The following is a 243793-nucleotide window of genomic DNA, read 5'->3' on the forward strand; positions in this document are numbered from 1 at the left end:
TTAGGTGTTTTATAAATAGGTATCCAACTTACTGGAGTTAATTATTGCTTAAATATTCCACTGAGAGTTCATGTATTTTTTTGGGAAATAAGGGTATTTATGCTATATCATTTTTTAAATTTGAATTTAATTAATGAATTTTTCCATGAGTCTGTAAAAAGGCACCGCGTTTCGTGGCATTTTAATTAGTCTTATTATTTACCTTGGAAACAATTAAACGACAGTCAATGCTTTGACGTTGTCAATAAAAAGAGCTAAAAGTGAATTCCTGAACTAGTGTATTTCCTAAGAATGTATGTCGTTTTTTATCTTCAAATTTTAATTAAAAAAGTTTTAGTTTATTACCGAAAGAACCTAGAACACTCGTAAAGGGATCCCGATAATTTAAATGATAATAATATCCCTAAAGATGATGAGTTCTCCTAAAAATAATACCCTGTCGGTCCGAATCCCGCGTTGCGATTATTTACCCTGTCCGAAGTTAATCCTTCAGGAGAACAATTTTAATTAGTTGTTTCCCCTAGGGGGGATTAAAATGCAGGCGAGGACCAAGAATCGTCTCTCACAAAGGAGGAATAATGTAGGTGAATTATCAAGTTCGCTCTGTTTTAAGGGCCTTTCAAGATTGTCCATATCTCGGCTCTGCCTTTATTATCCTTAAATGCTTTTACGGTTAATGTTTCAATTATATTTAATAGCGCATAAGGTCGCCTTTAGATGTCTTTATCTAATTACGGCCGACATCTACATAGGTCAATAATGGCGATCGGGTCACGTGCTTATGGACCGTCGTATAATATTATGGATATGAATATGTTCCCACATGGAAATTGTTTTAGTAATTAGTTGGCATAAATTAGGAGGCACATGTCATATTAGACAGAACGCTTAGAGCTACTTGCATATAGTATACGTAACAAAATTATCGGCCCCATGTCAACTTGTCGCTTTACATGCACACCCTATAATACCTCTTATCATCTAAATAGCAAATGCACGGTAAGGGTTATAGAGAATTTCAATGAGGAAGTAATATTGTGTGTCTGAAACCAGTGCGCTGCTCACATATAAAACTGACATGTACTATACATTGATAACAGGTTACAAGGTGTTTGGTAAATTTTTAAAAAACAGCAGCTCTAGTTCAACTCATAGAGTCTTTAAATGAAAAAAGGACGATTACTCTCAATGACGTATACTACTAAAAGTGATAGGTCCTTAATTAAAAATGATCATCCCCGAAAATATTTCGCAGGACGGCAAGTTAATCGCCTTTTAAATAAAATTATTTTACCTTATTTCTGGATGGTGGACAAATAAAAAAAAAGCAATCTTCCCTGATGAGTCTCTCTCGTCTGACGATGGTCAAACCTAATTACTTTAATTAAAATTGACCGACGGTGGAGTTGGCCACCGACGCCGCAGCGGATTCCGACTTCCTGGGGCTTCGTCCGACTTTTCCCTCCCTGGATTTTCAATTTTTGGCTTGGCTGATTAAATAAGGTTACATAACGAGGGGCCAGATCTATCAACTCATCCAACCGTGAAAGCCACTTCTATATACCTGTTTTTCTTCTTGCTCTATAAGATCGATTTTCTTAAAACAGCTAAATACACAAATAATAATAATGCAAGGACTTTGCCGGCTGTTTGAAATTATAAAAACATTTTATTATCAAATTGACGTTTGTTGCCCCCTGTACCAATTATTTGGGAGAAATGAAATTTGCGTTTTTGAATTAACATTATCCTTATATAATTAGCAGGTGCTAAAAACGCGTTTCCGAATTTGCAATGAATGCAATGGGACACACTTTATAGGCATTTACACAATATTTTTTGGCGCCCAACAATGTGGGTCTAAACAAATTTAGGTATTTCATAAATAGGTATCCAACTTTGGAGTTAATTGATGCTTAAATATTCCACTGACAGGCACGATTAAAAATTTTCCTCTTAAAGTTCATGTATCTCTTTGGGAATTAAGGATTTTTATGCTATGCCATTTTTTAAAATTATAATTTAGGATAGGATTGCCTTGGGTGGCCTTTATAGTTGGGAATTGACAAACTTTTTGGAAAGATATAGAACAAAAAATGTTACTAGGGACATATAGGAAGAGACTTTATAAAAGGTGATAGCGACAGGGTGGTTCATATAATTTGAGACATCGCAATATCTCGAAAACTAAACATGTATCCAGAAAATGTTTCATGCGAAGTTTGAATGGTTTCCTGGGGGCCATAAAATGACGTCATTGGTTTGACCTTGAGTAGACGTCTTCAAGGTCAAATGAAGGTCAACTTCACTTTTTTGCATAGAAACCTCTATTTTTTTTAATAGTATCTGCTTAAGCGTTAAAAAATAACTGACACTTTTTTACATGTGACCTCTCCATTTCAAGATATTAACTCTTCATTCTTTTACGAATTTCTTCCTTGATAATGACATTAGAAACAGGAATAGCTTTGATTCAACAATTCTTCAATATTGTTGTGACAAGGCATTGTTAATCAATGATCAATGCAAGTTGTTATGATGTGAAAATGTTCTATAGTGAACAGATCTCACGTGTTAGCGACTATATATGGGCATCACCTAGAGCTCCAAAATCCATATTTTTTGGCATATGCTCTCTCAATACATTGAGAATTATGGATCCATAAAGATTTTTTTTAAAGACACTCCTGAACAGGCCTGTACCGTCTTAAAGGCAAAAACTCGTGCAAAAATGGATTAAACTCCTTTCAGACGGGAGAACTTAAAGCTTAAGGCTCTAAACGAGTTGAAATTTTCAAAACGTAAAGTTAATTGGGGGCTTAAGAGCTGTTTACTTTTTGGGCCAGATTCGTATACATGGTGAGTAATTATGAGCGAATAAAAAAAAATTTAAACGGTTCAAAGGGTAATTCTTTCAAGTGCGATATTTGCCACAACGAAATTTTTGTGAACTATATAAGGCGAGCAATAAATCTTTTCCCATGAAGGTCCGACCCAAAAATCATATTTTATTTATTAACTTTCCAGTGGCGATACCTGCATGATTTATATTTTCAGATATTAAATACTATAATAAGCCGACTATTTACGTGTAATTAAGATTCTTCTAACATATAGTTTTTGAGATATTTAAATTTGCCGGTACATTATTAGAAAATGAAGCATCATTTGTAAGGTCCCAAATTTTGTTTTACAACACCTACTAAAATTTCAGAATTCCAGCTATATCAGAAGTACCGAAAAAATGCATTTTTCTCAAACAAATCAATTCTCTCCAATTTTTTTGTTAAGCGTCACCAGAAGGGTGGAATGATCCAATATGGCTGCCAACAGCAGGTACCTCGGTATGTTTTTTTTTTGGAAGGGTATTACAGTTTCAAAAATCAGAATCAGAATCAGAAAATGAATGGTCTTTCCGAATCTGTGCATATCAATTGGGTTAATTGTGTATTACGCCCAGGAAAATTCAGCAAAGTTTTGACAAGGCCAAATTGGGTGGCTCAAAAGTGAATTGGTTATACAAGTTAGGATTTGAGATTTATTGAAGATATAATAATTTAATTTTTAAAATTATAAATATCAAGGTCATGTGACCATCATAATTGTTTTGCTATTCGTCCGATTGGGTTGAAATTTATAAAAAAGAATAAATAAATTCTGACAGGTAATTAAAATTTTCGTGTGAGGTCAAATGTGAATTAGCCGTAATTTTTTTGCTATTGGTCCAATTGAGTTTAAATTTGGTATTTGATGTTTATTTAAGAAGCAATTAATAATTTTTTACAAATATTTGATTTTTTTTTACATTGGCTGATAGCGCGACTATACAGGGTGTTTCAGAACTATGGGATCAAACTTCTGGGGGTTGTTCAGTGTAACAGAAGAATCCATTTGAGTATAGGAACCCATGTCCGGAAATATGTCACTATACGCCACTACGGCCCTTAGACGCGTTTAAATTTAGAAAAAATATTAATTACCTAAATAAGATCTGCTGCATTTATTTTTACCTTTTTTCAGTTGCACTGACCAACCCCTAGAAGTTTGATCCCATAGTTGTGAAACACCCTGTATAAATACATTATGGTTGTTTGAAGCATGGTACCCCAAGAACTGGTCCTCTCTTTCCTTCTATAATTTTTTTTTAAATTCCTCTTGCTCTTTACTGACAAAACCTAGGTACCAAACTCGTCCCCACGAACCGTCGCTTCACTCCTATACTTGCATAATTAACTGCGTTATTATCTTGCTATAGCAATTAAAATTATGATTTTATCACATGGTCAAAACTACTCCCCGATATGACAAGGCAAAACCTTATCTTTAAGAGAATCCCCCGTAAGCCAATGCAAGCTCGTAAAACTTTTTAGGTAAGTGGGTATAAAATGGCTCGAACAAAGGTGATCTCTTAAATTCAAAATAGACGCTTTCAGCGGATATTTCCCTAATAAAGAAAACCTCTAAAATATATGGCTTTGTAAGTACTTTTCGTTGATGTATCAGCCTGAGTGGAGTTTATTGAAATTGAGAAGTTGCCGTTGTAGATACTACGATGTCAATCTCTTTATTATGATTGTGACGGACAATGTAATTTTTTTTTTAAAAAAAGCCATTTTAAAAAGTAATTTCCCGGAAAATCCTCGAATTATCCGGCGTTTTCTTGTCGAGATTTTTATGGCCGACTCACACTTGAATGGGTATTAATTCCGGCGCGGCCCATTAAAATGATTAAAACCATTTGCAAATAAAAATGTCTCTGTAATCTGCATAATTTTCATATAAAATCTGACAGAGTTTAGCGAAGGAGCGTGATTCCAAGCGATTTTGCGGAATTTTAATAGCACTAATGCTTCTTGTAAGTTTATTATCTACTCGCATTATAAGATGGGTGGTGCAATTTAATAATTAGTAGTGAATTTTTACTACCCCTTTGAACACGAGGGGGTGCTGAATTATGGCATAAAAGTTTTATAAGGGCCACACCTATTGGGTACGTCACTGGTGTTGTTGTTATCACAATAATAATAAGGACTCCACTTACAGTGCCGAAAAACAAAACACGCACGGATTCCTTAACGAGTGGGCATATTGCGAATTCCAGTTATCCGATATCACGTATATTAGGGCGAATATTGTCAGGTTTCGTAACTTGATTGACTCGATCTGTTTTCATCAACCCTCCGTTTCGAATTCTTCAAATTTTTTAACAAAATAAATATAACAAATTAATATTAAGGCTTCGTTTACTGGGTGCACTTAGCGGTTTTGAGATGCGACACGTTTTTTTGACAATTAATTTCATGAAAAGTTGTTTTTTAATTAAGTATTTGCATAATTCGTAGCTGTATAAAAATTACTATAATAAAGGGTGTCCCAATAAGAGCGCACGTTTTAATTGGTAAATAAAAGTCATAATTTATTTTAAACTGAGTGTTATTTATATTCTAATGTAAAGCTAATATGCTGCAATTAAACGTGAAAAATAATATCTGGCAAGTGACAGACTCTTATTCGTTTTGAGAAATGTTCACAGTATTGCGGCCCAATTTCGCTAATAATACGTCTAATTTCGTTTTTCAACTGAGAAATTGTTGTTGGGTTATTAGCGTATACGAGGGATTTTAAAAAACCCCAAAGAAAAAAGTCACAAGGCGTTAAATCGCATGATCTTGCGGCCCAGTTCTGGTCCGTCTGGACGGGAAACACGTGTAGTGTAACATGTCGCACCATCCTGTTGGTACCACATACCGCCCGTATCCATACCATCCAATTGAGGCCATAAAAACTCAGTGAGCATATTATACGATAGCGTTCGCTGTTCACGGTATCTGCATTTTCAGCCTCCTCCTCTAAGAAGTACGGTCCAATTACTCCACCTGTCCAAAGTCCGCACCAAACAGTGACTCTTAATGGATGCATTTTCTTGTCATGAATGACTCTAGGATTTTCTTCGACCTAAATTCGGCAATTTTGTTTATTAACAAAGCCATTAAGGTGAAAGTGTGCCTCATAGGTAAACAAATTTTTTTTCGAAAAATCGACATTCATTTGTTGTTTTTGCAATACCCAAGAAGAAAATGTACGGAGCGTCGCATGGTCCACTGGCTTTAATTCTTGGATCAATAAGTCAATAGAATCTTATAGGCATGTAAATGAAGATCTTTTGTTAGAATTCGGTGGGTAGTGCTCTTCGAAATGTGCACGATGACGGATAGATGTTCCCGGATTCTCGCCAACACTTTTACGCACTGCGGCAATATTTTCAACAGGTGACGCACTGGTGTTTTTACATCCACGACAGAACCATTTTGTTCAAATTTATCAAAATGCCCCGCAATTTACGAACTATTTCCGCAAAACATTCTCCATATTTGTAGTGTGTTTTAACAATAATAATTCGTTGTTCGACCGTATATCGTTCCATGGCTACTAATCGTAAACTGTTTACATTATTCTTTTCAGTTTTTTTTAACATACTGTGATAAAAAAAGAATGCTGCGCAATTCAAAACGTACGTTCCTATTGGGACACCCTTTATAATAAAAATAAATTTAATATAAATCTGGAAAATAATTAATGAAGTAACAAGCCCGACAAAGTAACTCTAATAATAAAATCAATCTAATTGAAGAAAGTAATAACCCAGTACCTAGTAATATTGACATAGCTAACGCTTTTAATAAATATTTTTGTGCTATAGGTGAATGTCTCCCTAGTCTTTTAATGAGGATCCAACAAATGCTGGTGGTAATATCTCATTTTTACACCTATCGCGGAACCTAAGATCTTAAAATACACAAATTATTTAAAAAACGACATGTAATCACGAAAATATCATAAGCACTGTTACCCATAATGTAAATATTATAATATACACAACTGATTGTGTTCCAAGAGGCCTATTGTAACAAAGGCGGTTCGAAATCAGAATTAGCAACTACAGGCCTATATCACAAATAAATAATAGGCAACTCTATTTCTACAGGGTGTCATTGAAATGGTGTAAAAAAATTCGGGGGGTGATAGTACTCCTAAAAATTTTAAAAAAAGTTCCTATAACTATAGGGTGGAAAATGCATATTAAAGGAGTTAGGGGCACTGAAAGGGTAAATTTAAAAAACGGTTTTTTGAAATTGTAGGCTTAAAAATTACTTATTAAATAATTAATTGAAAAATCTAAATTTCATGATTTTTAAAACATCGTATTGCTTTAAAAAAACGAAATAAACCAATTACCAAAATTCCTTATTAAATGCATACTTATTTGATTCATTAGCCTAGTTTACACCGCGAGTACCAAATATTCAATACGCGGACCCAATCCCCTATTCTCAAACTCAACGTGCGCGAGTTGACAAGTTTACACGTAAATTATTCCAAATTGTGACTTAATAGGTTTGAGAATAATGTAGAGGTTTTAGTCCGCGTACTGAATATTTGGTACCCGCGGGGTAAACTAGGCTAATGAATCAAATAAGTATGCATTTAATAAGGAATTTTGGTAATTGGTTTATTTCGTTTTTTAAAGCAATAAGATGTTTTAAAAATCATAAAATTTAGATTTTTCAATTAATTATTTAATAACTACGTGTTTACTTTTGAAACCCCATAACTTTCATAGGTTTATGTTGTTTAACCAGTTAGCAGCCCATCAGAGCAAACTTTTTGCCTTCAATTTTCTCGAAAACCATCGTTCTGGGCGATGTGCAACAAGAGTACCTTTTTTGTAGGAAAAAGTATGTAGTTTTTAAAAAATGAACCCACGTTGCGAAAAAAATAACCTAAAAAAAGTTATTCACGAATTAACCCCCTACCCTTGCAAAAACTACCCTTTCCGATTTTCCAAATTATTTTTCAGTATCACCATTTGATTTTGGGTCAAAATTTATGGCAGAGGATTTTTTTTCGAAATTTTATCTTGTTTTTTAAGCCTACAATTTCAAAAAACCGTTTTTTAAATTTACCCTTTCAGTGCCCCTAACTCCCTTAATATGCATTTTCCGCCCTATAGTTATAGAAACTTTTTTTTAAATTTTTAGGAGTACTATCACTCCCCGAATTTTTTTACACCATTTCAATGACACCCTGTATATTCACATGCTTATAATCAATAATGAATTCCGTTTAGGCTTGTCTACTGTAGACGCAGTACACAAATTAACTGGGCTAACTCCTTCGAAATATGTATATCCCGAGGGAATTAAGTAAAACCCTTAAGTCATAGGTTTCACTGACTCAATATTCGAATTTAACCTCTCACCTGTTGATTCGTAAACGTAAATAGAAAGTAACTTAGTAAATAAAGTAACTTACCCTGGATATTTTGGGGATGGGTGTGGTAGGTCACGTACCGAAAAATACGCGCGTAAAACAGTGTCGACACTTATCGATCAAATCGGTTTTCGGTCAATGCCAGAATTGCTGCTACTCAATTCACAGCTTAGCACAACCTTCTCCTTTTCTCCCACTCTTTTCGCATTCGTATTCAATATAAGGAATGATGTGTATAGTTCAGGAATATACAAAAGGTGGGAAAAGGAAAAGATGTAAGGCAAATTATGTAAAGTTAAATAAGTTATTAGCAAAACGCGTATTTTTGAATGCATAAATATTAAATAGAAGTAAAGAATTAAATTAAAGTTAAAGTATCACTAAGTATTGACTAAGAGAAAATTAAAGTTAATAATTATAATTACTACAAGCATGTGATGACGAAACATTAACCTTAATAAACAAAAATTAAAAAAGCTTTTTGGACCTAGTTAAGGCCTTCGACACAGTACTATATGAGAGACTTATTAGAAAACTGGAAGATGTTGCTGAGAGGTTTGCTGTCCTCAAATGGTAAGAATTCGAGAAAGCTCTAGTGTGGAGCATCACAGGGTAGAGTTCTTGCCTTGGACCTCTTATGTCATATGCAGATGACACTACAATTTTTTCAGGAAGGAAATTGGAAGATCTATCATCATCACTAGGTCACAGATAAGCTTCTCAATAAAAAAAAATTCAAAGCAAAGTAATGAAGAAATTCCGCATTTGGAGGTGAACTTTCAGACGTTATTCTTGATATCTGAGGTGATATTTCACTGTTTCTAGGCGATTAAAGTCATTTTTGTTTCTTTCATAGTATTGGCACACCTTTAATTGCTTAAAAATTACAGCTATTTAGGATAATTTTCAATTTTATTACTAATACAAAATAATCATCCATTACTCTCAAAGAGACTTAAGTATAGGGTCTCTACCAATAAGAATGATATAAGTTTAAATTGCTAAAAAATAAAAACGAATTGGTTAATTTCTATGATTGACGTTTTATGTTGTAGTTTATTATGTTTTAAACAAAATATCATTAAGATGTCCACCTTGGCTACGACGCCAGACGTTTAGACGATGAACCCCATTTTCAATCACTTTTTTTTAACAAGTTGGGCTGAATTTCGCGAATAACTCTAGTTATGTTAACTTTCAACTCAATGATAATTTGAGGATTCTTAGAATACACCTTCGACTTCACATATCCCCAAAGAAAAAAGTCCAGGGGAGTAAGATCCCAGGACCTTGGTGGCCAGTTGATATTGCCATGTCGCGAAATTATTCGATCTTCAAAACGCTCTCTTAATAAATTAATTATAGCTCGGGCAGTGTGTGATGTTGCTCCGTCCTGTTAAAACCAATTCTGTTCGAAGTCTCCACCATCAATTGCAGGCCAAAGAAAGTTTATCATGTCGCGGTAGCGCTCTCCGTTGACTGTCACAGTACGCCCCCCTGCATCCTCAAAAAAGTATGGACCGATAATTCCATCACACAGTCACTTTTAACGGGTGTAATGGCACCTGTACTAATTTCTGGGGATTGTTCTGACACCAGAAGCGGCAATTTTGCGTATTGACAACGCCACTAAGACAAAAATGGGCTTCATCTGAAAAGATGATTTGTTTCCCAAAATCGGCATTTTGTTCCAACTGCAACAGGGCCCAATCGGTAAAGGTTTTTCGCAAACCTTGGTCAGCAGGCTTCAATTCTTGAGTTAGAACCATCTTATATGGATGTAGGCCTAAGTTTTTTTTCAAAATGCGCCACAAAGACATTGGTGAAATGCCTAATTGCTGCAAGACAGACACATTGTTATTCGCGTCAACACTTTCTCTTACAGCGGCCTTGCACTTTTTTGTCGCGTTTGTGGCTTATTATCCAGAAGAGTGTACTCCCGTTCAAACTTATTAATTGTGCATTTTATTGCAAGCTCAGAAGGCCGTCCACGATGGCCAAAATTTTCTCTAAGAGCACGATAATAGGCTCTAACCGATTGCGCATTTTCGTAATATCTTTTCACGATAGCAATACGTTGCTCTTGACTTAAACGATTCATGATGAAATGTCAAAGTATGCTTAACACAAATGACGCTTGATCCGCGTTTTGACACATACCATTTTGCGTACATGGCCCACTAAACTTCTATCACTTCTATTGGTAGACCCATTATATGACCAAAGGAGGGAAAAAAGTAAACTCAAAGTCCAAGTCTCATAAATCAGCGTCTATTAAAGGTTACGCGTTTCGCCGCATTAGGGCATCATCAGACCTATATAAAATTATCAAAATTAAGCAAAAAAGCAGTAAAGTTATGCAAAATTTTCGATCTAATAAAGTACATGTTAATGGTAAAAAACCGAAATTTTGATTTTTCTCAAAAACCGTAAATTTTTCAATTTTGATAATTACGTACAAGATGCCCCTTCACAAGGAGCACTTGACAGTTTTTAAACGAAAGTTCTATCATACATATAAGATACACGATGGTGTAAACTTATTTTGTTTTATATATTTTTTTTTATTTATGTTAGTGTGTGGTTTTTGTATTTCGATAGGTCTGATGATGCCCTAATGCGGCGAAACGCGTAACCTTTAATAGACGCTGATTTATGAGACTTGGACTTTGAGTTTACTTTTTTCCCTCCTTTGGCTTATTACTAATAGTTAAAGCCATTTGTATCTCTTTCAATATGTCGCTACATTTCTTGTGTGCCTGGGATTTTACAATGTGAGAAATTTCAGGCATCCCTTTTTTGATGAGTTGCTAAGTCTTTACCATATATGTTTTGGGATATATTTCAGGGATTTAGTAGTCAATTTTAATTTTGTTCCAAGCATTTGAAGTCTTTAAGTCAAGCAGAGCTCGAAATACAGAAATTAATTTATCTGGTGGAAGGAACTTTCAGCGTATTGAAAAAAATAATGCATTTATTGCTGATAATCAAACAACTTTCATCCAAACAACTAATGGAAAGTAAGTACTTCTGACCCAGATTCCAATATTGCGCAACAAATTAAATACCGATATCTTCAAACTACGAGGGTGAATCAAATATGAACCGGACTTTGGTTTTAGTAATTTTATTGGTACAGTAAATAAAAGTTTGAACACATGTTATTTTTCTACATAATCTCCTCTCTTATTTACGCATTTTTCCCACCGGATCGGAAGTTTTTTAATTCCTTCATCAAAGAATGAAGCTGGTCGTGTCAGTAACCAATTGCGCACAAACGTTTCCACACCTTCGTCGTCGTCAAAGTGATAACCTCCCAATTCTTCTTTTAGTGGCCCAAACATGTGGTAGTCACATGGTGACAAATCGGGACTGTAAGGCGGGTGTTCAAATCGTGCCAAAAGCCTTTCACACACGGCAAGACGGTTTGCTTTCTGATCTTCCGTCAAAAGGCGAGGAACCCATCTTGCACACACTTTGCGGTAACCCAAATTTTCTGAAATGATTGATTGAGCACTTCCGTATGATATTTCGACGTGTGCAGCAATTTCCCACAATGTAAGGCGGCGGTCACCTTCAATCAGCTCACGGATCGCACGAATGTTCGCCTCATTGATGCTTGTCCTGGGTCGGCGTGCATGGCTCTCGTTTTCCACTACCTCTCGGCCATCGGAAAATTTTTTGTGCCAGTCGTAGACTTGAGTCCTTGATAAGGTTTCATTACCGAACTGTGCAGTTAGTCGACGCAAAATTTCGGAAGGTTTTACGCCCTCACGCGACAAAAATTTTATAATAACGCGTTGCGCAACAGACGCGTGTACCTCTTGTTCAGACATGATGCTACTAACAGCTCATCTACTCCGGTGCGCCAAACCGACTGACTCCCCTCCTCTTGACATCCCTATCTAGCATATATCAGGACGTCGCGCCACTCGCTTCACCTATGGCGCGCTAAACAGAAAAGTCCGGTTCATATTTGATTCACCCTCGTACTCTGCATAGTCAGATAAATGACGTAAACCATTGATGGGAGATTTTTCTTTGTTGCAAAATACGTTACGTTCTTCGATGTTTCATCAAACACTTGAGTAGTAAAGCGATCATATCTACTTCCAATTTTTTTTGTGTTCAATTATTCTTTTATAGATATTGGACTTTGCCAACCAGAAAAATCAAAGTGAAAATTTTTATAATAAAGAAGCACCTACATCAGAGATTATATTTTTTTTAAATGCTGACACTGCTATACTATATAAATTTATTGAATTTTTCAGCCTTGATAAACTTTTTGGCGCCCATCACTCACGTTAAAACAGCACTTTCAATGGCAGCTTCCTTTCATTTAATTCATCTGATAAGATGCAAATATCAACATTGCTCCCAGTTAGTTCAGACCTGAATTATGCCGTTTGCAAGAATAAAAAAATATAATTTCAACCGATTTAATGGTAACCCCGTAAATCAATTGAAATTATTGGAACCATTTCCGCGTAAATATTAATAATCCGGCTGATCCGGAGATATAATCGTTAACCACGCGGTAACAGTAATTACAATATTATTAACTAAGGTGCTGAACAGTGAATCCCTTATTGTATTACATCATTAACCATATAATATGATGTGATTGCACAATTCGAATGCGGCCACAATACAGATTAGTCCCTGAATGTCCCGAACACCTTATTCCCTCGGGGCTTTTTGTTAACTGGATAATTATTGTTCCTAAATCTAATTAACACATACCTACTGGACATGGTTAAAATCTAACGTGATCCATGAAAATATGAGAAAAGTTCAATGTATATCCTTTGTAACAAAATATTTAATTACATTAAAAGTGCATGTAGACATTATTTAATATAAATTTTAACGTAATTAATTGAGACCCGTGTATACGTGGTCATAAAATAATATAAAACGTAAATCGAAAGCGCCATCAGAGCAGTAATAATTTTCCATGCACGGCAAATCTAATTAAAAACATCAGGACGGCATAACGCGATTTTAATTTTACATATTAAAATATCTAAATCATCGTTCGGTGCATATTTTTATGGCCCCAATAAAATATCACATTGTGTCAGAGGTTATCGATTAAATCCGTTTATAGGGAAAACCTAAAAGAGAAAAAATGTTGATTTAAGGTATGCGGCTTTTTTATTTGCCCCGCCACGACATCGATATGTTACGGAGACAGAAAAGAGGGCCCTTTCTGATAACAAACAAGATTAATGATTGAAGCCGTATTTTTTCTTCTAAATATAGCCCAAACTTAATAAACCTCGCCTGGTTTTCCTTTAGCCAGCAAAAAGTCCTAATTGCATTCACTCTATTTCATTGATTAGATTTACTGTGTGTCACCTAAACCTAATTTGCCCGGAGAACAAATAGATCCCGGGTTTTTAATATAAAGGTTATTTTATCGATTAAGCAAAGAAAAAAAATAAAAACAGCTATAAAAGGGCATGGTAATTTAACGCTAAGTAATAAACTTTGGAAAAAAAGAACTATAAAATCTGAAAGGAAATAAAAGCAGCTTTAAAAAAATTGATGAAATCTTTTTAGGGGCCTATAGGATCTTGATATAAGTGTGTGAATATTGATACTCATGAGTTACTACCGAAGAGCCCTTTTCGATAGTAAAACGCCGCCACTAAAAAAATAAATACAACCCTGATTTATATTCCTAGTTTATTCAAAGCAACGTCATATAAACGCTTTTATGGCTTATAACGAATTTCACCAAGGGATGCTTGATTCTTTCTATTAACAAGATGGGTAAAACGCTTTATAGACAACTGACAGTATAATTTACTATCCGATATGCCATTTGGGCTTCTGTAAATCAAACTTTCTGGTTATATGTGAGGTATTTGTTACGCTCTTTGTACGGTTACGTTTTATCGTTTATTTTGCTACTCATTATATACTTTGTTGCATTTATCATTTATGGGAGAGGTTTACGGCCAGTCGTTACATCGAAACAAATCATTTCTCCTTTTGTTAATAAGTAACTGGTACTGACCATTTTAGGAGAATTACAAATTGGATGAAATGTTGTCATCTGCATTTCATAGCTTCATTTTCATCAAAACTCAAGTTTTAATATTTTTGTTGGGCGCCAAAAAGTTTAACATTACTATGGCGGCCCAAATTTGGTGAAAATTCCCTCTCTATTATTAATTTGTCTAAAATAAGATCACAGCCAAAAACAAATTAATATTTTATGATGAAATATCCATATATAATACGATTACTTTTGGGTTTTATTTTTATAGCTACTTGAACTTTATTTGACCAAAACTAATTTGACACGTGTTAAAATTTTCGGAGGCGGTCATAAAAATAATGACGAAAATAATTGCTTCATAACCTCCGGAGTTAATGTTCTTTGATAGGGAATATGTACTACCTAGGCTAAGACCCTGCCAAGCTCAATTATAACCAAAGGGTATTAATATTTTTATGGGAAAGAATTATTATAGAGATAAAGAATTATAGCTCGGAAGCTATTATAGATTATAAGAAGAAGTTTTGACATATAAATAGAATATCCCAGCAATAAAAAGTAACCCATTTGGGACACATTGTGTTTTAATACAAACGAGCCCTCGCTCTGTTTTAACGCAGAATAATAAAAACGGCAATACATATTTTTTATTTCTTCAGTTTTCATTATTAATAAAGCTTTTGATAAAGCGGAATATATATTTTATGGTCGAGTATATTTTTTTGTTTTCAGTTAGGGAACGTTGCGGTTTTAATGTTAAGTTTTATTCCTTTTGGTATAACCTTTTATGTGCGGATTTATACCTCGAGTAAAGTGAATAGGATAAAATAACATTTTTGAAGAGCTTGCGAAACGGGCTTAATAAAACACCGCTCCCTTTCTCAATACCAACAATAAACTTGAAACAAAGATAAAAATCATTTTTATCAGCAGCATTAGGTAAAAAAAGATTGATTAAAAACGAATACCGAGGATTTTCGTGGACGTGATCAACAAGGCACAAATAAATGCATCAATCATTTGTTTGGCCTTTTTTCTCTTGAGATAAAATATTAGCCAAGAAGTTCATTAGAACATCCATCCATCATCAAGGAAGGAAACCCAAATAGGGCAGCCCTATTAGATAAAATGACAAATGAAAAACGCAACGCTTCTATGAAAACATACTCTTAATAAATTTGTCATATTATATGGGTTGAATCACTATTATTTTGTAATATAATGAAATGCATATCATGTCCATTTAAGTTATGCCTTTTATTCGATAAATATTATTTTTTTAAAGGTATAATGAAAATCCCGCAGTCCTTCCCCCGACATGTTTCGGACACAGTGGTGTCCATCATCAGGGTATAAAAGGTTTAAAATTGGTATTAGATATACGCCTCAGGGTTTGAGCATCTTTTTTTTGTTTAATATTTTTTTACATAGTGAGTGTTGGATATCAATCCAAGATTAATTAATATTGAATATTTTTTTTTTATTATTTTTCGGGACGTTTAAATTGGGAAATCATAAGATGGTTCTTTAATAACTAACTATTTTATTTAAAATACATTTTTCCGCGAAAATACGCACATTGTTTTGCGGGCTTGTAACCTTACTGACCTTGCGCAATGCAGGCCAAATGCATTGCCAAAAATTGGAAGGAAGTACGCAGTAGTACCTACACACACTTGCAAGTAGGTTTTGTAAAAACAGCTAACCGCTAACAGCCTTATACATATTGACCGCCGGTGATTTTCCTGCAGTAATTATTTAACGAATTAGATTAAACTTATAATAAAGACTTAAATTAAACTTTACCTAAAGTGTGAGTGCCTGATATGGAAGGAACGATGAACTGGTAGCGCTACCAAGCCCGACTTCAACGAAGCAAGGTAAGCTATTATGCATCACTAATGTGCGTTCGAACATTCCTTGAAAAAACGAAGAACCATATTAAATCTCAATCTATCTCAAAAACCTAATACAGTCCACTAAATCAAAAGTCTGACGACGACAGTCAGATAATAACGTACCTATACATTCTGGTATCTACAGTGGGTAATTTGCAATTGAATGGAAGATTTCTTTTGATACGATGTTTACTCACTATTTTTTTAAGCTTGACAAACTTTATTCAATATTTTTTTCCCGATATTTCCTTTCTGGTTCTTCCTTGTACTTTCCTTATTCTTATCCATGGTATCTATGCTGGAATAAAAATGTTACGAGGGCGGGTCAATAACTTCGTGACTTTTAGAATTTAATGGAAATGGCAATTCTGCTCCTGTCAACAGAGACTGTCAAAATTTAAACAAGCTGCGTCATTTAGTTTGTGTTGGACAGCTGTTGATAGCAGACTACCACTCGTTTTGAGAAGAAAATGGAAAAAAGTGAATTTCGTGTGCTTATTAAGCGTTATTTTTTACGGAAAAAAACCATCACTCAAACCAAGACTAAGCTTGATAAATATTATGGGGACTCTGCACCATCCATTTCCATGGTAATGTTGACGACGAGCCTACTTACCATTATCGAGCGCGCGAGTTCTTGATGTACTACTAGATAGTTAGATCGTTAATTTTTCTTGGTTAAAATCAACGTTTTATTTAATGGAAAACAACGTTACCGGCATAATTGCTGTCAAAATTCTACTACTGCTTTTACGGCTGCTAATTTTTATGTGCTAAGGCTCTGACCCATTTTACTCTCCTTTGTGCTAACTTATGGATAACTCGAGCTTCATTTCAAGATAATTACTTATTACTTCATGCTTTATACATTTACTGCCCAATATAAATACTGAGGACTGTTTTAGGGTACGAAGAAAAGCTGAAGTATTAAAATCAGCTTCCCTTCTTAAATACAGTCCACTTACCTCATAAGATCTTTACATAATATCACAAATTTCATACAGATTCCATGTCAAAAAACCCTCTATTTATTATTATTTTTCTTTTTAATTAAAAAAAAATAGTAATAATAAATAGAGGGTTTTTTGACATGGAATTTTAAACCTCTTATCCCCTGATGATGGACACCACTGTGTCCGAAACATGTCGGGAGAATAACTGAATATTTAATAAACAAGTGGAGGGAGACTGCGGCATTTTCATTTTACCTTAACCTACGACTCCACTGCAAGTATGGACTATTTCTTCACTATTATTTATTTCGTATTTTCAGGCATTATAACCCACCATAGAGTCAAATTGTTTATGACCTACTGAAAAAATCCACCCTTATCTCAACCCATGGAAAATTAACTTACATAAAAAGCACCCCCATAAATGTCACTACTAAAAACCCTTAAGCCAAAAAATCAAAAACACACTAAACCAATCAGCAACAGATAAAGAAAACACGAAATTAACCTAAAGGCGATTTGTATTCCTAACAGTTTCTCTCGGTGGTAAATAGAGCGTCCCGTGGTGCGTCGCACCGACGTCAACGCAGTTTTGGTTACAGGGGGTAGCAGTTGTCAAACAAAAACCCCAGGTTATACAGAGTGTTCGGTAATAATGCCAAAAGAAGAAAGTTAAATGTTCAATTGTCCTCGTTACAGTCCAGACACGTGCTGCCGTACGTGCTAACGCTACGCGCCACAGGCAATACGCTTAACAAGATACTCGATTTATTTTTTTTTGGCCCTTGGGATACAGACAAATTGCATTTATAAACTGATTTTTATTGCATACGGAAACGCAACATTTTTATGATAATAAAATGTTTTTTTTGTCCGATACATAACTATTATAGCGAAATTGAGAAACGCATTTACTCCTAAAAATGGCATAATTTTATTAAGTTCGATACCCACTTTCAATATACCAAAATTTGTAACAAACTGTTTTATCCCACTCTGTTGGGCGCCAAAAAGTTTTGTATAAAAGCGTATAGAGTGTGTCCCCAATTTGGAAAGACATTTTAAGCACTCGTAATGGTAAAGGTTGCTTCATGAATGGCAAATTTTAATTGACACATTGAGCTTATTTCGAGTTTGCTTTCTGGGACCACATGCCCACCGGTAGGCACATCGCATCGCTTATTCAGGTGAGCATGGATTACATTGATTCTGCCTATACCAAACAAAGGTCTGGTCCCAGGATGAGCCAACAAATATATTGGGTTGGGCAGTTTGGATAGTTTAGGTATTTAATTTATAAGAGTAGAAAAAAACAACATTTAAGTTAATATACCATGTTATATTACCTTAAAACTTAAAAATAAATTGTCATAAAAAAACAGTAGTTTTCTTATGTAACCAAAACTAAAAATACCATAAAAAAATTACTAACCTAAATATAATAAAACTTACTAAAACGACCTAACGTTTGACGAAATACACACTGCCACAAAGAAACTGCTGACACTAAAGTTTTAAGCCAAATGTTTTTGGAAGCAAGTAATACAAAGGGGAATATTATACGGTACACAAATTGTATTGACCTTTTTCGCATTTTTTTGTGAGCCATTGACATGGTGCTGTAGCATTTAGTGCATCTCTTTCGAGTAACTCGTTTTTGGCCTTCCACTTCCTTCAACGTGCAGCGTTGCGTTCTTGGACGAGAAACAGTATTAAGTTTTTCGTCTTTTTTTAATGAGACCTGAAACTACCTCTTCTTTGAAAGTAGTGATGCTGATTTTTCCTTGTTTATTTTATTGTAAAGATGTAACGCGTTTACTATTGTTGTAGCAGTAATGAGATGAAACACTAGGCGTTTGTACCATTTTGAAGTTCGCCTTAGAAAAGGCGCGTATGCTGACATTTCATCCGACAAGTCGATAAAGGCCTTGCCCTTAATAACTTCCTTTCCTTCTTTTGCTAAAGTAACGGTAGAATCGTCATGTTTGGTCCTTAGCATGATGACATCCCTCTTATCCTTCCACTTCAGAACTACAGTTTTATCATTATCTTGCTGAGCTACAATTTCACCTCGATTCAACTTATTTATTACTTCCTGAGGATTACCTTTGCAGTATGCTCTAATTGTACCAACTAAATGCGTTTTTCAATCAATCAGTCTCTTGGCTAATAATACGCTCGTGTACCAGTTGTCAGTGTAAAGTGTGCGACCACTGTCCAAAAGACCTTCCATCAATTCCATGATTACCTTTTCAGAAACTGCAAATTCACTTGATTTTTCTATACTTTGAAATCCCAGGTGTATCCTCCAGATACACAGAACTTGAAAAGCTTTATACCGTAGCGGTGTCGCTTATTGGGTAGACGGGGTGTCCCAAAAGTATAGACACACCCAAAAATCTTGGGAAATATGGGCGCTAGAAAAAATCTTTAAATTCCAAAGGTTTGGGGAATCAATCGGTGCACCTGGAACCTCTATTTTTGACACCGGATTCTAAAAGAGCGTCCGGGTGTATATTGAGGTATGAGGTTAAAGTAATCCTAAGAGGTCAAATAGAGGTCAAATATTAAGGATTTCCATTTGAAGAAATGAGGTCGACCTTCAAATGACCTTGAAAATGAGGTTCAACGTCAAATCCAACCTTACCTAGGGTATGACCTTTATTTGTTTTCTTTTACCACTGAACTCGCGAGATTTTTAAGAAGTCATTAATTGACCTCTCGGGATTACTTCAACCTCATACCTCAATACATACCCGGACGTAAAATTTTCCGCTCCTTCAAAATCCGGTGTCAAAAATAGGGGTTCCTATTTTAAAAAATCGCTTTGACCTTCACGCGTATCGTTCATTGAAATTTAAGCAACGTGATTACCGGTGCTTTTCCGATAACGCTATTTTCCACTAAGCCTAATTATTATTTTTAATAACTATAAACTCTTCAACGAATTTATTTTTTTTTAATTAAAAAAAAACTACGCTAACGGTATTTTGCATTCAACAAATTTTGACAGCAATTATGCCGGTAACGTTGTGTTCCATTAAATAAACTGACCTTGAAGGTCAAGTTTAAGGTCACCATCAGATGCACCGATTGATTCCCCAAAACTTTTGTATTTAAAGATTCTTTCTAACGCCCATATTTCCCAAAATTTTTGGGTGTGCCCATACTTTTGGGACACCATGTATATTGTCTGAAATAAATGCGTCCTCGAAATGGGACGTTACTTTCGTCGATACAAATGTCTTTTTCGGGCATGTAGGAGGACTAAAATTTCTTTTGCAGCATGTCAAGAAATTCGGTCATCAGAGGGTCTGTCCTTCTCATTATCACTTACATGGAACATGCCCAAAATACCTTCAAATCTGGTTCTACTCATAATTGTGGGTATGCGATTTTGGTACAACGATTTGGTTGACCAATAATCCCGTAACTGAGGCATCTGAAGAAGGCCCATCCATAATATAATGCCAAAAAATGTTCGCATTTCTACGGGATTGGTTGGACCCATTTCGGCACCTTCGCCTTCCGGTTTGGATCTGCTATTGTCGCAGCAATTCGCTGTGAAGCAAACCTATTGGACAAATAGATTAATCATCTCATCGTCGATAAAATAGTTAAAGAATTCAGTTGGTTCTTTCCCTGCACTAACAGCTGGAACATCAACATTCTGAGGGCTATCACTGAAAGACAGTAGGTCTCCTTGAACGTTTTTGCTTAGTAGTTAAAGTCGCTAGAGGTACGTTATCGTCTTCGGATAATAATATGGCAGAATTATCTGAATTATTACCGGATGAATCGTTATCGGATGATAGATCACTTTCAACAGGAATAAAATCTTTATCTACGAGCGAATCATCTGAAAATCCGGTAATTTCGTCTCCTATTATATCTCTTGACTCGTCGTCGGATAGATTCTGCAGCTCCTTTGCCAACTCCTGATCCGATAGATATTTCTTAGCCATATTTGCTTAACTCTGAAACAAAAAACACCTTAAAGCTAGTGTCCACGAGTGGGCATTCGGTCCCAAAATGTAAAATAGCATTCTGGGACCACGTGCCCACCGGTGGGTCACCGCAAAAAAATTACAAAAACAGCCCAAAGTCGAACTGCAAAAAAATAACTCTTAACAAAAAATATCCAGAATGAAAATTTGGTGCCTGGAAGTAAAATCCAAATGCCCACCGGTGGGCACGCAGGGCTCAACGTGTTAATGAAAATTAACTTAAGTCATATTTTTAACTAGTGCGACGTTACCGTAATAATTTTGCCAAGTATATACAAAATGCGGTGACTGAACATTTTCTTGATAAAATATAACGCGTTAGCCAAACTGATGGTTATCCTCTGATAACCATTGGGTTGTCGTTTCGTTAATTTTTCTTGGTTAAAAATAATGGGAAACAACGTTACCGGCATAATTGCTATCGAAATTTGTTGAATGCAAAATAACGTTATCGTAGTTTTTTTTTTTAAATTAAAAAAAACAAATTTAATTAGTTGAAGAGTTTATAGTTATTAAAAATAATAATTAGGCTTAGTGGAAAATAGCGTTATCGGAGCACCGGTATTCACATTGGTAAAATTTTAATAAACGATACGCGAGTTAAAGGACAACAACCGGCATTTGCTTTTTTAAAAAACAAATTTATTGAGAACAGGGACTAACTTAACTTACAACTAACTTGATTGATAGATAATGACTACATCGATTACTATATTAATTGTTATTGCTCTTGTCTATTACATTATATTTATACGTTCTAAAAATGATGACAATACAAACTAAGCTATTTCTAAATAAAGTATGCAGGGTCGGCATAAGGTGGCGGGTTGGTACCCGTAACTCCTCCCTCCTAAGAAATGAGCCCAGGGGTGAATTATATGACAATATGGCTCGGATTCTGTAGGGTTTCTTCGTCGTCACTGGTCGTGGTGGTGGTTTGGTTGGGATGTTTTCTTTTGGTCTGGATTAATTTTCTTGTCTTTCTCAGCAACAGGAAGGCGGCTACAGTAGTCATCAGGATATACAAGATGATGGTCCATACGCTAACATTTGTTATATGGACAGGTCCTTGGCTGGTTTCTTCCATTTTCTTGGCTTGGATGTCCATCATGGTTTGAATGTTCTTAAGTTCATCGAAGTTTAAGCTATTGAGTTCAAAGGGCTGTAAATCAATAGCATTAGGGCGAACATTTAAGTCTAAGGTCAGCTTGGGTAATTCAATGTTGTGAAAATGGGTGTTTGTATCGTGGAAACTTCTAATCTGGTAGTCCTGAATTTGTATGGTGCAGCTAGGGTTTAACTCAAGGACAAGGGTGCCTTGGATTGGGATATTTTCTTTATTATGGCCACATTGTTGGACAGCTACGGTTTTTTGGGGTGAAACAATTATCCATTTTTCTTGTTCCAGCTTCTGGATTTTCAAAGACTTGACCTCGGTTTGAATGGCTCGACAATTTGAGGGATGTTTTGAATACAACATCATTTGTACTTCACATGGCGGATCCTCGGATACGCTCAGAGGGCTGTTTTCTTTGCAAAGGTAGATTTCTGTAGCTACCTCTTGACATTTGGCATTGAACAGTACATATGAGTGTTCATTTAGGATAAGGTATTGACTTTGAGGGATAATTATTTGGTAAATGGAATTTAAGGGTACGGGCAAAGGGTAGAGGTGATATAGTACATAATTTTCAAGTTCAACTATAGGTACCTCTATTATAAAGAATATTTTGTTTTCCTTTGTATAACCCTTAATTTCGACAATTTTTTCGAATAGTAAAATGTTCTCTAAAGTTGCCGCAAATGGTAACTTAGTTTTACTTAAGTTAGGGCCAATTAATTTTATTTCATTTAGAAGTTCTTTTGGGTCGATTATAGAGCTGTGAAATATATTTAATTTCGAGAATGTTATCGCTATTTCGATGTTATCCAAGATATCGTATATATTTTGATACGCATTTATCACTTGAGAGACAAGTATTTCACTTAAAAAGAAAGAGTATGTATTTGTATTATTCAAATTCATTTGTTTAACCACCAATTCTAGTTTTTTTACACGATTTTCTAAAATACGTTGATTATGTGACAAATTTTTGCTTATGCTTTCGAAATGTTCGACAGATTTTTTAGATATGGTTATTTGCTCTTTTATAAAAGTTTTTTGCGAATTTTGGTTATTAGAGATTTCCAAAATAGCTTTGTCATATTTTTCAGCATCTTCTTGTGCGAGATTACCAGTTATGGTTTTTATAATGGAACCTAAGCCGTTAATAAGTCCACGTTTGTTTCGGTTGTTAAATAAGGGATTTAGTTGTTCAATTTGTAAGTTTACTTTAGCACTTAACGAATTGACTAGATTATAAGAGTTTAAAAAGGAGTTATTGTCAAAGAATTTATGAATTGATTCTTTTAGTTTTATAAAAGTCTGTTCTAGGTATTTGGTTTCTTGGATTATGTCACTTACGTCAAAAATTTGTACAAAAGACCAATAGTCTGCTGTGTTTTGGGCATTGCCGAGTTTAAGTGGTAGTAGTCCAGGGTTCTGGTTGAGGTTATGGAATTGGGGAAGGGCTAGTTCTCTTCCAACGAAGGTGAGGATTCTGTAACAACAGGGGGTTTTCTTAATTCTTTAACGTGAATTGTTGTTACCTTTTTAGATTGTTTATTTTTTACTTTAACTTTATTATGTTGTAGTAGTTGTAGTATTTCGTAGGGGCCTTTAAACTTATTGTCTTTTTTGTTTCTAGTGTTGTTAACTATATATACAGTTTGACCTATTTTAAATTGTGTTTGTTCTGGTCCGGCAGTGTTATGTTTTTCTACGATTTTTCTTTTTGTTTGATCGATGTTTTCTGTCACTTTTTGGTAAATGTGTTTGACTTTTTCCTTGTGATTCTTAACGTAATCATTATAGAATGTGGGTTCTATAATATCGCAGGGATCTCTACAATTAGTATGTCCAAGTGTTAGTTCAAAGGGAGTAAACTTTGTTGTTGAGTGTATAGAATTATTATAGGCAATTATTGCGTAATTCATTAAAGAAGTTACATTATCTGATTTATGTTTGTGTCTAAGAATTCGCAGGTGTTCAATTAGAGTCGAGTGGAATCTTTCAACAGGTGAATTAGATTCATGATGGAGTGGTGTAGTAAAATGTATTTTGATTTTGTGAGCTTTTAGTAATTCTTGTACAGTTTCATTCTTAAATTCGGAACCATTGTCCATTATAATTTTTTGGGGGATGCCATAAAATGAAAAATATTTTATTAGGGCATTAGAAATTTCGATAGCAGTTTTTCCAAAAATTGGAATTGCTTGTCCTAATTTTGTAAAGGGGTCAATTAATGTTAGGAAGTCTTGATTGTCGAATTTAAATACGTCAATGTGAATTAACTCAAAAGGTTTGCCTACTGTTTCGGTTAGAACCAGGGGAACATAAGGTTTTGTTCTGGAATATTTAGTCAGTTGACATGTTTCGCAATCATTAATATAGTTTGTAACATCTGTTTTCATGGAGGGCCAATAGTAATTTCTTTTAAGGTGTTCTAGAGTTTCGTTAATTCCTCTATGATTACATTTGCCTTTATGTTGGTGTTTTATTAATAATATTTTATGGTCGTATTCTCGTATGTTAGTGACTATTTTTGTACACTTAATTAGTTTCAGTCCAGAGCTATAGAAATTTTTTAAATACACTCTGTTAAAATCTAAATAAAGTGAGTCGTCATAAAAATATAGATAAAATGTTTTGTTTCCGGTGGTGTAGGTTTTTAATAAATCAAATATTAGTTGGTCGTTTGATTTAGGGATTTTTACTAAAAGAAGTTTTAGATGTTCGAACTTATCGTGTATAACATCAAGTTTGTTTATGGAATGTCTAGAGATGATCATTTGGTGTGGTTTGTTATTTATTATGTCATCTAGTATTTTAATTCCTTCACTAAGATTATCAGGGTCACTGCATGAATGCGGTGTTGCCAAAGTTGGGGTATTGTCTATGACTTCTAAATTCGTGTTATTGTTAGCTGGTCTTATTAAAATATCTTGCAATATTTTAATTTTTGGGGACTTTCGTTGTTCGTTTTCATTTATGGTCGGGTTGGAGTTATAGTTGATGCTTGTAGATGGTTGCGGGTTAAAGTATTGCGATTCAGGTAGATAAGGGCGGGAATAAATTGTATCATGATTTTCGAGAGGATTTTCAGCCATATTACGCAAAAAATCTAAAATGTCGTTGTTGACTTCGCCTGGATTGTTAATGATGCTTTCGTTTTCTAAAGCGTTTATTTGAATTCTGGAAAGGGCATCGGCATTGGTGTTTTGAGTACCTTTTTTATAGATTATTTCGTAATCAAACTCTTCAAGCTTGAGGCGCCATCTGATAAGTTTACTATTTGGTTCTTTTAAACTAAAAAGCCAAACAAGAGGACGATGATCGCTATAAATTTTAAATTTCTTTCCATAAAGATAAGGGCGGAAGTATTTACATGCCCAAACTATTGCTAAAAGTTCTTTTTCAATAGTAGAATATCTGGATTCACTATCATTAAGTGTGCGGCTGGCATAAGCTACAGGTTTGTCATTTGGGACGTTGCCTTGTGAAAGAACGGCTCCTATTGCAAAATTACTTGCATCGGTGGTAAGGATGAATGTTTTTTCGAAATCGGGGTACTGAAGGATAGGGGCATTAATTAGCAGTTGTTTACAATGCTCGAAAGATCGGATAAATTCAGGAGAATGAACTACTTTTGAATCTTTTTTTAAGCAAGCTGTCATGGGCTTAGTTATTTTTGCAAAGTCTTTGATAAAACGTCTGTAATAGCCTAGAAGACCCAAAAAGGCTTTAATTTCTTTTGGACTTTTGGGAATTGGAAATTTCTGGATAGCAGATATTTTATCTGGATTTGGTTTGACTCCATTGGATGTAACGACATGTCCGAGATATTGGACTTCTTTCCTGAGAAACTCGCATTTGTCCAGTTGAACTTTAAAATTCGATTCACGAAGTCGTGAAAAAACTTGTTTTAGACGAGAAAGATGTTCTTCAAGGGATGTGCTAAATATTATTATGTCATCGAGATAAACTACGCAGATTTCATTTTGGAGGCCACGAAGGATGTTATCCATCACTCTCTGAAAGGTGGAGGGTGCGTTTTTAAGACCGAATGGCATTCGACAAAACTCAAAATGTCCAGACTCAGTAGAAAAAGCGGTTTTAGAAATATCATGTGGATCCATCTCGATTTGGTGGAAACCATTGGCGAGATCTAAAGTGGAAAAATACTGACTTCGACCAAGTTTGTCCAGAATATCGGCAATATTGGGAAGGGGGTATTTATCTCCTACAGTGCGCTCGTTTAATCGCCTGAAATCTATAACGACTCTCCATTTGCGTTTGCCAGAAGAATCAAGCTTTTTTGGAACGATCCATATTGGACTGGACCAGGGAGAAACTGAATTTCGAATAATTCCTTGATCAAGCATTTTAGAAACTTGTTCCTTGACTTCTTTTTTGTGAATCTCGGGGTAGCGGTAAGTTTTAGTGAAAATGGGGCTTTCGTCTGTTAAATTTATTTTGTGTTGAATTTGGTTTGTAAAAATTAATGGGATTTTGTCACAATAAAAGATGTCTCTAAAATTAAAGCATAATTTTCTGAGATTTTCTTTTTCTTCTTTATTACAGTGTTGTAAGCGTAAATTTTTCAGATTTTCTTTTAATAAATTGTCATGTTCGATAGTAAGAGTTTGTTCACTTTCCATTTTTTGACAAAAATTAACGTCTAAAGAATTTATTGGTTCAACGTTAAATGATTTATTTATTTTGATTTCGACGGGGGTCTCGTTAGAATTAGTGACCATAGTATAAGCGTAAAAGTTAGAAATGTTTACTAATGCTTTTGGAATTTCTACTCCATTTTCGAAATTTATGTAATCAAAAATTCCTAAACCAGATTCAATAGTCACAGGTAATTTAATAACTTCTTGCGATCTTGGTGAAATGATTATAGAAAAGTTTTGAAAAAAATTGTCGGAATTATTATTGGTTATTTTTTTTGAGTTTTCGAAAATTATTGGAATGTCAGAGTTTTGTGTAGAAAGTTTACTATTTTTTAGGTCAATTTTAGCGTTTAGTTGTTTTAATAGATCAGTACCAATCAATCCATCATATTTTTGAGAGAAGCTAAATAAATAAAATTTGTGTGAGCCACGGGTGTTAAATATTTTAAAAATAGGGATGTTAGCAACTTCATCGTGAAAGGAATTAGCGTGTGCCGTCTGTATATTAAATATCTCATTTGAAATGTGATTCTTGAAACATTTGTATGCTAGTTGCGGACTCATCAAACTTCTCGAGCTTCCAGTGTCGATTAAAAAATATGCTTGTATATCTGGGATGTAAACGTACGGTAAATCTGATCTGATATTGTTAAGGTATATTATGTTACGGGTTCGTGGTTTGTGATTTCGTGAAAATTTTGCTGTTCAGATGTATTGTAGGGTTCATCGGAACTATGAGGTAGATGACTTTGATCGTGTGATGAACTATCATGAGGTTCATCGTATTGAGTTTCTGGGAATGCACCAGTTAATTGTGCATGTGGCGACAAAATTTCACTGTGATAATCAGAATAATTGTAATATAAATTAATATAGGGGTCATTAAAATAATTATCAGGATCGTAGTAATTATTTTCTGAATATTCGGGGTAGGCGGATTCCAAATTATTATGGATAATAGTGTTGCCAGAACTTGTATCCATAGGCTCAGGTTGATTTCTTCGAATAATAGAGCTTGCTCGGGGATTAAGATTATTTGGTCTACTTGGGGGTAGAAAGGGTTGTCTAAAAGTAGAGCTGTTAGTACTTCTAAAAAGGTGGGGCTGTGAAATAGAGTCAGTACGAAATCTATTTTGGAAGTTATTGCCTAGATGAACAGGGCCTTGAGGAAAATTTGAACGATTCAAATTTTGGGGAATAGATCCAATACCTTGTGGTACATTAGATCTGAAAATATTTTGAGGTAATGGGGTCGGTTGAGGAGCATTTCTATATGGAAAATTAGAGGTTGGAATATTCGTATATGGTCGTTGTTGGGGTTGATGCCTGGAAGAATGTGGGAAATTTCGAGGTGGTAAGGGTGGTAAAGTAAGCGGTCTTGAATAGTTTTGTTGAAAATTCTTGCCTTGAGAAAAATAAAGAAAGTTCTCTTCTTCTACGACTAAAGAAATTGCTTTTTCCAAAGTGTCAGGGTTTCTTAGCCTAACAACAAGTTGGATTTGGTAAGGTAATCCATTTAAAAATGTTTTAAGGGCAAAATCTTCGTAGTGTGCTAACTTAATTCTACGTTCATTTTCATCTGCAACGGAAGTATTGAGTTTTGAAAATAAGAGTGAACGAGCATCTTGCACTCTCATACCAAATTGAACAGGATTTTCATTTCTACGTATTTTTAATAAAATTAAATCTTGTATCAAACATTCAATACTACGCTGATCTGAAAAAGCTATTAAAAGTGCGTCTTTAATTAATAACCATGAGTTTAAATCTGAGTTAGAGCATATGAGATCGGCTGCACGACCTCTCAGTTTCATTAAAATTGTATCAATTAAAGCTAAATTTATCGGATTATTTAAATTAGTGGCATCTTGAAAGTTTTGAAGTACATGCTCACAAGCAGTGATAAATCTATTGAGTTGTCTTGGATTGCCATCAAAAGTAGGGATATTGTCAGCTTGATATCTTAACATACCAATATCTATTTGACTCATTTTCTTTTTTTCGATAGTAATTGAAGGTAAAGGTCTTAGTTCTTCGTGAGAAACGGTTTGCAAAAAATTTATGAACTCGTTGAGTTCTCTTATTTCATGCTCAGACATAAAAGAAATTCAAAAATACAGTAAAATTTACAATTATTAACTGTAAAAATTATAAAAATAAAGGTTATAAAAAGGTAAAGCGTCTTTTTATAAAGAAATAAAAATGAATGGTAAAAACTTCAATTAAAATTCACTCAAATAAAATAAAATACACCTTGGTAAATATTAAAATATACCAAAATACTCGAAAATAAATGCAAAAATATATCACCAAAGGAAAAAATAATGGTAAGGAAAAATGTTCACTTACAGTAAGGTTCTTGCCAAAATTTCCATTTGTCTCTTAGCCTAATTTCCTAAAGGAATCGATTTTTGTATTCCCAGGACCTAAACTATAGCTGTTCTCAATCCGGTGCTGAACGGGTGGTTGCTTCAGTTGGATCGCTGCAGGTACTTCCGACGATTCTTGTTCTTTGAAGGTTTCTGCAGGTCTTCTTTCAGCTTCCAGGGATTGTAGCGGTCTTCAAACCGTAGAAACGGACCCAAATATGGCGATTTTTGTCCAATATTGGAAAGACCGAACTACCGACTGCGCCAGTTAAAGGACAACAACCGGCATTTGCTTTTTTAAAAAACAAATTTATTGAGAACAGGGACTAACTTAACTTACAACTAACTTGATTGATAGATAATGACTACATCGATTACTATATTAATTGTTATTGCTCTTGTCTATTACATTATATTTATACGTTCTAAAAATGATGACAATACAAACTAAGCTATTTCTAAATAAAGTATGCAGGGTCGGCATAAGGTGGCGGGTTGGTACCCGTAACTCGCGTGTTAAATTGATTTGTAAAAATGTGGCCGGATAGTGAATGGGGTTATTAAAATTTGCTGAATGTAAAATAACGTTAACGAAGCTGCTGGTTATCGAAGTTAAAGTTGGCGTGCCGTTAATTTAATTATTAACTTAGTATCTATATTTCACATTTCTCTTTTAACGTGTCTTCTCTATAAGGAAGTTTTAAATCAAAAGACAGTATTTTTAGTGCGATAAAAAATCATAATTAAATTCCATATCATTTCTTTTGTACCAGGTACCAACTTATCTAAATCATATTTTAATTTGTCACAATTATTAGGAGATTTGATTATACAGGTCAATTTTAGATCATCGGTAATTTCAATATCATTAATAAAGGTTTTAAGAATAGGTGGCACAAGATGAGACCCTTGAGGCACTCTAAATTGAACCTAAATAGTTTTAGAAAGAAAAATACCAATTTTAATAATCAGTTTACGACCAGATAAATAGCTTTTGAACGGAGACAATAAAGATTCATCAATCCTAATTATTTTTAGTTTATATAACAAAATATTGTGGGGTATCTTCTCGAACGCCTTGAAGAAATCAGTATATATTTTATCCACTTGATATCTCTTCTTCAAGACATCCAACAAGAAGTCCACCTGGGTAGGAAGGTTCAAATCATTAGTGAGGAAACCTATAAGCTTTCATTTAAAACAAAAATCAATCAGAATATTTAGATTTTTGTAAATAAAGCAATCAAGGTTTGATCCTTTTTTTTAATACATGATACTAACAAAATTAATATGACAACGTCGCGTATGTCGGTACAATTAAAAAAAAACATAATTAGGCTAATAATTAACATACAAAATATTGTCTTATTTCATCTCTACGATGTAAAATAGTTACGTATGTGTCAAAGTTTTAATTTATTTATGACAATTACTAACCTAGTTATTTCGAATACTATCCATAAGGCCTCAAATTTGTATCCTCAAAATAACGCGACACATGAGACTCTAAATCTAATAAAGAATTATAAATTAAATTTTTTGGAAAAACTTTGAGTAAAATGGACATGTTTTTAAACGACCTACATGTTTTTATAGCCGATACGAATTTACCCTTATCATCAACAAAGAAGTATTTGATAATGATTAAATTATTAGGATCCCTTTAAGTGTGTTCTAGAACCTCCCGGTAATAAACTAAACTTTTTTAATTAAAATTTGAAAAAAAAGTCCCCGATACAGTTACCTCATTTAACGATATAACATAAAAAAGTTTTGCAGCACTTTGAAAATAGTTCCAACGTTACTATGTTACAATGCGATCGATCTCCTCTTTGTTTCCTGGTTGCTTCACACCGTTAAACTTTCATCTTTATTAGTTATTTTGTCCGATTTTAGGACTTTTAAAGCTCAACTAGTTTTAAATATCGTTTTTACAATGTATACGGGTTTTTGTCATTTGACAATACTGTTGAAATAAATCATTTGAAGAGCTATAAACATTTATGACGTTACGCTCAAAATAATTATTTTAGTAACTTGTGAAGTCGTTAAATATTATATAAAATGTAACGTTTTTTAAACTTTTTTTTTAAGTGATTTACTTGACAAAACGTACACGCTATGCAATAATTCCTAAGTGCTTTCGCGTGATTTACTAAAAGTCTGACAGGTGAACATAATCCGTCATAATGAAACAATATGGAGGATAATAGACGGCGCAGGAAAACGACATATGGTCAAGTAATTTGTAAAGCAGTTTTGACCTTAAATTTTTTTGTTTTACATCAGTGTTAATAAAGGGGTGAAGCACAGAGGTGAGAAGGCCCCACCACCACTTGCAACCTGTCCATTTTATATTTATGACTTGACGTTCTTATTATATCACAACATGATATTGTCTATGAATCACGCGATTGAATAAACTGTGTCACTACACACTGGGTCTTCTTTGTAAGCATAGAAAGTAGCGATAATGATCTCGTTCCTTCGAGGAGGAACAAATTTTATGGGTTGCATTATCTAAATTAATCCAGCAAATTACATGCCGCAAGCCGCCTAAAACTATTACCGTGTTTATGGATACACGGCATTAAGTCAGCAATATAAACCTTTTGATGTGCCATTTTGCATCTCTGCTGTGTTTTATACGTTTGCAAAATTTAATAACATTATGGCATATTAAGGGGGGGCACAACCGATCCATGTATATACAGAAAATAGAAACGATTCGCGGATGACAAAGGACTTAAAACGGATTACGGGCCCTACGATTAAATTTAGTTGAAACTACCTCGTAAAACTTTAACTGCCCGTACCTTTTTATTTTGGATGCGCCACGTATTGCCAGTTTAAACATGATAAGCTAATTTTATTAAAGAAATAAACCGATAACGTGCATTGTCATATGTAAAGTTTGAATATTCATGCACGTATGTTCACTACGCTAAATTAATTTTTTTTGTGAAAGTATTTTTATGCTTTACTCAAAGAATGGTTCATATAAGTATCTACGATCCACCCTTTTTTTTTATCGCTGCATGATGAGTATGGTGCTTTGGTCCAGTGTCCAGCAGGAGATGCAGATTGCTCAACATAATTTTATATCTAACAGCACTTCTAGATCTGATCTTCTTAACTGAACTGAATGTCAGATGACCGTTATAAAGCTGCTTAATTATAGTCACCTCAGTTATTTCTGAGGGTGTTATATCTCCTATGCTTTTCAATGTTTTTGTTAATGACATTTTAATTTGCTTCAAAAACTGCATTTTTTGTCTTTTGCAGGTGATAAAATTTTAGAGAGTAATGGCTGGTGTCGATTGTTTGAAGCAGAATGACTTGGAGACCCTTTCCAGTTGATGCAGCCTAAATAGACTTGGTCCAAGTATCAATTAGATCAGTTTCCCTCACAAATTGAATCAATACAATATATAACTAATATCCAAGCATAGATATGTGAATAAAATTAAATAAGAAAACTGAGAAAATTAAAAAAATCTTAAGCAAAAGGTTAATAACTTCAAAATTAAAGTTCGTAAAGCGACAAATTTGGTTATTTCGTATATAGAAATGTGGTTCTAAATTGTTTAAGGAGTTTGAGGCCTCAACTGCCTGGAATACTTTTTATATTGTTTCAATTCACAATTTCCTTTCTCTGTACATTAATCAAACATTTATTTATTTTTAATTTAAATAATATTCTTAGTCTGATAAGATTTGGGACAGAGAACACAAAATTCATATACAAGGTGTTCCTTAAAGACATGCCAATATTTAAGAGGGTAATTTCTGTACCCATTTTAAGAAAAAAAGTTTGAAAAATGTCCTAAACGGCTTAACTTTTGAGGGTGTTAAAGTTTTGAAAAAAAATCAGTTTTTTAATTCAAACTAAGTATACCAGCGTCTTATTTGGGTCACCTAGATTACGAAAACACCGGGTTATAACAGGATCCGAGCAGAACTAAGGGAATGAGAGCACTTTGAAAATCCTGAAAAAGTCGTTTTCGACGTCCGTTTTTGAGGCCAAAAATGGGCATCAAAAATGCCATATCTCGGCTATCGTAAAAGCTACGACCTTGCGGATGGTCTTGTTGGATTTAGAATGACGAAACTAAGACAAAACCGTTGGAATTTTCCAGATCGGACCAGTAGAAGCCGAGATATCAACCTCCAAAGTTTGGGTTTTTTCATTTTTCGGGTATACCCCCCCGTATCGAATTTTTTCACCAAAAATTGATTTTTTTCGAAATCAAACTAAGTATACCAGCGTGTTATTCTGATCACCTAGATTACGAAAACACCGGGTTATAACAGGATCCGAGCAGAACTAAGGGAATGAGAGCACTTTGAAAATCCTGAAAAAGTCGTTTTCGACGTCCGTTTTTGAGGCCAAAAATGGGCATCAAAAATGCCATATCTCGGCTATCGTAAAAGCTACGACCTTGCGGATGGTCTTGTTGGATTTAGAATGACGAAACTAAGACAAAACCGTTGGAATTTTCCAGATCGGACCAGTAGAAGCCGAGATATCAACCTCCAAAGTTTGGGTTTTTTCATTTTTCGGGTATACCCCCCCGTATCGAATTTTTTCACCAAAAATTGATTTTTTTCGAAATCAAACTAAGTATACCAGCGTGTTATTCTGATCACCTAGATTACGAAAACACCGGGTTATAACAGGATCCGAGCAGAACTAAGGGAATGAGAGCACTTTGAAAATCCTGAAAAAGTCGTTTTCGACGTCCGTTTTTGAGGCCAAAAATGGGCATCAAAAACGCCATATCTCGGCTACTAGAAGAGCTACGACCTTGCGGATGGTCTTGTTGGATTTAGAATGATAAAACTAAGACAAAACCGTTGGAATTTTCCAGATCGGACCAGTAGAAGCCGAGATATCAACCTCCAAAGTTTGGGTTTTTTCATTTTTCGGGTATACCCCCCCGTATCGAATTTTTTCACCAAAAATTGATTTTTTTCGAAATCAAACTAAGTACACCAGCGTCTTATTTGGGTCACCTAGATTACGAAAACACCGGGTTATAACAGGATCCGAGCAGAACTAAGGGAATGAGAGCACTTTGAAAATCCTGAAAAAGTCGTTTTCGACGTCCGTTTTTGAGGCCAAAAATGGGCATCAAAAATGCCATATCTCGGCTATCGTAAAAGCTACGACCTTGCGGATGGTCTTGTTGGATTTAGAATGACGAAACTAAGACAAAACCGTTGGAATTTTCCAGATCGGACCAGTAGAAGCCGAGATATCAACCTCCAAAGTTTGGGTTTTTTCATTTTTCGGGTATACCCCCCCGTATCGAATTTTTTCACCAAAAATTGATTTTTTTCGAAATCAAACTAAGTATACCAGCGTGTTATTCTGATCACCTAGATTACGAAAACACCGGGTTATAACAGGATCCGAGCAGAACTAAGGGAATGAGAGCACTTTGAAAATCCTGAAAAAGTCGTTTTCGACGTCCGTTTTTGAGGCCAAAAATGGGCATCAAAAACGCCATATCTCGGCTACTAGAAGAGCTACGACCTTGCGGATGGTCTTGTTGGATTTAGAATGATGAAACTAAGACAAAACCGTTGGAATTTTCCAGATCGGACCAGTAGAAGCCGAGATATCAACCTCCAAAGTTTGGGTTTTTTCATTTTTCGGGTATACCCCCCCGTATCGAATTTTTTCACCAAAAATTGATTTTTTTCGAAATCAAACTAAGTACACCAGCGTCTTATTTGGGTCACCTAGATTACGAAAACACCGGGTTATAACAGGATCCGAGCAGAACTAAGGGAATGAGAGCACTTTGAAAATCCTGAAAAAGTCGTTTTCGACGTCCGTTTTTGAGGCCAAAAATGGGCATCAAAAATGCCATATCTCGGCTATCGTAAAAGCTACGACCTTGCGGATGGTCTTGTTGGATTTAGAATGACGAAACTAAGACAAAACCGTCGGAATTTTCCCGATAGCTGCCATAGAAGCCGAGATATCGACCTTCAAAGTTTGGGTTTTTTCATTTTTCGGGTATACCCCCCCGTATCGAATTTTTTCACCAAAAATTGATTTTTTTCGAAATCAAACTAAGTATACCAGCGTCTTATTTGGGTCACCTAGATTACGAAAACACCGGGTTATAACAGGATCCGAGCAGAACTAAGGGAATGAGAGCACTTTGAAAATCCTGAAAAAGTCGTTTTCGACGTCCGTTTTTGAGGCCAAAAATGGGCATCAAAAATGCCATATCTCGGCTACTAGAAGAGCTACGACCTTGCGGATGGTCTTGTTGGATTTAGAATGACGAAACTAAGACAAAACCGTTGGAATTTTCCAGATCGGACCAGTAGAAGCCGAGATATCAACCTCCAAAGTTTGGGTTTTTTCATTTTTCGGGTATACCCCCCCGTATCGAATTTTTTCACCAAAAATTGATTTTTTTCGAAATCAAACTAAGTATACCAGCGTCTTATTTGGGTCACCTAGATTACGAAAACACCGGGTTATAACAGGATCCGAGCAGAACTGAGGGAATGAGAGCACTTTGAAAATCCTGAAAAAGTCGTTTTCGACGTCCGTTTTTGAGGCCAAAAATGGGCATCAAAAATGCCATATCTCGGCTACTAGAAGAGCTACGACCTTGCGGATGGTCTTGTTGGATTTAGAATGACGAAACTAAGACAAAACCGTTGGAATTTTCCAGATCGGACCAGTAGAAGCCGAGATATCGACCTCCAAAGTTTGGGTTTTTTCATTTTTCGGGTATACCCCCCCGTATCGAATTTTTTCACCAAAAATTGATTTTTTTCGAAATCAAACTAAGTATACCAGCGTCTTATTTGGGTCACCTAGATTACGAAAACACCGGGTTATAACAGGATCCGAGCAGAACTAAGGGAATGAGAGCACTTTGAAAATCCTGAAAAAGTCGTTTTCGACGTCCGTTTTTGAGGCCAAAAATGGGCATCAAAAATGCCATATCTCGGCTACTAGAAGAGCTACGACCTTGCGGATGGTCTTGTTGGATTTAGAATGACGAAACTAAGACAAAACCGTTGGAATTTTCCAGATCGGACCAGTAGAAGCCGAGATATCGACCTCCAAAGTTTGGGTTTTTTCATTTTTCGGGTATACCCCCCCGTATCGAATTTTTTCACCAAAAATTGATTTTTTTCGAAATCAAACTAAGTATACCAGCGTCTTATTTGGGTCACCTAGATTACGAAAACACCGGGTTATAACAGGATCCGAGCAGAACTAAGGGAATGAGAGCACTTTGAAAATCCTGAAAAAGTCGTTTTCGACGTCCGTTTTTGAGGCCAAAAATGGGCATCAAAAACGCCATATCTCGGCTACTAGAAGAGCTACGACCTTGCGGATGGTCTTGTTGGATTTAGAATGATGAAACTAAGACAAAACCGTTGGAATTTTCCAGATCGGACCAGTAGAAGCCGAGATATCAACCTCCAAAGTTTGGGTTTTTTCATTTTTCGGGTATACCCCCCCGTATCGAATTTTTTCACCAAAAATTGATTTTTTTCGAAATCAAACTAAGTACACCAGCGTCTTATTTGGGTCACCTAGATTACGAAAACACCGGGTTATAACAGGATCCGAGCAGAACTAAGGGAATGAGAGCACTTTGAAAATCCTGAAAAAGTCGTTTTCGACGTCCGTTTTTGAGGCCAAAAATGGGCATCAAAAATGCCATATCTCGGCTATCGTAAAAGCTACGACCTTGCGGATGGTCTTGTTGGATTTAGAATGACGAAACTAAGACAAAACCGTCGGAATTTTCCCGATAGCTGCCATAGAAGCCGAGATATCGACCTTCAAAGTTTGGGTTTTTTCATTTTTCGGGTATACCCCCCCGTATCGAATTTTTTCACCAAAAATTGATTTTTTTCGAAATCAAACTAAGTATACCAGCGTCTTATTTGGGTCACCTAGATTACGAAAACACCGGGTTATAACAGGATCCGAGCAGAACTAAGGGAATGAGAGCACTTTGAAAATCCTGAAAAAGTCGTTTTCGACGTCCGTTTTTGAGGCCAAAAATGGGCATCAAAAATGCCATATCTCGGCTACTAGAAGAGCTACGACCTTGCGGATGGTCTTGTTGGATTTAGAATGACGAAACTAAGACAAAACCGTTGGAATTTTCCAGATCGGACCAGTAGAAGCCGAGATATCAACCTCCAAAGTTTGGGTTTTTTCATTTTTCGGGTATACCCCCCCGTATCGAATTTTTTCACCAAAAATTGATTTTTTTCGAAATCAAACTAAGTATACCAGCGTCTTATTTGGGTCACCTAGATTACGAAAACACCGGGTTATAACAGGATCCGAGCAGAACTGAGGGAATGAGAGCACTTTGAAAATCCTGAAAAAGTCGTTTTCGACGTCCGTTTTTGAGGCCAAAAATGGGCATCAAAAATGCCATATCTCGGCTACTAGAAGAGCTACGACCTTGCGGATGGTCTTGTTGGATTTAGAATGACGAAACTAAGACAAAACCGTTGGAATTTTCCAGATCGGACCAGTAGAAGCCGAGATATCGACCTCCAAAGTTTGGGTTTTTTCATTTTTCGGGTATACCCCCCCGTATCGAATTTTTTCACCAAAAATTGATTTTTTTCGAAATCAAACTAAGTATACCAGCGTCTTATTTGGGTCACCTAGATTACGAAAACACCGGGTTATAACAGGATCCGAGCAGAACTAAGGGAATGAGAGCACTTTGAAAATCCTGAAAAAGTCGTTTTCGACGTCCGTTTTTGAGGCCAAAAATGGGCATCAAAAATGCCATATCTCGGCTACTAGAAGAGCTACGACCTTGCGGATGGTCTTGTTGGATTTAGAATGACGAAACTAAGACAAAACCGTTGGAATTTTCCAGATCGGACCAGTAGAAGCCGAGATATCGACCTCCAAAGTTTGGGTTTTTTCATTTTTCGGGTATACCCCCCCGTATCGAATTTTTTCACCAAAAATTGATTTTTTTCGAAATCAAACTAAGTATACCAGCGTCTTATTTGGGTCACCTAGATTACGAAAACACCGGGTTATAACAGGATCCGAGCAGAACTAAGAGAATGAGAGCACTTTGAAAATCCTGAAAAAGTCGTTTTCGACGTCCGTTTTTGAGGCCAAAAATGGGCATCAAAAATGCCATATCTCGGCTATCGTAAAAGCTACGACCTTGCGGATGGTCTTGTGGGGTTTAGAATGACGAAACTAAGACAAAACCGTTGGAATTTTCCAGATCGGACCAGTAGAAGCCGAGATATCAACCTCCAAAGTTTGGGTTTTTTCATGTTTCGGGTATACCCCCCCGTATCGAATTTTTTCACCAAAAATTGATTTTTTTCGAAATCAAACTAAGTATACCAGCGTCTTATTTGGGTCACCTAGATTACGAAAACACCGGGTTATAACAGGATCCGAGCAGAACTAAGGGAATGAGAGCACTTTGAAAATCCTGAAAAAGTCGTTTTCGACGTCCGTTTTTGAGGCCAAAAATGGGCATCAAAAATGCCATATCTCGGCTACTAGAAGAGCTACGACCTTGCGGATGGTCTTGTTGGATTTAGAATGACGAAACTAAGACAAAACCGTTGGAATTTTCCAGATCGGACCAGTAGAAGCCGAGATATCAACCTCCAAAGTTTGGGTTTTTTCATGTTTCGGGTATACCCCCCCGTATCGAATTTTTTCACCAAAAATTGATTTTTTTCGAAATCAAACTAAGTATACCAGCGTCTTATTTGGGTCACCTAGATTACGAAAACACCGGGTTATAACAGGATCCGAGCAGAACTAAGGGAATGAGAGCACTTTGAAAATCCTGAAAAAGTCGTTTTCGACGTCCGTTTTTGAGGCCAAAAATGGGCATCAAAAATGCCATATCTCGGCTATCGTAAAAGCTACGACCTTGCGGATGGTCTTGTTGGATTAAGAATGACGAAACTAAGACAAAACCGTTGGAATTTTCCCGATAGCTGCCATAGAAGCCGAGATATCGACCTTCAAAGTTTGGGTTTTTTCATGTTTCGGGTATACCCCCCCGTATCGAATTTTTTCACCAAAAATTGATTTTTTTCGAAATCAAACTAAGTATACCAGCGTCTTATTTGGGTCACCTAGATTACGAAAACACCGGGTTATAACAGGATCCGAGCAGAACTAAGGGAATGAGAGCACTTTGAAAATCCTGAAAAAGTCGTTTTCGACGTCCGTTTTTGAGGCCAAAAATGGGCATCAAAAACGCCATATCTCGGCTACTAGAAGAGCTACGACCTTGCGGATGGTCTTGTTGGATTTAGAATGACGAAACTAAGACAAAACCGTTGGAATTTTCCAGATCGGACCAGTAGAAGCCGAGATATCGACCTCCAAAGTTTGGGTTTTTTCATTTTTCGGGTATACCCCCCCGTATCGAATTTTTTCACCAAAAATTGATTTTTTTCGAAATCAAACTAAGTATACCAGCGTCTTATTTGGGTCACCTAGATTACGAAAACACCGGGTTATAACAGGATCCGAGCAGAACTAAGGGAATGAGAGCACTTTGAAAATCCTGAAAAAGTCGTTTTCGACGTCCGTTTTTGAGGCCAAAAATGGGCATCAAAAATGCCATATCTCGGCTACTAGAAGAGCTACGACCTTGCGGATGGTCTTGTTGGATTTAGAATGACGAAACTAAGACAAAACCGTTGGAATTTTCCAGATCGGACCAGTAGAAGCCGAGATATCAACCTCCAAAGTTTGGGTTTTTTCATTTTTCGGGTATACCCCCCCGTATCGAATTTTTTCACCAAAAATTGATTTTTTTCGAAATCAAACTAAGTATACCAGCGTCTTATTTGGGTCACCTAGATTACGAAAACACCGGGTTATAACAGGATCCGAGCAGAACTAAGGGAATGAGAGCACTTTGAAAATCCTGAAAAAGTCGTTTTCGACGTCCGTTTTTGAGGCCAAAAATGGGCATCAAAAATGCCATATCTCGGCTACTAGAAGAGCTACGACCTTGCGGATGGTCTTGTTGGATTTAGAATGACGAAACTAAGACAAAACCGTTGGAATTTTCCAGATCGGACCAGTAGAAGCCGAGATATCAACCTCCAAAGTTTGGGTTTTTTCATTTTTCGGGTATACCCCCCCGTATCGAATTTTTTCACCAAAAATTGATTTTTTTCGAAATCAAACTAAGTATACCAGCGTCTTATTTGGGTCACCTAGATTACGAAAACACCGGGTTATAACAGGATCCGAGCAGAACTAAGGGAATGAGAGCACTTTGAAAATCCTGAAAAAGTCGTTTTCGACGTCCGTTTTTGAGGCCAAAAATGGGCATCAAAAATGCCATATCTCGGCTACTAGAAGAGCTACGACCTTGCGGATGGTCTTGTTGGATTTAGAATGACGAAACTAAGACAAAACCGTTGGAATTTTCCAGATCGGACCAGTAGAAGCCGAGATATCAACCTCCAAAGTTTGGGTTTTTTCATTTTTCGGGTATACCCCCCCGTATCGAATTTTTTCACCAAAAATTGATTTTTTTCGAAATCAAACTAAGTATACCAGCGTCTTATTTGGGTCACCTAGATTACGAAAACACCGGGTTATAACAGGATCCGAGCAGAACTAAGGGAATGAGAGCACTTTGAAAATCCTGAAAAAGTCGTTTTCGACGTCCGTTTTTGAGGCCAAAAATGGGCATCAAAAATGCCATATCTCGGCTACTAGAAGAGCTACGACCTTGCGGATGGTCTTGTTGGATTTAGAATGACGAAACTAAGACAAAACCGTTGGAATTTTCCAGATCGGACCAGTAGAAGCCGAGATATCAACCTCCAAAGTTTGGGTTTTTTCATTTTTCGGGTATACCCCCCCGTATCGAATTTTTTCACCAAAAATTGATTTTTTTCGAAATCAAACTAAGTATACCAGCGTCTTATTTGGGTCACCTAGATTACGAAAACACCGGGTTATAACAGGATCCGAGCAGAACTAAGGGAATGAGAGCACTTTGAAAATCCTGAAAAAGTCGTTTTCGACGTCCGTTTTTGAGGCCAAAAATGGGCATCAAAAATGCCATATCTCGGCTACTAGAAGAGCTACGACCTTGCGGATGGTCTTGTTGGATTTAGAATGACGAAACTAAGACAAAACCGTTGGAATTTTCCAGATCGGACCAGTAGAAGCCGAGATATCAACCTCCAAAGTTTGGGTTTTTTCATTTTTCGGGTATACCCCCCCGTATCGAATTTTTTCACCAAAAATTGATTTTTTTCGAAATCAAACTAAGTATACCAGCGTCTTATTTGGGTCACCTAGATTACGAAAACACCGGGTTATAACAGGATCCGAGCAGAACTAAGGGAATGAGAGCACTTTGAAAATCCTGAAAAAGTCGTTTTCGACGTCCGTTTTTGAGGCCAAAAATGGGCATCAAAAATGCCATATCTCGGCTACTAGAAGAGCTACGACCTTGCGGATGGTCTTGTTGGATTTAGAATGACGAAACTAAGACAAAACCGTTGGAATTTTCCAGATCGGACCAGTAGAAGCCGAGATATCAACCTCCAAAGTTTGGGTTTTTTCATTTTTCGGGTATACCCCCCCGTATCGAATTTTTTCACCAAAAATTGATTTTTTTCGAAATCAAACTAAGTATACCAGCGTCTTATTTGGGTCACCTAGATTACGAAAACACCGGGTTATAACAGGATCCGAGCAGAACTAAGGGAATGAGAGCACTTTGAAAATCCTGAAAAAGTCGTTTTCGACGTCCGTTTTTGAGGCCAAAAATGGGCATCAAAAATGCCATATCTCGGCTACTAGAAGAGCTACGACCTTGCGGATGGTCTTGTTGGATTTAGAATGACGAAACTAAGACAAAACCGTTGGAATTTTCCAGATCGGACCAGTAGAAGCCGAGATATCAACCTCCAAAGTTTGGGTTTTTTCATTTTTCGGGTATACCCCCCCGTATCGAATTTTTTCACCAAAAATTGATTTTTTTCGAAATCAAACTAAGTATACCAGCGTCTTATTTGGGTCACCTAGATTACGAAAACACCGGGTTATAACAGGATCCGAGCAGAACTAAGGGAATGAGAGCACTTTGAAAATCCTGAAAAAGTCGTTTTCGACGTCCGTTTTTGAGGCCAAAAATGGGCATCAAAAATGCCATATCTCGGCTACTAGAAGAGCTACGACCTTGCGGATGGTCTTGTTGGATTTAGAATGACGAAACTAAGACAAAACCGTTGGAATTTTCCAGATCGGACCAGTAGAAGCCGAGATATCAACCTCCAAAGTTTGGGTTTTTTCATTTTTCGGGTATACCCCCCCGTATCGAATTTTTTCACCAAAAATTGATTTTTTTCGAAATCAAACTAAGTATACCAGCGTCTTATTTGGGTCACCTAGATTACGAAAACACCGGGTTATAACAGGATCCGAGCAGAACTAAGGGAATGAGAGCACTTTGAAAATCCTGAAAAAGTCGTTTTCGACGTCCGTTTTTGAGGCCAAAAATGGGCATCAAAAATGCCATATCTCGGCTACTAGAAGAGCTACGACCTTGCGGATGGTCTTGTTGGATTTAGAATGACGAAACTAAGACAAAACCGTTGGAATTTTCCAGATCGGACCAGTAGAAGCCGAGATATCAACCTCCAAAGTTTGGGTTTTTTCATGTTTCGGGTATACCCCCCCGTATCGAATTTTTTCACCAAAAATTGATTTTTTTCGAAATCAAACTAAGTATACCAGCGTCTTATTTGGGTCACCTAGATTACGAAAACACCGGGTTATAACAGGATCCGAGCAGAACTAAGGGAATGAGAGCACTTTGAAAATCCTGAAAAAGTCGTTTTCGACGTCCGTTTTTGAGGCCAAAAATGGGCATCAAAAATGCCATATCTCGGCTACTAGAAGAGCTACGACCTTGCGGATGGTCTTGTTGGATTTAGAATGACGAAACTAAGACAAAACCGTTGGAATTTTCCAGATCGGACCAGTAGAAGCCGAGATATCAACCTCCAAAGTTTGGGTTTTTTCATTTTTCGGGTATACCCCCCCGTATCGAATTTTTTCACCAAAAATTGATTTTTTTCGAAATCAAACTAAGTATACCAGCGTCTTATTTGGGTCACCTAGATTACGAAAACACCGGGTTATAACAGGATCCGAGCAGAACTAAGGGAATGAGAGCACTTTGAAAATCCTGAAAAAGTCGTTTTCGACGTCCGTTTTTGAGGCCAAAAATGGGCATCAAAAATGCCATATCTCGGCTACTAGAAGAGCTACGACCTTGCGGATGGTCTTGTTGGATTTAGAATGACGAAACTAAGACAAAACCGTTGGAATTTTCCAGATCGGACCAGTAGAAGCCGAGATATCAACCTCCAAAGTTTGGGTTTTTTCATTTTTCGGGTATACCCCCCCGTATCGAATTTTTTCACCAAAAATTGATTTTTTTCGAAATCAAACTAAGTATACCAGCGTCTTATTTGGGTCACCTAGATTACGAAAACACCGGGTTATAACAGGATCCGAGCAGAACTAAGGGAATGAGAGCACTTTGAAAATCCTGAAAAAGTCGTTTTCGACGTCCGTTTTTGAGGCCAAAAATGGGCATCAAAAATGCCATATCTCGGCTACTAGAAGAGCTACGACCTTGCGGATGGTCTTGTTGGATTTAGAATGACGAAACTAAGACAAAACCGTTGGAATTTTCCAGATCGGACCAGTAGAAGCCGAGATATCAACCTCCAAAGTTTGGGTTTTTTCATTTTTCGGGTATACCCCCCCGTATCGAATTTTTTCACCAAAAATTGATTTTTTTCGAAATCAAACTAAGTATACCAGCGTCTTATTTGGGTCACCTAGATTACGAAAACACCGGGTTATAACAGGATCCGAGCAGAACTAAGGGAATGAGAGCACTTTGAAAATCCTGAAAAAGTCGTTTTCGACGTCCGTTTTTGAGGCCAAAAATGGGCATCAAAAATGCCATATCTCGGCTACTAGAAGAGCTACGACCTTGCGGATGGTCTTGTTGGATTTAGAATGACGAAACTAAGACAAAACCGTTGGAATTTTCCAGATCGGACCAGTAGAAGCCGAGATATCAACCTCCAAAGTTTGGGTTTTTTCATTTTTCGGGTATACCCCCCCGTATCGAATTTTTTCACCAAAAATTGATTTTTTTCGAAATCAAACTAAGTATACCAGCGTCTTATTTGGGTCACCTAGATTACGAAAACACCGGGTTATAACAGGATCCGAGCAGAACTAAGGGAATGAGAGCACTTTGAAAATCCTGAAAAAGTCGTTTTCGACGTCCGTTTTTGAGGCCAAAAATGGGCATCAAAAATGCCATATCTCGGCTACTAGAAGAGCTACGACCTTGCGGATGGTCTTGTTGGATTTAGAATGACGAAACTAAGACAAAACCGTTGGAATTTTCCAGATCGGACCAGTAGAAGCCGAGATATCAACCTCCAAAGTTTGGGTTTTTTCATTTTTCGGGTATACCCCCCCGTATCGAATTTTTTCACCAAAAATTGATTTTTTTCGAAATCAAACTAAGTATACCAGCGTCTTATTTGGGTCACCTAGATTACGAAAACACCGGGTTATAACAGGATCCGAGCAGAACTAAGGGAATGAGAGCACTTTGAAAATCCTGAAAAAGTCGTTTTCGACGTCCGTTTTTGAGGCCAAAAATGGGCATCAAAAATGCCATATCTCGGCTACTAGAAGAGCTACGACCTTGCGGATGGTCTTGTTGGATTTAGAATGACGAAACTAAGACAAAACCGTTGGAATTTTCCAGATCGGACCAGTAGAAGCCGAGATATCAACCTCCAAAGTTTGGGTTTTTTCATTTTTCGGGTATACCCCCCCGTATCGAATTTTTTCACCAAAAATTGATTTTTTTCGAAATCAAACTAAGTATACCAGCGTCTTATTTGGGTCACCTAGATTACGAAAACACCGGGTTATAACAGGATCCGAGCAGAACTAAGGGAATGAGAGCACTTTGAAAATCCTGAAAAAGTCGTTTTCGACGTCCGTTTTTGAGGCCAAAAATGGGCATCAAAAATGCCATATCTCGGCTACTAGAAGAGCTACGACCTTGCGGATGGTCTTGTTGGATTTAGAATGACGAAACTAAGACAAAACCGTTGGAATTTTCCAGATCGGACCAGTAGAAGCCGAGATATCAACCTCCAAAGTTTGGGTTTTTTCATTTTTCGGGTATACCCCCCCGTATCGAATTTTTTCACCAAAAATTGATTTTTTTCGAAATCAAACTAAGTATACCAGCGTCTTATTTGGGTCACCTAGATTACGAAAACACCGGGTTATAACAGGATCCGAGCAGAACTAAGGGAATGAGAGCACTTTGAAAATCCTGAAAAAGTCGTTTTCGACGTCCGTTTTTGAGGCCAAAAATGGGCATCAAAAATGCCATATCTCGGCTACTAGAAGAGCTACGACCTTGCGGATGGTCTTGTTGGATTTAGAATGACGAAACTAAGACAAAACCGTTGGAATTTTCCAGATCGGACCAGTAGAAGCCGAGATATCAACCTCCAAAGTTTGGGTTTTTTCATTTTTCGGGTATACCCCCCCGTATCGAATTTTTTCACCAAAAATTGATTTTTTTCGAAATCAAACTAAGTATACCAGCGTCTTATTTGGGTCACCTAGATTACGAAAACACCGGGTTATAACAGGATCCGAGCAGAACTAAGGGAATGAGAGCACTTTGAAAATCCTGAAAAAGTCGTTTTCGACGTCCGTTTTTGAGGCCAAAAATGGGCATCAAAAATGCCATATCTCGGCTACTAGAAGAGCTACGACCTTGCGGATGGTCTTGTTGGATTTAGAATGACGAAACTAAGACAAAACCGTTGGAATTTTCCAGATCGGACCAGTAGAAGCCGAGATATCAACCTCCAAAGTTTGGGTTTTTTCATTTTTCGGGTATACCCCCCCGTATCGAATTTTTTCACCAAAAATTGATTTTTTTCGAAATCAAACTAAGTATACCAGCGTCTTATTTGGGTCACCTAGATTACGAAAACACCGGGTTATAACAGGATCCGAGCAGAACTAAGGGAATGAGAGCACTTTGAAAATCCTGAAAAAGTCGTTTTCGACGTCCGTTTTTGAGGCCAAAAATTGGCATCAAAAATGCCATATCTCAGTTATTAGAAGAGCTACGACCTTGCGGATGGTCTCGTTGGATTCAGAACGACGAAACTAAGACAAGGCGGTTTGAGCAACGTCAGTATCATGCATCGTGGTCTTAAACATGTCTGTCTCAGCGAGCCGCCGATGAACCGCAATAAACTTTTTGTATCCAGGATGCTATCGTTCGGGAAAACGTTCATGATACAACCGCGATGCTGCTCGTGCATTGCAGTTTGTTGCTCCGCATGCCAAATGCATATCCGCCAATTCTTGATTGGTAAAGTTTTCCATTAGCAATAAATGTTTAAAAATTGTAAGCTATAAAATTTTTAAACATGATATTGAGAATTGACATTGATAAGTGTTGATTTTAAACAATTGTTGTTATGATGTCATGTACAAAAGGTAAAAATAAATGCGGCAGATCCTATTTAGGTAATTAATGTTTTTTATAAATTTCAATGCGTCTTACAGCCGTAGAGATACTTCGGACTCACTCCGGACAAGGCTCCCTATAGTCAAACTGTTGCACTGAATAACTCCTAGAAGTTTGATCCCATAGTTCTGAAACACCTTATATAGTCTGTTTATAAGTTTGTAACATATAATGGGGCTTTCCTGTATATTTAATAAATACCTTTTCAAGTTTTTTTTTCGTTAAATATGGTTGAAGGGGAATTTTTCATCCAAGCATCAACTAATTTCCATTATTCCTTAACTGCGATTCCAGCCTGGTTGCCATAATGAAGGGTTAAAAGTTTCCACACAATAAATTCCCTTTTTTTATGCCAAGGGCGGACAAAGCGGTTTAACCACATCTGTTGAATTTTAAAATGTTTTAGTGATCTGGATTAAATGCCTTATCAATATCGAAAATAAGACGGGATATGAACATATGGGAGGGCAGAATTCGTAATGCCCATCAGCCCTTAAGGTATAATGCTACTTTTTAATCCCGTTGACTGCCTTAAACGGATTATTTGCTGAAGTTAAATACGGATTAGAGAATGTGTAACTTTTATATTGCTTTGATATTACTGGTATTATACTTAAGCGGCTCAACCGAATGCAAAAAAAAAAACATCTTAGGGCACTCTGTATAAAGTTTTAATATGCCAATAAGAAGTGCCAACCCTCCGCTATATCAAAACATTTAAACATTATAAATGCAGCTTTTTGAGTTAAGATGTGATAAAAGAAGCAGTAAATCCATGTTGAAACAATAATGGAGAAAACGGTATACAGGGCACAAAGAAAATTTAATGGGGCATTACCGAGCTCAATATTTTCATTCCCCATTATTATTGCAATTTGACCAATCTGAAAAGGTCGAGAACCTGACAGAGACAAACGGAAGAAGTAAGGGGGGCATAAGGGAGCTTCCCGTAATCAAATTTTGACGAGCAATTAAAACAAAACGGAATGATGGCCATTAAACAAGTAGCAGACTTATAGTTTGTGGGGTGACGCTATTTGCTTTTAGCCCCTAAAGGCCTAAGGAGTCATGGAATCAATTTTATAAAATTATTTTACATGTGGAAGAGAATGGAGCGATTTCCGTAGATGTCATTCGAAGGCCTATATAAAAGATAAGCTGAAGTGCGCATAAAATCTCGCACTATATCCGGGCTTTAACCCAGTTAATAGCTGAGATAGCAACAGTCAATAAAAAGGCAGCCATATAGCATTCTGGATACGATTACGAATGGAACGTCTTCTTATTCGCCATTTCGTGATTGTGGAGATAAACACCTCGTTGCCTTTAATTGATTTTTTTTATGTACGTAATATTACTTCCGCATCTCTTCTTATTCTATTAAATAACTGAAACTCAAAGATACACAATATAGAAAATTAATTTTTCAAATGGCTTCCCTATCCTGAAAAGCAATTTGCGAAAGTAAATATAACGTACCGTATCTTACAATTCGTCTTATCTTAATAATGAAAAGGAATATTTTGCTTTAAAAATTCCCCGCTCATTCACTTCATCTCGTTTTGTTCATTATGTTTTATTTCCTGATAGAGCGGAGCGCAGTTTACCTCAAAAGTTATGAATATTCGTTTGTTCTAATCCAAAAGGAGCATTTGGTGATTGAAAGGCATCATCCGTATGCTAAACTCGAATGGGGGGAGACCGGGAAACGTGTGTTGCCTCCACCCCTGGGATTAAATTTTACATGTGGATTGACAATAATAACAATATATTTTTAAAGAAATGAGCTTTTAAAGCCTGTAAGCAGTCTTTGATGTCGATATTAACAGTCCGGAAGTAAGATGCTCCCTTTTTTTTTTTCGCTCATCTCGTCGTGTTTTTCTATTTAATGTCCCAAAAGGAACGTTTTGTGCCCCGGCACAATGAAATATGAAACTTTGATGTTTTAAGTAAAAATTATTCTTTGATGTTTTTACGAAACCAAAGCGAACCCATTTATATAGGGGGTCACCGAAGGGGGTGAGCGCTATCACCCGCATATCGGGCCCGATATAGAAATAATTACGCTTATTGTTTTGATACTGATCTTAATCCACGGTCTGACGGAAAAATAATCAAATCTTTAATCTAGCAGCCCTTATTGCTGTTGGGAAACGTCAGGTGTAAAAAAGTCGTAAATTACAGAAGCCATTTGTGATATGCTCCAATTATATTTTGCCCACCTTTTAAGGGGACAGATTATAAACGAAAACGCATGCGCAGTTGGAGGAAATATTAAATTCTTCTTGCAACCACCATTTTTTTTAATAAAATTGTCCGTGTAATTTTTTTTAATGTATTTCTTTAGGGATCTGTCCACCAAGGATGTTGGGGCTTTTTAGGGTTGTCATTATTAAAGCTTCTAGGTATGGCCTATTCGATTGCTCTCTTGGTTCTTTTCCAATTTACATTTCTCCCAATATGTTTGAATTTAATTAGGTTATGTTTAATTCTTGTCCAACCCTTAAAATACTACTAACAGAGTTGCTCCGGTAAGTTATACGAGTTCAGTGGCATCAAATAAAACCCTCATGCGAGATTGAATTGTCTTTTTCTTCAGAAGTACTTGTTGCATGGCCATAGAAACGAGACCGAAGTAAAACTGCAAAACCGAGGAACAAAGGAATATCTAATAAACTACATAATTAACTGGTCCGTGTCGTACATACCGCATCGATTTTGCTTTGTTCGTTGAGATATAGGTCATTTGGTCTGCACTTGAAATTCATATAAACACAAGTTTTTCAAGGTACGATGTTTCCCTCGACATTTATGCCGCGGAAGGACGAGTTTTCCAAATTGCATAAATGCATTTGTTGCCAATAATGGCTGAAAATCCACCGCTGTTATCTGAGAACTTGATAAAAGTTTTTCAGGGTCAGAACACTTGGGGAGCGCTATCGTAAAGATTATTATTGCACACCCAACCTTGAGGGAACAAAAGGAATATGACGATACAATGCGCCATATCCTTGATTCTTTTTTCTCTCTGCTTTTATAATCTGATTATCCCTCGGGAAATGGCCCACTAAGCAACATCCTTATTTCATTCTTTAAAAGAAAAATATTTTCTACCTTTATTTCTGAACATAAAACCTTTTAATTATATCGATTGTTTGTTGAAAACATGGAAGTTTATTGTTCTGAAAATTTAATGGCTCGTGCATCGTAAAACTAAACTCGAGCAAATCTCATCTTAGTCTTGTTTTGTCATTAGGGAAGATTAAATTCTACTGGTGAACGGACAGAAGGGCTTGCCAATAATATATGTCCCTTTGTGTTTTCCAACATGTCTATTTTACGATCCGTGATGTAAGATCTCATGATAAATTATTAATTACAGACAGGATTTTGTATTTTTCCGCTTGCTTTTATTAGTAATTAATAAATTATGGGTAGTTGTACCGCATATCAATTTTCACTTACAATATGCTCGATCGTCGAATATTATTTTTCTTACGTAGTTATCCTCGCTACAGAGGATGAATCTGGTTTTATTATGATTGGCCACGATTTTTGGGTTAATAAAACGACTTTGATAATTATAATTCCTGGATATGAATAGTTAATACAATATACTATATAAAATTATATAAATTACACATGCTTCAATATTCTGTTGCAATTTTCCCGATAGTGCTTATAGAAGCCGAGATGTCGACCTTCAAAATTTGGGTTTTTTCGTTTTTCGGGTATACCCCCCCGTATCGAATTTTTTCACCAAAAAATGATTTTTTTCGAAATCAAACTAAGTATACCAGCATATTCTTTGGGTCACCTAGATTACGAAAACACCGGGTTATAATGAGATTCGAGCAGAACTAACTGAATGACAGCACTTTGAAAATTCGGAAAAAGTCATTTTTCGACCTCGTTTTTGAGGCCAAAAATGGGCATCAAAAATGCCATATCTCGGCTATCGTAATAGCTACGATCTTGCGGATGGTCTCGTTGGATTCAGAAGGACAAAACTAAGACAAAACCGTTGGAATTTTCCAGATCGGACCAGTAGATGCCGAGATATCGACCTCCAAAGTTCGGGTTTTTTCATTTTTCGGGTATACCCCCCCGTATCGAATTTTTTCACCAAAAATTGATTTTTTTCGAAATCAAACTAAGTATACCAGCGTCTTATTTGGGTCACCTAGATTACGAAAACACCGGGTTATAATGAGATTCGAGCAGAACTAACTGAATGACAGCACTTTGAAAATTCGGAAAAAGTCATTTTTCGACCTCGTTTTTGAGGCCAAATATGGGCATCAAAAATGGCATATCTCGGCTATCGTAATAGCTACGATTTTGCGGATGGTCTCGTTGGATTTAGAAGGACAAAACTAAGACAAAACCGTTGGAATTTTCCAGATCGAACCAGTAGAAGCCGAGATATCGACCTCCAAAGTTCGGGTTTTTTCATTTTTCGGGTATACCCCCCCGTATCGAATTTTTCCACCAAAAATTGATTTTTTTCGAAATCAAACTAAGTATACCAGCGTATTATTTAGGTCACCTAGATTACGAAAATACCGGGTTATAACGAGATTCGAGCAGAACTAACTGAATGACAGCACTTTGAAAATTCGGAAAAAGTCATTTTTCGACCTCGTTTTTGAGGCCAAAAATGGGCATCAAAAATGGCATATCTCGGCTATCGTAATAGCTACGATTTTGCGGATGGTCTCGTTGGATTTAGAAGGACAAAACTAAGACAAAACCGTTGGAATTTTCCAGATCGGACCAGTAGAAGCCGAGATATCGACCTCCAAAGTTCGGGTTTTTTCATTTTCGGGTATACCCCCCCGGATCGATTTTTTTCACCAAAATTTTTTTTTTTTGAAATTAAACTAAGTAAACCAGCGTCCTATTTGGGTCATCTAGATTACGAAAATACCGGGTTATAACGAGATTCGAGCAGAACTACCGGAATGAAAGCACTTTGGATTCCGAAAAAGTCATTTTTCGACCTCGTTTTTGAGGCCAAAAATGGGCATCAAAAATGGCATATCTCGGCTATCGTAATAGCTACGATTTTGCGGATGGTCTCGTTGGATTCAGAAGGACAAAGCTAAGACAAAACCGTTGGAATTTTCCAGATCGGACCAGTAGAAGCCGAGATATCGACCTCCAAAGTTCGGGTTTTTTCATTTTTCGGGTATACCCCCCCGTATCGAATTTTTTCACCAAAAATTGATTTTTTTCGAAATCAAACTAAGTATACCAGCGTATTATTTGGGTCACCTAGATTACGAAAACACCGGGTTATAACGAGATTCGAGCAGAACTAACTGAATGACAGCACTTTGAAAATTCGGAAAAAGTCATTTTTCGACCTCGTTTTTGAGGCCAAAAATGGGCATCAAAAATGCCATATCTCGGCTATCGTAATAGCTACGATTTTGCGGATGGTCTCGTTGGATTTAGAAGGACAAAACTAAGACAAAACCGTTGGAATTTTCCAGATCGAACCAGTAGAAGCCGAGATATCGACCTCCAAAGTTCGGGTTTTTTCATTTTTCGGGTATACCCCCCCGTATCGAATTTTTTCACCAAAAATTGATTTTTTTCGAAATCAAACTAAGTATACCAGCGTATTATTTGGGTCACCTAGATTACGAAAACACCGGGTTATAACGAGATTCGAGCAGAACTAACTGAATGACAGCACTTTGAAAATTCGGAAAAAGTCATTTTTCGACCTCGTTTTTGAGGCCAAAAATGGGCATCAAAAATGGCATATCTCGGCTATCGTAATAGCTACGATCCAGCGTCCTATTTGGGTCACCTAAATTACGAAAACACCGGGTTATAATGAGATTCGAGCAGAACTACCGGAATGAAAGCACTTTGGATTCGGAAAAAGGTCAGTTTTGAACCTCTAAAAATGCGATATCTCAGCTAATATAAGAGTTACCGAGCCGAGCTAAGGATCCAAGCAGAACTCACACTTACAATAACAATCCGCCTAAAAGTGACACAAAATATAAAATAGCCCACATTCACATTAAGTTCCGTCCAACGCTCGATGATCCATTTGAAGACAAAATGCAAATTAACGCTCGCAGTAAACAAGGATTACTATTTGTGAACAAATCCCACTCAAAGATGTAAATTATCTGAGCGAATAATCGTGTGGTCTTAAACCCATTTCGGCGGATTAACATGCAAGAAAGCTTTCCAACTTCGACAATGAAAACTTCAACTTTACAACGTATCTCTCTTGCTAAATACGTTTATGGCATCTCCCTCTCTCGTAGCCTGGATTTCACCTAAATTACGTGTCACCTTTTTTTGATATTTTTGTTTATATCTTTTAGTCGAAATTCGGTTAATAGAAACAAAGCATTTTTTGTTTATTTTAAAATTGTTTAATTTATCAGCTATTTAAAAAAAACTGTGACAGATATTAGTGGCTTATCAGATAACGGTAAATATATGGGCACGTTCTTAGCCAAATTTACAGCTATAACCCACTTAAGTCATCGAGTTTTAATCAGTTCAAATTCGTATTGGAAATCCCGATAAGGAGAATTGAAATGTTTCAAAATTATTTAATGGCTTACGCGGGTCATGTAGGTTAATGGAATAGGATTTATCGTTCAATATGAAAATAACTGATTCATCTCTTATGAATGGCATACTTTCCAAAAAAGGAATTTAAAATGATGGGAGGGGTGGTAAGAAATAAATGAGAATCTTCTGGATGAGACTGAGCCACTCCTAATTGGCAATAAGTCTAAACTAAGGTTAACTCAGCATGAATCCTGGTGCCATATCGGGCATTTCTCCAGTTCGAATTACGGGAATAATAAAGACAATTATCCCCACTTCCGGTTTATAACTTGGACCTAAAGTTGACGGGATCCCCGTCGCGATGGAGTTCGCAAACTAAGATACGATTTCTGTGTGTTACACGGCCACATGATGAATCGTTTCCCGTCCCGACGCTCGGCGTCGACTTTGGGCCTTCGCTTTCTCCTAATCTTCGTTATTTGTCATTTCAATTCACATCCTTGTATAAAGTGGCGATGTATCCTTTTTGTTTTCGCCGCATAAATACCCTGAATAACTGGATTCTTTTTCCTGATTAGGTGTCTTCTTTATTAAACGTTTCATTTAGCCAGTTTATATCACGTTTTTCCCTTAAAACCGTAATACTTAGACCGAAGCAAATATTGACCTTACAAAATCAACAATGATGTTGCTTGCTTGCTCTCGTTCTCCGCATCCTTTGTCCTTAAGATCGATTACTCAATTTTTCTTTTGCTTCTGACACGTGCTACAGACAAGATCGAGGTTATTAGGTAAAAGTCTGAGCAAATAGTTGTGTCCAGATAAACCCCCAAGAATGGATTAGCTTCGAAACAAAGGACTCCCCTTCTAAATTGTTTTTACACCCTTTACAAAACAACAGCACCCTTAAATGATGGATAATAAAACATTTTTACCCCGTACCGCTATAAATAAATAATAAAAAAAACGCAAGCTGAATTAAGTTATTGGTATGAATGCCTAAATGAGCATTAAGGTCTAATAAGCAAAACGCTGCTGATTGCCATTTCGCGTGTCGCCCTCAAGTATCGCGCTGATGCTCGAGACGCGTATTAATATTAAGTGCCACCTCGTACTGGGTTAACAAATAATATTTTTCCAAGATATTTCTTAAATCACTTTATAAATGTGAATAAAATTGCGCTTTGTCAATAACCGACCGCGTAATATCCATATCAATATCAACTTACGTTCAAATATTTGGGGTTTATGTATGATGGATTATGTTAGTTTTCGGTCTTCAAACTATCGAAAAATTCTATTTTAAGGTCTCAGGCCCTTAATGACTTAAGTAGTATTTTTCCTACTCACTGTATACAAGAAACATAATTTTATTACGATTAATGGCTCTCAGGTAAATGCAAAAAATGTCGCTTTTTTGGGATCTTTACTGCATATCATGTTACAATTGGAATCATTTTGAAATTTGATTTTTGTTACGTAAATTGAGTCTCAGTATACAGAAATTATCATTTCATTACAATTAAGTGAATTTTCATTTCATGTAGGAATATTGTTAAATTTTTTAGGCTTTTCATTGTTTCTACCGCATTTCATTTCTCCATTTAATATGTGGATCATGATGAAGTCATATTTTTTTACGTAATTTGATTTTAATATATTCTTACGTAATAATTGCATACAAGGAGTATTATTTCATTGTATTCGTAAACGATTCCCGGCCCTCAGGTGGGTTTTCATGCCTGTAAGTAGGAAATAGTTTTTCAATTTTTTTTTTGGATTTTCATCATCTTTACTGCATTTTATTTTTCCATATGAGCTTGAATTACCAGAAGATTTAATTTTTTCTTACGTAAATTGATCCACTTGGGATTTCATCCATGTATTAGTGTAGTATTAAGTTTATGTCTAATATTTATGTTTTAATGTTATGTCTATTTTTTTTTCTTAATCATTTATCAAAGAATGCTAAAATACGTATCTAATCATCTTAATATTTGAACTGTCTTAGTTTTTGGGTTATGGCCACGTTGTCAAGATTTTTTGAGAAAAATTCACTTTTGCCAAGAATGATTTTTTTTTTTTTAGTTTTATTAAATACAGTATTTTTATATCAGTATTTTAATTCAGTATTTTTATACCAGTTTTTTTTAAATACCAATATTTTCTCCAATTTGTAAGCAGAATCGTATATTATATACGTATATTCTCACCTATAATTTTCGTAAAAAGTATTTTTCTCTCAGGCAACTACTTTCTGCAAAAAAAAAACGTTTTTCATTAACACTACCCTTACCCCCCCACCCACCCCACACAACTTACCAGTAAGAAATTGTCTTCAAAAATCATTGTTTTTCTAAATAATATACATGAATAACCACTGGTTTCATCGTTAATATCTAATATGATAACACAGTTTGTTAATTTAAATTTTATATAATTATATTTATTTATATTAATAAATATTTAATACAAAAACAGTGCTATTAGATTGGATATTATGGACGAAAAACAGTGATTTTTCACAGGAGTTTCTTACTGGACAAATGTTTGGGGTGGGTGGGGGGGGTAAGGGTTTTTTTGAAAAAAAAGAATGTTTCTGCAGAAAATATATATGCAATATTTAAAGTAAGAACGTTGTTTATTTAAATTTGATATAAGTTTATGTATAAATATTTAGTATAAAAATAGCTTTATTGGATTAGATAATATGGATGAAAAACAGTGATTTTTCACAGGAATTTCTTACTGGACAAATGTTTGGGGTGGGTGGGGGGGTAAGGGTTCTTTTGAAAAAAAAGAATGTTTCTGCAGAAAATATATATGCAATATTTAAAGTAAGAACATTATTTATTTAAATTTGATAAAAGTTTATATATAAATATTTAATATAAAACAGCTTTAATAAATTAGCTAATATGGATAAAAAACAGTGAGAAGTATTTCATTAAATATTTAAGATAAAGTAATCGATAAAAAAACAATATACATATAAATCCCGTATCACTTTTTTTAAATGCCGAAATTTTCTCACTTTTGTAAACAGATTAGTAAAGGGTGTTTTTTTGAGAGGTATACAAATTTGAAGTGAAATAAAACTATAAAAAAAAATTTTTGACATGGTATTGGTTTTATTTAAAAGATATTGTTAAGCCATTAGTGCTTGAAAATGATTTCGTGCATATGAGCGCCACGGCTGGTTCGAATGTAGCGTAATCGAGAAGTCCAATTTTCGACCACTTTTTCAAGCATCTGGCGCCGTATCTCGGCAATAACGCGGCGAATGTTCGCTTCCAAGTGGTCCAACGTCTGTGGTTTAACTTTGGGGACATGTGGCTTCACATATCCCCAAAGAAAGTAATCCAGGGGTGTGAGATCACACGATCGTGGAGGCCACTTCACAGGTCCATTGCGTGAAATTATGCGATCATGGAATGTTTCACGCAATAAATTGATAGTGTCACGCGCTGTGTGGCATGTTGCACCATCTGGTTGAAACCAAGCTCTGCCATTCTTCAGTTCTCTATTGACTGTTATCATCTTTAAAAAAATATGGGCCAATGATTCCTCCTGACCATAAAGTGCACCAAACTGTGACTTTTAATGGATGTAAGAGCGTCTCAACAAAAGCTTCTGGATTTTCTCCACTCCAAATTCGACAATTTTGCTTATTGACGAAGCCGTTCAACCAAAAATGAGCCTCATCGCTGAACAAAATTTTGAATTGAAAAAATGGGTCAAGCAAAATACTGTTTTCCGCCCATTCACCGAACGTATGGCGCACATAATGGTCACACGGTTTCAGTCCTTCAAATCTTCCACAAAGTGTATGGGCACAGCCCCAATTGTTGACTCATTCGGGTCCTCTTCAACACTATGCTCCCTTAGCATCAATAACTTCTTCTGTGCGCACTGTATGGCGTCTTTGTGGATGCGTATTATCAACTAGAGTATGCGTGGTACGAAAACGATGCATGGTTTTTCGAATAACTTGCTCGGATGGCCGACTATGTCGACCGTAAAATGGACGCAGCGCACGGTAAGCATTTGCACAATTTGAAAGCGTTGTTCTGGAGTAAGTCTATTCATTGTGAAATAGCAAACTGTACTGACCACGAATACACCACCAACTGTCAAATTGACAATCACCAGAAACAGTTTTGACAAATTAAAATCCAAGCCTCTAAAAAAAACACCTTTTATATACTATTAATATAATAGTGTATAATATACGTATATTCTACAGTTTAATAAATATGCTTTGATTATATATGGTTGATAAATATATCAAGACCCAAAGTTTTCTAAATAATCGTTTAATAAATATATTTTTAACGATAATAATATATGATGTATTGCTTGGGAGATATTAACAAAAATTGATGTAAATTAGTAAATTTTGCATATAAAAAGTATCTCAAAGATCTCTTTATTTAATTCCTGCAAAAAAACCCTCAAAAACTATTTGAGCATTACTTAAAAGTGTCTCCGTGGGGATTATTGTCAGTTTTGTTCCTAAAACACGCATTTTAGGCTTGCCTTAGTCCATCTTTGGTAAATCTGGCTCTAACTCAAACAATTTTTGAGCTACAAAAAGTCTTGATATACGAAATTATTTGACAAGAATTGCTTTAACTTTTAGTGAAAACTTCATTAAAATACTTTAAATAGTTTTTGAGTAATGACCGGAGATGGCCGGTTTTGAACGCAATGCGACTTTGAAGATGGCCGATTTTAAAATTAACAACCAAGAACACACGACAATTTAACTTGGATGTGGCCGTTTTTGTTAGGAAATGATTTCATAATATGATACGGTTTATGTTTTAGAATGTAACATGATACTTAGCCTAAAAAATGAGAGTTTTGGAGATGGCCGTTTTTAAAATTAGACGATTCATTTGAGCTTTTCTCAAATATTCAATATTCTCGAAATTGTTATTTTGTACTTATATGACAGTTTTCAAGTGCCTTCGCACACACGAAAAACATTCTCCATAATTTTTCTTCGTTAATTTCGCTCATTTCATCCGAATACCCAGACATAATTTTTTTTCCATAGAATGTCTCATTAAAAAAAAAATTAATCGAAGCAGTAATGAAATTCATCCCATTTTTATCCGGGTATCTCTCGCCCTAAAATATGCGCAGTCATGCGTAAACAAATAATACGGACGTGCTGAATAGGTGTTGTACCTCTATCATTATATCGATAATGCAGAATTCTCATCAATACTTGCTGGAAAATGAAGTGGGAAAACCATTAAGCGGGGACGTATTCAATACGAATCTCGTAGCTAGAAAAAAAAAGAATTGTTTAATATATTTGAGCATAGGAAGTTTTATGGTAAATTAAATGTGGTAATAAACTGTAAATCAACTCGAAAAATCGTAAACTATAAAATCTACAATTCCGCAGTAAAGAACGTGGAACGCAATCCGCTAACCCGGACAAAATGTCTTTGTCACCGGCGAAAACCCGAACTAACGGGGTAATAAAATCCACTTCAAACTTTACTAAAATGAGAATCAGTCAAGTTTATTATGGCCGCAAATAAAAAGCGACGGATCCATAAATGTGACAGCGAAATAAATAGGAGGACGTACATATTAAATGTGTGTATGCGAAAGGAGGAGGAAAAAAATGATTCGCCTATTTTCGCGCAAAACATAAACGACGAGTGCATTTTATGTGACCCCCCAGATCTACGGAGACGAAGGAGAAATATATTATTTTCTCCCGAATAAAATCTGTCAATGGAATGGATAGCACATAAATATTTTATAAGGGGTTATGAAAATTTTCCAGGTTTTTTTTTCGCTTCCACTTGCGGGAAGTTTCCGCATCAATCTTTGCCAAGAAAAATTACTGCCACTTTTTTTTTTGTTTCGATATTGGGTGGAATGCATAAAAAGGAGTATATGCTAATGCTTCAAATATGTACTACATTTCTAAAGTTTATACTACACTAATGAAGCATTTACTACTCTCTGTAGCATATACATAGAAGAAGGTGCTATGCTTTGGAAGTATCTACTAGTTATAGTAGTATTTACTACAGTTAAGAAGTTGGACAAACTTCGGCTCCAGCAATCAAAGTGTTTTAGTAAAAAATGGTAGTTTTTATGGATGTGCATCATCAAAAAGTATACAAACAAAGAAGAGAATACAATAATGACGATTTATATCGAAAATTATTTAGGCAATTACCATAAATTTATTAGATTTTTCTATCCAAATCATCTAATCACGCTTTGGTATTTTAGATTTAACAGAGAAAATGTAGAGTGACACCAAGATGATAATGAACCGGTGGAAACAAGGGGTGGAGCCCTGTCACCGACTCGGAAAATGGAGGTTTTTTAACTTTGTAATTTGAAAAATGTAAATAACTTTTCTTACAGGAGATCCTAGATTTCAGCAAGGAGTTGGTGTTGATCTAGACGTCAATCAAAGCACTGTTTCCAGAATCTTAGCCACGGTATCTAAAGCAATTTATTCAAAAAGAAACAATTGGATAAAGTTCTCCAACACTAACGAATTGCTTAGAGTTGCTATTAATGAAGGAGCACGTGGTGAGCGAATGCCCAGGGTTATTGACTGTACCCATGTAAAAATAACAAAACCATCTATTCACGGTAATGAATACGTGAACAAAAAAGGGGTATGCTCAATAAATGTTCAAGCTACTTGTAATGCCCGAGAAATGTTTACAAGTGTGGATGCATCTTGGCCAGGCTCCGTACACGATAGTCGAATTTGGCGAAACTCCATAGTGCATGGAATTATGTATAATAATGTGCACGAAGCAGCTTTATTAGGTGATGAAGGATATGGTGTTATTGACACCATATAAAAATCCAACTACACCAATGCAAGAAAATTATAATTTAATCCATGCGAAGGAACGATGTGTCATAGAGCGCTGCTTTGGTCAGTTAAAACGGCGTTTTCCAATGCTCCAGAAAACATTCCGGAACATATTATGAGTGCATTTGTACTTCACAATATAGCTAAATATCTACAAGATCCATACCATGATTTTGATCGAATTGAGATGGAAGTTCAGCATCCCAATGAACTAATGCCAGAGGGTAATCAAACACAAATTCGAAATCAAGGTACACAGCGCAGAAATGACGTTGCTGAGTTTTTATTTCGTAATGATAACTAACATACCTAATAAATTAAGTTATTATTATTATTATGATAGTTATATACTAAATAATAAATTATATTCAAATAATAAATATCAAACAAAAAATAATTATGTTCAATAATAAACTAAGTATAAAAAAGTAACAACTCAATAAACTAATTATTTCAATTTTAAGTTTGTGACAAAATATCAAACTATAAAAGAAATAAATGGATATTATACATAATACAATACAATGGTGTCAATTTGAAAACTTCCTACCCCTATTATCTCGAAACGGGTTAGGTTTTTATAAAATCGCTAGGACACGTCGATTTTATTTATGCAGAAATCACTTCGCCTCTTTCAACCCCCTACACCCCAGAACCTCCCTCTCAAAAATCTTAAATGGCAATAGGGGTTGAGTGATACCTCATTTGAAAGAACTTTTTATTCTCTACATTTTGGCACCTTATTTTTTAAATTTGAGTGCTGCGTTGCCAAGTTAGGATTATTTAAACATTGTTAAATTACTTATTATTAAACATTATTCCTGTAAGTGTTACGTTTAAATACGTTGAAGCTATGATTTCTATTGGAACGTGTTTGACCATAAAGCGAACCGGTGCATTTCTCACTGAAAGTGTTTATCAATCCGACAAATTCTTTTGGTCATGAAAGATAAACATTTAATTTTTTTTTCTTTTTTGTTTATTTTCGTTTGCAATGGAATTCGTCTCAATACAGTTCGATGATATGATCCGAAATTTAAAATAGTATTTAGTGAACTTTCCTACCAGTCAATGTCACTAGGTATTTAAATCAGTTAAAATTTATTTCGATAATTTGTGTGTTATTGTTAGTTACTATGGTATACACGCTTAGGCAAAGAATTGAAATGATTTTTATTTATGGCGAGCAAGGAAGATGCGCAAGAAGAACGGCAGAAGTTTTTAATAATAGAAATCCTAATTGTAATGTAAGTCACAGATACATTTTGGACGTAGTAGTTAAATTTAATGAAACGGGTTTAAATTTAATGAAAGGAAAAATTCCAGGGCCGTATTAAAAAAAATAAAGTTGATGATGGTTGCCAAAAGACGAAACGTCGGATTTTAAATTTGACGACGCCGTTCAAATTTCCGAATAACTTCGTACGTAGTCGGAATTTTTTAAATTTTAAAACGGCATTTTGTTAAGCATAAGAATACGCAACTTTGCCCCAATTTAACCGACCCTGTATCTCTTACCGTTTCCGAAATCCCAATGATGTGGCTCGAATTTGAAACACCCTGTACAGTGTAGTATTTACTTCATAGGCGAAGTAGATACTTTACTACAAAGTAAATACTTTTTAGCGAAGCATTAGCATCTACTACTTTTTATGCTTTCCACCCATTGTCTACAAATAAATCAAGAAAAAAATCCTTTTCAAACAATTATATGCTTATGTATGTACGTGATCATATTATATCTACTGCTTAAGGCTGTATATACACCACTATTTGCTCGAATGAACCGTAATACAGCAAACAAGTAAACTTATAGCAAATATTAGAACAACTCAAACGCAGCATTAAACCAATCTATTAGCCATAGTTAAATAGAGCTGTTTAATTAAATTAGCCTTACTAAGTTTACAATTAACTTAATTGCAAAATCTGTATCTGTTGGCATGGAATGCGCATTAATATTTCACCGCTTCCTTTCATGAGCGAACAGGTAACTGCTTTTGGATTGGAACAGATTGAGCCGCATAAATCTCGATTTACCGGAGTTTTCAATTTAATTAAATGGTTTTATGTAAAAAGCTTTTAGGGAAATACCCCCGCTTTATACCTTTATTATATTAAAAAGCTCTCAAACGTTGTTATTATAATCTTAATACAATCTGGGAAGCTCTTCGGTCGGAGAACCAACAATGCCACTAAATCAGCGATTCCATACTTGTCGAAATCAGACTATAAAATTTCCAATTTGAGTGAAATAAAAATAAAATGGACATATCCAGTTTCCATTATATGCGGGAATCTATCACCGAAAGAAATTGAATTGTCGTTTTGAAGTTGTTCGTATCACCCCCGCATTATTATTCGACGGGGATATCTTTGACCGTCCCTATTATAACGACGTTTTGGGGGTGACAAAGAACGACTTGTCAATGACCCTCGCATCTCAAAAACTAATTTAACACGGTTCATATGGTGACAGAAGAAAAAAATATAAAATTTCGCCTTTAAATTTTATGTGTGGATGGTTTGTGTGTACGGCTCCCGCAAAAGTACAATCGCAAATAAAATTTTATATCTCACAGCGCTTTTCCAATAAAATATAATCTAATTCAATGCCAGTGTTACTTATTCCAGATATAATATCAATAAAATATGACAGTAAAGTCGCTTTTTATTGTTCAAACAAACATAACATATTGCTTTAGAATAGGAAGGAATGGCCAATAGTTTCATTGGTGTAATTATGCCAAAAAGATACAACTCATAGAGTAATAGGAATAATATGTATATATGTACTTTTCAATTAGTATACAGTGTAATTCGATAATAAATAGATCATTAGACGCGTCAAGTGTATTTGTATTTTTATTTGCCCATTTTTTTTCAACAAAAAAAAATTTTTGGGTTAATATCAACTGATTTCTTATTTTAAATATAACACCTTATAAAAAAAAAAACGTTTTTCGTTAACCGCACCCTTACCCCCCCACCCACCCCACACAACTTACCAGTAAAAAATTGTTTTCAAAAATCATTGTTTTCCAAAATAATACGCATGAATAATAGCTAGTTTCATAATTAATATTTAAAATAATAATATAGTTTGTTTATTTAAATTTAATATAATTATATATACGTGTATTAATAAATATTTAATACAAAAACAGTGCTATTAGATTGGATATTATGGACAAAAAATGATGAATTTTCAAAGGAAATTCTTACTGGGCAAATGTTTGGGGTGGGTGGGGGGGTAAGAGTTATTTTAATAAAAACCAATGTTTCTGCAGAAAATATATATTCAATATTTAATTTAATAATACTGTTTATTTAAATTTGATCCAATTTTATATATAAATATTTAATATAAAAACAGTGTTATTAGATTGGATATTATGGACGAAAAATAGTGATTTTTTCAAAGGAATTCCTTACTGGGCAAATGTTTGGGGTGGGTGGGGAGGGGTAAGGGTTGTTTTAATAAAAACCAATGTTTCTGCACAAAATATATATTCAATATTTAATTTAATAATACTGTTTATTTAAATAAGATATAATTTTATATATACATTTTTAGTTTAAAAACATTGTTAGTAGATTGGCTAATTTGGAAGAAACAAAGTGATTCTCCAGAAGAATTTCAAGAAATAAACAAAAATTGGAGTAAAACCAATATTTCTTAAGATATTCACAACGAAAGTTAGAATTTGTTAAAAAAAAGTTGCAAAAAAACTATCCCAACCAAAACGGCCCTAACTACCTCAATTTTTAACTCAGCAAGACGTTTTTACCCACAAATCCATCTTCAGGAATCCTATTATAAGGATGTGAAAAACTTATGAGAATATCCTAAGTGGTTTCGAAGTAATGACCAAAAATGTCGGGTAATAAATAAAAATCTTATAATTGCAACTTGGTGGTGGAACCTCAAATTTGGTGGTTCTAACCTTGATGGACAAAACTCCCTTTAACTCAAAAAGTTTTTGAGGTACAAGAATCGCTTTTATATGAAATTGTTTGGTAAGAAATGGACTTTCTTGGAGTAAAACCCTTTTAAAAATATTCCCATTACTTCTTAAAATATTCTCAAGTAAAGTTAAATTTTGTTAAAAAAAGTAGCAAAAGAAACTCCTCCAACCAAAACAGCCATACCTACCTCAATTTTTAACCCAGAAAGACGTTTTTACCCTCAAATCCATCCTCAGGAAACCCACTATCATGCTCTAAAAATATTATGCGAATATCTCAAGTAGTTCCCAAGCTATCGACCGTTTTCGGACCCAAAAGCACATAAGAACTCCTTTAAACTCGTCAACTCTTTTACACATATTCATAAAACAATTTCGTTCAAAGTAGCCTTAATACGATTTTGATACGATTGAAGCCTCCACCCAAAATAGCCGAGTTTTTTATGCACTCTTAAAAGAAGTTTAAATATGAGAGGCACTAATTTAGTAGAGGCAAACAGTATTTGCCTTTTTCTTACTTAATTAAAAACTCTACTGCAATATGAACTATTTCTGATGAACTATTTGAACATACAGTGATGGAAACTTCCTTACTTCCTCTATTAACCTTTCAATTTCAATTTTGAATAGCAAAATTTTATTGCTCGTTCGAGACCGTACAACGCACTGTCACCGTTGAAAATTAAACAAAACTATTCCTACTCGTCACGGATGCGGTGCGTGCTACATGCTCGGGCACGGTGCGCTGATGTTAAGACTTCGCCATATGATTACTATAGTGTTATTGACAACCGAGACACGGCCGAGCTGCGCTGCGGGCACGGTGCGTCCTCGGTACGGATATGTGTGCCCCGACCTTTAACGTGATTTGGCAGCGGACTGTACGTGTATATATGTATTTGGTTAAAAATATTTGGCAACGTTCGATTTTTTTCAGTTTTGTTTTGACGGAACAGGTGTTGTGTTGTAAATCATGGCGTCGTATCAGAAACTAATTAATATTTGCATTATTTTCGATTGTTTTGATAAAATACTGATGAAAATCAAATAAATTGACTGCTATTTAGTAAATCAATAAATATACGTACAGAAAATGTAACGTCGCTCTACAGAGTATTCGGCTTTTGATTTTGTGCAGTGTTTTGGACTGTATTTGGTTCAAGTTTTTACTTGGTTAAAGGTGGTATGCAACCGCTGACGGATAAAGATCTTGAAGAGATTCTAAATGACAGTGACTTCTACTTGAGCGATGATGATGATGAGAAAATCACCGCCGAAAACAGTGAATCAATTGAGGCAAATGATAATGAAGACGACGAGCCGGAAGAGGAGTCTGATGACGATAATGTTCCCTTATCCAGAATAAGAGAGCAGGTTCTCCAGGAGCAAGCAAAAAATCAAAACGCAGAAGTAAAATGGAAAAGAAATGTTTTTGAAAGTCGAGAAGATGTCTACCTTGATCCGGAATGGCAGTTACAAGATGATCACGAGTATTGGACACCCCTGAACTATTTTTATGAATACTTTCCAGATTATTTTTGGGAAAATTTATCAGAGCAAAGTAATATTCGTGTCATGCAAGCAAATGAAAAAAAACCACTAAAGTCAACAGCCAAAGAATATCGAATATTGACATATTATAATGGGCATTTTTGGACTTCCACGGCTGCGGTTGTATTTTATGAAGGGAATTGAAATATCTTGCATTACTCAGCTACCTAGAGACCGTATTTTTAAATTAAGAAATTTCCTACATGTTGTTAACAATCTTAGTGTTTCAAATGATATGGTAAAGCAGTCAAATCGGCTATGGAAAGTTCAACCTATCATCGATGCGATTCGAAAAAACTGTATTACTTTACCAAGGAGTAAAGAATTGAGCATCGACGAGCAGATGATCCCCTTCACAGGCACTACTGCTCTAAGCCAAATCCAGTAGGACTCAAAAATTTTGTTTTAGCTACACCTTCCGAACTGGTTTTAGATTTTATGATTAATCAACGTGCAAAAACTTGGCCAGATGGTTCTCCCGATCAAAATTTGGGAATAGGCGGATCGGTTGTAAAGAAGCTTTCAGAAGATTTGTCGCCAGGGCACATAATTTATTTTGATCGTTACTTTACTTCAGTCAAGCCACTGGATCATTTACTAACAAAAGGAATTTTGGGAACAGGGACAATTATGAACTCCGCGAGATCTTAGGAGCAAAATAAAAAATTATAAAGAGCTCCTCTCGAATGCTCGTGGTTCCTTTGATGAGTTTGTGCGAGAAGACAAAAAAATGAGCATTCTGAAATAGATCAGTAATAATGGCATCAACATCTTCAGGCTCTGCGCCAGTAACAGGAGTACGCCGATGGGACAAGAAAAATAATAAGTACCTTCTTGTTTCATGTCCAAACTCTGTCACTAGTTACAACCATTCTATGGGAGGAGTGGCCATGTATGATAGACTAATATCTTACTATCGCATTTGAATGCGAACAAAAAAATGGCCGGTAAGAGTTTGTGGGTTGAATACCGCCAAGACTGCTTCGCTCGTGGAGATAGAAAAAACTCTATCATGGATTTACTTAAATTTAAACTGTATATCGGGAAATCTCACAAGCAAAAGGTTTTCAAGATCCAACTTCTTCATTAGATGAAGAAACAAGTCAACCTGCTAAAAAATGCAAGAAGTCGGAGATGCCACCAAGAGATCAGGACCACTGGTAATGAACATCTACCAATATGCAGTGTTAATAACAAAAATTGTGTGAAATATAAGCATAGTTTCCGAAATATTGATCGCGTCTATTCGTCGACCCTGTATTTGTTTAAAATAAAAAAATTGATATTGACCACAGTATAATTTTTTTGTGTTGATGTGTCTGATCGTTTTTTCAAAAACAACCCTATTTATTTATTACGGAATTTATTTTATTAGGCTGATAATGTTTAAGCACTTAATTGAGTAAGGGATTATACAATAATGCCCTATAATATTAGTATGTATATCCCTAGTTAGCTAAATTATATCAAAAGGGCTTAGGTTATGTAATCGGAGTGACTATCATTTATTAATTCTCAAACGTTGCCTAATTTAAATGCAAGAAGTTTTACCTGAAAGTGTTATCAGTAGAGAAAGTAATTTAAAAACTGTTAAAGTAAAATGAGGCAAAAATTAAAGTGTTGTAAAAGTGACGTTACACGGCACCAAAGCCGGATTTTGTTCAAACTAGGAACGATGCAATTTTGGTCAATGGGAGTTGGAACTTTTATATACGTACTTTGTTACAACTGTTTAGCTTTATGGCGAGCACATGCAACTTCAACTTTTAATTAAATTACCCCCAATTTACAACTTGGGTAATTACGTTTTGAAATTGGACCACCGCCCAGTATAACCAATAAAATTACCTAAAGTGATTTCTGGGGGTTCTAAATTTAAGTCGATACCACCCATATAGCAGCTCTAATGGATACACTTTCAGAATATGGCACGTCGGCGTTTTCTTTTACGACCATTATATTTTTTTACGGTTTTAAGCAAACAATTTCGCAGCATGAAATTAAGTGGAAAATGGCTAGTCACAATTTACACAGAAAATAAACAGAAGGGCGTCGCGTTGGGCCCTCTTCCACCTGCTTTGTCACAGAAAAGGGAAAATTATGGATCTTACAGTGGTTGACAGCTATGGAAGTCAACGTAATTATATGGGAGCCGTAAATTAAATTCGATATGCTACAGGTACAGAGGTTTTTAGGTAAAATAAATACGTCGGAAACCGTTTGGGAAATTATCGATGGCCGCCCTAATTTTTTACGCTTTTCAACTATTTACCAACAGTGACTGAAATTGAGACTTTTACAGTGTGTCCTTGTAAAGTGAGATTCGTTACAGTAAAGAAGATAAATAAATAGCCCTAGAACCACTGAAACAACCCTTAATCAACTGTAAAAAATAATTGCATTAAATAAATGAAAGTCATATCCATTTAAGTTATGCCTGGGTTTTACACATTAAGAACAATATTGACTAATAGATTACTAATGTATGTATTTTGCTGGCACCGTCACTCAGCTTAAAGGTTGGGCCCTTATCGGCACTTTTTAATGCGTAAACATCACGCAACAAATCCGGAAAAGGTTTAAAAACTGTTCACTTCATAAAACTTAATGGCCCTTATGTCGCGTTCGATTTACATATTATTCGGTGCATGTGTGAGCCTCGTACCATTTAATTGATATTTAATTGTTTCTAAGTGTGGGTTAGTTATGCTATGCTGAGTTTGAGAAGTACTTGAATCATTTATATGAGGGGAAATATTGATGTGCTGAAAAAAAACCTTTGAATTACGAATTTCTCTCTGAAAAAAAAGTCCCCTAATGATCGACTCAGAAAGGAAAATAAAATCGTCATAAGCATAATTGGCGGATGAAAACAAAGCCGTGGATCGCAGAAGATGAGAGGGAGTCGCCACACTTTACGTACTCCAACTTATCAATTACATCGCAACATTTCTCCCCGTTCAGTTATTTTTTTTCGGTTTTATTCCTCCACGTCTGGCGCTCCACCGGCGACTCTTCTCGCTTTTCCGCTTTTCCGCCTTTGCCGTTTTGCACCCGAGATACACTTTCTTTTGCTAAAAATAACATCAATCAAAATGTTTGAAGCTTTCAAATTTATGGAGTTTTCACTTAGGCTTCCTGTTATGTATTGTCAAGATCCAGCTTTGTTGTATTAAATTTAGTTTCTCTTCCCTCGTCGATACAGCTTGGATATCGGGAAATGAATCAGCAATTTATGCCACATGACCTAAATATTGGCATATTACACGGCCTTTATTTGATTTAATATTATTTACTCCCAAGAGTGAGCAGTGATCATAGCACGTCGTTGTCAAGTTTTTATTCGTCATAATCAGGCATTATTGATGCACATAACACTTATTTTTAATTTTTTGATGTCTGTTAAAATAAAGTTAGAAAAAAATAAAAAAAATCGTTTTTCAAAGACATCTTAAAATAAGTATCCAATGATTTTATTTGAAGAACTTGTGCTCGAATTTTCACATCTCTATCTCTTTTTTGTCCAGAAATATGCGCATTTTGTCCCTGGAACACTGGATTTTTTCCAACTTCCAAGGCTAATTTATCATGTTTCAAATCTTTTTGGAAAAAAACGCTGAAATAGGTATCCAGTGATATTTTTTCAAGAATCTATGGTTCAAATTTAAAATCTCTAACCCTCTTGGGTTCAGAGATACATGCAATTTGTCCCTGGAATTTTTTTTTAACTTCCAAGACTGATTTCTCAATTTTTATTTTTTTTTTGGGAAAAATGCTGAAATAGGTATTCAATAATTTTGTTTGAAGAATTTATGTTCCAATTTTCACATCTCTAACTTTCCTGAGCTCAAAGATATAGGCATTTTGTCCCTGGAATTTAAATTTTTTTTAATTAAATTTTTTTCAACTTCCAAGGCTGATTTCTCAATTTTTAATTTTTTTTGGGAAAAACGCTGAAATAGGTATCCGGTAATTTTATTAGAAGAATCTATCTTCCAATTTTCATAGCTTTATCTCTCTTGTATCCAGAGATATGCGCCTTTTGTCCGGTTATTAAATTTTAATTTTTTTTTAGGATTTTTTTTTCAACTTCCAAGGCTGATTTCTCAATTTTTATTTTTTTTTTGGGAAAAACGCTGAAATAGGTATCCGGTAATTTTATTAGAAGAATCTATCTTTTAATTTTCATAGCTTTATATCTCTTGTATCCAGAGATATGCGCATTTTGTCCCTGAAATTTTATTTTTTTTTTGGAATTTTTTTTTCAACTTCCAAAGGTGATTTCTTAATTTTTATTTTTTTTTGGGAAAAACGCTGAAATAAGTATCCGGTAATTTTATTAGAATAATATATCTTCCAATTTTCATAGCTTTATCTCTCTTGTATCCAGAGATATACGCATTTTGTCCCTGAAATTTTAATTTTTTTTTAGGAATTTTTTTCTCAACTTCCAAGGCTGATTTCTCAATTTTTAATTTTTTTTGGGAAAAACGCTGAAATAGGTATCCGGTAATTTTATTAGAAGAATCTATCTTCCAATTTTCATAGCTTTATATCTCTTGTATCCAGAGATATGCGCATTTTGTCCCTGAAATTTTAATTTTTTTTTGGAATTTTTTTTTCAACTTCCAAGGCTGATTTCTCAATTTTTAATTTTTTTTGGGAAAAACGCTGAAATAAGTATCCGGTAATTTTATTAGAATAATCTATCTTCCAATTTTCATAGCTTTATCTCTCTTGTATTCAGAGATATGCGCATTGTGTCCCTAAAATTTTAATTTTTTTTTAGGATTTTTTTTTCAACTTTCAAGGCTGATTTCTTAATTTTTATTTTTTTTTGGGAAAAACGCTGAAACAGGTATCCAATAATTTTATTAGAAGAATCTATGTTTCAATTTTCATAGCTTTATCTCTCTTGTGTTCAGAGATATGCGCATTTTGTCCCTGGAATTTTAATTTTTTTATAATGAAATTCAAGGCTACTTTGTCAACTTTTAAAATAAAAAAAACGCCCGATTATTAGAATACCCGATTTATGATTTTATTAGAAGACCAAAGAAATCGATATAGATTAAGACATTCTGTATATACAGGGTGTTCAGTTGAGGGTGCACGCTATACATCCATATTTTTAACCTTGCAAAGTGATCGTAATAGAGAAGGCACAACTGTCAATATAAAATTACAACTACAAAATATGATCAAATTGGCCATTGGAAATGTGAGTATTTATAAATTCCCCAATTCTTATTGGACCAGTAATAAGGGTGGAGGAACAAATAAATTTTGAGATATTTACATTACTATATCTTGTACACTTCTTAAACAATTTTATTTTGTTGAAAGTTCCAATTATAAGATGTTGCCAATGTGAAGTCAATATTATTCTCATAAAGTAATAAATGTGACATTTTGTGCATAATATGTGTAAACACACTTTTGAAGGCTCAGCGCATTAGCATCTAATTAAATATGCGCACCATTGATTGCGTACCAATACTTCATAATAATTTTTTATCGCATCAATAAAACTTTTAGCATTATAAAATATGAAAATTATTAAAATGGGTTGACCCTAAAAATTAGTGTTGTCGAAAGGCGTTAAACGACCCTCACGACCCGACGGTAAAATTGCTTTTGTTTTCTTAATTACCAACACTTTTATACGTTTCTTTACTTGTAATAACTTCTGCCGCCCCTTTTCTCAAATAATAATCCGTTTAAATTCTTTGAAGAGGGATGAGCCCCTTATTTAAGAGAAACGCAAACAGAAAATTTACGTCTTACATAAAAATTACGGCAGAATTAAAACATTGAGATATGACATTAAAGTCTTTATGTTTTTTAGCTCTTAAGCCTTTGTATATTTTAAGAAAATTAAAAATTCGTTCGAAGTGAGGACATGCTTAGAAAATTGAAAGGCTAGAATTAGTAAACAAGAACTTTGTTTGAGTTCAACATGTGCATGGAGACAGGGGGGGAATGTTTTGTTTACAATACAAGCATGTTCATCGATTCTTAGTGTGTCAAGTTTACACGCATTTTCAAAAAAGGAGCACACATAACCGTGTTAATTTAACTAATATGTTTTATCTAAGTGCAAAAATAACATCTTTGAAGCAAGAAAAAAATTATAGAACGTTCTTGTTCCTAAAATCGCTTCTAAAAAATTTATAATGGCAACACCGCAGACAAAGGCTGATGTTCTTGACAAATGGCTTTGTGTTATTTCTTTAGTTTGCGGTTGAAAAAGGTTGAGTCATTTCAGTATTTTTCTGTACTGTTACGATATTAGAAACTGGTGAAAAAAGTCCGATTTAGGCCGATCTTTTCACAAGTAAATACCGATATTGTCATAAAATCATATCAAGGCACAACCACCGTAAAATAATAAATGCTTATTAAGAAATCTAAAAAATAATTATAAAATATGTATTTAATTTCCGTAAGCAACTTTACCGTTAGAGTTCATAAACGGTAATATTGTTTATAATCTAAAGCATTATCTATTATTAATAAATATTTATTATGTAAATATTTTTGACGACGTCACTGGTATAGATTACTTGCGTCGGTGAAATCGACAATGCGATTGAGCGGCGTTGCGACGTTGTTTCCTTTTTCTCTAATATAACGACGTTAATTACATTCATTTAACTTTGATGCTTCACATTTTTTTTTAAAGAAATAGTGGGACAAATTTTTATGATATCACAAAGTGTGTTTTTTTGCCATTTCCACACAAGCATTTGGCATCATTTGCATCAGAGATGTTGCAAGCAAACAAAAAACTAATTATAGCCTTTCAATGTACTAAGAGTACTAAGCTTTATATGGAGACGAAAACACTTTTCCCGTTTAATTTTATCAAGAAAAGCATGAGAAACGAGACGAAAACTAAACGAAAAGCGAACTAAAATGATTCTTTATGTGGGTGCCAGAATGGCGAACACCCATTATAAGTAATGCCAGGGTGAATTGTTGGTATTAACCCCCGAGAACGTCTTGAGCTGCTTGCCTTATGTCTTATTGTTACTGCTCTCGCGCTTTATGCGACAATCGGGGGTAAATGGTTCGTTTTCGAGGAAATAGAACTAAAGGGCGTTAGTTTGTAACTATCTCCCTTTTATTTAAGGAGCGCGTCGTTTCAAATAATTTGTGTGTTTGCTTCGGTAATGGCGTTTTTCCGCATTATGAATTTTAATCATTTCTGCGGGCGACCACTAGAATTTCAACCAGTATTTCGATGAAAAATTGAACTGTGCACCCCATTTACCTCGACGCTTCCACACATAAAAGCCAGGACAAAATTGTATTGTGTCACACACACATTTATCTCGCGTTATTTGATTACTCACCTTCATAAATAATAAACCCTTTTTTTCTGCTAACCGAATAATCAATAAGCGGCGATTACTTAAAGGAGCGCGAGTGGCACTCTAAAATGTTTTTAAAATCAAGCGAAGTGTAAAAGCGCACCAATAAATTTCGCTATAATGCGCCATCAGGGAGAAAGGGGGCACCCACATTCAGAAATTAACCACTCATCTGAACATCGCAATGGCCAAAGTCCCGATCGTTTTTTATTATACGTTTATCTTGAGTAGTGAACACATCTTCCCCAAATTTGCCACCTCAACCCCTAAATGGAATCAAACACGGAGGCACCCCAAGATTTCTTTTTTCCGAATGCGGCAATCCAATTCAATACTATCTGTATACCGTGTGGGGTGACACTTGTAATAAAAAATGCTAGTTGTACTTAGATCTACAGGGACGGACTTCACTTGACTGTTTTGACAATAGGAATTTGATTTTTTCATAAAAATTAGGTACATACTTTAAAACTTATATACGTAATAATTTTTTTTTTATTGAAAAAGTTTATCAAAAAAATTGCAGCAATTAATCACAGAGTATAAAACTATTAGGTAAGTAGCTGTTACTTAACTTAAAAATTCACTCAATTCACTACTTACTAATATTCTTTCACAATTTACTAATAATAAAAAAATGGAAGAATTTGTTACTTAAAAAAAAAACTAATTAATTCATTGATATAATTAAAAAACGTCCAAAAAAAATAATTTCACTAATACACATACTTCGTCGGGATTTACAGGATGCAAAACAGTTGCTCTAAATCCTGATTTGAGATTCTCTGCTACATTTTAACTTACCTCTTTCCACAATCTGTTCAGTAGGTTCGGAAATTGTTCTTTCGGGATACAGCCTTGGAACCGCGACTTCGAGACTTCTCCTCTGATCGAGAATCTCTCTCCATTTTCTTTTCATAGGCGCAAAAACGGCCACATCAAGGGGCCGCATTAAATGCGTGGTATTGGCTGAGAAGGGTGTTATGTAGATGTTATTTGTACCACATGCCTCTATCACCTGTGGTGAAAAGTGGCTTGGTAATTCCTTTAATTAATTTGTAATTAATTTGTGGCTTCCATGGGTAATATGGAGGAGCAGCTTTTTTTCTATTAACCTAAAATAATTTATTTTTGCATAATAATGCCCACAAAAGGTTACCCTTGTTCATGGAAGATTTAGCGTAATCTAAAAAATTAATAAAACAAAACAACAAGAAATAACAAAATCAATTAAAGAGACGTACATACAGCTAAAAGATATAAAGTCCATATTTATAAAAATTAATCATAATACATTTAAAAATATTGAAACTAATTCAATATAATCATCCATTACTCTCAAAGAGACTTAAGACGTATATGACCAAAGGAGGGAAAAAAGTAAACTCTAAGTCCAAGTCTCATAAACGCGTAACCTTTAATAGGCGCTGATTTATGAGACTTGGACTTTGAGTTTACTTTTTTCCCTCCTTTGGTAATATTGAAACTAGTCACAGTTATAAAAATATAGCGCAACATAAACTGACAGATTGATTACTTGCGTTTTATTCTTCTTTCTCTTTAATTAATTCAGAATATGGGTTTTAAGTGTCATATTTAGGTTTTTGGAGTAATATCCGGAATTCTCATTCTCTGAAAGATAACTTGAATTTACTTGAAATTTACTTGAATATGGATCCTTCGAACGTGCTCGAGGGCAAGGAAGACCAATTGCAAATGATGGTTATGGGGAAGTAAACCCTCAAATATCATTGAGAACCTTAGAAGAGATTACCAATATCCCAAAGTCAAATATAAGTAAAATTAAATATGATAAATAAATAATTAAGTACCTAATTTGTTATCCAAAAAATTAAATTTAAAGTACTTATAACTGAAAATTGAGATTGGTATAACTAGTGTTGTTATTAATTATTATCGTTAGATCGCACGATGGGGCACCAGCTCACTACAGCCGACAGGTGAGAAACTGGCTGAACAATAATTTTACAGGCAGATGGATAGGGCGAGGTGGTCCTGCACGATCGCCCGACCTTAATCCTCTGGATTATTATCTTTGGGGTAAAATGTGCAATATTATTTATGCCATCGAAATTGATACTCCAGAAGAGCTTCAGAGGCGAATTCTCGCAGCTGCAGGCCAAATAAGAGAAAACCGATTTGAAATTCTTAGATCGACCCAAAATATTCAAAAAAGATCCAGGTTATGCATTCAGGAAAACGGAAACTTGTTTGAACATTTGCCTCAAATAAATTAGTATTTTTATCTGTTTGCAATTTTATTTGTCAATTTACTTTTGAAGTGTGCTATTGAGTTTTAATAAAAATTGTTATTAATAATACTATGCAGCGTTATTTTTAAATGCGTTTTTCTCGAAAATGGTAACTCGTACACTTTATTGACTATATTATTACTCCCAAATACCTGGGAGACTAAAAATATTTTTTTCAATGCTTTAAAAATTTACGTTGAATGCCTGGAATTAATTTAAAAAATTATTTTAAGTGCCTAAGGGATGTAAAGAATTATCTCCAATGCCTGAAAGACAGAAAATAATATTTTAATGTCTAGAACACCCCTAAAATGACTTCAGATGCCTGGAAGTTAGTTTGAAGGCCCGAAAGACCTGAAAGCATATTTCCAGTTTCTTGAAAATATAAACGTTAAAAAAATTTTCCCAAAAATCTGAAAATATCGAAAAATACTCGCTTAAAAATACCTCGACTAAAGGAAAAATTTACATGAACAAAAATTACGTCAAATGTTTAAAATTAAATTAAACATTTGCCTTTAAATGCTTCAAAGTGAACAAGTATTTTAATTTTTTTTTAACTTTTATACATTTTTAAAAAATTACGTCAAATGCCTGGAAAACTGGAAATATTATTTTCCGTCCTTTTCGTGGAATGCCTGGAAGAAAATATAAAATTATTTTTAAATGCATAGAAAAATTAAAAGTGTCTGGAATTAAATAAAAAAATGCCTAAAACATATGAAAATTTATTCTTGAAATTGATCAAATTAAATTTAATACATAGAAAGTAATTTGAAATACCTGAAATATGTAAGACATGAAACCGGAAAAAATAAAACAAAATGTGCAGTCAATCAAACTGGTTGAAATAAGTTCTAAGCCGCCACTGGTTAGATGAGTTTAAGTTTACCCTTATGTTACAACCAGAAGCGTCATTGTGTTATACGCAATTAAATTTACTGTTAAATCAAATCGTCGGTCCTTTTTATCCCGGCCTGTTCGTCGCTATTGTAACGGTTCAAATTCGTTTTATCGGCCTTTTAATAATTTTAAATACGGTTTTCGATTGCCCCCCCTCCCCCTCCCCTGTTTCTGGTCTGGTTACCCACCACACGCATATGTCATCGCTATTGTACTTCGATTTTTGTTATTAAAACCTTTATAGTTTCATATTTCAAGTGCTCCCAATGTTCTATAGTTGTTGTAGGTGGGCCCTTTAATTTCCATATCGCTTTCGCAACGTATTGTTATCGGAAAAAGGGCTTTTTAAAAACCGAACAAAGTCCCTTCAGTTAAAAATTGCTTTTGCTTTAATTTTTACGATAAGGGCCATCGAAACGGTTTGACAAGATGTTTTCCATTAGAACCGTCCTTTGACCATTTATTCATGTCGTGAATTTCAGTAGATTAATTACCGTAATGTGGAGCTACTTGCCCACCCCGGGGTAACTTGCACACCACGTGTATTTTTGTTTAATTTTTTTTTTTAGGTTATGTATTTGTTTGGAATTACTCAGAGAACGCCTTGCGCCAAGCGGTAGAAGCAGTAAATGCGGGTATGTCGAGGAAATTAGCAGCCGAAACTTTCAAAGTAGAACGGACTACGTTAGGTCGAAGACTTCTTGGTGCACACTCGAAATCAGTTGGTCGTTCAAAGGTTTTAAGTGATCAAGAAGAGGCTCTCATATGAAAGACATTGGGTGTTGTAGCAAATTGGGGATTTCCTCTCACAAAAGTTGATATTCGTGACATAATAAAAAAATTCTTGGACAAACAAGGAAAAAATGTTCGACTTCCCTGGACCTGATTTCTTACAATTATTTATAAAAAGGAACCATTTAAGAGTTAGAATGGCTTCAAACATAAAGAGATCTGGAGCATCAGTGGATCGTAATGAAGTTGTAAATTTCTTTAATAATATTGACTTAGCAATTAGAGAAGTGAAAAGCTCAAATTTGTATAACTATGATGAAACCAACGTTACAGATGATCCTGGGTCCAGGAAGGTGGTAATGCCAAGGAACACGAAGAGATTAAAGAGTTCAGGAGCATTCCCGGGCTACGATCAGTTTAATGGTTTGTGGAAATGCCAATGGAGACCTTTTACCACCAATGGTTGTATATAAATCTTTGAATCTTTATGACAACTGGACGCAAGGTGGACCACGAGGAACAAAATATGCGAGCAGTACGAGCGGATGGTTCGACATGAACTTATTCGAAATGTGGTTCTTCCAGTTTTTCACGTTGAATCCACCAGAGAAAATAACGACCAGATGATTCTCATTGGTGACAACCTGGCAAGCCACTTTTCACCACAGGTGATAGAGGCATGTGGTACAAATAACATCTACATAACTCCCTTCCCAGCCAATGCCACGCATTTAATGCAGCCCCTTGATGTGGCCGTATTTGAAAAGAAAATGGAGAGAGATTTTCGATCAGTGGAGAAAGGAGTCGCGGTATCCCGAAAGAACAATTTCCGAACCTACTGGACAGATTGTGGAAAGAAGAATCTCAAATTAGGATTTAGAGCAACTGGTTTGCATCCTGTAAATCCCGACGAAGTTTTAAAGCGCATTCCTGGTGGACTAGAAGATGCAGACATCGAAAGAGTCTTAGACAACAGCTTGGTTGATTTGTTAAAAGTGGAACAGGGGTTGAGAAAAAACGCAAAAGAGGAAAAAAAGTCGAACCTGGAAGTGATGCGTCTCGCACTGTTACAGACCCTAATCTTTCTGAAAATCCTCTAACCGTTCCTGAGGAATTTCGAACTACAGCCGAAGAACCAGGACCCTCTTCATCTAGCGTTTTGCCATGCACTCAGCAACTCCCTACCAGGAAAAGCAAGAGAGAAAGAAAGACTAATAACTCCCAGTGTGGTGCAAGATTAATTGGAAAGATTACTGAGGCGAAATTGGTGTCGAGCTTAGATTTGTGGACCGTGTAATAAAGACAGCAAAGACCCTTATTTTGAATGCGAATGGTGTGAGGATTCGGAAGACAATGAATCTCCAGTCGATGACAGTGATGCCGACAAGGACTTCCTAGTTGACAATAATAATTAGCCAATGTTTTGTTTTTGTTACACTTGAATGTGCCTTATTTTACCAAAGTTTTGCTAGATAAAACCACTGGTTGCTGAAATACATACTATAATATCCTGTGCCAGAATCCAGTTGAATAATTAAAATCTGAAAACTATTTGCTTTTACATCATTATCAAAGGCTCAACTGAAGTCCAGAAGAATGACCCAACATTTGAAAAACATCAGCTAAGTAATTGTACTACTTTAATACAAATTAAAAAGATTGTACAAATAAAACCCGAATGTTTGGTTACAATAAAACTGAAGGGCAAACAAAGTGAATATCTTATTGACATTGATGCACTCGATACATCGATTTTAATGTATGTTAGGGTCCAGGACCCTTTGTTTGCGAACCATTGTTACCACACATGCCCTTAAAAACAATAAACTGGTAAAAAAAGGAGAAATATATAGATACATATATACAGGGTGTCCTATTTGCCATAAGTGACTATTAATGTTTCCGAAACTATAGGACATACGAGGGCGGTTAATTTAGAAAAAAGTTGCCAATTTTGATGCTTATTCAAAATCCTTTTTGCAGCGTTGCAAAATGTTTATTAATTTATGAATTACAGGGTGATTTATAAAAAACGCCAAATGCTATTTTAATTATTATTTCCAAAACTATTGATTTTAGAAAATTCACCTTTAATTTTTTTTTATGACATTTAAAATCCTGGCAACGGCTATCAACTTTTTTTTTAAATACAGACCTGCATTTTTTATTCCCTTTAAAATAGTGTATCTCATAATAACCATCATCAGGAATTTTTCCTTGATGCGGGCCTGATTTCTTTTAAATTGTAAATTAATTACCTATTAATGCAGTAAAAAATTTTTAGTTATTATTTATAAACGCTAAAATAATATAAAAGTGGTAATATTAATAATAATTTATTTTAGACACAAAATGACTTGGTTTTTTTAAATGACCTTTAAAGAGTGTACAATTTTTTTAGCTGTCATCAATTTATTTATTCAATAGTCATCCGCTGAATCACATTATTGCTACTAAATATTAAACATAAATAATAAAAAAATAAATATTACAACAATGGTCGGACTAACTTTATAATAAATTTATTTTTAATAAACATAATAATAATGTATAAAAATAAAACCAGAACTTATTGCACTAAAACTTGAACTTATAACATTTGCAGAGAAATTTGATTGCACGCTTCTCTTATTTTTAAACTTAGGTCCTCCCTAATTTTGAGGCGTACTTTAACAAACCTGGTCCTTAATAATACCCCATATGGAAAAAATCCATGGTTGTTATATCAGGCGATCTTGCGGGCCAATTTATAGGACCGTTATTACCAATCCGGCGGTGTGGTTTAAAATTGTTCAGAAACCTTGTCCCACAGATGTAAATAGCTCCGCACGGAGCTCGGATGTCGGTTTGCAGATGCACTGACATATTGAAAATATTTAAAGTTTGTAAAAGTATTTAAAATAAGCATCAAAATTGTCAACTTTTTTCTAAATTAACCGCCCTCGTATCTCTTATAGTTTCGAAAATAGCAATAGTCACGCATAGCAAATGGGACACCCTGTATAGACTTAGCGACACAAAAAAACATTCTTTACAAGGGATTTTTCCTAATTAGTATTTTATTTTTCTCCCGGCATCCTCGACGTTTCGTAATTAGTCGGGAGCCGGGAAATTACCCGCAATTTGAAGGAACTTCTTCCTGTAACTATAGTTATTAAGTCGGCGAAATCTTAAATAAAGACCTGCTCTTAGCCCGACGACGATTGAGGCAATTAGACATTTTCGACAAGAGCATACCTACTTACTTCTTGGGAAGAAGTTTTCGAGAAGCCTCTTACCGTTTTACCCTGATGCTCCACGCTTTTCCCTGATCCCGCTAATCCTGTGTATCGCATCTATTAGCAAACTGGAAATTGGGATTTGCCCACAAATAAGACATTTTTAGGACGATTTTATAGATTTATTGTCTACCCAAGAACATTATCTTATCCTAAATAACCCTTAATGGTACCCCCATGTTAAGACGCTAAGAATTATATTCACCCTTTCGAAAGATCTTAAATACATGATAAATTTAAGCAATTCCCAACGTTTAATATAGGGTAACTTTAAAAAAATTATAAAAAAACACACTATAAACTAAGAAAATGTTGGACGGTTGCTTCAAAGGGAAAGAACACCTCAAAAATGGCCAACGTGCACTAAAAACGAAAAAAAAATTAAAATAAATAAAATATAAAGCAACCGAATCAATGAGCTTACCCCCTTCCACGGTCGGATAGCGCTTGGAGCCAAAAGCCAAGTCCCAAATAAGGGAGAATATGTAAATGATGGCCACCATTCCTGCTATAATGGCCGTCCATCTGAGTAACTCCAGGAAAACCTTCCTGAAAATCTGCATCGCACTATACTGGTAACCAGATTCAAGCCTTGAAGCATGATATTCATTAGCATTGTTTTTCTCCCCGTTCATGCAATCATCATCTGCGATCCTTTCAGCTCCACAATTATTGAATTCGGTTTTGTTCTCTTCGCAATCTTCACACGTCATGGTCATGTTGATTGTTGATGAAGCATTTGAGGCACCGTCAACGCTGAAGTGGAGGGTCTCATTGTTGGGGTTGATCGTTACGTTGTTGGACTCGAGGGTGGCGTTGTTGAAAATGTTGCTGTAGACTGTATCTGCAAGAAATAGTTAATATTTTAATTATCCCTGTAATTAATAGTGACGTTATGCTTGTACAAGGTGTCTGATAAATTAGGGTATTATAGATTATTTATTTAAAAAAAAAAAAATAGGTTAGGTTAAATTTTCCGTTGAAGATTTTTTTTGAATTTTGGCCATAAATTTAACATAAATATTCTTCGTTTTTTAACAAAATTTGGAGAAAAATCAACCTTTTTTTTAATTATGTCATTTAATTACTATCACCCTTTTCGAGATATTTACATTTAAAATGCATTTATAGCCTATTTGAATTGTTTTATTATACTTCGACTGAATAATAAAATACCAAAGGCAAATGATGAATATTTTCCAATTAATAAATTCCGTTATTTGTCTCAATACATTATAAACATTTTTTACAGAAAAATCGCCGAATTTCAATAAATAGCAGCATCAGTTAATATATTCAGCATTAATTGCTCTCCTGTGTTCAATATATTTTCGTATATAATAAACACATATACAAAAATCTAATGGGTTAGAGTCTGGACTTCTTGCGGGCCAAGGTCTTCGACTTCCACGTCCTATCCAGTTATAATTAGCATTAAGATTCTTTCTCAAGAAAATGCGCAGGATCAGAACCATAGAAAATCAGAAAGAAATAAATCTGACCTGAACAGGAGTAAACGAAAAGGATAAGCAAGAAAGAATTAAATGGACAGGAGTCAAATATCGAGAAATCATGTAATGTTACCCGTAGATACTGGAAAAAACAGGCAACCTGTACAAAATTTCGAGTACGCTAGCAATCCAAAGAAGATTTATACAAATTGGAACAAGCAGAAAAGAGAGTGATGCAAGCTGATCATGGAAACAAAAAAAGAACAACGATTTCATATGTGAATGATGTGTCATGTCCAGAACAACAGGACCAAACTGGATTAAAACAAAAACAGACATAAAGCCTGTAAATGAGGAAAAGATTAATAAGAAAACCTGCTAGAAAAAAATCCTAATGCACCTAGTAGTAAATAACCTAAAGGAGAATTAAATGAGAAGGCCTTTAAAGAAAAATCCAGAAAAACTACTGATCAAGTTAATTTAATAAGGCAGTGAAACATTTTGTTGAAGCAACTACAAAGTATGAAAAACATACTAATACCAGAAGATAATAAAACGACAAACTGCAAAGGGGGGAATCCATCCTGAAAAAAATGCATGCAAGCTCAGATCTCCAAACTGAAAAAAGAAAAAGGAAATATATAAAAAGTGCAAGATTAGAAACAAAACAGATCACACCAAAGAAACGAAAAATCGCAGACAAATAAACAGACTAACTTTTGTATTGATAACAGTGGCCCGCACGAAGTACCGACTTTAACCCATGAAATTAATTGTTTACAAAATACAATAAACACAAGAGAGCAATAAATGGTAAATATATGAAGTGCTGCTGAGTCATGACAGTTTTTCAGTAAATTTTAGAATATTGAGGCAAATGGAGGTCATGTCGAAAATTTACTGGCAAATACTCATCTACATCATTTATTCAACGTGTAATAAAAAAACAATTTAAATAGTCTGTGAATGTATTTTTTTTTTAAATGCTTTATAAACTTTAAATGTAAATATCTCGAACAGGATGAATCGTAGAATCGTAGCGAAATTTTGAAATTAAATTTTTTTTAAGCAGGAACTGTTTGCACAATGCACATTTTAAGTAAAAAATTAAATTAAAAAAATTTAAATTTTCACTAGTAAACTATGACATAATTTTTATAAAAATTAATTTTAAGATTTGCCATATAAAAAAAAATCATTTTCTAATTTTTTTTAAAAACGCGAAATAAATGCTAAATTTATGGCTTAAATTAAAAAAAAATACATAAAGTTTATCACCCTGTATACCTTTGACTTTCGCACTATTTTTTTTTTTAAGACACTTGCTGTTAATTTATTAACCATTATTTATGGAACGCCTTATACATATAATATGAATTGTTGTAGTTAAACCTTCTTAATCAGCTCTAAATTAAACTGTATTTATTAGTTAATTAATCCTGTAGGTATTAATCAATTTAACCCCAAAAATATATACTTACTGTTGGCATCAATGTACTGCTTCCGTACAGAAATCAAATCAACAACAGCATAAAGGGCATAGAAAACGCCAGCTACAACAATAATTGCCACGCCCCATTTAAGCCCTTCCATGACACATCTGATTCCACTACTGGAGCCTGCTTTAACCCGATTATTTGGAGGCGAAACGAACTCATCCTCCTGGCTTGGGATGGTGATGATCTGATCCAAATTCTCCTGAACCAGCTTCTTCTCCTGATCCAACGTCACCTGAGCCATTTCACTGTTATAGTTCGCGCTTCTCATTGCTTCGGTGTCAAATAGTTAACTGACTGTTATTTAGCTTGACAATCAATTGTTCTATAAAATAGATAAAGCTGCAATCAAAGCCATTAAAACAAAATGCAATCGCGTTTATTGTCAATGTTTCGCATTCCTTATGCAGGCGATTCGTAAATTCTCCAGACTTTTCGGTACCTTCTTATCGTTTTAATATTCCCGTGTCTGCAAGTAATCAATAAAATTGATTTGTTTTGTGCTGACATCAGTATAATGCCGATGGATTTAATCGGATATTTTTTCAAGGGCACAACGTTAGTTCGATCAACTGTTACTAGTTAAATTAAGTTTCAACTAAAATTGCAATAAAAATAATAATTTTACCATTTAATTAGCCGAAAAAAAAGGAGCAATAATATTGATAAGTTTTTTCAGACAATCCTGTATACTTACAGGGTCAATTAATAAATTAAATAATTAAATTGTAAGGAATGTCACATATATTTAAATTGTACATAAAATTTGAGGGAGCGCATGCCATAGTTTGATGAAACACTTTCTAAATAAAAAGTTAAAGAGAGGCCAATGTTTAACTGGTTATATCTCAATAGCATATGACCTCTAATTTCCTGTAGAATTCTGTAAATAATTCACTTCTGTGCATGTCTCTTACTAATCATTACCTTAGTTTTTAAGTTAGTTAAGGATGCTTAAATTTAATTTCTTGAATATTGTTTTTCTTTGGCACTGTAAGCATTAATAATAAAAAAAAAATGATTTGTCCGCCCTAGATCAATTAAAAAGCGAGTTAATCTTAAGCGGATTAAGTCACGACGGTGAAACTCAATAAAACTTAGGCAAAGAACGATTTGTCAACGGCACTGGCGTAAATCTACTTTCCAAATCCAGCCGTATTTCACGGTCTACTAAATAATCGCGTCCTCTACAGTAGATATCCAGATATGACACGTATTATTTCAATTTGATTCCTTTTTCTCACCCCATCTCGGGCTTTAACGCCCATTCCGTTTCCACACCATGATATACTGGCTGACTGTTGCTCGCGTTTCTCTCTAATTTATTAAGAGAGCGCTGCCTTTTTTTCCACTTGCATTCACCCATAAATCTACTGATTTATTTTCACGAATCGCCTGCTAATGAATTGCATAATTTACCCATTTACTTATATTAAGTTATTAATTGCTTTTGATTACACCCTGTGTGTGTGTGTTTTTTTGCTAGAATTTTTCTATTATTGCAAGCTCACTATGTGTGTCAAGTAATATAAAGTTAACTTATTTAACACTATAGACAGGGTGATTCATTAAGAATGGGCCATCTCTGAACTGGAGATGTTACACACCAAAATATGACGATTGAGGTTAACACGTCTTATACAAATGTTGCAGGTTTACGAAATATAGGGTATTGAAAGTTGGAATTTTCATTTGAAATTTCTTAATAATTTTGTGATTTTAAACAGGGCAATTTTATTTTATAATTTTGTGGTAAATTTTTAGCGTTATAGTCATTACGTTTTATTACGTTAGTCGTTACGTTTTAGCCATAACTGATTAGGCAAAAAAAGATGTAATTTATTGTAATTTTCCTAAGTAACAGGGTGTAACTAACGCCCTGTATAAATAATGCTAAATTCACCACAAAATTCGTAATTTTCATGTCAAAACAATACTGCTTAAAATCACAAATTTATTAAGAAATTTCAAATTAAAATTCCAACTTTAAATACGTAAGCTCAATCGCCATATTTTGGTGTGTAGTATCTACAGTTTACCATTCTTAATTATTTACCCTGTATATATGTATATTTTTCTTCTTCTTTGTATAAGCATAAAAAAAAACCCTAACCAAACTAGCCTCAGTACCTGTATAATTCCTCAACTGTAATAATCAAATGATAATAAGTCCTTATTCAGCGAAATCATGAGAGTGATTAAGTTCTTCGTATTTCATGTGCCGATATGTTTTTACCCCTATCCGGGTGAGTGCCCTTAATGACACCTCAAAAATAATGTCTCATAGGGGACCTTGGATACACTTCTACCTACCTTAAACAGCCATAAATATGTTTGCCCTGTTCATCTTAGCAACCCTTTATGACACCGCAGCGCAACCCTAAATGACCAAACAGATTTTTGATCGTGAACATTAGAAAGTGATTTTTTTATTTTGCCTTTTGGCTGCCTGAATGTAAAATATTGACGATGGATTTTTACGCTCAATTGATTCCGTTCCTTAATGGGATATCCCTTCTAGATAGTGCCATTTAAACCTTAAAATGCACCTATTTGACTGTGAAATTGTAATTAATTTATTGTTATTGCCTTAGTGCATTCGGATGCTTTTTCGAACGTTGGTTTCGTTTAAATGCGACGTATACAGGGCGTAAAAAAAAAATTAAGATGCCATTTTGTTCCGGTTATACCGGAAATCGTTGTATGTTAACTCGCTTATTTTAAATGGGGGTTTAAAGAACTGAAGGGCGATAATTCGTTCCATCCAGTTTAACAGGCGACTATATGGAACTAACGAGTCTTAAAAGCATTTTGGCTCGCGAAATTCTAATTCTCGTGCAGACTAAAGGCCCTCGGTAATTCTACTAAAAGTAAATAGGCCCATTTGAAAAAATATTTACTAAACGTATATGGATACGAGCGGTCATTAAAACCCTACCGAATTTTTTGCAAAATAAAGACATCCAAAGGTGGAATGCACCAAAGCAATACCGGGGTTACAACAATAAGCAAAGCAGTTATTCGTGAAACGTAGGGCAGGCGATTGATGTTGTGTCCAGTTGGCCCTAATTTAATTTACTGGCCAAGCCATCCATGACTTGCAACATCGCTCCTTTTGATGATTAACGTATTATTGATGTCCTGCTAGTGACTATATGCTTTAATATACAATGCGTTTTGTCTAAACAAAAGTCAGCCACTTTATCCAACAATATGTAACCAGATGTTCCATTAATAAATCTGTGAGATGAAATGGAGGTTTTTATGTCAAAAAATAACCACTTCCAAGAGGTCCAGATAATAATTTAGTAATAAAGCTTTTTAATTGTTTTGTGTAAATTTGACAATGGGATTAAACGCATTTTTTATTAGAAAAATTAAAATTTTTGTTTTTAGAAAGTTATTCAGCTTCAAAATGAAATTACAAGCCCAAAAAAGTATTTAATTTTTTTTTATAGGGACTCGGTTCACTTTTTAATTTTTTTTAAATAGAAAAAATCACTTCTTGGAATAAATTTGTATATTTTTGAAAATAAAATTAAATGCACTTTTAATTAAAAAAATAAAAATCCAGGGTCGTTTTTGTTTTTAAGGAGTTATTCAGCTTCAAAGTCAAAAATTGTAATTTTTTTTGAGACTCTGTTCACTTTTTTAATTTTTTAAAAATAGAAAAAATCACTTCTTGGAGTAGATTTATACATTTCTAAAAATGGAATTAAATGCACTTTTGACTTAAAAAATAAAAATCCAGGGTCGTTTTTGTTTTTAAGGAGTTATTCAGCTTCAAAGTGAAATTACAAGCCCAAAAATGTATTTAATTTTTTTTTTATTGAGACTCGGTTCACTTTTTAATTTTTTTTAAATAGAAAAAATCACTTCTTAGAATAAATTTGTATATTTTTGAAAATGAAATTAAATGCACTTTTGATTAAAAAAATAAAAATCCAGGGTCGTTTTTGTTTTTAAGGAGTTATTCAACTTCAAAGTCAAAAATTGTAATTTTTTTTTCTGAGACTCGGTTCACTTTTAAATTTTTTAAAAATAGACAAAATCACTTCTTGGCGTTGATTTGTATGTTTTTGAAAATAGAATTAGGGGCACTTTTGACTAAAAAAATAAAAATCTAGGGTCGTTTTTGTTTTTAAGGAGTTATTCAGCGTCAAAGTCAAAAATTGTAATTTTTTTTTTGAGACTCGGTTCAATTTTTTAATTTTTTAAAAATACAAAAAATCACTTCTTGGAGTAGATTGGTATATTTTTGAAAATGGAATTAAATGCACTTTTGATTAAAAAAATAAAAATCCAAGGTCGTTTTTGTTTTTAAGGAGTTATTCAGCTTCAAAGTGAAATTACAAGCCCAAAAATGTATTTAATTTTTTTTATAGGGACTCGGTTCACTTTTTCATTTTTTTTAAATAGAAAAAATGATTTCTTGGAATTGATTTGTATATTTTTATAAATGGAATTAAATGCACTTTTAATTAAAAAAATAAAAATCCAGGGTCGTTTTTGTTTTTAAAGAGTTATTCAGCTTCAAAGTCAAAAATTGTAATTTTTTTTTTGAGACACGGTTCACTTTTAATTTTTTAAAAATAGAAAAAATCACTTCTTGGCATTGATTTGTATGTTTCTGAAAATAGAATTAAGCGAACTTTTGACTAAAAAAATAAAAATCCAGGGTCGTTTTTGTTTTTAAGGAGTTATTCCACTTCAAAGTCAAAAATTGTAACTTTTTTTTCTGAGACTCGGTTCACTTTTTTAACTTTTTAAAAATAAAAAAAATCACTTGTTGGCATTGATTTGTATGTTTCTGAAAATAGAATTAAGGGCACTTTTGACTAAAAAAATAAAAATCCAGGGTCGTTTTTGTTTTTAAGGAGTTATTCAGCTTCAAAGTGAAATTACAAGCCCAAAAAAGTATTTAATTTTTTTTTATAGGGACTCGGTTCACTTTTTAATTTTTTTTAAATAGAAAAAATCACTTCTTGGAATAAATTTGTATATTTTTGAAAATAAAATTAAATGCACTTTTAATTAAAAAAATAAAAATCCAGGGTCGTTTTTGTTTTTAAGGAGTTATTCAACTTCAAAGTCAAAATTGTAATTTTTTTTCTGAGACTCGGTTCACTTTTAAATTTTTTAAAAATAGAAAAAATCACTTCTTGGCACTGATTTGTATGTTTTTGAAAATAGAATTAGGGGCACTTTTGACTGAAAAAATAAAAATCCAGGGTCGTTTTTGTTTTTAAGGAGTTATTCAGATTCAAATTGAGATTACAAGCCCAAAAAACTATTTAATTTTTTTTAATTGGGACTCGGTTCATTTTTAATTTTTTTTTAATAGAAAAAAATCATTTCTTGGAGTTGATTTGTACATTTCTAAAAATGGAATTAAATGCACTTTTGATTAAAAAAATAAAAATCCAGGGTCGTTTTTGTTTTTAGGGAGTTATTCAACTTCAAAGTCAAAAATTGTAATTTTTTTTGAGACTCGGTTCACTATTTTAGCTTTTTAAAAATAGAGAAAATCACTCCTTGGCGTTGATTTGTATGTTTTTGAAAATAGAATTAAGCGAACTTTTGACTAAAAAAATAAAAATCCAGGGTCGTTTTTGTTTTTAAGGAGTTATTCAACTTCAAAGTCAAAAATTGTAACTTTTTTTTCTGAGACTCGGCTCACTTTTTTAATTTTTAAAAAATAGAAAAAATCACTTTCTGGAATTGATTTGTCCATTTTTCAAAATGGAATTAAATGCGCTTTTGACTAAAAAAATAAAAATCTAGGGTCGTTTTTGTTTTAAGGAGTTATTCAGCTTCAAAGTGAGATTACAAGCACAAAAAAGTATTTAATTTTTTTTTATTGGGACCCGGCTCACTTTTTCATTTTTTTAAATAGAAAAAATCACTTCTTGGCGTTTATTTGTATGTTTTTGAAAATAGAATTAGGGGCACTTTTGACTAAAAAAATAAAAATCCAGGGTCGTTTTTGTTTTTAAGGAGTTATTCAGCTTCAAAGTCAAAAATTGTAATTTTTTTTGAGACTCTGTTCAATTTTTTAATTTTTTAAAAATAGAAAAAATCACTTCTTGGAGTAGATTTATACATTTCTAAAAATGGAATTAAATGCACTTTTGACTAAAAAAATAAAAATCCAGGGTCGTTTTTGTTTTTAAGGAGTTATTCAACTTCAAATTTAAAATTGTAATTTTTTTTTATTAGGACTCGATTCACTTTTTTAATTTTTTAAAAATAGAAAAAATTACTTCTTGGAGTTGATTTGTATATTTTTAAAAATGGAATTAAATGCACTTTTGACTAGAAAAATAAAAATCCAGCGTCATTTTTGTTTTTAAGGAGTTATTCAACTTCAAAATCAAAAATTCTATTTTTTTTTTGAGACTCGGTTCACTTTTTAATTTTTTTAAATAGAAAAAAATCATCTTTTGGAGTTGATTTATATATTTTTGAAAATGGAATTAAATGCACTTGTGTTTAAAAAAATAAAAATCCAGGGTCGTTTTTGTTTTTAAGGAATTATTCAACTTCAAAGTCAAAAATTGTTACTTTTTTTTCTGAGACTCGGTTCTCTGTTTAATTTTTTAAAAATAGAAAAAATCACTTCTTGGGGTTGATTTCTATGTTTTTAAAAATAGAATTAGGGACACTTTTGACTAAAAAAATAAAAATTCAGGGTCGCTTTTGTTTTTAAGGAGTTATTCAGCTTCAAAGTGAGATTACAAGCCCAAAAAAAGTATTCAATAATTATCTTAACTAAATTTACTATTTTAGTAATAATAATAATGATAATATAAAAACTAAATGGTTATTACATAAATCAAAACCCTTTACATTAATTACTTGATACAAAAACCAAATATCAGTTATCAAACGTCTGTCAAAAATTGATATAATATGAAAATGCTCTAGAACTGAACTGACACCTTAATATGAACTAAAGCGGGTTTTAAAAGAATGAAATCTTAAAAATCTCCAATCGGTCAATGTAAATTCCATACCGAGAGTTCCATATAATGCTACCAAAGTTCAATTTATTAGATGAATGATACAACTACTAGTAAATATCAATAATATTTTTTGAAAAAATTAAAAAAGTAAACGTGTTTCATGGCTATTTAAATTATGCATCAGACACGTAAATTTAGAAATAATTTTTTTAAATAAATCCCTTTTGCCAAAGCAGTATAACTATCAATTTATTTAAGTGAATGTAATAGGACCCTAAATTGTCATTTAAAAAAAAAAAGTCGTGCGGCATGATAAATGATAAAAAGATTGATGCAGCAATAAAAACAGGAGAAAAAGGTTTAAACTATAAAAGTAAGTAATGATGGGGTAACATGACAGGCTGTTATTTCTATAATTGTGAAGTTAGCGAAGTGTAAATCGTATTTGCCATCATGGAAGGCATTATCTGACATTTAGACTTCATTTATCACGAATGTTACAAAAGAGTCTCGATATTTTTTAGTGGCGTACGATAATGAAAGTTTCCGAGGCGAGTTAGCACGTGCTTAAAAAACGAGAGACCGTTTTCTGGTACTATGGCAATAAATTATAATTTCGAGATTTTTATTGGCCATAACACGAGTACGGCCGCTATATAATAAATATGCCGCTAACTCATATGTATAATAACAAAAAAATGTTCTTTGTAAAATAGGGAATTTGGTGTGGTGTGGCAATCTTTTTTAACGACTGAAAACATATAAAATTTTTATTAGCATTAAATGCGAATCAATTATACGTGTTTTTTGATTGTACTTAGGGTTATTTATTGCCTATTGTACACTTCGTTTTCTCGTAAAATCTGTTTCAACTCACAATGGTACTGTAAAACCTCATTCGACACGGTATTTATTTTCCCAATAAGTATCTTCGTTTCGCAATTCTTAAACGAATTTCCTTTGTTATCTTATATTGTTATTACTGGGGACACTCATCCAGTTTGCAAAATTCTTACCCAATCCACGTAGCGAGCAAAGCAAAAGGAATGTTCACGTGTTCGCAATGATCAGATCGAAATAAAAAAAAAACTTTTTCATATCCGGCTCCCTACGCATTGTTCTCGCAACTATATTACTGTCAAATTCGGCGAAAGGTGGAATTTATTACAATATTAACCTCGTAGCTAAAATATTGTGTCAATATTGTGATATATCGCTCCCCCAGGAAGATTTACTCAGATTGCGCCGCTATGTGCACCCGATAACCGAACAAAGTGCTTTCTAAATCAAGGGAAAATTTTTCCTAATAAAAGCGATGCTTCTTTGTTTTCAGAAATAATATTGACAAATGGCCGAGCCGATTATATTGGCCCTTTTTCTTTATACGAATAAGCTCAGATGACGTATTGCCGATTAGCAATTGCCAACGAATTTAGTTAGACTAAAGAAAAAAAACTTTTCGAATATTGATTAACGACTTTATGGCTCTTCTAATACAGGGTGAATATGAACGAAAAGAAGTGATTATAATTTAATTTTGATGGCACACTAGACACTATTTAGACATTTTTTTAAATTAAATTATTTATAAATGATTGGTATTAGTTTGGCTTCTGGTATTAGGGCCTGCCAGTTAACAGAAAATTGTTATTTTTGTATATTATTATAGGTTTATTTAAGTATAGAATATACAGATATCATATACTACTTTGTTTATAAAATGACAGCATTTAAAAAAATCGACACGGGATTTACATATCTAGTTTTTAAATTCGATTACCTCAAATATTTAATTAAATACTTCTGAAAAATCTTTTTTTTTCGTTCCTATTATCCATTCTAATAACGTTGTTTTTATACTAAATATTTATAAATAAAATTGTAACAAATTTAAACAAACTGTGTTCTTAATTTAAATATTGAATATAAATTTTCTGCAAAAACATTGTTTTTCAACAACACAACCCTTAACCCCCCACCCACCCCAAACATTTGCCCAGTAAGAAATTCTTTTGAAAAATCACCGGTTTTCATTTATTTTAGATATTCTATCGATGTGCTAAAAAAAAATTAATTTTTTCGCAAAAAAATTTTTTTTTCAAATTTTTCACCAAAAATTTGCCATTTTTTAAAAATCGTTCATAACTCCTTTATTTCGAAATTTACAAATAAAAGTTACTCTACATGATTTGTAGGATTTTTAAAAAGGAATGCAATGGTGAAAGAAAACATTTAATTTATATAACAGTTTTCGAGAAAATTAGGAAAAACTGTTAAGGGGTTTTTCCCAATTTTCTAAAAAACTATTTGATATAAAAAATATTTTTCTATTGCATTTGATGCGCATTGACATTTCAAATAACTTTTATTTTAACAGTTTTTTTCTCCTGCCGATAGTTTTCTAGAAAAAAAATAAAAACCAAAAAATTGAAAATTTTTTCATGGTTACCCCTTTGGATTTTTTGAGGCAGAAATTTTTAGGTATAACTTTTAATTGATGCATTTTCCAAAAAATTTTTATAAAGCTTTTTTGAAGGATTTTAGATGTTCTATCAACATACAAAAAAATATATTTTTTTCGAAAAAAAATTTTTTTTTTCAAATTTTTCACCAAAAATTTGCCAATTTTTTTAAAAATCGTTCATAACTCCTTTATTTTGAAATTTACGAATAAAAGTTACTCAACATGATTTGTAGGATTTTTAAAAAGGAATGCAATGGTGAAAGAAAACATTTAATTTATATAACAGTTTTCGAGAAAATTAGAAAAAACTGTTAAGGGGTTTTTCCCAATTTTCTAAAAAACTATTTGAGATAAAAAATATTTTTCTATTACATTTGATGCGCATTGACATTCCAAATAACTTTTATTATAAGAGTTTTTTTCTCCTGCCGATAGTTTTCTAGAAAAAAAATAAAAACCAAAAAATTAAAAAAAATTTTATGGTTACCCCTTTGGATTTTTTCAGGCAGAAATTTTTAGGTATAACTTTTAAGCGATGCATTTTCCAAAAAATTTTTATAAAGCTTTTTTGAACAATTTTAGATGTTCTATCAACGTACAAAAAAAATAATTTTTTTGAAAAAATTTATTTTTTTTCAAATTTTTCACCAAAAATTTGCCAATTTTTTAAAAATCGTCCATAACTCCTTTATTTTGAAATTTACGAATAAAAGTTACTCTACATGATTTGTAGGATTTTTAAAAAGGAATGCAATGGTGAAAGAAAACATTTAATTTATATAACAGTTTTCGAGAAAATTTGAAAAAACTGTTAAGGGGTTTCTCCCAATTTTCTAAAAAACTATTTGAGATAAAAAATATTCTTTTAATGCGTCGGATGCGCATTAAGAATCCAAACAACTTTTGTTTAAACAATTTTTTTTATAGCTAATATTTTTCTAGAAAAAAAATAAAAACCAAAAAAACTGAAATTTTCCCATGTAGAAATTATTGGGAAATTTGCTCACAACTTTTTTCTGGTGCATTTTTCGAAAAAGTTTTATTAAGCTTTTTTGAAGCATTTTGCATGATTTATTATCTTATCAAAAAAAAATATTAAAAAAAAATTCCAAAATTTTCCAAAAAACCTTCCGTAACTCAGTTATAATCCAATCTAATAAGCATTATTTTTGTATTAAATATTTATTAATATACATATATATAATTATATTAAATTTAAATAAACTACGTTATTATATTAAATATTAGCAACGAAAGCAGCTGTTATTCATGAGGATTATTTTGGAAAACAATGATTTTTAATAACAATTCCTTACTGGTAAGTTGTGCGGGGTGGGTGGGGGGGTAAGGGTAGGGTTAATCAAAAACGGTTTTTTACAGGAAATAATTGCCTGAGAAAAAAATGTTTTTTAAGCAAATTATAGTTGATAAAAAGATCTATAGTTTTTGTATTCGTACTTTTTTTATATAACCTTAAGTTTTTCGAGTAAAACGTGAAAAAACCCTATTTTATTTCTCGAAAATAAGGCGTCTCGCTATGAAAATTGTAGTAGTTGTGCCATTTTTTTTATCGAAATTCATAGAAGCTTTGGTTGTTGAAGCGTTGAAACGTCGATTTAACAAGTGCCAAAAAAAAATGCGATAGAACCACGAAAAGTGGATTTCTGATTCCTTTTTTACTATTAATGTTCATCTCAGAGCTAAGAATCATAGCCGATCATAATTAAATGATATTCATCATTTATAGTGATTGCAACTATGTAAGAAAAATAACATTTGAACGCGATCGTAAATGTAAGTGAGGAATGAAATGCGGTATAATCTCAAAAAGTGGTTTTCTGACCCCTTTTTTGCGATAAATGTCTATTTCATATTCAATAATCATGGCCGATCATACTAAAATGATATTCATCGTACCGATGAGTATATCTATGTAAGAAAAATAGATAATGCGATCGTAGATGTAAGTGAGACATGAAATGCGGTAGAATCTCAAAAAGTGGTTTTCTGACCCCTTTTTTGCGATAAGTGTCCATCTTACACTCAAGAATCATGGCCGATCATAGTGAAATGATGTTCATCGTTTGTAGTGAATATAAATATATCATAAAAATAACATTGCAATGCGATCATAGAGGTGAGTGAGGAATGAAATGTGGTAGAATGTCAAAAACTTCAATTTTGGCCTCTTTTTTGCGATAAATGTCTATCTCAAACCCAAGAATCCTCGCCGATCATAATAAAATGTTATTCTCCGTTCATAGTAAGTGTATTTGCGTAAAAAAATTAAACCTTAATGCGATTCTCGCTGTAAGTGAGACGTGAAATGCGGTAGAATCTCAATAAGTGGATTTCTGACCCCTTTGTTCTGATAAATGTCCATCTCACACTCAAGAATCATGGACGATCGTAGTGAAATGATTTTCATCGTTTGTAGTTATCATAACTATATAAAAAAATTAATATTTTATTATATAATATATCGATCGTAGACATGAGTGAAAAATGAAATGCGCCTAACCCCTTTTTTGCGATATATCTCCATCCAACATTCAAGAATCATTATACCGATCATAATGAAATAACATTCATCGTTTATAATGATTGTATCTGTGTAAGAAAAACAACACCTCAATGCAATCGTAGATGTGTGTGAGACATGATCAAAAAATGCATTTGAAGATTGTACGCGAAAAAAAAGTCTATTTATCTTATAATGAAGAATGTTAAAAATACCATAAACGTGTACTAAAACATGAAAATCTGATTACACAAAAAAAAAAATTACATAAAATTTTAGTGGGTTCATATAGCGGTGGGGCAATAAAAATGAAATGGACATGAACTGAGCGACGTAATAGAAAACTAAATATTAATGAGAGCGGTATTTTTTTTTATTGCCGAGAATGACACCGTACTTTTATTCGAAATGAATATACGAAATCTATTTATCTTGATTCGGTGCATTTCGTTCGAATGGTTTATTTTGCCTACACCCTATCATTACTGACATGATTTCCAGCTATTTCGAAACATTACTTTAATACTTTCAAGTAAAAATGTCGAGACACGAAAAGTATTGAATGGCAAAAGCACGCTATTTAAATGTCTACGAATATTAGCAAGTAATGTGCTATTATTCTGTTAAGCGACCGATAAGTATAATTTACTTCTTTGTCCTGGATTAAAAAAAAAAAAAACGAAATTTTATTACTTGGGAGAATTTATTAACGGAAATGCGACATAAACATATGGCGTAAAAATCCCACATAACTCTAAAACACCTAATCAAAGTCTAAAAATACGCGTTATAGGTGCGTTATGCCCTAAAACAAAACATTCATAACGTTTTTTCTGCGGTTACTAATCGCGTGACATTAGCTTAGAATGGGAGGCTTTTTATTAATCCGTTTCAGTCTTAAAATGGGACTGTAAAGTTTTTATTGGGATGCTTGTGACGACATACATTAATCTTAACTCCCGCCAGTTTAGTTCTGAATTTATTTATAATTTTATTATCTTCCATAAGTCTCTTTTTAAAATATTTAAACGTCACTTTAAATCACTGTATTAGGTTTTTTCGTTAGTAGTGATACACGTTCCTTTTTAGGGTTTTGAGACAGAATTTATTGTTTTCTATAGCTAAATGACCAAGGAATTGTCATAAAAATTACGGTAATTAAATGGTGCGTCTAGTCTCAGGGGGATTTATTATGTTGCTAAAATATACATATATTCAAGATAATGCAGGACCTAAGGGATTGCCAATTGTGACATTATTTAGATGACATTCTTTTGGGTGCAGACAGGGGTGAAACTACAGGATTGGTCATAGTAATAGATGATGTGTAATGGATGATTGGTATTGCACCAGTTGTTAAGGGATATAAAAATTTGGGTGTGATCTTTGAGAACAAGCTTAAATTCCGAAGTCATGTTCACCCTCGTGAAACACCATTCAATTTACTCTATGAAATAGCTAAAGCCATGACTCGAAGCTCATTTTCCTATAGTTCAGTTAAACTTCAATACATTATAGGTTAATTTGAAGATATCCATGAAGAATGCAATCAGAATAAAATGAAACAGCTCTTCATTGTTACAGTAGTTTACCTGTAGTTGGATAATTATTATTAAAATTGCCCTCCATCCAGTCCTTTGAACTACTCTTTTTCTATATCATGTTTGCGATACTGCTTAGTCCATAATAGCTCCTATATCTGAAATTAAATTTCACTAAATCTTCACTTCTTTACGGTGATATAAACAATTAAATTACAGTACTGTAAAAAAAATTAATAAATCCACATAACCTAAAAAATACAAACTCAAAGACACATGTCTCGTGCTTTGACGTTGGAAACGGTAAAGACGAATGCTTGCGCAGGATTAAATTGGAGTTGGCGCAGGTTGAAATTAAAGATGGCGCAAGCATCTAGATGTTGCCGTGTGTAATTTTATGAACTGAATTAAATACTTGCATAAATCAATGTTATTCACGCACATGCTTCTGCCCTCATCCAATCGGCGATGGACCAATCCATCAATGATTGGATAGGTTGGTTCAATCGCAACTGATTGATAATTTTTGGATGGGGCCAATTTTTGGCCCCTTTAAGAAAATCAAAAATAATATCTTTACTAATTAGTCAGAATACAGAAAGCTAGGCTTTGCTTGTCAGTCTGGCATTGGATTCGGCACTATACGATGAAAGCGAGGTCATACGAATGTGATTAGTGATTCGTATTACTTGTACCAAATTTAAGCCATATATAAGATATTGGTCCATAGAAAAAAAAATATTTATACCGTTTACAAGAATTTATATTTGCAATAGTTGGGCAACAAAGAAAATAATAAAATATATATAAATTTATAATTTAATTGTATACATAAATATTTAAAGGCATAATAGGGTATAAGTATGAAAAAAATATACATATTATAATAAAACAATATTCATTTTAAAGCAATTGGAACATTTTTATAGTATTGCATCAATTACGATGAAATCATTAGGGTTTCTAATATAATAGGTGGTCATTAGACTAAAAATAATAAATTTATACAATCCTAACATTTCTTCTACTTGATAATAAATTTTCTTCAAGAGTTGGTGCCCTGCCCTGTAATAAAGTAAAACTTCTTTTACCTATTAAGTTTTTTTTTTGAGGTTTAGGAAATCTGCAAACAGACACCCTGGACGTTCGATAGGGATGATTCCCGTCAAACGTCCAGGGTAGTGTGGGGTTGGAGTTGGCCAAGCCCCGACCCACTAAAACCCATTCCTCTCGCCAAGTTTTCAGGGTTAAAGCACACTGGTTACGTGGTTGGTCAATATTTAAAGGGGTTTAGGCACATTGCGTACATGCTTAGTCAAATTTTCAAGGGAAAGATGCACTGGCTAAGTGTTTTGTCAATATCAATATGTATAAAAAATTGGACATAAAAATACAGTTGAGCATAACATAGTCATATATATACAGGGTGTCCCAAAAGTATGGACACTTCCAAAAATATTGGGAAATATGGGCGCTAGAAAAAATCTTTAAATACAAAAGTTTTAGGGAATCAATCGGTGCATCTGATGGTGAGCTTGACTTTCAAGGTTATTTGAAGCTCAAAGCGATTTTTTTAAATGGGAACCCCTATTTTTGACACCGGATTCTGAAAGAGCGAACAATTTTACGTCCGGGTATGTATTGAGGTATGAGGTTGAAGTAATCCCGAGAGGTCAAATAATGACTTCCTAAAAATCTCGCGAGTTCAGTGGTAAAAGAAAACAAATAAAGGTCATACCTTAGGTAAGTCTTAACGAGGAACTCAACGGTGACCTTGGATTTGACGTTGAACCTCATTTGAAGGTCGACCTCATTTCTTCAAATGGAAATCCTTATTATTTGACCTCTTGGGATTACTTCAACCTCATACCCGGACATAAAATTTTCCGCTCTTTCAGAATCCGGTGTCAAAAATAGAGGTTCCCATTTTTCCCACATGGTGCAATTTTGGACATATTTACAGTGATTCTTAATTTGGTTATTAAATTTATATTCAGTTCTCTTTAGTCTACCAGGATATGATGAATATGCTGGTTCACCCTTAGGTTCGGTAAATTCATGGATCGTATGGTGAACAGTTGGATGTTATGCCACAAACGATTGACAATTATTTTTTTAATTAAATGTGAATTTAGCGAATAAATCCACCAAGTACAAGCTTATAAGTTTTTACCCCTTTAAAATATTAATTTTTTTTGAATCTTTTTATCTGTAATACTTAAATTTTTAAAACTAATTAAAGGTTTTAACTCTTTAGGTGTGAATTTAACGAATAAACCCACTTAAAAATCCAACACTTTAACCCTTAAATTGAATAAACTCATAAAAGAGGACAACTCTTGAAACCTATTGAAATTAACTCCCTATATTGAACCTTCAAATTGCAAAATATAGAAATTTAAATTTTATCAAAATGCATAGCCAATCGTTAAAAGTAAACGTTCTTATTATAATGCCAAATGGTCCAAAAAAATAAAAAAATATAAAACTGTACTATAACTCCAAGTAATACAAATTAAATAACAAGAAACACTAAATATACAACTACTTTTACACTTCCCATCCGTCTCTGGATTATGTTACCAACAGAATGACTTGTCCGAGGCCACCGAGCATGGCCTGTTAAGCATTTTAGAAAAATTGGAAATATCTCGAATGGCATCCATGTTGCTACTATAAATGAAAATTTCGTTAAACAAAGAAAATAGAATTTGTCTATGCCAGGCAGTTGAGGACTAAACTGGTTTAACTAACGTTTTTAGTTTTCTTTCTTGAACAAATGCGATTCTATCGATAACTGCCCAAATTTAATTTTCTTGTTCATTCTCGACATTTTCTATTTCTTCTAGATCCTCAGACGTAAATTACGGCGATCTGCTTGCATATCATCAAAGCTACTTCTGATTCTAAATATTCCTTGGCCATGTTCGGATGGAAAAACTGTTGTTTTTCAACGTGGACCTAGTAGGACACATTGAAAATTTTGTTCCGCAACCATTTCTACCATAACCTATTTAAAAAAGTTTTAGAGCTAAAGTGTAGAAAAAACTAGAAACAGCTTTGTGCTCTAGCAACTCAACTGTTTGTAAAAGGAAAATTCAATAACTTCTTCCAGGCAATTGGCATCATTAAAAAAGAAAAACCGAATTAACTCAACTGCCTGTAAGTAAAATTTAATTGAATTTGACAAACAAACATGCTCACTCCTCCATCCGACCTTCGAATGGGTGCCATAGCCTTAGACAATCAAAAAAGGGTGAATTTATTGTTTAATGACGTTTTTGGACCTTCAAAAGCTTCCTGCAATAAATCCTTAAACTTGAGTACTGTTTTGAAAAAAAAATGTTCAAGTACTACTAGTACTTAGTCAGTTTACTCATCAATAGCCCGGAAATGATGAATCCAATCTGGGCAATAGGTTATGAAAAGGGAAACCGCACGTTCCATTTGACGCACAAGTACGCCGATTTATATTTTCCATTAACTCATTATCGAAATATAATTAAAGCGGCGCAACAGCAATTATTTTATATGTCCTCCCTGTGTCACAACAAAAGGGCTGCCTGCTTGTTATGCCTTTTGAGGGCCAAAATGGGCAAATGCATCGCAAATTGTTGTTACTCTATAGGGCTAAAATTGTTATTGAAATTAAAATGGTCGGACGTCGATATAGGCCGTAAATTTCGATATCTGTTATTCGACATCCATTTGTTTTTTAATTCCGTTAAAAGGTTTCGGCCATTGTTTCAGGTATATTGTTGAGTAAAAAGTAACGCGACCCAAAAAGATAATTTCTGGCGTTTAAACTACAAATTTGTGCCCTTAATATAACGACCGAGAACCAAGAAACGGAACTGTCTTTCGCCCAACCGGTTTTATATGGTGACTGAAAATAAAGATTCTTGTAAATGACACGATTATGATGTTTTCTTGTTCCCAGAGGGTATAAAGAACATAAGATAATGGACAAAGAAGAGGAAAATGATACCGATATTATTGTGTTAGAGTATCTTTTTTGATTTATGGGACGTGGCACGTGTTTTTATGGCTCTTCTGAATTTACTGGATATATTTTTACTATTCGAAAGCAATATCCGACGTAATGCATACAGTAACAATAATTTAAGCATCAATCAGAAATAGAGTAACGTCCGGACAATACTTGATTAATGTTAAGTTCTACATACGTACATGACACATGAATAAAACGTGTCAGTTTGGGTAAACACTTCGTACTGCAACGAATTACCTCAGGTATTATCGTCATACGATGTGCACCGTCCGAAATAATCCCCCTATATGCTTTGGACATGAATCTAACATGGGTGGGTGCCCCCAGCTAAATTGTCTCTAAACCACCCCCGGGGGTTAATTGTACTTAAGTTTTAAGGCACGTCTAATTAGTGCTACAACCGTATTATTTTCCCTAAAGTGACTAAAATAAATACAAGGTGAGGCTGTGAAAATAAATGACTATTGAAAAACGGTGTCGGGTGTCGCTCTTAAATCTTTGGGGTCATGTTTCTTTGTCTCGTGCCACTTACTTAAGTGTAACTCATTTAAAATCTTCGTCTTTTTTGTTCGAGTATTCGGTAATATGAAGCAGTTGAGGCAATTTCAATTTGTTTTAAGCAGTATAGTAGTTTGATAATTAATTACAGGCAGTTGAGTTATGAATTTATTTTTTTGTCGAAAATTCAAGAAGTGCATGTAATTCTTTGATTATGCCAGGCAGTTGAGCCATATTTGTAGACAATTAGTTGACCTAATTTTAAAATTAATTCATATTAAAAAATACTGTGTTTAGTATATACTTATACTAGTTTTAAATATATACTAAAGGGATTATTAATAAATATACGTGCAATCTTATTTAAACTGGCCGACGTTTCCAAAATATATTTGCATCTTCATCAGACAGCAGAAAAAAAAATTATACAATTTTAATTGAAATTAAAGTAATTAAAATTGATTTTTTACATTTACAGCACTAATTTTAGCCTGTTTTAGGCAGTATAATTTTTTTTATTATTCCAGGCAGTTGAAGCATGGTTGGTCTTGGTTTTTCAACTGCCTGGAATAATCAATCAACTTTAATGTCTAAAATGAAAATCGCTAAAATTAGCCCATAGCAATTCATAAATGTTTTTCTGTTAGGCAATTAAGGGATTTCAATAAATTTTTTTTTCAGGCAATTGAGCCATACAACATGGCTGTACTTTAACAATTTGGGCTGTTAAATTGACATTTTATACGTTTGCAATATTTTTCATCAGGCCTGCACTAATTTTATCCTATTTCAGGCAGTATATTTTTTTTATTATTCCAGGCAGCTGAACCATGGTTAGTTCTTATTTTTCAAGTCAACTAGCTGAATAAGAAGCAAATCAACTGCCTGAAATAATCAGTAAAGTTGTGCCTAATATGGAAATCACTAAAATCAGTCCAGAGTGTAGTTCTTTGATTATTTCAGGTAGTCAAGCAATGCATAAATGTTTTTCTATTAGGCAATTAAGGGATTTCAATAATTTTTATTCCAAGAAGTTAAGCTATACAACATGGCTGTAATTTAACAATTAAGTTGTCATTTTATATGTATGGTAATAAACATTTGTTGAATTTGAATTTATTTTTATCAGGCCAGGACTTGCATTAATTTCAGTCTGTTTCAAGCAGTATAATTTTTTGTATTATTCTAGGCAATTGAACCATGGTTAGTCTTGGTTTTTCAAGTCAACTGCCTGGAATAATTAATGAACTTTAATGCCTAAGTTAGTCCACAGTGTAGTTCTTTCAAGCAATGCATAAATTTTCTTATTAAGCAATTTAGGGATTTGATTTTTTTTTTTATTTCAAGCAGTTAAGCCATACAACATGGCTGTACCTTAACATTTTGGGCAGTCAAATTATCATTTTATATGTATGAAATGTGGTAATTTTTTTTTTTATTTAAATTTATTTTTACCTGCATTCATTTTAGGCAGTGTAATTTTGTTATTATTCCAGGTAGTTGCTCTTGGTGGTTTCAATTCAACTGCCTGAAAGAGTTTGTTAAAAAGTGGACTGGAATAATAATTACTGGTTATTAATTATAATCCCTGATATTGCAGCCTCAGTTGACCTAGTGGTTAATTTGTTTAGGTTTAGCTTTAGGTCTGCACCACACAGTTATGCTTTATGATGCATATCTTGTGGATCGGTTCTAAAAATCGCGGTGTAAGTCCTGATTTGTTTATATACTAATGCTGTTTCTTTAGTATTTAACAAATGAAAACCTTTTGATTTGGTTTTAATTCAATGTAACGACTTGACTTGAATTTTCAGAAATTTAATGAATAATAGCAAAATCTTTCAAGTTTGAAAATTCCAGCCGTAATATTTCTATATTCAGATCAAAGGAGTCACGAATCAATTTATTTGTATATGCAAAAAATATCAACTGCCTGGAATAATAAAATAATTAAACTACGTATTAATAAAGAATAAATCATTAATAAGTGGAAGACTGACGTTGTGTGGCTCAACTATCTAGAATAAACAAATGCTAAAATCCTTTAATTGCCCAATGGAAAAATACAATGCCTAAAATAAAAAATCACTAATAGTCCATACTGTCTGAGTGTAGTTGTTTGATTATTCTAGGCAGTCAAGCAATGCATATATTTTTCTACTATTTTTTACTACAGGCAGTTGAGCTATACAACGTGGCTTTACTTTATCATCCTGGGTAGTTAAGCCATGGATTTATTCTTCATTAATAAATAGTTTAATTATTTTATTATTTCAGGCAGTTGATATGTTTACAACTAAATTGATTGGTGACTCCCTTGATCTGAATGCTACGGTACGCCTGGAATTTTCAAATTCTAAAGTTTGTTGTAAGAATTGTTGAAAATTCAAGGCGGTGAAATTTATGTCGTTACATAAACCGAAAATTTGAGCCCCCAATTTCATTTTCGTATAAATCGCATCGGTTATTGTGTTTTTTACGGCACGAGATTAGGAGATTTTTCCCGTCCCAATGGGAATTCAAGGCGAAGCGTCTCAGTGTTATATAGGAATTTGCATATCGCAAGATTTAATGGGAGTAAACAAATAAATATTCGGGGGAAAAATTGTAAGGACCTTTTGGAGTTTGGCTGCTCGCTAGTCTAATTCTTTTGTTGTTCTTTGTGTCCTCCAGCAGCTCTCGTGCATGGACTATTAACGGCGTCCTCGGATAAGATTAAACTTAATTTCCTTAGTTTGTTATTCACATGGGACCTAGATTGGTTTTTAGTCGATTTTACTAAATAAGTTATTTGTATGTATTCGATAAAAATGAAAGCATAAAATCGTACTAAAATGTCTTTTGTCAAGAGGGTCAACCGTAACAAATCCGAGAGAGACATTACCGTTGGAACGTGAAGTATCAAACAAAAGCGACGACATAACATGAATAAAGATCTGGCAATAATCGTTATTAGAGAGCAAATCCTAAGGCCATTTATTATAGAAGAAAACTAATACAAGCAATCAAGAGAAGCGATTATTCGTGGAACGACTAGTTGGAAGGACTTCCGACTTCCTCCAGTTTTCACTTCCAGTTTCCGGCGAATGCAGGTTCGTCTCTATCCGGATCCAACTTATTTCGTCATCGTCTTTACTTATATACAAGGAGATTGCGCTCATATTTTCTTCGTTAACGTTTATTGCCCCCGGCTTTATTCACTGTTCCGACCAATAAATCCGCTCATTGTTTTCGTCCCGAATGTGAATTTATTCACTTGCCAACTTTTACCCTCTGAATTTACTACAGTTTGATTAGTTACCCCTTTTTGTTTTATTTTTCGCGCCAAACGATTTTTTTTAATTAAGTTTTAAATGTTTTTCATTTTATCCTTGTTTCGCTTACTACTCAGATAGTACACATCCTCCAATGGATGTCCAGTATTAGTCGAAAGAACCCAAGCAACACACTATAGTTAAATAAACGTTTATTTTTGGTTTACACGAGAAAACTTGTCTAAAACTAAGAAAAACTGATTTTTTTTTCAAAACCGCAACCTGCATTTCCATTTATTTACGATAAAAAATGGCAGAACTATTACAATTTTCATAGCGACACGCCTTAGTGAAAACCTTAAGATTATAAGAGGTTATAGATTAAGTAAGGATATAGATTTTTTTGTCACCTATAATTTTCTTAAAGAGCATTTTTTCTTAAGCAGTTATTTCCTGCAAAAACCCGTTTTTCATTAACCCTACCCTTACCCCCCCACCCACCCCACACAACTTACCAGTAAGAAATTATTTTCAAAAATCATTGTTTTCCAAAATAATACGCTCAAATAACAGCTGGTTTCGTCGTTAACCTATAATTACATATACGTATATTAATAAATATCTAATACAAAAACAGTGCTATTAGAATGCATATTATGGACGAAAAACGGTGATTTTTCTAAGGAATTTCTTACTGGGTAAATGTTGGGGTGGGTGGGGGGCTAAGGGTTGTGTTGATGAAAAACAATGTTTTTGCAGAAAATTTCTATTCAAAATTTAATTTAATAACACCGTTAATTTAAATTTTATCTAATTTTATTTATAAATATTTAATATAAAAACAGCGTTATTAGATTGGACAAAATGGAGGACAAACAGTGATTTTTTAGAAGAATTTAATCAAATATTTGAGATGTAGTAATCGAATTTAAAAACTAGCTATGTAAATCCCGTATCAATTTTTTTAAATGCCTTAAAATATGATTTAAGTTTTTTTTTTGATGAAGAAAAATAACTACAGGAATGTCAATGTTTTTCTTAAGATTTTACCACCCTGTATCTCAAAATTTAATGATTTTCAGATTATTTAGGGGTTTATTGCGAAAACTTGCTTATTTTAAGGCCCTCTACAATCCCTCTAAATTTGCCCCACTAATTAAATAAATATATATTTTTAATGATTAATATCTTTTAATATGTTTTCTGTGTAATAAAAAAAACAATGAACTAATAATGTAGTAATTTATATATAATTTATTTACTTCTTGTTTTAGTTTAGCATTATAGCGCTTTTGTCTGCTTCAGTTAAGTAGCTTTAAGCTAGAGTTGCGTTAACTTAGACATGGGAATACTTTTTACATTATATAAATTACTCTTTTAAATAAAAGTCATTATATCTTTAATTATTTATTAATATGTTACGTCAATGTTACACCACTTGAAAGCCGTAGTTATAGAGAGACCTAAATAATAGCACGTAGCAATGTCACCCCTAATAGGGATGCAATGTTTTACCTAATTACCGGAATTAATTGGCATTAATTACTGGATACTGGTTCACATGCCGATGACTAATTAATAAGAGGCCCGTGCTCCGCCGAAACCATATTGAACATCTATCTATATGTGCTTTATATAAAACTATAAATTAATCGTTGCGTAACATATGGCCTTCGGTAGCCACTAAAATGTGGCGTATTGACCGCTAACACTAGACTGTAATACCTTAATATTATGTCCTGCTGACGTTAATTGCTACCCCTGGACTTTCCGTAATCAAAAAATTCCTGCAACTCACCCGAACCGGAACGAATACCACCCCCCTCGGTCCCAATTTAATTGTGTGTCATCAAATTGCAGGAAACCTTTTTTTGGTACAGGGTGTTTTGTTTGTCAAAGAAACTGTCAGGGTGAGTACAATTTGCATGTCTTGTGTACATCAAAGACAATAAGGAAAATGGGGAAAGAAAGAAGAAAAACAGATTGCTTGGTCAGCGTTCGTCCGGTGCTTTTTTTTCTTGCCCAATCCGTCAAATTGAGCCAATAAAAAAGGGCCGATAGAAGATCGATCCGGTTAAGTGTGAGGCTTATTTGCAATGAATTCAATACAGTAAAATTTATGAGGCGCTTCGTTTCGCATTTACGTTTATTGAAGAGTCGCATTTGCAGTGTGCACGGGGGAGGTTCGGATCACGATTGACGACTTTTACCATAAAAACAACTTTATGTCGCTCGCCACTACTTTAAGTGCTCTAGATCAACCCCCGCGGGGACCTTAAAATTAAACTTATTTTAATTAAAATATTTCGATTTTTTTATTTTAAAGAGTTAAACCGAAACAATCAACTGTTAGGGGGCGAGGGCAATAAGTGCCGAAAGGGCTTCCGATATTGCCAGGAAATCAATAAGACATTGTATGTTTTATTGCGGCTATAAGTAGATAGATTAACGTTGTTTCGTTTCGTGTACCACGGTAATAAAATTCTTATTTGGCCCTTGTCCTTATATAAATTTGATTTCCTTCCAGGCAACGGGAACACATTTGTCGAAAAAAAGCAATAAACTTCGCTGAGTGCAGTATACATTTTATATTTAAAAATAAAAAAAGGGCCCCGTAATTGGATAAAAGGGGGATTCGATTAAGTGTAGTAAATTAAATCGGACGCATTCGATATTAGAAGAGTTTAACTCGGTTTTTATGCCGCAGTAAGGATTTTACACACCGATCAGATATCCACTATTTGTTCAAAATAATTTTGGCATTTGAAATCACTTCTCAGATATCTGAGAGTAGCTTTCAATTTTATTCCAGGGCAATTAAAATAATGTTCTATTTATTCCAGGCATTATTAGGTTGAAAATTCGGCTCCCTAATCTGTCTGTATTGACTCGTAATTAAATGCCTTGTTTGAGTTTTACTCCAACCTGCACCATCTAGTGGATAAACCTTGCAGCGCTTCACTAATCGATTGAATGGGTTTAAATCACAAATACACCATAAAGTTTGTCACCATATATCTATATTACTTGAACATATATTCACCTAAATACTTATTCACTGACGTATTTTCTTAATATTCAATATCTTAATTAGTTTTTACACAAAAGTACAAAAGAAAACTTTGTTAACGAGTTCTAAGATATATATATATGTAACTGGTAAGAAAATAATTTATTTTCATTGAAGGGAATCTTTTTACGTCTCTTACCTCTATAGCGATGAAATGAGAGAAAGGAGAAATTGTGCCATTTTTAAAAAAAAACATCGATGAAGTCACTTTGAGAAACCGGCTTTGATTTACACATATATACAAAAAAAATAATTAGCCTAAGGTAGATCCGCACCATGAAAGCGTGCAAAAAAAACCCAATTTGTTTAAAAAGTTCGCGGATCATCCCTAGACTATGTTGGCACAGATCGGAAATAAAAATCCAAAAAAATCTTACATAGAAATTACATTCTTTGGTACTTTATTAGGTTTGTTTTTTTACAAAAAAAAATAATTGAGAGGTACAAGGTGCGTCGGTAAGTTTACAAAATTAATAAATACACACTTGCCACGCCTAATTTCAAAACAACATTTAGATTTCTTAAGCATACAGATATATTCGTTTAGGAATACAACCGAGGCCATCAGGGTGGTCCCGACCATACCACTTTCAAAATTACAAATTCACTTATCGTTGTTTGAATGTTAACATGTTCATTTTATTTAGATAAAAACTACTACCTATGGTGTTTACCCTAGACACTGTGAAAACAATAATCAACCATTTTCTAGTGTGCTTATCAAACAGCAACATATAGTTAACCTAAGTTCATATACAACTCACTCATTTTTTTTACATTTTATAAATTAAAAATGAATTTTGTCACCGTCTCGGTTGGACCTAGAATTTTGGTAATGAGCGTTTTAAAATTATATTGTGCGATGTTATAGGTTGTATATTTTTAAGTGTGTAAAGTTACAACCAAATAAACCGGTACATTGTAAAACGTATGTTTCAAAATAGGCGCCTTAAAACAATTTCATATTGCTATTGACAATAAATTATTAAACAATTATGCTCTCTTTCTATTCCTTCCAAAAAAAAAAGAAAATAAAAATACTACAAACGTAAAATATCACAGATTTTATACGCCATGTTTTGGAACATACGTCGTTCTGTTGGTCCAAGGTGTTCAAAATAGTCACTCTTAGCCTACAGCCAAATAAACACAAACTGCTGTTTTTTTAAAAGTGAAGTACAGACAGTGACTATTAACGCACACCTAGTAGGTTTAACTTAAGCACACTTAAAAAACAACTTCCTGTATAAGTGTTATTTAAATCTCCATTATTCATTGTCTAATATAGGGACAATTTATAAGAAGTTTTGACACCCGGTAACAGAACTAACAAAACCGAGAGTCAAACAAATGTTATTTAATATATAGAGTGGTTCAAAGTAGATGGTATTTGTAGAAAGGAAATATTATTTATTATTCAAATTAGTGGGTGCCATATACCATTCACCTTGAATCACTCTGTATGTAGAAGTTCTGTATAAAAATACAGAATTGAGTAGAAAATGAAACCTGAAAGAAGGTTTCTTCAATGCTAAGTCCTTCTTTATAGGAGATGTCCAGTTTATTAGAAACTGTTCGAAAAATATACGGATGTCTTGAAATTGAATTTACAATGATTCTTATGATTAGACTTCTATTAAAATATTGGAGTCTATGGACATCCCCTTGAAATCAACTTTTTTGAATTCCTAAAGTCAGTTTTAACAAATAAATTGATAATGCGACCGTCAGAAAAAATAAGCAAAACACGTAAAATAATTATCCAACTGTTGGTCCGTTTTTATTTGTATGTATAATAATTTGTTTGTGTTAATGATATGAAACTGTAAAAGTAAGTGTTTGAATATTTTTTCCGACTCTAACTATCCTAGCAATTTTTCATAAATTCATATAAATATATACACATGAGCGGAAAGTAGTAAATTTTCTGTAAATCATGATGTAATTGGTCTTGGTGTAAACATAATGGTGTAAATAAAAAATAATAACAAATGTATAAAAACAATAAAGAAATGATGATAACAACGTCGGTGGCTTGTGCCACCATAAACAATATTCCGAATAAGTGAAATGGTTTAATGTACCTTTGATTTAAAAAATAATCAACACCGGAAAAAATCCATTAAACCTTTCGAAAGAAATTCAATAAATAATATGAAAAAAGAAACTATAAGACCAAAAAAGTCTGAATGTCATGAACTTCCTTGAAGAATACTGTACAATTGGATAAAATACGCTATATACAATACTAATAGAAAAAAAATAAACAATAACTATCGCAAATTATTTACCTAACAATAAATCAATCTTACATTCTAAGTAATAAATTCAAGAACTCCCATGACTGTGACTGCAAATTAATTTGGACAATTGTGTGTAATATGTCAAGTAATTATATTTTAGCTCCCTAAATTAAGAATTGTTTATTTACAAATTCTACCATATTTAACAATAAGACGCCTGTTTATGTCAACTGCCTTGATACACAATTCAATGTAAGAAAAAACCCTTAGGTACAAAAAGGCATACATTTGATTCACTTAAATTGTTTAAGAGACTTGAATGCTGGATAGAAAAAAATAGAAAAATCTACACGAGTTATGTACTCTGCTTTAAAAAGCTCACTTTTAAATTAATTGTCCTATTTTAAATTTATGTAAAATTATTGCTAAGCAATATTTAATTCATTACATTCTTCTATTTTTATTATCAGCATTAATAGCTTTCACACACACATACCATTTCATTCATCTAACATTCCTTGGGTATTAAATCAAATTAGGCAAACTATAAATCTGAGATGTCCATACAAAGATCAAAAAAACATGAAATCCTTATAACTTCAATTAGGCAAAGTTACTTTGGGTTATCACAGTAAAGGCGGATTATTTTCCACAATTGCAACCAAAGAAACAAGTTATTTTAATACCCAAAAACGCAATCACTTCTCAACCTGGAAACCGATTAACTTACCCCTAAAACCAACCCCTAACTAAAATCCGTAGGCATCAAATCAGCAGAAGTAAACATGGCGTTTATGTATAATCCCTAAAGCTATTGGTCACTGATAATCGTCTCTTCGGTTTTGACGTCGGTGATGCCTTGCATCGCTTTTGTCAACACCGTGGCTTCTTTCAACGACAGCACCTGGAGAACTTGAGGTCCGTCACCTCCGGAGCCCTGGATCATCATGGTGTGGGTGTTAAGACTGCTTGGGGTCACCGTTAGGGTCTCCATGCTGTCTCCGTTATTTGGTTCAACCTAGAAAACGTTCATGGTGAGTGAAAGAAGAGAAAAAGTTGATCAATGAAGCATACAAGGCGCTACAGTTTAGTTCTACATAATGTAAAGGTTATACATGCAAAAAGGACCTTGAACAGACTGTTTAATTAATTCTACTGATGCCTCATTAAAGTTATTGTCCATAACCACCCAAAATAAAAAATCAAAAGTAAACAAACCACGCAAACACATTACCTTTACCTTTGGTACTTGCACCACGGGCGTCACGCACACGGTGCCGTCGTTGTTGGTGTGCAAATGTTGGATGTTCGCCACCATCGTTTGGTACATCGAAGCGGACACCGGCACGGTTATTACGCCGCTTACTGTAATGTCAATAGGGAGAAAATAAAATAAAAAACATCTTTTATAACAAGGGTCATTTCTGGGGGGGAGAGAGAGTGAATTTTTCAAGCATTTTTTTGGTTTTCAAAGTGATAGAGTGCAGGGTGTCCCATTTTGGGTACTTTTGCAAGATATCTTCGATATTTTCAGAGATAGAGAGTCAACAAAATGTTCATAACCCTTTTAGTTTTTATGATAATACTGAGTGGCCCATCGAAAACAGTCCAACAAGGTTTGGGGCCCCTTTTTTTAAAAATGCTCACACCGTCGATTTTTGATTTTAGGGTGACATTTTTTGTTAATACTTTCAACCACTTGGCGAGGGTTGCAACCACCCTCAAAATCTTAAATAGGAGTCGAGGTCAACTTAAGTTTTCGCAGTATGAGAGTTTGTTCAAGATTTTGAAACAATACCATTGTTTTAAAACAATTTTTTGTTTAAATTTTTTACCTCACAATTTCAACCCCTTAGCAGGAGCGACATTCACTTTTATTATTTTTTTTTAATGGGAAGGAGTGTGCTGTGATGAATCTTTTAGAAGGGCATTAAATTTTCTTTCAATAGCGCTTTATTTTTAAATTTGAGCTGCGAGTTACATAAATCTAATTTAATTTTATTGATCAGTACTTAGGCATTATCTTATTAAATATTAAAAATATCAAAATAATACAGTAACTGTTCAAAGTGTTCCCGGACATTGTGAAGAATATCGGGTGTTACTTGTGAATTTGGCATTCATGAATGATGCGCTTCCGTAAATCTTCTAACGATTCAGGTTGAATGGCATACATTTTCGATTTCAGATATCCCCCACAAAAAAAGATCAAGAGGATATAAATCGGGTGATCTCGCGGGCCATTCGATAACACCCCTTCTCCTAATCCATTTGCAAGGAAACGTTTTATGCAGAAACTCCCGTACTGGTAATGCAACTATAGAGCTCTCTCTCAAAAAATTACGGAGATATGTCGCAAAATTACCCAGAGTGGGACACTCTGTACAATCAATTTCTCTTTTAACGGATCATTCTGGACTGTATCGTGGTAATTGAATCAAACTGTTAACACTTAATTAAGTAAACACTGCTGGGTTGGTTTTTATCAAAAATTTTCTAATACACACAAACAAAAATTTATCACACTCTAAGTAAAACCTAACGTAATGGTTACATACCCTGTCCATCTTCACCGGTCAAAATGATTTGACCTTCAGTGTTAAGAGTAGCTTTTGTGACAAAATAAAACAATGTATGGTTAGTAATTTCACCGGGTTAAGTTAATGAAGTATGCTTTTGAAACATACTCACTAGTAAGGTACTCACCATGCCCATCCTCAGCAGTCAAAATCAGCTGACCGTCAGAATTGAGAGTAGCCTCAGTAACTGAATTCAAATCAACCACTTCACCTTGACCATTACCCTCGCTTATAGTTTGTATGGTGTGGACAGGAGTACCATCCCCATTTCCAGATTGTAACTAAATAAACCGTTAATTATTAAGAAAAGAATAACTTATGGTAATGGTAACTTACCGTAGCCATACCCTGTACATGTGCGGTAGTACCGTCTGGTAATGTGATAATTGGGTTGTTAGGATCCACTTGCACTATGCTGACTGTACCGTCCGGATTTGTGATTGTGTGAAGTACTGTTGGGGTGTACTGGGTGGTTATCTAAATTTTGATAAAGAATCAGGGGAGAATTTATAATGTAGTGTTAAAACTGTGAGCTACAGAAGCGGTAAATAAAAAATTGCTAGAAAATTAAAATGGAAAAATATTAATGAGGTTTTAAGCAGTAGTTTGGTTAGTTGGAATCTATAGAGGAGTTGTGCAGGAGTGAATGTAAAAGGACAGTTAACTAGAACAAAATAAATTAGGAATTTAATAAAAGCGACTAAAATACAAATCAAAAGAAACAAAACCAAGCTAAGGGTAAAAGTACCAGAAGTTTTATCGGAAAAGTTATTTCATTGTGCATCAAATTTGAATATTGTCAGAAGGTTGACTTATCTCAATTATATGTAAATGTATATTATGCAATAGGGACGGCGAAATGTTTGCGGCTGTATCAAATGACAAAACATTTGAATGAATTTAAATTTGAATTTAATTCTATGTATTCGTCTGGCCTAAATAAATCTACGTGAAAAAACGCAAAAAAAAAACAAATCCACAACATCAAAGTTAAACAATATAAAGGTACGAACGTCGACATCCGAGCTGTAGCCGCCGTGATCAAGGCAAACCTGCGTCGAGGATCCCGAAAGTCCCTCGGGAGATGCGGCAATGATTTGTGGCGACCCATTAGCTTGGATCTGAATCTTATGGTGAACACCAGATGTGTGCATTTTTAACACACCCACCGAATTACACTGAAATTGTTAGTACAAGCATTTAGGAAGTTAGTACAGTTATGCTGTGTGATAAAAACAACTTTTCTGACATGCGTAGCCTTGTATTATGCCTATCCGCACTGATTATAAGATATCATTAATATACAGCGTGTTAATTAAGTATGTACAATAATTTTCACAGGCGATTATTTGAGTCAGAAGGTTCAAATAAACATGTCTCATAAAACACAACATACATAAATATGTACGTCTTGGAGCACAGGCGTTTCCATAACAAAAATGCATATCTATCATTTTACTATTAGTAAATAGAACCATTCTGGACAAAAAATAACTATCAAAAATTGACAATAGATTAACAACGATTATTAGAAATTACTTTCAACAAGAACTGTCAAGTTGTTTACTAAATTATTTAAATAAAAACCGTTAGTTTAGGTGTGCTTTTTATTAATTTACATTTAACACCTCGTGCGACTCGTAAACAAAGCCGTTGCAGACACATCTTTACTTTTTGTCTTGAAATTACTTAAATAATCACCTATGAAATGTATTATACATAAAAATGAAAAAAGTATTTATTTCCCAAAAATATCAAATTAATGAACAACTTATAATACAGTTCTGAAGCACAATGGACCAAAGTCTGTATGTGTGCACCCTGAATAAAAAATTCTGACCTAGAAATTATCGCGTTTAATTATATTTCTGAGAGAATTTTAGTTTTACTAACAAAATTTGCAATGCTATTGTAATAAGTATATTTACTACTTTAAGTAGTATCAAAAATATATGTCTTTGAGTAAATGCAAATAATTCAGTCAGAATGTTAAACTTGGCATTTTTAAGTGACCTTGTTCCGATAGTATCGTGATTTGTAAAATTGTTAAAATTTTCGAAAACAAAATCTCACAATGTTCTTAAATAAAACCAATTGTCTTATATTTAGCAACCTCGCTTCTCTAAACAGTAATACGTACACCATGTTTAATTTGAATTTACTTCTATATCATTAACCCCATAAACAATAGTTTGTACAGCATGACTTTACTAAGGAAAGTTAGTTGGGAATGTTTATTAGCTTAATGAAAAAACCCTGTGATAATAAGCTGGTGAAAAGGGAACGAAAACTTACACTGGCATTCGCAGTAGCACATGCATTAGCCTTCTCGTCATCCTCTGTGAATGCAGGAAGCAAGTCTTCCCTACCATGAAACTTGTAACAATTGATGACGATTTGCCTTAATGCGTGTGTCCAGGAAATCTAAAAAAGGCATTGCTAACTAAGTTTTTGAGTTATATACATTTTTGTACAATTTTTTTGAAATAAAGTAATTATAAAAAAAAATAAAAAATTCCATGTATTTTGAGAAACGCTGAAATACGTGTCCAGTGAAACTGTCCAAATATTTAAAATTGCCCCTGGATAAGTTTTTGAGGTATAGACGTTTCATACAATTTTCCAAAAAAATTTGTTTTTTTTTTCAAAACCTATCACACATTTAGAAAAAACGCCGAAATAAGTGTCCAATAATTAAATCGTCCAAAGAATATCTGTATTAATTTTCATAATTGTAGTTTTTGAGTTAAACTGTAAACCAAAACGCACCTTTTGTTTCTCATCTTCACTTCTAGCGTCCATCCTAACGTTAGCCCAAGGTAACTCTTTAGGCCACCATGGCGGTCTGGTGGATTCCCTTCCCCATCCAGGTTTGCCCCTTCCAGTGGAATACTTCAACATCAAAGGGATAAAAGCTCGAAGTTGTGCCTGAGTCATTTTCTCCACTGGAGTTGGGATGCCATCAATGATGAGGGGAGGCAGCTCGAACAGTGTTGGATCTTCCTGTATAGGAGGTGGTGCTTGGTGAGCCAAAGCATTCTCCAGCTCCTCCATTATGGTCACTTTCAGGTTTTTTATGACATCTTCAAGTGGTTTGGCACCAAACACTTTATAACTAGTATTTGGCTTGCCTGGGGTAGCTACCAACACAATGGCTTGTTGACCAACCCTTGTTGCAAACTCATCTATTGTTTGCTGAGAATTAAATAAATATAAATCAAAAAGTGAGTTATTAAACACACTTGGGGCACTTACTCTTAATTTCCGAAGAAGCCTATTCTGCTGTCTCTTCCTTATAGAGGGATTCGTCTCAAAAGAATGCGGCCTCTTTCGTTTTTTAGATGAAACAATAGCAGCTGCTGCAGCAACCCCTACAGGTCCAGCAGCTGCTAATTGTGCTGTTACTTCATCCCCCATGGCTGCCGCCATAAGGTCAGTATTACTCTCGTACACTGACCCAGGTGATGACGGACATTGGTCGTCATCGTCGTCCGACTGTCCAGACATGCCTGTGGGAGAACCCACCACCATGGTGATTTGCTCAGCTCCATTACTTGAACTGCCGTTTGTGTTCATTCTTGTAAAAAGGGACCTTTTTGTTGGAAAGGTTTAGTTCAAGTTTGGAATGTGTGCTAGAAATAGGAAAAATTCATAAATTAGTCATGTCAAGTTTTATGAGGGTCTAGTAGTTAGGAACTAAATAGTAAACTTATGAAAGTTAGGTAGTGGTTAAGAATCTGTAATTTAAATAAGTAATAATTAAATGCAAGCAAAAACAGGAAATGAAGCATTGGCCATTGAAAATCAATTGGTTGTTAACATGTTTTGATCAGGTTCATTTTATTTATGAAGAAATTTAACTTTAAAAACTAATACCACTAAGCTCAAAAGAAATGTCACACCTTTTCCTTATTTTCTTGAAACTGATGGACGTTAATTTAGTTCAGAATATTTCTTTCATCTCCTAAAACCCAGGTAAATTGGTATAATACCTGGGTTACATTAATTAAACCCTCAATAACATGTTACAAATACGTACATCATGCTTTTATTAAAAGAAAAAATGTTGATGTAGTTTACACTGATTTGGAGATGCTGGTACAAGGTGGTCCTGGATGTGATCTCTGTGCTGTGGGAAATTTTATTCAGTAGTATTTCATGATTGAGTTTGTCAACTGCTTTTTTGAAGTCTGTGTAAATTGAATTAATGTAGAAAAACAGATCGGCTAGAAATAAATTCATATTGTAAGGTAAAAACTGTGGCCAAAATTTCTTCAATACAGTGTTTAAACAGTTTAGGTATAGTTGATGAGATACCAATAAGATAAACTTATGAGGTTATTAATGTCTGGATGCTGAAATATTTGATAATATATGAATCTGATTAACTAACGGCTTGAGTATGGAAATCAAGGTTTTATAGAAATGGTCGAAATGTCATTGCATTTCTCTTCTTAATGGCTATATATATCTATTTTATTCCTGTAAAGATCTCCTCCTGATTTTATTTCTTAGCAATCTTTTTGCTTAATTATTATAGTTATTTTATTACAATTCAGTCTCAAATTTTCTAAGGCAAAACAATCATGTAACTATATTTATCATATAAACAATACTTCTTTAAATTGTGTGCAATAGATAAGAGATTTGGTACTGCTACTCAATTCCAACCTAGACTTCACTGCACATTATTAATAAATTTCTAAAGTTGCTAGGATTCATTAGACATAGTACCAAAAATGTTAGTCACAGTACTTTCATTAAAACACTGTACTTTGCCTTGGTCAGAACTGGCTTGGAGTATATCTTCTCTGTCTGGAGGCCAAACTATACATTTCATATCTATAGGCTGAAAAGAGTTCAGCGTAAATTTTGCAGGCACATTTACTAAAGGTTTTACAATGATCAAGAATTTCATTATAAGAATAAAGCTCAATACTCATCAACATTCGTTAATTCCTCGAACATTAAAATTAAGCAATGACCCTTGATTTCTTTCAACTTTGAAGCCTTTTCTAGGAGCTTTATCTGGTCTGCATTATAAACTAAGTTGATTGTCAATGAATCTTTGTATCCTTTTTTTTTATTACTTGAGCTTGTATTTAGTTAGGTACATAATTTTGTACTGAGCTTGACCCTGTAATAAATAAAATAAATAAATATTAAAGTAATCCAAAGTAGTATGCTGAAACTCTCTTTTCTAGTTTTTTTATTCCCCATATTGGAGGTGGTAATAAATTAAAGAGACTTGTGGTGAGATGATCTTTGCCCTTGGTAACAGCTGACATTATGACCTCTGATTAATTATTTCAGTTATACTGGAAAGGCTGTAATAGTCTTCTTTATGATGAATGCACTATATACTATATTATTAATTTTACCTCTAGATGGCATTAGTATTTTTTTCAGTGTAGTTTTAGCACTGTAGCTTTCAGTTGACTGATTTTAATAGATAGTTTTAAGTGTAAATCCTTTTAATGGTCCAATGTAGTTAATAATGCTTGATTACTATGCTGAAAAAAACATTATTCCTAGTAGCACAATATGTTTTTTGGGCATTCATTGAATTTGGTGAATGTGTGTAAATCTTTAATAAGGTACACTGAGAAAAATACTATTTGAAATGTAAGAATCTAATTCATATGGAGCATCAAAGGGATAGATTGTGCAAGTTATTATTTTACTCCCTATCCCTTGGATTCTTTTGATTGCAAGAGAAGCAGTAAAATTGAGAAAAGGTTTAAGCAATTATTGGATCAATAGTGATATAGAGGGAAAGAGTAATTTTGTCAAGATAAAACAGATGATTGATTGTTTGTGTTTTTTAGATATATGTTTTAATATAGGGAAAAATAACTTTAAATGAATGGACATGAATTGACTAGTAATTTTCTTCTAAAAGCATTGAATTACAGTTAAAATCAACCAATAAATAAAGTAACGTCATGTTGAACAAAATAATAAGCCATGTAAAACGTCAAAATAATTCCTGGGAATAGACAATGTTATAATTAATAATGAGTCATGTTGTGGTAAATTTCCTAGAGGGTATAGCAAATTGACGAGGGGTAAAATAGGGGTAAACAATAAAAAAAATAATGTTTGCTGTACCAAAATAGTGAATCCGGTTTTTTTCATTTTTCCCTGTGCGTGCACATGCACATGCTTCACTGCAAATGTATAATATGCGCACAAAATGGTGGTTTGGCGCCAGTCATTAATGGACGCCGTCGTACATCATGCTATATGAAAATCACCGAAAAACACGATTTCCTTTATTACTTAATCCCCCGAAATCGGTGCAAACGAGGCCTCGGTTGTAACAATTGTCAAGGTCATCGCTAATTGGGGGCATATTGCACAGATACGGCGTAAAACATGATTTTTAAAAGTACTTTTCGGAGTCGATTAAAAACAATGGAGCAAGCCCAGTTAAAATTATCACTACGACTGCGTACGCACCTGCGTGTATGGAAAACATTTATAGAAAATCAACCCTTCTGAGCGCAGATTTTCAAAAAACTAACAAACTTATCCACTTGGCACATTCACACAGGGTTAAAAAACATTTTTCACCGAGATAAATATTTAGCGAACACCATGGCCTTTCATTTACGTCATATCGTAATATTGATCGAACTTGGCTTGGATTTTGGTTTGGAGCCATGTTAACGGCGGCTGCGCATTAACGCCCATTTTGAACCTCTCTCGGTACTTGCCATGTAAAACAAAATACCATTTACGGCATATTTTCCATGTAAAATTAAAACGCATCATTCTTTGCAACATCATTTTACGCATTACTACAACAAAAATCATATGGTTATTTGGCATATTCCTCCCAAATATCTAGACATCAGTTTTCCATGGTGGCATCCTCTGGCGGCTGGATTCGTCATTACCCAATCAATTAAAAAATACTACAGCCTTCTGCAATTCTGCTTTCCCTGTCTATAGGAATCTGCACGCTTTAGGTTCGCGGGCAAAAACTCCTTTATATACATTAATAAACAAGTGCAGACAACTGATAATAAATTAAACACATCAATATACAGTTAATTAAAAGCAATTTAAAACTAGAAAAGCAAAAATTCATAACGTTATTCAAATATACCGCGTAAACTGGCGCCACTGTTCACCCTCCCCCCTTCTTTGTCAATCCGCCATTTTGTTTCGGCTACATCATAACAAAAGAAAAAATTGTAGCGTAGTGATTTCGTCCCTCCGATTTTTTGTGATTTTCCCTAAAATTTTTCTCGAAATTTTGTTAAAAAGTCGCGAACTAAGTTGAAAACAACCATCCCGCAATGCTGTCCTCAAAATCAAGCTCTGGAAACGACGATCTCGGTGGTGAGTTAAGTTCATTTACGTTTAACCCGCCTACGTGCGTCTGTTGAAATGTTTTGTTTACCTCCATATTTTACCGTCCTTTGTTGTTGTCCATTGTGATGCAGATTTATTTTTTACTTTATCACTCAACAATAGCAGTCATTCATTGATAGTACCCAAGCTCACAAACAATTTGTATTAAAAAAAAAAAAAAACATGGATTGCTCTGGTCTGTCGAGCCCCTTAAAAAAAAGTAATCTTCATAAATTTTTTTTGCCATTTTCAGAATCATGGGTGGAAATTGGAGGTCAGTCTCAAGGAGGCAGCACCCCTGCTTCCGTCACCAAGCAACTTACCGTGGAGGACTATTTGAGGCTACTTAGAGAAGCACAAGAGTCTAATCACTCCTCTTGCGGAGACTCACTCAGGGATAGCCCTAAGTCACCACCAAACAGCCCTGTTGTCCAAGGATCTGGTTTGCAATTAGAATGGCAATCTTATTACTTGAACTCCGAGTCTAGAGAGGTAAGAGTTTCGGTCTATTGCTTGAAAGTAGACTTGTTATTAAGTTTATTTAAAGAGATATATTACGAAAATGTTGGTAAAGGTCTAGATAAGCAACTTCAATTATGGAAAGAGAGGTTTAAAATGTGTTATTTTACTAGGAACAATATTCAAAAAAAATAATAATTTTTTACATTTTAATTATTGTACCAAATCCATTAAAACCTAACCTGAATAAACTATAAGCATCAGAAAATAAATTTTTAAGAATATACACTACTGTAAAAAATTTACTCATTATAAAATTACATCAAAATTAGACCCTATTTTCCCATAATTTTAAGTGTAATTTTCAAAAAAAATGCAAGTTGGGGTGGATTGAGTTTATTTTATTTATTTACTTACGGGATGTCCTCATTCTAACAATCTATCTACTAAATATCCAAGTTTTCTATAAATCAACAATATATCTATCTAAATGTATATTAATATGTAGCAGCCCAAGATATAAAAAATAAAATAAAACTTCCAATAACTTAACCATAAACATACCATTAAAATAATCAAAATAAGAAAAATAAACGCAATCAAATTTATTTGATACTTAATACACATACTCAATGAGTAAACTCACTCAGACACCTTTTAAGTTTTGAAGGCTCTAAATCCACTAAGTCAAAAGCCTGATTAAATCTATTTCCCAACATGTGAAGTCGATTAATTGGAGAAAATTTACCATAGTTTGTATGGTGATACTCAACCAGAAAAAGGGATGTCTCTCTAAGGACTCTGTTATTGCATCTAAAGTTTATCTGCAATAACAATTCAGGGCAATCAATAGCATTATTAATCAACTTGTGAAGAAATATCATGTCACACCTAGTTCAATCGTCCTCAAGAAAAGTCAAATTTAGCCTTGACTTAAGTTCCAATAAAGACTCATCTTGCACATTCAATGGCCAGGCACAAGTCCTGAGAAATTTATTTTGGACCTTATCAAGACTGTAAATATGGTTAGCATAGTAAGGACCATAGTAGGGACCAGACTATGGAAGAATAAGACTTAAGAGTAAGAGTTGGGTTGAAGGGAAAAGAATAAGAGTTAGGTTGTGTTTATCATTTCAGGTACAAATGTAAAACTTAAAATACAATGTAAAAAAATTACTAGAAAATTCGCTATTCAGAAAAGTTCAATAGAGAAGTAAAATACAATAATATAAGACTGTTTGTTAGGGTACAATATAGACAATTAGGTAAATTGCAAAAATCATATTGCAGACCTCATCAAAAAATTAGCTGAAAACTGTTTCTGCTTAAGAACTCTTCAAATAAGAAAAATACAAACTGATACATATATTGAAAACTACTATGAATGTTTTCAATTTCAGGTTCACCCAAAATTTTTAAGATACATTTCCTTCAAAAGGAATGTTCCACTTCCCGTTATCTACCACAAGTATGATCCTAATATCCACAATCTCCAAATCTATCAGTCTTCTATGACATCCTATTCTGGATCTTAAGGTCCAGATAGAGAGGGTGTTACAAAATTTGGTGCAAATATTTTTGGAGTCAAAATAATATTCTTTTTCCTATAAACATGTGTCCTAAAATGCACTCCCTCAGAGCTACACCCCTTGCAAATGAAGAAAATTAATTGGAACAGTGACTACAGTTATGGGTCAAATCTTTTGAAGCTTTATGAGTTCCCATTGTTTTGGGTGCTCTTAAAGTAATTTGAAAATCTAGAATACCATAAATGTAGCCATGAAAAAATCTAAACTGAAGCATTCTCTAAAAACAGAACCTTTCATCAATTATAAATTCCTTTGTTACCAAGGCAGACAAATTTGCTAACCAGTACACTTGGATTGTTTTACTAATAGAGCTGAATAATTTTAAGACTGTTAGAAGGCAATGTTCTGTAAATTTGTCACCATGATGTGAAATTTTTGAACAAAGTGTAGTGTAGGTTAGGTCTTTCTTCCCTCATAAATTGTTTTATATTATAATAAATAAATAAATATAGTAATACTTTCAGGATTTGACTACAATTGATTGGAGCAGCCGTCCCGATAGCTTGCCACCTAAACAATGGAGTTTCCGTTCCTCAGACAAGTACGACATGTTCAGCCTTCGTCATGCCAAAATTGGATCGACTCCATTGTTTTCCAAGAGAGGACTCTGCATCATTTTCCTCTCCAATTTATTTTCTATGCTGTTTGGTACTGGAGTTGGCATATTGATCAACCGTCACGGTTTGAGTTTATCCAACCCAGCCATTAAGTTTCGTTAGTCAATTCTCACAATATGTTTCAAAGCTGTTTATGGTTGGATGCAAAAGAGGAGATTTTTTTGTTTAATGGCTTTGAAGCGTTACTTGTTGAGACTGTAAACTTCTAAAATTTGTGTTTAAAGTTATAATGTTAGTTTTTTTTTCTTCGTTGGATTGCATTTTTCTGAAATGTTTATGATATTCGTTATAATTTAATAACTAGATGGGATCGACTGAATATCAGTTCTTAAGGTCATTGGTTATGAATAATATTTATTACACAAACTATTTTAATACTTTGAATTAATTAAGGTCATATGTTTAACATATAGAATCAGAGACTTGTAAAGATTTCTCAAACTTAACATCACAATTAAAGATTTGGATTGATCTCTGATTTCTACTTAGGGTTAATTAATTAGTAATATTCTTACTAGTACTCTAGTTTTAGTTTTGTATAGCTAATGTATGTATATGTTTCAAAATAAATTTTGTAACTCAATTAAGTAAGTTTTATTTAGATGCAACCTAAAAATAGATTGTAGTAAGGTGAATGAAAACAACTTGTTTACAAAATTTTATCTATTTCTTTTTTTTTCTACAATTGAAAATACATAATTAGTTTTCTCTGTCTGAACAATAGGGATTTGGCGAATTTCTCAAAGATTTATTAATTGCAACAATAATTTTAGGCATCACCTAAAATTGTTGTTACAATCAAATTGTGGAAAATATTTACAAGTATTAGCAATTGATGATTTTTTTTTGTGCTTAAAATTAATAATGTATTAAATCTGAACCTAATCCATAACCCTATAAATTAATGCATAAGTATATATAGTACAAAGTAGAATAAACCTTTAATTTCTACAAAACTGAAAAAATATGTCAATTTTCGAGCTCAAACAGATTTTAACATAAAAACAATGTAATGGAAAAGTCTAAAAAAGAAAAATCCTGATAACAAACAAACATATTGGGCTTTTACACTGGTTTAATCAAGTTTTATAGATAATTATGAACAAATGAGTAAACTTAATTAAGTAGGAAAATAGCGTCAAAAAAATGTTGCTATGATCCAAACCCCTATTGCTAACTGGCTTTACTCTTACTATTTGTATCTAAACAAAGCCCCATTTACAACGTTAAACTATGTTGCAATCTTGATATTAATTAAAGTATAAATATGTTAAAAAAAGGCACACATAAACAGCTGCAAGATACAATTTAGTAACATTAACTATATACAATCAATAAATTTACTGTAATATTTCAATTTAGCAATAATAGATGTTAATTACCTTAATTTTTTTTTACATTGAAAGAGAACACTGAATTTACAGCAGTTTATGTGAAAATTTGTAAAAATGTGATTATTAATGTACAATTATATTATATATGTATATATATACTTTTTATCACAAACAAATATTTAAGGCTTGTTTAATATATATTCAGCACAACGTGGCATATAAAGAGTGGCACCTGTATATAAAATCAAAATTTCTCCATCATATAAAATGTATAAATAAAAGGCATTTTAAAACATAATCTACAGTTGTTGTCAAAATGAGAAACTAACTTAAAACTATAACATTTTCTTAATATTAACTTATTTATGTACACTGATGTGGGCCAAAAAAAATTACGCCATGTAGTAGTTTATCAAAAGATGTGTATAAAGCAAAATAGAAGTTGGAATTAGGTAATATAATATTATGATTAGAAGCTACATTCTCACAAAGACTCCCTAATATCAAATATCAACCTAAAACTTTTTCCACAAAAATAAAGACTAGTAAAAAGACACTTAAACATTATTATATGTTACGTTTACTGAATACATATCCACAATGAATCACCAAATCAAAAAAAAGTAGATTTTAATACAAATATTTAATTAATACCTAGAATAAAGTAAAAAAAAAGTCGGTGCCTTACCTAAAAACTAGTAAGCACTAGGAAACGTCTTTAGAAGTGGAAGGTTGTGTTGAATCAGGGGATCGGGGACTACTAGAGCGACTCTCACACGGACCGACATTTTCAAACGTGGTACTTTTCGAACACGTCATACAAATATAATCTTCGTCCTCGTTAATGTCTTCGACGGATAAACCGACGCACGCCATATGGAACCACTGTTCACAACCCCCGTCACACTGCACCCAGTCAACGTTTTGCCCTGATGGTCTTTGGCAGCCGTTCGCTGCACAATCCTCATCTTCGCTGTCACTACTGTTCGAAGCAGTCGATTGGCAACGTCTCCCTCTGCGTTTACCCCGTTGTTTCTTTTGCGGCGTCTCTTTAATTGCGCTTTTTTGTTTTCTACCCCGCAGTTTCTTTTCCCCTTCTTTAATAGTTTTCACGGATTTCTTAGTAGAGTCAACCAAGTCGTCTGATAAACGTTTCCTGCCTCTCTTTTTGGGAGTTGGCTTGCCATGCGAGTCGAAATCGATAAGTAGTAGTTCACGTTCAGGGTTTTTGGTGCCAAGTATCAACTTCCACAAGGCCCAAGTTTCGTCTAAATAAACCTCCAGCAATTCACCCTCCATAAAGAGTTCTTCAGCTTGCTTCTTTACATCCGAGGCTATTCTAATCATGCAGTCTTCAGGGTCGTTTCTTGGTAGGTGAAGACTGTAAGCGTGCTCTCCCATTCGGTCGTCTGAATCTCGGGAGGATTCACGAGATGCGTCATCTGAATCATTTGTTCCGCTATCACAAGCGATTCCCTCCTCGTTGATGCCACTAAATGGAGTAATTTCCTGGATCCGCTGGTGCAGTTCTGGATTTTTGGAAGCTCGTTTCAGTTCGGTTGAAATTATTTTCTCAGTCCTTTGTCGAGCTGCTGCCTCAACGAATCTTTGACTTACAGCAGCTAATTTCACTTTGGCCCTCTCCAGTTCAGGGTTTTGCAAGAGTTGTCGGGCGCGATCCTGCCAGTTCATTGCTCGTTCAGTGAGACACTGCAGAGCTTCACCTTCTGGCACTCTAACGTAAAGTTTCTGAAGCGACATCAGCAGACTTAAAATCGTGTCCAATCTGGGTCGTTTAGTTCTTTGACAATTTGGGCAAATATATTTGCAGTCTTTAAAACCCACCCCTGCTGCTACATTTAAAAAGTTACCCTTAAATTTAGTTGTGGCGATTTTTGGCAGTTGGGTGCAAGTGGAGTGGAACCAGTCTAGACACAGTTCACACCTCATCATGATCCCGAATAATCCTCTACCGCACACGCAGAAGGTGCTGTTGGTGTCAGTTGGGTCCAAAGATTTGGCTTTGTTTATTAATCTCAGCTTGCTGATCATGGACATTTCTGCTTCCTCAGCTTCTTTGAAAAGCGCAACTACAGTGGCTGGGTCCATTGTGTTTGTGAAACTAATGGATTTTGAATCGTCGTCATTCTTTGCTTTTTTGCTTGGTTTAAAGACGCTAGGCATGGTGGTTCTTGGAGACAACGCTTCCATTAAATTGCAAGTCGAATCTTTTCTTAGGAAAGCACGGATGGTTTTTTCTTTCCAGCCATTTGCCAGGACAAGATAATCGTTCATACGATCCACTTCCACCAGCTGAAGAGTCAATTGTTTGCCTTTTTTAATTAGGTCTTCCATGGCGTTGTAATATGGGTAGTACTCAGCAGAGTTCATTTCTTCAAGCTGTTTTAACCAATCACGTCCCTTTTTTACTGCGTCATACAAAACACCTTCAGAGGGCAAGTGACATGTGATTTCTGAAGCCTCTTTTAGCATCTTATCAACTTGCGCGAGCACAGTTGGATCTTCCGATTTTAAGACTTCCTGAGCTTTTTCCTCCCACTTCTGGCTGGTTTCCAAAAGCCATTGTAAGTTTGATAATTCCATCTCTAGATCTGGATGAGGTGGTATGGAAATGCCTTGCTGGATCAGATTTTTAATCAATTCAATAGTGAACACGTCTGATTTGCTTTTGTAGCCTTCAAGGTCCTTCAGCCACTGCACTTGCTTAATCCGAGTGTTAATCAGTTTCAGATTCGGTAGCTCGATGCATAAATCATTTCCATGGGACTGGCAGGCCTCGAGTTCTGTTAAATTGTTTTGCGAAAGTGGCGTGGTCAATTGGGTGTAGCTAGTAGCTTCAAACTTGCGAGTCTGCTCAAGCAAAACTTGAATACTTTTAGCTTCGTCCAAATTGCACGCTAGACTATTAATTTCGTCACAAAACAGCGTCAGTTCTTCAACGGTTAATTTGTATTTAGGTTCGTTTGAATGTCTTGTTCTGGTGCGCATTTTGTTTAAGTCCAGTTGGTGGATAACGCTCGCACACTTCTCCGCATCGATAACTGCGCTAGTCAATGTTTGAAGCAGCTCACATTTGGGGAACTTCTTGCCATCGGCCTCGTTAAGCAACGCTTTCAAATCGTTCAAATTTAACGTCTTAGGGGTGTTCGGGTCCAAGGCATCCTTCACTTTTGCAACCCAGTGATCAAAGGATTCTGCTTTCAGTTTCAAAGCTTTTAGCATGACAGGAAGCTCGTCCAAGGTGTACCTGTAACGTAGAGTTCGACTTTTCGGAGGGCATTCGCAAAGGTTTTTATAATGCCTGAGGCATACGAGGGAGGACGATGAGCATGCACAAGTGATTGCTGACAGGAAACAAGTGGTTTTGCAGACTTCGCATTGGCGTTCGTCGTCTGGTAGTAATTCGAAGGCCTCGCGTTCAGCATTTGTTACACCCTGCGAATAGATACAGATTAATATATAAAATGACAAAAAGGCGAGGTATTTTATTATATTGTTTTGAAAATATACCGGGTGATATAGGAAAAAGGGAACAGTTAATAACTTTTTTACTTTTTAAGATAAACAAACGAAATTTGGTATATTGATAGAATAGTCATAAGAGCTTCTTTTGAAACATTCTTTTATTTTTTGTTACTTTCGGTTTAACAGGAAGGGCACTAACTTTTTTATTTTTAATAGGATAATTAGTATAATATTACGTATTTTGATAGAAAATAATATTCGGATAATAATGATACTGCATTTGCTACTTTTTATTTTATACTCATAGAAAAAATCATATTTTTTTAAATTTTAAAATAAGGTGCCATAAATGCATTGAAACTTTTAATTTTTAATCAAGTAATCACGGAAAAATAATATTCATTGTGTTTTAAAAGATTTAAGTCATAAAATGCAATAAAAACAATTTTTTCGTGATTACTTAATTAAAAATTAAAACTTTCAACACATTTATAGCACCCTATTTTAAATTTTAAAAAATTGATTTGTTCTATAAATATAAAACAAGAAGTAGCAAATGCAGTATCATTGTTCTCAGAATAAAATTTTCTATCAAAATACATAATAATATACTAATTGTCTCATTTAAAATAAGAAAGCTAGTGTCATTTCCAGTTAAACAGGAAATGATGGAAAACAACTTGATATGTCAAAAAAATGGTCTTATAGCAATTTCATGAATATAGCAAATTTAATTAATTTCTTTATCTTGAAAAGTAAACAAGCTATTTAGTGTTCCCTTTTTTCTGTGTTACCTTGGCATAAACGTCAATTAATTTCACATTTATTCATATTTTCTTTCGGTCCTATTTTGTAATTTATTTTAGTCTAGTTTTTGGTGATTTATCTTATTTGAAGTCCCGCCAGAAATACTTAGCTGACTTACTGCATTATATATATTTTTTATTTTTAAATTCATAAAATATTTCCATGAAAAGTGGACAATTAAAAATATACTTACCCAATCAAGTAAAGTCTTCCTCAACTTCTTTTCAGTGTCCACCATAACCAGCATATCTTGGTAAGTGGCAGCAGCAATGGTTAAATCAAGCTTCTCATTGTCGAGCGCCATTTTGCATACTAATTCATCGTGCGAAAACACGCAGAACCTCCTTAAATGTGAATAGTGAAGAATACATTCGCGACCCATCCTGAGCCAGTCTGCCGGGGCAAAATTTACCGCTTCAGCAAAGTTATAGCTGTAAAAAAATTCTATTTCTCACAACTGTTCAAAAAATAGTACTTCAGTATTAATTACCCTTGATTAAAACCAGCATGATAAGCCCTAGGGAAGGTAACGACAAACTCTCCGGCATGTTGATCCGTACGATAAACTGGAACGCCGGCTCCCATTAAAATATTTGGGTTCATAATAGTGACGAGTTGATGCAACAAATCGGGTTGAGAATGGAAGAGTTCAGGAGCAGCGGACTTCATGGTTTCCTCAAAAGTTTCTGCTTTGCTTCCAGGTACGCCGTACCAAGTTTTTGCTTCTCCCCAATGAAGGTAGTTGATGGAGTAAGACCAATGGTCCTCATTGTGCCAGCAAAACGTGGCAAAGCACATGCCTACATACATCCAAGGAACCTTCATTCCAGATATATCGGCATTAATGTACCCTAACACTGATCCTTCCAATACTGGTAAGTTGTTCAAATTCCAACTGGATTCGGCATACTCTTTATCGCCTTGAAAAAGGTTCGCTGAGGATTTAGTTGGGAATCCCGATCCGTGATCCATTGTATGCAAATCCGCTCCATACTCTACTGTGACATCTTCGTCTATCGAGGAAACTATGCGCCAAAATTCACGTTCTACTGTGCTAGTTGATACCATCTGGAAAATTTATTATGTAATATTCTTCTAGTACTATTAAAGCACTTAACTCACATGAACAGGCATGTTGAAGTAATCTGACTTAAAATGATCGGCCATTTCACCGAACTGTTGTAGCGTGTATTCCCTTTGGGCCTGCTCAAATCCAAAAGCCTCAGTTGGTTTTGAGACTTCTTCAGCTACACATTTGGGACATCTCCAATCACCTTTTGGAATTTCTGACAAGGGAGGCATCAGGCAAAATGTGTGATAACTGTCGTCACATCCATCGCAGAGCAGCATAAATTCCTCTGTGTCTCCTCTACTGCAGTTGTGGCACACATACTTTGCTAACTGTAATAAACGCTTTGGTAAGTTTTTAAAAATGAGTGTAAGTTATAACTTACAGGATCAACATCAAATTTGCCATGTTTGTTTTTTGGCTTGGGATCTTTTTTATCTTCATAACCAGCCATTTTTGGTCCTGCGCCGTAAAACTGCAGTCGTTTGAGTTCCTTGTTTTTGTCATCTGTTTCGGCGTCCTCAGGCTTTTCTTCTTTAATCTTAAGCTCTATCTGTAATAATACATAGAACATAAAAAACTATAAAGGCCAATTTTAGGAGAAAAAAACAATTACTTCAGTCTTATCCTTATCATTAGTTTCAAATCTTTTGGACCTCCTGGCATTTTTATCAGATGGAGGTTTAACAGCCATTCGGTTTACTATGCCGTGTGGTTTATAGTCTTTGTCGGTTTTGTCGCTTCCAGATTCAGGATTATCCAGGTTCTGAAATGAATATTTTTTCAATGGCAATTTATTTACAAAAAAAAAGACTTACAAGTGGCATTCTTTTCCCTTCTTTAAAAACATCAAATGGATATAACAGTCTTTCATAATGCTGCTTTAAAATGGTTCCTACATTCTTCCCAATTTGGTATCCCATGCGGACAGACACTTTGGACCACTTTCTTTGTTTAGTTACTTCCTCGAAACCACCTTCGATCTGGACAACTCTGTGTAATGTGTATAAGTCAAGAACCCTCCTTTCTACCATAGGAATTTTGAGAGATGAACCTTGCAACTCCCAAAACTTCGCTATTTGATCAAGGAAGTTTAGTTTGACGCGGGTTTTGGCCTAAAATATTGAAAATGATTTGACATTTACTGGAAAATAAAGTTGTTATAGATAGCAAAAAAAGAAATAGTAAGAGAAAGTGAAATATATAGAAGAAGAGGAAAAAAAATTGATAAGCTAAGATAGAGAGGTAAATTAGGACCATTCAGTTGAGTCCATAGTTTTCATACATTACCATTGGTTACACCTTACACTTGCAAAAACTATTTCATATGATTGTGCTCAAAGAACTATTTCCTTAATAGTTTACCTAAAGCTAAGGAAATACCCAAACCAAACACACAATGTTTTACAGGAGCATGCTATATTTTTCCCATATTCAATCCAAAAAAAATATGGATCAAATATTTCCTTTATCCTATATGTTAAGATTAATCAATGCACTCAGTAAGTAAATAAAAATGTATGCCAAATAAATGTGTATTATTTATTTTACATATAACTAACAAAAAAGCAACAGCTTAGGAAAATTCATACAGCAAAATAAGATACTAAGAAATAAATGTTAAGGATTCTGCAGGGTGATTAATTTCTTGACATTGGTCTCTTCTCCGCTAACTTGTCTCACTCATAAATTTACTTTGCTGCATGACTTTAACTTTCTGGACATATTTCTATGTGTTAACAAAACAAAATGTTAGTAAAACACCTCCAAAAACCAAAAATAATTATTGTTACCTCTAGCTCATTTAATCTTTGTATCCTAGGGGTGAATCTTAATTTATCTACATCAACAGCAAACGGAGGCTGCCACCTCTGCAAAAAAAATAAATTGGTTAAACATTATGTAATAGTATGAAAATAAATAAACAAACAAACAATAAGATTATACCTACAAGATATGAAATGATATAGTAAAAGTATATGCAGGGTGTCCCATGCTATAACTTTTTTATTTAGCTTATATTAATTAATTGATATTTTAAATATAAATTTTAATAGTTATAGGACTACTATCCAAAATTACTTAAAAAAACTAGCCCCGACAAATTCATCCCCTAAAACTTCAACTTTTTTTTCAAATACCACCACCATTTAATGCTTGGAATGGTTGTAAAATTGGCTGATAATTTTTAACTAGTGTCAATAATGTTTTGTAACAAATACTTTTGTTCTTTTTGATTTGTTTAATGCTTAATTCTTAATGTATTTTGCCTTTAATTGTGGATTATCTTATCCTATTATATTGTTATTGGATGGGTTTTGTTATTGTAATTTTAATTGTAATACTTTTTTTCTGTATTTTGACTTGTGTAAGAGTTTGTACTCTTTGGAATGAATAAATAAATAAACAACATTCTGTGCCTTACATTGATGTTAAGGCATGATTTTTTATGAAATTGAATTAATAATTTTACAAGCATGTTAGAAGAAATAATGGACATTTGTGGAGGTTGAGGTGGTTTTTGGAGGATGAATCTGTCAAGGGTGGTTTTTTAAAGTAATTTTGGATAGTGATTCTATAACTAATAAAAATACACTTTTTTTATATTTAAAAATGAAAAAGTTATATCCTGTGGCTTTGATTATAGGACACCTTATATAGAAAGTAGTGATGAAAAGTGCCACCATAGGAAATAATAATCATTTTTCATTTTATTATATCAAACTCAAAAAATTCTTTCCTGCTTTAGTGCAGTAATAAACAAAGGAAAATCATTATTTACTCTTCCTATCAGTGAGCATAAAGTTTTAAAGTAAGGCAAATGATTTCATGTGTGTAGGAAAAATAAACCAAAATGGACACTGACTTATTAATTCTATTACTTTCAAAGTGATTTTTCTGATATAATAAAGTGACTTTTGCATGTAAAAACTTGTTTATGCTATTTTTCTATTCCATATTGTTGGCCCTATGCTGAATAAATGATGTGATTAACATAAAAAAATATGCCTAATGAGTAATGCACATAAATGGTTGCCACTAAAAGTGAATATTTCTTACCCCAGGTGGTTTAATTTTACATATTCCTGTATTTTCTGCAATAGGTCTAATTTTGGCAATATAAGCTAGTGGATCTGAAAACTCTTCATCTGTGGGGTAAAAAACTGGGGCTTCAGGAGGCACTTCAAATTGAAAAGGTTCTTCTTTGCACTGGGTATAAAGTTCACTACATTTTACAGGGCTACTTTTTGAGCTTCCAGGGTTGGATTTTATTCCATTGACAGTAGTAGTATTTGTACAGCCATTAGTAAATTGTCTTTCTTTTGTCGTCATTTTGAAAATAATTTACATCATGAATTAAAATGTCTCCATGCTAATGGTGTAAGCCTAGAATAGGCGCCTATGCTCTCGTTTCGGATGGGCGAGAAATAAACAATTTTACGATAAAACATTTTGGATATTTCACATAATTGTCTCGATTTTTGGCCGTGGTGTGTCCGCGAGGCACTCGAAAAAACGACACGGAAAAATGCACCCGCTTTCCGAAAATCTAATTATTTTACGTCACCCGACATTAACGAAGCTATAAATATAAAACACAATACTTAACATTTTCTCAACACTTTTTGGTACCACAAAAATTGAAAAATAATAAAAAAGTAAACGGACCAGTGTACCATTTCCATCCGTTCCCTACATTTATCCTAGACATTTATATACCTCCCCCCCATCACTACCGAATCGATCGCACGACATCACTGACTGGCTACACCAAAAATCACTTTTTGCCATTTTTTTAAGGCGTTCCATTAAACTTTTAAATGTTCCATCGAATCAGATAATCTTCAAGCACCTTTTTATAAACATTTTTGACGTTTTCCCCGCAATCTTTTTGACCATTTTAAGGTTAGGCTCAGCTATAATCCACCATATCGTTCATCACTTTGCTTTCCTTTCCATTCAAAGAGCGACGACCCGACAACGTTGCAGACCACACAAAAACGTCACGAATACAAACAGCACCACCATACTAAACTGGTTAGATAAAGACCGATGCCAATGTTGTCATATTTTTTCTTCATATTTAAAAATAAACAATTCAATGTTGAGAAAAGACTTTCTAAATATTTCTTTATTATGCGTAGGTATAATTAAGATATACTACCCCAAACAACACACGATAGTTAAATAAACGTTTATTTTTGGTTTACACCAGATTTACATTTTCTGGAGGAATAAGCATGTTTATGTTATTCACGTTCAACAAGAAGGTTTATTACATGTTTACAAACAAACAATTTGTCAACAAACTTTACAGGATGCTTGCGGTTGTTTTCAGGAACAATAATATGCAGCCTGTTACATCACAAATTGCACAAGAATAAATGAAATATTAATTGCACAAAAATAGAACAATGCTTAATTTGTTCATTAAGGGCTTGAAAAAAATTCTTTATCTGGCAACACCGCCATTCCTGCTCGCTCATGCGCATTTCAATCCTGCATAACCTTTTTCCTGGAGTTCGAGCAAGGTTGTCAGATCTAGCAAAAGAAAAACCTATTAAGGATTTTTTGCAAAAATCGATTTTTTTCCAGGGCATCCTTTATTCTGTTATAGGCAATTACTTATAATCGAGTAACCACATCACAGAATTGCTTAATTTTTTGTTTGTTGTGTGAGGCAACAATGTTTTTACATTAAAAAAAATCACCTATATCTTGGTCACGTAGGCAGGCAAGGCAATTAAATTCACAAGCTGCCAAAGTTTGCCTTGTTGCCAAGTATGTGCAGTAATTCTTACTTTTCCTGCAGCTTAGGAAGCCCCAGAAAAAGGTTTATCGAAAGCACAATCAAAAAATATGTTTAAAAGAACCAACATTTCGACTTCATATTACTAGAAAAAATAAAAACTCAATTTGTTTACGACCTTGCAATCAACACAATTTATAGATATTTAAAATTACAATAGAAATTTCTTACATAAAAAAAAGCATATAATGTAGGCATAACAGTGTTACAAAATCAACCTCCTAAGTGTTTTTGGCAATAAAGTATAAAATTTAAACTTATTACTGGAATGATACACCTACATTAGAATGAGAGTGTTTAAAAGTATAATACAAACATATTCATTGAATTGAAACTATACAATATTCTTGTATATAGATTTCTTAATACTGCCCTACAACTAATAATTACATAAAAATACCCTAGCCGAGGCCATGATCGTCAAAGAACCCCTGCGGTGTCTCCTCTTCTTGCAGAAGATCTTGGGCAGCAATAGCTTTTAAAACATTTTTCTTACTGGTCTCCTGAATCTCACCTCCTAACATAAGCTCATCTAATATGAAATATGCCTTCTCGAAATTGAAAATAATGTCAAGCTCACATACACTACCGAAATACTTGTCGAGGAGTTCCACATATCGGTGAATCACTTCTAAAGTAAGCAGTTCATTATCATCTTGTTCTATTGCACAGCAAAAGTACAGGCTGGCGTAACGTTTGTAGACGATTTTTAAGTCTCTCCATTCGAGGAAACTGCACATTTTAGGTTTCCTGGCCAGAATTGTGGTGATTAACTCCCTGGTGATTTTCTTCTTCAACTTGTCTGGGTGGGCGACGTACCATTTTTGTAATCTAAGCTTTCCTTGGCGGCTGAACAATAGCATAAACTGCATCATACTGGTGAAAATATGTTGTTTTTATAGAATTTAGGCAACTTTTTGGTTTATTTTAACTTTTTTTCACATTTAGTTCACATTATTATTTGTCAATTTCTTTTGTAATGTCCATGTCAGCAATCTAACCTAACTTCATTTAAAATTGACAGACAGGTTAAATTTACCATGTTAGGCCCATTCTCCATGATTTTTGCGTGTATTCACGAACATGTAAAACCGATGTGGCCGATAAAAATATCTTTCTGTTGGCAATACTGATGATCGCGCTACTTCGCGGCGCTACCACTGTGCCCAGTGGCAGCACCGTTCTGTTTTGTTTGGTGTTTGTGTTTGTTTTGTGATTTTCCTGTTTTTCTGTGATTTCTATCAATTGAATTTATGTTTTCTCAAATATTTATTAAAAATTGTTCTATAAGAAATATTTAATAGTACATAGTCGTTTTTCATTTTGAAAGAACTATATATTAGATATAAATAAACCATCCTAATAAAGCCTTTTAAAATCTGAGGTAAATATTTGGGTCTGTTGCACACTGTTAAATCCATATGCCTTCATATAAAACTTCTTAATTATAGGCAGTATTAGCTCCATAATATAGTTCCATAATGGAACCAGATAATTTAAAAACGAAGGATGGAAGTCCCAGCTGCAGCAGCAAAGTTTCTCCGAACAATTCTCCTGTAAAAGATAAGTTGTTCGACCCATCAATTGATATGTTAATTAATGACTTTGATGATGAACGAACCCTCGAAGAAGAAGAAGCACTTGCTGCTGCCGATGTAATGGATACTGCTGCTGAGCTATCAAATTTGGAGAAGGTAAGTTTATGTTAAATTTCTTTATTACCATATAAGGGTTGTTAATTGCAAAGGTCTTTTATTAAAATTAATATAAATCAAATAAGAAGTTATAGACTAAAATTAATAAAATAGTAAATACTAATGAACAAACAGTTTTGATGGGTTAAAATTTTAAAGTAAAATAAATAAAACCAAGATTAAAGTTAGAATGAAAGATAGTATTATTTAGGCAAAGTATTCCTTAGGACTAACAATGATTTATCCGTTAGGGACATTTTAGGTTTGCTCTTGAACTAGTTACACTCTCTGATCATCTCATGTATAATGGGGAGACTTTTCATATAGTGAAGTTTTATGTATCTAAAAAGGGCATTGGAAATTCTTGTACTATAGTTGTACCGCTTATTTTTCCTAGTGAATTTAGGTGTGTTTTTAATCACATAGGTCAAACTTCACTATAAGATGCTTGTGATTTAAATACAAAAGTTAAATTTTAAACTTGATTATGTTTAAAGAGATGTTAGAACATTTCAAGTTATGTATTAGTTTTTGGTTTGTTAAAGGATTACTATTATAGCAAGTTCTTATAAAAAATATTCTCTAAATCTAATGTAAGTCTTAACATGATGTACGCTTTTCTCAATGTGGTCTAGCTGCATGGATTTATAGAGTTTTAGTTAGTATAAACATTAAAAAAATTTATGTAGGAGAGCCATATGCCATTAGAAGAACTACTTGCTTTATATGGATATGAAAACTCAGGGAAACATCCAGTGGAATTAGATTCTTCAGGTGATGAGGAAGGACTTTCTGAGTGTGAAGAAATACATGACAATACACAGACTGTGGTGGAGAGAAGAAGGAACCCTCCTAGAAAATCAAAATTAGCCCTTCTCTATGAACCGATCTGTGATGATGTGATGAATGACTCAAAAAATATTTCATGTAAGACCAAAATGACATAACTTAGAAAATATAACAAAAGTTAAATTATTATTTTTTTTAGCTGTATCTAAAATTTCTGAGGATGAAGATGAGGATTCTGACCATAATGAGGAGCACTACAAAGTTGCACAAAGTATATATGTAAGGGTATAAAAAATTAAAAAATAATTAAAGTTAGTCACAAAACAGTTTTAGCCATAACCAAAACTTTTTAATTTATTCTTGACACATGGTGAGGCTGCTTGTAAGCACTTTTAATCTTCTCCTAAAGATGCTAGGCAATGTTAGCACAAACATGTGTTTAGAATAAAATAAAGTAAAGGTGTGATTCAAGGGTTAATAATATATTCTTATTTCATTAGACTATTATGGTTGGCAGTGACTACCAAGTAAAAGTACCAAAAGGTTTTTTGTATTACGATAACATGCAACCAGCAAACGACAAAGATGACAAACTTATTTGGAACCCTCAAAGGTTGTGCAGATCAGAAGTAGAAGAGTACTTAAAAAAAGCGTATGACATTTACCAACATGCTGTCCCAAATGGAGATTTGATAAGGGATGACGAGGAGGCCTTATACACCTTGCACAAATGTGGTTATGAAGTTGAGGCTGCCCTTAAGGACCTCCGTGTCCGGCAACCTCTGATTCCAAAGACTGACAATCCAGCCAATGATGTTCGATGGTTAGAAGAGAAACCCACTGTCAATGGAACTCAAATGCAAACCTGTGAGAAGAACTTTTTACAACTTCATCAAAATAATAAGTAACATCTGCTGTTGCTATGCAGTTTCTTAAATTAGTCTAATTATTACTTTTTAATTATATATTTTGCATGACTGTTAATAAAACTAATAATCAGTTTTATTATTAAGTGTACCACGTTTAATTGTAATATAGGGTGTTTACGTTCGTCGTATTTATAATAAAGTTTGTTTTTTTAGATAAGTGATTTTTTTTTCTCGTAGACGTGGATTAAATGGATGCCCTATTTAATCTACGTCTGCGCCGGTATCTTTGTGACTAATCCAGTTCATAAATTTTAATAGAGGATCGTAACTTCCCCAATGAAAATCTATGTAGTGAAAATAATTGTTTAAACCCTGATCTTATCAATAAAAAAAGACCAGGGTCGATCTGCGGCGGTCGTCAGGGTATTTCCGTATGATTCGTGGTTTTTCGTATAGCGTCGCGACGCACAGTGGACAATATTACAAAAGAAGCGGACTTACGGAGATATAAAATGCGATCGAGATTATGAAAATTGCTATAATTAAATATTTTCTTTAATTGCTTCATATTTTCTTCAAGTTATAGATGTTTGTATGGGAGACAGGACTTAATGGAGATAGAAAGATAAACGTTTATCCTAAATTTCCTTTGAAACCGAATCCAGTGTACGACGATCGATATTTCCCCTACGGTGTTGAGCCACGACGCAAAATCGACGAGCGACGCGACGCCACGGACGCCACCATTGATCCCCCCAGTTTTCGTCAGTCTTTCAAATTGCGCTCTCTTCTTCCATTTACTTTTTTACACTGAAGACAATACTTGTGGCTTTATTAGAATAGTATTATATTTGTAATATAGGGCGACTAGAAAAGGATGAGTAATTATAAGGTGAGATATCCACATTTTCTACTTAATTTCACAACATTTACTGGCCTGATGTACAATGTAATATGATTAGTCCCTAGCGCATACAATCTTTAGGACATATTGCGGAATCAATAGTGTCTGTCCATTTGCGTTTTATGTTTCATGGATTTAGGTTTTTGCTGCAGTAGGAATATTATTACATTTTTTTGGATATTATTATTAGGCCAATACATTTTTTTATTTAATTAAATAGGTATTTTTAATTATTTATAAATTATTGCTCTGTTGAAATGTGTAAACGTTTTAAAATTCGGTTAAGAGCAAATTAATGTGTGATTCGTGAAAATATTGATCAAGCCACAAAACACAAAAATATAATAGTTTTTAGCTTATAGCGTTCAGTTTTTGCTTATTATAACTCGTAATAATATTGGTTAGCAATATATAGTATCGCCCTCTTTTTCATATATGTTTAATCGCAATAAAATTTCTCGTAAAATTTAACACAATTAAAGCTTATTTTAATTAATTTTTTTATCAAAACATTAAAAAATCTTTATTACATTAACCTTGACTCAATAAGATCATAACTGTAGAACTTGCAATATCACTATAATTGTGTTGCCTTTCCAAACAGCACATATATCCTCCAATGGATGTCCTGCATTGCACCAAACTAGGTCGAAATGTCCATGGATTAATTATGGATATCCTCTGAGTTTTCTATCCTTTTTTATGTAGTTATTTTAATATATTATGGATGAAGAAAAGTTACTATCCATTGGATTTTCTATTTTACGTGTCTGTTTGAATCAACAAATTATTTGACTAGTGGAAAATTTTATTTAATGGTTCTATGGACATCCATTGGTTTTTTTTCAGAAATTAAACTGATAGTTTAAATCTGAAAAATATGTCTCAACTGCCTGGAATAAGACATTTTAAATCACTGGACTGCCTGATAATGGCTAAGACAGAGACAAACTTAAGATATCTTTAATGGAGTCATTTTTTTAGGCGTATATTTTTCTTTTTAATTATTTGTTATGAGTCCTGGACATTTCGTTTTTTTTTTGTGTCTAAACAATTTTTGTTCATTTATGGTCCCATTTCAAATGCCTCCATAATTTTAATCCAGGATTCCTTACTGTTAATCCCTTTTATCCTGTGAGATTTTAATGCTTCAGAAGCCTCTGCATATTCAAATTATTTGGAACGCAATAGCTCAAATTCAAAACATTCAAACGACTTGAAATTTTCAGGACTAAAAGTTCAATGGACGCTTGAGAGCTGTATAGTTTTTGGAAGAGATCGGTATACAGGGAGGGTTGTTATGTTCCAACAAAGTAAGAAAAAATCTACGAGTCCTAGAAATTTCAATTTCTTGTATATCAGTATGATCAGAGCATTCAGAGGTTCATTTTAAGTCTCTCCAGGATTCCTTCCTAAACATAAGGGAGCTTTTTTGAAAAGGGGATTTCTATATAATTCTATAAAGTGGCACAACTCTGCCTGATATTCGATAAACAAATAAATAATTATAATCTGACCCATCACTAAATCTTTCTGTATATTATTTGTATTTTTTGTTTTTGTTTTATTCTGTTTTAGCAGTATAAAAGTTTTGAGTTTGATAGATATGTAACTCCTACATATGTATACAAAGCGCTTTTTATTTACTTATTTTTGTATACTTAGTTTTTTTACGTAAATTTTGTTTACGAGGTTTGAGTAGCCATAGGCTAGACTTCGCCAGTTAGTAAGAATAGAATTAATATATTTAAATTATTGTCATCATATTTTACGTTAAACAAAGACGTTTATTATTAGCCTCTATTAATATCAACCTTCTTGAACAACATATCCTAAAATCGCCACTTCTGTAGCTTCATTTATCACAGCATTTTTCATTTATCAAGTATCAGCTGCTGACTCCGTCATTTGACATATTTAGAATATCTCCATTATTCTTTTCCACTTTTACAATGAAATTAAATAAATTATACTTATGCTGTGTGCAATATTTTCAGTAGAAAACCAGGGTCTTGTGTTATTGTTTTGTCAGCAAAGGGTCTTTAGTCTTAAAATTTCACTCCTTACATATTCATGTACCCTTGGGAAAATAATAATTTGAATTTAGAACTCTGGTTCACATCTCAATTATATATTTGTTGAATAAGACATTATTGAGCATCCTTTGTTCAACCCCTGGTCAATATGACGACAAACTGATTATCTGGATACATTTTTATTACTTTTTTTAGACGAAACGTTTAAAACGAGATAAAAGAAGATGATAGATCCATCTTCATCCGAAGAAGACAGTGATGAAGAACATGGATCAGGTCATCATGTGGGACACCATCCACCCGCACATCATCCTCATCACCAAACGCATCAACACCCGGTAAGTACTGTGCTAAGTGATTATCCTTTTCAAGTAACTAAATGTGATTGTTATAGGCGGAAGTATCACCATATCATTCTCACGGATCCGATGGTAGTGGAGTATTAGAAATTCCCAATAATGCTGCTGCCTTGCAGCGATCTTTATCACCAAGCAGTGCCGTCTCGGTAGGTGTGTTTGAGTTTAACTGTAGAACAAATGGAAAGTTTCGTTTTTCTAGGTGGAAACTCATAGTATTGGGTCTTCCTCGCGAGCAAACTCTCTTCCTCGACCAACGAGCCCTTCTCCGTCGGTCGCTTCGGAAAAAACGGAAATCGACATCCAGGAGAAGCAGGAGCGAGAGGAGGAGGAAAGGAAGAGAAGAATACAGCTTTACGTTTTTGTATCTCGATGTATAGCTTATCCTTTTAATGCTAAACAACCCACAGATATGACTAGGCGTCAACATAAGGTTACCCGGCATCAGCTTGATGCCATTGTAAATAGATTCCAGGTAATCATGTCAGGATTTAAATGGACCTTTTTGCCATAAATTCGGTTGTAGAGTTTTTTAAAAGGTGAAACTCAAATAATGGCAGACGAAGCCTTTCACAACGCCGTACAAAATTACTACGACGTCTTTTTGAAATCGGAAAGAGTCGCCAAAATGGTGCAGCTAGGCGCTTGGACCCAATATGACTTTAGGGAAGTTTTTCGCAGTAATATCGAGAAAAGAGTCAGGTGAGAACAAACATACTTCGTATAGTCTTAAAATACAACAATCATACTTGTTAGATCTCTACCAGAAATGGAAGGATTAAGTAAGGAAACCGTTTTTACTTCATGGATGGCCAAATTCGATTGCATCCTAAAAGGTATAAGCCTTAAAAAGTAACATTATTCTTGGCCCCATATATTTTAATTAATTTCCAGTACAAGATGATGAAAATAAAAGGCCAAGAGCACAAGCAATTAACTCCGAACTAATACTGTCCAAAGAACAATTATACGACATGTTCCAACAAATACTAGGAGTCAAGAAGTTTGAGCATCAACTTCTTTATAATGCCTTAATGGTATGCCTTTATTTTAATTAAAAATTTAATTTAAAAAATTAAATTATTTGGTTTAGCTTGATTCGGCAGATGAACAAGCAGCAGCCATTAGAAGAGAATTAGATGGGAGAATGCAGAAGGTTTCGGAGATGGAAAAGGTACGTGAAGTGACGTAAAAAGCGCGTAACCGGTAAGAAAAAAAAAGAAACGTTTAAAAAAACATGTCTTTTGTCTTCCCCAGAACCGTAAACTCTTGCCAAAATTTGTACTTAAAGAAATGGAATCGCTATATATCGAAGAACTTAAATCTGCCATTAATTTACTTATGACAAATTTGGAATCGCTTCCAGTATCAAAAGGATCGATGGATTCTAAATATGGGCTCCAAAAATTGAAACGCTATAATCACAGGTTGCATAACCATAATAATCCATATAATGTGAAGCATCTTTTGATGAACTATGTTACTTCTTTTAGATCGCAAGGGTCTTTAGCGAAATTGGAAGGAGATTCCGCAGACAGCGATACCACGCTAACTAAAATGGATGTTGTACTTACCTTCCAATTAGAGGTAAATATTTACTATGCAATTTTATTAACATTGACGAAGTTAGCTCTTCAGTTATTTAAAGATTACAAGTCGGGGAAGTCTTTATCTCCAAGAAAAATGCATGTAGCTCACTTAGGTAAATGTATTATGCATTTCGGCTGTGTAAACAGCCATCATCAGATACAGAACATTACAAAAAACAAAAAACATATACGTTCACCAAATAAAACAAATATTACCGGTGAACGTATATGTTTTTTGTTTTTTGTAATGTTCTGTATCTGATGATGGCTGTTTACACAGCCGAAATGCATAATACATTTACCTAAGTGACCTACATGCATTTTTCTTGGAGATAAAGACTTCCCCGATTTGTAATCTTTATATACACATTCTCTTACAAAATATGGACTTCTATTTAACTTCAGTTATTTGACTTCGTATCGAAAAAGATCTAGACTAAGGAATATTAAATAATTTTCTATTCTGTTCTATGAAAGTTTCATATGATTAACAATACTGTCAAGCATGCGATAATATCCATACATTAGCCAGTGCATTAGTAGTTGATTTGTTTTAGATGTCAGTACTTTTAATTAAAATTACGTCTTAACTATCTGGAATAATCAATTAATTTATCAATGAATATAGATATCGATATAGGTATAGATATATAGATTTAATTTGTCTGATTTATTAATCTTTAATGAGCTGTAGGTTTAGGATTTAAATTATTTTACAATTCGGGACATAATTTCTATTTTAGGAAGTTAAGCTGTAGATTTTTTAAAATTGCACAAACTTTAATTAAAATTAAGTCTCAAGTGCCTGGAATAACTAATTTATTAATGATCTTTCAATGAAAATTCCAGGCAGTTGAGCATTTATTTTTTTGAATTTCAGGCATTTTAATTAAAATCACGCCTCACCTGTCTGGAATAATTACCCAACTTATTAATGACGTTTAAATTTAAATTATTTTACAATTCCAGGCGTAATTTCTATTTTTTATTCTAGCTATAGAATTTTCAAAATTGAAGGTGTTTCAATTAAAGTTAAGTCTCAAGTGCCTGGAATAATTAATTTATTATTATAATAATAAATTAATTATTCCAGGCACTTCCATCTTTAAATGAGAATTCCAGGCAGTTGAGCCCATATTTTTTTTTAACTCAAGTATTTTAATTCAAATTACACCTCAAATGTCTGGAATAATCTATTAATTGGGTTTAAATTAGAACTATTTAATTAATGAAAATTCCAGATAATTGACCTCTTTTTTTTAAAATGTCAGGCATTTTAATTAAAATTACTCCTCAAATGCCTGGAATAATTAATTAATTAATAGGATTTAAATTATAACTATTTAATTAACGAAAATTCCAAATACTGAGTTCATCATTTTTTTTTTACATGTCAGACATTTCAATTCATAATATTTAAATTATAATTATTAGAAAAATTGAAATTTTAGGTATTTGACCGCTCGATTATTAAAAAAAGTATTAAGCATTTTAATTAAAATCCCAACTGCCTGGAATAATTACCTAACTTAGTAATGACGTTTAAATTTAAATTATTTTACAATTCCAGGCATAATTCCTATTTTAAGGAAGTTGTAGTTTTTTCAAAATTCAAGGTATTTCAATTACAATTAAGTCTCAAGTGCCTGGAATAATTAATTAATTTACTAATGACGTTTAAATTAAAATTATTTAACAATTTCAGACAGTTCAGGCATGATTTTTCTATTGAAGAAGTTAATCCATAAATTCTTCAAAATTTTATGAAAATTACGACTTGAAGTGAAGTGTCTGTTTATTAACGAAGAGAAGTAATATCGTTGCATTAAGAAATAACAATAATTTAAATAAAGTACAAATCCTATAGTGACGATATTCATTTAATACGTTTAAACCCCAGTGAAAATCCCAGATTTTTGTTTGTAACATAACACTGGATAAAGCAGCATGAACGCTTAAAACCATAACATACATCATGATTGATACAATCGAAAGCTTTGACCAAGTCATAAAACACCTTTTATAAAATAATTCTTTTAATTCAATTAAACTTATTCCTGTACATGTAGCAATATCTTCATTTTCAGTATGGCCTAGAATCAACATTACTGCGTTTTGATTCAAATTAGTTATAACAGAGCTGTCCCATTTCTTCCATATCTTTGTGTAACTCATCAAATGATTCCTAGTTTTTTTACTTTGCAAAGTTTTCCTTGTTCCATTTATTATTTTTATGACAATTTGGTTAGTAAAAATAGATTTACCAAAAACTTGTTGGTTCTCATAGTTGATAAGAGGCCAAGCACCTTTACAACTTTTTTATTTAAATTTTCTTCATTTTTGTATGTCAAGTTATGTTTAAAATAATATTACCTATTTACTGTTCATTTTTTTTCGAACTTTGCTAACATTGAAATACTACTGTGCCTATAAAATTTTTTTGAGGGTGCTAAGCATCCCTCTAACTTCGTCACTGTCTATAAATCAGCTTCCTTCATACATACAAAAAATATCAAGGGATACTTTATTACTTCTAGGTAATTGTTATGGAAGTACGAGGTTTAAAATCGTTACAACCAAACAGAATCGTTTATTGCACGATGGAAGTAGAAAACGGTGAAAAATTACAAACCGATCAAGCAGAAGCTTCGAAACCTATGTGGGACACCCAAGGCGACTTCTGTACAACACACCCTTTGCCCATCGTCAAAATAAAGTTATTCACCGAAAACCCTGGGATGCTTGCCTTAGAAGATAAGGAACTTGGGAAGGTTATCCTGAAACCCACTCCACTCTCTTCAAAAGTATGTGCATCATATCATCTGGATTCACTCAATCTATTTTTTACAACTTTAGGCACCGGAGTGGCACAAAATGACTGTCCCAAAAAACCTTCCCGACCAAGATCTACGGATTAAAGTGGCATGTAGAATGGATAAGCCGTTGAACATGAAACACTGCGGTTACTTGTACGCCTTGGGCAAAAGCGTTTGGAAGAAATGGAAGAAACGTTACTACGTACTCGTTCAAGTCTCCCAATACACCTTTGCGATGTGCAGTTACAAAGAGAAGAAATCCGAACCATCTGAGATGATGCAGCTGGATGGTTATACGGTCGATTATATTGAAGCTTCCAGTGGTATGTTATCAACGTTTTTTTTTATACCTATATTTAATTATGTATTTTTTGCTTTAAGCAACATTGATGGTTGGAACGGGTAAGCGTAAGTTTCTTTACCTTCGACCGAGGAGCGGATGCTGATTAAGTACATACATCCACTCTTCGTGTTCGACATTCATGTTCCTCTAACAACAATAATTTACGCATACATTTTTTTTTAGATTTGGAAGGTGGTAGATACTTTTTCAATGCTGTAAAAGAAGGAGATAGCATCGTTTACGCAAGTGATGATGAAAACGAGTGTCATTTATGGGTCATGGCGATGTATCGTGCAACGGGGCAGTCACACAAGCCCACTCCCCCTGTTACCCTGCAAGACAAGAATTCCACAATTTCAAAAATACAAGGAGGTACGTTATAGAGAACCTCTTAATGGCTTATTAATTTTTCGGAATAAATTTAGATGCTGATAGGGCCAGGAAACATGGAATGGAAGACTTCATATCAGCGGATCCGTGCCACTTCGACCACGCCTCTTTGTTTAAGACTTTGCAAAACTTAACACTTGATTACAGACTGGCCGATATGTATTGTTCGCTGGTAAGTTAATTATTACATTATTTTTGCTTAAATAACTCCCGTTTGTCCCTTTCTAGGGTTGGTTCAGTCCTGGTCAAGTGTTCGTTTTAGATGAGTACTGTGCTCGGTACGGGGTCAGAGGATGCTACAGACATTTGACCTATTTATCTGATCTTCTTGATCGTGCTGACAAGAACCATATGATCGATCCTACGTTAATTCATTACAGTTTTGCTTTTTGTGCCAGCCACGTACACGGAAATAGGTTAGTAGTACTATTTTTATAGTATATAGTGAATAAATATTTGTACAAGTGGTTCAATACATGAATAAAACAAGTCAACTATATTAAATTAAAAAAAAAATTCGTGGCTCAACTGCCTGGAATAAAATCACAATCAAAGGAATTTGCCACTTGAATTTTAAGTAGTCGAGCTGTGACGATTTAGGACTTTTAGTAAAATTATTTCACTATTCCAGGCAGTTGATTCGGTCAAGTTCTGTTACTAAAAATTCCCTTATTTTTGAATTACTTTGTACAATTAGCATGCCTTTGTCTTTTTGTAAACTTGCAAAAAGGTCATCTAAGAGATTTATAAAGCAATCTAGGTTATTTTATCAAATGTTTTACATCTGTATGTCATGTATTTTCTAATTTGGTTGAAAAATGACCGAAATTTGCTTTACGAGTCTTTTAGCTCATCTACTCATATTAATCGGTAACTCTAGTATTGACTCTAGACCAGACGGAGTCGGCAGCGTCACGCACGAAGAAAAGGAGAGGTTCCAGGACGTAAAGGAAAGGTTGCGAGTTCTATTAGAACACCAAATAACGAACTTCAGGTAAAACTTAGACACGCATTGCGTTGCTTATTCATTTACGCGCTTAAGAAAATAGCTGCAGCAGTAACATTAAATACACTAAGGACCGCATTTACTATGGAGGACCTGAACTGTTTCTCCTTCTATTTCATTTACGCCAATTAAAAAATTACATATCTCGCATACGCTTATTAGGTAAATATTGATCAAAGCTTTTAATTTTTGCATTGCTTAAGGTAGGTCGATCATACCCTATCGGCTCATTTTACATCGTAATGAGTAAAATGGTTCGTGTTCTTACATTAGTTGCTCACTTATGGATTTTTTAGGTACACATTTCCCTTTGGGAGGCCTGAGGGGGGTCTCAAAGCAACAATTTCACTGTTGGAGCGGGTACTAATGAAAGACATCGCAACCCCAGTGGCTCCGGAGGAGGTCAGAGGGGTGATTAAGAAATGTTTGGAGACAGCCGCATTGGTGAACTATACGAAACTTTCATCTGAGGCTAAAATTGAAGGTGAGTAAAAAGTAAGGCGTACTTTAACCGAATTGTGTACCACAGTTAATCTAAAATCCACCTGTCCCTTGCAAAATATATCGTTAGTTTGGGCATTTGAAGTAATTATATTTTTTAACCATTCTAGGCAATTGGAATCAATTAACTGAGTAAGCTCTATGTTTTTATAGGAAGTTCAAGACATTTTCTCAATATTTCCAGGCGCATTAATATACGCGCATATCATATACGATTCTGTTTACAAAAGGGAAAAAATTTCAGCATGTAAAAAAATTGACACATATGTAGTTTTTAAACTCGATTACTACAACTTAAATATTTGATGAAATTCTTCTGAAAAACCTCTGTATTTCGTCCAAATTATCCAATCTAATAACGCAATTTTTATACTAAATATCTATACATAAATTTTATCAAATTTAAATATATAGTGCTATTAAATTAAATATTGCATATATATTTTTTGCAGAAACATTGTTTTTCATTAAAGCAACCCTTACCCCTTCCACCCACCCCAAATATTTGCCCAGTAAGAAATTCCTTTGAAAATTCTTTGTTTTTCGTTTATAATATCCAATCTAATAGCACTGTTTTTGTATTAAATATTTATTAATATAAATAAATATAATTATATAAAATTTAAATAAACGAACTGTGTTATTAGATTCTAATGGCGAAACCAGGGTTATGCATGCGTATTATTTAAGAAAACAATGATTTTTGAACACTATTTCCTACTGGTAAGTTATGTGGGGTGGGTGGGGGGGTAAGGGTAGTGTTAATGAAAAACCTTTTTTTTGCAGAAAATAATTGCCTGAAAGAAAAATACTTGTAAAGAAAATTATAGGTGTTCAAAAAATCTATAGTTTTCGAATAAAACCTGAAAAACCCCTATTTTATAAATCTGGCTGAAGGAAGGAAATATAGTTGAAAGCAATTATCAATTTCTTCCAGGCAGTTGAGGCAAACAATTGACCCATGGTCATAAGCCTCAATTGTCTGGAAAAAATAATTTAAACTGCCCGAATCAACAGATGAACCCAGAGAACACAAACATGAAACAAATAATTTTTTTCAACTGAAATTATGACACCAATCCAGAAAACACAAACATGTCCAGTAAGTTTTGTATTCGCTATGTTTCCCTTAATTCATGGAATTGTATGTAATACATTGTATTGTATTCCATGTAATAATTCCTTAATATAATTCCTTGTAATCGTATGTGCTTGGAATTGTATCATGGTTTTCTGTATTCAACATTTGAACACAATATCACTACCCAGTCTTTAATGGGTATCTTAGACCAACTGTGGTACAAATTTCGTAAGTCTAGATTGAATCTGTAGTTACTTATAATTTTTAAAACGAACCCTCTAGAAGACAAAAAATACGTGTGTCTTATATTCTAATAATAAATCTTTTTGTTTCAGAGGATCTACGAGGAGATGCAATGGTCTCACCCAACAAGAAACTTGATGACCTAATCCACCTTGCAGAACTTTGCGTCGATTTATTGCAGCAAAATGAAGAGCATTATGCAGAGGTAAGTAGACACTTTTTATTATGCCAGTATTAATATGAATTTGTATATTAATAATACACTTTACGTTAAATTAACGTATCTTCTACTTGTAATCTACAATGATTTATTGAAAGTTGTTAGTTCATTTATTGGTGTGCTCTAAGCATGTTCTATGTAAAATCCTTTCCTATAATTTCAGTGTTAATGGCATAAATGTATTAAGTATTAAAATTCTCAGGTTTTAAAACTTTATAACAAAATAACACAAATATTGCAATAAACGCTTTGTTAAAATACGTACATACATGCAGGCTGATTTAAGTTTATATATGAACATAACTCAGCCTGTAATGTAGCGTAACTTATTACTGTTATAAAATATAAAAATGGGGTGAACCTTTAAGTGAAATTATTGTATACAGTGTGTTAGGGGTTCGATTTCAGACACTTTAACCACGTGTTGTACGTCAGGAATAGACTTTTATTGGCAAGCATCAAAAACTCTAACCTAACTCGCTTTGACTGTCGTTTAATTGTCTTCATGGTAAAAACTGACAAAACAATTAAAACTGCATTAAATGTCACGAAACGCGTCTCTTTTAAAGATCGATGAAACAATTTAGTAATGTTACCGAAGGGGACTAATAATCTCAAGAGAATACTGACAGTCCAAGAAAGCAAGTATACAAATTGTAGAAAATGGGGCCCTCAAACAAGATGAACTACTTAAAAACTAGACACTATGGGTATAGGGATTTTATTTTTGTCAATTCTTACCTGCTTTTGCTAGGCCATTTACGTGAACTATTAGCGTAAGTGGCTGTAATAATTTAATGTTTATTTGTTAGCATAACTTATTGCGTACAAAAAGATCTGGTTTTTAAGTTGTAACTGAAAAAATTCACACAAGTTTACATATTTCATCAAGATCAAAGTTTTTCGTTTAATATTTTGAGTAATTTATTAGTAAAATTGGTCTTAAAAGCTGGTAAATTTAATCACCTTTAAAGTAAGATGTTTTTTATGCGTGTGTAGGGTATAAAAGTGATAAAAAAAGAAATATCAGTGAACTCGTAAAAATTCAAGAAATGAAATTTGATATGGCTCCCTCCCATTCAGAGTGGAAAATAGTGCGACCTTCATTACAATAAAATTGGACGTACAATACGTGAGTAAAGTATCGGAAATCGAACCTCTAACACATTGTATAAGGTGTATGCAATAGTTCTGTAATTATCTCAATGAATGTATACCAAAATAAGTATATAATTACTTTTAGCGTAAAAAGATGAAATGACGAGATATAGATTTATTTTGTGGCTTGGGTAACCTTTTGTAACTGACTGTGTATGTAATTTTGTATGTGACTGTAGCAACTGCGTAAGGGTGAGAAGGCATGCGTGCAGGGGGGCGCCGTTCAGCAGCCAGATGAAAAGGGGCCTTCGCAGGGCTCCGCTGCTGCTACCCCCAGTCGCCTCGCCAAGCAGCACTCAAACTCAAATTCTGTGTCTCGCTATTGCATGCCTCCGCATGCCACCTCCACTTACACCCCACCAGATCCCACGGCACGTACTTTACTATCTACTACTTTTACTACTACTACTTTATTAGAGCTTATTTCGTTTTTTTTTCAACCAGATCATTTGTTTCATCATCCATTTTTTTTAATTATATTCAAAATAGTGTTCTAAAAAGGTATCAAGACTTGGTTAAACCGTCCATAAAAGTTTCAACATTCTACAGGGTTATTCAGGACATACGACACGGAATTTTATGGCTAAACTACAGAGTAAAATTTTAAAAAATTAGGATTATCAGAGGCGTTCCAGAAGTATCTTTTAAAATTATTTTCATGACATACATGATGTTTCAAAGTGCAGAAATATATGTATAGCAACAAATGGTAAACCAATCGATAACACTGTCGCAATTTGACTACTCAATCTTCTTTTCAATACGTAATCTTCTTAGGCGTAAAACGTGCTGCATAAATTATCTTTTTCCATTCCGATTTGACAAATTGACATGTCTATTATTTTCTTGTATTTTTTTTTATTATTTTATTTATTTTTTTTAAGTAAAAGTAACTAATTTATGGCGGGTAATCAGGTTTAAATTCAAATAGTTACGGCTCTCGAGGTCCAATGACATGCTAAGTTTAAATTAAACACCCGATCATAATTGATTACAGGATGCAATACAATAAATTAGCGAGAGGTAAAATTTAAGACTGTATTTATTTCCGACTGATCATTATAATACATTATATTTAAAAAAATTAAAAATAACAATAACAAATTATACTCAAAATTTTGACCTCCAAATCGGTATAAATGTCACTCAGAGATCCAGAAATCATGGATGACCGCTATGAAATGATGTCTCCTGTTTGTAGTTCGTCCAGTCACGTCCAAAAATTAATTTTTCTAGAAAATCCAGAGTGTTGCTGAAAGGTGAGATGCGGTAGAAAGTCAAAAAAGGCACTTTTGGCCCTCAAATCGGTATAAATGCCACTCAAAGATCCAGAATTCATGTACGATCGCAATGAAATGATGTCTCTCGTCTGTAATTGGTCTAACCACGTCCGAAAAATAATTTTTCTAGAAGATCCAGGATGTTACTAAAAGGTGAGATGAGGTAGAAAGTGAAAAAAGGCCCTTTTGACTCCCAAATTGGTATAAATGTCACTCAGAGATCCAGAAATCATAGACGATCGCTATGAAATGATGTCCTCCGTTTGTAATTGGTCTAAGTACATCATAAAAATAATTTATCCAGAAGATCCAGATTGTTTTAATAAAGTGAGATGGGGTAGAAAGTGAAAAAATTCACTTTTGGCCCTCAAAATCGGTATGAATGCCACTCGGAGATCCAGAAATCAAGGACGATCGCTATGAAATGATGTCTCTCGTCTATAATTGGTCTAGTCACGTCCAGAAAATAATTTTTCCAGAAGATCCAGAATGTTACTATAAGGTGAGAAGCGGTAGAAAGTGAAAAAAATTCACTTTTGACCCCCAAACTGGTATAAATGTCACTCAGAGATCCAGAAATCATAAACGATCGCTATGAAATGATGTCTCCTGTCTGTCATTAGTCTATTCAGTCAGTAAGTATTCATTAAATAACAAAAAACCAATATGTATTTTGAAAAATGTGAAACTTCAGCTATAGGAAGACTTGACTGAAAAAGAATTCACTGTCTTGTAAAAACTGTAATAATTTAAACCTAATTTAGGCACGTCCTGTAAAAATAGTTACAAATGAAATGTCAAATTTAATAATTTAGTGCTCCTCACTGCAAATATGATAAAAAAAAACACATACTAAGGAATTTATCCTTAAAATTGTCTCAGTATTTTCACTAAATATTTCAAATTTTAGGCCTGGTAAACCTTAATAAAACCTACCTTTATTTACGATATCGAATCCAAAAATTAAATAATATACAAGATAATTCATTTAAAAAAACATAACTTTCATATGTTTCTGCAATTTCAAACACCCTGTATGTCATGAAAATAGTTTTAGAAAATACTTCTGAAGCGCCTCTGATAATTACAATTTTTTTTTCCACCCTGTAGTTTACCCAAAATATGCCGTGTCGTATGTCTTGAATAACCCTATATAGATTCATTAGTCAGAAAAAGTAATACACTGCATGCTATTGTTTTCGTAGTTATTCATGCTTATTGGCTTTATTAATAATATACATAAAAATGCTTAGTACTCGTGCTTTCTATATTTCAATTATTTACTGTGGAACACCCTATTGCTTTTTATGTTGAGTTTACTTCATATGTATAACGTATACATACATAGAGATATATGTATGTACATTATTGTACATATAATTCAACCGCACTTCTTCAACGAACTTTATCTATTTAACCAAAAATTGTACTTATAGAGAGTAGCTAACAACAAGTTAATAGATAGTAGAACGACGTCCGGGAAGTCAGGAATCAGAAATGAAAATCACATTTTTACAGTTGCCCAGATAAGTTCTGCCCTTTCTTCTATTTGTAATTATAGCTTTCCCTATACCTTTCTCAATTATTGCGGACAGAACGTACCTGGGCGACTGTAAAAATTTAGTTTTCGTCTCTGATTCCTTTGCTAACTTCCTGGACGTGTAGAACGGGCTATTAAACCTAATAGCCTATTCTATTATATACAATATTAGTTTTAACCACCCTATTCATTATATAGTATCACCCACCGAGCTGCTATACATATTAAACTTAAATTAAAAAAAAGCTTGTAAAAAATCACTCACTTTTAATTATCACAAGTCAAAGTTATTGAGTGACTTTTTTACTTCCTTTTAAACGTCATACTTGTTATGGTCATTGGCACGACGCAACCTCTGACCATTTCACAGAAACTTACACATAATAACCAACCAATATTAAAAAATAATAATAAATATTTTCTTTGTGTGGATACAGGCTTTTGCATGGTTTAGTGACCTCTTGGTTGAACATGCCGAAATATTTTGGTCACTGTTTGCCGTTGACATGGATCGAGTGCTGGCCGAGCAACCTGCTGACACGTGGGATTCATTTCCATTGTTTCAAATCTTGAACGATTACCTTAGGGCTGACGGTAGGTCAATTCTATTGATTTTTTATAGTCTATTTCAAATAAGTGGAGAGTAATAAAACTTGATTGAGTATACGGCTTAACAGCAAATACTACCATGTATAATACTTTTGAAGTAATATTTATACTATGTGTTGTTATTATTTATTTATATCAATTATTTACTTTGACTGCCTGGAAAATTTATATTATTTTTCCAGGCAGTTCAACTACTTAGGATAATTAATAGAAAGTCACTTTTTGAAGCACAAAGAAACTTGCATTACCTGCGAAATGAGTATATTAAATGTTATGCTAATCTGTGTTACATTAAAGAATCGCACCTACGCCCATGGATGGAATGGACATTTTATTACTCTCTACTTATTTAAAACAAAGTATAGGTCTGTGTTAAATTTTTTATTTAAGATAATTTGAAAAATGGCCGATTCCATCAACATCTTCGAGATACTTTTGCCCCATTGGTTGTCCGTTACGTTGATCTTATGGAGTCATCAATTGCGCAATCGATACATAAAGGCTTCGAGAAAGAAAGATGGGAAATTAAAGGGTAAGTAAGACCCCGTAGAACTTTGACGAAGCAACATAACGAATTTGTGTAGCAATGGTTGTGCCACCTCAGAAGATCTATTCTGGAAACTGGATGCATTGCAATCCTTCATCAGAGACTTGCATTGGCCAGATACCGAGTTCAGGCAACATCTAGAACAGAGACTTAAATTAATGGCTTGTGATATGATCGAGTCTTGTATCCAGAGGACTGAGACTTCTTTTCATCAATGGCTCAAGAAATCCGTAACATTTTTGTCGACTGACTACATATTACCATCAGAGATGTGCGCCATGGTGAACGTCATATTGGACGCAAAAAATCAGTCTTTCAAATTGTGCGCAGTCGATGGGATTGATTTGGTAAGTTGCTGTTTATCAGTTATGTTTTATGAAGCATTTTAACTCTTTTTACAGCATCAATATCACACCAAAATCGATGATCAAATAGATAAAACGTTGGCCAATATGAACCAAGGAATGCTTAGTAAACTGATGTCAGTTTTAGAAGCGACTTTATCCAAGTTGTCTCGGTTTGACGAAGGGAGTCTTATCGGATCAATTCTGAGTTTCACGGTTAGTTGAGATTTTAATTTGATGGTAGGGTGATCAATTTAGTTTATTATAAGTTTCTATAAATATATTGTAATATTTGACACCCAAATTTGCCTCGCATCACTAAGAAATTTTTTGTGTTTCAATTTATATGCAAATTGCGGTAATTGGAAAAATTGGTGCGAGGTTTTTGGCCACACACAAGGTGGTTTTTAGTACAAATTTACTTATTTATAATTACATTACATAATAGGTATAGACCCAATAATAATGTAGGATACCTAATGAAGAACAAACGTAAAATACCTAAAAATACCTAATAAAGAAAAAAGCTAAGTACAAAGTTGAAACAGGTAAAATTCCATTAATGCAACTAAATAAATACAAATTATAAAAAGAAACACACACGTATATATACAGGGTGTTATTTAATAAATGTCCGATATTGCACAGGGTGATTTCTTAAGTATTTTTAAGGTAAAAAGTTCATATACATGTGTGGTCTAAGATGCTTGGTTTTCGAGATACAAGGTGTCAAAAATTTTTTTGCTTTTTTTTGCTTAACTTGTCCTTAAATTTACTTCTTAATTGTATAGGGCGCTATTTACGTGTCTTTTATGACATTTAAAGGCTTATAACCTTTGTACAACCTTGTATTATATTTTTGGTTAAGGAAATGAGTCCCTTAATAATTTTTACGCGAAAAAGGTCCTCAATTAGATGTCGTTAAAAGCAACCGTTCTCGAAATATTTGAGTTTGAAATAATCGATGCATGAACCTTTGAAAGTCATAAAAGATAGAAATTTTGATTCCAGGCAGTTGAACCGTTTTATTTGCCTGAAATTCCAGGATTTTTATTTTCGAATTCCAGGACGTGGGTTTAATGGCCTGAAATTCTTGATCCATGATTTTATGTTATTTGTAACTCCGGGTAATTCCCGGACTGGGTCCCAACTGCCTGGAAGTCTTGATCCATGTTTTGTGTTATTTTATTCCTTGATTCCAGGCACTTGAGCCAGAACTGCTTCAATTGCCTAAAAGTAAAAAAAAGCATCTTCCATCTGTTGGGCACCAGAAATGTGATTATCATTATACTCAAATTGGAACTTGATTGTTTTGTGTTTTAATTTTTAAACAATACAAAGTTGTATTAATAATTTTTAATATTTGTCACTCAGTTTTATTATAAGAAGCCAAAGGCCTCGCATCACTAAGAAATTTTTAAAGTGTTCATGTAAAATGTGATACCTGAAGCATATATACAAATTTTTCAATAATTCAAAGTTGTATTAATAATTTATACTATTTGTCACCTCAACTTACAGAACGTATCTGGCTCAGGAAAGGACGTCGGCCAAAGCTACGTGAATTTCTTACGCAATAGTATGGAACAAATCCGCGGTAAAGTAACCGACGAATTATGGATCCTGAACTTTTTCGAACAGTGGTACACTGGCCAAATGAACATGATTTGTAACTGGTTATCGGAGAGATTAGATCACACGTTACATCCACACCAATGCACGTGCCTTGCTCACATTGTAAAGGTAATTCGATAAATTCCAATAATAATCAAGTATTTATTTATTCATGTTCAATTCAAGAAAATATATTCGGATTTCGAACTCCATGGCGTTATGGAAGATAAGTTGAACTCAAAAGCTTATCAAACTATCGCTCAAAGGATGCAGACTGAGGAGGCGACATGTGCTTTGACTTTAGGACAAAGTAGTGATGGGTGAGTACTAAAAGAGTGAGGAGATCTCTCGCGGTTCAATATTGTTGTTTTTATAGTGGTTTAGAAATGGGCGATGATGAATCAGATAGTAGAAGTAGATCCTTAATGGAAAGCTTAGGAGGAGATGAAGGGAATCCTTTATCAAACGTGGGTAACATGGTTGCAGGCCGTATGAGCAATTTGCTGGGAGCAGCAAAGGGGATCGGTGGGATTGGTTCGAAGCTGGGTGGCGGATCTAGTTGGTTTTAATCTGCTGCTCACTCAACTTCAATCGATCAATATCCTTGATATGTATATACGTTACTTAGTTTGTTACTACTTAATATTATGCTATTTTATTGGTTTCACTTTCGTTCGTTAAGTACCCGTTGTACTGTTCAAACGTTGCTAATTATATTTGTTAACCTGAACTAAACATTTGCTCTATGATGATATCTTACATAATATTATTGTACGAATGTGTATTTATTATCTATTTAAAGTAATTCACAAAAGCCTGGCAAAACAGCGAACTTGTCGTCTTCTGGAATATTTAATATCCTCTCTCTAGTTATCATATAATGAATATTCATATAAATTTTATTTCGAATCATTATTGTATCTAAAAAAAAATTATGTATATCATCAGTTTAGGATAAATACGTTTGAGTGCACTCCTCGAATATACTTGGACAGCTTTAGTCATTAAATAATTTTTCAAAATCACTTTGTTGGGTTAAACACGAAATAAAAAAAGTTATTAAACATATCATCACTTTCACAGTTTAATTCTTAGTCACACGCTAGTTTGACACCTATTATGTATACTATACTATTCTCACTTTTGCTAGTTTCCTCTCTTCACTTCAAAATAATTGAACTAAGTTTTAAAGGGACCTTTAATTTTTTGACCTCATAAAAAATTGTTTACTTTTTGGCATGCTAGTGAACTAAACCTAAATTACATAATACTAAAATACAAAATAAAAGCTTGTGAATCAATAATCGTTAATAATGAATGAATGTTTGTTCTTTACAATATTATTCTATTCAAATATCCTAGTATTAATCACTGCAACAGGAAAAAAAATGAATAATTTTCTTAGAATAGGGTGAACACTTAAAAACCGCTTTAGATCACCAACCTATTTATTACTAGAAAGTTTACCAATTTTATCCCTTAAAACGTTTGTCAAGTTACAAGTTATTGAAAGTTGTTTATTAACGAAAAATATTACGTAGAACGTATTAAAATTAAAGGTACTATAAAACATGTGCAAAGAATATTTAAATTTCTAACTTGTTATTAGAATTATATAAAAAAATATATGTATGCCTAAAGATAGAACTATTTAATGATTGAATTAGTACTTAGTGTGTTTGTATTAAAACTAAGACTGATGGTAAATAACAGCCAGCGTTTTATTTCTAGTTTTCCTTATTGGTTAGTCCGATAACCGTTTTTCAGGTTGAAAATGAAGATGCAAGATATAAAATAGATTTTATTGTACCCCTTATATGTTGCACATTATTAAAATATAAAAATAAAATTTATTTGTTTTTATATAATTATGAAGTAGATTCCTCTTGATCCTGGTTCTTTTGGAAGTTTTGTCTAGCAGCATCCAATAAAGTCTCAAAAGTAGTTTTACCGGCTTGCAACGCCATGTTATGCAAGATACCCGTTTTATCTTCTAACAGAACGTATGGATGATTAAACTCTTTTACTTGACCAGCATCCATCACTAACACTCGATCAGAATCCATGACTGTGTTTAATCTGTAATAAAATTTTTAATGAGAACTTAATCAATTTATATAGCTTAGTTTCCTTACCTGTGAGCTATAGTTAGTACAGTACAATTCGCAAACTTTCTTCTAATGGTTTTTTGGATAAGAGCATCAGTCTGCGGATCTACATTTGCAGTAGCTTCATCCATTACTAAGATTTTATTATTTCGCAAAATTGCTCGCGCCAAACATACCAACTGTCTTTGGCCAACGCTAAAGTTTGATCCACCTAAAAAATGTTTATTCGTTCATCAACGAGCAGTAAGCTCAATTTAAGGAGTATAAAAGTTACATTTTAATTCACTGTTCAAGACACTCATTAATAGTCAAAAGGTAATTGTTGAATGAAGCTTAATAGGAACTCTATATGACTCAAAAACTGCAAAGCAGTTTAGCTGAGCTGAGCAATGGTTAGCTAGTTTACTAACTCAGTGACAAGAGAAGAACTGCATCCATAATTTGAAAAAGAGATTTGGGGTAGATCAAGCATTGAATTGTTGAAGTGAAGAACATCATAGAAGATGTAGTTCACATTCAATTTTAAAATATAGGTACAGGAACATTACTCTTAAAAGCAATATACCTTAAAGACTTGTTTAAAGATTTATGTGAGGTTTCTATAATTTGGCGACCATACACAGGACCAAGGTGAGAACACTTTTAAATTGACCAATCCTTCATAGAGAGAAAAAGAGAATAACAAGCTAAAACTCAACTGGCTTGAATAATATTTTAATTACTTCCATGCAACTGAGTGCAGTTAACCATATTACAGAGAAAAACAGGTTACAACTCAACTGCCTGGAATAATATTTTAATGACTTCCTGGCAGTTGGATGCAAGTAACCATATTGCAAAGAAAAAAGAGAACTATAGGCAGTATTTCAACTGTCTAGAAGAAAATTTTAATTACTTCCAGGCAGTTGAGTGCACTAAACCATTTGACATGGAAAGATAGGCTATAAGTCAACTGCCCAGAAGAATACCTGGTTAAGCGACAATAGGTGATATTTTGATGAAAAGAGGAACAGCAGATCCATATCGTAGAGGGAAAAGAGAATAACAGATTATAACTCAATTGCCTGGAATAATATTTTGATTACTTCCAAGTAGTTGGGTGCAGTTAACCATATTACAAAGACAAAAGAGAACGATGGCCTATAACTCAACTGCCTGAAAGAAAATTTTAATTACTTCCAGGCAGTTGAGTACACTGAACCATATTACAGAGAAAAACAGGCTTAATAACTCAAATGCATGGAATAATACCTCAATTAATTTCAAGCAGTTGAGTGAATAAAATAATAGACTTAATAACCTGGAAAAAACTACATATTAAAGTTTATTATGATAATTTAAAAGGACATAAGGGACGTTTTTTTATAATTCAAAAATTTATTGAAAATTGACCAATCAATCATACTATCGCTCAGCTTAATACTGTGCTTGAGTGACAGCGATTTTCAAGCCACTATCACTAATATACAACTTTCGTCAATTTATTTTGTAGACGGCTTTTGAGAGTAAGCATTGTTTAATAAATTTATCGTAAATTTATTGATGATCAATAGCAAGGAAGCATATTACGTCACTTAGCTTAGTAAGTGATATTTTATTGGATGATCAAAGGGAACCACAGATCCATCTCGTATAGGGAAAATAGAATAAAAGATTATAACTCAACTGCCTGTAATAAAATTTTAATTACTTCTATGCAATTGGGTGCAGGTAACCATATTACAGAGAAAAAAGAGAATGATAGGCTGTAACTGCCTGGAAGAAAATTTTAATTACTTCCAGGCAGTTTTGAGCGCACTGAATCATATTACATAGAAAGACAAACTATAGCTCAATTAATGCTCAGCTGAGTGAACAAAATAAAAGAAATTATGAAATGTAATATGTAAAAAAAAGTTACCTAAAAAATTTACTTGTATAATAGAACCTGATATCATTAGTAAACAATAAAAAAAATATACACTGTTAAATCAATAGAGCATTAGAAAAGATAAAAAATTACCTTCTGACATAATTGAGTTTAATCCAGCTGTCAAGTCTTCAACTGCTTCTTTTAATTCGACGTCTTCCAAAGCCCTCCAAAGTTCTGAATCGCTATACTCATCAAAGGGATCGAGATTTTTCCTCATTGTTCCTGAGAATAGAACTGGTTCTTGTGGTATTATGGATATTTTTGTTCGCAAGTCATGTAGTCCTGAAGAAAATGCAAATATTAATAATTAGTCAATGTATTTGCTTAATAAACGGTTAACCTATCTGAGTAATATTCAATTCGTCCACAAGGATTGCTCCGGATGTTTCGGTTAGTTGGAAAAGGGCGTTGATAATTGATGATTTTCCTGCACCAGTTCGACCGACAATTCCAACTTTCTCCTTGGGTTTGATGATGAAGGTAAGGTCTTTTAAGACAGGTGGATCAGCTGGGAAGTAACTATAATAAAACTAATAATTATTTTAAAACAAAATAATATAAAACCAGACTCACCGTAAATATACATGCTTAAATTCAATTTTCCCCAAATTAGGCCAGTATTTGGGTGGCTTTTTATCCGGTTTTGACTCCAGATTTCCCTCGTGTTCGATTTGTGTATACTCCAACACCCGCTCCACCGAAGTCATTTGATTCTCTAGCTCGGTACTTTGACGCATTCCCCATTGGAACATTCCAGTTAAACCAATCGCTTGTGTTATGGCTAAACCAACATTTCCTCCGAAACTTTCTAAAAAATAATACATTAACACAAAGTCCATTCATTATTATGACTTGTCTACCATTTCCGAGCAAGAGAAAACTGAATGTGACAAGTGCAATATATATAATGCAAACTAAGTCGAGCCAATAACCAAACGCTCTGGATGTCGCTATGAACTCAAACCAAGCGGAACTATGTAAATCCTGATGGTTATCAAATTCTTGAGATAATATATTTTCAGCCCTAAAGGCCCTTATTGTTGTGAGACCTTGCAGGGTAGCATTCAAATGGGAGAAAACGGGACTCCTTGCTATAATGATTAATTTTATTATACCCACATCATTGGTAATAAAATTGAAATGATTGCTTACTAGTTCCTTCCAGTCTTTTAACACTTCTACTTGTTTTTAAATAAAAGATTCGCATAAAATAAAAAATGATTGCAACCACGCATGTCGGCAACAAGAGCCATGTACTGACAATTGCAACCACCACTATTATTCCTAGGAGAGTAAGACCGATTTGCAGTACATCAATCAGGGAGGACGTCAACATTTCATCAATTTGTCCCATATCCTAAAATAAATTGTTTATGAGTGAGTGCCAAAAAAATAGATGATGCCTTACTTTTGAAAATCTATTCAGAATTCTTCCAGCACTGTTAGTATTAAAAAACCTCATTGTTGCCCTAGTAATGCTCCTAAACATTGTGTTATGCAAGTTGGTGGAGGCCCTCATGCAAACGGCGAAGAACACAAAGGATCTGACCATGGTGAAGATTATTAGCAACGCAATCAAAACGGAGTAAATATACATGCACGTTTCCCGAGAAAAGTGCCAGAAGTCGAACCAGCTAAACCCAACCTCTTCAGTTTTATTACTGGATTCTGTGACATAAGAGAGATTGTACGGTCCATCAGTAGTTTCATTCGAGTTTTGAAAGTTTTCTTGTTCAATGTTAACCCTGAAATGTTTTTAATGAAACGGAGATCTTATTAAAGTCGAAGCACTTACCAAAATGTTATAAAATAATCAACCAAACTTCCAAGGAACTGCGCCATGATAAACAAGAAAAATGTCATGAAAATAACGCAAGCGTTACCACCAGCTTTGAAGTAAGCTCCGTACACTTTTGCACCAACTGAACCAGTACCTTTCTGCTCTTCAACCTGAAATAAAAACAATACTAAATTAGACAAAATATCCCATGTAAATTTTAAGGGGGTCAATTATTGGCTTCCCTGTACATTTTAATTGACCCCCTTAAAATTTACATGGGATTTCCTATGTTCCGCTCGGCGACGCACCACCCGGTATAGTTACCTCATGTGGAACGTCGACTTCTATAGAAGCAATACTTTTAACCGAATTGGCCCTTTCTCTTGTCACTGAAGACTTCCTTCGCGCTGTTAGTTCTTCTTCCTCGGGATTTTGCTCCTTCTGTTGCATTAAATTTGTGAAGTCTAACCCACTGTTTAAAAGATCGTCATAAGAACCTTCTATTTTTGCGACACCATCATCTAAGTATAAAATATGATCCACCTAAAAACGTTAAAATTGATAAAGCATTCTTTGAATACAAATTATATTACTTCTTTCAGGTATTGCAGCTGATGTGTCACTAAGACAACCACTTTATCCCGTAAAAATCCAGTTATACATTGCTCGAAAAGTTGTTTACCCACATGGGCATCCACAGCACTCAAGGGGTCATCTAGTAGATATATATCAGCTTGTTTGTACACCTGTATTTAGAATTTAAGTGGTAAAAAACCTTTATATTTTATATTTTAACTTACAGCTCTTGCCAAATTAATTCTTGCTCTTTGACCACCAGAAAGCGACACTCCTCTATCGCCGACTATCGTTTTGTCTCCATAAGGTAAGAGCTGAAAGTCTTTTTCTAATGCACACCTTCGAACCACTGTGTGATACCTTTTTTTATCCATTGGTAAGCCGAATAAAATGTTTTGACGCACTGAACCTGAGAATATAGAGAAAGGCATTGATGCAGAGTAATGAGTTAAGCTTATATACATACCAGCAAAGAGCCAAGGTTCTTGGGAGGCATAGCTGACTTCCCCATTAACTTCTAAGCTACCCCCAATGAGGGGCAGTTCTCTTAAAATTAAATGTAGCAGCGATGACTTTCCACTTCCAACTGGGCCAATAACAGTCACTAAATTACCGGGAGTTACTTCTAAGTTTATGTTGGTTAATGTGTTGTCACAAGAGGCTTCTGACCATTTGGCGCTGGCGTTTCTGATGTAGATGCCTTAAAAATGAAAGAACATAATATGTAATGAGTATATGCATGAATTAGGTGAATTACCTGGGGGCTTAACATTTTCGTCTGGTACAACCTCTTTTTTTTCTTCTGTGTCTTTGATTAATTCGTCTTTTTCTTCGAAGTTCATAAACTTATTTAATCTATTTATTGAAACCATTGCTTCTGCAACCTAAAATGATTGATGAACATTTACCATGTTTTCACACGTACAACCGTTAGTGCGCACTAAGATAAAACGCATGTGAACACCCCCGCAAATCATTTTAGCGTTCCTAATTCGCATTATTTTAAATAATATGTGGATGTTCTCGCTGTAAAATACGCGTTAAGGTTGCGTAATTTCGAATTTTCTTTCAATGCTGCCAACTAACAAAAACTGAAAACCGAGACAGGGAAAAAAAAATTCACTTTGATTTTGTTGTGATGTGCTTTATCATGTTTTCACAAAATTTAAAAAATTATATTCTCTTACCCAAGTAAGAATTTGTAGTCACCTAAGTTGAGATTACTCTTATTTCCACTAGTTGCAACGTTGTTTTCGGTGCAAAATTTAGTTAGTTTTGCAAGGACGTTTATTTTTGACCAAACTTCGACGTACTGCACTGTTGTTTTTACAACGTATTTTTTTACTATAGATAGTAGCAGTAGTAATTTACACTTAAAACAACGACGTGCAGACGTGTACAATTTTTCGAATCAAAAACCCAGGGTTGAGCATTTTTCGCTGTAAAGGGAACTTTTTGACACGTTAAGAATTTTAGGAAGAAGATAAAGTTATAGAGTATAAGAAGAAGAAAAAATATTCAATTCAACATAACATAATTAATCTAGATTTTTATTTTTATAATTAATTTTTTGCTTGGCATTTATTATTTTCGTTTTGCTTTAAAAAATGAAGAGATATAAAGATTTTAAATATTCTGCAACTTACTATGGACGCAAAAAACAGTTGCAATGTAAGCAAAAATGCCTACAACTAGCTTACCTGAAGTTGATAGGGATAATGTAGAATCAATGGAAGTAGCGGAAAATAGCAGTGAAAAGGTTTGTATTTATGTATGTTTCTTAAGTAACCAATAAAAAAAATTATTTCCTTTTTTTTTCGAAATCTCCTACAAATTCAGAAAGCAGTAAACTACCTTCCGTTTATAAATTAAGTGCTTGTAAATCCTTCAAAACGGCTATTTTACCCGTATAATTCACCATATTTAACTACATATAAAACAAATATTAATTACGGACTGTTCAAAAGATGGATTGAAAAGGTTTTATTTTTGGAGTAGCTGCCTACTGGAGTTATCTATTAGTTTATTGTTAAAAAAGTAATTAATTTTTCTGACGTTCTGGCGTGAATCCGTCCAAAAATCAGTAACTCTAAAAACGTTGCAAAAGCGTTTAGAAAGTTAGTCACTGTGTTATTACTATTGATATTACCTTATTTAACACTTTTGAAGTAATGAAGTGAATTGAACATAATGAAGCTTACCTTACCTGCCAAATTAGTATATTTAATATTATGCTATTCTGCGTTACATTTCTCGCTTTATTCATTATTTAAGTACTAACCCCCATAGATGACCACAAAAACTCTGAAAGTTACATTTTATTGCTCTCAACCTATTTGAAATATAGTATAGCTTTCGATGTGGTCTCTAACTGCGTAACGTTGAGACAACCAAAAAAATCTCTTTCAAATTGGTGTACAACAATGTTGTCTCTGGGGTATTAGATATATTTTTATTCAATCTCCTGAACCTAAGTAATTTATCAATAAATTGGCAATAAAAAAGAGCTGGTTAACGTCAACGTTAAAATCTCTTCTTAAACTATTACTATTTACTCGTGTAAACCTATGCCAAACCGTTTTTACTCTAACTCGCATTAATCCCACGTGTAAACTTAGTAATTGATTTTATAGTAATTATATGTGGAATGGTACCTGAGCAATTCCCTGAGGAAAAAATACTGTCATAGTCTGTCTTAAAATATTGTAAAAAGACGTTAGTACAAATACTTTCTCCGCTGTTATCTTATAGCCTAGAAGCACGTAGGCTAAAATACTGGCAAATATTGAGATTCTGGTGCTATACATGATGAATGAGATCTGAATTCCTCGCATGTATGAAGATTTTCTAATGGCTTTGATTTCAAACCTACAAGTTATTTTGAAGAAAAGGTGGTGAGGGTTCAATCAGTAATTTCTTACCTTCGCACAACTTCCACGAGTTTAGCAAACGGTTTCTCCCAAGCGTACATTTTAATCACTTGAATTCCAGAAATGATTTCATTCATCAATCGTACCCTCTCGTCTGTGCGAAGAGCAGTTTTCAACCGTAATATTGAGATTTTCTTTCCCAAATAAACTAAAATTTGCAACAGTTTAATCAAAGAAACATCTAAACTAAATCTGCGCTAACCTTGCACAGGAATAAAAACGATTAGCAAGATAACTCCTATGACAGCTGATAAACCGACTTGCAAGTACATGAAATATGTACAAATAATGGTTTGAACTGGCCCTAACCATAAGTGATGAGCAAAAAGAACAGCAACATCAAAACGATTCACATCGTTCGAAAGCAAATTAACCACCTAAAAATCATCGAAAATAAAATGCTGAAATATAACAGTGCAACTAAACTCACTTGCCCCACAGTTGTTTGCCCTAAAGCAGTTTTACTTAACCTAAGTGATTTCCTATAAATTAAAGAACAGCATGCCACTCTCAGTTTCATCCCTAAATGGATCACCCCCATCATGTAAGGGTGACTGATGACAATGTTTCCAAACGAACAGAGTACCACCCCTCCGGCATACCAGAGGGCCTCTTCTGGCCCTATTTCACTCTCGTTTGGCATGTAAAATTGTAAAAGTTGTCCTAGGAATATTGGTTGAGCTATTCTAAAAAAAAATTAGTAGTATTAAGAAGTATTAAATTATTTCCTTGCTTAAGCTTACACAGGGTGTTCCTTAAAGACGTGTTAATACTTAAGGGAGTGATTCGTGGACCCATTTACATAAACGTCTTAACTTATGAAATACAGGGTGTTAAAGTTTAAAAAAAAATCAGCTTTTTAATAATAACTTAAACAATATTGTAGACATTTATATGAAATTTGGTGCATGTATTCTATGCATTCAGATGCATTTTTTGATGTACAAAAAAAATATTTTCGCTGCCAGTCGCGTCCCTATAGGTCTTCTATTGAATATTTTTTATTGAAAAAAATACTACGCCACTGCTTTTTCTTAAAATAAAAATTATTTTTAAGATCCTCAATTACTTTTTAGCAAATTTGATCTCTCGGTTTTTTTTCGTTTGACGCATGGTTTTCGGTTAAAAAATAAAAACAATTTTCCTTCCCTAAAAAGCGAGCATAGGAGACTCCGCGACTTTATTTACAACTTTTTTACTCCCATTTACTAAAACATGAGTATTTCTTAAATTATTTAAATTTTTTAACTTTTCATACTTCTTGTAATAAATCTGATCCCTTAATTTGCTTGCAATCGACGAACAAACATTTTCACACCGCATCAGATTTTTAGGGAAGTAAAATTGTTTTTATTTTTTTAAGCGAAAACCATGCGTTGGACGAAAAAAAACTAAGAAATGAAATTTGCTAAAAAGTGATTGAGGAACTTAAAAATAATTTTTATTTTAAGAAAAAGCAGTGGCGTTGTATTTTTTTCACTAAAATTATTCATAAGAAGACCTATAGGGACGCCATTGGTAGAGAAAAAAATTTTTTTTGTACACCAAAAAATGCGTCTTGATGCATAGAATATATATACCAAATTTCATAAAAATGTCTACACTATTATTTTAACACCCTGTATCTCAAAAGTTAAGCGTTTAGGACATATGTTCATAGGAACCTTTTTTTTTAAATGGGTCCAGGCCAGGAATCACCTTCTTAAATATTGGCACGTCCACCCTGTATAATGAACAAACAGGATAAAATCAAATCAAAAAGCAACTAAACAATAGACACACAAGGATAGCGAATACAAAACATAAAATAAACAGGGGAAGAATATAACAGCAAACTCAGATCTACACACATATAATATTTACGCTGCATTTGAATGGTTACTGCTCGAACTAAAAGGGGCATCCTGATTCTCACGTTTTTTAGGAAGAAAATAACATATCATATTTCTCAAAAAGAACGGTTGGTTCATTCTATAAATTACCATGATTTAAAACAATTATATGTGTATTTTTTCTTGTATACCTCCTCACCTAATTGCTTCTGAAATGAAAAGTACTAAGCCATAAAACATGAACTCCCAACCAAATACTCTCCATAGCACTTTATTAAGGGACGGTTTAGTTTTCTTCTTGATCGCTCTACTTTCCTCTTCTCGCCATTTCGCTTCTATAAGATTTCCAAGGCGGGCACTTTTGTGTTCTGTTAAGGTTTCAGTCAAATCTGTTTCTTCTAGGTCCCGTTTAAACCCTTGGATAAATGTGGGAATTGTGTAGCTATAAAAATAATAGTCATTATTACACCATATAAGTTATTACACAATAATTGTACAAGTTAAATGACCTCTGACATTGAAGACACTGGATAAAAATATTTGTTAACAGAATATTTTGGTATAATGATGAAAGAGGTTTGTTTCTATTAGGGATAAATATTTATGTATAGAATGTCCGAAATTTAAGGTATTTAGGGGAATTAATAACAATCAGAAGGATTAAATTATCCAAGGAACCATAAAAGAAGTGAAACTTATTTATAAAGGTACATGGGGCTGGAATATTTACAGGAGGACGTGAAACGAGGAGTGAAAAATCATTTTATACCTATAAAACCCCAAAAGTGTTAATAAAATAATTATTTAAGTCAGTGACTGAGAGGGAAGAAAAAATCGTTCGCTTATTTCATGGATTAATTAAGTCGCAGTACCAAAAGTACAATTTTTCTAATTGAAAGACAAAGGAAGCTAAGTCATTTTCATACATTTAAAAAGAGATAAAAGCAGTCCAGGACTATTTAAGACACAAAGATGAAACAAGTGGATTAAATGCAGAATATGGAAAGAAACAAAGATATGAAAGAATGGCTTGGTCACTTTAAATTATCCCTAAATTTCCAATACTCGGTATATAGCTTTTTCTAGAAAAATAAAAATTGTAGATTGTATATAATTAATAGCACAAATTCGATACAATCATACTTTATCAAAATGATCAAAATCTTAGACATATCAATAGTGTAGCATTAAAATTTCATAATTCAGTGTATAGATTTTATATACAAATTTAGCAATATAATTATACGAGTTACGATATTATTGTGTGAGGTGGTACATATAAGATTAAATGAAGACCGCTTGAAATTCTCCAAAACTATATCCTAAAAGTAATTCATAATTTATTGTATATTAGGATTTTTCATAAACAACTCACACAACTATCCAACTATTAAATTTAAAATCTTTTGATTATTTGATAATAAAATTGTATAATATATTAAGAAACATTAAATATTAAGTGCTAAGACGTTCATATTTAATAATGTACAAATATGTAAACGAGCAGTTGAATGCTATTTAAACGATAGAGATGGTAATTTAAAATCAGTGCAGTGGTTTCATTTCCTTATCTATAGTAAATTAATTTGAGAGTTAAAAGATTATTGAAAAATGTTCAATAATCAATGAATAAATAAATAAATTCTGTCGATGATACACCTTAGGTGTACTAGTGGTCTCCTGTATACAAGGTAACTGTTGAAATTGAGTAGTCTTGATTGAATTGAAATTGAATAGTGTTGAAATTGAGTAGTGTTGAAATTTGAGTAGTCTACTTTACTGGGGCAGTACTTTTCTAACTCGTTAAGGACCTTAACTACTTCTACTACTGCGTTATCTACACTAGATCCCTGGATATTCGCTTTGGATTTAATGCATAATAGTTCGATGTATTTATGTTTTAAAATTGCATAGCTAAACTTCCTCATTGCACATAGAGAATTTAGTTATCTAGGTGCAAAAATGTAAAATTAATTAACTGTTGTATTTTGTAAAGAATTCTGTGATGTATTGTTTTATTTTATTGTAAAATAATGGGTAGTCAGCACAATTAATATTGATTCCCTTTTAATTAAGGTTGAAATACATTGAGAGGTTTTATAAAATAGAAAACTACAAAACACTATACTACAATACTACAGAAAACTGTGAAATGTCACTGATAACATTGATCTAACTGAACTCTTTTGCCATAGATGGCGGCTCTACGGTTTATTAAATGAAATATTTCTGATATATTGGTGAATGAGCTATTTGAATTGCTAAATAACCCCATGATAATATGTATAAGCACTTTTAATTAACATAGTAATAAAGTTTGTATATACTATAATCAGTTTGAGTGCGATATATCAATATATCGAAAGTACTTACCAAAAGGTGACTGCAGATAAACAAAAGGCATTTTCCCTGGGGTTTGGTTTTCTCACTGTTTTTTTACTGCCATCCATAATTAATGCTTTTGTCTATTTTTTTAAATCTAAAATATTTATTTTTTTAATTACACACCTTGGAATGCTTAAACATATTTCCTCTTGATCAAACTGTTTGTTAAAAATGAAAAAAAAATCTAATGTTTTTTTGTGTAATAATTTCTTAACAGCAGAAGTTAAGGGTCAAGAAGATAATTTTTTATTTGACATGGCATAACATTTTTTTTATCAGTAAAAAGTGACCGATTGCATAACACGCTATTTAAGATATAAACAAACTTTAAAATAAGATACTTACTGACTGGAATTATAATTTATCTATTAATCAATGCAGAGGCAAGAGAACAAGACAATGTTTGCATGGGAAAAAAAGGGGGGTATTATATGGTTTCCTGCAAACCGTGCAGTTGCCCTTGATGCTATTCGAACTCGAAACAGGACGCTATTATCTGTTACGCGAATACATCGAATACATAGACGATAGACGACACTGTTCCGAGTGCGAGTTGGAAGTTAACTGCCGCGGCCACTAAATCATTGCCAATTCATGTTCGAATGAAACTGACGCAGAGGACGAAAACTCAGAAAAACATAACAAAAAATCACACATAAATTTTCTTTTTTTAAAAAGTTTTTTAAGCATTAGACTCCTTGGTACATGGTATAATAATGTTCATGTTTAAGGCAGTCTTCTCAGGTCTTGCTTGTAATTGCTTGAAAGTATTAATAAATATAATATTCCTTTGAATGAAGTCGAGGGTCACGAGGCAAGGTCATGTCGAAGGTCAAGTCAAGGTAACGTCAAGGGTCAGATTTAAAAATGTCCTCTATTGTTAAGTATTAAACAGAAACGTTTAAACTCCCAATTTTAATAATAATGACCTTCAACATAGTCTGGTTTTCAAAATTTTGTGTACAAGCATACTGAAAGCTAAGGAAGTACAAATTCATATATTCAGAACTTTTTTTTCAAGAAATGTTTCAAATCCAAAACACAACAAAACAGGTTTAAAAATAATTAAAAGTGCTGCGACAAACAGCAGTTAATTAAACAATAATAGATGTTACAAAATATGAAAATAATGTTAGAGCGCAGGTCAAAAGGTATTGTTAAAAAATTAGTCAAGGTTTCAATATGCCTTAGTTAATAGAAGTGATTTTAACTTATATTTAGAGATAGAGAAACATTGACATTGGCCAAATAATAAATATATCTTGCATATGCAGATGACCTAAAAATCTTTACAACATTTAAGAAGGTATCAGATTTTCGTGCCCTGCAATCTGATCTTGCAAATTTTGAAAGGTACTGTACCTTAAATAAATTATTTAGTCATTCTATACTTTTTAGCAGAAAACCATCTCAGACACTAAACAAATGTGATGTCTATCTCGGGGGCACTATATTGAAGTATGTAGAGTTTATGAAGGATTTAGGTGTGACGTTGAATTCTAGACTGTTCTTCTACGTTCATATCAGAAATCTCTAAAAAATCTCAGTTTTATATCTCAAATTACAAAGGGTTTTAGTAATCAAACATCATTAATATTATTGTATAATGCATTCGTTAAACCTACTATAGAATATGCGACAGTGGCTTGGAATCCGATGTACCACAAATATATTGAACAAATTGAAAGAGTACAAGGCAAGTTTGTAAATATAGTAAATTTAAAGTTTTATGGTATGAAGCCCTTAGAGAGTCGTAGAAACAATTTTGATTTAATATTGATTTATAAAATTATTAATAATTTAATAGACTGCCCTTTCTGTTTGGAAAATTTACATATCAACGTTAATCCTTATATTTTGCGTAATAGGTCAAAAAAAATTCTTCAAATTATTTGTCTAACTCTCCATTGTTTAGATGCGTCCGCAGTTTTAACAATTCTCAAGAAACTAATTTGAATAATGATATATTTTTCTCCAGTATGGCTTCATTTAAGCGATACTTAAGATTTATTACTATAAGATTTTATTCATAAGATACTTTGTGCTTTCCTGTTATTGGATTGCTTAGTCTATCTGTAGGAGAGCCTTGTACTTAAATAAATAAACTGCTAACTTTTCTTAACTCTTTTCTAAGTAAAAGAACTTGATTGTAAAATTTTTTACTAAGGTATGCGAGCGAGTTTCTAGTAAGAGAAAATCATCTATCTATTATGACCAGTGTTAGAAGAAGGTTTAGGACATCTATGAATAAGAGTAGCTATTTCCAAGAGAAAATAGAGTTATTGAGATATTAAGAGGGATTTACAAGAATCTCTTCTGTATCTAACTACTTTATTCTGAATCACAAAGATGAAACTCAATAAGAAAAAAGTACACTAAACGTGCAACCACTCTTGCAATTCTTACTGCAAAACATCCAGAGGGTAATTTTGATCCCAGATTTCAGATATGATCTTCGAATTAAAGGCGACCATAAATATTTACCCTCTGCGCCGATTCTTGCGCAGTTTCAAAATGGCCGCCACAAACAATGTGCAAAGTCACCGAGTTGCGTGCGTCAATAATCAAGTTCAGTGAGTCTACAGTCTTTTGAAAATTGAATCAACACCTGTTGAATTTATGAGAATATAACCCTTCGTAAAAAGACGTGCATATAATCGTTTAAAAATCACCTCATTAATTAGTTTTGTCGTTTTTAACACGCTTTTATTACCCCGGGTTGTATCTATGTAAGGGAATCTTTGAGGTTAATATTCACTGGTTTCTAAAAGTCCGATCAACTAGAAACTTTGCACACGAATCAAGGATCGATGACAATGTAATAATTTGATCTCATTATCCTTATTAAGACTTCCAGAATTAATAAATTATTTTTTTTTAGATCCTATGTAGGAGAGTAAGAAAGATAGAGTTAGCGCGCGATCTGCGTATGGGGTGTTTAATAAATAAAAGCTTAAAAAGATCGAACTAAAAAGTAGAAAATAATGTTTAATTACAAATAGTTTTTATTAAAGATAGTAGAAGGTCGGCTAATCAATCATAATTAATTACCTCAAATAAAAATTAAGTTATTAACAGAATAATTCAAATCAGAGTAAAAAGCTCGATATATTAAATATGACAATTATTCTATTGGCAACTATTTATGAGAATGAAGTAAAAGGCATCAATAGCTCTTTTAGTTTTTTTAACTATTATTTATTTACAGTATTTACGAGAAGTTGAAAATTTTTTTTAACTTATTACTAATACTAATTATTAATCAAAAATGCTGTTGGGAATCTATTACCTTATTTATAAAAGCCATTTGTCAAATTATTAACTCGCTGGCCCTTTTCCACAACTAATAAACCAACGTGAACAAATCACAGTAAAAACCATCAATTCGGTTTTCCCCACTAAAACATTCTCAATTTAGCAAGCGTAATTATAGATTGTAATTATGAACAGTTTCAAGTGCTTTCGTTGTAGGTTTTTGCATGTGCAACTAAATAGTGTGAAAAATCTATTGGACGTAAAACTTGCCATTTTGAAAAAGGTACAACACATTCAATGGCATACTAATTTATTATAAAACGTGTATGATCGTATATTCCATAGTTTTTCTGCGCAAACAAATCGATAAATTTCTTCCATTTATTAACAACAGAACAAACTAAATTAAGGGCCACACCCAGCAAAGGGGTTGGCTTTAATGCATATATAGTCAGTTTGTTAAGGAAAAGCAGTCCCCGTGCTGCTTTTTCAGTTAAATACTAAAATGGGAAATAAATTGATTACTTTTACGGACCAGCAGTTGGTGAATTATCAGGTGAGCGTCTTACATGTAAATCAAATCGTTGTTATTACTACCATTTAACTTAATTAGGACTGCACGTTTTTTACCAGGAAGGATATTTTAAGGCAGGTAACTACTCTTTTGGCTCCATTGATTAAATAAAAGCGAATGAAAATAAACCGATTTACATTTAGGGTGTACAAGAAGTTTCGAGACATTAAGCCCGATTTGATTCCAAGGGTCATAAAAGGAAACGAGGCATATTCTATAAAGATTCCTGTGGAATATATTGAGGAACTTGCAGAATTTAAGGTATATAAACATATTGGGATAATTAGATTTGCAATTTACGACATTCCAGGAGAATCCGTTCAAGAGGAGAATACTTGAAGTGTTTTCCAGAGACGCAAAAGGCAACTTAACATTTGAAGACTTTTTGGATATGTTATCGGTGTTCAGTGAGGGAGCTCCGCGTGATATAAAAGTGTTTTATGCCTTTAGGATATATGGTGGGTAATTAATATAACCTGATTCATCCTCAATTATTGAAGGTTCTTTTTAGATTTTGACAACGATGATTTTATAGGACCAGAAGACATTGATGTGGCCCTAACGTTATTAACAAAACAAGAATTAACAGCTGAGGAAAAACAACAGATTACCGAGAAAGTCATGGAGGAATCTGATGTGGATGGAGATGGAAAACTATCCTACATTGAGTTTGAACATTGCATCACTAGAGCACCAGAGTTTTTGTCTACCTTCCATATAAGGATTTAAGTTTGTAACATTGAAATAAAATACGTAAGGTAACATTTGTAAAACTGTTTTATTTGATTGACGAAATACTGTTGGGCCTTAAAACTAAAACATAAAAAAAATGGTGAATTAGACTTATATATATATATATTGTACATGTATAAAAATTTCGATTACATATACACACTGGGGTGCACTACAGCTAATTACGACTTAAAAACAATAAAAAACATAACAGAAATAACTAGAGTTAGGGGCATTTGGAGTGTTTGCGACCCACTTTCCGCGCATCCTACGTTCTCCATGGTGATTGAATATTTAATATCGTCGGGAAAACGACATAAGTTATCTGGAAAATGAATAAATGACAATATAGCAGCACTTTTTCTTTATAATAAATCTAAATGCTCACCGGTACACCTGACTCCTGAATTTCGACCAAAAACTGCAATATAAATGGGAGAACATGTAGAAGCAGAGCTTCCTGAGCAATAGTTGGAAATATCCACAGAAAATCCGGCGCTGCTGAGTGTCGTGCAATTGCTAGTTGAATTGTCTATCGTCTGCCTACTGTTTTCCCTGGACGTGCAAACGATGATTGATCCATATCCCTTTAAGAATTAATGAATTAACTTTTGGGGTTATTAAATCCTTAAAATCGAACCTCTTCTTTTATCGTCAATTTCCTGCTATCTCCTCCGTTATAAAAGTAATTAGGTGAAATGCGATAGTAGTTTTTCCCTTTCGATTTCTCCACGTAATCAGTGAGTGAAAACGTGCTTGCCGAGCCTGTGTACGTAGCAGTACAAGTGGGATTTATTACCGCTCGGGGTACTGAAAACATCAGTATGCGCATTATTGAATATTCGATATGTGCGCAGATACTTACTTTCTTTTATAACATTTACAACATCTGCTGCAGTGTTCTTAAGAGTTTCTTCGTTATCAGTTTCTTGTAAAATGATTACGTCCCTGTTGGTGTTGGAGACTATTGTTTCATAGTCGCTTGCAGCACCAGTTCCAAGTACGATGAAACTTACATCTTAAAGTGAAACTTTTGTTGTAATGCTGTGAGAATCCAACAAGTCACTTACCTGGTAAGAATTGATTAAAAACACTTTTTCTTTGGGTTAAGAAGGTTTTTTGTTCTTCAGTTAATCCGGTTTTGGTGACCAGTAAAACGATGGTGGATTCTCCTCCGGAGTAGCTGTTATTGTTCAATTTTGAATATCCATAATTTTCCACGGTCTCGAACACTTTAACGTAGTCAAACCCAGTTACTTCTAAAATGTTATTTAGAAATTATTCCCTCTTTTTCTTTCTTCCTTTTTTTAAATAATTCTACTAATGACCCTTAAACCGTTAACAATAAATTAGCACTAAGGTCTATTATATGCTACAGTGGAGAGGTGTGCCATTTTTTGTTAATTTCCTAACATGTTTTTAATTCCCTTTTATTTAAATTTTACTGGTTTACTTTCTCTGATTTGCTCTATATTTAGTATTTTAGTCAAGAGTATAAATATTTAATTGATTTATTTTGCACTCTTGATGTTTTGGTGCATTTTCCCAACAAACTATCAAGTAGCTAATATGGAACAAAATTATTACATAGTAGATTTCTTATTTTGTTTATTTGTAAATGAGAGCATCTTTTAATAGTTCCAAGTATGGAGGAAATTTTATCACTCATTTCTTGTATATGTTTGCTTCATGTTAATTTATTATCTATATATTTATAGTTTGTAACCTCTGTTTTTATTGTATTTATGCTAAGTTTGCTAATGTGACACAGCCATTGATCACAGTTTCATAAAATATTAAATCATATAGAAGAAACTTACAAAACAAAAAAACTGAAATAGCACTAGAATGAATACTTCCTGAACAGTCATATGATTTGTGCATCACATGACATTTTCTGATTAAATTCTAGAGTGACTCACCATTTGCATGGGTACTCTCATTGTAGTTAACAAAAAAATCCGATAAATACCGAGTACCATTTGAAGTTAAGTTTCTTACACTGGTTCCACCATATACGGTATATCTCGTTTGAAATTTGTTCACGTCAATGTTGTTTAAGACATAACTGAAAAAAAACGTTTTTTTTTTGAAGAAATATTTATTAAAAGATTAACTTACGATAGAACAGCTTGCACCGTGCTGTATTGCCAACTTGAGTCAATAAAAATTTGTAAGTCAGCAGCTACACGCGCAATCGATGATACTCCGGTGCAAGTTAAGTCAGTTGATATCATACGAGCTAAAAAAATCCGTTTACTAAATACAAGAAAAAAAGAATGAAGAAAACTTACGTAAATATGACGTAAAAGCATTCATAGAAGCATTAGATAATATTTCAAGCTCAGAATCCGGTATGGTCCCTTGTGAAAGTGCTGCTTCATTCAAAATAGGCATAAAATTATGCAGCTGTTGCCTAATGTCTTCTGTAGTAGTCACTTGTGAATAGTAATCACTCCTGTTGCAAGCTTTAAGTGATTCATCGAAAATCCCTTTTTCATAAACCGAGTAGTACATGTCAAATATTTGCGAGATTTTTAAGTTGGTAAAGGTGGAAGTCAAGTTGGACATCATCAAAGCGATCGCTAATCCATCCAGAGCACCTCTTAGTTCCGCATCAGTTGCTTGAAGGTTGTTATTGTTCTCCAAGAAGAAGTACTTTGGGCTGATTGTGCTGTTCCATCCACCAGCAGCACCTAACGATATGTTGGTCCTGGCTTGGTATAATGCTGCTTCACATAACTCACCTGCGAAAGAGGTTCATCAAGAAACATTTAAAATATTGAAAATATAATGACTTACCCACTATTGTGGCCGCATATCTGTTATCAACCAGTCCATTTAGTAAAGTTTGTTGATTCAATCCAGCAGCAATCCCAGCAAGAACATTACCTACTTTGACCGTTCCAAATTCTGAATACATCACCCCCAGCTCAATAGGGCATTGACTAACGTTTAAGGAACTAGCTTGCAATCGGGAGGAGTAAATTGGACTAATCAACTCCATGTCTTCAACATCTTCCCTTACCCCCACATCTCTGCGGCGACGTCTGTCTGCCAAAGTTATCCTTGAGGTATATCTTGCAGATCTTGAGCAATCAGTAGTCTCGTTGTCCCTTCTGGTGTTATCGATCGTATTCGATATCATATAATGCAAAGCACACTGAAATATTTTAAGCTGATTTTGAGTTTTTATTATATGTGCAACTTACAGTTTCTATATTGGAGAGATCTCCCATACTTAAAGTGGCTTCTGCGTCTGGGATTAGGTTTTTTAATAGGGCCCAGAATTTGTACCTTTCAGGTCTGCTCGCTGAATATGGTAATCCAATGAAGGATATGTCACTTACTCTTTCGGCTTGTGCAATTCCATCTTGTCTTAAGCTAAGATAATAACGTAATAATGTGACTTTAAGTAAAAATGGAGTCAACTAACCTTTGCAATATATGATAAGAGAGTTGTCGGGCATTCATGGTAGGGTTTGCATCTTCAATTTTCCTAATATATTCTATCAACAGATTTAAATACACGGGTGGTCTTTGGTTAGGTATGGTGATCCCTGGTATGGCGCTAACGTTGTAGCACATCATAAGGTTAGCAGCGATATTAGCAGCTGCAGGATTAAGTCAGTTTATGTAAGCATTATTATGTTAAACGTGTATGCTTACCTCTGTTGCTTTGGCATGACACAATTGACAACCAACAGGTCATCCATATGATAAAAAGAAACTTTTTGTCCATAGTGAGCACATGCACTTAACTATTTAATTTTAATATTAATTTAAAAAAAAAAACTATTTTCTAATACGATTTGAAACTGGGTGTGAATGAAAAAAGAACAGGTACACCTGAGTTATTATTAGTCATCTACCTTGATAAGATAACTAGAGGTATCAGGTATGTTATGTACACTTTCACAAGCCATGCTGATTATATTGTTATCAGATAATTTGGGACAAATAAGTTTAATAATGTTGACGGATCGTGTAATACCAAAAGAAAATATTACTTTATTTTATTGAATTTTAGGAGGAAATTTGTCAGCGTAGGTTCTACTGTTTTATGAGTCATGAGTGATTAACTTATGAGCACGTTTTTGCCCTCTGTAATTTAATGCTGAAAATAATTGTATATTTTACGTGGCTCATAAGTTAGGCCAGAAATTTTTTCAATAAATTCCGTGTTGGCTCTTGGACCTTGGTTTAGAAAATTGCCTTCAAATAAGAGGGTTTTTGAGGCACAAGACATTTTTATATATATATGAAGTTATTGGCGAAAAAGAATATTCTAATTATATCGGAAAAAGGTGCGGAAAATTCAAACATTGATAGAAAATTTCATGTTGGAAGCTTACTGAGTGAAGCACAAAATTCGGTTGAAGAAAAACTGAATTAGATAGGGTAGCAAGCCTATTGTAAGTTAAATCAACGTGAAAAACTTCACTAAAAAAATCATATAAATTGATATATAGGATGTAGCGTGGTTGTCAAAGGAATGCGGTAAACCATAGTGAAGAGGTCGAGTCGGATGGGTCCAGTACAATTCTCGGTCAGTCCAGTACAATTCGCGCTAAAGCGGTACCAGTAAATTTTGTTGTACCAATGCTGGGTCCACTTTTGGTTAGTCTCGAACGGTTGGTCAATTTCTCAAGAAGGTGCGTTTAGATCATTCGCCCTTGATCTCTCTGAAATGTTCACTTTTGGTTTTGGTGTGCGGGTGAGTTGTTCCTGTCGTCGTGGGTGCTTCACGTGATCTCCTTCACTACTTCTTTTTTTTATCTAATTACATATTAATATTGCAGATTATTGTAGTGTCGCGATTGGGGAATTGAAATTTTCTTTGGTTATCTAGCTGTATGACATTTTAGAAATTCATAAAGCTAGGTTACCGGAGTTAAAACCAATTCCATACACACACACACTGAGAGAGAATCACCATAAGGAGAGAAGAACGCATGGCATACTCAATTAGTTTATGCATGGTACTCGTTTTTTTTTATTATTATTATTATTATGTATTTTTTTGTATGTGATTCGTTATTTTATGTTTAAAGGCTTTTGAATAAAATATTGGATTGTGAATTTTTGACACGACAAATTCACAAACCGGTTTAAGTATAAAAAGACGAATTAACATTATTGTTAAAATGAGTGTATGATCTCAATCTTCTGTGAAAGTTTGTTGTTTGTTTAATAAATTTGGGCTTATAACGGTGTCTTTTTTTTACTTGATTTTGTTAATGATTCCACATTAGAATTCCTTTTATTGGCTTTTAATGAATATAAATAAAATATTAAAATAAAAAATTGAATTCTTTGCTTTTCCACGTAGGTAACCCTTCAACGTTATTATGAAAATTAAAAAAATATTTATTTTTAAAAGTTTTTGTAAATATTGTTACCATTTTATACAAATATGCAAACGTTTGCAACAAATGTTGGGCATATTGTACTAATTTTAAAAATGTACTAATTGATAAGCCAAATATTTGTGTCAGATTTTTTTATGGTAATTAATTTCAATATGAGTTAATGATTTCAATAAATAATTTATTACAATTAGGTTTGTTAACTTCCTATAAAATATATAATTAAGGAAAATCAGCCTCGTCCAATATAAAAGACACGAGGTCAGCGAAATTACGCAATTTCTTAATAAAAATGGCGCCTTGACATTTGAAAGATCCCGAACACTTCCGCAAGTACCCGGATAAGAACGACCGTTTCCTTCTTTTTTGCACGCATTACCAAAGCCATATTCCCTCCTTTACAAAAAGCTAGAAAACCACACTAGGGCGCATGCCTTACTCAACACCTACCTGTGATTTATATAGGAGATATAAAAATCAGGTTTCCATCCCTAAAAATTAATGAGGAATGGTTGATTTAAATAGTGGTTTGTTAAGGGTGAAGGGTGTTCGCGTTAGGCAAACTGCTTAAGGGTTAATTGAATTATTTATAAATTCTTATGGAATAAAATAGTGTTTGCCTTGAAGGATTAATATGAAAATTCAACGTTTTTCATTATATAGTGGCAATGAGCAAGAAACCTTAAGATTTCTTCTACAATTGATCATGATATTTACAAATAAACTTTTGCTATAGTTTTCAAATTTGTACAAGAATTTGAGAAAAAAAATATTTTTTTTTCTTTTTATTCGACTCAAAATTCATAACTCAAAAAATTGACCATATATCATTTTGAAAATTTGTACACATAATCCATGGACAATTTTGTTGGATACCTATTTCAGCGTTTTGGTAAGTTCGTACGAGAATTTGAGAAACAAAATATTTTTTGAAAATAGTTATTTTTGATTCTATTTATGCGACACAAAGTTCATAACTCAAAAAAATGACCAGATATTATTTTGAAAATTTGTGTACATATTCCATGGACAATTTCATTAGACACCTATTTCAGCTTTTTTCCAAATTCGTCCGAGAATTTGAGAAAAAATATTGTTTATAAAAAACACTGATTTTTTTTCTATTTATTCAACACAAAGTTCATAACTCAAAAAATTGACCAGATAACATTTTGAAAATTTGTGCATATATTCCATGGACAATTTCTTTGTACACCTATTTCAGCGTTTTGCCAAATTCCTACAAGAACTTGAGAAAAAAAAATCATTTTTGAAAATATTGATTTTTTTTCTCTATTCGACACAAAGTTTATATAACTCAATAAATTTGGATCCATCGAATCTTTTTTCTACCTCATCACAATGACTCGGTTAGATAGCTACGAAGAGGCCAGCGGTGGTCAAATCGAACCGAATTGTACAATACGTTGTACAAAACTAACGAAAGCAAAGACCGGCTCGGAATGCTGTTCCGTTGAATCAAGTTTGAAAGGCAGGCGAGTCGAGTTCCCAACCAGACCGGGCCATCCCAGCCAGTCTCGCCTGGTACTCTCCTCTCCTCTTTGTCTCACTCTCACTGATACGACCACGATACTGAACCGAATGGCCCTGGGCTATCTTTTCGGTTTAATACAGTTTTTTTTTTCTCTTGAGGTCAATTCGCCTAACTTTTCTTCGCAAAGGTATATTCAACCCTTGGTTCAGATTATGATCAGATTCCCCCTTGTTAATATGGGTAGTACCGGCAAGGGTGAGAGCAGAATAACACAATCATATTTATTATTTAACATTTTTTATTGGCTGTTAAGAAACATATTCGTTCTAACAAATAAAAAGTACTAAAGTAACTCATCAAGTAGGTACCTAAACCCCCATCCCTCGACCATTTCCTTTTCATTCAATAAATTATATAAACACAAGAAAATGTCAAGTTATCAAGTCCTTAATACACATTATAAAATAGTTAACAAAAAAGGAAACAAATTTTGTTTAACATAGGAAGTACACTTGGTTAAGAAACAGTAAAAGACAAAAATTCTTCCAGGCATTTATTCTTTGCCAAACCTGCTTTAATGGGAGATTCTGTTTAACCCATTTATTCCTACTGTACTGTAATTTATATACCTACATAAATCATTTGAGGCGTCATAATTAAATCACTGATGCATAATTACTGTGCTTTAATACTAGACTCTTGAGTAGGTTTAAATGGGTTCTAAACAAATAAGAGTGTTGCTAAGCAAAAAATTGTCCCTCATCAGAAGCATGAAGCCTCAAACATAAAACAAAACTAAATAAATTAATTAATATTGTTGCTAATGATGTTCGTTAAGTCGATCTTGACTCCGGCTGCTATTTTTTAATGTTTTCTTGGTGGCGCTTTCTAAGTAAGCTGCTGGTGCCCATCCTTCCACCGAACTTCCTGCAAATAATAATAACAATAATTATTATAAATAGCTTTATTTATTTTGTTTTTACTCTTTATTAACGCGATTGCCTATGTCTTTAAAAAATGTAAATAAATATATTAACTGAATTTTAATTGCACAAAATGAAATTTCCAGGTTAGTGCATTGTTGTGATAATAACTGTTTAAAACTTAACATAGAAAAATGTAAATTTATGACTTTCCATAAGAAAAAAGTCCCAATTTAGTACAATTATGAGATTAATGGGTGTCATTTGAGTAAAGTCGAAACTTTTAATAATATGAGGTTAACTTTTGACAGTGGCCTGACTTTCAAATTCCACTTAGAAAACATGACCAGGATAACCTACAGATTCTTGGGTTTTTTGAAAAGAACTTGTTCGCATATTAGTTTAATCTGTAGCATCTTAGAGTGTAATTCTATTACATAGTCTCCTTCTTACAATTGCTATATTGATCTTTTAGAAAGTTTGTGAAATATCTATTGGTTAAGTTTATATTTCCATATGTAAATGTACTCAGCAATGAAGGGAAAAAAGCTTTGATTCTTTACCTCTTTAAATTGTTGCATAACTTGTTTGTACAAGTGTATGTACCATTTGAAATTTTATTTCTGTAGTGTAGTTATACATTAAATAAATAAAAACAATTATAAAGTATAATCCAATAGTCACTGAATCTAATATTCACTAATTTAACTTGGCTAGTACCGATTAACTGATACAAAGGCATAGTAAGAAATCCCTAGTCTTTCTATGGAAACTAAATAAAGTTATGGTAATTCTATTAAGCTTTAATTCTAGAAACATCTTTTAAAGAATTAATTGTTGTGTATTTCAGAAATCAAAGAGTATTTAATTATCGGTATAGGTACTCTGGGAAATAAGTTTGTATGACTCTAAAGACCAAGCACAAAATAAGTAACTGACATCTTTCTCTTATAGTAAACCAGCTGCATTTTTGTAGATTAAACGTATGAATCAGACATGCTAAGGAAATTTCTGCAAACACAAATATTACATTAATTCAAGTAAGATAGTACTAATGAGTCATATAAATTGAGCTTACTTGGTGTATCAAAGTGTATTTTCTATGCAATAATCTAAATTTATAAAAACTTTTAAGAGAAAGACAAATAATTAAATTGACTTTATAAGAGACAAGTTATTTTATTATTTACGAGCACTCCTATAATAAAAATGTCAATACCTTGATTTTTAGTGTATATAAATCTTAATAATTTTTTCTAAAAAATGCTTGAAGAGCCCTTGGAGTCTTCAAAAGTCAATAATTATGACATTTTAAGTACTAGAAATGAAGATATTCAATTGCCAACAAGAAATAAATTATTTTATTTCTTACAGGCTCTCAAGTGAGGAATAACTGCCTGGAAGGACTTGAAAACGACTTTAAATGCCTCGAATACTTTGTACAATATGACCAGGGAATATTAGGTCTGAGTCAAATTCTTGCAGCTGTCTATTGATGATTTGCAAATCAGTGGTCATATCCTAACATGTTAATGAGATATTAAATAAATTAGCAAAATAAACCTACTTACCGATCAGTTTAACGAACCACCAGCCTGCACAACCTACTTTTAACAATTCCACAATGTCTCCTTCTTTCATGTTGACCTCACTGCTACCGATGGCGCAATAATCTGCTAAAGCTATATATCGCCCTCTCTAGAAAAATTATTTATTATTTTTACTTATTAGCGTACAATCTTAAGAGATACTTACTATATGAGTATTTGCATACTTAACTACCACCAAGCTTGAGCGGGTCTACACTACAGTCTACTTGATAAAGTAAAAAAAGCAGAAAACACTATAAGGATGGGAGAATTATTAAAAATGCACTTCTAATATAACTACTTAATATATTTGAGCATGCTTTAAAATATAAAATTTTACACCATAAACCATATAATTATGTATCGTATATTGAAGGTGTTTCAATTGTGTAACTGCAAATAAAGAGTATAATTGAGACACCCTATATATATGGCAAAATTCAAAAGCACATAGTGACAATATACTTGACATTTGTACTTTTTGCACGTAAAATTTAATCTATGGAATGAGATTTCTTTCATAAAAAAATATTAGGAATGTCATAAGTATAACATTGATTGAGTGAGAGCATCAAACAAAAGAATTTTTAATGACTTAAAAAATCAATACTATATAACCTCTTATCACGTTTGTCATGTAAACTCAAAAATTCCTCCGTTTGATTTTAACATAGGAACAGAAAACTTACAATGCAGAAAATGATTGTACAGCGACAGTAGATTGTTAGTAATGTCTAACATAAAACGTAGTGGTGGCACTAACACTACTGCCTACGAAATAGGCAACGACACGATCGTAAACCGTCGCTTGACCCTTGAAACTATAATGCTGTAACAAATTCAAACAGAAAATAGATGATAGAAGCCATTCCGTTGCTCATTCTTGTAAAGTAACATGCTTGGACCACAACTGCATGCAAAGCGTAGAAATATTATCAAATTAAGCAGAATTAAAGGAGGACTTACCGACACTGCATGCTGGTCTTCTTCATCGCTATTACTGGCATCGGATGACCAGTTTTCAGTCTCTGTGCATTCCACCCCTTCGTCTACGTTATGGTAACCTGGTGGTTCACTATCACAACTCATCGCTTTTTGATGAACTTGTCCTCCCTGGGTTGCTGCGGGCGTTTTCTCCTTTTCCCAAGATGTTGTTTGTTTTAACGGTCTATGAATAAATCACGTTTATTATAAAATAAGATGAGTAGTATAAACTTACTTATGAGCAATCGCGGCATACTGCTTGATCTTCTCTCCTTTGATTTCTTCCAACTGACTATAAAGGACTTTCTTGATTTCATTGACCCATGCGTTTTTCTGTTCCAAGTTAGCCGCTTGAATAATATGAACTTTTTGACGTCCCTGCAGCCACACCTCGAACCTCCTGCTATCACCTTTCACAGTTTCGGTCAATCCGATTTGGGACATTTCCAAATAATTCTTGAATTGGTACATGGCCTTATTGCTGTCAGTCTTTGAAACTGGCTTGCAGAACACCAGCGATTTTTGATAGAGGAACAAGTGCCTCCTCAGCGGTTTCAGTCTTAACCTTAAATCCCCTTTTTTGTTTTCGACCCACACAGAAAATGATCCTTGAAGTAGTAGCTCTCCTTGTTGTGACAATTCTTTGGGAAATCCTGTTATTGATATCTGATGCATTGAATCGTTTACGCATTTAAGGACTAGCAGCATGCAATCGAGTGCTTGTTGCAACTCTTTACAGCATTGCAGCTTTCCTTCTGAGTATTTCAGAAGGTGGCTTAATAGCAATTGGTACTTTGTAATGCGTTGAACTGGCTTTAGGAGGTATGCAGCTAAAGGAAGCTTATGGCCTAATTTTCTTTGGCATTTTATGAAAAATGGGCTTAATTCGTTTGAATTTTCACGCACTTGTTCTGACTTAGTGATGTTCTGGCAATAGAAACTATATAGCTTAAGAAAGGTTTCTCTCTGAAATATTAAAGAGTTAATAAGTTAAGAAATATATAGGGTGTCTCTAAAAGGTCTATACAAAATCCTAGACATATTCCTAAAGGCAATTTAAAGCAACTTACCTTAGCCAAAGTTGCTTTGTTTCTTAGTTATAGGGCGTTAAATTTAAAAAATAAAAATCGATTATATTATAATAATATTTATTATTATTTTTCTATACACGACTTAAAAAACAATCATTTGGCATTAAATACTGACTAAATTTCATTAATAAAGCTAATAACTTTAAAAAAATATATTTTTTTTAAATTCCGGTGCGGCATTAAAGACTAAAACATGAAATATCTTGGTAACGGTTAATTTTAGCGGATTCTAACAAGAGTATCTGTTTTACTCAAAAACGTTAGGGAAATTGTTTGCTTTACAAAAAAAACACATTTGCAAAAAAGTTATGGCCATTTTACACCGTTAACAGTACAGTATGGAGCGTCCTCTATCGGGCACAGTAAAAGGATGCCCATTTTCGAGTTTCTCATACCAAAAAACCCCTAGGTACCAATTTTCAGTGGTATCTGGCAAAATTAAATAAAATCGACTTTTATTTTTTTAAATTTAACACCTTATAACTGAGAAACGAAGCGACTTTGGACTAAGGTAAGTTGTTAGAAATCCACTAATATGTCCTAGGATTTTGTATAGGCCTTTTAAAAACACCCTGTATAACAGACGCATTACCTTCTGCACAAAACACAATGCAATCAAATCCGTAGAGCTAATGCAGTTTTCCAAATCTTTTAAAAAGTATTCTGCATGAAACTTGTATATCTCATCTAAGTTACCAAAAATGACATCGAATTTCTCGGCAGCTTTGGGAGAAATTAAGTTTTGGTTTTCTGGCAAGTCTGCTTCTTCCCTGTAACCCTATAAAATAAATTTTAACTAACTGGTTAAATAAAATAAAAATTATTTACCTTAATTATACACAAAAGCTCATTTACATAAACCCTCTCTGTATCCAACAATTCACTTAAAACATGGCCTATTTTGGCACTGTTTACACTATCATCACTGTCATGGGGAAATAATTCTTCTTCGGGTCCAACTTCCAATTCCGTCTCAATTGTTTTATCCATCTAAAAATTTTAATCATTCATTATTAAAAAAAAATTGGTTTCATCTGTTACCAACCACAGGAAGAAACGAATAAAAAAATCCACCATAAAACCCATAACTATCATGGGGATGTGAAATAATACACTTTTCCATATATTCCCCACGCATTATATTTTTTTTTAACTTAACGCGGTATAAAAATCGACAACTGAACGATAAGCGAGAAAGAATGCCCGAAAGGTTTTAAAATTCTGATAAAACTGGTTTACGAATGAGAGCGGCCCGATCGAAATGTTGGTTGCTCCACTAATTGCAGTCGAATTTTGGTGATATTATGAATAATTTATTTTCGAATCTTGACTTGAAATTGTGTTAATAGGTGAGGAAGTAATAAATGCATTACATAATGACAAGTTATAAGTTACTTACTTTCGGCACAGTAAAAGCCTTTTTTAAAAAAGGTTTACTAGGATGAGGTGCACCAACTAGGGGTTGTCTAGGAACTATGGAATCTGCCATCGGAGTTTGTACGTTGAGTCGTTTATGTTTTAATGCTATTTTATTAAGGCTACATATTCTTTTATTACACATGAGCATGATATCATCCATTCTTTGTACAAGCTAAAAAAATAATGTTTAAAATGAAGAAATTATTTTAAGAAAATAGGTACTTGAGAGGTGATAGTTTTTGTTTCCAGCGAAATATTATCGAAAAGAATATCCCTGAATTCCTGCTGGTTCTGGTACGATTTTATTTCATCTATATACTTCTCAGCCAGTTCAGGTGTATTAGTGCACTCCTCGATTCTCTGCGAGGCTAATAAACTAACACCAGCAGAACACCAATTGTTGGCCTAAAATAAAAATAATGTAAATATGTCTATAGGGTGTTTTAAATTTGATCCTCAGCATGGAGATCTCGGAATCTATAAGAGATACGAAGATGGTTAAATTTTAGATAAAATTGAGCCGTTTAAAAAATTGTTCCGTATATATTCGAAAAAATCCGTAATTAACATGATTTGCACTTTTGCATTGCCACTTTTTTTCGTGCTACATGATGGTGTTTTTAGATTTTTAATACGACGTTTTGTCTTTTGCCAACCATAATCAATTCGGTTTTTTCTTATAGGCGCTATATGCGGTTTGTGCATTTTTAAAATCTTTGCAAAATTTCCTTTTTAATAATAATTTATTTTTTGGAAAAACCCGAATTTTTGAGAAAAACTAAATTTGTCGCAGTAGACTGTGCTTAAACTGACAACGCAATATATAAACTGTTCGTTCTGTTCCGTTCTCATTTTGAGCCACAGTAATCGCCAACAATTTCGGGAAATTATCGAATAATTCGAAAAATTTATCTTTTAATTTTTATGTTTTATTTATTTATCTTTTAATTTTTATGTTTTGAAATAAATTCTTTTTAGTTTTTGAGGTCAGAAATTTTACATTTTTGAAACAAATTTTAACATTTTCCGGATTTCCCGACAATTCTTATATTATTCCAGGCATTTGGAATAAAACTTGTTTTATTCCTGGACTTTATTTGCTTACTGCAACAAATTTAGTTTTTTTCAAAAAATCAGGTTTTTACAAACTCTTTTCGAATATCTTCGGAACCATTCGGAATTTTTAATTTTTTTTAAATTGCATATCAACTGCAATTTAACCATCTTCGTATTTCTTACAGATCCGATATCTCCAGGTCAAGGATCGAATTTGAAACATCTTGTATATTTAATAAGAAAAATATAAAACCTTCTCAATAGTTTCCATAAGCAGTCTACTCTTAACCAAAGCATCCTTCCTTTGGTTTAACCTAATTATGAGCAACTCTTTCATTTGGCTTAAATCAAGGCATTTAGTTTGTATCTGATCAACTTGCGGAGTTTTAAAATTCTTTATTAACAATTCTCCTAATGAAACCGCTTCTTCTGCTCGTTGAATATCCGTTTGACAAAGGTTCTCGAAAACGCTCATTTCTTTAATAAGTGTTTCAACCCGAGAAGCAGTATCACCCAGTTCGGTCATCTCAGACATTGTCCTAAGTGACAACTCAAAGTTCCCTTGTAACTCGGTGAAGTCCTGCTCGAACCGTCTCAATTCCAAGTTGTTTCGTAGTTTATTCGAATGATCTTTCCAAAATTCATCAAAAGTTTTCTCAGTTTCTTCCAGTTGCACAAGAAGGCGTTCGACAGTGAAAACAATCCCAATATCTTGACTTTGGCTAAATGTGCCATCAGCATCAACCTCTTCATCAGGAACTCCTTTAATAATACGAAGAAGGGATTCTCCTACCTTCGCAGTATTCAGAATTTCGATTTTTAACTTTGAATATGATTCGGTTTGTTTAGCAAAAAGCTCTTGAGTAAGTTCCACATTTTCTGGCAGCTCCACCTCATTTACCTCCTTAGTAAAATCATCTAAGGAGCGAGAAACTTGTTGAGTAATACACGAAAAATGTTCTAATTCGATCCGTTGATCAACCCATATTTCGTTATTATATCTTAAGGAGCCACCTAAATCAGTTGTTAATTGTGTCGGATCTATATATTCGTGCAGTTCCTCAATAGTGCTTACTACAATCATAGGGAATTTAAATTCGTCTTTTGATAACATATTGCTAACTTCAGATAAGGCTTTTTGAAGAAAACTCGCCGGTCGAATAACATACACCACGTGTATAATCCCTGGGAAAAACTCAGATATTTTCAATAAAACTAACTTAACGGCACTCCAACGATCGTTTCGTCGGTCTATTATTAAATGGAAGCCCATATCTGCCTCTTGAAGTCTGAAAAAAATGCAAATCAAGTACAAGGATTTATGATACATTAAAGAAAAGTCTTACGTAGGCACCGTAGTTAAATACAACATTAATCGTTGATAGTCTATATCAGAAAGCATGTGAAAATTATTGTTATCAGGAAAGGTAATAATAGGACAGCCATCGTTCGATTTGCCACCGGTAAGAATGGCGTAGTGTTCCTTTAGGAGATCCACCACCTCACCCACTCCTAGTGGGTCACCTATTGTACTTTGCATTTCTAACTCCTCACCTACTTTAATCGCTAAAATAATTAAAATCTAGTTATAACGTCCTTCCTACCCATGCTTGAATTTTTTATGCTATAGGGGAATAAAATTCCAAATTGTTGTATGTAAACTATTACACCTCTCACTGTAACTATTATTTAATTATAATAATAAAACTCATTAATTAAATGTATATACAGGCGCATTTATTTAAATATTTAGTATTACTGATTTATTTTAAATCATTACCAAACTAAATAAAAACTGTAGTAATAAGTCTTTGTAAAAAAAGTGAATAATCACATGAACAATGAATACTAAAGATATGATGTCAAATACAGTATGGCCAATTTAGTTTTTTATTTACAGGCAAAAAACTAAAATTTTTCTATATAAATAAATTAAATCGCTGCTTTGTGAGTGTACAAAAAATTACATTAATATGAGATTTAACTTGTTAATAACCCCGACAAAATATGGTGTTTTCTTTGGAATTCACTTAGGCTGCTTAAAAAGGGGTTTTGAGCTTAAACATAGAACTCTGTAACATATCCTCAAAAAACTTATAATCTCCTTTACATTCTGCCATAATAGGGAGCATTATGGTGGTTATTGGCCATAGTAGTCACAATATCACCCTGTTCATTAATGACATAACCTGTATTTGTCAATTGATATGAAAAAGTAGAAGTATTATGATTAGAAACACTTTGTTGGGGAGTAACTAAACTGGTGTTTGTAATCAACTGAGGTACAGGAGTAACCAAGAAAGTTTGTGACTGTTGAGACTGTATGTTCGAGCCTTCACTTGTGGCTAAAACCAGTGGAATCACTTGTTGTACTTCATTGCTTATGATACATTTTTGTACTTGTTGTTGCTGTTGCTGCTGTTGTTGTTGTAAAAGCAACTGTTGTTGCTGTTGCTGCTGCGGCTGTTGCTGAACGGATGTTTGCTGATTATTGCTTGCAACCCCTGACTGATTGTTTTTAGGTTCTAATTTGCAAAACTTCACGTGAGGAAACTGCTCTTTCATGAAATGCCTGAAAGATGAATATCCCATAAGTTTAACTCCCGGTTCCAATATTTGTCCGTATTCTTTATAGGCGTCATGTAAATTCTTCCTAGTAACATCCCAGGGTAGCTGTATAGGTTGTTTTGTGTTTAAAATATCTCTGTCCCCAGTGTGTTGCTCTAAATACTGTTTCAAAAACTCCCTGGCATGGCAGTAAATGTCCAGTGGGAAAGTATTATGGGGCCTTTTACCATGGTTTCCATGAACGCGAGGGGCAACTCCATGTGTAATCACATGTTTCCGGATCCTCTTTAGTTGATAATGTGTGCAATTCTCTAGATAGAGAAATGCGTCCAAGCAAACCCTGCGTCCTTGGAAGACGTACTGAGAGCGCAGCCTTCGCCTCTCCCTATGCCTAACGGTTATATCTGGATTTGCTAGGCAGGCCATTGTAACCCCCATCAGGTACATATCGTGCTCGGCTTTTGTTAACTCCGCAATGTTATGCCGATGTTTAAATACTGTTTCCGGATTTAATCCCCTGAAACAACTTTCGTCATGGCATTCGCAACCTCTTTTAAACCGCTGTTTCACTTGCAATGGACTCTCTTCCAACTTCGTTGGCTCATTCATCCTGGCTGGAGCAGAAGTCGTTTTCTTCTTCTCATTTGTGGCACCTCCTCTACTATCGACATCACTTTTTGTTTTGTTTTTCTGCTTGCTTTTGCCCTCTTTCACTTCTGGAGGTGGCTTATCAACCTTTGTTGACTCACTTGCTTTATTCTTTTTGGTATTTTTCTCAATATCGGTGCTATCAGGGTCAGTTGTTACCACGGTTTCTGTATTGACAGCAGGCTCTTCTAATATGTCATGACTATTATAGATGGCGTTCATGTTTGTATCCATGGGGACGACTATGGACTGACCTTCCCATATCACCTGGTAAAAAAATTTCAGTTTTACTGTTAGAACTATTTTGCAAGGGTCATATTTTTGAAACCAGACATGTAATTAAGAAAGAAAAAAATACCATAAGCATACATATGTGTACATACAGAAAATGTTATTTTCAAGGTGCATTCTTCCATAACACCTGATTATAACAAACAAATCATACATATGAAAATATAATATGTCAAGTATAAAAAGACAGCATATGGGACAGATCAAGAAAAAACAAACAATTTATTTATTTATTTATTAACGGAATTCATTTACAAAAGTATTACATAGCATACCCATACAAAAATATATATTCAGATACAAAACTATCTATAAATCAGTGAAAGGTATAGATGAGTTAATTAATTAAAGCCCCTATGAAATAATATTCTTTAACTGCCCCTTAAAAGATATTATCCTAGAGTCAAAAAAGTTTATCTGTCCTGACAGACCATTAGCACTTTGAGCCATTCGTGTGGCTCATTAATACCATAATTGGTACGGTGGAATGGGACTGAAAATATTTCTGATTGTCTATTCAATCTGGAAGGCACCCTAAGTTTAAAAAGAGACAATAACTTGGGACAATCTATAGTAGCATTTAAAACCTTATTAAAACTGATTCGTATTTAAAACTGATTTAGCAAACTAATAAAGTGAGTGAATTGAATTTTTATGTGAAGTTTCAAAAATATAACCGATAGCATTAAGATGTCTGAAGAATAAATGTTTAAAACCATATTTACCACTTGTTCATCCATAGCAGTCGAAAAATGATTGGCGCCTTCAATGGTTGAGAAAAGTGAATGTGATATCGAGACTGGGGTATATTGGATGGCATTATCTCCATCTGCCAAAGCACTACTAGCATTTGTATGAAATGTATGTGTTGATATTGGGGTTTCATTGTTCTTTATACTCTCTGAGTTTTCCTGCTTTACAATACGTTCCACCGATAGTAAACTATGAAGTACTTCACTTGCTTCTTTTTCAGCTACTTCCTCTGCCATCTAAAATATGAATAATACCATTTCTGTCTAACTAGTAAAAACTGAGCCCGGTTATAAGGAAAGAATGTTTAACAATTATCATTTCTTTCTCCTATTTCCATTTTGTCCAATGTCAGTCTTGCTTTGATGCCCCTCTTTGAACATTATTTGTATGGTAATCAAGAAATTTATAACACATAAAATACTCACAAAGTGCATGATGTGTAGAATAATGAAACAGTAAGAGGTGTAACAGACAAGTGAATTATCAATTAAAATGTTCCCTTTAGACATACAATTAATGCTTACTTCTATACTGTAAAACTTTTACTCACATATGATGTGAAAATTAGATTTTTTTTTATTGGCAGCGATTTTGATTACTACTGGCATAAAAAACTTAAAAGCTCTGTTATTATAGGACATGTAATTCTTAGCTTCAGTCACTTACCCATAAAATCCTTTATAATTTTTTTCATTTCATTGTAAAAACAATAAATTTATTGAATTTATTTAATACCAGTTTATTCAGATACAAATATTTGCTATATAAACCTGGGAAGGCACCTAAAACATAACAAATATATTATTAACAAAAAAAAAAGGCTATTTTACAATTATTATAAATATTTTTTTTTGTACAATGATAATATTGTTATGTATGTATGGCAAAGAAGATTGTGAAGGTCTAGTTTAGCAACTTTTTTGAATATCACTGTTATTTTACTGGGAACAACATTATAAAGATGGAAGAGTAAATTTAAGTTGAAAATTTGTTTTTTTAAAGAAAATATGGAATATTCACAAGATAAACTAATAATAATTAATTTTTACATTTTAATTGTACCTGGAATTATAAACCCAATCCAACTCAACAAAATCCAATGCAATATAATCTAATTCAACTATAAAAGAATAAAACCATTGGAAAATGGATTTTTGAGAATTTATACTCATTATCATAAAATGGCATTACAGGAACATTTCCTTACATCTTAGTCTCAAAACTAGACTCTATATTACCAAAATTTTAACTGCAATTTTCAGAAAAATTGAGTTGGGTTATGTTGAATTAGATTTAAATGAGTTGGGTTGGGTTTACAATTCTAGGTACAATTGCAATATATGAATATCAAAATTAAATTTTTTGGACAAAAATCCATTTAAAAATTCAATACTTAGACATTGGAATATTGTTTTCAGTAGAATTACATATATTTGCCAATAATTTTAGATGTAATTTCCAGACAAGTTGTTAAAATAGACCTCTACCAAACAGATAGTAACAGAAGGGTGATTATGTGAATAGAAACTGCTTTTATGCCTTAAAGAGTGGCTTCCCCGAGTTTACATTTAAGTTTATTTTTATGATGAAGGATAAACCACAAATTTAAATCTTGAATGATTCATGAATAAAACAATTGTACTACTCCAAAGGAAAACCCTCATTCTTAGTACAATTAATTTTAGAGAGGTGCCCCAGGTGTACAGGATTTTATTTAATACTGGGTCACACCTAAATAATATATTCATTAATTTAATGATAAAGTGCAAGTCTAGTATGTTGTTAACTATCAGCATTGTTATAACTAATTGTTATCAGTCTTATCGTCTAATATTTTTTGAGATGAGATTTGTGACTTTCAGGGCATATTCGAGGTTAAAACTGCTGCCAGCATTTTCACATCATATATGTCTAACAACAATTAAATCAAAAAAAGCACCGTTTGAGTTATTCAAGGTATTATTACCACTATTAAATACCTTGATGTTCTGAGTCCAAAGTTTACATTAGTCACTAATTAAACCTTTGTGATTAAAATTGAACTGAAGGCATTTTAGCCCCTTATGGTTAAAAGGGATATCAGAAAATTGGCCCTTTGATAAGTTTAAATTTAATTAGCTAACATTATAAGAGGATGGGTACTTGCATTTTTTTAGTTAATAATAAAATTGGATACTAATACTGTTGTAGGCTAACCTTACAAATTTTTGTTTATAAACAAAAACGAAAATATGCGAAAATCGACTTTAAGGAATTTCCAAAATGCCTTATTACAAATGGTGGTTACACAAAATTCAACTCTATGGCTCCGCATCTTAGCAAACCATTACATACCTTTATGCCGTGCTACCGTTGTAATTTCCGCAAATGTTCTATCGGAATTACACCGAGATTAACGCTCAATGATTGTAAATAAGTAACATGCTTTTATTAAAACATTATCGCTCACTTTCATTCAATTAATCCACACAAAAATTTCAGTTTATAAGAAACCTCACCCTCCCCCATGTTTCTCAAAATAAATCACAATCAATAATTCAATTGTCACTTGTCACCACTGTCAAATGCAGCAGGGTTATCGGTTGGTAGCAGTGGTGACAACACTGTATTTGTGTATAATGACAATGTCATATGTCAATTATGTTTTTCTAGGGGTACGTTCAGTATTAAAACCAAATATGTTATAATTTGCATTTAATTGTGCTTTAGCCAGCAATAAATGGTTAAGATATCGATTATTAAACCCGGAAAATTGTTTTATTAGTGTTATGTAAGGGAACGCAGCCTAGCTAGACAAATTACACAGCGATAAAATGGCGGATCACGGTACGTATGGCATTGATTTTCTATATAGGTTAGTTGCATCGTTGATTGAATATTTTGTATGGTGTTTCCCCTAATTTTAGTTACGGTAGAATTAATAAATTTAAAGGACTCTGTAATAGGATTAATTTACATCTGCTAGATGTCGCCCTAAGCCAGTAAACATAATAATAATAAAAGTTTTTTTTGGCATGGAATTGGCCTTCCCAGATATTTAGAGAGTTTTGAATAATTCCCTGTTCTTTTTTGGTTTTGTATGCATGGTAAGAGACTATATACTTTTTTATTTAATTAAGTTTACCTAGCATGTGGGGCATATTCACAAACAGCATGTAGATTCATTATACTATTTAAATATGCCAGTTTCACTTATACCTTTTTATAATTCATATATAATCTGTTCATATATTGGTAGGTTGGGTTGGCCCTAGGAGCGCGAATAAAACTTCAATGTCTTGTCAATAAAGATTTCTTTTATTCATTTATATACTTAAACAGAACTTTTTCGAATATTGCAACAAATAGTAGGAACAGTTTTTTTATGAATTTACTTTAGCCAAACGGTTATGTACACTAAAAAAGCAACATTTTATATAACGCGAATCCAAAGATTTGTTGCAAATACAGAAAAACCTCCTCCTCTGCATCAAGAAGATAACATTGAATCAGAACTAAAAACATAAAATGGCACTAAGGAAAAGAAATTGTAATAGCCAACTTAATCATAGCGTTTGCCATTTTTACATTAATAGTACTAGCACAATTTATTATTGCACTTTATGCTGCATACTATACAATACCACGGCATATTTTATTAAGAAATTCATATTATCACTGAGGTAATCTACAATACTTACAGCTAAAAACGAGATCGCTATAATATTAAGGGACATCATACGCACACACTTTGACTTTACGAATAATACATAGATTATAATTTAAAAACTATTATGTGATTAAATATATGATGTACTAATACTTTTTTATATAGCGGCGTAATATTTACAATAATTAATATTAACAAAGAGGTCACAATAGTTTCGAAGTATACACAGGAACTGACATAAAAGGACTGATAAAATGATGAATGTCTTGGTCAGGGGAGTAAACGGAGGAAGAGGCTCCAGAAGGGGCTAAAGGTCCATAATCCGATGGTTCCAGGTTGGCTCCAGAGTTCTCATGCAACTTCCTCATATGCTTTTTTAAATCAAAATTTCGACAAAACCCTTTACCGCATATCCGGCAAGTAAACGGCTTTTTATCGTTATGAGTATGCATGTGAAAAGTCAAATTGTACACTTGATGAAAGGCCTTTGAACAAACCGAACATTTATACGCCTTCTCCCCACTATGAGTCAGCTTGTGATTCTTGTAATTCCCTTTTTGATGGAATCCCTTACCGCAAAACTCGCATACAAACGGCTTATACCCCGCGTGAATTCGCGCATGCGTGTTAAGGGTCGAAGAGCGATTAAACGCCTTTCCACACGTGTGACATTTATGAGGTTTTTCCGAGGTGTGAATGATCTTATGCCTGCACAAAGTCGAGGCTTGCCTAAAACCTTTACCACAAATTTTACATACAAAAGGTCTGGCACCGGTATGCACTGGCATATGCCTGGTCAAATTATAGTGGGCATTAAACACTTTTCCACACTCTCCACATTCGAAACTTTTCTGTTTGGCATGAGGTAACGCAGCAGCTGTTGAAGGGTTCGTTTGGTTTGTTGGACTCGTCGATGAATTATTGACTGTCGATGCTCCATGGGTAGCTTTCGAAGGGACTTTCACTGTACAAGACTTATTTGGACTAAACGGTAGTGCTGCAGGTGCTATTGAGGGCGCACCCTCGCTCTGATCTTGCACTAGAGATCCATATAATGATACTGAACCTAACACCAGTTGACTAGGATGATAGTAGACTAGAGGGTAGTTTTGTAGCAGTTCTGGCGAGCGAAGCATGTCAGGTACGTACTTTTTAAACGCCGAATGAAACGCCGTTGAGTAGGAGGAGAAATTAATGCTCTTTTCCTCTTTAGCGTTTTGTTTCCTATCGGGTTCCATTATTTTTGCTATTGAGAAATTTAGGGTCCGGGATGAGGGCGATGTGGGGATGTTTTCGTTGTCGCTTGCCAATTTTGTGGAACTTACTGGCGACGTCATGGTTTCGTTTTTATGGCACATCTGGAAACAAAAGTAGAGTTAGACTTAATGGCTCTTGGTCGAGTTGAGTTAATTAAATTAATAATAAGATTGACACCATTCTTCTTCATTCATTCATTTGTACTCATGTAGGAATCTACAAAAAACGTTCTTTCAAAAATTTGGGCAATAAATGCTGCTCTTCAAGAATATTCATTGCAAAACGTTCAACCCAAAAATCAAGCAGGTTTATTTTATTCCCATACTTATATTAAATTAATAATAGGGCGCCCCTATATCTAAACCAGTTTAAAACATCATAATTCAATATTTCACGAGAGGGGTTTAATATTTTATATTTTATATAAAGTGGCTCGAGTGACTGAACATCGGTGTGTTACGTCACTGGATTTTTCAATCCGCCAAGGGTCTCATCATATCTGGCCCATTGGGGGCGGGACGGTCACATTTGGTGGCGGGTTTGTCTCTGGGGGTTTTCGGGGGGCAGGGGTGGCTGCCGCCTCCCCGCTCGTTCAGGCGCAGTTGATCGTTTATGGTTCGCCGATGGCGCAATTCGCTGCGCAAATAAACTGATGCTCGCGTCCTGTTTGCCATCATTGTCCTCCATGGTCGTTTCCAGCAGCGGTGCCGTTGCTAATTTGATCCATCTGTATCTATATCTAGACGGTTTCATGTTATATTGTCACTGTCATCACTTAATTGGCAGATTAAAAAAATGTCTATCTTTGTTTTTATTGACAAATGACCAGTGGCGGTAAAAAAATCCATTTAGTCATTATTTTTGAAATAAAGTTTGAGCCTTCCTAATTGTCGTATACATTGTCCATTCATGCACATGTACAAGTACCTTCATTTTTGAGGCGTTTCGGGTTCGAATAAGCAATTAATTTGCTAGATTATAATAATTACACTTTTTCCTAAAAGAAATGAGTAGAGGTATCCAATACTCAATAGATACTCCATAAATATGTCTCATAATATTATAGCCACGAACTTTAATATACCTGGACTGCCAATTCAATGAAAAGTAAATAGCCACTACTAGGTGGCCGCCATTTTGTGTGATTGTGTCCTTTCGATGTTGGTCACTCTGACAAATTTCAGGTGTGTCAATTGTAGGGAAATAAAACAATTAAAGTTTTTGGGAGGTTTTGGTTAAAAAAAAACAAATTAAAAATTTATATTTAGTTATAAAATAAATAAAATAGGTGCGTTATTAGAGTATTTTTCTTGTACTTTTTTTAAGAATTTCGTTAAAATTTATGAAAGGAAGTAATTCTCACCTAAAATGATAAATAAAGTTTAATTAACTTGTGATAGATGAATGCACCCTAAAATATTTGTTTTATTATTCCGATAAATTGGAATCTTATAAATCCTAATACCAGGGAAATCTTCATTTAAATTTTTGCTTGTGTTTACTTAACAAATTTTATTTTCTTTTCATTTTTCCTACTTCTACTTTCCTTCTATAAACAAATGTTTCACATTAATAGGTCCAACCATCTATAAAAATCAAAATATAGATGATTTTATGAGGGTTTGTAATTAGAAAAGGTTTATTATTCTCCCTAACACAGACAGACAATTCAATATAATTCGGTTTTGGGAAACAGTGAACTAAATAGGTTGCTGCTACATTATCCATGTATTAAATAAGGAGGAAGCTATATTACCTGATGCAGACTGATCGTTTAAAAATTGGCACGCATCAAAGACTACGCAATCCGTAATACTCACAATTGACAATGTTATTTAGAATCAGTCATATGGAGTGATCGTGTCGAGATTTTAGTGCGTCATTTTGAAATCTCAATGATGGTTTAAAAACAATGCCAATAAAAAAAAATAAATTTAGTTCGTGACAGGTCATCAACTTTATAACCGTTATTTAATATATTTTTTGTTGGCAACACTGAAGATAATCAGAGTGACCAACATCAACCACTTTAAAAATGGCGGCCACCAGGCAGTGGTCATTTTTGGGTATGGGGGCCATATGCATTAGCAGTCCGGGGCTGGGATTCTAAAATCACGACTCGACACGATTACTCGATATGACTGATTCTAAATAAAATTTTTAATCGTGAGTGTTTTGCGGATTGCTTAGTTTTTAACGATTTGTCGTATGCACCAGACGATAAAGCTTTCTTCCTCATTTTCCTAATTCGACCCTATTTTCCACAACCTTCTGTTAATAATAGAGGCAGAAGAAGTAGAGTTACCATTGAATGGGCAGTTTTAGTATGTCAAGATTTTATACCACAGATTGTTACCAAAGAAGCATTGGACAAGATTTGGAATTAGCGAAACTACTGCAAGTCGTCCATAAATCGGATCCATAAAATTACTGAAATTATTGACAATCACCTTGCTGATCGATTCATTAATTTTCCAACTATAAGAGATGAAAGATAAATTAATAAATTAAAATTTATGGAGAGATCCAATTTCCCTGGTGCCATATTAAAACCAGAGCACACAAAGTTTTTGTGACTTTCCATGAATTCAATTATTATTTCCCAATGGGTAGTGGTGATTTTAAACGACATTTTTTTATTTTAAAGAAATAATTTAGGCATATATTTAAATTAAAAAAAAAAGGAGGCGAAAACAAATTAATAAAATAAATGAAAATTCTTAGTCTAAGACAATTGATGCTTCCATCTGTCAAATATTAGAGAAAATAACTAATATATATCAAGAAGAGAGTTTAGCCGATGATTGAAATTTAGAAGTGAGTGAGTCGCGATCGAGATCGAGTCGTGATTTTAGAATCCCAGCCCAGGTCCAGGTATATTTATTAAGTTCGTGGTTATAACCTAGAAGAATCACACCATTGACCACCTGTAAAAGGAACGAAGGAATATGTGATCCACTTCAGACTTCTTTATAATTTTTCAGCAAAAAGGAAGTTTTTAGGCACCATCCAAAAGTAAACAATCTACACCATTGCCGCTGTATGGGAATTTCGTGATTTAAAGAATCCAAATTAAAAATATTAATTATTATTAGTGTAAATATAGTACAAAATAGTATCGGTTATTACACGAGTTTCACTCTTTCTTCTGCTTTATAATAAAGAATGCAACTCAGTTTCTGCTTTATTTATCTCACTTTAATTTCTTCTGTTAAAATCATGTTTATGAATACAATACCCCTTCTGCCCCCTGTGTAGATGTTACGTTCAATCCAAAGCAGCCAATGTTTATTCTACTGTATTCAATGTTCGTAGAAAAAAAATGTTTAAAATTTTATTTGGGTGCACGCCCCTGTTGAATCAATCTCCTAAGCCTGTTCTCTTGGGGTTTGGTGTAATTATCATCGTCAAATATTTGCCCGGCATTTACCTTTTAACTATCGGAGATCGACTTGCACCGCATCATCCAGACGAGCCGTCGGTACGGAAAATTGTGCGTGCCGTAAGGGTGGCATCCCAAAGGGAGTGAGGTTGCGGGTAGAGGAGGTTATGCGATACGCATACGCTTCCACACCCCTGCACCTGGATTCACGCACTTTTTAATCTCTTTCTAAAATTCCACTTAGAGAATCATTCGTAATTGTAGGTATATTTGTTTCGTTCTGATGAACAATCTAGTGGTGTAATTTCGGGATGATATTGCATAAATACCTGATGTACTAAATCAGATATTTTTTCGTTGCGTAGGGCTTATATTTGTATTAGCAATGAAGTTTAAAATGATTATTGGATGCTTCGCCAGTTTGCGAAGGGGTTGCTACTAATAGGAAATTAATTTGAAAAAAGAGGGTTGCATGGACAAAAATTTCCATCGTTCATACACAAACAGTAACATTAAATAATAAAATCAGTTTATCTGTAAATTTTAATCACGTCCGCAAATACAAGCAATCTCGCAGGCAATTACACATTTCGGTTTTCGGATATTCCCCATCCCGTTCCATCCTCTGCTGTATGTATGTAGCTAATAAAGGATAATAATTTTCAATCTGTGTGAAAGCGATGATAACCAATTATAAGTGTCAGCAGTTGGTGGCAGCCCAATTGCCGATTAGGGTGAGTTCAACATAAAGGATCAAGCTAAGGATGGGATGGGGTGGAAAGAAGGGAATGGGGACCTGGGAGGGGGTTGACGACGACGACGATGATCACGCCGAATCCCGATTTTCCTAAGAGGTCTCTTATACTACTTTACTCGTAGCAGATGATTATTATGATGATGACGACGGCCCGACAGGAAAACGATTGTGCGGGGTGAAATCTCAATCCGTTTAATCTTATGAATTATTCATCGATTTGATTTAAAAATGTCATGCCACCGATATCGCACAATCATATCGCTTAAACTGGTCAGGACAATTTACTTTACTTTTGTATCGACTATTTCATAAGATCTTTACACATAATATTTAATGTAGCCCTAAAAACCCTAATAAATTAAGAGAGAGCATTTATTACTGTAAATTTGGTAATGATATAAAAAATTATAAATATATGAAATACTGGACAAAATCTTCATAATTCAGTTTTCTCCCCATCAGCATGACACAAAAATCAAATAGATGTAATTTTCACAGATTGTGCAAAAGCGTTTGATAAGGTGGAAAAATGCCATTTCTCCCAGGAAGAAGTCAAAAAGTGAGAGTTCTTTCTATGTAGTATTCGAATACTTCTGGTGTTCCTCAGGGTAGCAATTTGGACCCTCTTTTATTTGCTTTATTTATAAATGACCTGCCAAATCGAATGATTGTTATTTACTACAGCTGGATCTAAGAAGAAGAAATGACTAAAACCCTTTCACTAAAAATCAAGATATCTAAAATGGTTGTCTCTTATTTACACGCCAACATTTGCAAATATTAATTTACCGATTACTTTTGCTTTTTTAGTCTTTTGTGAAGAAATGACTAAAATCCATTCACTAAAAAGTAACAAAATAAGAAACAAAATAACAAACCTTTAATTGGCTCATTGGGTAACTAAAATTTAGAAATTATTCACTTTGAAGACCTTTTTAGTCTTTTTTGAAGAAATTACTAAAAGTCAAGATGTTGAAGCTTATATTCCAAGAGTGCCTGTAAAAGACAAAATAGTTTGCCTCTTATTGGCACGCCAATATCTTAAGGTCTATTAACTACATTTAGAAATTATTGATTATTGGACTACTCTGAAGTCTTTTTTAAAGAAATTACTAAAATCCATTCACTTTTTAGTTCCAACTTTAACACGAAGCATCATTACTATTTTTTTAATGTTACATAAAAAATTCCTTATTTTTTTAAAATTTATTTAATAACCATTTTTCTCTCAAGGAACTATTTTCTGGAAAAAAACCGTTTTTCATTAATTCTACCCTTAGCCCCCCACCCACCCCACACACCTTACCAGTAAAAAATTGTCTACAAAAATCATTATTTTTCATATCTAATCTAATAACACAATTTGTTTATTTAAATTTGATATAATTATTATATGTATATTAATAAATATTTAATACAAAAACTGATTGTTGCGATTGGATATTCTGGACGAAAAACAGTGATTTTTCAAAGGAATTTCTTACTGGCCAACTGTTTGGGGTGGGTGGGGGGGTAAGGGTTGTGTTAATAAAAAACAATGTTTCTGCAGAAAAGATATATGCAAAATTTAATTTAATAACTTTCTTATCCTAATTTTAACACAAAGTCACTATTTTCTTAATGTTACAAAAAAATCTCTAGTCCAGGCAAAGAATTAAATATAGAAAACACATAAAAAATCCATTAAAGTTAATTAATTATTTCGAGTTCATTTCGTGAATTAATTTCAAACTTTGGCATCAAAAGGCGTTTTCTCAAAAAACAAATTTCAAACACATTTCTCCACAAAAAATTTAAAATGCTGTCTGTAAGCTCTTATTATCCTATGATGTCCTATGATCCTATGATCTTATATCCAATGTTGACACTTTATATCAAATTTGCTAGGACGTGTTGAGGTTTACAACGTTGCGAACCTTCAGTAGATCCACTGCTAGTTTTTTAATTTCAGTTTTTATTATCAGTTAATTACGTCCACGAGATTCATTGTTAAAATATATTTGAATACTATTGACTATACGGTAGTTCAATGTGCTATCTATAAGCTCTTCTATTATAATGAATTTGACAGATAAAATAATTCAGTCAGATTGTATAACTCCTTGGTAAGACCCCCATCTCGGGTATGTTTTTGTAATGCAGTAGGTACATTTCTGTTTCAACTGCCTGGAAGATTGAATTTAATGATTCCTTCCAGGCAGTTGAGGTCATTTCATCAAAAGACCTTTAGTCTTCGTAAGACTTCCTTGAAATTCCATCCACTGTTCCAATTGTGTATAATGCTAGTGCACCACAGGCAGAAGTTAATACAGATTTTTGCGATGCATAATGCTTACCCATATTTGGTGTCTACAGGAAGCATGCTCAAAAATTTTGAATATGAACAGTTTTGTTTACATACTTTATTACAAATAGCATTAAATACAAAGGTATTTAATTGATTCATCATTTTAAGTTCCTTCTATCAATTTAAGGTTAAATTGGTCAGTGAGGTTGATGGCTCTCCAATAAACAATATTATGAGAGAATGGAAAAATGTAATGCCTCAATTCCTTACTAGGCGTAGAATAAGGTAATTGCTTTTGCTTATTCTTTGTTACTTGCCATTACGTTTATATGCTACGTAAAATGTGTTTGTTGAAAATAAATAAATAAATAGACTATACCGTAAACTGTTCCCCAAATGAAACAATGAGGGTGAGTGAGGCTGAGGGTGAAGGGAAGGAAAGGGAATAAAGAGCCCGGTGAATATTTGAAGTCGTCGTAGGCCCGCGCCCGTCACATCCGGCACGTGTTGGAATACTTATTACACATCAGTTTAACCGCCTTTCGACATTGCACCGGAAGGCGAAAGCCAACTACGGAATTACCCTTAAATTATGCCTCGGCCAAGTTTGCCCCACCACACGTCCGGTGCCAACTTTTAATTCACCCTTTGAGTTAATCAAAACTGACTAAAGAACAATTATTCACAATCGAATTACGTAATATATGCCTCGAGTATATTTTTTATTCCGTGTAAAGCCATTAGGTTGACAATTTTTTTTTATTCATCTCAGAATGTTATCTCTGAACACGTGCAATTTTGAATAAGCAGCAGCTTGATGTAATCTATACTGATTGTGCAAAGGCATTGGATAAGGTCGCCATGGCATTGAGGTTAATTACTTACCTAAATTACTACATAATCACTATTCATGTTTTCAACCTTGTTTTTCTTCCAGGGGCTTTTTATTACTTTTTGAGTCCTTAGGCAATAGAAACAATTCCTCATGCCCCTTGAGCAGTTTATTTGACATGCTCTATAGGAACTGGGAACATATAATTTTTTAAGCTTTCAGGCATTGAAAATAACTGGTTTTTATATTCAAGGCATTTAAGCGTTGTTTGGGATAATTGTTTATGTTTTCCAGGCTGTGGAACAGATTTTTCATTTATTTATTCACTCAAAAAATTTGTTATTTTAATTCGGGCATTCCGCCTTTAATGCCTTCGACATACATCACAATTTAAGTTTTACTTTCAGTGGGTTTTTCATTACTTTTCTTGTCCTCCTTGCCTTGGAATGAGTCAATTTTTACACTTTCTAGGCACTGGAAATGATTTTCCATTTTTCACGCATTCCAGAAAAGAATTTCGTCATTTGAAACTGAATGCCTGGAATATGAATAATGCTTTCAATAGATTCTAAGTCACTTTTGTTGTTTTCAAGTTTTCTGGTTCACTTTTAGGGCCTCGGGGGTGTAGTTTGCTTCAATACCTTGGATCTATTTTTTCTTATATTTCAGGTTAGTTTTATCAATGATTCAGTCTGAGACACTTTATTGGCCTAATAAATTGAAATGTGAGGTTATAAGTTGGGGGTTCTATTTCAGAAAAACTTACAATATAACTATATGGATTTATAATAGGAAAAAGCAAAGGTCTTAGTAAAGGAACGAATTTACACCATTTTATATATTATATAGTATTCAAACAACGATACTATTGGACTCTATAACATTGTATTCTTTATCTTATCTAACTTCCAAAAAAGAGAATAAAAGAGAAAGATTGCACAAGAATGATTGATACTGGGGATAATTTATTTGATTATATACTTTTTGAGATCCAGATTTTTGTTGTAAATTGTATCAAGGTCTCTTTGAGAATAATGAACCAATTCTTTCAAGTAATAGCATGCGTATGCGCGGAAGGGATCTTTAGTTACGTTACCTTGAATCGACGTTAAGAAACAAAATACATTTTTTGTCACTGAAACTCCTTATTAAACATTTTTAATTATAGGCAACTGAAATTGTGAAGTACATGATTTTTCCTGATCCCTCGTTAAAAATCAATGTCAAGGGACTGTGACAAAAGAAGTAATCAGTATCGTCTTAGAGCAAAGTGTTATTGGTGTCAACAACACGAGAAAGAAGAGGACGCGGATGGAGGCGAAGGGTGAAACTTTATTATGGATGTGGTGGAGTGAAAGTGGCGGAAAATAATTGTGAAATCGCGCAAGTCGCGCGACAATAAAAAAACAGCTGGGGTGAGTAGGGAACAATCGTAATTACAGTTAGTACAGCATATGTTGGGAAATTCAAGGAAACCACAGGGGAGTGGTCCTGCGGCTCGGGCTCCGTATACAAATCTACGTGCACAATGAATAATTATACAGTGCCGACTGAAGCTGGAACGTTGTGCCGCTCGCTGTGCCTTCGCAAATTGGGAACGAGCATTTATATAAGGGAGTTTTTAACCTACCGACTTCCGGTCGGTTCTCCCTCTTTTTTTTTATTCGCTTTAGCCACTTTAACAGATTGAATATTTTATACTTTGACGTTTCACTTTTTGTCAAAGTCTCTTGGGATCGCCCCTTTTAATCTAAACTACTTAGATTCATTAAAATCCCCATGAGGATCTTAGATTAGTTAATCTAAGCAATAAAAAATGACCGGTAAGGTGGGCCAATTCAGTGTCTCAGCCCGAAGGCGATTTGCCCGTTTAAATCACGCGATAAAAGGTGAAATTTATCACTGTCAGATGACCAACCATTTCTGGATAGATAATATAAAATGCCCACAGGAACTCTCATAGATAAAGAACTTCGTATAGTTAGTGAAGGACAATAATTATTAGTTCCTCGCGTTTTACGGTTTACTAACCGCTGCCATGCATAAATTTAGCATATAAACGGGGCATTACGTTACGCTGCCCTTTAAATTACTATTTGGGTGACACGAGTGGCAAATTGTGTGCGTTAAACTTAACATAACTACTATAGATTGAGACTTTAGATAGTCAGTCGTACGGATTTTTACATTAGGCGTGATTGCCTACGTAAATGAGAAACGTTCATTAACAAGGAAATTTATATTCGATTTAAACATATTCTCAAACAAGTTGCACTCCGGTCCTGTCTTTTTAAAATTAGTTGAGTATTACGCCCGCCTTGGCTGATACAAATTATAATACAGCAAGCTCGTACTTGCTACAGAATTTTACTTACTCACTAATTATCTAATAATTGTTCTTGTTAATGACTTATATGTACAAGTATTACTTAATATAGGAAGTAAGACCTTAATGAGTACCAGTTAGTTTTTTATTGACTAGGCACTCACATCCAGGCTGAGTCAGAAGGACCAAATAAGTTTTTTTTGGCAAAATGAAAATTAAATTTCAAGGTTTTATTAGTCTATTTAAGCAATTAGAGAATTTTCTTCAACGGGAAAGATGTGTTTTTTTGGCATAAAATAATCGCTGGGTTGTTGCATAGAAACTTAACACAAAACCTATGCCGCAGATGCAGGAAACAGCGGGCATGAGCGGGTGCGGGAACGGTAAAACGATCTGATCTGGTTTTATGTTAAGAAAAAAAAAACGTTGTTATTCAAGTCGCGTGTCCGCCGTCGGAGCAACAAAAGCCTTGCAACGGAAGAAGGACAACGGGCCGGAAGAACATAGGGCAAACCCACTGCTCTTTAAGATGCTGAACCTCTTTTGTAGGGAATTATTATTCCTTACCCTTACCACCTACTACATACGACATGATCGAGTGGCACGAGCCATAAGTATATCATTAAAACCATTTTTGTGCAATTATTTCATGCAGCTGCAGCCAACAAATAAATCCACATGCGTTGGTTTGATACCATGGGTATCCGACGGCACAAGCGTATCTGATAAATATTCAGATTCATTGCGACATTTAAGCATAAAAAACATTTTGGGAAAAATTAAAATACTGCCTCTTTAAATGGAGATGATTTTTACGCAAAAACATCGAATTCTAACAGGATCCAAGCAGAACTAAGGGAAAGAGAGCACTTTGAAAATTCGGAAAAAAGTCAATTTTCGACCACGTTTTTGAGCCCAAAAATGGGCCACAAAAATGCGAGATCTCAGCTAATATAGGAGCTACGACCTTGCGGATGGTCTCGTTGGATTCAGAACGACGAAACTAAGACAAAACCGTTGGAATTTTCCCGATAGCTCTGACAGAAGCCGAGATATCGGCCTTCAAAGTTTGGGTTTTTTCATTTTTCGGGTATACCCCCCCGTTTGGATTTTTTTCAGAAAAATTTTTTTTTTTCGAATTCGAACTGACTATACCAACGGATTGTTCTCATCAAGTAGATCACGAAAATACCGGGTTATAAGGGAATCCGAGCAGAACTAAGAAATCGAGTATTTTTTCGACCTCGTTTTTGAGGCCAAAAATGGGCATCAGAAATGCCATATCTCGGCTATCGTAAAAGCTACGATCTTGCGGATGGTCTCGTTGGATTCAGAAGGACAAAACTAAGACAAAACCATTGGAATTTTCCAGATCGGACCAGTAGAAGCCGAGATATCGACCTCCAAAGTTCGGGTTTTTTCATTTTTCGGGTATACCCCCCCGTTTGGATTTTTTTCAGAAAAATTTTTTTTTTTCGAATTCGAACTAACTACACCAGCGGATTGTTCTCATCAAGTAGATCACGAAAATACCGGGTTATAAGGGAATCCGAGCAGAACTAAGAAATCGAGTATTTTTTCGACCTCGTTTTTGAGGCCAAAAATGGGCATCAGAAATGCCATATCTCGGCTATCGTAAAAGCTAGGACCTTGCGGATGGTCTCGTTGGATTCAGAACGACGAAACTAAGACAAAACCGTTGGAATTTTCCCGATAGCTCTGACAGAAGCTGAGATATCGGCCTTCAAAGTTTGGGTTTTTTCATTTTTCGGGTATACCCCCCCGTTTGGATTTTTTTCAGAAAATTTTTTTTTTTTCGAATTCGAACTAACTACACCAGCGGATTGTTCTCATCAAGTAGATCACGAAAATACCGGGTTATAAGGGAATCCGAGCAGAACTAAGAAATCGAGTATTTTTTCGACCTCGTTTATGAGGCCAAAAATGGGCATCAAAAATGCCATATCTCAGCTATCGTAAAAGCTAGGACCTTGCGGATGGTCTCGTTGGATTTAGAACGACAAAACTAAGACAAAACCGTTGGAATTTTCCCGATAGCTCTCATAGAAGCCGAGATATCGGCCTTCAAAGTTTGGGTTTTTTCATTTTTCGGGTATACCCCCCCGTTTGGATTTTTTTCAGAAAAAATTTTTTTTTTCGAATTCGAACTGACTATACCAACGGATTGTTCTCATCAAGTAGATCACGAAAATACCGGGTTATAAGGGAATCCGAGCAGAACTAAGAAATCGAGTATTTTTTCGACCTCGTTTATGAGGCCAAAAATGGGCATCAAAAATGCCATATCTCAGCTATCGTAAAAGCTAGGACCTTGCGGATGGTCTCGTTGGATTCAGAACGACGAAACTAAGACAAAACCGTTGGAATTTTTCCGATAGCTCTCATAGAAGCCGAGATATCGGCCTTCAAAGTTTGGGTTTTTTCATTTTTCAGGTATACCCCCCCGTTTGGATGTTTTTCAGAAAAATTTTTTTTTTTCGAATTCGAACTGACTATACCAACGGATTGTTCTCATCAAGTAGATCACGAAAATACCGGGTTATAAGGGAATCCGAGCAGAACTAAGAAATCGAGTATTTTTTCGACCTCGTTTTTGAGGCCAAAAATGGGCATCAGAAATGCCATATCTCGGCTATCGTAAAAGCTAGGACCTTGCGGATGGTCTCGTTGGATTCAGAACGACGAAACTAAGACAAAACCGTTGGAATTTTCCCGATAGCTCTGACAGAAGCCGAGATATCGGCCTTCAAAGTTTGGGTTTTTTCATTTTTCGGGTATACCCCCCCGTTTGGATTTTTTTCAGAAAAAATTTTTTTTTTCGAATTCGAACTGACTATACCAACGGATTGTTCTCATCCAGTAGATCACGAAAATACCGGGTTATAAGGGAATCCGAGCAGAACTAAGAAATCGAGTATTTTTTCGACCTCGTTTTTGAGGCCAAAAATGGGCATCAGAAATGCCATATCTCGGCTATCGTAAAAGCTAGGACCTTGCGGATGGTCTCGTTGGATTTAGAACGACAAAACTAAGACAAAACCGTTGGAATTTTTCCGATAGCTCTGACAGAAGCCGAGATATCGGCCTTCAAAGTTTGGGTTTTTTCATTTTTCGGGTATACCCCCCCGTTTGGATTTTTTTCAGAAAAAATTTTTTTTTTCGAATTCGAACTGACTATACCAACGGATTGTTCTCATCAAGTAGATCACGAAAATACCGGGTTATAAGGGAATCCGAGCAGAACTAAGAAATCGAGTATTTTTTCGACCTCGTTTATGAGGCCAAAAATGGGCATCAAAAATGCCATATCTCAGCTATCGTAAAAGCTAGGACCTTGCGGATGGTCTCGTTGGATTTAGAACGACAAAACTAAGACAAAACCGTTGGAATTTTCCCGATAGCTCTCATAGAAGCCGAGATATCGGCCTTCAAAGTTTGGGTTTTTTCATTTTTCGGGTATACCCCCCCGTTTGGATTTTTTTCAGAAAAAATTTTTTTTTTCGAATTCGAACTGACTATACCAACGGATTGTTCTCATCAAGTAGATCACGAAAATACCGGGTTATAAGGGAATCCGAGCAGAACTAAGAAATCGAGTATTTTTTCGACCTCGTTTATGAGGCCAAAAATGGGCATCAAAAATGCCATATCTCAGCTATCGTAAAAGCTAGGACCTTGCGGATGGTCTCGTTGGATTTAGAACGACAAAACTAAGACAAAACCGTTGGAATTTTCCCGATAGCTCTCATAGAAGCCGAGATATCGGCCTTCAAAGTTTGGGTTTTTTCATTTTTCGGGTATACCCCCCCGTTTGGATTTTTTTCAGAAAAATTTTTTTTTTTCGAATTCGAACTGACTATACCAACGGATTGTTCTCATCAAGTAGATCACGAAAATACCGGGTTATAAGGGAATCCGAGCAGAACTAAGAAATCGAGTATTTTTTCGACCTCGTTTATGAGGCCAAAAATGGGCATCAAAAATGCCATATCTCAGCTATCGTAAAAGCTAGGACCTTGCGGATGGTCTCGTTGGATTTAGAACGACAAAACTAAGACAAAACCGTTGGAATTTTCCCGATAGCTCTCATAGAAGCCGAGATATCGGCCTTCAAAGTTTGGGTTTTTTCATTTTTCGGGTATACCCCCCCGTTTGGATTTTTTTCAGAAAAATTTTTTTTTTTCGAATTCGAACTGACTATACCAACGGATTGTTCTCATCAAGTAGATCACGAAAATACCGGGTTATAAGGGAATCCGAGCAGAACTAAGAAATCGAGTATTTTTTCGACCTCGTTTTTGAGGCCAAAAATGGGCATCAGAAATGCCATATCTCGGCTATCGTAAAAGCTAGGACCTTGCGGATGGTCTCGTTGGATTCAGAACGACGAAACTAAGACAAAACCGTTGGAATTTTCCCGATAGCTCTGACAGAAGCCGAGATATCGGCCTTCAAAGTTTGGGTTTTTTCATTTTTCGGGTATACCCCCCCGTTTGGATTTTTTTCAGAAAAATTTTTTTTTTTCGAATTCGAACTGACTATACCAACGGATTGTTCTCATCAAGTAGATCACGAAAATACCGGGTTATAAGGGAATCCGAGCAGAACTAAGAAATCGAGTATTTTTTCGACCTCGTTTATGAGGCCAAAAATGGGCATCAAAAATGCCATATCTCAGCTATCGTAAAAGCTAGGACCTTGCGGATGGTCTCGTTGGATTTAGAACGACAAAACTAAGACAAAACCGTTGGAATTTTCCCGATAGCTCTCATAGAAGCCGAGATATCGGCCTTCAAAGTTTGGGTTTTTTCATTTTTCGGGTATACCCCCCCGTTTGGATTTTTTTCAGAAAAATTTTTTTTTTTCGAATTCGAACTGACTATACCAACGGATTGTTCTCATCAAGTAGATCACGAAAATACCGGGTTATAAGGGAATCCGAGCAGAACTAAGAAATCGAGTATTTTTTCGACCTCGTTTATGAGGCCAAAAATGGGCATCAAAAATGCCATATCTCAGCTATCGTAAAAGCTAGGACCTTGCGGATGGTCTCGTTGGATTTAGAACGACAAAACTAAGACAAAACCGTTGGAATTTTCCCGATAGCTCTCATAGAAGCCGAGATATCGGCCTTCAAAGTTTGGGTTTTTTCATTTTTCGGGTATACCCCCCCGTTTGGATTTTTTTCAGAAAAATTTTTTTTTTTCGAATTGGAACTGACTATACCAACGGATTGTTCTCATCAAGTAGATCACGAAAATACCGGGTTATAAGGGAATCCGAGCAGAACTAAGAAATCGAGTATTTTTTCGACCTCGTTTTTGAGGCCAAAAATGGGCATCAGAAATGCCATATCTCGGCTATCGTAAAAGCTAGGACCTTGCGGATGGTCTCGTTGGATTTAGAACGACAAAACTAAGACAAAACCGTTGGAATTTTCCCGATAGCTCTCATAGAAGCCGAGATATCGGCCTTCAAAGTTTGGGTTTTTTCATTTTTCGGGTATACCCCCCCGTTTGGATTTTTTTCAGAAAAATTTTTTTTTTTCGAATTCGAACTGACTATACCAACGGATTGTTCTCATCAAGTAGATCACGAAAATACCGGGTTATAAGGGAATCCGAGCAGAACTAAGAAATCGAGTATTTTTTCGACCTCGTTTATGAGGCCAAAAATGGGCATCAAAAATGCCATATCTCAGCTATCGTAAAAGCTAGGACCTTGCGGATGGTCTCGTTGGATTTAGAACGACAAAACTAAGACAAAACCGTTGGAATTTTCCCGATAGCTCTCATAGAAGCCGAGATATCGGCCTTCAAAGTTTGGGTTTTTTCATTTTTCGGGTATACCCCCCCGTTTGGATTTTTTTCAGAAAAATTTTTTTTTTTCGAATTCGAACTGACTATACCAACGGATTGTTCTCATCAAGTAGATCACGAAAATACCGGGTTATAAGGGAATCCGAGCAGAACTAAGAAATCGAGTATTTTTTCGACCTCGTTTATGAGGCCAAAAATGGGCATCAAAAATGCCATATCTCAGCTATCGTAAAAGCTAGGACCTTGCGGATGGTCTCGTTGGATTTAGAACGACAAAACTAAGACAAAACCGTTGGAATTTTCCCGATAGCTCTCATAGAAGCCGAGATATCGGCCTTCAAAGTTTGGGTTTTTTCATTTTTCGGGTATACCCCCCCGTTTGGATTTTTTTCAGAAAAATTTTTTTTTTTCGAATTCGAACTGACTATACCAACGGATTGTTCTCATCAAGTAGATCACGAAAATACCGGGTTATAAGGGAATCCGAGCAGAACTAAGAAATCGAGTATTTTTTCGACCTCGTTTTTGAGGCCAAAAATGGGCATCAGAAATGCCATATCTCGGCTATCGTAAAAGCTAGGACCTTGCGGATGGTCTCGTTGGATTCAGAACGACGAAACTAAGACAAAACCGTTGGAATTTTCCCGATAGCTCTGACAGAAGCCGAGATATCGGCCTTCAAAGTTTGGGTTTTTTCATTTTTCGGGTATACCCCCCCGTTTGGATTTTTTTCAGAAAAATTTTTTTTTTTCGAATTCGAACTGACTATACCAACGGATTGTTCTCATCAAGTAGATCACGAAAATACCGGGTTATAAGGGAATCCGAGCAGAACTAAGAAATCGAGTATTTTTTCGACCTCGTTTATGAGGCCAAAAATGGGCATCAAAAATGCCATATCTCAGCTATCGTAAAAGCTAGGACCTTGCGGATGGTCTCGTTGGATTTAGAACGACAAAACTAAGACAAAACCGTTGGAATTTTCCCGATAGCTCTCATAGAAGCCGAGATATCGGCCTTCAAAGTTTGGGTTTTTTCATTTTTCGGGTATACCCCCCCGTTTGGATTTTTTTCAGAAAAAATTTTTTTTTTCGAATTCGAACTGACTATACCAACGGATTGTTCTCATCAAGTAGATCACGAAAATACCGGGTTATAAGGGAATCCGAGCAGAACTAAGAAATCGAGTATTTTTTCGACCTCGTTTTTGAGGCCAAAAATGGGCATCAGAAATGCCATATCTCGGCTATCGTAAAAGCTAGGACCTTGCGGATGGTCTCGTTGGATTTAGAACGACAAAACTAAGACAAAACCGTTGGAATTTTCCCGATAGCTCTCATAGAAGCCGAGATATCGGCCTTCAAAGTTTGGGTTTTTTCATTTTTCGGGTATACCCCCCCGTTTGGATTTTTTTCAGAAAAATTTTTTTTTTTCGAATTCGAACTGACTATACCAACGGATTGTTCTCATCAAGTAGATCACGAAAATACCGGGTTATAAGGGAATCCGAGCAGAACTAAGAAATCGAGTATTTTTTCGACCTCGTTTATGAGGCCAAAAATGGGCATCAAAAATGCCATATCTCAGCTATCGTAAAAGCTAGGACCTTGCGGATGGTCTCGTTGGATTTAGAACGACAAAACTAAGACAAAACCGTTGGAATTTTCCCGATAGCTCTGACAGAAGCCGAGATATCGGCCTTCAAAGTTTGGGTTTTTTCATTTTTCGGGTATACCCCCCCGTTTGGATTTTTTTCAGAAAAAATTTTTTTTTTCGAATTCGAACTGACTATACCAACGGATTGTTCTCATCAAGTAGATCACGAAAATACCGGGTTATAAGGGAATCCGAGCAGAACTAAGAAATCGAGTATTTTTTCGACCTCGTTTTTGAGGCCAAAAATGGGCATCAGAAATGCCATATCTCGGCTATCGTAAAAGCTAGGACCTTGCGGATGGTCTCGTTGGATTTAGAACGACAAAACTAAGACAAAACCGTTGGAATTTTCCCGATAGCTCTGACAGAAGCCGAGATATCGGCCTTCAAAGTTTGGGTTTTTTCATTTTTCGGGTATACCCCCCCGTTTGGATTTTTTTCAGAAAAAATTTTTTTTTTCGAATTCGAACTGACTATACCAACGGATTGTTCTCATCAAGTAGATCACGAAAATACCGGGTTATAAGGGAATCCGAGCAGAACTAAGAAATCGAGTATTTTTTCGACCTCGTTTATGAGGCCAAAAATGGGCATCAAAAATGCCATATCTCAGCTATCGTAAAAGCTAGGACCTTGCGGATGGTCTCGTTGGATTTAGAACGACAAAACTAAGACAAAACCGTTGGAATTTTCCCGATAGCTCTCATAGAAGCCGAGATATCGGCCTTCAAAGTTTGGGTTTTTTCATTTTTCGGGTATACCCCCCCGTTTGGATTTTTTTCAGAAAAATTTTTTTTTTTCGAATTCGAACTGACTATACCAACGGATTGTTCTCATCAAGTAGATCACGAAAATACCGGGTTATAAGGGAATCCGAGCAGAACTAAGAAATCGAGTATTTTTTCGACCTCGTTTTTGAGGCCAAAAATGGGCATCAAAAATGCCATATCTCAGCTATCGTAAAAGCTAGGACCTTGCGGATGGTCTCGTTGGATTTAGAACGACAAAACTAAGACAAAACCGTTGGAATTTTTCCGATAGCTCTGACAGAAGCCGAGATATCGGCCTTCAAAGTTTGGGTTTTTTCATTTTTCGGGTATACCCCCCCGTTTGGATTTTTTTCAGAAAATTTTTTTTTTTTCGAATTCGAACTGACTATACCAACGGATTGTTCTCATCAAGTAGATCACGAAAATACCGGGTTATAAGGGAATCCGAGCAGAACTAAGAAATCGAGTATTTTTTCGACCTCGTTTATGAGGCCAAAAATGGGCATCAAAAATGCCATATCTCAGCTATCGTAAAAGCTAGGACCTTGCGGATGGTCTCGTTGGATTCAGAACGACGAAACTAAGACAAAACCGTTGGAATTTTTCCGATAGCTCTCATAGAAGCCGAGATATCGGCCTTCAAAGTTTGGGTTTTTTCATTTTTCAGGTATACCCCCCCGTTTGGATGTTTTTCAGAAAAATTTTTTTTTTTCGAATTCGAACTGACTATACCAACGGATTGTTCTCATCAAGTAGATCACGAAAATACCGGGTTATAAGGGAATCCGAGCAGAACTAAGAAATCGAGTATTTTTTCGACCTCGTTTTTGAGGCCAAAAATGGGCATCAGAAATGCCATATCTCAGCTATCGTAAAAGCTAGGACCTTGCGGATGGTCTCGTTGGATTTAGAACGACAAAACTAAGACAAAACCGTTGGAATTTTTCCGATAGCTCTCATAGAAGCCGAGATATCGGCCTTCAAAGTTTGGGTTTTTTCATTTTTCAGGTATACCCCCCCGTTTGGATGTTTTTCAGAAAAATTTTTTTTTTTCGAATTCGAACTGACTATACCAACGGATTGTTCTCATCAAGTAGATCACGAAAATACCGGGTTATAAGGGAATCCGAGCAGAACTAAGAAATCGAGTATTTTTTCGACCTCGTTTATGAGGCCAAAAATGGGCATCAAAAATGCCATATCTCAGCTATCGTAAAAGCTAGGACCTTGCGGATGGTCTCGTTGGATTCAGAACGACGAAACTAAGACAAAACCGTTGGAATTTTTCCGATAGCTCTCATAGAAGCCGAGATATCGGCCTTCAAAGTTTGGGTTTTTTCATTTTTCAGGTATACCCCCCCGTTTGGATGTTTTTCAGAAAAATTTTTTTTTTTCGAATTCGAACTGACTATACCAACGGATTGTTCTCATCAAGTAGATCACGAAAATACCGGGTTATAAGGGAATCCGAGCAGAACTAAGAAATCGAGTATTTTTTCGACCTCGTTTTTGAGGCCAAAAATGGGCATCAGAAATGCCATATCTCAGCTATCGTAAAAGCTAGGACCTTGCGGATGGTCTCGTTGGATTTAGAACGACAAAACTAAGACAAAACCGTTGGAATTTTTCCGATAGCTCTCATAGAAGCCGAGATATCGGCCTTCAAAGTTTGGGTTTTTTCATTTTTCAGGTATACCCCCCCGTTTGGATGTTTTTCAGAAAAATTTTTTTTTTTCGAATTCGAACTGACTATACCAACGGATTGTTCTCATCAAGTAGATCACGAAAATACCGGGTTATAAGGGAATCCGAGCAGAACTAAGAAATCGAGTATTTTTTCGACCTCGTTTTTGAGGCCAAAAATGGGCATCAGAAATGCCATATCTCGGCTATCGTAAAAGCTAGGACCTTGCGGATGGTCTCGTTGGATTCAGAACGACGAAACTAAGACAAAACCGTTGGAATTTTCCCGATAGCTCTGACAGAAGCCGAGATATCGGCCTTCAAAGTTTGGGTTTTTTCATTTTTCGGGTATACCCCCCCGTTTGGATTTTTTTCAGAAAAATTTTTTTTTTTCGAATTCGAACTGACTATACCAACGGATTGTTCTCATAAAGTAGATCACGAAAATACCGGGTTATAAGGGAATCCGAGCAGAACTAAGAAATCGAGTATTTTTTCGACCTCGTTTTTGAGGCCAAAAATGGGCATCAGAAATGCCATATCTCGGCTATCGTAAAAGCTAGGACCTTGCGGATGGTCTCGTTGGATTCAGAACGACGAAACTAAGACAAAACCGTTGGAATTTTCCCGATAGCTCTGACAGAAGCCGAGATATCGGCCTTCAAAGTTTGGGTTTTTTCATTTTTCGGGTATACCCCCCCGTTTGGATTTTTTTCAGAAAAAATTTTTTTTTTCGAATTCGAACTGACTATACCAACGGATTGTTCTCATCAAGTAGATCACGAAAATACCGGGTTATAAGGGAATCCGAGCAGAACTAAGAAATCGAGTATTTTTTCGACCTCGTTTTTGAGGCCAAAAATGGGCATCAGAAATGCCATATCTCGGCTATCGTAAAAGCTAGGACCTTGCGGATGGTCTCGTTGGATTTAGAACGACAAAACTAAGACAAAACCGTTGGAATTTTCCCGATAGCTCTCATAGAAGCCGAGATATCGGCCTTCAAAGTTTGGGTTTTTTCATTTTTCGGGTATACCCCCCCGTTTGGATTTTTTTCAGAAAAATTTTTTTTTTTCGAATTCGAACTGACTATACCAACGGATTGTTCTCATCAAGTAGATCACGAAAATACCGGGTTATAAGGGAATCCGAGCAGAACTAAGAAATCGAGTATTTTTTCGACCTCGTTTATGAGGCCAAAAATGGGCATCAAAAATGCCATATCTCAGCTATCGTAAAAGCTAGGACCTTGCGGATGGTCTCGTTGGATTTAGAACGACAAAACTAAGACAAAACCGTTGGAATTTTCCCGATAGCTCTCATAGAAGCCGAGATATCGGCCTTCAAAGTTTGGGTTTTTTCATTTTTCGGGTATACCCCCCCGTTTGGATTTTTTTCAGAAAAAATTTTTTTTTTCGAATTCGAACTGACTATACCAACGGATTGTTCTCATCAAGTAGATCACGAAAATACCGGGTTATAAGGGAATCCGAGCAGAACTAAGAAATCGAGTATTTTTTCGACCTCGTTTATGAGGCCAAAAATGGGCATCAAAAATGCCATATCTCAGCTATCGTAAAAGCTAGGACCTTGCGGATGGTCTCGTTGGATTTAGAACGACAAAACTAAGACAAAACCGTTGGAATTTTCCCGATAGCTCTCATAGAAGCCGAGATATCGGCCTTCAAAGTTTGGGTTTTTTCATTTTTCGGGTATACCCCCCCGTTTGGATTTTTTTCAGAAAAATTTTTTTTTTTCGAATTCGAACTGACTATACCAACGGATTGTTCTCATAAAGTAGATCACGAAAATACCGGGTTATAAGGGAATCCGAGCAGAACTAAGAAATCGAGTATTTTTTCGACCTCGTTTTTGAGGCCAAAAATGGGCATCAGAAATGCCATATCTCGGCTATCGTAAAAGCTAGGACCTTGCGGATGGTCTCGTTGGATTCAGAACGACGAAACTAAGACAAAACCGTTGGAATTTTCCCGATAGCTCTGACAGAAGCCGAGATATCGACCTTCAAAGTTTGGGTTTTTTCATTTTTCGGGTATACCCCCCCGTTTGGATTTTTTTCAGAAAAATTTTTTTTTTTCGAATTCGAACTAACTACACCAGCGGATTGTTCTCATCAAGTAGATCACGAAAATACCGGGTTATAAGGGAATCCGAGCAGAACTAAGAAATCGAGTATTTTTTCGACCTCGTTTTTGAGGCCAAAAATGGGCATCAGAAATGCCATATCTCGGCTATCGTAAAAGCTAGGACCTTGCGGATGGTCTCGTTGGATTTAGAACGACAAAACTAAGACAAAACCGTTGGAATTTTTCCGATAGCTCTGACAGAAGCCGAGATATCGGCCTTCAAAGTTTGGGTTTTTTCATTTTTCGGGTATACCCCCCCGTTTGGATTTTTTTCAGAAAAAATTTTTTTTTTCGAATTCGAACTGACTATACCAACGGATTGTTCTCATCAAGTAGATCACGAAAATACCGGGTTATAAGGGAATCCGAGCAGAACTAAGAAATCGAGTATTTTTTCGACCTCGTTTTTGAGGCCAAAAATGGGCATCAGAAATGCCATATCTCGGCTATCGTAAAAGCTAGGACCTTGCGGATGGTCTTGTTGGATTTAGAACGACAAAACTAAGACAAAACCGTTGGAATTTTCCCGATAGCTCTCATAGAAGCCGAGATATCGGCCTTCAAAGTTTGGGTTTTTTCATTTTTCGGGTATACCCCCCCGTTTGGATTTTTTTCAGAAAAAATTTTTTTTTTCGAATTCGAACTGACTATACCAACGGATTGTTCTCATCAAGTAGATCACGAAAATACCGGGTTATAAGGGAATCCGAGCAGAACTAAGAAATCGAGTATTTTTTCGACCTCGTTTATGAGGCCAAAAATGGGCATCAAAAATGCCATATCTCAGCTATCGTAAAAGCTAGGACCTTGCGGATGGTCTCGTTGGATTTAGAACGACAAAACTAAGACAAAACCGTTGGAATTTTCCCGATAGCTCTCATAGAAGCCGAGATATCGGCCTTCAAAGTTTGGGTTTTTTCATTTTTCGGGTATACCCCCCCGTTTGGATTTTTTTCAGAAAATTTTTTTTTTTTCGAATTCGAACTGACTATACCAACGGATTGTTCTCATCAAGTAGATCACGAAAATACCGGGTTATAAGGGAATCCGAGCAGAACTAAGAAATCGAGTATTTTTTCGACCTCGTTTTTGAGGCCAAAAATGGGCATCAGAAATGCCATATCTCGGCTATCGTAAAAGCTAGGACCTTGCGGATGGTCTTGTTGGATTTAGAACGACAAAACTAAGACAAAACCGTTGGAATTTTCCCGATAGCTCTCATAGAAGCCGAGATATCGGCCTTCAAAGTTTGGGTTTTTTCATTTTTCGGGTATACCCCCCCGTTTGGATTTTTTTCAGAAAAATTTTTTTTTTTCGAATTCGAACTGACTATACCAACGGATTGTTCTCATCAAGTAGATCACGAAAATACCGGGTTATAAGGGAATCCGAGCAGAACTAAGAAATCGAGTATTTTTTCGACCTCGTTTTTGAGGCCAAAAATGGGCATCAGAAATGCCATATATCGGCTATCGTAAAAGCTAGGACCTTGCGGATGGTCTTGTTGGATTTAGAACGACAAAACTAAGACAAAACCGTTGGAATTTTCCCGATAGCTCTCATAGAAGCCGAGATATCGGCCTTCAAAGTTTGGGTTTTTTCATTTTTCGGGTATACCCCCCCGTTTGGATTTTTTTCAGAAAAAATTTTTTTTTTCGAATTCGAACTGACTATACCAACGGATTGTTCTCATCAAGTAGATCACGAAAATACCGGGTTATAAGGGAATCCGAGCAGAACTAAGAAATCGAGTATTTTTTCGACCTCGTTTATGAGGCCAAAAATGGGCATCAAAAATGCCATATCTCAGCTATCGTAAAAGCTAGGACCTTGCGGATGGTCTCGTTGGATTTAGAACGACGAAACTAAGACAAAACCGTTGGAATTTTTCCGATAGCTCTCATAGAAGCCGAGATATCGGCCTTCAAAGTTTGGGTTTTTTCATTTTTCGGGTATACCCCCCCGTTTGGATTTTTTTCAGAAAAATTTTTTTTTTTCGAATTCGAACTGACTATACCAACGGATTGTTCTCATCAAGTAGATCACGAAAATACCGGGTTATAAGGGAATCCGAGCAGAACTAAGAAATCGAGTATTTTTTCGACCTCGTTTATGAGGCCAAAAATGGGCATCAAAAATGCCATATCTCAGCTATCGTAAAAGCTAGGACCTTGCGGATGGTCTCGTTGGATTCAGAACGACGAAACTAAGACAAAACCGTTGGAATTTTCCCGATAGCTCTGACAGAAGCCGAGATATCGGCCTTCAAAGTTTGGGTTTTTTCATTTTTCGGGTATACCCCCCCGTTTGGATTTTTTTCAGAAAATTTTTTTTTTTTCGAATTCGAACTGACTATACCAACGGATTGTTCTCATCAAGTAGATCACGAAAATACCGGGTTATAAGGGAATCCGAGCAGAACTAAGAAATCGAGTATTTTTTCGACCTCGTTTATGAGGCCAAAAATGGGCATCAAAAATGCCATATCTCAGCTATCGTAAAAGCTAGGACCTTGCGGATGATCTCGTTGGATTTAGAACGACAAAACTAAGACAAAACCGTTGGAATTTTCCCGATAGCTCTCATAGAAGCCGAGATATCGGCCTTCAAAGTTTGGGTTTTTTCATTTTTCAGGTATACCCCCCCGTTTGGATTTTTTTCAGAAAAATTTTTTTTTTTCGAATTCGAACTGACTATACCAACGGATTGTTCTCATCAAGTAGATCACGAAAATACCGGGTTATAAGGGAATCCGAGCAGAACTAAGAAATCGAGTATTTTTTCGACCTCGTTTTTGAGGCCAAAAATGGGCATCAGAAATGCCATATCTCGGCTATCGTAAAAGCTAGGACCTTGCGGATGGTCTCGTTGGATTTAGAACGACAAAACTAAGACAAAACCGTTGGAATTTTTCCGATAGCTCTGACAGAAGCCGAGATATCGGCCTTCAAAGTTTGGGTTTTTTCATTTTTCGGGTATACCCCCCCGTTTGGATTTTTTTCAGAAAAAATTTTTTTTTTCGAATTCGAACTGACTATACCAACGGATTGTTCTCATCAAGTAGATCACGAAAATACCGGGTTATAAGGGAATCCGAGCAGAACTAAGAAATCGAGTATTTTTTCGACCTCGTTTTTGAGGCCAAAAATGGGCATCAGAAATGCCATATCTCGGCTATCGTAAAAGCTAGGACCTTGCGGATGGTCTCGTTGGATTTAGAACGACAAAACTAAGACAAAACCGTTGGAATTTTTCCGATAGCTCTGACAGAAGCCGAGATATCGGCCTTCAAAGTTTGGGTTTTTTCATTTTTCGGGTATACCCCCCCGTTTGGATTTTTTTCAGAAAAAAATTTTTTTTTCGAATTCGAACTGACTATACCAACGGATTGTTCTCATCAAGTAGATCACGAAAATACCGGGTTATAAGGGAATCCGAGCAGAACTAAGAAATCGAGTATTTTTTCGACCTCGTTTTTGAGGCCAAAAATGGGCATCAGAAATGCCATATCTCGGCTATCGTAAAAGCTAGGACCTTGCGGATGGTCTCGTTGGATTCAGAACGACGAAACTAAGACAAAACCGTTGGAATTTTCCCGATAGCTCTCATAGAAGCCGAGATATCGGCCTTCAAAGTTTGGGTTTTTTCATTTTTCGGGTATACCCCCCCGTTTGGATTTTTTTCAGAAAAAATTTTTTTTTTCGAATTCGAACTGACTATACCAACGGATTGTTCTCATCAAGTAGATCACGAAAATACCGGGTTATAAGGGAATCCGAGCAGAACTAAGAAATCGAGTATTTTTTCGACCTCGTTTATGAGGCCAAAAATGGGCATCAAAAATGCCATATCTCAGCTATCGTAAAAGCTAGGACCTTGCGGATGGTCTCGTTGGATTTAGAACGACAAAACTAAGACCAAACCGTTGGAATTTTCCCGATAGCTCTCATAGAAGCCGAGATATCGGCCTTCAAAGTTTGGGTTTTTTCATTTTTCGGGTATACCCCCCCGTTTGGATTTTTTTCAGAAAAATTTTTTTTTTTCGAATTCGAACTGACTATACCAACGGATTGTTCTCATCAAGTAGATCACGAAAATACCGGGTTATAAGGGAATCCGAGCAGAACTAAGAAATCGAGTATTTTTTCGACCTCGTTTATGAGGCCAAAAATGGGCATCAAAAATGCCATATCTCAGCTATCGTAAAAGCTAGGACCTTGCGGATGGTCTCGTTGGATTCAGAACGACGAAACTAAGACAAAACCGTTGGAATTTTTCCGATAGCTCTCATAGAATCCGAGATATCGGCCTTCAAAGTTTGGGTTTTTTCATTTTTCAGGTATACCCCCCCGTTTGGATGTTTTTCAGAAAATTTTTTTTTTTTCGAATTCGAACTGACTATACCAACGGATTGTTCTCATCAAGTAGATCACGAAAATACCGGGTTATAAGGGAATCCGAGCAGAACTAAGAAATCGAGTATTTTTTCGACCTCGTTTTTGAGGCCAAAAATGGGCATCAGAAATGCCATATCTCGGCTATCGTAAAAGCTAGGACCTTGCGGATGGTCTCGTTGGATTTAGAACGACAAAACTAAGACAAAACCGTTGGAATTTTTCCGATAGCTCTCATAGAATCCGAGATATCGGCCTTCAAAGTTTGGGTTTTTTCATTTTTCAGGTATACCCCCCCGTTTGGATGTTTTTCAGAAAATTTTTTTTTTTTTCGAATTCGAACTGACTATACCAACGGATTGTTCTCATCAAGTAGATCACGAAAATACCGGGTTATAAGGGAATCCGAGCAGAACTAAGAAATCGAGTATTTTTTCGACCTCGTTTTTGAGGCCAAAAATGGGCATCAGAAATGCCATATCTCGGCTATCGTAAAAGCTAGGACCTTGCGGATGGTCTCGTTGGATTCAGAACGACGAAACTAAGACAAAACCGTTGGAATTTTTCCGATAGCTCTCATAGAATCCGAGATATCGGCCTTCAAAGTTTGGGTTTTTTTCATTTTTCAGGTATACCCCCCCGTTTGGATGTTTTTCAGAAAATTTTTTTTTTTTCGAATTCGAACTGACTATACCAACGGATTGTTCTCATCAAGTAGATCACGAAAATACCGGGTTATAAGGGAATCCGAGCAGAACTAAGAAATCGAGTATTTTTTCGACCTCGTTTTTGAGGCCAAAAATGGGCATCAGAAATGCCATATCTCGGCTATCGTAAAAGCTAGGACCTTGCGGATGGTCTCGTTGGATTTAGAACGACAAAACTAAGACAAAACCGTTGGAATTTTTCCGATAGCTCTCATAGAATCCGAGATATCGGCCTTCAAAGTTTGGGTTTTTTCATTTTTCGGGTATACCCCCCCGTTTGGATTTTTTTCAGAAAAAATTTTTTTTTTCGAATTCGAACTGACTATACCAACGGATTGTTCTCATCAAGTAGATCACGAAAATACCGGGTTATAAGGGAATCCGAGCAGAACTAAGAAATCGAGTATTTTTTCGACCTCGTTTTTGAGGCCAAAAATGGGCATCAGAAATGCCATATCTCGGCTATCGTAAAAGCTAGGACCTTGCGGATGGTCTCGTTGGATTTAGAACGACAAAACTAAGACAAAACCGTTGGAATTTTTCCGATAGCTCTCATAGAATCCGAGATATCGGCCTTCAAAGTTTGGGTTTTTTCATTTTTCAGGTATACCCCCCCGTTTGGATGTTTTTCAGAAAATTTTTTTTTTTTCGAATTCGAACTGACTATACCAACGGATTGTTCTCATCAAGTAGATCACGAAAATACCGGGTTATAAGGGAATCCGAGCAGAACTAAGAAATCGAGTATTTTTTCGACCTCGTTTTTGAGGCCAAAAATGGGCATCAGAAATGCCATATCTCGGCTATCGTAAAAGCTAGGACCTTGCGGATGGTCTCGTTGGATTCAGAACGACGAAACTAAGACAAAACCGTTGGAATTTTTCCGATAGCTCTCATAGAATCCGAGATATCGGCCTTCAAAGTTTGGGTTTTTTCATTTTTCAGGTATACCCCCCCGTTTGGATGTTTTTCAGAAAATTTTTTTTTTTTCGAATTCGAACTGACTATACCAACGGATTGTTCTCATCAAGTAGATCACGAAAATACCGGGTTATAAGGGAATCCGAGCAGAACTAAGAAATCGAGTATTTTTTCGACCTCGTTTTTGAGGCCAAAAATGGGCATCAGAAATGCCATATCTCGGCTATCGTAAAAGCTAGGACCTTGCGGATGGTCTCGTTGGATTTAGAACGACAAAACTAAGACAAAACCGTTGGAATTTTTCCGATAGCTCTCATAGAATCCGAGATATCGGCCTTCAAAGTTTGGGTTTTTTCATTTTTCGGGTATACCCCCCCGTTTGGATTTTTTTCAGAAAAATTTTTTTTTTTCGAATTCGAACTGACTATACCAACGGATTGTTCTCATCAAGTAGATCACGAAAATACCGGGTTATAAGGGAATCCGAGCAGAACTAAGAAATCGAGTATTTTTTCGACCTCGTTTATGAGGCCAAAAATGGGCATCAAAAATGCCATATCTCAGCTATCGTAAAAGCTAGGACCTTGCGGATGGTCTCGTTGGATTCAGAACGACGAAACTAAGACAAAACCGTTGGAATTTTTTCGATAGCTCTCATAGAAGCCGAGATATCGGCCTTCAAAGTTTGGGTTTTTTCATTTTTCAGGTATACCCCCCCGTTTGGATGTTTTTCAGAAAATTTTTTTTTTTTCGAATTCGAACTGACTATACCAACGGATTGTTCTCATCAAGTAGATCACGAAAATACCGGGTTATAAGGGAATCCGAGCAGAACTAAGAAATCGAGTATTTTTTCGACCTCGTTTTTGAGGCCAAAAATGGGCATCAGAAATGCCATATCTCGGCTATTGTAAAAGCTAGGACCTTGCGGATGGTCTCGTTGGATTCAGAACGACGAAACTAAGACAAAACCGTTGGAATTTTCCCGATAGCTCTCATAGAAGCCGAGATATCGGCCTTCAAAGTTTGGGTTTTTTCATTTTTCGGGTATACCCCCCCGTTTGGATTTTTTTCAGAAAAATTTTTTTTTTCGAATTCGAACTGACTATACCAACGGATTGTTCTCATCAAGTAGATCACGAAAATACCGGGTTATAAGGGAATCCGAGCAGAACTAAGAAATCGAGTATTTTTTCGACCTCGTTTTTGAGGCCAAAAATGGGCATCAGAAATGCCATATCTCGGCTATTGTAAAAGCTAGGACCTTGCGGATGGTCTCGTTGGATTCAGAACGACGAAACTAAGACAAAACCGTTGGAATTTTCCCGATAGCTCTCATAGAAGCCGAGATATCGGCCTTCAAAGTTTGGGTTTTTTCATTTTTCGGGTATACCCCCCCGTTTGGATTTTTTTCAGAAAAAATTTTTTTTTTCGAATTCGAACTGACTATACCAACGGATTGTTCTCATCAAGTAGATCACGAAAATACCGGGTTATAAGGGAATCCGAGCAGAACTAAGAAATCGAGTATTTTTTCGACCTCGTTTATGAGGCCAAAAATGGGCATCAAAAATGCCATATCTCAGCTATCGTAAAAGCTAGGACCTTGCGGATGGTCTCGTTGGATTTAGAACGACAAAACTAAGACAAAACCGTTGGAATTTTCCCGATAGCTCTCATAGAAGCCGAGATATCGGCCTTCAAAGTTTGGGTTTTTTCATTTTTCGGGTATACCCCCCCGTTTGGATTTTTTTCAGAAAAATTTTTTTTTTTCGAATTCGAACTGACTATACCAACGGATTGTTCTCATCAAGTAGATCACGAAAATACCGGGTTATAAGGGAATCCGAGCAGAACTAAGAAATCGAGTATTTTTTCGACCTCGTTTTTGAGGCCAAAAATGGGCATCAGAAATGCCATATCTCGGCTATCGTAAAAGCTAGGACCTTGCGGATGGTCTCGTTGGATTTAGAACGACAAAACTAAGACAAAACCGTTGGAATTTTCCCGATAGCTCTCATAGAAGCCGAGATATCGGCCTTCAAAGTTTGGGTTTTTTCATTTTTCGGGTATACCCCCCCGTTTGGATTTTTTTCAGAAAAAATTTTTTTTTTCGAATTCGAACTGACTATACCAACGGATTGTTCTCATCAAGTAGATCACGAAAATACCGGGTTATAAGGGAATCCGAGCAGAACTAAGAAATCGAGTATTTTTTCGACCTCGTTTTTGAGGCCAAAAATGGGCATCAGAAATGCCATATCTCGGCTATCGTAAAAGCTAGGACCTTGCGGATGGTCTCGTTGGATTTAGAACGACAAAACTAAGACAAAACCGTTGGAATTTTCCCGATAGCTCTCATAGAAGCCGAGATATCGGCCTTCAAAGTTTGGGTTTTTTCATTTTTCGGGTATACCCCCCCGTTTGGATTTTTTTCAGAAAAATTTTTTTTTTCGAATTCGAACTGACTATACCAACGGATTGTTCTTATCAAGTAGATCACGAAAATACCGGGTTATAAGGGAATCCGAGCAGAACTAAGAAATCGAGTATTTTTTCGACCTCGTTTTTGAGGCCAAAAATGGGCATCAGAAATGCCATATCTCGGCTATCGTAAAAGCTAGGACCTTGCGGATGGTCTCGTTGGATTTAGAACGACAAAACTAAGACAAAACCGTTGGAATTTTTCCGATAGCTCTGACAGAAGCCGAGATATCGGCCTTCAAAGTTTGGGTTTTTTCATTTTTCGGGTATACCCCCCCGTATCGAATTTTTCACCTAAAATTGATTTTTTTCGAAATCAAACGAAGTATACCAGCGTATTATTTGGGTCACCTAGATTACGAAAATACCGGGTTATAACGAGATTCGAGCAGAACTAACTGAATGACAGCACTTTAAAAATTCGGAAAAAGTCATTTTTCGACCTCGTTTTTGAGCCCAAAAATGGGCCACAAAAATGCGATATCTCAGCTAATATGGGAGCTACGACCTTGCGAATGGTCTCGATGGATTCAGAACGACGTAACTAAGTCAAAACCGTTGGAATTTCCCCGACCTCCAAATTTTATTGTCCTCTTTTTCTTTTAATTCTGAGCAGTTGAGTTCTTTTTTACGCATATTTAAAAATTCCAGGCAGCTTTGCCACATATTCTTTCATTATCTCTGGCAGTTGAGTCGTAAATTAGCAATATTAACTATAATATAAATATTGGGTGAATTGTCTGGAGAAAAAAGTCGAGCGATGGTTTACTTAGAAATTTGAAAGAAATTTTTGATAAGTTTATGAGGAAGAGTTGATTACTACTTATTATAAACCCCTTCAATCGCATCCCCTTTTAAGCTGGTTAGCATATATACATTATTCTTTAATCCACAATAAATATTTAATAAAAAATCGCCCCGCCGCAAAACAAAGCGGATCTTAAGTGCAGTTTGAGAGCAGAAAATGTAAATATTGATTGATATGCGAAAAGTATGTACCGCTTGAAATATGCTTTTGCTTTTAGCCCGACTGGGTAGGGTTGCTCGGCTCCGCTTTTCGAGTTCGGTTGGGTGTTCAGTGTTGTATTAAAGAACATGTGGCCCCAACTAACCTTTTGTTTTTACTCGAGAGCCCTTAGCGTACTGCACGCCCTTTGTTCTTTTCACTTTTTTATTTCAACAAATGCATCCAATCTGTATATATGTCACTCCTCACACATTTTTATATTTAGCACGAACAAGTCGGGTTTAATAGTAAGTACTCATAAATCCGATTGATGAGTTCAAAGATCATTAGAATGTAGCGTGCCAAATCGGCCAATAGGGTAAAGTGCAGGGGGTGGTTAAAGACTACACACACATCATGGTACGAATGCAAACTTGTAATGGAGGGCACGTGAGGGAAAAGCAATAAAATTAAGTGGATGGGCTCAAGTAATAAAACTGTGTAACGATCAAATTTACTAAACCCAGTTATTACGTATGCGGTGTTAGTTTTTAGTAGCTATTAATTTTAGGGCCAAGCCGAGCATGTAATATCCCTATTACATGCCCATTTGATATGTTTATTTAATCGGTTCTGTGTAGCGGGAAAGTAATAAGGATTTTCATTTTTAAAATATTACAAATATGTTTTACGCCCCTGTCCACTTTATTATGTTGATGATAGACTGTTGAGAAAAGCAAGTTGGCTCAATTAAGAACTTTTTTCCGAGCATATTAAACTTTAACTATTAAAACTTTTTTTATATTCGAAAATCGTTTTTTCCTATTAAAAATTTAATCTTTAAATATTTGCTTTGCAGGTTCAAAACTGTATGTCTGTTATAACGTTCTAAAATTTGCCTTATTGCTATAATTAATATACTGCACCATAATATTACAGGTGCATAACTAATTTCTTTGATACCATCGGATCGAGTATTTGGGTCTATTGAACAAATTGAAAAAACTATACTAGATCCAGAAGAATATTTAAATATTCATACAAGATTTGGTATTGTATTACTGTAACTTTCAAAGGATTTTACCGCCTTAGATTGGAAAAAAACGTCTCAAAAGGCATGTGACATGGTATCAATTAATCTATAGCCTGTAATTCAAAAACTTCTTAATTAACGTATAACATGTAATACATCAGATTGCTTAAATTTTGACTCAGAACCAGAAAATCAAATTATAAATAGGATGTTCCATTTAAGAAACTCTTCTGTCACGCATTATGTGAACACCCTGTATATGTCGACAAAAAAAAGGTATTTTTTTGCTTCAAAAATACAGCCACAATCGCGGAAGGTAGTATTAAATGGACACGCTGTATAGGTTGTTCGAATTTAAATTTTACTGCGTTTCTCTTATTCATAATTGCACTGTAAATATATTTTTTTCCTTTGTCTTGTGTAATAAATAGAGTGTGTTTTTGGCTTTTAATACAACTGAAAAAAATTTAATGATTTATGTTGTCTAATTAAATAAAGTAGTTTATTTGATTTAACATGTGATGCCCACAAATTATTGGACATTAAAAGAAGTAGAATTTAAAGAGAATTTAGTCATTTTTGGTGTCAATGAAATGCCGTTAAAAAATTTCAAATTTTCTTAAGATATTTAAAAAAAATCAAGATTTTGGAAAATGGGGTTTCTTGATTATGGTGGAAAAAATTTAATGAATTTTAAATGCCTGGAAGGCACAAAAAATTACCCAAAAACCTGAAAAACTGAAATAATTTATATCCAGAAGACATTTTAATATGCCCGAAATTAAATAAAAAATTTACTTAAAGCATTTACAAGATATGAAGTAATATTTCCAAATGCCCGGAATAAAATTTAAAATTTCAAGTCAAAATCTCGGGAAAATTTAACAAATGATTTGATTGATGAAATATGTAAAAATCTAATTTATGGTTTCGTTTTATGAGCATCAACAGCAACGTAATCTTAGGTCATATATCATAAATCTTTGACACCATTCAGTTAATTCTCTACAAATCCCTAAATTGATCGCATTTTTTCGGTTAAAATTTTTTCGTATTAGTTTTTAACTTGAGACTGAAAGTTTTAGAATATGCTACCAAAGCAAAAACAGAGAACTTCGGTAGAAGGAGGTTTTCACGGTGTACAACCTAAAAAACTACATAAGCTCGTACCCATTATAAGTAAATTATTACAAGCTATTATCATATTGCTAATTTTATTTGAATTTCTGCAGAATAATTTTAGTAGTATTGGGACACGAACATTAAAATGAATTAGAACTTTCCCCTATAACCAAAAAAAACTACTTACCAAAAGAGGGAATAATTCCAAAGGCAGGATGTACCCACTAAAACTAACAACTTCAAGATGAACAGTCTATTTGAACACTACCACGACATTATTATCACTGATTAAAACGGACACTAAACTGGTTCTAACGATAGGGGGGTGGATGAAAACGTCTACAGCAGCAGCAACAACAACAAACAGCAACAAAAGTGGTGAGCGAGTGATTAATGGTAGATGTCCAAAAGGACAATCATCATCATCATCATCATCATCATCGTGATCGGGCAGAGCGGAGTTGTTGACAGTACTATAACCTTTGCCCCCTCTCAGGTCTCAAAAGCGCAGCACCAACGAGAAGAGGAGACACTGGCTGCTGCCTGGCTGATGTTAAGAAGGGCCATTTGCATAAATTTACCGTAGAGTGTCTTCATCGTTGGCTCGACCTACCAATCGCCAATGAAAGGCCCACGTCACGTTTGTACCCAATCAAAAGGGGCGCAGCGAGATGCTCGTTTTAACGGGGCGGGGTTTCAGGGTGGATCCCGTCGTGTCCCAAGGGACGGATGGATGGATGGATGGCAGATGTACAGAGGCGCGTTTTCCTTCTTTTCTTTTTCCCTATTAGGGAGCCATTGCCATGCCGTGCCATTCTAAAATCACTTTTATTTTTTTTACTCACCTGCCACCTCTATGCGCGCCCTTTTTCTGCTATACCACCACTACGACTAGATTACTAAGGAAAAAATTATCATTCTCTTAACTTAATAATATTTTCTAATTCATACAACCATTTTTTTAAAATTTAATTTCACCCAGTGGCGCGGTAGAATAAGCAATATAGCTCCACTGCCTTTTTTTACTCCTACTTCTTGGCGCCCAACGTGTGGGAAAAATAAAGTCTTATTTGTAAGTCATGCGCCTTAACGATTACAGCGCTTATATAAATTTGAATTATTTAGCGGTAAATACGATACAATACAATATTCTTGGGATCAATTTTAAAATACAACCACTGTAAGGAATATTGAAATATTTATTCAAACCTATGGGAAACGGAATCAAACATATAAATGTCAAGTGACCATGGAGACTAGCTAAATGCAGATGAGATGAAGCTCAAATTATGTTGAAACAGGGCAGTAGGGGGCGTATAAAAATTTGAATAATTTAGCGGCTAAAACAGTACAATATTCATGGGATCAATTTCAAATTACAAGTGTAAGGAGTATTGAAATATTTATTTAAACTTACAAGGAAAAGAAGCAAACAAATTGTTACTTAGTTGACCATGGAGACTAAAGAACATGGAGAAGAAGTGAAGGTTAAGTAAAGTGGAAACGCCACTAGAGGGTGTGTAAAAATTTGAATTATTTAGCGGCAAATACAATATTCTTGGGATCAATTTTAAATTACAAGAATTGTAAGGAATATTGAACTATTTATCCGCCCTTAATTAAACTTAACGGAAACAAATATTTAAGTGTCAGTTGTCACCCAGTTGACCATACAGCTGTCCATTTTTGTTTACATTGTACAAGTTAGTAGATAAATAGACCTTATTATAAAGATGCGAGTGCAAAGCTTCAATTAAGCCTTAAGTTGGGATCATCAAAAGAAGTGACCTAAGCTCTTGAAGAAAAAAATAATTAATATAATAATTAAAAATGCATGTGTATATTTTAAATTTTTCCCGAGAAAATTCAAAGTTATGACTTTAAACAAATTGCTTGCCGTTTCCAGGTTCTCAACTTCAACTACCACTTTTTAATAATTTAGCTCTAATTGGTGTTGTATCTTCTCAATTAATTTGTACTATATATATTTTTTGTACTTGTACTATATTATAATTTAACCTTTTTCTGGACTGTATAACCGTAGGAGTAATATGGACGTTTTCCTCTACTTTGGTTAAAACGCATTGGTAAATACAAACTAAGAATAATTCCACCCTGAAAATCAACTTAATATACTCGGCTTATTTGTATTCCCCAGGAAATTTAAATTGAAAAAATAACTTTCATTATTGGAAGGAATTTTATTGACCAGTTTGTACCAATAAATTCCATTAATTTTTGGCAGAACTGCTATGAAGCTTTGCGCATCTATGAAATTATTTATTATTTTGTTTGCGGTCTTTTTCTTATACATTACCTTATACGAAAAATAAAATCTTCTATTTTCTTCCTGGAATTATAGGGACTATACAGTCGTAAATCCTTTTTTTTTTTCAATTCCAAGCAATCCAGTTTGGCTCAATTGACTGGAATTACAAATAAATTAACATTTTGGAGGAAGAATTACAGGCAGTTGAATGCACACTCCAAAAATATTTCCACTGATTGGATATAGTCGTCAACCCTTTTTTTCAATTCCAGGCAAATGAAACTAAACTGTTTGACTACCTGATATTAAAATAATAAATCAAGAATTACAGGCAATTGAATTCCTAAAAATATCCTGGAATTTTAGGGATAATATAGTCAGTGATGCTTTTTTCAATTCCAAGCAATTGACACTGAGTTGTTGGATGGCCTTAATTGCCTGGAATTAAGAATAAAATAAAATCATGTATCAAAAATTACAGGCAGTTGAAGGCACGTCTTGGAGTTACCTCAACTGCCTAGAATTTCCAAAAATATCTTGGAATTACAGGAACTATAGTGTGGCAATTTTTTCTCAAGTCCAGGCAGTTGAGACTCAGCTGTTTGACCGCCTGGAATTACAAATAAAATTAAATCATCGAACAAAAATTATAGGCAGTTGAAGGCACGTCTAGGAATTACCTCAATTGCCTAGAATTTCCAAAAATATCTTGGAATTATAGGAACTATAGTGTGGCATTTTTTTTTCAATTCCAGGCAATTGAGACTCAGCTGTTTGACTGCCTGGTTACAAATAAAATTAAATCATGGATCAAGAATTACAGGCAGTTGAAGGCACGTCTTGGAGTTACCTCAACTGCCTGGAATTCTCAAAAGTATCTTGGAATTACAGGAACTATAGTGTGGATATTTTTTTTTTAACTCCAAGCAATTGAGATTTAGCTGTTTGACTGCCTGGAATTACAAATAAAATTAAATCATGGATCAAAAATTACAGGCAGTTGAAGGCACGTCTTGGAGTTACCTCAACTGCCTGGAATTCTCAAAAGTATCTTGGAATTACAGGAACTATAGTGTGGAAATTTTTTTTTTAACTCCAAGCAATTGAGATTTAGCTGTTTGACTGCCTGGAATTACAAATAAAATTAAATCATGGATCAAAAATTACAGGCAGTTGAAGGCACGGCTTGGAGTTACCTCAACTGCCTGGAATTCCCAAAAATGTCTTGGAATTACAGGAACTATAGTGTGGCAATTTTTTTTCAACTCCAGGCAGTTGAGACTCAGCTGTTTGACTGCCAGGAATTACAAATAAAATTAAATCATCGATCAAAAATTACAGGCAGTTGAAGGCACGCCTAGGAATTACCTCAACTGCCTAGAATTTCTAAAAATATCCTGGAATTATAGGGATAATATAGTCAGTGATGCTTTTTTTTCAATTCCAAGCAATTGACACTGAGTTGTTGGATGGCCTTAACTGCCTGGAATTAAAAATAAAATCATGGATCAATTACAGGCAGTTGAAGGCACGTCTTGGAGTTGCCTCAACTGCCTGGAATTCCCAAAAATATCTTGGAATTATAGGAACTATAGTGTGGCAATTTTTTTCAACTCCAGGCAGTTGAGACTCAGCTGTTTGGCTGCCTGGAATTACAAATAAAATTAAATCATGGATCAAGAATTACAGGCAGTTGAAGGCACGTCTTGGAGTTACCTCAACTGCCTGGAATTTTAAAAAATATCCTGGAATTATAGGGATCTAATTTTCTTAATTGTAAATTATCTTTTATTCCTCGCCTATAAAAAATAAAAATTTCCCTACTGCAAGTAAGTGACTGCTGACAGTCGAACTTCAATGACGAAGTGTTGTTTTGTACAACGTTTTTTGCTCAAATCATATATTTTATAATAATGATAAATAAATTAAAAAGGACAAGGATATGTAAAAAATAATTTAAAATAAAATAAGTAGGAGATACAAACGCCAATAGTTTTCCAAAATGTAAAGATAAATTGCAGGTAGGTACTTGAAGCTTTTAAATATAATTAGCACCATTGTATTCTAGACTAAAATTATTAATAGCTACAATGCAAACAACTGATTCGAATACTATATGTAGAAATATAATTTTTACTAAAATTAAAGCGAAATTAACTTCTTTCTTGAATTTTTGTAGGTAATTATTACCCTCTCTGAAGATGGTAATAAATTAAAAGATTTAATGCACTCAGGCTACTTATACGTAGAATTTGTGATATCTGCATTTTTATCCCTGTAATTTAATGCAAGAAAACTACGACATCGGTAGGTGTTTTTAATAGATTTCCCTTCAAACTCTGTGACATGCATATTATCATTTACATACATACAGAAATGTTGTTACATACATACAGAAATTTATGAAAATAATTTTCCAATAATTTTTTTTTGGGTTTTCTTAATATGTGCAGATCTTACTAGAAAAATTCAGTCAAAATTTATTCTATTAATCATGAAATGCAAACATATATATTTAAAAAAATGCAATAAAATGTATGACCTACAATTATTTATGTCTAAAATGAATAAAAACTGACAATGCAGCATAAAACAATTAAGTCACAGAGATCAACAAAGTTGGACCGGAGGTACTCCTCAAATAAGTAAAGGGCATTTTTAATTAGGTACTCCCACTATTATAATTATTAATTTATATAGACTAATACCGCCACTTTTTGTGGTATTTAAGAATTCCAATCAGTTGAGATTCATTCCCTTTAAACAGCCTAGTAATAAAATTTATTGAGAAATTAAAAACATCTTAAAAAAATAATTCTCCTTTAATTTGCGTAGGTGTTAGTAGTGTAAGTTGATAAAACAAAAGCCCCCTCAACCGAATGATAATTGACCCTCCCCCACGATTCCAGTAACTATGCAAATACGAGCCCTTACGATTTCACACGGGAAGCACCCTTTTAAAATAGCTAATTTAGTTCGCCGCATACCTAAAATAATCGAGCGCGTTATACAGTTATACACCCCGTAATTAGGGTTAAATTTTACATGGATTTAATATTAAACGGGAACGCTCTCATTAACTCCATCCTGCTGCATTGTGTGCGTTCTAAAAGATTTTGGGGCGCAGTGGTGATTCCTGATGGATCAAAATCATATATTATCATGGGGGATGAAGGGGGTTAAAAGCTGCTTTACTTTACTGCCATGAACAAAATACAAATAATGAGGGAATGAAGGTGAGTGTATGTGATCGGGCAGAGGTCTCCCCGTTATTTCTTGTTACGTAGCTCGTCAACTGTGAAAACATTGTTAAAAGGTGCTGAACTGGAAGGGAGAATCTCTTGTGTCGCTGATTTCGGTTCGGTTCGGTTATGATGATGCCTGGATTTTCTCCTGCCGGCAGGGGGATGAACGCACAGGTGCCATGTTTCACACCTTTATCTTTTAACAATAGGCACTTCTATTAAATTAAAAGTCTTATTAGCACTTATTATATATAATTCTTCGAGAATAATTAAAAGCGATGTCTTAAAAAGGTCTTCTTAGCACAGCACCTCTCCTTTATAAATAAATGAAATCCCTCCCACGCCGAAGCTGAGGAAAACCTATATATTGTCAAAGACGCAAACTTTCTCAGATTTGAAAGTCCGATTAGCTTTACATTTAATCTTTGAGCAAATAATTAAGTTAATGTAAGGGTTGACGCCTGGCCCGGCGCTTTGGTGGCTTTTTTCATTTGTTTAAAATGTGCTTTTAGATTCCCCATCGAGGAGGGACAGTCCTGATAAACTTTAAAGAGATTTTTTTAATTCAGTTCGGCCAGATAGGGCCTTACATTTACATAATTACAACCCCAAATATAAAAGTACTCTTATAATTTAAATAAACTGCAATGCAATATTATTAATATACCTCTAATAATAATATGATCTTTAGGAGAGAAAAAACGGTTTCTGGAATCTAGTATTTGACAACAAAAAGCGACTGTTATGTCACTAAGGTGACAAGTGACAATACTAAAAAATGAGAAGATTTCATTATATGGAAAGAGTTTAGTAAATTATTCCGCGAGTACAATGTCAGCAACATTTCTTGCATTCAGGTATTAATATTCAACGGACGTTTCGATTTCTATGAAAGCATCCTCAAGTTTTTTATGAAGTATTCTAGATTTTAAAACTAAGAAAACCTATGGGGTGTTCTCGCTTAATTTACTATAGAGGAATAATTACTAGAGGAAAAATGTAAACTCTTTAAAAAAAGACATTTTTAGAATCCAGTATTTTATAACAAAAAGCGCCGTCTGGTGCCATTAGGATGACAAGGAAAAGAGTCTTGTTCTATCAAAATAACCAAATTAAAAATTGTAAGCTTTATTGGATTCCGAAAAATACGCGTTTTTTTTTTAAACCGAGCCTTCGACAACATAAAGCGCCTCTTAATATCTTTAAGGTGACAAGTGACAGTTATGACGTTGACAGATGTGCGCTTTCAAGCTCCAAAATACTAGAAAAAATTTAATTAAAATATTTTAGTGAATTAAAGAATTACTCAAGTGTATAAAGACGTTTCGATTTTTACCAGAACATCCTCAGGATCTTTGACAAATTTTATCAAATAATAAATAAACTCACTCTTCCTAAGCGGTAAACATACAGGGTGGCCCAAGATTTTTTAAGCTATATTTTTTGCTAATAAATGACATTTTATTAGTGACGTATCTAGGAGACAAGGCACGAGGTTTAATTTGTGAAATGGAATATTTAAATTGGGATTGTGGCAAAAAAGGTTTGGATTTTTTTGAAGGCAATGAATGTTTCGAATTTTAGTATTTCATCTTCAGGACTCGAAAAATGGATAGAAACTGGAAATGTTGGTAGAATTTTTCAACCCTCTATCTCTCTTAGTTTTAAAGATATAGGATTTTTGTCCTTCGATATTTCAATTTTTTTAAAACGAATTTTTTCCAACTTCCAAGGCTGATTTTTGAATTTTAAAAATAGTATGGAAAAAATGCTAAAATAGGTGTCCAACGATTTGATTAGAAGAATCTGAGGTCCAAGTTTCAATCCACTATCTCTCTTTGTTTTAAAGATATAAGTATTTTGTCCTTTGATATTTTAATTTTTTTAAAACGATTTTTTTGCAACTTCCGAGGTTAATTTTTGAATTTTAACAATAGTATGGAAAAAATGCTAAAATAGGTGGCCAACAATTTTATTAGAAGAATCTGAGGTCTAATTTTGAACCCTCTATCTCTCTTAGTTTTAGAGATATAAGCATTTTGTCCCTGGAAATTTAATTTTTTTTTTAAATAATTTGTTTTTCAACTTCCAAGGCTAATTTTTGAATTTTAAAAATAGTATGGAAGAAATGCTAAAATAGGTGTCCAACGAATTTATTAGAAGAATCCGAGGTCCAATTTTCAACTCTCTATCTCTCTTAGTTTTAAAGATATAGGTATTTTGTCCCTGGAAATTTATTTTTTTTTTAAATAATTTGTTTTTCAACTTCCAAGGCTAATTTTTAAATTTTAAAAATAGTATGGAAAAAATGTTGAAATAGGTGTCGAACAATTTTATTAGAAGAATCTGAGGTCCAATTTTCAACTCTCTATCTCGCTTAGTTTTGGAGATATAACCATTTTGTCCCTGATAATTTTTTCCTATTTCCAAGGCTAATTTCTTCATTTTAAAAGGTATCACCGTTCAAATGCTTAATTCCGTGCTATATAAACTAGTGCAATAAATTACCATATAATATAAAATTATCTGATAATGTCAATCATTTTAAACATTTATTGAGAGTACATATTTTGGAATTGTAATGCTAGGCCCATTTAATTGTTGTCATGTACATACATTTAAATTTTAGGTTTTATTAATAAGTTCCTTAATTTTTTCATTTTGTATTTACAATAATCGTGCGTTTTTTTTACTTAATTTTTAGAAAAACCTGGTGTAACCTAATGTAAAGTTTTGTAATTATTAGAATCTTTTTTTTTTGTTATTCGACTTGTTTAAATAATTTGATTTTCAACTTTCAAGGCTAATTTTTAAATTTTAAAAATAGTATGGAAAAATGCTGAAATAGGTGTCTAACGATTTTTTTAGAAGAATCTGAATTCCGATTTTCAACCCTCTGTCTCTCTTAGTTTTAGAGAAATAAGCATTTTGTCCCTGGAAATTAATTTTTTTTTAATTATTTTTTTTCAACTTCCAAGGCTAATTTTTAAAATAGTATGGAAAAAATGCTGAGGCCAATGAAGAGATATTTCGCCAATGAAGTGGAACGCAACGTTTAACAATTTAAGTGCGTTATATATATCTGTTAATCATTTTTTTTTTAATTTTCTGTTATATATGTATAAATATATTATTAGTATTAATAAATGACAAAGTAAAATCATAAGCAAGAGATCCCATTGAGTTTCAAAAGACTGTTGATTTAAAATGAAGTTTTGCACATTCGTTGTCAAAAGGTTCAATTTTAAAATAATGCCGAAAAACGATAAAATACTCTGTACACCCTCTAAAACCATTATTTTTAATAGGGTATAATAAAAACCTGAATAGAATTGCGGTATATTATACTGGTTTGTTGTGTCAGTACCGGGCAACCGTCATTTCTGGTTGATTCTCCAAACGAAAGCGACGTAAGAATAAGTGAAAGCAAATAATCCGAAAATTCATATGTTTCTAGTTGATGCGTTTGATCCTTAGCTGGAGGCAACCAGAGCGGGTCGAGTCGCTCTCAAAAGGATAAACCAAGAAAAAAAGACCTTCATGGCTCATCGAGCAAACATCCGTCTTTACGCACAAATGTACGTAGATCTGTGTGTATGTGCGTAGTGCTCTATACTATTAACCATTATAGCCCCAGCACCCATATTACCCACTCAACCGATTTTTGCTTCACTACACCTTTTATATGAAATCTTTGAAAAGGGGGCGAGATGCCGCAATGTTGTGTAAACTTCCGCAAATTTTTTATAATATTGCAAAAAAATCATGATTAATTCCTACATATGATCTGATAAAGCAAGCAGTAGGATTAGGGGATACTGAAAACAGAACGGAACAGATACTAAAGGGTCGATGAGGAAATAATTGCTCATCTCCCCTTTATATTTAGATCGACACCTCTAGCATTCATGGATCTTCTGTCAGTGACACGATGTCACTCGAAACAAGGATTATCGGCGTCGCGGCGCTCCTGTGCCACGCATCCGAATCAAATCTGATTCACCACTTAAAGGCTTATTTGGACTTGATTTTGACAGCTTGAGGTTTAACAGCTAAATAATTGATTTTTATAAAAGCAAGAAGAATTTGCTTTGAGACATTATTATCATCAGGGTGGAGATTCAATGAGGGTTAAAACGCTATTAAAGGAAATTATGTATATAAATCTCATAACATATTTCGTGTTTTAGGATCTATAAATTACATTTTTTGCTAGATTTTAGTTTTATGCATCAGGGAGCATTTTTCGACGTACAAAGAAAAATATTAATTTTTACCAATGGCGTCTATGAGGGATTGATCGTAAATATTGTTTAATAAAGTACACCACTGCATTTTTCTTTTATTTTTTAAATCATTGTTTAATTTTCTCAAAACTTAATGACTTATCTTGAAAAAAGTGAATTTCTACTTATTGCTATTTTCATAGCGATACGCGTTGTTTTAGAAAAATTAAATAGAGTTTTTTTCACGTTTTACTCGAAAACCTTAAGGTTATGCGAGAAAAGGATAGATACAAAAACTATAGATTTTATTGTCACCTATAATTTTCTTAAAAAGCATTTTTTCTCAAGCAATTATGTCCTGCAAAAAACCCGTTTTTCATTAACCCTACCCTTACCCCCCCCACCCACCCCACACAACTTACCAGTAAGAAATTATGTTCAAAAATCATTGTTTTCCAAAATAATACGCATGAATAATAGTTAGTTTTGTCGTTAATATTTAATCCATTAACACAGTTTGTTTTTTTAAATTTGATATAATTTTATATTAATGAATATTTAATACAAAAACAGTGCTATTAGTTTGGATATTATGGACGAAAAACGGTGATTTTTCAAAAGAATTTCTTACTGGGCAAATGTTTGGGGTGGGTGGGGGGGTTAAGGGTTGTGTTAATGAAAAACAATGTTTCTGCAGGAAATATATATTCAAAATTTAATTTAATAACACTGTTCATTTAAATTTGAAATAATTTTATATATAAATATTTAGTTTAAAAACAGCGTTATTAGATTGGATATTATGGACGAAAAACAGTGATTTTTCAAAAGAATTTCATTAAATTTTTGTGATGTAGTAATCAAGTTTAAAAACTAGAGTCTCGATACCGTGAACGTCCCATAACGTGAACAGCCTAATTGGTATTCAGCCTATTCCAAAACGTGAACCCCAAAAATATCTCGCCTCTATAACGTGAACAAAAAAATATTTATATCGTTTTACCCGTAAGTATAAAGCGACATTTCCTATGTTCCCTTTGTCGGCAACTTTAGTACTAACTAACTTAGTGCTTTTGCATATCGCCGCCAAATTGTACATCTTGTTTGTACATGTTTGGAAGAGATATGAAATTTGCGTCTTATTCACGTGTTTGTTCGCTGATCAATACGAAACAAGCACGATGTCTACTAAGAAAGTAAATTATTTATCTCTGGAAAAAAAAGCCCAACTCTTGTCCGATGTTAGTAGAGGTTGCGGAGTTACTTTTTTAGAAAAAAAGTATGGAATAGCCAAATCCACGGTGTGTGCAATTAAGAAGAAAAAAGACCAAATTACTTCAACAGTTGCCTTGACTTTTTCCTTGACTCTTAGACCTTCTGAATATCCATTAATGGAAAAAGCTTTGTATAAGTGGTTTTTGCGACAACGAGAGAGGAATGCACCAATAAGTGGTTGAATTTTAAAAGAGAAAGCCAAATATTTTCACGAAAAACTGTACGACGAAAATTCCACTTTTTCTGCGAGCTCGGGGTGGTTGCAAAAGTTTAAGAAAAGATTTGGCATACGCTTCCTTCTCAGCCCGAGCTGGTTTCACCATTCTTACGTAAACTTGAAGAAAAAATCAAGGACCTAAACTTAGACTATAATCAAGTGTACAACGCCGATGAAACCGGCTTGTACTGGAAGCTTTTAGCCGGAAAGACTTACGTATCCAGTGAAGAAAAACAGCCAAAGAAAGAATAACATTTCTAGCATGTACAAATGCGACTGGACTACATAAATTGACTCCTTTGGTAATAGGGAAAGCTAAAAAACCACGAAGTTTTAAGAACTCTTACATTCCTGTACACTACAAAAATTCACAATCTGCATGGATGACAGCCGGAATTTTTAAGGAATGGTTCAAAGAAATTTTTGTTCCTGAGGTAAATTTCCTGCCATAGCTATACATTTCAAAATTAAAAGTTTAGGTGAGAAAGTTTCTTAAGAAACAAGGTCTTCCAGAGAAAGCACTTCTTTTATTGGATAATGCCCCCCCAGTAGAGGAACTTTTATCTGATGATGGACTAATTCAAGTAAGGTATATGCCTCCCAATGTGACACCCTTAATTCAACCTATGGACCAAAACGTTATTAGGTTGACTAAATTGCATTATCGCTCCGTGTTTTTGGCAATGGTTGTAGCTAATAAATATAAGGACATGAATGTCATTATCAAACAATACAACATGGAATAAATTAGAACCAGCAACCATTAAAAAGTGTTGGAAAAAATATTTTCGAGAGCCAAGGCAATGATGATCGTGAAGACACAATACCCTTGGCAACTCTTCGTCAAGAATTGCTAAGCCTGAATAGCATTGTAGAGACTAACCTCAATTTATTAGAAGAAATTGATCCAGGGCTTCGAAGACTTCGAACGTGGAGATATCGAAGAATGGAATAAAGAAGACTTCGTTGGACATGATGAGAATTGTACTGCAGTGTCTAATGATTCAGAAACCGAACAGGATCAAGATCCAGAGGTTTCTCAGGCTATGGATAAAGTCACTCATGTTGAGGCAGTTCGTATATTTAATGGGCGGAGCAAAACAATGCCGACTTCGAGGATATTCAGTCTTTACACAAATTACGTGAATGTGCAACTATTTTTTCAAACAAACAACGCATCCGTCAAACAAAGTTAGATAACTTTTTTCTAAAAACAACGGATTAAATATAAATAATGTACATTGTACTTACTTACGTACATATACTTACCTATATAATAAATATTTTTTTCTTTATACCATGTATAAACATTTACATTTTCAACTATGCATTACTAACTGTATAACATGTTTTTGTTTGATTTTATTGGAAAATATATATTCAAGGTACATATACGTGTTAGTTTATCATGCGATTAACTTTATCCAGTAACATGAACCCCTCGAAAACATGAACACAGTCATCCCTAATTAGTTCACGTTATCGAGACTCTACTGATCCTGTGATAATTTTTATAAATGCCGAAAATTTCTCCCGTTTAAATAATCATAATTTCCATTGTATGGAAAAACTGTTTTTTGTAGCCAAAAACCAGGCAACATAATTTTGACGTAAATTTTTGTTCTAAATATCTGTAAACTGATCCATAACTCAAAAACTTACACATTTGAAAATTTGTACAGAAATTGTTTGATAAAATTGATTGGTCACATATTTCAGGGTTTTCCCAAAAAAAAGTCGAAAATTTTAAAGAGAAAGATTGTTTTGAGGAGGATGATTTATTTTATTAAAAATCCATCAACTCAAAAACTAGGTAACGTAGAAATTTTAAAATTTTTCCATAAATTCTTTGATAAAATTGATTGCACACGTACTTTAGGGTTTTCCATAAAAATTTGAAAATTTTGCGTAATAAAAATTATTGAAGTTTTTTTTTCCTCAAAAAAAATCACGAACTCTCTATAACTCAAAAACCAGCCAACGTACACATTTGAAAATTTATACGTAAATTCTTTAATAAAATTGATTCGACACCTATTTCATAGTTTTCCAATAACTTTGAGAAAATTTTTTTGAGTAATATGATTTTTTTTAAATA

The 243793-nt window shown here is 34.2% G+C and overlaps 12 protein-coding genes across 31 annotated transcripts; 4 read left to right on the forward strand and 8 right to left on the reverse strand.

Annotated features, from left to right (window-relative positions):
• Positions 1-80544: 80544 nt before the first annotated feature.
• Positions 80545-97141, reverse strand: LOC126748832 (uncharacterized). The gene is made up of 4 exons (XM_050458325.1): positions 96934-97141; positions 83377-83716; positions 80869-81288; positions 80545-80807 (listed from the first exon to the last, which is right to left on the reverse strand). The coding sequence occupies exons 2-4, from the start codon at positions 83660-83662 to the stop codon at positions 80788-80790; spliced, it is 726 nt and encodes a 241-aa protein (XP_050314282.1). The 5' UTR covers positions 83663-83716; positions 96934-97141; the 3' UTR covers positions 80545-80787.
• A 10505-nt stretch (positions 97142-107646) lies between these two features.
• Positions 107647-119206, reverse strand: LOC126748719 (DNA-binding protein Ewg). Of its 8 annotated transcripts, none has more exons than XM_050458106.1 (9): positions 119001-119206; positions 115794-116170; positions 115308-115733; positions 114834-114962; positions 112875-113003; positions 112666-112819; positions 112518-112568; positions 111194-111324; positions 107647-110977 (listed from the first exon to the last, which is right to left on the reverse strand). In XM_050458106.1, the coding sequence occupies exons 2-9, from the start codon at positions 116112-116114 to the stop codon at positions 110771-110773; spliced, it is 1548 nt and encodes a 515-aa protein (XP_050314063.1). In that variant the 5' UTR covers positions 116115-116170; positions 119001-119206; the 3' UTR covers positions 107647-110770. The 8 variants fall into 8 exon arrangements, with proteins under 8 accessions (XP_050314063.1, XP_050314062.1, XP_050314059.1 ...); XM_050458105.1 differs by having other exon boundaries at positions 111200-111324; positions 112875-113015; XM_050458102.1 differs by having other exon boundaries at positions 112875-113015.
• A 501-nt stretch (positions 119207-119707) lies between these two features.
• Positions 119708-123148, forward strand: LOC126748992 (BCL2/adenovirus E1B 19 kDa protein-interacting protein 3). 2 transcript variants are annotated; one of them, XM_050458566.1, is made up of 3 exons: positions 119708-119888; positions 120154-120392; positions 122413-123148. In XM_050458566.1, exons 1-3 carry the CDS (start codon positions 119846-119848, stop codon positions 122665-122667), a joined length of 537 nt encoding a protein of 178 aa, XP_050314523.1. In that variant the 5' UTR covers positions 119708-119845; the 3' UTR covers positions 122668-123148. The 2 variants fall into 2 exon arrangements, with proteins under 2 accessions (XP_050314523.1, XP_050314524.1); XM_050458567.1 differs by lacking the exon at positions 119708-119888 and adding an exon at positions 119953-120096.
• Positions 123149-123672: 524 nt separating this feature from the next.
• Positions 123673-133248, reverse strand: LOC126748712 (lysine-specific demethylase lid). Its single transcript, XM_050458097.1, has 9 exons — positions 132322-133248; positions 131055-131132; positions 130080-130376; positions 129878-130027; positions 129647-129814; positions 129315-129593; positions 128683-129260; positions 128386-128623; positions 123673-127355 (listed from the first exon to the last, which is right to left on the reverse strand). The coding sequence occupies exons 1-9, from the start codon at positions 132592-132594 to the stop codon at positions 124605-124607; spliced, it is 4812 nt and encodes a 1603-aa protein (XP_050314054.1). The 5' UTR covers positions 132595-133248; the 3' UTR covers positions 123673-124604.
• A 929-nt stretch (positions 133249-134177) lies between these two features.
• LOC126748982 (AP-1 complex subunit sigma-2) lies at positions 134178-135081 on the reverse strand. Its single transcript, XM_050458549.1, has one exon. It carries the CDS (start codon positions 134944-134946, stop codon positions 134473-134475), a length of 474 nt encoding a protein of 157 aa, XP_050314506.1. The 5' UTR covers positions 134947-135081; the 3' UTR covers positions 134178-134472.
• A 160-nt stretch (positions 135082-135241) lies between these two features.
• LOC126748981 (mesoderm induction early response protein 1-like) lies at positions 135242-137640 on the forward strand. Of its 2 annotated transcripts, none has more exons than XM_050458548.1 (5): positions 135242-135467; positions 135523-135765; positions 136455-136692; positions 136754-136833; positions 137055-137640. In XM_050458548.1, the coding sequence occupies exons 2-5, from the start codon at positions 135553-135555 to the stop codon at positions 137460-137462; spliced, it is 939 nt and encodes a 312-aa protein (XP_050314505.1). In that variant the 5' UTR covers positions 135242-135467; positions 135523-135552; the 3' UTR covers positions 137463-137640. The 2 variants fall into 2 exon arrangements, with proteins under 2 accessions (XP_050314505.1, XP_050314504.1); XM_050458547.1 differs by having other exon boundaries at positions 135242-135455.
• Positions 137641-138149: 509 nt separating this feature from the next.
• On the forward strand, positions 138150-157712 carry LOC126748792 (calcium-dependent secretion activator). Of its 4 annotated transcripts, none has more exons than XM_050458254.1 (26): positions 138150-138315; positions 140559-140701; positions 140758-140868; positions 140922-141194; positions 141246-141421; positions 141476-141555; positions 141614-141756; positions 141813-141893; positions 141977-142306; positions 144846-145112; positions 145165-145447; positions 145506-145532; positions 145651-145839; positions 145893-146029; positions 146086-146273; positions 146738-146851; positions 147160-147347; positions 148781-148893; positions 150246-150437; positions 153324-153480; positions 153886-154027; positions 154080-154389; positions 154444-154602; positions 155908-156129; positions 156187-156320; positions 156377-157712. In XM_050458254.1, the coding sequence occupies exons 2-26, from the start codon at positions 140588-140590 to the stop codon at positions 156567-156569; spliced, it is 4323 nt and encodes a 1440-aa protein (XP_050314211.1). In that variant the 5' UTR covers positions 138150-138315; positions 140559-140587; the 3' UTR covers positions 156570-157712. The 4 variants fall into 4 exon arrangements, with proteins under 4 accessions (XP_050314211.1, XP_050314214.1, XP_050314212.1 ...); XM_050458257.1 differs by having other exon boundaries at positions 145506-145526; XM_050458255.1 differs by lacking the exon at positions 150246-150437 and having other exon boundaries at positions 145506-145526.
• A 76-nt stretch (positions 157713-157788) lies between these two features.
• Positions 157789-170088, reverse strand: LOC126748393 (probable multidrug resistance-associated protein lethal(2)03659). Its single transcript, XM_050457605.1, has 22 exons — positions 169869-170088; positions 169512-169617; positions 167338-167580; positions 167170-167277; positions 165737-165992; positions 165509-165683; positions 165298-165454; positions 165031-165244; positions 163134-163260; positions 162843-163076; positions 162601-162785; positions 162394-162546; positions 162125-162343; positions 161816-161970; positions 161429-161765; positions 161173-161377; positions 160881-161111; positions 160594-160828; positions 160361-160539; positions 160111-160302; positions 158136-158319; positions 157789-158079 (listed from the first exon to the last, which is right to left on the reverse strand). The coding sequence occupies exons 2-22, from the start codon at positions 169586-169588 to the stop codon at positions 157869-157871; spliced, it is 4077 nt and encodes a 1358-aa protein (XP_050313562.1). The 5' UTR covers positions 169589-169617; positions 169869-170088; the 3' UTR covers positions 157789-157868.
• A 2797-nt stretch (positions 170089-172885) lies between these two features.
• Positions 172886-174116, forward strand: LOC126748395 (calcium and integrin-binding family member 2). Of its 3 annotated transcripts, XM_050457608.1 has the most exons (6): positions 172910-173061; positions 173124-173334; positions 173392-173426; positions 173496-173613; positions 173663-173810; positions 173864-174116. In XM_050457608.1, exons 2-6 carry the CDS (start codon positions 173284-173286, stop codon positions 174079-174081), a joined length of 570 nt encoding a protein of 189 aa, XP_050313565.1. In that variant the 5' UTR covers positions 172910-173061; positions 173124-173283; the 3' UTR covers positions 174082-174116. The 3 variants fall into 3 exon arrangements, with proteins under 3 accessions (XP_050313566.1, XP_050313564.1, XP_050313565.1); XM_050457609.1 differs by having other exon boundaries at positions 172886-173334; positions 173888-174116; XM_050457607.1 differs by having other exon boundaries at positions 172905-173334.
• Positions 174112-177966, reverse strand: LOC126748394 (uncharacterized). The gene is made up of 12 exons (XM_050457606.1): positions 177754-177966; positions 177521-177698; positions 177297-177468; positions 176887-177247; positions 176379-176831; positions 176206-176326; positions 176007-176152; positions 175155-175343; positions 174950-175102; positions 174725-174894; positions 174473-174671; positions 174112-174409 (listed from the first exon to the last, which is right to left on the reverse strand). The coding sequence occupies exons 1-12, from the start codon at positions 177824-177826 to the stop codon at positions 174267-174269; spliced, it is 2358 nt and encodes a 785-aa protein (XP_050313563.1). The 5' UTR covers positions 177827-177966; the 3' UTR covers positions 174112-174266.
• Positions 177967-181228: 3262 nt separating this feature from the next.
• On the reverse strand, positions 181229-194809 carry LOC126748766 (guanine nucleotide exchange factor DBS-like). Of its 6 annotated transcripts, none has more exons than XM_050458208.1 (12): positions 194605-194809; positions 192937-193052; positions 189357-189576; positions 188264-189299; positions 187177-187359; positions 186935-187126; positions 186364-186525; positions 186128-186313; positions 184680-185410; positions 184427-184628; positions 183443-183569; positions 181229-181875 (listed from the first exon to the last, which is right to left on the reverse strand). In XM_050458208.1, exons 2-12 carry the CDS (start codon positions 192962-192964, stop codon positions 181769-181771), a joined length of 3174 nt encoding a protein of 1057 aa, XP_050314165.1. In that variant the 5' UTR covers positions 192965-193052; positions 194605-194809; the 3' UTR covers positions 181229-181768. The 6 variants fall into 6 exon arrangements, 5 of the variants coding, with proteins under 5 accessions (XP_050314165.1, XP_050314166.1, XP_050314169.1 ...); XR_007664810.1 differs by lacking the exon at positions 181229-181875 and adding an exon at positions 183627-183686; XM_050458212.1 differs by lacking the exon at positions 181229-181875 and adding an exon at positions 183627-183683.
• A 739-nt stretch (positions 194810-195548) lies between these two features.
• LOC126748900 (fez family zinc finger protein erm-like) lies at positions 195549-230897 on the reverse strand. The gene is made up of 2 exons (XM_050458436.1): positions 230651-230897; positions 195549-197277 (listed from the first exon to the last, which is right to left on the reverse strand). Exon 2 carries the CDS (start codon positions 197275-197277, stop codon positions 196123-196125), a length of 1155 nt encoding a protein of 384 aa, XP_050314393.1. The 5' UTR covers positions 230651-230897; the 3' UTR covers positions 195549-196122.
• Between the last annotated feature and the right edge of the window lie 12896 nt (positions 230898-243793).

This window comes from Anthonomus grandis, chromosome 22, assembly GCF_022605725.1.
Source record: "Anthonomus grandis grandis chromosome 22, icAntGran1.3, whole genome shotgun sequence".
Taxonomy (NCBI): Eukaryota; Metazoa; Arthropoda; class Insecta; order Coleoptera; family Curculionidae; genus Anthonomus; species Anthonomus grandis.

Excerpts from the sequence above, each read along its gene's own strand:
- LOC126748395 (XM_050457607.1), top strand. The coding sequence starts at position 173,284 with ATGGGAAATAAATTGATTACTTTTACGGACCAGCAGTTGGTGAATTAT. Across the intron at positions 173,335-173,391 it reads AGCAGTTGGTGAATTATCAG|GACTGCACGTTTTTTACCAG; the intron begins GTGAGCGTCTTA and ends TAACTTAATTAG. Across the intron at positions 173,614-173,662 it reads AGGAACTTGCAGAATTTAAG|GAGAATCCGTTCAAGAGGAG; the intron begins GTATATAAACAT and ends ACGACATTCCAG.
- LOC126748982 (XM_050458549.1), bottom strand. The coding sequence starts at position 134,946 with ATGATGCAGTTTATGCTATTGTTCAGCCGCCAAGGAAAGCTTAGATTA.
- LOC126748719 (XM_050458102.1), bottom strand. The coding sequence starts at position 116,114 with ATGAACACAAACGGCAGTTCAAGTAATGGAGCTGAGCAAATCACCATG. Across the intron at positions 114,963-115,307 it reads GTGAAGATGAGAAACAAAAG|ATTTCCTGGACACACGCATT; the intron begins GTGCGTTTTGGT and ends TGCCTTTTTTAG. Across the intron at positions 113,016-114,833 it reads GTGCTACTGCGAATGCCAGT|ATAACCACCCAGTACACCCC; the intron begins GTAAGTTTTCGT and ends ATCAAAATTTAG.
- LOC126748394 (XM_050457606.1), bottom strand. The coding sequence starts at position 177,826 with ATGGACAAAAAGTTTCTTTTTATCATATGGATGACCTGTTGGTTGTCA. Across the intron at positions 176,832-176,886 it reads ATATGCGGCCACAATAGTGG|GTGAGTTATGTGAAGCAGCA; the intron begins GTAAGTCATTAT and ends CCTCTTTCGCAG. Across the intron at positions 176,327-176,378 it reads TGCTTTTACGTCATATTTAC|CTCGTATGATATCAACTGAC; the intron begins GTAAGTTTTCTT and ends GGATTTTTTTAG.
- LOC126748393 (XM_050457605.1), bottom strand. The coding sequence starts at position 169,588 with ATGGATGGCAGTAAAAAAACAGTGAGAAAACCAAACCCCAGGGAAAAT. Across the intron at positions 162,786-162,842 it reads AGAACCTTGGCTCTTTGCTG|GTTCAGTGCGTCAAAACATT; the intron begins GTATGTATATAA and ends CTATATTCTCAG. Across the intron at positions 158,320-160,110 it reads AAACTCAATTATGTCAGAAG|GTGGATCAAACTTTAGCGTT; the intron begins GTAATTTTTTAT and ends AACATTTTTTAG.
- LOC126748900 (XM_050458436.1), bottom strand. The coding sequence starts at position 197,277 with ATGTGCCATAAAAACGAAACCATGACGTCGCCAGTAAGTTCCACAAAA.
- LOC126748712 (XM_050458097.1), bottom strand. The coding sequence starts at position 132,594 with ATGACGACAAAAGAAAGACAATTTACTAATGGCTGTACAAATACTACT. Across the intron at positions 130,377-131,054 it reads AAAGATTAAATGAGCTAGAG|GCCAAAACCCGCGTCAAACT; the intron begins GTAACAATAATT and ends TCAATATTTTAG. Across the intron at positions 129,815-129,877 it reads ATGATAAGGATAAGACTGAA|ATAGAGCTTAAGATTAAAGA; the intron begins GTAATTGTTTTT and ends GTATTATTACAG.
- LOC126748766 (XM_050458208.1), bottom strand. The coding sequence starts at position 192,964 with ATGAAAAAAATTATAAAGGATTTTATGG. Across the intron at positions 183,570-184,426 it reads AAGACCAGCATGCAGTGTCG|AGAGGGCGATATATAGCTTT; the intron begins GTAAGTCCTCCT and ends TAATTTTTCTAG. Across the intron at positions 181,876-183,442 it reads GTGGTTCGTTAAACTGATCG|GAAGTTCGGTGGAAGGATGG; the intron begins GTAAGTAGGTTT and ends TATTATTTGCAG.
- LOC126748992 (XM_050458566.1), top strand. The coding sequence starts at position 119,846 with ATGCTGTCCTCAAAATCAAGCTCTGGAAACGACGATCTCGGTG. Across the intron at positions 119,889-120,153 it reads TGGAAACGACGATCTCGGTG|AATCATGGGTGGAAATTGGA; the intron begins GTGAGTTAAGTT and ends TGCCATTTTCAG. Across the intron at positions 120,393-122,412 it reads TGAACTCCGAGTCTAGAGAG|GATTTGACTACAATTGATTG; the intron begins GTAAGAGTTTCG and ends TAATACTTTCAG.
- LOC126748792 (XM_050458254.1), top strand. The coding sequence starts at position 140,588 with ATGATAGATCCATCTTCATCCGAAGAAGACAGTGATGAAGAACATGGA. Across the intron at positions 140,702-140,757 it reads ACCAAACGCATCAACACCCG|GCGGAAGTATCACCATATCA; the intron begins GTAAGTACTGTG and ends TGATTGTTATAG. Across the intron at positions 145,448-145,505 it reads TTATATTGAAGCTTCCAGTG|CAACATTGATGGTTGGAACG; the intron begins GTATGTTATCAA and ends TTTTGCTTTAAG.
- LOC126748832 (XM_050458325.1), bottom strand. The coding sequence starts at position 83,662 with ATGAGAAGCGCGAACTATAACAGTGAAATGGCTCAGGTGACGTTGGAT. Across the intron at positions 81,289-83,376 it reads GCAGTACATTGATGCCAACA|ATACAGTCTACAGCAACATT; the intron begins GTAAGTATATAT and ends TATTTCTTGCAG. Across the intron at positions 80,808-80,868 it reads CTATCCGACCGTGGAAGGGG|TGCACGTTGGCCATTTTTGA; the intron begins GTAAGCTCATTG and ends TTTCGTTTTTAG.
- LOC126748981 (XM_050458548.1), top strand. The coding sequence starts at position 135,553 with ATGGAACCAGATAATTTAAAAACGAAGGATGGAAGTCCCAGCTGCAGC. Across the intron at positions 135,766-136,454 it reads AGCTATCAAATTTGGAGAAG|GAGAGCCATATGCCATTAGA; the intron begins GTAAGTTTATGT and ends AAATTTATGTAG. Across the intron at positions 136,693-136,753 it reads TGACTCAAAAAATATTTCAT|CTGTATCTAAAATTTCTGAG; the intron begins GTAAGACCAAAA and ends TATTTTTTTTAG.